A 288358-nucleotide genomic window follows, 5' to 3' on the forward strand; every position below is an offset into this window, starting at 1 on the left:
AAAATCCAATCAGAGACTAGACTACGGGTCTGGAATTGGGACCAAGGAACCTCATCTGCAGTGGACTAAATCCTGGAAAGACTAATGAGGTCTCCCTGGAATCCGATGCCATCTCGGCCTCTGGTCTGGAAAGCCACCGGCCCGCTCTGCCCCTTTAGCAGCACACAGCTGGGAGCTCGGGGGGCACGCAGACCTCCTCGGTCCTCAGCATCTCGGTTTCAGCAGAAAGGTCAGGCAGCACACTGACCTCAGGGTGAAGGGCAGGGATCCCAGGGCAGGGCTCCCAGGGCAGGGCTGGGGCAGACTTCGGAGACCAGAGGGGACTCTGGCCTTGCAGGGCCCACCAGCCCCTTACCAGGCCTGGGGTCTCCTCTTGGCCTGCACCTGCGAGTTCAGCACCCTCCTCCTCCAGTTCTGGTGCACAGTCAGTGTGGACCAAGAAAGGACTAAAACTGAAGGGACCTGAAGAGACCCCCTGGGCCCAGTATCTCCCCGTACTGCCGCCAGAGAGAGCACGGCCTGAGGGTCCCAGAGGAGAGCCCTGGGGTTCTTCAACCAAATCTGGCCAGACCTGAACTACCTGGCATTGGTGAGGTCAGGTTGAAAGGCAAATGCACTAACCTAAACAAAAGAGTGTCCACCTTGAGAGGGCCCCACACCTGGTGACCGGCACTTGCTACCAGAACGGGGTCTTTTTATTCTTCTTTCCTCTCTTTCTTACTTTCTGCATTCTTTGGGAAACCATATCTGGTTTTAATTCAAATTTCAAGGAAAATACCAAAATTTTGCTTTAATTGTCTTTGTCCAACTTCCTGGGAGTCTGTGAGTGTGTGCTACCCTACTTTCATATCCCCTGCATCGCCTGTGTGGAGTCCTTCCGTGGGGACTTCCCAACTGTCAGAGCTGAGCAGCTACAGGCCCACTGCTCAGATGACCAGCATCTTACCAAAGTGTCTGCATGTAGCTGTGGGGACAAGAGCCCCCACCCCTGTCAGGGCCACCCTACTCTCAGCCCAACACTCTTAACTCAACAAACAACCATGTTCCATGAAATAAAATGTGAAGCTCTTGTGTGACTTAAAGTGCTCATAGGGAGTTGAGTTTGCACTGGAAGCACTGGACCACGGCCACCTGGGGGGAGGGGGGGCAAGGCCTCTTTCCTCTTCTCCTCTAGCCCTGCTGAGACCCCTGGACTCACCTGGTAGCCCAACCAGCAAGCAAGGGTCTCGGGGAGGAGCCTGCCTCTCGGGATCAGGGCCTGCGCTCACCCTTGCCCTCCTCCTGGCCACACTTGGCTTGTTTGGATGCTGCCCCCCACTGTCTGACCAGCCACCACCCAGGGCTGTAGCTGGAGAGATGCTGGTGTTGGTGCCCTGGGAAGCAGCCCACAAGTGACTAGGTGTTCAGGCAGCCCTGGCGCTGCCCACATCCAGGGCTCCTGCAGAGAAAAGTGGTAGGGCCATGAGAGAGGCCATGGCTTTGCCAGGCCCAGTGGAATCAAGGGCCAAGGCTGAGACAGGGCAGAGACCTGACCTAATAACCTGGCAATGCCCCAAGGGCCTCACATCCTAAATACAGGGAAGTCGAAGAAATCCCACTTCCTATGGCCCACACAGGCCAGGGGTGAGGTGGGACCCTGTGCTTCTAGCGAGGGAGACTCTGGGTAAATCTGCTGAGAGGCAGCGCTGTGTGCTCCAGGTCCTAACTGGCCTCCAGCTCAGTCTCTGCAGTGCCCCTGAGAGGAGCCCTGCTCATTGTGTTGTGCTCCGCTGAGAAGGGCCCCGCAGAGCCTCTGAGTTGTCCAGAAAGGAGGTTCTCAGTGCTGCATCGCCGGGGCCTGTGCCCCAGAGCCACAGATTTCTATGCCAGCTCCATCGCCTGAGGCTGGGCTACATCTTCCAGAAGAGCAAGGCATCCAGAGATCCACTGCTGGGTGGGCACGTGCTCGGGAAGCAGAAGGAGCGCTGAGCACTCAGAGGACCTCCAGAGAGGCCACCCCATGCTGCTGAGTGTCGGGGACATGAAAGGAGAAAGGGTTGGAGAGACACAGGAAGCAGGTGCAGATCTCCCCGGTTCCCCTCAACCTGCCTCTGGGAAGGGACTCTGCAGCATCCCTGGACCCCTCCCTGTGGCTCAGAGGTCAGACGTCACTCTGTGTCCCAGTGGGCAGCATGAGAAGCTCACTCCATCTCCTCGTGCCACGTCCAGAGGACGAGATCCCTGGGTCCCTGGGGCCTGATCTCCTGCCGGAGACCTACAGGCGCTGGCTCCCCACCTGCCCCGGCCCTGTTGGAGGGAGGTCTCCTTCATCGTCATCTGCTCTGACCTTACACAGAGGAAAAGGAAAGGGTCTCCCCAGGCCAGAGGCCAGCTGTGCATCTGCTGCAGGGCGGATCAGGCCCGGGAAGGCCTGGTGCTCTCCTGGAAGAGGCGGGAGGCCTCTGCTTTGCTGTTCCAGGAATCCACTGCAGGAAAGAGCCATCCTCTGCCAGCACGAGCTCATTAAATGGCTTCTGCCGTATTAATCTTTTGTTTCTGCTTAATGGAGGTTACGGTGCATGGGAGAAGGTAAGTGTGGAGGGCAAGGGCTCAGTGCAGAATCTCCATGGGAATGGCAGCTGGGTCTCCAATTGGTGGCTAGCTCCCTGGCACCCACGCCCGCACCCTCTTTATGAGACTCGGGTGGTCAGCAGGTCGCAGCCCGGGAGGTCGCCAGCTGCGGAGCCCGGCCCACCAGCCTGCCCAAGGCCTGCCCTCCACATCTCCAGGGGTTTCACCAAGTCAGCAGGAAAGCACTGAGTTGAGAAATTTCCTGTGAGCAGAGAGCATGTCTGCTCAGCGACGTTTTCAAAGAGGGGAAAGAGGACTTCTGCCAGGTAGCATCAGGCTCTGCAGGGCCCACCAGGCCATGGCAGGACTCCGTGAGGAGCAGGAGCATCCCTGGGAGCTCCCGGGAGGCTGACCATGGCCCGGGAATCAGGACTTCCCGCGGTGCTGCTGGGGTCCAACAACCCCCGGATGAAGGGGCTCCAGGCCACCGGGTCCTGAGTGGCCTTCCCAGAGGAAGCCAGCGAGCAGGACCCAGAGCAGACCGGGAGGCCAGGGAAGGCCAGAGGCTGAGAGGAAAATCTGGTGGTTCTGGCCAGGGGGACACATCTTCCCCCCAGAATATTTCAGCTTCATAGCCTCTATAAATGTTCTCTTTTCACATTCTGGGGTGCTGGGGCTGCTGCTTAAACATATGCTCTGGGGGAGACACAACTCAGCCCAGCACTGTCAGGCTCCTTTGTGAGACCTGCTTCCCTGCCTGGTGGCACTCTGGGTCCCATCCCAGCTCTCCACTCTGCCCACTCGTGCCCTCTCCAGACCTCTCGGCCACCTACTCAAGCGTGTGGTCAGGGTTGTCGGGAGATTTCTCAAGCTCCACGCCTTCAACACCAAAGTGAACCCTGGTCCTGAAAGCTGTGCGTCAGCTCCTGAGTCTGTGTTCTGCCTCTCCGTGGATTTAGTTAAGAGTTCACCCACCCTCCATCTACCCACCCCAGCAGTATTTACCAAGCTCTGGGTCTGGACTGCCTTTACACACAGAGCTCCCAGCAGAAGGGAATGTCAGGTTTGAATTAAATAATCTCATGGACCAAGGGGAAATGTCACCAGCAGCACCACCAAGAGACAGAGAACAGACCCACAGGGCACAAGTCTGGGGAGCCTGGCCAGGACACTTTCCAAGGGACCGGGATAGTGTGGGAAGGACTGGGGAGCCACAGGAGCACGAGGGAGGGTGTCTGCTGAGGACATGGCTGGCTTTGTCTGCTGAGGACTAGGGTTCTCCACTGTGGTGAGTACCCAAGAGCCATCCTTCAGCTTGGAAGAGAGGTGACTGGGTCAGGGGGACAGAGACCAGCCTGGAAAAAACCCAGGGGAGTGGGAAGAGCTCTCCCAGAAGGCACACCTTCGTGGGGCGGGGTGGAGGGGCAGCCAGGTGGAGCTGAGGTCAGGATGCTCCTGAACTGCACTCACCTGTCCTTAACAGGTGAAGAGAGGCCATGTCTGGGAGCCGCCCACCCCTCCACCCAGTCACCTGTTGCTGCAGCCTGAGTCCCTCCTGGGCAGTGCCCTGGTTGCAGAGAGCTCTTTCCCACCTCACTGCCCTTCATGGGACATCCTCAGCAATGGCTGGCCACTGCAGGGCTATCAAGGCCCAGCTACCTTGCCTCCAGAGCAACCCAGGACATCTGCTGTCTGGTCTGGAGCTTTGTTGGCCACTGACTGCACTCCTCACAGTGCTGACCCTGATACCACTGCTCCCAGGCCACCCTCCCCATGGCACTAGGCCAGGGGCTCCTCTGCAAGGGACACTCTGGTCCTCTGTTCTCTTTGGTACGCAGGGCCTTCCTTGCCTTGAGGAACAACAGGAAGGCTGGACTCAGTGCTCCCTGGACCCCCTTCCCCCTCCTCATAGCGACTCCCTGTGCAGCTCATGGGCAGCTTGCCGAGGGACCACAGCCCTGCAGATCTCTGAACCTGCACACGGTGGCTAGAGGTGCCAACAGCGCTCGGCCTGCCTTCTGACCCTTGGGCCTGCTGTAGTCGAGTGCATCCTGCAGCCACAGCCCTCCTCCACTTCTGCCATTCCCTCTGCCTATGACAGGCAGTTTTGATGCATGAGGGCTAAAAAAAATGATTCTCTTGAATGTGCCAAAATGAAATGAAAAAAGATTATTAACCTGCATGAGAAAATTCAAGCTTCACAACTTGAGGTGGCTTCAAGGAAACAACCTAAGAGTGAAGGATAGGGCAATCAGTCAGCAATTAGGATTTGGAGCAAGCCTTCAATAATGAGAAGTATATCATCCACACCTCTCATTGTGGGAGAACTGAACAGCCATCACATGCCCCAGACCACCTAGGTAAGAACGTGGCTCAGAAACGTTGGTTTTATTGGGAATTCAAAACTTATTGCTGCTGGGCATGGTGGCACACGCCTGTAATCCCAGCAACTCAGGAGGCTGAGGCAGGAGGATCACAAGTTCAAAGCAGCCTCAGCAACTTAATGAGATCCTGTCTAAAATAAAAAAAAATTAAAAAGGTGTTGGGATGTGACTCAGTGGTTAAACACTCCTGGTTTCAATCCTTGGTACACACACAAAATAGTTATTGTTATCCTGAGGGTAGATTGTCAGACCCACTCTTTGTAGGTACTTATTTCCTTGTTGACAGATTCTATGTGTGCTTGATTATTGTAATTGTTTTTTGACATCTGCCTATTTGATTACAAGGGGGATTGTACAGGGTCAGGACTGTTCATGCCTAATATCTACCTTGGCATAGGTAGGTGCTTAATAAACATTGGGCTGGGTGAATTGGTTGGATGAGTGTATGCATGGATAGAAGGGTACATGAATGAGAGGGTATACCGATGGATTAGTGGATGAATGTAAGATGGATGGAAGAATGATGGAAAAAAATGGTTGGTGGGATAGATGGATGGATGGATAGATGGATGGATGGATGGATGATATGTAGATAGGTAAATGAAAACATAGCTGGGTTGATGGATAGAAGAATACATGTATGTAGATGCCCTCTTAACTTTTGAAAAGTGACTAGTGAGACAAACTGTCAGCATGCGCACACACAAATTATCCACACTCTGGGGATTAGGGGCACTAAGCTTCTATATAGCGGATATGATCACTGCTATAATCTAATACCTAACTAAAGACAGTCTTACTTTTGGATGGTCTCCTATCCAAAATCAACCCATTTGCCATAACTATTGATTATTTCTTTCTCATTCCTTCAGGGGACCAACATGATATATGTTTGATGAGTTTGACAACCTGGGCTTTGCTCTGGTGACTTTGGCGATGGTTGGAAGATGGTCTTACATATCAGTCCCCCCATCACTGGATTCCTTTTCTGTTTAGACATGGTTACTCTCCTTCAGGTGCCAACTGTGAGCTCTGCCAAGCTGACCTCCTGCACACTCAGGCTGGGAAGCACTTACTTTATACTAGTATTTTGTCTGTCCTTACCAAGAACTGACCTTGCCAGACACCTTATTAGATGTTTCATCCAGAAGGAGTCCTTGTCTCCATGTCACAATGGCCTGTGCATGTCAGTTGTGAAAACTGTGACCTGCATAGATCAAATCTTCTTGAATAGATGTAGACAGATAAATGGAGAGTTGGAATCCTCATGGAGTTGACATAAAATTGTTCTTCACTTTATTTTAACAATAGAAACTTTCCCTTTTCCCCATTTCACCGTGTTATCTATGTATTTCTCTTTTTTTGTACCAATAAAATAACCATTGAACATTGAAATCACTTATTTCATCACCAGGATTATATTTTGGACCCCAAAGCCAGACATTTTCTTCCACAATAAGGCTCAACCTTCTAAAGTTTTATATATATAAATTTGGTAAGTGTTAGTACTGAATATTTTGTGAACCTTTTATTGTTTGTTGTCCCTCCAGACTTTTTAAATATCTTTTATTAAATTATATAATTTAAATTATATATATAATTTAAAACTGAAGCATGTGTTTCATAGTTGATGCAAAATAAAATGTTCAAACATACACTATTGAACATTGATGATTTTTAAAGTATTTTAAAATACTAATTTTTTCTAATAAATTTCAATTTTTTCTGAGAGAGAGAGAGAGAGAGAAAGAGAGAGAGAGAGAGAGAGAGAGAGAGAGAGAGAGAGAGAGAATTTTTTAATGTTTATTTTTTTAGTTTTTAGCAGACAGAACATCTTTGTTTGTATGTGGTGTTGAGGATCGAACCCAGGCTGCAAGCATGCCAAGCAAGCGCGCTACCTCTTGAGCCACATCCCCAGCCCTCATTTTTTTTGATACTTAAGATTTTCTCCCCCCAAAATAAAGCATTTGTCTTCACATGAGGTACTTAAATATTTAGCAGGGTTAGACAGGATAAGAAAATACATATATGGGCATTCATCTTATAAGAGCAGTTACCCCACCACACATACAACCTGAGGAGGCTGGAAGTCTTCAGACACTTTAGGCAATAAGCATGCAATCACAAAAACAAATTCAATTATTACAAAGTTTGATCAGTGCATACTGGTCCTTCCACAAGTAAAACTGATCCATTCATTGATATTTCATGTCATTTTGAAAAGCATGTTTACAGGTCTCTTAGACAAACCAAGTGAAATATTTTAATAGTGTTCAAGAAAACATTGAAGTGTTTAACTATGATAATATCTGGAAAGCATGCTTATGTCGGGTAACATTTGTCTAGTAACTTTCAGGGATGACTCCTATTGAGAAATGCATTGTAATAAAAAATACAATGGAAACTATAAAAATAGAAAAGATAATATTTAATATTACAATGAATTCAGATCACAGAATAAAAATATTTAAGGAAATAAAAGAGTAACTGTACTGGAAAAGAAGAAAACAAAGACACATTATTTCTTTTTTTTTCTTCTTCCTTTTTTTTTCTTTTTTTTGCTGTGGAAACAACATTGGATAATGAGTGATTTATAAAAAGCACAGCTTTATTTGGCCCCTGTTTCTGGATCCTGGGAAGTACAGGAGCTTTGCACCATCATCTGGGAGGGGTCCTTTGCTATGCTACCCACAGGATGAAGGGGTAATGGTAAGGGAGCTAGAGTGAGAACAAGAGAAAGCCTTTCCACTTTTTGAACAAGTACATTCTCACAATAATTATACTCCCATAATGATAGTAACCCACTCATCAGGGAGGAGGCCTCACAATCTAGTCACACATCCCAATAAAATCACAAGTGAATCAAAGAAAGTATGGGGTGAACATTCAAAACCACACTTTTTTCACTTTGGTGAAAAAAAGAAAAAAAAGGGCATTTAAAGAAGGAAATATCTTTATATTTTTAAAAATATATATTTGAGTAAATTCCCTAGAAATACCAATGAAGTGTTAACAAATGCAGACTTAAATTGAAGGAGCCAGGTGTTAGTAAATGTAAGCCCAAGCAGGAAAATCTTGCTATGGGTAGTGTAATAGAATTAAAAAATAAAAGTGTTAAGGATTCTAGGAAATTCATTATCTGTTTTCTAGGTATCTCTAAATTTTCTGTTTCTGCTTTATTCTGAACTTCATTTCCTTGAATTTATTTTTTCCCTTTCTACCTCCTTCATTTTTCAAGCTTCCTACCTCTTTCATTCTTGTTACATTACTTTAATCTCTATACTACTAGTGTTCTTTAACATTACACATTTCTGGTGAACACCTCTCTGTTTTTCTTCTTCTGCATGCAAGTTAAGAACTGCTAGAGAAATCATTCCAATGTAACCATAAAAGCAGGTAAAGGTCAATATTAATTTATGGCTATTAAAGGATCTTCGATTTGGATTGCTAATACCATTCTCTTTCTTCTCCACCGTTTTTTTTTTTTACCTACTACTTCCCCCCTCCCAATTTAATTTCTTTCCTCTTTCCTCAAAGTATGGATGACTTCAATTGCTACTTTATAAAAAAAATCTAAGTGCTCTCATATAGAAACTCCCATGATTATTTGTCTCCCAAACTATAGCTTTGTATGCATTGTCATTCTCTCTTCTGTGTTTGGTTTCTATGGAGCAAGGTATTTTTCCTCCTTTTTTCTTCAATTAATTATTTTAATTCTCTAAATTTTGTTCTAATTTTTATCCTCAGAAACTAATCTTTATTCACGTGTATAAATTTTCACTTCACTTTTGAAACATCAAACCTTCTTACTTTAATAAATCCTTCTAATATCTATCTACGTTCTCTAATCTCTATTCAGATTAAAATGTAATTTTGTCTTTGAGTTCTAACTCGAAGCTTATGACCTATATGATCATTGCTGTTACCTCCTTTAGATACTTTACAGTAACACTAACATCAGTGAACATGTGGAAGCCATCTGTTGCATTTTTTTCTGAACAACCCTGATTTTGAAAATTGTCTTTTTCTTTGTTATTGCCTTTTCCTGTGAATAGTTTTCCATATTGACTTGCTATCCAAGGCATAAATTTTATTGTCATTTTTGAGTCATCTCACATCTTTGCTTCCTGGATTTGTTAGTTCAGTCTACTAATTGATCTTTCTTTATCCAATATTATCCAGATTAGTGTAGTCTTCAGTGTTAAATACATATGTGAATTCTTTTTTAAAAAATTATCATCTTATATTCTACATAAAAGCCTTTAAATGAGTTCTACTTCTCTGCATTGAAAAATTCAAATTCCTAATTGACCATCTCCATTTCAGCATTCTGACAGATTTGTTTGCAGGTCTCTCAAAATTTCTTGGGTTTGTAAAATATGCCAATCAAACTCTCACTACCTGGCATATTCAAACTCTATTTCTTCAACCCACTTCCAACCTTTGCCATACCATATTTAGAACTAGTAATCTAGTTAACTCATACTTTCATTCCTTAGCATGCTCTCATTACTTCAAGGTCGACCACATGCCCATCAAGAGCTAACATGTAAACTATAATTTTATATCATACAGTTTCTTAAATATTTTGTTAGGATTCCATGCTCATTTTCTGGTAAGCTGATGTTTCTAACCTTACTTTCAACCATTAAAGACAGTTCTCTGAGCAGGCGAGGAAATTAAGTGCCATTCCTGATATCTAATTTCTCTTCCTGCTGTTTGTGAAACATATTTTCTCAATCATTCTGACTCCTACACCTGCTGCTGGTATAGCAAGTGCTCTTATGCATAAAGGCAATTGTAAACTGATTAAGGACTTTCTCTCCTATGAGTAATAAGTTGGATCATCTTTGAGAAACAACAGAGATAAATATAAACAGAACGTCTCCCCCTCAGTGAATCAGTTAAGAGGAGTGCTGCTGTGCTTCTGCCTCATTCAACATGAAGGTTACAGCGGACTTGTCAGCTTATACCTAGTAATGAGAAAAATGGCTTTCTTCCTTTTTTCTTGTAGAGATGTCTATGACAAACAATTAGTGCAGACACCTTTGCATTAAAATATGTCTGCTGATGAGTCTACAGTTGTTACCACAATATACAAATTGACCTTTTTTATTTTTTTAAATCATAGCATACTTCCATATGACTATTGTTAATTTTACCCTGTATTCTCTTATTGACAGTAACAAAGTCTTTTATTCTTATCAAATATATTAATCCATTTCAGTTCTAATGTATTATTTTCTTTACGTTGGTAGAATATACTCTTCCAAAGTAGTTGTTTCTTATTTCTAGTGATAACTATCACTTAGGAAATCTCTTTAACCATCAGAGTTGTGTAGAATATTTTTATGTATCACTTATATTTTCCCTATTTTACTTCAAAATGATCTTGAAATGTTCACATGGAGGGTAGACTGCAGTTCAGCCATTATAATTCAGGCAAAATGTGACTAGGAATACAGCTTTCAAATTTATACTTACCTGATGGTTAATATATCATCAAATTTCATCATATATTTCATGCGTGGAAATCACAGAGGCAATTTAAAAGAGAAATATTTTCTCTAGAAATTTAGTGTTTTATTTTGTGGAAAGGTAAAAAATGTAGTTGGATTTTTATTCTGAATAAAAAGATTTAAATCTATAATGTGTATACCCTCAAAATAAACATACTGTTATCATTACTAAAGTAATTGTAATTATTTCAAAAACTACAAAAAAAGTTATAGTGCAATAAAACATGTTCTTTCTCAGAAATAACAGGAGACTTGCTATAGAATGAACCTTCCATAACAGGGCAAGTGGTCTTTAGAAGTTTTAAAAAAGATGACAAGTCTTAGACAAAAACTGAAGAAGAGAAAATTCCACTGTATGGACTGTATGGAAAAGTTATCATGAGAGGGAACTCAAGAAAGACAAATATTAACTTTTCTTGCAGAAGAAAATGGTATTCAGAATATGTATGTTGTATGATAAAAGAAGATAGTTTCACATTGAAGAATGTGGTATCATGTTTATTTTTAAAGTCTGTTCTTAAGCAAAATTTTTAAAATTAAAATGATTGCATTTCTAACTTGACTATTTCTATGCATTTTCTCATACTATTAAAAGCAAAGTTTACATTTATAAACCAGCTAGCCACTATTACCTGAAATTATAACAAATAAAAATTATAGATTTTATATATTTCTTTGATTTACAATTTTCTTGAGTTAAAACATTTTTTGCTTATCATGAAATGTAATATCATTCTTGTTTTTATATCTCCAGTTTTGTACATTTTTATATTATTTCTAAACCAAATTTTAATAAATCTTCTACCCATATCTTTAAGTGAATCTATTTTTAAGAAAAAGCTTAGGTATTCAGTGGACCCTTCTTATAAAGTGGGAAAATGCAAAACTTTTAACACTTCTTCTTATTTTGATTTTTATTATATTTGGAATTGTCCATAGGACACTTGCTCTTTTGATTTGTAGTATTGTTATATATGTATATACTTACATATGTTATATAATTATACATACATATGTATACATATGAATCACATATTTTCCTATCTGATTGTGAGCACACTTATTGAGAATACACAGTTAACTTTCATGGTTTTATTTAGTACTACATAGTGGTAACAAAATATTTTGTGAATGAGCAAACTAACATTTACTTGTGTCAAATTTTCTCTCTCTCTCTCTCTCTCTCTCTCTCTCTCTCTCTCTCTCTCTCTTTCTCTCTCTCTCTCTCCCCTTCTCTCTTTAGCTTTACTTTCCTCTATTTCTATCCCTATCTCTCCCTCCTACCCTCTCTCCATTCCTTCCTCCATCTCATGTAGATGCTTCTAAGTGTATACTCTGTCCATTTCCTGTTAAAATGAAATCATAATATTTCATTTTATTGATCCCTTAAAGGGTTTTCTCTAATATATTCAATCTAACCAAAGTTAAAATGAGTTTAAGATATTCACTATTTTTTTATTTGAACAAATATCTGTATATTTTCATTAGGTCTCAATCTAAAGACTGACACAAATCCAAACACACCTTGCTTCCAGGACACTTATATGTCAATACAGAAATAAGTAATTTATGTGAAATTAAATTTTGAAACATTTTAACTAAAGATACAATATACAATTTCTAAAATTTATGAAGATAAGGATGACTGGATCTACAAAGCAATCATATTTGATGGAAGCTGTCTTAAAATTTGTTTATTTTTCAGTTCAAAGTATGGTGAAATAACAACAACTTAAAATTTCAGTGGCTTACCTCTATTCTTGATTTATCTTTTACATCAAAATTGGTATAGAGTTTTAGTATAAATCCAAATCCAATATAAACACATTTTTATAAAATTTGATAATGTCAAGTTTATTCTGTAATTATATGGAGATGCAGAAACCTTACAATTGTCAAAATTAAAGTTAGAAAAAACCTATACTAACAGACTTTCACTTATTAATTTCAAACATTTTTAAAGATTAAAATAATGTAAATACTGTGATATTGCCATAAATATTGACAAAATATATGTGAAGCAAAAGAAATAATACATAAAAATGAGCACATTGGTTTGGACATATAATGACATAACTTCATATTTTAACAAGTGGTACTGAGGCAATTTGATGAGAAAGAAAAATTCTCAAATGAAATGAGAAAATATATGAAAAATAGATTAATTCATCTCACAGAACGAACATTGTACAAAATTAATACTGCATAGATCTTACATCTAAAAAGTCACAATTTAATATTTCAGAAAGAAACATATAAATATGTTTCCCAACTTTATGGTAAACACTATTTCTAACAAAGGGCACAATCTTAAAATTTTGGTAAATTATATTTTATAAATATTTAAAATTTCTTCTCATTCTAAATGATATTAAGATCTGTGTGTTTCATTATATATGTATATATAATTTTAGCTCAATAAAAATAGAAATTTCTCAATAGAAATTTAAAATAAATAACCCTTAGAACATTCAACCATAATGTTGGTACAGCATCATCATATTATCATTGAATCACAGTACTTAGCAATAGAATACTGAAAGGAATAAAATAATGTGCACAAGGACAGCAACCAAAGCCTTTGGGAACATGTAGCCAAGCAGGGGCACGGTAAATAGATTTGTGTAATGAGGGCAAGATTAAAGGCTTCAGCCTACACCCTATAGAATTTTACAGAATAGAGATCTGAACTCTTGAAAGAAAGAGAGATGAAAATAATTGCACAAGTGTTCCTCAAGCACCAAAATCTTTTAGATTTAACAGTATGTTTGCTCACCACATTTAAAATTTTCATCATGTGGAAACCCATTTATTGGACATAATGTATAGTTAAGTGTTTGGTTCAGTTTGTCATATTTTTCTTTATGAAAAGCAATATTTAATATACTGACTTTTGGATTAAAATGCATTGAAGATTTATAATGTCTTTTTAACACATTACTGTATTTGGAATCTATTTGTAGATGAATTTGAAGTATATATTTGAACAGCTGTTAGTTGAAATAAAAGTACTCATTTTTACACTAGAATTCAATTTCATGCAATGCTTAAAACACTCTTAGCACTTTTTTTTAAAATAAGAGAAAGGCAAATTGCATAAAAATATTATGTGGCTTTAACTTTTACATATTTTTCCAAGTTTGACATTTTTAATGAAAATAGTTTTGAAAAAAGCTTCAAAGTGAAAATCTGAGAAATATTTGAAAAAAATACAACAAATAATGGAAAAGATTCTGGTGTGACAATTGTCACTTCTTAATTTGAACACAAAGAGCCTTATATAATACTTGATGTTCTACTTTCTATAATTTATGGTAATTTCTATGTATTTTCACCTAACCTCTCTCATATTAAAGATACTTTGAATATTGCTTCATTTACAATAGATGCACTCAATGTGCACCATGAAAATAATACTCACAATTAGTCATCTGCTTTGGATAGTCATTTTATTCTCAAACAACCATTGACAAAATTTATGTAAAATAGAGGATTTCACCACACCCAGGATGGTGGGACCCTGTATCTTTGATCTCATGGAGAAAAGGATATGCTGTTGTGCTTATACCAGCAGGTCCCACTTGGATTCCAGCTCAGGGTATGAGACCTATCAATTATGAGTTGGCATCAGGGACTTCACAACCTGACCCTCAAGTTTCATTTGACCCTGGATGAAGAGGACTCCACCAAACAATAAGAGAATCACTCTCCTCAAAAGAGAAGGAATACTACAACAGGGTTCTGAGATACTCAACCTCAATGACTTGGGGAGATAAATCATTAACAGCTTCCGATCAACAGCTGTTGCCTCAAGAGAGGTTAATATACACTCTGGAAAATTTTGTTATTTATTTGCTAAACTTAGACAAAACTCTGTAAATATTTTGATCTTTATGATAATGATGTTCTGCTATTGTACCCCAGCCATGGAAAATTCAGTAGAGTCAGACTCCTTAACTTCTAGAACCCATTATAATATCTGGGTTCACTTGGTTGAAATTGTTAACTCGTCTGAGATTTGTATCCCCCAGGATACTGATATGGGAAATATATTGTGCTCCTGTCTTTTTCCTGTGTGCTGTCCTGCACTCAAAATTACAAATGACTATGTTCTTTAAAGGAGGCATCCAAAAACCTATATCCTATGAAGATTCTTATAATTGAGAAAATACTCAGTATGTTAACCCTTCTAATGCTATGATATTACTTACCCCCACTGTTGCTATAAGTACTTGTGCTGAAATTTAAGGCTGTGTAAATAGATGAGTTTCTTTAGGGTGATCCTTGTTTAATTGTACTAAGGTGGAGCTCATTGTATATGGAAATGGTTATATTCTCTAATCACCAGGATGGTTCTTTTCTTGTGGAACATATACTTTTAATTATATACCTGATAATATGTCTCATGGTACTCATTGTTATCTTAACAGACTAACTCTATTCCTCACAGTGTTTAATAGACCACCTTCCTGCACAACATATACATAAAGGGTCTATTTCCCTCGAGGAAAACTGTGATGATTCAGTAAACCTTCTCTCTAAGGTAGAATTTGAAGCTTTGGCATATTTCTTAGTGGGTATCCTTGGATTAGCTGTCAGGGCATACAGAACAACTATGAAACTGGCCTGTGTTACGGTAAAAAAATATTAATAAAACTTCTATGGCAATTAGTATGCTTAATGAAGAACAAAAAAATAACATCAAGCCATTCTTGACAATTGTGCTGCAATTGATTATTATTACATCATAAAATCTGTCAGAAGCTTAATAACATGTGTTGCTTTAATTTAAGTGATAATAGTAATTCTATTTCAAAGGAGTTAGTTTACCTTAAAGAAATCATTAAAAAGATTCACAAGATTATGGAAGTTCAGATTTATTGGATTGGCTCACTTCGTGGTTACCCAATTTTACTTGGATTAAACAATTTTTATAGTGGATGTCTACTAATATCGGGATTGTTATGTTGTGCTTGCTGTTGTCAACTCCTACTCTATTTTTTGACTCCTCCAATATTAAAGAGAAACAGGTATTATTCATCCAAAAGTCCATACATAACAAAAAAGGGGACTTGTAGGTTTTTCGATCCTGGAAATGTACAGGGTAGCATTCATCTGGTGAGCAAACTCTAGGGGTAACTGGCACTCTGTTTCCCATACTTGGAATGCTTGGCAGTTTCTCCTTGAAGCTAGTAAGATGACTCAAACAGGTTCAGTTTCTAGTTGCTATTGTGATGTCCTTCATTAAAAGGCTCTGTGCTAGAGTCTGATCAACTTCAGCCTTGATTACAGGCATGGTGCTCCTGGGAGTAAAGGAACTTGCTTGCTAGATAAATACAATGTTTCTTTAAGCTCCAGTGCCCCTGTATCTCCCCATCTAATAGTAATTTCAGACAATGAACCTTCCTGAAAGCTGCACAAAACTTCTAACATTGCATATTGTAACTGTAGAATATAAGTGCAGAATAAGCAATCTTACAGATACTATAAGCAATACTGTAGTTATAGCACTAATGACCTAATGTAACCTATTGATATAAATAAACATAGCTGCTTGAAAGGGCAGCCACTCTTTTTTCCTGCCTCTGTATCTTTCCTTTGTGTCTCTTTTTATTTTCATTACATTTTCATTTATAATTGTGTGTTGAGTTCCTTGAGAAGATGTTGTAAAATCATTTAACTCTTCTCATTTTCTTTTGTGGTATATTACTTTAATCATGATATTTTAAAAACCTAGAAAAAAATAACATAAAATAACTATTACAGATACTTTAGACTAAAGTTGATATTTAGCCATCATACAATTTGATCATTCATCCAATTAATCACATAGTTTTCTCAGATTTTTAAGACCTCATTCCTTGAGTTTCTTGTAATTAAATTTTCAAACATTACAACACATGTATCCATTGTAGCTGGTGATGTTAATTCTCTTTAAATATTGTGAAGATGTTATTTCGCTTGAAAACTTGTGAGGATAAAATAATTTGGGGCATCAATTCCCCAATAAGAACATTAACTAATCAATAGTTGTTGGAATGGAATATTTTTTTTCTATAACTAAACTCTATGAATGAGTAAATAAGTCAATATTTATCCAAGATTTATAACCTGGCACATAATAATTATTTTTATTTAGTTATATTGTTAAAACAATAGTGTGTATCTTAGACAAAAAGTTTAAATTTAGGCTATTTGGAGAACATGTATTTTTTCTAATTATTTTGTAATTAATTTTGGAAAGCTCAAAGATATTTAGAACACCTATAGCATGAATTGAAGAAAAAATAGCTCCACAATAGTAATGTTGTAAAATGCAAATGATGGAGGGCATGTTTGTATCTGAGAAAAAGCATGAGTTAATCATATAATTATACAATTGCTTGTGTATGTAATGAATGTATTTCTATATATGTGTGTGTGTATGTATGAGAGGCTATAAATTTAAAATGATGTTAAATCAGGTGTACCACATAAAATTTATTATGAAAGAAAAATAATGAAACAAACTGTAGAAAATAAAATAAAAATAATCTTATAATTAAAGAGGTAAATATGATAACATTCACACGGATTGAAAATAGATTCTGTTAAAGATTCTGTTTTTATAAATGTTTGTGTAAGGAAGAGCTTGGATTATAAAAATTGTATTCCTCTGGAATAGAAGAAATGTTTCTTTTCTTTTCCAGTATAATAAAGAGAATGTCACCCTTCTGGGCAAATTTTAGGTAGATCTTCTTGCCCAAGTCAAAGGTTAGGCAGACTGACTATGAAATATTCAAGTTCCCTAAGTATGAGGTTCATTATCTGCAACATAAAGCCACTTCATGCATAATCCTGTCTTAACAGACACTTTTGTGAACACAAATCTCATTTTTCTTACTCTGTTGTTGGTAATCATGTCCTTTATCTCTGACATGGTGATTTTCTGTCTTCTGCCAGCATCCATAAAATTGTGACAGTCTACCTTCTGAGGTTTTGAGTAGAGATTTGATAGATTTTGAAGGACATGGGTAGCTAACTGACAAATGGTTTTTTGAAAGAGAACATATAAGAGCCTCAAGGGCTAATAGAAGATGGTCTAAACCATCTCTTGTCTTGCCTAATTCTTAAATGGAAAAGCCAAGCTACTCTTTCCTAAATCTTGAGTAAAAAAGTAGAGATAAAATTTTCCAACAAACACACTGTAAATAAATAGGTAGAGGCTGCATATTGGAAAGTATTATTAAATAGTGCATTGATTGTTGTTTCATTTCTTTCTGATGGGGTAGTGTGGAATGGATAATGTTAGAAGTGCATGTTGGATCCAGACACAAGGGTGCATGCTTAAAATCCCACCTATCATCTCAGGAGACAGAAGAAAATGGATCACAAGTTTGAGGCCATCTTGAACAATTTAGGGATACCCTGCCTTAAAATAAAATTAAGAAAAATAATGCAGATGTAGCTCAGTGGTAGAGCACTTGCTTAGCATGTGCAAGTCTCTGGTTTCCTTACCCTGTAAAACATAGAACTCCCTGTGTCGTGACACAACTAAATCAGTTAGTTACTTCAGGTGAATTTGGGCTGACTAAATAAAGACACAGACACAGAAAGTACCTTTTTCTTTGGATTCAGTGATGGCTCCTCAGCCACAGCTCCCACATGGAAGGCAAGGGAGGCAGACAAAAGAGGAAGGAGCACATTCAGAAGCCCTTTTATTGAAGGAAAGACACTCCAGAAAGTTTCACCCCAAAAGAAGCAAGGGGTCAGGTGTCAGGGGGTTGAGTCTAGCTTCTTGATGTCTTGCAGTCAGCAGATTGACTGACATCTTGGAAGGCCACTCCCATCTCATGTGCTGAGTGGGGATCATAGGCAGAGCAAGTGAAAAGGACATGTATGTCACCAGCTCAAACAGAGAGGCAATGACCGTCCATTCCACTCATGTACTCACGCTCCTAGTTCACACACACACACACACACACACACACACACACACACAAATACAAGCTTCCTATGAGCTAAACCAAGAAGGGTCTGGTTTTTAAATGGATCATAGCTGCAAAAAGTACTTGGACCAAAGCTTTAGAATCTCATTTATTGACTCCATGTTGGTATCTAATGGCAATTGAATGTAAACTTGAGGTCTTTACTGTTTGCTCTTGGTAGGAGTCCACAGTTTCTAGAACACTTCTTTCCTTTCTGTACTCCACCTTAGCTACTTTAAGTTAAAAGATAAAATATGATTAGGGATGAGACTTAAACTCAGATCAGAGGTAAGTCCAAACAAACCAATCACAATATACTGCTGAAACTCAGAGCAGGGAGTTAATGCAAATTTTATGTCTCTATTGGACACAGAAAACTTAGAGGCCAAGCTAAATTGTGCAGTGGAGAAGGAAGTGAGAGTCCTACAATTCCACTGAGTTTTGCAAATTCACCCGGGGGGGGGGGGAGTCTGGTGTGAGATTTGTTGTGAAAATATTTTTATCATTTGAAAAGACTGTTGTTTTACTTCCATATATTAGTATGTAATACAAGATATGCTGTATACATGTACTTTCCAGTCCCATAATTATCAGATGAAATCCTCCAGGGAGAGAATAACCTCATGTGGAAAAATGGAATTGAAGAAACTTCCCTGTCATTTGTCACCAAGCAGTAGGATTGAACTTAGAATTACTGCTACTAACCTCTCATTTTCAAAGCTTTCATTATAATATGTCATGTGAAATTTGTCCCAAAATATTTCCTATGTTTTGGTATTGCTTAAATTTCTAACTTCTGATTGCTAATACAGAGACACACAAATTCTTGTATATTATTTCTTGCTATATTTTAGAAGCTTCTTAATAGGAATAGTAGCTTGTTAGCTTTCAGTGTTTCTTCTAAATAGATTTTTAAGGATTTCTGTGAGGAAGAGCAGTCTTCTTTCTTATTTCAAAAAGTAAATACTATTGATTCTTTTTTGTTGTTGTTGTTGTCATTGGCCAATTACACTTGCTAAAATACTGGGTGAAATGTTGAAGACAAGTCAGTGAAAGTGACATATTTGTCTTTTTTTTAACAGGCAAAGTTTTTCACAATTACGTGCAGTGATCATCTGTATATTTTTCATTCATATCTCCATGTTAAAGTGATCATTTTTAATTACTTCACTTCCTCTGTCTTTAAACTAGTCTTTCTCTCTCAGCCTGTATTTTCTAACAAGTCCAATTTTTTCCTTCTAAGTTTTATATATGTATTTAGGTGTAGATGGACAAAATACCTTTAACTTATTAATTTATTTTTATGTGGTGCTGAGGATCTAACCCAGGGCCTCACAAGTGCGAAGTGAGTGCTCTACCACTGATCTGCTACCCCAGCCTTTATATACACTGATTATTGTAACTTTGATCTTTCTCTTAACATGGTATGACTTTTAAAGCAAATCCAAGTTTAGATCCCTCAAATCATGATATTAATAAGTTTCTTGGTATGTTTCTTTCTTTTATATTTGCTCGATTACATTAGAAAATTTTTGGTATGTTACTGATTTATTTTTATTTATCATCATTTCATGTAACCCTACTATATTCTGGTTTCCATGTCCACAATTTGAATTTTTCTTGCAGAGTTGGCTGTATCTAATTATTCTTAATTTTTTACATATTAAAACATATTTTTCACTCTATGCCTTGTGATTTTTACCATTCTATTGTTTTTTTAATCAGTCTTTTGTTTCTTCAGTGCCTTTGAAGTTGACAGTTTCTATTTTACCTCTATCTCTATACTTTCTCTTTTGTTACTCATCTTAGACTAATATCTAAGGCATAACTGTGTGATGTCTGTTCTTTCATACATACCGCAAACATAAAAAGCTTATATTGTGCTGGGTGTGAAGGTGCTCACCTGTAAAACCAGTGGCGCAGGGCGAATTTCAAAGCCAGTCTCACCAAAAGTGAGACACTAAGCAACTCAGTGATACCCTATCTCTAAATAAAATACAAAATGAAGCTGGAGTGCCCCTGAGTTCAATACCCAGTACAAAAATAAATAAATAAATAAATAAATAAATAAATAAATAAATAAATAAATAAATATTTTTAAAAATGTATATTGTAGTAATTACACAACAGTTTTTATATTGACCATGAGATTTTAGAGAGATTTTATGGTTTTAATATAGGATACAATTTTAAAAGAAATCAAGGATGAAAGTTTTGGGTTTAAGACATTTCTTTAACATTGATATTTCTTATTTTCTAATAATCCAACTAACAATAAATGACAACAAAATCAATATTATTTAATATACCTGAAGACTATAATTCAGTTAAGAAAAAAAATCTGTTTTAATTATTTTTTAACATTTATTTTTTAGTTGTAAGTGGACACAATATCTTCATTTTATATTTATGTTGTGCTGAGAATCAAACCCAGTTCCTCACACTTGCTAGGTGAGCCCTCTACCTCTGAGCCACAACCCAAGCCCCTTTAATCAGTTTTTTGTTAATGTGACTAAAATAACTAACAACAACAAATTATAGGAAAAAAAATATTATTTTAACTCATATTTTCAGAGGTCTCAGTCCAAAGTCAGATGAATCCAGTGCTCTAGGCCCAGGTGAGCCAGAGCATCATGGTAGAATGATGTGATTTAGGAAAACTGTTCAGCTCATGGCAGCCTGGAGACAATGTTGTGTTTGGGGTGGGAGAGAGAAAGAAACAGGCCAGAGACAAAATATAGCAAAAAGACACACTCCAATTGATTCACATCCTTCAGTCATACCCCATTTGCCCACAGTTACCACCCCTCACAGTATTTTTTTTCACATTATTAGTCCATCAAATGGATTAATCCACTTTTTAGCTTACAGATATCATAATATTAGTTTTTTACCTATGAACATTCTTGTATTTTTCTAACATGAGCATTTGGGGACATTTCATATCCAATCCATAACAATCACTGTCTTTGTCTATAATATTTGTCTATAATAATACATTTTACTAATAAAAATATGTAAATATTAGATTTTAAAACATGCTCTGCTTTAGAGGTGCTGATTTTTATTTATGAAAGGCTACTAAATAAAACTGTATTTCTGATCATCTGAATAGCTTTGTTTTCTAATATGTTCTCTTTGATCAGAAAAGTTACTTGAAGAGATAAAATCATTATGTTTGAAGTGATTATAATTCATTTTGAATTTCACTTAGCTTAACTGAATTATTGTCTTAAAGTCATGTAAAATGATAAAATAATTTTTATTGATGTTTATAAATTAATTTTTATTGCAAACACCTTTCTATATCTATAGCTTAAGAGTGCATAGATTGAAACATCCACAGATTGAAAATATTAAAAAAATTACATCTATATTGAAAAAATAGACATTTTAGTTGTTATTTTTCCTTAGAAATATCTTAGAAGAATAGATATTTATATTGAAATGACATTGTATTATGTATTACAGGTAATCCTAGTGATTATTTAAAGCACATAAGAAGTTGTATATAAATTATGTGCATAGACTCTGCCATTTCACATAAGGGAATCAATCAAGCATGCATGTATTTGATATCCATTAGATCATGGAACAAATCCTCCTTAGATATTAAGGAATGACTATACAATATGATTTGTACAATGCCACTTTTCATTATAAAGTTGATTTATTCTAATTCTGCAGTATGAGCTAAATATTCTCATCTCATACTAAAATACTCTAGAAAAAAATCAATAAAACAAAATATATAAAAATTATTTATATATTTTATACTCAAAGCACGTAGATAAAAACATTCAATTAAATCTGGTAATATTCAAAGGAGTTTCAAGATTTGAGATTTTTAAAAATATATATTTTTGAATAATATTTCCTGGTCAAGATGTTCTATAATATAACCCTGTAGCATAGATTCATATTTGAGTCATTATATTTTTGGTTCTCATTGTAGTGATTCATCATTTTATTCATATATATGTATGTGTTTGATGTTTATATGTTTATTTTATGCATTCCAATCATACATATATATTTTATTTAATATTTCTTAGGGAGCTCTAGTGAGTTCCTTATACATTTAGATGTGTAACTTGAAAATATATATTTTAGTTTTTAATAAAACATTATAGTTTAGAATTTTTCTAATATTAGAAAATGTATCACATTGAAGAGAAAGATTAGAAATTAATTAAAGGAAATAATTTGTGTTAGATTTATTTGTTTATAATTTTTCAATGATAAAAATTGTATTTGCTGTATCATGAAATGTGTATATTTGGGGGTAGGTTAGGATATATTTACCTTCTATTTTGAAATCTCACATGCTCTTGACTATAGAAAATTTTATTATGTTTCCTTGTTGGTAGTACTAGAAAGTCACCCTTTTGCTTTTAGATGTTTCTATGACTCTATGTCTGCATAAACCCCTTTTCTATCCAGGATCATACCCAACTTTATTGAATTGGTTTCTCTACCACTGTATTTATTCACCATCCACAACTGCTTTGAAAAAACATTTTCTCTGCTCTGTTAATAATTAGAGGATTTTTACATCCACTTTCATTCTTCACAGAGCTATATTAGCAGCACAGTGTTATAGTTTTCAAGGTAAGAAAAATAATGAAACATTAGGACAAATATTGAATCTCAATATTGGCTCTTCAGTCATTATATTTGTTGATTAATGTTCCTACCAAGACTATAAAGCCTGGAAAAATGGAAAGTGCAATAGGGATAAAATCTTGCTACTATTAGAGTAAACAAAATCTACTTTAGCACTTAGCTGCAAGATTTAAAATTACATTGACTAAATATTAATGCTTATAATGATCAACAAGAAATACAGTCTCAAAGTGTAATTAGACATATGCATTACAAAAACGTGAATGTACATATGGCTATAGAAATTAATGATCATTTCAATGCGTACACAGTTTTTTTGGGAAAAAACCAGCTGTGCCAGGTATTACCAGTTGAATAGATAATTTGTAATTAATTACAGACACATATGGTCTTTGCTTTTCATGAACAGACAAAGTGTTTCTTTGGAAATAAAGAAAGCAAATGTTAAATTGTCTGTGACTATTAAACTCTTTATTGCCCTTTTGGAAATTAGTATATAATAATCTCTTTTTTATATATATTCTATATTTTATATTTGAAATATTTTACAAATTGATCATTTTGACTTTGGAAAGAACTAAAGCATGCTCCAATAGAGAAAAAAATAACTCTCCTTTGTTTCATATTTTGCCTTTTTAGAAGTAATTCCATGATGAAACTTTTTCAAAGGTGTTCACTGATATTACTAAGATGTAGTGGAACTTATTGGTGAGAAGGATATAAAAATATACAGGTCATTAATTTCTTACCTATTGTGAATTAAGTTATGATCAATGCATATCTATTTTTATTTATCTTCATTTAAACAAATATCCTTTTGTATAACTGCAATATTGATATCTTATATATTTGTTGATAAATAAAGATCATTCTCTTTAAAATATCATTGCATTTATGTTTGCTTTGATTTTGTTAACATTGGACACCTTGATTATGTGGCCACAAAATACTATATCTAAAGAAATGATAAAGTAATTTTGTTCTATTTCATTATCTCTGAAGTATTAAGATTATATATGTTGTTCACTTAAATATGTCTACACATTTTATGTATTTTATATATATTTTATATATTTTAGAGACAGGGTCTCACTGAGTTGCTTAATGCCTTACTTTTGCCGAGGCTGACTTTAAACTCTTAATCCTCCTGCCTCAGCCTACTGAGCCAATGGGATTATAGGCATGTACCACTGTGCCTGGCTTAAATGAAATTCTTACATAAAGAAAGCATACATGTTCAAATTATTCAAGTATCTCTGGCTAAAACAAATATTTCCCATTTATTCACCTAAAACTGATACTCTGTGTTTTGATTTTTAAGTGTATACTTTTCATTTCTTCATAAATAATAATAAAGTACTTATGTAAAATACAGTAAAACAAATGGACTTAAAAACAGCATACTACAGGGACAGAGCCACATCAATGTTTATAACATCACAATTCACAATAGACTGTGGAACCAATCTAGATGCCCTTTAATAGGTGAATGGATAAATGAAATGTGGTATATATACACAACAGAATATTATTCATTATTAAAAAAAATAAAATCATGATGTTTGCGGGTAATAGATGGAGATAGAGAAGATAATGCTAAGTGAAGTTAGCCAATTCAAAAAAAAAGCTGAATGTTTTCTCTGATATAAGGAGGTTGATTCGTAGTGGGGTATGGAGCGGGAGCATGAGAAGAATAGACAAACTATAGATAGGACAGAGGGGTAAGAGGGGAAGAGAGAGGGCATGGGGTTAGAAATGATGGTGAAAAGTGATGGACATCATTATCCAAAATACATGAATGAAGACACAAATAGGTGTGAATATATTTTGAATACAACCAAAAAATTAACTAATTAAATAAAAAATTATGTAAAATACCTGGTGTTTTAGAATCTTTATTTTATTCTTAATAGATTATTGTTTCAGCTCATGTTTATAATGATAATTTCAATTCTGTTTTTTAGAGTAGACGCTAATATTCTAACATTTAATTTGCCTTCATTTTTCTTTTGATTCCATGCATTACATTGAGTAAAAGGATATGTTAATTGTGATTCAAATTAATAATGTGTGCCTTAAGTGTCACTTTGTTGTGAAAAACAAATACTACAGATGAACTTTATTAATTTTTATGCAGTTGGAAAATAAAATAATTTCAAAAAGGTGGAAATATTTTAGACATAAAATGGAATCATATTTGCTACTTGATTATTACTTACACTTTCACATTTGAAAACTAATGTTTGGTGTGATCTCTCTCAATCCTCTCCTCTAAGACATGAGTATAAAAAATTTATTCAGGTTTAATCATGGTAATATCAAAATCTTTTATAAGAAAGTCATTTTAAAACTAAAATTAAGATAAATAAATGCACATCAGAATAAAAATCACTGATCTCAATATTCAGTGGTTTTGGTTAAATATTAGTTTTAATGACTTAGCTTATGCTATACTATACTCATTTCCCTATATTTAGTATCAGAATTCTCATTTTCCAAATTTCAAATATTTATGTAATAAAAGAGAGAACACCCAGTATTTTTATGAAATGACCATAAAATTGATCTTATAGAATATGCATTATGGAATAAGTTGTCACGTGTAGGCTGTTTCACACATAAACTCCTATAACATTGATCACAGAGTAGGTTTTTAGCTCATAAACTCATACATAAGAAAATTTTAGCTGTTCACAATGCCTCCACAATGTTTTCTATGTTCTCTAATTTAAATTAATGCATGGACTTTTGTTGTAACTAATATTTGCCTATCCTCTCTTGTATTTCTTGTCTGTACATTAAATCTCTTTATTCTCTTAATCAACTCTTAACTTCTTTCCTTCCTTTCATCTTTCTTACTCTTTTTAAATAGGTATTCCCTTTTTGTTTTTTTGTCTGTTTGTTTTGTGGGAATTTTTTTTTAAAGAGAGAGTGAGAGAGGAGAGAGAGTGAGAGAGAGAGAGAGAATTTTTAATATTTATTTTTTAGTTCTCGGCGGACACAACATCTTTGTTGGTATGTGGTGCTGAGGATCGAACCCGGGCTGCACGCATGCCAGGCGAGCGCGCTATGCTTGCGCCACATCCCCAGCCCCTGTTTTGTGGGAATTGAACCCAGAACCTCATACATGGCAAAGTGCTTTATCACTGAGTCACTTTCTGAGTCCTCTGCATTTCTTATTATTTTAAATAACATGTAATTCTAAAGAATATATGAATTGAATAAGAATGGAAATAAAACAAATATTTTTTTCTGTTTTGGATAAAATAACTTTGTCAATGCTAATAATGTGACAAGATTTTAAGACATAAAAATACACAAAAATAAAAAAAATGCTATGGAATATACAAATGTTTTCTTTCATTTTCTCCAAAATATAGGAACATAAATTATAGACAGTGTTACAGTATATGGTGTAAAATTTACCTCTGTCCAGAAATATAATTTTGTACAATTTACTACATGTTAGAAAGATACATACAATGAGCCCAGATATAAATATAGCTATATATGTGCCTTTATTGTATTATGTATATAATTCTATATTTTAGCAAATACTGAACATTTATTAATGGATAAATACATAAATAAAAATAAAAAATAAAGTCTCATACATTTCTGAATTTCAAAGTGTAGTATATTCATGTAAGTAAGATGCCAAAAAAAAGAAAAAAAAAAGAAAAAGAAAAAGAAAAAAGGAAATCAAAGCAATACTAGCATTATGGAACTCTTCTAAGAGCCTACCAATGGGTTTCCCTTTCAGTTTATCCATTACCTTTGTTGTTATCATTAATTAAGGTCACCACTTAAAAGTTTCCTTCATTGTTAAATATCTGAACAGAGAGTATTTTGATGAAAATTCATATTTAATTATTCAATATAATTGTGATCCAGTTATTGTTGTTTAGATTTTTCATTTCAAATATTATTTGTATGTGTTTCAAACCTTTCAAATAATTTCATGTAATATGTTTCAATTGTTCAGTGGCTAAATAAAATATTCTGAAATTACATCAGTTAATATTTATTTATATATTAAGTTATGTGACTATTTCTAGCCTCCATAGCTTAAGTTGTTTTATTTGTTTGTTTGTTTTTGGTGTTAAGTTTTTTGAGTTTTTTGTGTATTCTATATATTAATGCCCTATCTGAGGTGCAGGTGGCAAAGATTTTCTCCCATTTTTCAGGCTTTCTCTTCATGCTTTTGTTACTTTTGCTGTGAAGAAGTTTTTAAAGTTAATTCCACCCCATGTCTTGATTTATTTTATTTTTTTTCTGTCAGAGTCTTTTTAAGTAAGTCAGTTCCTTTGCTGATGTGCTCAAATACTGGACCTAACTTTTCTTCTAGCAATTGCAGAGTTTCTCCTCTAATTCCTAGATATTTGATTCACTTTGAGCTGACTTTTGTGCAGGGTGAGAGACAGGTGTCAGATTTTATTCTTCTGTATATGGATTTCCATTTTTCCCATCATTATTTGTTTAAAAGGCTATCCTTTCTCCAACACTTAAAAAAAAACAACTTAGAATCCCATCAATAAATCGGAAAAACTAAACCATTTAGTTCTCAAAAGAAGAAATTTAAATGGTCAACAAATGTATGAAAAAATGTTTCACATGTCTAGTGAAACTACATTAAAATAAAAACTATATTGTGATTTTACCTCACTCCAGTCACATTGGTAATTATCAAGAATATAAATAATATTAAATGTTGGGAATAATGTGATGAAAAAGGTACACTCTTACATTGTTTGTGAGACTGCAAAGTAGTGCAACCACTCTGAAAAGTGGCATGGGGTGTCCTCAAAAATCTAAGAATAAACCCACCACATGACCTAGCTATCCCACTCCTCAGTATATATCCAAAATATTTGAAAGCAGCATGTTTCAGTGATGTAGCCACAACTATTTTTATGGAAGCACAATTCAGGATAACCAAGCTATGGGGTCAATATACATTCCCTTCAACAGATAAATGGATAAAGAAAATGTGGTATATATACACAATGGAGTATTACATGGCCATAAAGAAGAATGAAATAATGCCATTTGCTGGTAAATAAATGTGATGGTAGATTATCATGATATGTGCAATAAGCCAGGACCAGAAAGTTAAAGGTCAAATGTTTTCTCTAATAAGTGGATGCTAATCCAAAATGGGAAAGGTGGAGAAAGAGAGAGAATGGAAAATAAAGAAGAAAATATTTCATTAAAATAGGAGAAAGATAAGTAGAGTAGACAAGGAGAATGAGGACAGAAGAGGGCCAGGAAAAGTTATGTCAAAATGTGTTCTAATGTTTTAGGTTTCTAAAAAAATTAATGAAGATTTATAAGTGATCAAAGATAATTAAAATATATTTATACTATAATAAAAATGTCATACAATAATCAAGAAAGCCATAATAGTCTAGCCACTTAACAACTGATAAAACAGAGAAAATTAAGTAAAAACATGTATTTGTATTATGTATATAATTCTATATTTTGTCAAATACTGAAATATGAAAACAGAACAATAAAATTGATCTACATGTTAAAATGAATTATGTTAAATATGTTTAATATCAAAGAATACATATATGTTAAATAGCAAACAATGAATGAAGATGGAAGATTTACCAAGATCATGGAAGACCATGCTCAAAATATTCTCTATTTCTATCATAAGACAGGAAAAAATATAGTAAAAGTTATAAAATTCTTATTCTGACAAATAATATAATGCAAATAGACCAACTTGAGGTATCAAAATGTAATTAAATATTATTTTAAATATAGCAACTAATATTTTATGTTTTAAGTATCTCTTTACAATTTCTGTTCTTTTTCATTATTAAGTCTTGTATAATTATTTATCCTGTTAAAAATAATGCATTTGAATTTCCATATGTTTAATTTTTGATGACTGTTCAAAAATCTTATTGGCTTTTACTTGTTCAATGTATATTCATTCACATTTTAAAATTTTATATAATGAACATTTTTAAATAATTTTCATTTGTAGAAACATTATGAAGTTAATACAGAGATTTGCAGAGAATCTGCTACCCAGTTTCTCCTATTATTAATCTTATAATTAATAAACACAACTGATATAATTATTATATCAACATTGACAGGTTGCTTTTCATTCAAGTACAGATCTTATTCAAATCCCTTGATTCCCCTCACCTGCTTAATATCTCTTTTCTGTTCCAAAATCTCCTCTAGGACACTACTGTCATTGGTCACCATATTTCATTAGGGTGCTCTTTGCAGTGACAGTTTCTCACATTTACCTAGGATTCATTGATCTTCATAATTTTAAGGAACACAGGCCAAGTGTTTTACAGAACATTCCTGCTTTTCAAAATAAATTATTATTTAAACATGATTAAGGGTTTTTTATGTGTTCCTGACAGAAATACAACAGAAGTGAATTTACCAAGGTACACACCAGCAACATGAGTTACAACTCTTGACACTGAACTTGTTCATCTGTATAAGACAGAGCATGGCATGCTTTTCCCATTATCACATTCTTCTGTCCCCCATTCTATACCGTCCTCATAGGAGCAGTATCTACAGACCACATTTATGGAGTGAGGAGTTACATTGCACCTTTAGAAGGACAGGTGTGGTGAGCTGTTTCTGTGAACTGTGGCTGCCATTACAAGATGGCGCTGATAAGCGCCGTGGCCTGTGATAAACAACTCCTTGTTTTGGGAGAGTTGGCACGTAGCTGTAAAACACCCTATGAGAAAGGTCCATGTGGCAGTTTTGCATTGGGGCTTGATGTGCTTTATCAAGGCTGGGGCGCTCGGGTGAAGTAGTAGAAGTAGAGGTAGAGGAGGAGAAGTAGAAGTAGAAGTAAAAGTAGCAGTAGTAGTAGTAGTAGTAGTAGTAGTAGTAGTAGTAGTAGTAGTAGGAGAAGCTTCCAGAGACACATAAATAAAGGCCTGAATAAACTGCTGAAAGAAGATTCCCGAGTTGCGTCTTCCTTGCGGGCAAGGGGTCGTGACAGACAGGGAACTTGCAAAGGTGTTTGTTTGGAATTCTTAAGTATGAGAAATCATGACTTGTACATTCAATCACATATTTATATAATTTGGGACTTATGGATATTTGTTTTATATTTTGAGCTATAAACCAGCACTAATTTGTTTATAAAACTGTAATAATTTTAGGCTTTGAGAGATCTTTCAGAGGCCTCTTGTGCTGATTTGATACACTGTTACACATAATTTGATTGTTTTTGAGCATTTTTTTTTCCTTTCTGAAACTAAAATAAGTCTGAGATTTTCCAGACTCATACTTGTATTCACTATTCTACTATAGAAGACATTATTTCTCTAAGAAGTCCTGGTTCAGTCTATTGGCGAATGATACTTCAAATAAAGACATAGCTACTAAGTGTACTCATTGATACAGAGCTGCTTTTGTTTCAAGCCCTCTCAACTAATAGATAAAATAAATATATGTGTGCATGCTAACTCCCATATGTACATATATTAATAAACATCTCTACATGTAATTATCTGTATCTGCATTATTAGCCATGATTTCATACTAATTTCTCCAAGTCTAATACATTACTATATAAATCATTCCAGCCTTCTCTTTCTCATGTGTGAATTCCCACTCAAATCATGATAAATATATCTCTCACCACCCAACATTCATTACTTTGTTCAACTCCAATACACATGCATAATAGTATCAAACATTTTTAACCCTATTTCTTTGGAACTTGTGTATAGTTTTTGTGCAATTGTATTCAATCCAGTAGCTTTTCTATCCACTGACTTCATTCATGAAGTTTTGTGTGTTTTTAGTGTTTTTGGTTATAGTCAGCATTCTCTCCTGGGAATTTCTCTAATTCCTAAATGGGTTAAAACAATTGTATACTTAAAGTTTAATTTTTGTGCTGTAGATGTTCTGGAAAATGCACCATATTGTGTTTTCATAATTTAAATATATCAAATAATTTTACAGTACTAAAAAATAAATTTCCTCTCATCTATTAAGTCATTTACTTCCTCTTCCCAAACCCATTGAAACCAATTTATTTTCACCAGCTTTGTATTTTGCTTTCCCAGGATGTCATGTAATTGGGATCATGGACTATGCTTTTCCACAGTAGCTTCTTGAATTTAGCACTGTGCATTGTAGATCAATTCATTTTTGTGACTTAAGAGCTCATTTTTTATTGAGGGAAATACAATGAATGTAAGATTTATCATATTAACTATTTGTAAGTATACAATTAAATACCATTAAGGACATTTAAAATTCAGTAGTATTAAATAATGTTCATAACCTCTATTCAGCTCTTTTCATCCTCATTATGATTTTGCTACATATCAAATTTTCTATGAGGGTTACCATAACCACCTATTAAAATATCCAACCATTAGAGTTTTTCACATCAAAAACATTTCTATAAAACTCTCTTTTTCTTTTATCCTTCCCACTCAGAATCCTGTAACATATGAACAATTTACTTGTTTTTCTTTCTTCTTATTTTGATTGCCAAAATTAGCAACAGAAAGGGAGAGAGGGTTTAACACAGGCACAAATGTACTCAACTTTCATCAGCTGTACTTTAAGTTCCACTTCCCAGAACAGATCAGTTCTAGGTTCCAGGACATAGCTGAAAATTAAAAATATCCAATTTCAAAACCAAACTATATTTTGGCTTTTTCCTTCCATACATTGAATTGACAATGAATGTATTCCTCTCTCCCTCCTCAAGATACATGATAATCATAAATTTAATTGAATTGTGATCTGAGAATACTATTATTTTTCTTTAGAGATATTTTCATGCTTAATGGACAATTTTTTGCTAAAATAATGTGTGTTTCCTACTATGGAAAGTGTTTAATATCTATTTTTTGAGTTCCAAGCTTGCTTCTTGCCCAGGCTAGTCCTAATTTCCTTGCTAAATTTTGTCTTATTTCAATGCATAATTCTTAATAAATTTTTATTTATTTCTTCATTATGAAATTGTTAACTGTATGACTCCTAAGGCTGTCTCAATTTTTATCCATATAAAACTAAAAGCTCATTTTAGGAAAATAATATTAATTGTTCAAATTATTTGCCTTATTAGCAATTTTCAAATATATCTTTGAGTCATGTCTTTTACCGTTATTCTGTATTTACCAATACATACAGTTAATTACATTTATCTTTTGTCTATAAACTATTTTTTTAACTTTTCAAATTTTTATTAAGTCCATATGTATTCAAACATATACTGCCAATTAATGTGCTTCCATAAATTTCATGTTTGGAGGAGATAATAAAATACAAATTGTGTCTTATGAAATTATAATTTTATTTTGAAATTTTATTTTATTATGAAATTATAATTTTACAAGCCCACTCACCAAAAACGTTTTACAAATATTTCCAGAAACCATAGGAAATAACAATGCACATTATTTGAGCTACCAATAGAATGTGCAATATAAATATTATAAAATTCTTAAATTTTTAAAAGAAATTAAATATTTAAATTTCTTTCCCTGGAGTAGTTAAAGACAATTACTATTTTGCTGACTGGTATAGCATACATAACCAGCACATCATACAACCACCTCTCCAATGTGTATGGAGTTGGGGAAAAGTAGAGCAGAACTCTTAATTCTTCCACTGAAGATCAAGTAAGAACTTGCCCTTTTCTCTGAAAAATTGATAACAAACAGCTAAAAAATTCTTGCTAATAAATATTTGCAATTCATATCCTTTAATCTCAAGAAGACATGAATTTCAAATAGAAAAAAAAACTTGTTTAAAATTTCTTATCATGTGCCAAGGTCTCGGCTTGGCACCAGAATCACGAGCCACCACACACCTTTGTAGGTTCAAACAGCAATTCTTTATTCTCGCTCTCACACCGCCTCCACACAGGTCCAGGGGCAATCGCAATCTGCCCTCTCCCGCACAATTCATCTACTCCACAGGCTATCTCCAAATCCCATTTTAATATCATGAGAACTCAACTGGGAACAAGCAGGAACACCCTAATCCCAGCAATAATCTTCAACCTCTAACTTCCCTAAAACCCGTTATCTTAAACTGGCAACGCCTTAAACTCAAGGAGCCAGTTACTTCCTCAAACCTGATCAGCTCTAAACCCGGATATGCCTTGGTCCTTGAGCAAGGTCACCTTATTAAAGCATGCATGCAATATCCCATCAAATGTCCTCTAAGCAGCATGGGGTACGCTTGGAAATTTTGATGCATCATTCCTACTTGGTAATGGCCCTCAGCAATCATGCACAGGACAATTTTTCTTTTCAGGGTATATCCATGGCTATTTCAAACTGTTCACTTGGTCAATCCCCTTAACACCTGCAAAAGTCTCAGAGCATACCCTTGAATATTATTTTTTGAACCTCTATTCTCTGTTTTCATAAAGACTCCACATAAAAATAAGTAGCTATTATATAATGTGGAGTAAATTTTTTTACAAATGTTATATTTATTGATTTTAAAATAGGTAGCCAGACATGAGGGACAAAAATGTACAACACAGATATTAAGTAAACTAAGGAAAAAGATCACAAAATGTATTTGCAAATACCTGTATTTTTTACTAATCCTTTCTTTCAAACCATACATATATAAGATTTACACTTAAAATCAAACCAATGGGCATTAGGGTTACTATCAAAGTATAATGAAGCACCAAAATGCATTGTGTGAGATCTAAAACACCTGCTCATATAACAATGACTACAGAGTACGTATAGTTTGAAAATTACTAGAATTGTATGAAATTCTTATCACATAAAACCATTATGTCTGAAGCCATAAAAATACTTATTATAATTTAATATTTACAGATTGTATATATGTATTCCTATAAAGTACCTATAGAGATGTGCAATTATTATATTTAAATACAAATTAATCAATTGAAAAAGAAAACATGTATACAGAAGCCTGAAGGCAGAAGGGCAATAATATGTTAAATAGCTTTATGGCTTCTAAATCCAGAATATATTGAGAGGAAACCTGAACATAATAATAGTTGGGCCCTCTACCACAGGAAGAATAGAGAGTCATCAATATGTTAGATACCAGTGGATAGTTTTGTTTAATACACTGGCATCACACAGAGGTCTCATAATGAAATGGAATAGTAAATGAGTGTATAAGAAGATTTTGATTTTTTAAAAAATTCTCCTCCACTGTCAACTTGTTTGAACTATTTCAAACATAATGACATTAAATTAATACATAATTCCCTGATATTCTTTGTTTTTTTTTAATTTTTTTCAGTGACTATTATATAAAGGCAACATGCCTACAGACCTTTTTCAAAATAGCATATTTCCTCAGTGAGGATATAAAGTAGAATATTAAGTGTGTGAAACTATTTCATATTAGTGTTAATCAAACTGATTTTATTATGCATTAGCAAAACAACATTCTAAGTTTACAGATTGAACAGGAAACTTACTTTTGAAAGAATATACTAAAACAGAAAAGAACACAGTGAGACAAAATACAACAGGTCACAGTGCAACAAACTATAAAACACACCTGAAAATTAAACAGATCCTTTGCATGAACTGCATATATTGCAGCAAGTTGTACAGGGAAATGTGTAAGTGTGCAGTCATAGAAAAGCAAATTGGATGATATAAAGCTTTTTCCTGTGACATCTCATCTTTTTTACAACACAACACTCCTGCATGAGGTCCTATTAGACTCCCCAGTACATTTAACAGATGAAGGCAGATGCAGCTATGAGTACATGTGTGGTCAGTGGAATAGCCTCCCAGACAAGGCACAGATTTTAAACTAAAAACATAGGAGAAACATTATGAATATTTCACTTATGATGACAAATATGCTTTATTGGTAAAAATGACTTCGTATATCTGGAACTCCGTTGAATCTTTTCAATTTTGCTTCGGAAACAAAGTGGAAATCTGTATTTTAAATAAGATGGCCATGGTATGTAGTATTAATAACAATAATCTTTCAAATACTAATGGAAATTATTCTTACAGAATATTCTATTTTGGTAATTTATTTTTAAATATTTTTTATTAATTTTAGTTCTTGGATGAGATACACTACAAAAGTGTGTTTTCTATAGAGGAAAAGTTGAAACAGATGATATAAATTTTATAAAATAAATGAACCATTTCCAAAAAAATTGTGTCTTAAATATAGTATTATTCTGCAAATAATAATCACTTATTTCAGATTAAAAATAAAGTATAACAGCAATCTTAACCCTGAAGGTGTGTTATTGTAATTTCTGTAATCAGTATGCTCTCTTCAAAATATTATAGTTATATAAAGAAGATAGTGTAACTGGGGCATTTGTGTTTAAACCTTGCTTTGTATGAAGATTATTTTAGATATTTTAAATTCTTTGCTATACTAAATGTGTTGGAAAATATAATTTTTCTATGCATAGCTTCAAATTTATTCTGAAAATACCAGATGGGAACATGACAGAAGAATTTCAGCACCAGCTGGAGAAGTTTGCATTGGCCAAATTTGGGACAATTTGAGCATCAGAAAGAATAATGATAATGATGGAATACAACATACTGAATTAAAAGTAAGAACAAACACAACTTCTTTATTGCATCAAATAATAATAGTATATTATTCTTTCAAAATGTTAAACAAGTCTGAATTCTAAATAATAGAGCTCCAAATTTGGAAAAATAGACACTATGTCTGACTAATGAGATCCTTCCAACAATACATGTGTTTGTGGCCGTTTATTTACCAACATAGCAATCTCTTACCTATAAGGAAAATCTTACACGTTTAAACAGTTAACCTAAAGCATATTGTTCTGAATTACTTCAAAATAATACACAACAACATATACAAAGTGCTGTGGTATGTTTATATGTACACATAGCATATTTTGTTAGGTTCATTTCACATTCCCATCCTTTTTCAGTCTCTCTTCCCACCATCTGAATCTTTTTTTTCTAGTCCACTGATCTTCCCTTTATCTTCATTATATCTGACTACCACTCTTTTTTACTTTGCTTCTATGTATGAGAGAAAATATTCCACCCTTAATTTTCTGAGTGTGCTTTGTTCACTAAGAATAACATTCTCCATTTCCATCCATTTACCATCAATTAAAATAAACATACTGTAGTGGGTACAGCTAAATCAATGTTTACAGAAGCAAAATTCCCAATAGTCAATTTATGGAATTAGTCTAGGTGCCACTCAATAAAGAAATGGATTAAGAAACTGTGGTATGTATTCACAATGGAGTTTTACTCAGCCATAATGAAGAATGAAAGTAAGGCAATGACACTTTTTAAGATTAAAAAGAGACAGAATACTGAGTATAAATTTTGGTGCTAATTTTAAACGTGTGAGCTTGGGATCTTCATTTTTAATCTTTAAATTAGAGATGATTATTTTAACTAACTCAATGGGATTTTTGAAGAAGAACAAATGGATTAAAACCTTTTGAAACTTAGACTAGGGCATAGTATATTATAAATCCTTAACAGTTAACAGACAAGCTAACTTAATAACGATTATATAATGACATTTATGTACCAGCCACATTTGGCTGTTAAAATCTCTACACATTTCCATATATATATAAACTCCTTCTCTTCAATGCTTTTATATATGCAAATAGCATGATTTGATGTTATCAATATGTTTATTTTTGTCATGAATGAGAAACAGAAGCAAAGTTGCCTAACCTGTTTTATGTTTTATGTGATACCTAATTGTATTACTTGAGGTTTAAAATCATACACATGTAATGATTGATTTTGAATCCTAACAACTATAGACATGTGTCAAGCATGATGGATTCAATTTTGAATGCCATAGTTTGAGTCATTTGTGGAATAGTCAAGCAGAATATGTGTCAGCCTACTTGTGAATTGTGAAACAAATTACCTTACATGTTTGTAAAATCTTCTCGAAAGACTATATCCCAAATCTTAGAAAGCACAGGTTATTTATACACTTCATTTTCTTGTGAATTTCATTACACTCTGACCATTGGGGATGAAGGTTACTGAGAGTGCCACACATTATTTATTTATTTATGTTTTATTTACTTATTTATTTTGCATAAAATGACAATAATAGTGTCTGATTCCTCTGGGTGTTACCAGCTGCCATCCTGAAAAATCAAATTTATAAATAAAATTTTAAAGTGTAGCTTTTAATTTGTTCTTATGGTCTACAGAGCAGGACATTCATCCATGACAACACCCACATGTCCATGCCTAAGATTTCTTTAACAACTTAAAATTGCTGCATGAGATTAATTCAGATAAAAATCATTCTTTCAACTTATATTGATTTAAATTCATATACTTTATTGGAATCTTTATTTATATTGAAACTCAAATAAAGGCTATTATAGCTAATGTGCATAGAAATGACCAATTCTCTTTTTCTAATAAAATATCATATGAAATAGTTCAGTTAATAAACTACTAGAATAAATAGTAATTTTAAATATTCCTTTATGTCCAGAAAAACATTGTAAATGCAAATAATACCACAAATAATGCTTTACATATTTATATTTTGTATATAATAAATACCAAATATATTCAATTCTGCTGTGGTATTTATAAATTGTTTTAGTAAATTGTGGGCATTTTTTTTATTTTAAGCCATCAATGGCTTTACCTAACCGTGCTGAAACTAGAAAAGTATGTTTTCAAGATGGGTAATAAATTATCAACAATGATATAAGCTTTGAATTATTGTGCTTAATTTATATTAATATCATTCATACATTTAATTCATTCTATATATTTAAATAAACCAGGTACTAATCCTCTAGCTGTGGTAAATTTTACAATTGCACTTCCACAAGGCCTATCATAGATACAAAATGGAAACACCAGTTGATGTGGTATTTAATTTTGCATTTTTGCTATTCTGTATAAAATAACTTTACTATTATTTCTCTATGAGTTTGATTTATACTTCAGTCATTCCTTTTCTAAGTAATGTAACTATGAATTTTTAGATATCTCTGTACAATATTAAAGCAAATTAATAAAATATTATATAAGACTTAATAGGTAGATTTCTGGATTGGGTAATTTGATAAGATTCTAGAAGTAAAATGTATTAGATTTATTTATAGTATTCATACATGTAGAAAGGTATTTTCTTTAAAAGAAATAGAACTATACAGCTTCTAAATTTTGAAACTATAAAGTGTGTACTAAGATACATGGAATTGCTTGGTTTTAAGCTATACTTTTAAATATATACAGGATTAGTGTGTTACATTAGGATATTACTGGATTATTAGTTTTTTGGTTTTTTTTTTTTTGTAATAGCACACCTATTTCTTTCAGTATAAATTTTCCAGTGGCTTCTACTCAGATTAAAGTGTCATTGTTTCATTGATGCCAGATTTGTCAGTGTGATATGATTTTGGACAATTTATTGCTAGTATACAGATAGGGATATAAACATGTTTGTTTGGTGTTCCTGTACTGAGTGGATCCACATTGAAATTAACATACCACTGATAGCCATGGACACTACCTTCTCCAGCCCACACATCAAAATGTGATATGCAGAATGAATTTGGATTTCACTCTTCAGTCTAACAAGATAAACTGAAATCCAAATTAACTGCAGGTCTGCATGTGAGAATTAATTTTTTAGAAAGTACCCACAATATAGTTTTCTTCAGAACACATTAAAACTACAATAAGTTTTTTGTTTTCCCCAGCAAAAATGCTTATACAAAATTTTTAAGATATGCTGCTATTGGGGCAGACGTTACAGCTCAGTGGTAGAGCACTTGCTTAGCACATGTGAGGCACTAGGTTTAATACTCGGCACCACATTAAAAAATAATTAAAGTTTTCTCTGATAAAAGGAGGCTGACTCATAGTGGGATAGGGAGGGGGAGCATGGGAGAAACATATGAATTCTAGTAGGGCAGAGGGGTTGGAGGGGAAGGAAGAGGGTATAAGATTAGCAAGGATGGTGGAATGTGATAGACATCATTATCCAAAGTACATGTATGAAGACACAAATTGGTGTCAACATACTTTATATACAATAATAGATATGAAAAATTGTGCTGTATATGTGTAATAAGAATTGTAATGCATTCTGCTGTCATTTATGTTTTTAAAAATCAATTTTAAAAACTCATAGAAAATGAATAAATAAATAAATAAAAATATTTTGTCCATTTAAAAAAAATATTTTAAAAAGATCTGCTACTCAACTCTAAAGTATCAGTTATTGGCTATCACTTAATTACTTATGAGGCTATAGTTTTTCTCAACTTTCTTTATTATCTAGTCTATTTATTCATGTGTCAATAATTTATCTTTTTACCTTCTCTCTCATTATTCAACTAATTTTTTTCCCTATATAGAGTACTATGTTGGAATGATCTAACATCATTAGATAGTTTTAAGTGAAATAAGCTAGACAAAAACAAGTACTATATGTTTTCTATAATATGTAGATTTTTTAAAAAGTCAATCCACACATAGAGAAGTAATTAGTAGAGGGTGGGAAGTTGCTGGGATGAGGTGGCTAAAGGCAAAATGACTGGATTAGTGTACTGTGTGTGCATGTATTAAAATAGCACACCAAAACCATGTGATATGTACAAGTTATAAATGTTGAACAAATAGACTTCATGATATGTATTTGTTAGTGAGTCAAAAGCAAACACTGTAAATAATAAAATGACTCATTTTTATGTTTGTTACAATGCTCTTAATAGTAATAATCTTTACTTTGAAAGCATTTCTTCTCCTCGCGGGCGTGTGGTACACACCTGTAATCCCAGCAGCTTGGGATGTTGAGGCAGGGGAATTACATCAATGCCAGCCTCAGCAAAAGTGAGGTGCTAAGCAACTCACTGAGATTTTGGGGCTCAGTGGTTGAGTGCCCCTGATTTCAATTCCTGGTACACCCTCTTCCCTGCCACCTACACACACAAAAAAAAAAAAGAAAGAAAGAAAGAAAGAAAGAAGGAAGGAAGGAAGGAAGGAAGGAAGGAAGGAAGGAGGAAGGAAGGAAGGAAGGAAGGAAGGAAGGAAAGAAAGAAAGGCATTCCTTCTATAGTATCTAAAATCTGTGTCTAATATAACTCATTATAAATGGAAAGCCATGGTTACTATTATTTTAACAATAAATCATCAATTTTTTGTGTTTTGTATTACACATTTGAAACAGTGAATCAACAATATATAAAGTTATTCAATAAGTTTTAATGAATGCAGTTTCATGCAATTTAGTTACCTCAGCAGAACAATAAAAATATTTAATCCAACTGAGATGAGATAGAGAAAAAATATGTAAGTATTCCTTCGAGAAAGATGAAATATGAATTGATATGAAGAAAAACTTATTTTTGTAGATTATAATTATATTTGTAATTATATTTCCACTTATTTATAGATTGTTTACCATATTGCTTAAGGCATAACTTCAATAAGCTATAGTTCCAAAGAAACAGTAATTATTTTTTTGAGACAAATGAAATCCAATTATATCTTTAAGCTTTCTAATATTTCAGGCCTATAATTGTGAGAACTAGCATAGCTTCTACAGAATACTACTGTATGAATCTACAGAATACTACTGTATGAGTGTGGCTGTAGTTAATAATATGGATAAAAATATTCACCAGACATACAACTACTAATTTCAAAGGTCTATCTATGTTGTATATCTCATTTTAAATTTTAGGTTTTTACTGAATGGTGAAGACATATACTATTTTATGATTAATAGCTATATTTACATCCACATACACATAAATGTATATATACACACATATATGATATCATTTATATTATATCATATAAATCATACCTAGACATACCATACTAATATTTTCTTTTTTATTTAAAAAGCAGTATTTTGGAATCAAATAAGTAATTATAGTGGTCTCATTTTACCCAAAGTAAGAGCAACAGTAGAGCTACATTTTCCTATATACTAAAATTGTTGAGAGAATTTTTTTCAATTCTGGGCTGGTGGAGCAGGGGGGACTTGAGGTTTCGAACATGTCTTTTTTTATAATATAATTTTAGTCAATGAATCAATTCATTTGACACCTTAAGTTTCTCCTAAAATAACTCTACTTTCACATCTGTTAGCTCTGTCTCTGGAAAGAGATAGGCATAATGTGTTTCACATGCAATTGTCAAGAACCTGTCACATGTAAACTCCTTTCTTTCCTTGTTAAACAATTCCATAAACAAGTGTCATGCAGTCCAATTTTTACTTAACATTTGATTTAGGATATTTTGCTTTCATTCACCATTACTTTCACCAGTCCTTTTGTAAAATGTGGCATGCCTAAACCAGCCTCAACCCCTTTACCTGGATTAAGTCTCATTCATAGAAAAGGGTAATGAAACTGAACACACACACACACACACACACACACACACACACATACACACACACACGGATTGTTTTCAACCTCAAATATTCCCATCCTCATGTGACTTAGGAACTTGAGCATTTCCAGACAATGGCACACATTTCTTGTGTAGGCTTTTCTACCAGAAAACTAAGAACAAATAAAGACATTACAGAACAAATAGCACTGAAATAAAAAGGCTTCTTTCATATTTTATAGGCTAATTTTTAAAAACAACTCTCTTTTAGAATTATTATTTAAAAAATTAAATATTAAATAACTATAAAAGGATATTAATAATTCACAGAAAAATAGAGATATTAATAAAAAATACTTCAAGTTTACACTCTCAGATAATCAACCAACGGGCCATATGATGGCTAACCATAATTATTTTAATTGTATACATCTATCAATTACCAAAATGGTCTTCATTTCTTACAGTAAATAATACATGTGAAGAAATGAGAAAATGTTCTTTCCTTGGCTCATATTCAGGATTGACATTATTATTTGTTAACTTTCTATAAAACAATTTTATTGAATCTTTTTCAAATCTCTCTTCTACATAGGTAAAGTATGTCTGACTTTTCTGTTTTGAATCTAGTTAAATCCAGTTCCCCAATATTTAATTTGGCCATGTAAAACTGAAAAAAATGTTAAGTTGGAAGATTATTATAATTTTCTTAGTGTTTTTAATATTTTAATTTGTAATGTAAATCTATCAGTAATCTACAATGATTCTATTTATCATGTTTTGTCTATAAGTGAAAATATACAGTAAGTTTAAGACCTCACTTTAAAATAGCAATGTGGGAGGGATCAGAGATAGTGGGCCACAGGGAAACAGCATTCTGTGTCTCTTAGTGATCTGGGTCACAACTAGTGGGAATACTGCCTCTCTGAGAGGGCTAGAGGACACCGCCACAGATGCTCCTGCACAGGAATCATGGCTGCTGTGCCCGTGAAGGACTCTGTGCCTCAGCATTAGAGCAGGACTCCTGACTCCGGACTCTTCATCCACACAGGTTTTGCAGGTGCCTCAGTGGGACCATTGGCCTCAGCACCAGGGCAGAATTCCCAGATGCTGCTCCCACACAGAACACTCAGGGGCTACCCATGCTCCTTGTCTCCCTTGTGGTCCCTCATCTACCAACGTGGGACTCCCCTGGTCGCTTCAATCTTGGGAATCGGTAGCAACTGCCATAGTCTCCTATACATGATAGCATGCCTGCACCTGGGACATGATACAGGCTCTGATGACAGCCCACAGCCACAACACTGCCACAGAGCTCATTTCTGAATATAAGGCACAACACCATCACCAAACTCCTCCCATCTGATTCAACACTGCATTGCTGAGGCACCTGCCTCCTTCTTGGGTCACTTCCATCACCATCTTTAGTTGGGGCAACTACCAGTTTGGAACATCAGAACTCCAGGACAGTTATTGGAACTTTGCAGAGGCCCTATAAGCCTATAAAGTAAAAGAGTAATGCCTCACAGCCTCAGTGCTAAAAGGGAAGACACATGAACAACATGAAAAGACAAGGGGAAAAAGAGCCCCAAACAAATCAAGATACAACTTTATTAAAATCTATCAGAGAAGAAGAAATGACATAGAAGAAGTTCAGGATGTACAAAATTAAAATGTTCTGTGTATTAAAGGATGATACAAGAGAGCAAATACAGGCAGCAGAAGATCATTTCAATAAAGAGCTACATAAGCTAATAAAGGAAGCAAAAGATTACTTTAGTAAGGAGAGAGAGATTCTAAAAAAGAAATCAAAAAAATCCTTGAAAGGAAAGAAACAATAACCCAAATTAAAAGTTCAAATGAAATTATCACCAATAGATTAGACCACTTGCAAGACAGGACCCCAGACCATGAAGACAAAATTTATGACCATCACCACATGAAACCATGAGCAGAACATTCAAGAAATATGTGATAGCATAAAATGACCGATTTTAAGAGTTATTGTGATAGACATTAAGATAAGAATCATATGATCATATTAATACATGCATAAAAAGTATTTGACAAAATACAGCACCACTTTTTGTTCAAAACACTAGAAAAAAATAAGGGATAACAGGAACATATATCAATGTCATAAAGGCTGTCTTTGCTAACTCCTAGGCTAACTTCATTCTAAATGGAGAAAAATTTAAAGCATTCCCTCTAAAAGCTGGAACAAGACAGGTATGCCCTCTTTCACCACTTCTATTTAATATACTTCTTGAAACGCTGCCCAGAGCAATTAGACAGACAAAAGAAATTAAAAGCATACAGATAGGAAATGAAGTACTCACATTAGCACTATTTGCTGATGATATGATTCTATACCTAGAAGATCCAAAAATTCCACTAGAAAACTTCGAGAACTAGTAAATGAATTCAGCAAAGCAGGAAGATATAAAAGCAACACCCATAAATCAAAGGCATTTCTGTATATCAGTGACCAATCCTCTAAAAGGAAAATGAAGAAAACTACCCCATTTACAATAGTATCAAATAAAATGAAATAAAATACCTGGGAATCAATCTAACAAAAGAGGAGAAAGGCCTCTACAATTAAAACTACACAACACTAAAGAAAGAAATTAAAGAATACCTCAGAAGATGGAAAGATCTCTCAGACTCCTGGATAGGCAGCTATTAGGAAAACAAAGAATAATAAATGTTGTAGGGGATATGGAGGAAAAGGCACACTCATACATTCTTGATGGGACTGCAAAATGGTGCTGCTAATATGGAAAGCAGTATGAAGATTCCTTGGAAAACTGGGAATGAAACCAACATTTGAATCAGTTATCCCACACCTTGGTCTCTAAACAAAGGACTTAAAAACAGCATACTACATGTACACAGCCACATCAATGTGTGTAGCAGCACAATTCACAATAGCTAAACTGTGGAACCAACACTAGATGCCCTACGATAAATGAATGGAGAAAGAAAGGTTGGTGTATATACACAATGGAATTCAGCAATAAAATTCAGCAATAGAAGAGAATAAAATCATGGGATTTGCAGGTAAAGGGATGGAGTTGGAGAATATAATGCTAAGTGAAGTTAGCCAATCCCAAAAACACCAAATGCTGAATGTTTTTTTTTCTGACATAATGTTGTTGATTCATGATGGGGTTGCAGGGATGCATGGGAGGATTATACAAACACTAGATAGGGCAAAGGAATGAAAGGGGAAGGGAGGTAGCATGGAGGTGGGAAAGAGGGTGGAATGAGATGAACATCATTACCCTAAGGACATATATAAAAACAGGAATTGTGTAACTCTACTTTGTATACAACCAAAGATATGAAATATTGTGCTCTATTTGTGTAATATGAATTGTAATGTCTTATTTTGCCATATATAACAAATTTGAATTAATTTTTTAAAAATGAAAAATAAAATATTGTATTTCAGAGATAAAGTATAATTATTATAATTTGTTTCAAAATAAATTGTGAAAAATGAATACAGATGGAATGAAAGATTGCACATATACACTACAGTATGAAATTATGAATATGACATAAAATTTTATAGGCAGTATTATTCTGTTCCCTTATCTAATAAGTAATTATTAAAAATGTGACATGTTTAAGTAGTAGTTTTGATTTCAAAAATATTTTAATTAAATATTAAAAACAAACTATGCTAAATACATTTATAATTAAGATTGATTACATTTTCAAAATAAATTTTAAAACAAAACAACTTAACAAGTAGTCAATAAATGAAGTTAATTTGTATCTAAGAAATTCACTTCATTTCTTTAAAAATTATTTTAGATTTATAATAACTAACTATTATTTATCCATTGCAGTTTATTAACTATGTAAAATTTAGTTCTGAGTTAAAAGTACAATAATGTATTTCCATTTTCTTCTCTCTGAGCTTTCCAAAATATTTTTCACCTTTTTAGTTTCTGTACACTAGGGATGGTTTTTAAAGAGGTGTCCCTGCCAAAACTCTTATGTTAATACAGGAATATTTAGAAGTAAAATTATTAGGTTTACAGAGCTTTAAGGTAATCAGTACATCATAGTTTTTTGAGCTATGATGATCCACCTTACTTTGGGCCTGGAGTGATGTAACTTGTTGACAGTGTACTGAACCCATGAAACCAGGACTCCTCAAAAAACTCTTCCTCCTCTAAGTTGTAATGGCCAAGTATTTTGGTCACAAACACAAGAAAGTTGACTAACACAACAAATGATATGATTTAGTGTAATTTAGATTTTGGTTGGATAGAAACTAATAGCTACAGTGATAGATAAATTCTATTTTCTACCAATATAAAGATATTGCATTTAGAATTATCAGTGAATGGTGTCTCTTTTGGGCTGAATTGCAAAATAATCTTTAAGGCTTATACAGTATTTTACATACTTTATCTTTGATATATTTCTTAAATGTTCAATTTTGTGTAAGGGAATATTGTGAAACTACTCCTGTAATCTTTTATGAATATTTGTCTCTTCAACTATAAATGACAAGACCATCCTATTGTGAATGTAATTAATTTAATTAAAAATGAAGCCCAAACTATAGATTAGTCATTAAGGAAACAGGCTCTGAAGCCAGGCAAAACTCTGCAAAAGAATTATTTTGCAAGTATTAGATTTTACATATTGGATAAATTGTCCTCTGATTCAATTTACTCAACTGTTCATAAGGGGATTTAAAAAAGAATAAAATTGACCTCAAAGAAATATTCTGAGAGGCTGGGGTTGTGGATCAGTAGTAGAGCATTTACCTGTCATGTTTGAGGCCCTGGGTTTCATCCTTAGCACCATATATGCATACATTAATTAATTAATTAATTAAAGGCCCATAAACACTTTAAAGTGCATTTGATGTATATAAGTTGGTGATAAAACTAATATAATTTAGTCTAATTGAATAAATCAATAGTATATATTGAAGTACTGGACAAACAAAAATCTCAGAAAGCCAAGTCAAAAGACTATTAACCTTGAAAAATAGGGTAGATTGTATGAGTTCATAAATCCAAGAAGTGAAATGGAATAGTTTACACCTTGGATTCAGAGAGTTTTATTACTTAAAATGAACAATATGTTTTCGACTCATTTTAATGGGCAATTATGTCTAACATATAAATCTAAACTTTATAGTGTTCACAGTTGTCATGCAATAAAATGTCTAAACTAAATTTTACACTATATTAGAGAAAGGATGTCTTGCATGACATGTTTAATTTCAAGATAGTATAGCTGTTATGGTAACAAGAGAATTTTCAATATTATACAAAGCTCTGTAAATTAACTATGACAAACTAATTATAGTCATGCATGCTATGCCCAGACAAAGGTTATTAGACATTCTATTAATCTATAGTTCATAAATTCCAACAGTTTAGATTACAACTCAATAACAAGGTGAGGGGGAGGTGACTACAATAAAACAATACTCATGACAGCCAGTATTTGCTCAATTTCATTTTTATCAATGTGCCAAAATCAATAATTGTACTATAATTACTCCACAAACCAGGGTTATTATTGCAGCAGAATTATATTATCTGAGACATATTTCTTAAATAAACATTCCTAAGAACCAATCAATGTACTATTTTAAATGTCTGACTTAAAATACATTCACTACTCAAGAATTAAGCACAATGGAGTAAAGTTACCTTAAAGGATTGTCTTTATAGAGAGTTTTTGACACATTTTGTTTCATTGTTACAAATGTTGAACACTTATAGACACTTACATAATAAATATATCACTACAGTAACTTTGAAATAATATTTGAATATTTATTATGCTTGTAGAATTGAAAACCTGGAACTTAATGGGTCAATAAGTCCATGTAAAGATTGAGCATGTCTACCTTCCAAAACTTAAATAAACATAAAATAGTATTCATTACAGAAAGCTATCAGCATTTATTAAAATTTAAAACTATATGGATATTATGTCATAGGAAAAATAGTGAATTAATGTGTTGCCAAAGTACAACTATTGCCAAAAATTTAATAGTGTTTATGCACAAATTTTTCTATTTCAGGTGAAAAACTTGTATCTTGCTGAGTGTAACATATATCTATATTAAAATACATTACAAAAATTATAGAATGTTCTAGATATAAATTTTAAAGTCTGTGAGACAGACACTCAAATCATATGGTTTCAACATTTTTTATTAAATTCTTGGTGATTTTATTATTCACAAAATGTTATCTTTGTCTTCAATCAGAGCTGACTTCCATGTCTCCAAAACTGATCATCTGTATTCTTCATTCTGCCACATATTTGACAGAAATGATCGCTTCTTTTTCCTCTTTTGTTTGTATTCTATTTCTGAATTTTATGTGTTAAATGAAATAATTGTAAATTAATATTATTGATTCAATTACCTAAACCTAATCCAATCTTCTTCTTTCAATAAGATAATGTATATAACTCCCATCTTGAATTTTATATAACAGTCTTTAATTTATCTTGAACAAATTTAACTTTAATTCCCATCAAGTTCTGCTCTTCTCACTGTCCCTCCTGTCTCATTGAATGACTATTCTGTTCCTCTAATTGATAAATACTTGTATTTTCAGTTATTCTTGACTCCTTTTTAAGTAAAAATTTTAAGACTCCTTCTCCAAAATTCACTAGAATCTAAACAGTATTCCTATGTCCATTGTTAACCTCCTTGTTATTGTTCCCAGCATGTACTGAAGCATAATGAAGTCTCCTCTATAATGTTTTTACTTTAAGTTCATATTCTATACTTGATAATTTTCAGACATAATGTAGTTAGAACTATGTCATCTCAGCTGGTCATGGTGGCATATGCCTATAATCTCAGGGACTCAAAATTTGAGGCAGGAAGATCTCAAATTGAAGGCCAGACTCTATAACTTAGCAAGACCATAATCATATTAGACACTGTCTCATCAGGAAAAATAAAACAAAACAAAAAATCAGTTATCTCATGGAAATTTTCTCTTCAGATGATATAATGAATGCAGATTAATAGTAAAATTTGATAAACATATCAAAACCTGCAAGTCAATACTTGTTCCATATGTATTAATAGTTTTTTATAATATGTACTAAAACTTTTCATCTAATTTACTTATGACAACTTATTTGGGTCTTCTGCTTAGTGTTCCAAAACACAATAGTATCAGTTTCTCAAAATACAACCTTGAAAATTATATCCCCTTATTTTTAACACATTATAATATTAGATGCAAGGTATAAATCTCAACCTTCAAAAATTTTGAAGTCATTACACAGGTTATCAACATCAATAGTTAGAGATCATTGAAAGTCATTTTAGCATAACATTCCACACAGCTTCAACTCCCCTGTACATTTTTCTGTTCATCAAATATATCAATAGTGCTTTCACCTGAGGGTTTACAAGTACTCCTTAAATGTCAGAAATCTCTTTCCTCAGATACTAAATATTTTACTCCTCCATACTGATTAAGTTGTTATTCATATTGAATAATAATGAGAACTTCCTGAAAAATCATACATAATACATACATAATATAATATATAGAATATTATCTATCAACACCAATTATTACTTTTCTCTTTCTATCTCATACCCTGTCATAGTTTTATAGTACTTAACACCATCTGATACTCTTTTAAATTTATCCATGAATGGTCACTTATGGATTGGGATATTTATTATTTTATTGCTGGATCCTCAACAATAAAATTACTTCATGAATAAATGAATTATTCTGGGATTTTACAGGGAATGATTCAATGTTTTATCTATAAAATTATACTTTTCTATAATTTGTAACATCAAGACTACAGAATGTTTTAAATGGTTAAAAACCATTAATATCAAGAGATACACCATTTATAAATGTATAAGTATTTTATTTTACTGGGAATTTTTCATAGCATGGTAAATGGAAACTTTAAGTAAATGTATTATTTGGTTAAAGACATAGGAGAGATAAATATGAAGATATATACCATTTCAAATGTTTATTTGGGAGATAAACCTAATTTTTAAAATAAAATTACTTGAATCTTGGCTGGGGATATAGAACAATTCATACAGTGCTTGCCTTGCATGCACAAGGCCCTAGGTACAATTCCCAGCACAACACATACACACAAAAATTTCTTGACTCTTTTATACTACCTAGAAGATAGTATGGTATTGAATACTATGGTATTGCACAACATGTTGAAATGAACGACATTTTCCTGTTAGTAATACTAAAAAAAGTACATTTAGTTCAGTAGAGTAGACACAAGTAAACTGGGAGAGGGAGGAGGGGATGGAAGTGGAAAGTAGTTAGGACAGAATTAGAGAAAATCATTTTCCATTTTTAAAAATAATTACATCCAAATAAATCCTCATGCATTATGTAACTGAAAAGAACCAATAAAACAAAAATTTAAAATTTTTCTGAAATTAAAAAAGCAATTAATGAACAAGAATGTAAGAGAATTTAAAATGAATGATGGAAAGTTACATACAATAAAAATTTGCAAACATTTTAAACTAAAGTTGAGTTAATGAAAGGGATGGAAGAGTGGATGAAAACAATTCTTTAATCAAGACTTTGTTTCAGTGGACAAATACACATTCATATGTAAAGATATGAAACATTATATAAAGAAATAAATCCTGAAAAATGTTCATCAATTTTTTGCCTGTTTTTATAATTTTATACATAATCTGAGAAAAGGAGAAGGGAAAAATAATAGAAAAATTGAATTTAAAAGTAATATTGTTAAAAATTATAGTATAGGCTGAACAGAATATTATATATATATGTATATATATACATTATCTCTTAAATCAAACAATTAAGTTTAAGTATTATTCTCCCCAAATTTATGGGAAAATTAGAGTTTGAGTATATTGAGTTTTTTTTCAAATCTGAGGATTATTTACTCACATACAGCTTATCTAATAAGTTCTTTAAAGAAACAGCACCGGTAGATATGATTGATAAGGAGAAAAGAAAGAAAGAAAAAGGAGAGGAAAGAAGGATTGAAAGAGATGAGAGGGGATTTCTGGAGGAATGGCTTACTAATTTCAGATGCTGAAATTTTTGATATGCTGTCTGAAAGATAAATTGGAAAGCAGTTAGCATGGCTTTGTCCAAAACCTCAAATCTCATAATTGGAAAAGCCAATTGTGTTGAAAGACCCCCGAGACCCCAACCCAGAATGGAACACGCGAGTCACTGGATGCAATCAGCAGGAGGAATTTATTCACATAGGCGCCTATGGATGCAAAGCAGAACCTCAGCCGTGGCTTAGGCAGCTTGCATGCATGGGCTCGGGGTTACAGGATTTTTATAGGTTGCAAGGGATAAGATTCCAACTTAGCACAGTAACAGTTATTTCATTGGCCCCCCCATGACAGCTTGGCACAGTATCAGCTATTTCATTGGCCCCCTCTCAAGCTCCCCTAAAAGTGGTCACAGGGGGCAGAGTGGGTTTGGAGACCCCACCCATGTGCTCCTATTTTTGTCCTCTTTTGCTCAAGTCTGCCCCTCTGGAACATCTCGTGGTTTCTTAACTGTCTGGGACATCTTGCGGTTTTGACATGAGGGTATTAACGTATGGGTTACAACATGGGGGGTGTGGGGCATGGGTTGCGGTTAGGAGGAAGCATCTTGTGACTGCAGAGCAAAACGTTATATTTCTTAACATTAAGCTTAAGGCTTTGAGGCTGGGGTCTTTCATTCCCCCCTTTTCTTTTATCAGGGATATAATCTTATATCCATAGATCTGCCTGTTCGGGTTCAGATTCAGCCTGTTGTTGAAGCAAGTGATATTGCTGGGTAAGGACCATGGTTTGTACTACAGAAAGCCTGTCTTTTATAAACTGCATCAATTTGTTAAAAATACAGGGTCCAAACATTAAAATCAACAGCAAGATAATCAAGGGTCCAGCTATAGTAGATAATAGAGTAGTCAGCCATGGGGACTTATTGAACCAGCCTTCAAATCAACTTTGAGAGCTCCGCAGGGATCTTTCCCGTGCATCTAGTCTTTTCTCTGAGTTTTGTCATGGATTCCCTTATTACCCCTGTATGATCTGTGTAAAAGTAACAATTTTTTTTTTTTTTAGGGCAGCACAAAGCCCTCCTTCCTTTAAGAACAATAAGTCTAGACCCCGTCTATTTTGCAATATTACCTCTGATAAGGAGGTTAAAGATTTTTCTAAAGCAGTTACAGAGGTTTCTATTGCCCTCAGATCTTGCTGTACTGCGGCTTCTAGGATCCCCAACTGTCTGGGACTTTCGGGGGTGCGGGGGGTTATACAAGTGGTGCCTGGCAGCTGACATGGGGAGAGCTAGACATAAAGTGAATAAAGTCAGCAGCGAGTGAGTCTTATCTTTAGCGGGTTTTGAGTGCGCTGCAATTTCCATCCTGAAGAGGTGCTGGTGGATTCCAGTGGATGAGCAGTCTTTACATGAGAGGCGTGGATCCAAGCAGAGATGCCGTCCACTTTGACTGCAGTAGGAGTCGTCAGCAGGACAGTGTAGGGTCCTTTCCACCGTGGTTCAAGGTTCTTGCTCTGGTGTCTGCGTACCCAGACGGTGTCTCCGACTTTGAAGGGATGTGGCAGCGATGGGGTTTTAAGTTCCTCTTTGTATGCTGCGGCTAAAGGCTTCCAGACCTCGTTCTGAACCAGCTGCAAGGCACGCAAATGAGTCTGCATAGATGGGGCGAGGGAGGCACAGGTTTCAGTTTCATAAAAGTTAACAGCAGGTGGTGGGGCACCGTACAGAATCTCAAATGGGGTTAGTCCCTGTGGGCCTGGGGTATTTCGGGCCCGATATAAGGCTAAAGGCAGGAGCTGTACCCAGTCTCTAGTGCCAGTTTCAAGCGTTAATTTGGTCAAGGTCTCCTTAATAGTTCTATTCATTCTTTCTACCTGTCCTGAACTTTGGGGTCTGTAAGCACAATGTAATTTCCAATTGATCCCCAATATATTGGCCACCATCTGACTTACCTGGGAAACGAAGGCAGGCCCGTTATCCGATCCAATTGTCCCAGGTACCCCATACCTGGGAAAAATCTCTTCTAATAATTTCTTTGCAACCACCTTAGCAGTTTCATGTCGAGTCGGGAATGCTTCTGCCCATCCGGAGAAGGTATCAACAAAAACTAGAAGATACTTATAGCCATACATACCTGGTTTGATTTCAGTAAAGTCTATTTCCCAATGGGTTCCAGGTTTATGCCCTTTTATTCGAATTCCGATTCCAATCTTGTTTTTACCAGCATTTACCTGGGCACATGCTTGACAATTTTCTGCTGTCTGGCGAAGAAGTTGATCCCTGTTTGGGAGATATAAAGTACCTTCCCCGCGGTCTAAAAGTTCTTTTATCTTTTTAGCTCCAAGGTGTGTGAGTCTGTGTAGGGACTTCACTAGTTGTTTTGCATCTTTAAGGGGCATGATAGTCTTTCCTTGATATTTCCAGGTATTGTCCTCTGGGCTGTAGGTAGCCCCCAGTCTCTGTATGACATTTAAGTCCTTGTCTTCATAGACCCATTGTTCTTCGTGGTTAGCATGCGGTGGGTCTACTTGTTGGGGCAATAGAGTCATTATTAAGAGCTGTGGCCCTAGAGCTGCTTTCTTGGCTGTCTCATCTGCTAATCTGTTCCCTTTGGCCTCTGGAGTGTCTTTTTTCTGATGGCCGGGACAATGCATGATACTTAATTTCTTAGGCAAAAATAAAGCTTTAAGTAAAGCTAATATTTCAGTCTTATTTTTGATTTCTTTTCCTTCTGAGGTTAGTAATCCTTGGCGCTTGTAAATTTCCCCATGTATATGAGCAGTGGCAAAAGCATATCTGCTGTCTGTGTATACATTTAGCTTTTTCCCCTCTGCCAGCTTTAAGGCTTGAGTCAGAGCTATCAGTTCTGCCCGCTGAGCTGACGTCCCGCCCGGAAGCGCACTCGCCCATATTACCTCAGATTCAGTGGTGATGGCCGCTCCTGCTCGTCGTTCTCCATTGAGCAGATAACTGCTTCCATCTGTATACCAGACTAGCTCTGCATCCTTCATTGGTTGGTCTGTGAGGTCTGGCCGGGTCCCCTGTGTTTCTGCAAGAATCTGCTGGCAGTTGTGAGGATCTGCTTTTTCCGGGAGCGGCAGGAGGGTTGCTGGATTTAATGTCACCAAGGGGCCGAACTGGATCCGGTCAGTATCCAATAACAAAGACTGGTAATGGGTGAGCCGGGCATTTGACATCCAGCGGTCGGGTGGCTGGCGAATTATGGTTTCAATGGCATGAGGGGTTAATAGGGTTAATGGCTGTCCCAAAGTCAGTTTGGTGGCATCCTTAATCAGAAGAGCCACAGCTGCTATCATCCGGAGGCAAGGTGGCCATCCGGCTGCCACTGGATCCAATTTCTTTGACAGGTAGGCTATAGGGCGCCTCCAGGGTCCCAGTTTTTGGGTTAGAACCCCTTTTGCATAACCCTGTTTTTCATCTATAAACAGATCAAAAGGCTTGGTAATGTCTGGCAGACCTAAGGCGGGGGCCGATAAAAGAGCCAATTTAATTTGTTCAAATGCCAATTGATGTTCCTCAGTCCAGGTAAAGGAAATACCTGGTTTAGTCAGTGGATACAAGGGGGCTGCTATCTCAGCAAACCCAGGAATCCAGAGTCTGCAGAAACCTGCGGTTCCTAGAAACTCCCGCAGCTGCTTGGGACTCTGGGGAGTTGGTATATTTGAGATAGTCTCTTTCCTGGCAGCTGTCAGCCAGCGCCGACCATCGTAAAGTTCATAGCCAAGATAGGTAACCTTTGTCTGACAGATTTGGGCCTTCTTTGCTGATGCCCTGTACCCCAGTAGTCCCAAGGTTTGCAACAATTCTTTCGTACCTGTTAGGCAGTCTTCTTTGGAGGTTGCAGCCAACAAGATATCATCCACATATTGAAGCATAATTAAGGAAGGGTGTCTTACCCGAAATTCAGCCAAGTCCTGGTGCAGAGCCTCATCAAAGAGCGTTGGGCTGTTTTTAAATCCTTGTGGTAGTCTCGTCCAAGTCAGCTGTCCAGAAACCCTTTCCTCGGGATCTTTCCATTCGAATGCAAAAAGGGCCTGACTTTGGGGAGACAGTCTTAGGCAGAAAAAGGCATCTTTTAGGTCCAAAACAGTATACCAGGTATGGGTCGGAGGCAAGGTGCTGAGGAGATTGTAGGGATTTGGCACTGTGGGGTGAATGTCTTCTACCCTTTTGTTAACTTCCCTTAAGTCCTGAACCGGTCGATAATCATTAGTCCCTGGCTTTTTGACCGGTAGCAGCGGGGTGTTCCAGGGCGACCGGCAAGATGTTAGAATGCCTTGATCTAGGAGGCGTTTGATATGCGGCTTGATGCCTTGGTAGGCCTCCCTTGACATAGGATATTGTTTAATATTAATAGGAGTTGCAGTGGCTTTTAGCTGTATGACTATGGGAGGTTGTTGTTTAGCTATTCCCATTCCTCCAGTTTCTGCCCAGGCCTCCGGGTAGGAACTAAGCCAATAGTCCATGTTTTTAATAGGTAGTGAGGACTTATCAAAAAGTTTGTATTCATCTTCTAGTTTGAAAGTCAATACATGCAAGGGGGTCTGGTTTGGCCCGGTAATAGAGACACCCCCGTCCTTGAAATAAATTTGGGCCCTCAATTTGGTTAACAGGTCTCTTCCTAGTAGTGGATACGGACAATCAGGCACATGTAGAAACGAATGAGAAACCTTACCTGTGGCAAGGTGTACTTCTCTTTCGGTAGTCCATCGGTATGGTTTGTTCCCGGTGGCACCTTGGACCCATGTTGTTCTGTGGCTTATGGGTCCTGGTGCTTGCGTCAGCACTGAGTGTTGGGCTCCCGTATCCACTAGGAAGGTTACAGGTTGCTCCCCTACTTGTAGGGTTACCCGGGGCTCAGGGGGGAGCTCCTGGCCCTGACTCCTTCAGTCTTCATCTAATGCTAGTAACTGCGAGGCCCGATTTGCACCTCTTCTAGGGTTGGGGGGTCTCTTTGGGCAGTCTTTTACCCAGTGTCCTTTTTCCTTACAGTAGGCACATTGGTCTCGGTCTACATGGGGTCTGCTCCGTTCCCTGTCCTGACTTACTTTGTCTCCCTGACGTCCTGCCTGAACTACAGTGGCCAATATTTTGCTTAGTTCCCTGTTACGCTTTCGATCACTTTCTCTTTCCCTTTTGTCTGACTCTTCTCTAAGCTTAAGGTCTCGTTCTTCTTGCATCTTCCTGATTCTATTCTTTTGTTCCTCTGGAGTTTCTCTCTTGTTAAATATCTTTTCTGCTTCCTTCAGCAAATCTGTTAGAGAGAAATCCTGCAAATTATCCAGTCTTTGCAACTTAGTTCTGATGTCTGGGGCAGATTGCCAAATAAATGTCATAGAGACATTTTCTTTCTGATCCTCACTATCAGGATCGAAGGGTGTGAACCTCCGATATGCCTCCTTTAGTCTTTCTAAAAATGCTGTTGGGCTCTCCTCTGCTCCCTGAATAGTTTGTCTTACCTGGGCCAAATTAATGGGCCGACGCCCTGCTCCTTGGAGACCCGCTATGAGTAACTGGCGATAGAGACGTAGGTGGTTCCTACCTGCTTCAGTGGTATAGTCCCAGTTTGGCCGGGTTAAAGGAAAAGCCTCGTTAATCAAATTTGGGAGTTGGGTAGGTCGCCCATCATCCCCTGGTACATTTTTGCGAGCTTCCAAAAGAACTTTTTGTTTCTCCTTGGCTGGTGAGTCACTAGAATAGATTCAATCAGAGAGGTTAAAGCTACAGGGTCTTTAGCAAAGGAAGGATTATGAGTTTTCCAGTTATAAAGGTCAGAGGCTGAGAATGGCCAATACTGATATTGGCCATTGGGACCCCCCATTTGCCGCAGGGGGAGAACTCTAGAAGTGTCCCCTGGTGCAGTGTGATCCCGTCGTCCTCGGAGCTGTCCCACCATGGGGGATGGATCTGGGGGAGCACTGGCTGTTGGACCCTCTTGGTCATCTTCTTCTTCCTCCGAGGAAGGTGGATTGGACCCAAGGGCTGGCAAGGGCTGGGGCTGATAAGGAGGAGGCTCATCAGCTAGCAGGTCAATTAGGGCTGAGTCTTCTGGTGGCAAAACCTTCTTTGGTGTTGCCCCTGGCTTAGTTGAAGTTTCAGATTTGTCGAGAACAGGGTAAAGTTGGGAGGTTTGAGGGGGTAGAAGAGGAGGAACTGGAAGGAGAGGGGCAGAGGGCTCGAGGGGAGAAGAAGAAGAAGGAGACTTAGGAGGAGAGAAAGGAGCTACCCAGGAGGGTGGCGTGGAAGCTAAATCTTCCCAAGTAATAATATAGGGTATTTGATCAGGGTGTCCCTGAGGACCTTGGATGAAGATTCGAGACTTCACCTGTAAGATAGAATCAATGTTAAAGGTTCCTTCAGGAGGCCAGCTGGTATTGAATGTAGGCCATTCTGAGGCACAGAGAGTTTTCCATTTCTTCTTTTTGACCGTCACGGACAAGTTGTTTGCGCGCTTTTGGACGTCCTGCCAATGATCTAGAGTAAGGCTCAAAGGGGTAGTTAGGGTGTTCCCCATATTTCTTTCAGACAGAAAGTAGACAGACAGACACAGTAGTACAAAGACGAGACCGAACGGGACGAGCGCTGCGCGGTGCCGGCAGAAACCGAATTCAGATGGCTTGGGAGAAGTTAGTACTTCTCTTTCGCCTACAAAGACAGTGTATCCTTCAGAAACACTGGGGGCCCCGAAAAAATGGACCCTTCGGATCCCTGGGACGTCTCCCAGGGTGGCAGGGGAGAAGTCCGAGCTAAACCTCAAATTAGCTCCTTCTCAAGCTGCCTTCAGATACTGAGCTACGCGTAGACTTCAGAATACAGACGCTGCGCAAGACATTAAACATAGAGACAAACATAGAGACAGAGAGCTCGTATTTGCCGGCTTACCTCCCAGTGAAGTCGAGTGTCCTCCGGATTTGGGTCTGGGTCGTTCCGGTGATCCCGGACGAGCCCCCAAATGAAAGACCCCCGAGACCCCAACCCAGAATGGAACACGCGAGTCACTGGATGCAATCAGCAGGAGGAATTTATTCACATAGGCGCCTATGGATGCAAAGCAGAACCTCAGCCGTGGCTTAGGCAGCTTGCATGCATGGGCTCGGGGTTACAGGATTTTTATAGGTTGCAAGGGATAAGATTCCAACTTAGCACAGTAACAGTTATTTCATTGGCCCCCCCATGACAGCTTGGCACAGTATCAGCTATTTCATTGGCCCCCTCTCAAGCTCCCCTAAAAGTGGTCACAGGGGGCAGAGTGGGTTTGGAGACCCCACCCATGTGCTCCTATTTTTGTCCTCTTTTGCTCAAGTCTGCCCCTCTGGAACATCTCGTGGTTTCTTAACTGTCTGGGACATCTTGCGGTTTTGACATGAGGGTATTAACGTATGGGTTACAACATGGGGGGTGTGGGGCATGGGTTGCGGTTAGGAGGAAGCATCTTGTGACTGCAGAGCAAAACGTTATATTTCTTAACATTAAGCTTAAGGCTTTGAGGCTGGGGTCTTTCAGTGTAACTTTTAATAAACATGAGAAGGCAGGGAGGTGTTAGTGTAAGTTTCAGTGTACAAAGGCCAGATAATCTACTGTATTGATGTCTAAAAATAGAATAAAAATAATGGCCAGAAAGAAAAAAGAATTCTCATTTTCTCCATATTTTTCTACTCTTTAGCCCTAGATGATTGGGTGGTACCAATTATATCAAGAACAAAATTTTGCCATTCTGCCTATCTACCAGAAAGCCAATCTCACAAACACTCTCAGAAATAATGCTTCACTAGCATTATTAGTGTCCCTTTCACATCAAATTGACAACTAAAATTTATCATATTACCATCTAATATTTTCATCCACCATCTATCTTTTTATAATGTTTTATCTAAAATTTACTCATAAAATTGATGGTAAGCTAAAACATAATAAATTCAATTATAAATTGCATAAATACTCCACTAAAATGACAAATGTATTCAGATTCAATGATTGAATTCAAACTTCAAGCCCTTAAATATATTGATAAAAATTAAAGAAGGGGAATACAGATAACATATATATTGGTCAGAGTTTAAAAAGATTAGGAAAACACTAAAGACATTTTAACAGAGAGAGATTAATATAAATTAATCTTTACTAGGTATAAGGCTCTTAATTAGTTATTTTTGAAAAACAAAAAGAGACCATAGGTATATTAGCAAGGTTTTAGCTGCTAGATGTAGTAAACCAATGCATTTTTCTTTATAAGAATTAAAACATAAACTTTAAAGAACATGACAGTCTTAGTCCAATGGGGAATGGAGGTTCAGTATTGTTCTCTTATTTGCAAAAATCAATCAAACTATGGCAGTTACCATTCCTGAGGAGACATACATATTTTTGAACCTGTGAATTTTTGTCTACAGAACCATTTTTTACATATGCAAAGAGTAAGCACCAGCATACAAAAGTAGAGTGTCGTTCTGCCACAAAATTAAACATTTTATTTACATGATTGCTGATGGCCTCTTCTGGTATGGGAGACAATTGCTAATCTTTTACAAAGAAAAGTTATTCTTGAGCCTATATTGAGAAGTCCATACACATATATCTCCCACAGCTCTGTTTTAGAAAAAATTCAAACCTATTCCCATAAACTATTCATTAGGACAAATAATTAGTAACAGCTCTAGAATAAATATAGAATAGTAATTCTGGCCATTTTTTTGGTCAACACAAGTATAAAATATTTTGTATTGATTATTATTGGACTAAATAAAATACAAAACATTGATTCATTTTTTGATACAACTATTCAATGAACCAAGTATTATGATTAATCTGTTTCTCTAAAACTTAATATCCAATGTAGCAAAATAAAGCCTCTAATAGTCTGTAAATAGGAAAAACTTAAAGATGGGTACTTAGTTATTGAGTTACATATTTTAGCCTACAAGCATCATACTGATAATTATGCTTCACTGCTTTTTGTTTGGTCAATCTTTTACTTTATTAATGCTGTCATTTTTCTCACACTTCAAAATATTTAAGAACAAACAAGATGGTTAATGTAAACCACTGATTTGAAGATATTTTCAGTCTTCAAGAGAATTGTTTGCAAGATTTTTTTTTATTTTACAAAATAATCCACAATATTTATACAACAAGTATTTCATTGAAAACAACTTTATGCACGGTAAAGCAACCAATGATAAGGAAACAGAAAGGAGCTGTAGTGACATCTGTCTTCACTTTTCCTTTTATTTCCTTCTTGGTTTGGATTTTAGATTACAGATATTCATTCATCTTGCATTTTTTGGAACCACATTAAAATAGTTCACCCAATACAAAGTGAGTTGATACTTGATCCCATTTCTGAAAGAGAAAAGTCCATCTTGGTGTAAGTGTTCTTGAAGCCGTTGGATTTGCTGAAGTACACTTTTTAAAAGGGCACTGTCACAGGGAAGTGTTCTCTGACATGACAGACTAGACAAGTGAAAAAAGCCCCCAGAAGATAAAACTTCTTCCAGTTTCAAAGTAACAGCACACTAAGCCAGAAAAACAAAAATAAACAAATCACAGGCCTTAATCAGGAGTTCAGAGCTGTTGTTTTTTCTGACATATATACATGTCTTTCTTTCATCAGAAATTTGAATTTTTAGGTCACACGTCCACAAAGAGAGACATATATTCCACTGTGTGTTAAACTAATATGCACAGGACTATAGTACATACAGAATAGAAATAAATTATATGTCTTAAAGTAACTGCTTAAAGTTGTCTTCAGTATAGGTTCCTCTACCTGAATGCCAGGTGCTGGCACTTCAAACTAAGCTACTAGCCCTGCGGTAATAAAGAAAATAATATAAATATTTTTAAAAATAAATGAAGAGTATATTATCAAATGAGGCTCCTCAAAAAAAAAACAAAAAAAAAAAAAACCTGTGTCATACATTAACAACAGTTTGCTGCTATAGTAGAGCCAGAGATTTCCAGACTCTTCCAAATAGTAGACAACTCCTGTCAAGAGTTAGGAAGAGAAGACAGCAGATCACTAGTTGCTCCTCTGTACTAAGCATTCCCTTCATTTTCTTTTAGAAAAGTTTCAAGCACCTAATCAGGCAGAGTTCTGGTTAATGACAAGTGAATGCCAGGCTTAATCTGCAAACTGGATATTTTTTTTTCTGTTTATTTTTCTCCTATTCCTCCTCCTCTTCTTTTTCTTCTTTTTGTTAACAGAATGTCATCAGCACAGTTGTTTGAAATGTTTGACTTCTGTCCAAAACTAAAAAGGAAAATGACAGTCTTTTCTTCTCACCTAAGGATTTGTGAATTGGAGGACATGAAATTGAAGTCATAGATACCTGGTACACATATCAAAAGGCCCAATGATCAAAAACAATTCAAAATTAAATTTTAAATGTTTCTTGCACCCATTTATGAAATGCTTTCTGAAAGCTTATTTTAAATACTTCTGATCATTGATTATTGTAATAATGCTTTTAAATGTCAATATTTGTGGAATATATTCACAAAGAACTCTCAAAGCACTCTGAATGCAAAAAAAAAGACTTCAGTTTGTGCAAAATTATTTGATTCAAAATTTTCTTAAAGAAAAAAATAATTTCGTAGTGACATATAAGTTTGTCTAAAATTTCATCATAGTTTCCTGGTTGTTAAGGTCCTCAGAAACTGATATGGTTCCTTTAATTTTTCTTCAATTAAAAACAATATGGTGAAAAAAATGATGAAGGTAGGAATGTTCCCTGACCCTTCACTAAAGTAATAATGAAAATTGTTATAAAAATAACATAGGATATTGGTTATTATCGTGCTAGTTCTGCATTTCTATAAATATATTAAAATTTTAAACTTTATTTTAGATATATTGGCATATTGAAAATTGGCAGCAGAAAAAAAAATAAGAATAAGTAAAAGGGAGACAAACAAGGAAAGAAGGGACTGTAACTTTAGGTCTTAAAACTCTTTATACCCTCAGCTTCACCCCCAGGCCTGTATTCCTCCAGACCCAAATTCTTAAAAGGCCCAGTGAATATTAGAGTACTATAAATATAGCTATTTAGAGAGAGCCTCTCTACTTTGTTCTTTTACAGAATGTATTTTTAGATTAATTGAAAGAAGACCAGAAAGAAATACAGATAGAGACACATTATATGTATACAGTCCACATGCTATATACTCAATTGATAATGTCCACCTTAAGTTTGAGAAGAACCAGACTACCTTGGCCTGTTTCATGCTCCACAGTCAAAAGGATCCAGCTCATCAGGCTGACTTCACTCCTTGTGTATGCTTTGATAGTTTACCATTCCCAGGTTTCCTTTAATGGAACAACTTTAGATGCACCTGAGCAGGACTTACTCTGGAGCTCCCTTAGTATGGATCTTGCTCCATTGTTTCCTTTCCTCTTGGTTTCCTAAATCAGTCTCTACTTAGGCCTCTTTTGATGCATGATATATATATATATATATATATATATATATATATATATATATATATATATATATATATATATATATATATATTTTATGATTAGTCTAGAACCTGCCAGGGCTGAGCTGAGTTCCCCTTCTCCCCTCAGATGATGTATTCGAATTTTATTCAATTACAATAGGACCTAGTTAAAAAGTGTTACATGACATTAAACAAACAAACAAACAACTATTCATGTATAATGTTTTCATTTAAATGAAAAGAAAATTATAAATAGATGCAATGGTGTCATGACTAAGATGGGAAATACTGCAAGTTTATAAAATGATTTTTTTAAGTAAACACGGAAGAAATTGTGTCACTCTTTGAATTTTTATTTAAATTTATGATTGTTTAAGGTATTTGTATTTGTATAGGGGATACATGCATATTCTTTTATGAAGTGTTCAGAATCTGTGTTTCTCTACTCCTGGTTTGATGGGTGTCATTTTCTCATAATTTTAAATAATTATTGTAAGCACTGAGTATATCATTATTTGAGACAGGTATGCCCATACATAGCTGATACAAATCATATGTGTGTATGTGTGTGTGATGTATATATAAATATATGTGTGCATGTATATAAGGATATACAATACAACTTTAATATATTATTCAGATGTACCAGACTCAAAATCCTAATTCACACCAAGTACTTGGTTTCACGTATGTTAGGGTTAGGGTTATGAGGGCGGGAGAATAGTAAAAGAGAAGGGAAAAAAATCTACTGGCATGCAGAAGTAAATCGCCACTCCTTGCCGGTGGGGCTTCCCTAAGCTCTCCTGCTTTTCCTTCAACCTGAGGTGCTGTGAGCTCCTGCATTTGCTGGAAGTCTTAAGGAAAAAGATAGATATGGAAGAGCTTGCAGCTGAGTTCTCAGAATCCAGCTCTTCACAGTAGGGCACACATGGTTATTAAGGAAACATTCAGTTTTGATGCTCTCTCCTACAATCTACACATCAAGTTTTGAAGTTTATTTATTTAGAATAAAGTCCTCAGCATTATGATGGTAAAATTAACGGACAAAAATAATACATACTACATAATATGTATAGATAAGATTTTGTAAAATATGTTACTCTTATTCTTTGTTAGAATGGAAGGATTGAACCTTTCAGATTTCTACTTTCTAACAGAAATTGAAAGACTCATTCTCTTATTAATTCTTCAGTTTCTGATAATTGGAAATTAATATTTAAATACACACACAACTATGTATGTGTGTGTGTGATGTGTGCAATTTTCCTTGTCTTTTCCCTTTCCCAGTATTTGAATTGAATGCCTTAATTAATTTTGTATATTTATAAAATATTTTGAATATGTGTGCATGTTAAGCTCTTCTGAAATTATTTAGGGCATATTTCATATTATGTTTATTATTATTGTCTTTTTTGTAATACTGTGATTTAGAGAGAATACTGGTTAATCTAGAAAATTGTATCCTGTCATTTAGGTTTACAGAGTTAAATCAAACCTTAATAAAGTAAATTTATAATAAACTCAGAGCTGAATTGCTTAGATAATTGAAATAAAATCACCTTTCTTGATGAATCCTTTTTTGAAATTTTCCTAAACAAAAATGAGTTTGATTTTTCTGTCAGTCATTTAAATAATCAGATCAGAAACAATTATTCTGGCAAGACAAATGCAACCATCTCCATTTTAGTAATCTTGGGCAACTTTTGTAGTAGGTTTGAAGCTGATTTCAAGGACTTTGAAAAAAATAAAATATGTAAGAGACTTTAATCAGTGTCTAGGTAAATTTTAATTGGACTGTTTATTAATTAGAAACCCACAGCAAATGTTAGTGGGAACCACCACAGTAATGGATTTGTTGACCACATTTCTCAGGAGGGGCCTAACACCCTGATTGCAATAAGCAACAACCAGGCAGAAACTATTCTGTGCATGCAGTCCTAGCATGTCTTATATCTTAAAATATTATGCTAAGTTTAATATGATTTATTCAAAAAAAATATTTGCAGTCTTTATTCATTGCTCTACAATAATTTTGTAAATGATTTAATACTATTTATTCAGTAGTTGGGTTCTGCGTTAATTTTCTTTTCTTCCCAAATAAAATGGTGACGTTTCAATTCTTCAAGAAACCAAATTTCTTTTTATCCATTTTATAACATTAATAGTTTCCTACATAAACAAAGTCTCACTCTGTATATTCCACATTGGTCTGATACTTCTGTCTCAGTCATGTTTCAAAAATATCACACTTATCTCAATTCTAGTTGCTGATAATTCACTTGAACTATAGTCTTTATTAACTTCATTGGAAGGAGGCTCTATTTCCTTCAAATAAACCATAAAATTCTTACAACAATATAGATATTAAAGATTTCTGTTTTCCTTTGCCTCTTACAGCTATATACCATCATTTCTCTTTAAACCTCTGATACAAGTTGATTTTATTTTATACAGCATTCAATTTTATATAAAGTGTACCCCAGGTAGGTAGAAGCATGGATTGTTATGAAAGTTCCTGTGTAACATAAAGTTATAAAATCTCCAGGTATAGCTTCTTGGGAATGTTTCTAGTGTTTAAAGCTTTTGCATTAACGTAATTTTGGGCTATGATGTTTATTCAGTACACATGGGTACTCAAATATGCTTGGTACATAAAGACATACCAAAATTGTACCAACTGTGATGTGTAGACATGCCAGAAATGTGCTCTTTTATTTTCAATCATATATATAAGTATCAAAAAACCAAAATTAATAAACATGTGACATGTAATGCAAAAGGTAGCTAATTCTAAGTACTTATTTTCTTTTTAAAAAATTACTCCATTATTAATGGAAACTACTATATATAAGTATGCTTTTCACCTTAAGGAAGCAGAAGCAAACTAAAAACAGTGTTCCTATATTGCTTACATTCTAGGGGAAGCTGAACAATACAAAATGATTCACAAGATATTTTATACTTTCATGCTGATGCTGAGGACATGGGTCTAAATGTTGGATTTAAAAAAAAAAAAACTCACTAGACTCAAGTGTGACATGATAGGTTATCATAATGCCTACATACTTACTCATTATTGAGAATACTTTCATGTTGCACCCCATAGAACTAAAACATACTTCATTGTATAAATGCAAATTGGGGAACAAACACATTTTATTTTGGTCTAAATAAGTTTAGCATGTCCCTTCAATAGATCACTTTGACTTGTGGAAAAAAATTCACGACGGATGTAAAATGGGAAAAAAAGATGTTAGATTAGGTTTCATAAATATAAAGTGACTTGATTTAAAAGTCTGTCACTTGTAATCTTTTTCCCAATATTTTTTTTTGATAAAACTTCCTTTTATTAATAAAATCACAGTGAAAGTTGGTAGGTCCTTTAATACTGATAACTGACAGAATTAAAACTGAAAGTCCATGTCTGTTATTTTCAAATTCAAAAGTCTGGAAACAGCTATAAATATTCTACAGCACAAATAACATGCCCAAACAAATGTTTTACAACTAGTCAAATTTTTGAAATAATTTTTAGTCGAGGTGATTTAGCAGCATCAGAAAAAGTGTTTTGAGGAGGCATGGTGGACCATGCTTTAATCCAATTGGCTCAAGAGGCTGAGGCAGGAGAATGGAAAATTCAAACCCAGTCCCAGCAATTTAGTGAGATGTAATCAATTTAGGGAGACTGGTCTCAAAAGTACAAAAGGCAGGGAATATGGCTCAGTGGTTAAGCATCCCTGGGTTCAATCCTCATTCAAAAAAAAAAAAAGCTGCTTTTGAAGAATCAAAATCAAAATTCTGTATGGATATTATGGATATTTAGTGAAATTCTCACAATTACATTGAAATCTGATAAAATGAATATTTTCTTTTTTAAAAAAAGAGAGAGGAGAGACAGAGAAGGAGAGATAGAGAGAGAGAGAGAGAGAGAGAGAGAGAGAGAGAGAGAGAGAGAGATTGATTTTTAAATATTTATTTTTCAGTTTTCGGTGGACACAACATCTTTATTTTTGTTTTATGTGGTGCTTAGGATAGAACCCAGCACCCCGCGCATGCCAGGCAATTCGTTACTGCTTAAGCCACATCCCCAGCCCTAAAATGAATATTTTCTTTCCTCAGAATATACATACAAACTAGTGAAAATATAAATGATAAGAAATAATACATCTCCCTACTTGGTATAAAATTTCATATGTATTTTATAGAAGGAAATTAGAACAATAAAGGAATGGAATCTAGGAGGAAAGGAGTGCATGGTGAACTACTAGGAACCAAATCTATCAAATTGTGCTATGTCCACATATGAATACACCACAATGCATCATGCTTGTTATTATAATGCACTAATTGGAGTCATTTTCTCCCCTGTCATCATCATAGAAGGGAGCTCAATAGAGTGAATCAGAGAAAGAAGGAGGATGGGCAGGGAATATTCTGGGGAATAAGATTTATCAAATTATGTTCATATGCAAACATGGCTTACTGATTCCCATTATAATGTATAATTATAAAGCATCAATAAAAATGTTTAAAAGTACCATTCATAGTCTGTAATTATGACTAAAATAGTGAAAAATATCTAATAGGAAAAATATCAATATTTTCAATTTTTTTCTCACTTTATTGTTTTTGAAAAAAGATGTCTGAGTCTACATATGAAACACGCTTTGTATTTTCTCAAAATCTGGAAAAGTAATTTCTAGAATATGAGAATAAAACGATTTGACAAAAGAGTTTGTTTTGTCCTAAGAGGCTTACTCTTTCACCTTGTTAATTCAATTTTTAATTCTGTAATGGTTACATTGAAATATACACCTGTTTATGAGACTGAGCCTGGTACATTAAAGGCAAATATCATTGTGTTGTAAATATCCCAAGATCATACATTAAGTATGGTGCTTGGCTGATGGATGCTCAGTAATAGAGAAGTAAATATATGGGTTAGCTTTTCTCATTCAGGTGTACTCAGCATAAATCACAATAGGGCTTTTTGAACATGGATTGCAAAAGAAGAGGGAGCTATTTTGCAAAAAGATTTAACACTGTACTCAGACTGTAGTACAGCTGGGGGAGAGAACATATCATCAAAATATTGAAATGTCTACTTTCCTCATCATAAGCCCTACATAAGAATAGCTGAAAGTTAGTGTTAAATCTGTTACTGTTCCATTTGCAGGAGCATATTGCTATGTGGTGAATACAGCTATGTATTCACAAGTTTCCACTAAGGGTTGATTTTGTGTCTGCCATTCCTTCATAAACCTAATGTAGTATTCTCCCCTGCATGAACCTAAAGTATTATTCTCTCTGCATTTTTACATAAGCTTTTGTCATAAAAAGTTCAAATTATATAATATTCTATGATAAATACATTCATATACAGTATCAACTATTTCAGTAACAAAAGAATTAACTTAGATTTATTATATAATATTTTTTTAAAAAATAGCTTCTTTTTGAAATCTGTTAATTTTTTGTGATTTTCACTTGGACTTCATTACTTCATTTTTTCACTTAAAACATTTAATTTGTTAAGCACTATTACTGAATGCATTTATGAAAGGACAGGATTTAAACCTGTTGCTCAACATTGAATCATTTTATCACACTTTAGTGTTAGCAAAGATTTTAAAGCATTTGTAAAGAACTAGATTTCTCAGTGTACTATAGTGATATGGCCACATCAATGTTTATAGCAGCACAATTCACAACAGCTAACCTATGGAATCAACCTCCGTGCCCTTCAACAGAAGAATAAAGGAAATGTGGTATATATAAACAACAGACTTATTACTTAGACAAAAAAAAGAATGAAATTATGGCAATTGCTAGTAAATGGATGGAGCTGAAGAGTATCATGCTAATTAAAATAAGTGAGTCCCCAAAAAACCAAAGGCTGGATGTTCTCTCTGACATGTGTTTGTATTAACACTCAATAAGGTGATGGGAGTCAGGGAGGTGAGGGGGAGAAATTTATTAGATTAGACAAAGGGAAATAAAGGTAAGGGAGGATGGTAAGAGTAGGAAAGACAGTAGAATGAATCAGTCATAACTTTCCTATGTCCACATATGAATACATAACCATTGTAACTCCACATCATGTACCATAAGAAGAAGGAGAAGTTATACTTCCTGCATGTATAATATGTCAAAATACATCCTACTGTTATGTATAACTGAAAGGAACAAAAAAATAGAAAAAAAAGGGTCTTTAAAAAAAACTAGATTTCTAGCTGGTGTATTTATATATTAAAGACTGATTAATATTGAGGTTATCATTTGGATATCAAGAATAGAATTCTGCTGTTGAAGAGGATTTTAAAAAATCTCACTTTAATATTGTTCTGAGGTACAATTTTTATAAACTATGATTTTGGAGATAAAGATCCTGTTTTCTAGCCTGGTGGGATGGCACATGCCGGTAATCCCAGCAGCTTGGGAGGCTGAGGCAGGAAAATTAAGAGTTCAAAGTCAGCTTCAGCAAAAGTGAGATACTAAGCAACTCAGTGAGACCCTGTTTCTAAATAAAATACAAAATAAGGCTGGAGATGTGGCTCCGTGGTCAACTGCCCTGAGTTCAATCCCCGCAACCAAAATATAAAACAAAATCCCATTTGCTACATGTTTATGTTGTTACCCAAATATTAACCACACATGCTAACAAGTTTTACTTGTTTTCCTCTGGGGTTTATTGGGATAAAGCCTACTAGGAGGAAAGGACTGTAACCCAGAAACTTAACTTCTAAGTTGATTAAAAAACTGGTGAGATATTATTACAACACACTTTGGTTTGAAAATGGTTATTTTTTGGTAATTCTATGGGTTTAGCATATATTTAAGAATACAAAGGAAATGTCTTTGGTGTAATTTCCTTTATAAAACGTTGAGGTCATGTGGTCTGTATCCATGGATAAGGGGGAAAAAACCTGTGCACATATTAAAATAAATTTCTTAAAATATTTTCTAATAATTGTTATTAAAATAAAGTTATAGATGAATATTTATGTTTTAAGCAAGTACATATCTCCAAAGTTATAATTCAATGATTAATGTCAGCTTAATATTCCATCTCATTATTCCTTTTCTTCCTCCCATTTGTTATCAAATTTCAGTTATCCTTCTGAGTAGGCCAAATCAATGAACACAAAAATGTTAACTCACAATAGCAAACATTTGAAATGAAATTTTATTTGGATTTGAATTTATTCTGGATTTGAATTTATTACAAAAATTTCAAGTAAAATAATTAGAATGTGTCTGTATGGGATTCATCCATGTGACCTGAAGAATTATAGTAATGATAAAACCCTTACCTAAAGTGATTAATACTAAGTGCACGATTATATACAAAAACATATTTATTGGCTCACAGAATTATGTCTTCTGATTTTTTTTCTGATACTATTTTCTTATTTTTAATTTAGAAATAATTGTAGGCCTTGTAAAAACTAACAGCAGATTCCTCAATCATCTTCATGAATGACAATTCTCTATATTTGTATATAGAAAAAGTAGCGTTGATATTACTTTGAAAACTTGAAGACTATTTGGGCTAAATAAATATTTGGTTTACATAATTTATTATTTTAAAATTGCTGCTATATTTGCTTATACCTTACTTGTGGATTTATAAAGTATTTTTTGCTTGATCGCTATATTTGAAGTATAAAAATTGTTCCTTTATATTTTAAAACACTAGTTTTAATGAGATATATGATAAAGTTGATTGCTATTTTAGTTTTCTTGTTATGATGTGTAGATATTCTGTATCTGTTTTCTATAAATTATTGGAATATAATGTAAATATTAAGTTTTATGTTTTATTTTTCATCTTCAAAATATTCCAGTAGCAAAAATGTTAAGTTCTTCTTTGTCTTTCACTGGCCATCCTTATTATCTGAACCATTTGACTTGCACCATTTTAATTTACTTGTTCTTTTATTTGTTTTTCTATATTTCTCATCAAAATTTTTTAGTCTATTCTTTCTTGGGTATCTGAGTTGCATTCTCAATTTTTAAGGAAGTGGGTTTTTTGGTTGTTCTTGTTATTTTCTGCGCTTAATCAAATTCTTTCTTTATCTTATGTTTTTTTGTTGTTGTTATTTTTCATTTAAAGTAGGTAACTTTTTCAGGCTCATTTATATTCTGAAGTATACTTAAGCTCATTTAGGATGAAAACTTCAAATTTTCTTTTTCTCTATGCTTGTTTTTTCCTCAGCAATATTTTACTTAATTGGTATTATTAGATTTTATTTTCAAATGTATTACAAAATATCTGTTAATGTGTTGTTTATAATGTTTTATTATGGGTTTTTCTATTTTTTTTTTTTTTTAGTATGGGCATCTTAATTTTTGAGTATACTAAAATTCAGTGTTGGTGTTTCTTTTGCTTTCCTTTACTTTTTTGAGGAGTGGGGTGGGGTGAGGAGGAGTTGTGTGTGAAAATGTTTTCTCAGATACTTGAAAACTGATAAATCTTCAAAGAAGAGTAAATTGAAGAAAATAATTGTTTTTTAATTTTTTTTATTAGTTGCTCAAAACATTACAATGATCTTGACATGAAGAAAATGATTTGTGAGATATCCATCAATCATGTTTTTCAGTTTTAACCAAAAGAGATATGATTATTTTTAAAGATTATATATTCCGTTTAAAATAAAATTTGGTCTATATGTAATATAGTCCAGTTATAACCATTCTGCTACTATCCAAAAACACTTTCTAGAGCAAAATATATAATTTAGCATTTTATATTACAATATGTTGTATATTAGATATTGGACACACTTCAGAATTATCAAGTATTATGTCACAAAAAACCACAAACATTTTATAGTAGTTTTATCTTAAATAGGCGATTCTATCTTATTTTCAATCATTAGTTGTTCACATGTAGGCAATATATAACTTCTAATATGTTAAATAAGAGTAGTTAAGAACACTATTAGGGAATTATACGTTTTTTAGGTTATGTAATTATTTATTTATTTGCTCTTTTTTAGTTGTACATGAGAGTAGAACCCATTTGGACATAATTATAAAAGGTAACTGAAACAAATGAGTTGTATTTCACTGAATTGCAGATATTTGAAACACTAGAATGACATCATCCAAAGAATTAAACATAATCAAATATTAATACTTTAAACTTCTTCCACTTGTGTTTTGCACAATGGTTGATAAATTTTGAGAATTTCTTTGTTTCTCTCAAAGTGTAAAATACCCTGCCATGCTTTGTGAGTTCGGTATATTGCTCTGATTACTGTTTAAAAACAATCTTTAGACAAATTAAATTTAGTGGGCTTTATTTCTGGAACTGCAAAATAAATCAATGTAGAACTGTATATTGGTATCCAATAGGATACTAAGTTGTACAGTGCTCAACAGAGGCATATACCCCATATGTACATAATAATTGTTATGAAAGACTGCTATGAAAATACTTTGCATTTTTTTCCACCTACATGTGTTTGTATTTCAATGGACTATTAGTTATACTTTAAGACAAAAATACCTGTAAAGTACTTTGAAATTTGAAATGCTTAGAAATAATTTTAAAAACAAGCAGCAACATATTAAGAGTTTTGTGAACTAAGAAAGTTTTGGAGTCTCTGGTATGGTGACTAGAACTATGTACTTATTTTTGAATTTCAGTGTAATTGACCTCCAGCAAGTTATAGAAACTCACTGTTTTCTTATCTGAAAGATGTGGCCAAAATATTTAGGATCTTATACTTGATTGTTTTCTTACAGGAATATATATCAAATGAAAAAACACAATGCACATATAATACAGTCATACACCACCACATAACGGGGTTTTAGTCACCATAAAATCACACGTACCATGGTGGTACGGTAAGCATCTTTCCTGGTGATATTATAACCATCTCATAATATCAGTATTATAAGTAAAAATCAGTATACTAGGTATACTTTGCAATGTTCTCGCAAGGACAAAGTTGTTTAATAAGACATTTCTCAGAATGTACAATGTACAAATAATGATTACATAGACCGTGATTTTATAGTTCAAAGATGTAATTTGGGGAATTGATTAGAGCTTAAATAGTTACCAGAGAGAATACCTTGCATTATAGAAGTCCAAAGTTATGTGGAAGCACAGAGAAAAAAATGTTAATGGCTGTATATAAGTTAATAGACATATCTGTTTTCTTTAGGGTAATCTTATCCATCAACAACACGTGGACATTAAATACAGGATTAATTTAATGAGACTATAAGGATTCATTATAATATTACAATTTAAGTCTACATTAAATGTATTTTAAAATTTTAACAGATAAATCTATACACTCATAGCTCATGAACACAAATATAGACTGAAATATTCATTTTCAAACTGTAAGAGAACAATTAATTCTATATACACCACAACAGCTTGGGCTTTGTTGAAAAGAAAATTATAATTTGGGGTGTCACAAAATTGATGACATTCTATTTCTTACAGTGAAATGAGAATTCTGATATTTACTTCATTACTCTTAAAATCAATTCCTTATCAATTTTATGATTTCTTGGTTATTTAAATATTTCAAAATCCAACAAAGATCATTGTAAAACAGAGTCCTTGCTTTTGCAATGTGGAGAGTCCCAACAAGGTCTCTATTCTGCAAAGTATCTTATTTTTACATTTGCATTACATTCATTCTGGTATCTCAACAACACTGGAACATAGAAATTTTAATTACAGGCAACTTTGAAAAGAAATTGGTTTTCTTGCTTAAGTATTCAAAAGCAAACTCTTTTTTTCTGTTAATAAGGATAAAAATACTTGTATCTGAAAAATAGCACTGACTAAAATTACCATAATATTAATTTGTGAAAGTTTTAGTTATGGTTATTTTAAAAATATTGTACACAGTGAGACTTAAGAGAGACCAAAACCAAGGAAGTCATATTTTGGGTGAAACATTGATGACAATCTTAGTGACATACACTAATTTTCCCACAATGACTTTGTGTTTCACAGTATCTGAATGACAGTGCTTACTCCCATTAGAATATCAAGCCTAACAAGATTGCCTTAAAAATAACAAAGTCAAGCTTAATGGCCTGCTTTAGGGCATGAAGTAAACTAGAGAAATGTGAAGTGACAGATTCTTGCTGAATGTCTGACAGGGCAGCAGTCCTGACTGATAATTATTCCTGGCACCATCCTACTTTGAAATAAAGTTGTCAGAAAACAAATCAAAAATGCCAAATTTTATTATGTTGTCAAGCTTGTTTTTACTTTCTCAACCCTCATTTGTGCTTAAAAGTTAGAGTAAGAAAAAGTCTGACAAAATGTAGTGATTCTAGCATTGTAGCATTGCTTAATTTTGTCTATTATAAAATGTCTGTATTTTTAGAACTCACTGATCTATTTGTATGATCTATCATCTCCTATATGTGGTTGTCCAGAACTACATTTTAAAAATTGTTATTCATTAAATTCAACAATATCTATTTTTAGTTTGTACTAGCAAATTGAATTCTTCCTCTTTTACCTTAAATCCCAATTTTTTTTGTCTTAGGTTTTATATATACTTTTCTTGTTAGATTAACCGACTATCTCAAATTTTCTTGGATCTGTCTACTTTCTATAATTTTTTCAGCGAAGTATATTCTTAAGTAACTCCTAATTAAAATTTTAAAGTTGTTGCATTAAGAAAGGTAGGTAAAACTGAGTAAAAACAACTCATAACAAAAAAATAGGTCAATCTCAAAAGATTGTCATATAAATTTCTGTAGACTTTCTAAGTGACAAAGTGATAAAGATAGAAAACAGATTTAGTTATTTCCTTGGTGAGAGTAAGTGAAGATACTTTTAACTATGAGGAAATAGCATAGAGAAATCTTTATGATGATAGGATAGTTCTGTATCTTAATTGTTCATGTGATGCTGTAAACTTATCTATAGAAAAAATTAACATAAGTTATACATAGCTTTAAAACTTAGTTTTAATTTTCTGGTATTGATGCTGCTTTATCCTTATGTAAGATAGAACCAGTGGAGAAAGATTCCATACAACTACAGGTAAATATATAATTATTTCAAAAATAAACATTTTAAAAAGTGACACAAAGTTATATAAGAAGACTATTGATTATATTTTATTTAAAATAAATTTATTTTAACTGATGTATAAAAACACAAATTGTACAGGAGGCAGTAAGATTTTTTTACATATAGATAAATTCTGTAATAATCCTTTGCTATTAAATGTATTGGCATCTATATCTCCCTTTAAGAATATTAATATTTGATTTATATACTAGTGTGATTTGATGTTGAGGAAATACATATTTCTATTTTTTATGAATTTAATTTTCATAATATATAACAAACTTCTTTGTATTTTTTTTACTGTCTTTTATTTAAGGTCTACTCTTTTTAATATAGTCATAAGTACACCTGCTTTCCTTTGGATCCCATTTGAGTGAATCATCTTATTTGGAATACCACTTTCAGGCTATTAATGTCCTTATAGGTAAAGTGTAGGCAACATATAGTAAAGTCTTTTTTTCATTAATTAATTCTAAAATTCTGTATTTTATTGGAAAATATAATATAGCTACATTCAAAGAATTATCAATATTTACTATTTTACCTCAAATTTTTCTTGCTTTTTAGATTCCTTTAAAATTCCTTTAGTTTTTATTTCTAACATTATTTTAGACAACTTTTTTGGTTAAGAGATTAACTTTAGAAAATACTTTGATTCCTTTACTATTATGTTTTTTTCTACTATGTCTTTCCTTTGTTGATACCATAAGGTTTACTAAAATAAATTTTTATTTTAATAAGCTATTCTGAAATGACAGCAAATTAACTTTATCATAAAATAGTAATAGTAGGAGAGAGAGAGAAATCATTAAAAAGAAAACTATACATTGAATCTATTTCTTCACACATTTTTAATTTTTATATCTCATTTTATATTTTTATACATGATTTCTATAGTTTAGATCTTAAATATTCCCCAAAGGCCCTTGTGGTAAAAGTGAAAGTCTTAGCTACTACCCTGGAACTATTGAAAATTTTAAAAAATAAAAAGGAGTGTAGTTGTCTCAGAGGGAGGAGTACAGCCTTTAATGTGGTGTGTGTGTGTGTGTGTGTGTGTGTGTGTGTGTGTGTATTTTCCCTCTGCCATGATGTAAACACTTTTTCTCCTCCAGGAGATTTTGCCATTATGTACTGCACCACCCCAAATCCAAAGCAACAAGTCCAATCTGTCAAACACTGAAACTTCCAATTATTTTAGGTAATCTTTTAAAGGAAAGCGTACATTAATAATTGCCTATCTCATAACATATTAAGGTAGTTAATAACTTTTATTTGTTTATTTTGTTTTTTGTTTCCTGCATTGAGCCCAGGGGTACTTAACCACAATGCCACATCCCCAGCCCTTTTTATATTTTATTTTGAGACAAGATCTCACTTAATTGCTTAGGACCACAGTAAATTGCTGAGGCTGGCTTTATACTTGAAATCCTCCTTCCTCAGTCTCTCAAGTTGCTGGAATCACAGACATTCTCACATACCTCACAATTAATAATGTTTAATTGCTTTTTTAGTCTTCATATTAGTGCTACGAATACTAGTTTTTATTCAAAGTATGCAATCCAAGAGAACTAGAAAACCATTATGAATTGTTTCATTGTATTTTGTTTGGTATGGTTGGGTTTTCAGTGTTCGAGCCTTGAGCATCTTCTTTTTATATTTGGCTTTTTAGAGTTTAATTATAAATGTCCTGGGTTAAACCTGATTGACTTAAATTTGACTGGTGACATTTCTTCTTCCTATGCCTAGATACTAGGATATTTATCTAGGTTTTGGATGTTTTATGTTATTATATATGTGAATATCCTTTGTATTTCTTTGACCTTCTCTTGTCATTTTGAACCTCAGAAACCCCCAAATCTACTCATTTACTACAGTCTTATGTTCCTGTGAGATTTCTTCTTCTTTTTTTCCCTCCTGGGGAATATTTTTCAATATCTTATCTTTGAACTCAGTGACTCTTTATTCTGTTTGATCTATCTTGCTATAGATGCCTTCAGTAGTGTTTTTAATATGACTGAGTGTATTCTTCTTCTTAAGGTTTTCTTTTTGGTTTGATTTTTTAAGAATTGATTCAATCTCTTTATTAAGTTTCTGGTAGAGTACTTGCTAATTTCTCTGTGTTTTCTTTATACTCATTGACTTTCCTTGTAACAGTTATCTTAAATTCCGTATTTGAGATTTATCCCATAGTGACTACTATCTGTTCAGTTTCTGGAATCTATTTTAAATCTTAAGTGAAGTCATGTTTTCCCAAAATTTATTGGTGTTTATTGTTATGCAATATGGCCAGGGTAATGAAGGATGTATTTTAGTATTCCTAATCTTTGTGTGTGTGTGTGTGTTTTACTCTTTTGCTTCAAATGTAATGTATATGTATCTGCGTGTATATATAGATAGATAGATATAGATATATTCTTAGCAGTTTGCCTATATTCTCTTAGCCTGTAGTCAAGTCCACTATTTCAACATCAGGTAGCACCCACACCCAGGTTTGCTGTGAGCTTTAAATAAATTGTCATGGTGTCAGCAATAAAGGCTGATTCAAGACTGTGTAGAACAGTGAGTTGAACTACAGTCTTTGATTGCCTCAGAGTTGTGGCTGTACTTTGCTCTGGGAATTTTCTGTGCAAAGCTGCAGGACAAGATTACCCAGGAGCTATGGTAATGTCCTAGCTAAGGAAAAGACTTGGAAGTACTTCAATCTTGACCTTGAGCTAGACAATAGAGATTGTCTAGGGAATAGAGATTCTGAGCATAACAAGATAATCACAATATCTTGCAAACACTGCAACCTTTAAGCCTGGCTTTACAGAAATTCTGAAAAAAATGGGTTATTTGGGTGCAGCAGGATAATAGCAGAATGTTCCTAGGACTGCAACAGTAGGATAGCTGCAAAAATATTTCTAGCTCAGTAACATTTTAGTGCACAAGGAAGCCTCTTGATAATTCAAAAACCTTGAACAAGTTACAATGATTCTATAGTTTTAATTTCCTGATTACGAGTCCCCATATAATAAATTGTGTTGTGCTAGTTCTGAGTTCCTGTTCCTCCATCAGATATCAGTGTCCCTCCTAGTCCCAGCTTTCTCTTTGTAAATGTCTGTGTGTTTTCTTTAATTCCCCATTACCCCTCACTGGTTTTTAGTGTTTAGCCATGGAGGTTGTGGAGCAAGCTCACGTTATCTCAAATTCAAAGTTGATATGTTGCTCAAAATTAACCATGAGAGTGTCCAGAAAGGGCAGTACACCTCAACAAGACTCCATGGAGCCAGGGTAGGCCCAAATCTCTTACACATAGTTTCTGCCCATAGGATTCTACTCAGCTCTTGGTTGAATCACCATGGAAGGACAATAACTAGGCTCCTATACCACAATTATTTATCAACAACACCTCAAAATTGTGCCACACCCTATGCTCATAGCTTGACAGAGCCAGCAAAACAGTTAGGTGGGACCAAAGCCTGCATTGTTGTTCAGATGACTACCATTAATGTTGGACATTTTGCCCTAGGCCACTGCAACCAGACAGTGGGACATTCAGTTCCAATGTATTCAGTTCCAATACACTGAAACTGAATGTCCTCATGGGCACTGTGGTTATTGCAGAGGACTTATCTATAAGCAGCCTTTGCTATGAGATCCTTTAGGATTTGCCCAGCTTTTGATTTAACCCATCTGGAACTAAGGTCTAGTGCAAACTTCTGAACTTAGTCTGGTGTCCTACTCTCACTGAGTGAGATCTTGATTTATGTGATAAGATTAGGGTACTATTTGATGAAGGCAGTTCTTTTTTTGTAATAAGCTTTTGTTTTGTTTTGTTTTAAATATATTTATTTTTATGTGGTGCTGAAGACCGTACCCAGTGCCCCACACATTCTAGGCAAGCCCTCTACCACTGAGCTACAGCCCCAGCCCTGATGAAGGCAGTTATTTAGCCACCTAGGCTGATGATAAATTTAAATGTACCTAAATTTCATAACTGCAGAATCATGCTTAGTCTCAGTAGTTTATCAAGTCCCATGATGCAACTGGTAATGACGCAGACCAAAACTTGAATCTCTCCCACTAGGATGCAGATTCCCTTCTGATATCAGGACAGGTCTAGAGATGTGTTTTTTCCTATGTGTGGGACTTTTCATTGACATCTGGCTCTTCTTCTCATTATGGCAGACCTGGTAAATAACTCTGAGACAAAGACTTATGCAAACTTTTGAGTTCTGCTCCTGAGCAAGTGAGGTCTTGCTCCTCCTCTACTCCCAAAGATTTGGGAAGGGTGTGAAGGTCATCTCTTTGTTTCCTGGGGAACAAAGTTTCAGTCAGTCAGTCTGCAAGACCTGGCCCTGTGGTAGGAGTAGCATTGTTCTTTCTAATGCTGGGTTTCTCCATAGCAAGCATGGATCTGGGTTTCAAGTTTAAGGTGTGAACTTAATTTCTTTTTCCATCCACAAGTAGGAGGTGTCTCTCTCCACCCTTGACTGTTTGGAATTGGGAGAAATCATGACATGGCAACTTTTACTTTCATGCATTCTTCAATGTCTTGTATTTCATAAAACTAACCTAAGCATCATGGACTCTCTCCTGGTTTTCTCATATCTTATGAAAATATTTTGATAGCAGAAGATTTGCTCAGCTTCTTTTGTCTGTGGAGAGACCATTGGTGAAGGATTTTACTCTATTTAATTTGAAACTTAAGCAAATTACTAATAGAGTCTAGAGAATGAGTTTGATTGAAACGCTAAAGATAATACAACTAGAAACATTAGGAATGGAACCACAATCCATCTAAATTGGATCATTGAACAAAATAATTAAGCTAATAAGTAATTTAAATGAAATACTGTATATACTTTAGACATGAATATTCAAATAAGTTGAACAAATATTTAGATAGTTTTTTCAGTATCTAGCCTGTGACAAAAATTTTGAGGTAGTTATACATCCTGCATTGGACAAATTTAGATTCTTGGAGGAAAAAAGTTAATTAGTAAAAATATGAAATAAATAGTGGATAAAATGAATTTCTGGAGATGGTTTCCTCACACTTATCAACCATACAAGATAGGTAGAAAGATAGCAGGACGAGGCAAAGGAGGCAGTAAGTTTCACAGCCAGAGAGCTAGAAAATCATCTGAAATTTTGAAATATTCTTAAAATATCTTAGGAAAATATTGTCATACTTATATCTATCAAGGCAAGGAAAGACATGGAGGAAACTTACGTATACATTGCTAATTTAAAGAAGCCATTGTGGGAAAAAAAAGAAAAAAATAAATAAAGAAACATGTACAATATAATGCCAACTACATGACAATTGCACAAGGCAAAACTATATAGTAAAAGGACCCACAGTTGCCAGGATTTCATGAAGATGCAGAAGGAGAGAGAAAAACAAACAAATGAGGAAAAGTTTTTCTTTCCTTTTCTTTTTCCTTTCTTTTTTTTAGAGCATATTTCTATTCTGTATGATACTATAATGGTGGATATATGTTATTTTCAATCTGTCAAAACTGTAGAAAGTATGATGTAAAGAGGGAATTCTTGGACTATGGACTTTATTTATGACAGTGTATCAGTATACTTACTTATCAATTGCAACAACAATGCCACAAAAGCAAGGGGATTAATATCAGGAATGACATGGTGTACTCTGTGTGTGAGTACGCACATATTTTTTTTTTAAAGAGAGAGTGAGAGACAGAGAAAGAGAGAGAGAGGGAGAGGGGGAGAGAGAGAGAGAGAGAGAGAGAGAGAGAGAGAGAGAGAAAGAGAGAGAGAGAGAGAGAGAATTTTTTAATCTTTATTTTTTAGTTTTCGGCAGGCACAACATCTTTGTTGGTATGTGGTGCTGAGGATCGAACCCGGGCCGCACTCATGCCAGGTGAGCACGCTACCGCTTGAGCCACATCCCCAGCCCCGCACATATTTTTATTCGGGGTGAGCACATCATTTATAAGAACTCTTTAGTTTCCACTCACTTTTTTCTGTAAACCTGATATTGCTACAAAAACCAATTGATTCATTTATTTATGACCAAGAAATAGGGAAGTTTTCATAAGAAGAGGAATACATTTTTTCCCTCCATTTATCAAATACTTAGGGAATGGTATTTATGGACACAGAAAGGTACTAATTATTCAATTAAAAAAAAAAACAAGATAGATGTACCGTGCTCTCACAAAGTATGCAGTCAATTTTGGCACTGATTACAGCTGAATTTTGCAAAAATATATTTGGACTAACACTGTGTAAATTTTACTGTATCTTTTGATGAAAGATAGGCCACCTAGCCAAATGGAACAATGTCTTTTATTTCAGTGATACAGAATCACTGACATTCTTAAGAATATGCTTACAAACATATTCTGACCTCTAGAATCACAAATCTGGAAGAAAGAGTTGATCAATAACTCCCTCATCAATACCATAAAAAGAAAAAGTAAAGTCCCAGAAAATTAGTCACTGGCTATAACCAAACTTTAAAAAGGAGGACAACATCACAATCAGATTAAACTGATAGACATGGGAAAAATAAACAAAGACATTAACAGTCTTAAAGCATTTCAGAATGGTTTTTAAAATGAGCCCAGAAATTTTCACACATTTCAGGAATATCCATGAATTTTGAGTAATGAATGGAAGGGATTAGAATAAAGTAGAGTGTTAATCAGGGGATTCATCTCAATGGCAGAAGCTTGTATTAATCTGCATAGTATTTCTCAGATAATTAATAGGGCTGTAATTCCTAGAACTGTATATTCTTTTGGAGGTCTTCAGGAAATTAATAATATGCTAATGGGCGTAAAAGAGCCTGGACTGAGAATAGAGATGGTAATTATGACAGAAATAGAATAGCAATATTCACTAGGAAGTGCACACCTCTGTATCCCTGTAATGAGCATGCAATATGTAATGTAAGAATATAATGAAAAGAAAGGTCGTCTTTATTCTAAAGTACTATATATTTCTTTAAGAGTGAGTTGGTGAGAAGTTCTATCCATAAGGCAAATATTACTAATAAAAGGAAGCAGGGAAATAAAATTGTCTGCAGCCACACATAAAAATGTAAATTATATAGAAAAACAAAAAATCAACACTTACTTGAGCACTAAAGTCTTTTTAAAAGTAAAGGTTAACCTTATTAGCAATAAAACATTTAATATGCAGTTCCCTGCATGTAGTCTACTCTCTGGCCCTTATGCATTTGAATAAAATAAACTTTCTCTGCCTTCAATGACTTCTCTTGACCCATGTTATGTGAACCCATTTTCACCCCTTCAAATCTTAGCTCAAGGCTCCTTATCTTACTTAAACAATTTTCTTAGAAACAATTGCACATTTATTTTTCATGTGAACTTTGGGATTCACAACAGTGATACAACATGCCTGATAGAGCAATAGAAAATAGCCTAAACTACAAAGTCTCCATTAAGTGAAGAATGAAGTCTGAAGACCTGTATACCATCTTCCATGGCTATCAAGACTTACACATACCAGTAGTACACATTTCTAATTCTCTAGAATGTTGAGATTCTCAAATGAATTAGAGCCTTCTCCAGGCCTCGAAAATGAAAGATGTCTTTCTGTGTATGAAAATGTGTTACCTTATGCTGGCTAAAGCCTTTATATAGACAAAAGAAGAACAAGCTGACAACATGTTACTTTATAAAAGAAAAAAAAAGTGGGGCTGGGATATTGTTCAGTTGGTAGAGTGCTCGCCTCACATGCACAAACCCTGGGTTCAATCCCCAGTATCACCGAAAAAAAAAAAAAAAAAGAAAAGAAAAGTGCACACCTGTAATCCCAGCATCTAAGAAGGCTGAGGCAAGAGGATTAAGAGTTCAAATCCAGCCTCATCAATAGGGAGGCACTAAGCAATTCAGTAAAACACTGTCTCTAAAGAAAATACAAAATAAGTCTGGAGAGGTGGCTCAGTCGTTGAAAACCCTTGAGTTCAATCCTCAATACCCAAAAAAACAAAGAGGGAAAAAAAAAGAAAACAAAAATGATTATTTACCTTCACCTCTGAAACAAACAAACAAACAAAACACACTTGGACAAAGCAAAAATTTCTCATCTAATTGGTATTATAACAAAACTTCATAAATACAAGTAACTGCATATTGTCAGTCTTCGAACACCAGAGAAGGTCAACATAGCATGTGCTTACATTAATTTAAAGATCCTAGCATGTGATGTGCATGAATGAGTATATAACAGTTACATTCTCTAGTGGGAGTTCAATAGCAAGGAAGGAAGTATATCTTATGTTGAAAATTCATTCAGTGGGTTGGTGTTGTGGCTCATTGATAGAGTGCTTGCCCAACACATGAGATACCCTGAGTTCGATACTCAGTACTACATAAAAAGATAAATACATAAAAATAAAGGTGTCATGTCCATCTACAACTAAAAAAATTTTTTTAAAGAAAACTTATTCAATAGCAAAATTTGTAGTTTTATATTAAGGAAATACCAATTAATTGTAGCTGGTAAAAGAATTTTTTTTGGGGGGGCTGGAGATGTGGCTCAAGCGGTAGCGTGCTCGCCTGGCATGCGTGCGGCCCGGGTTCGATCCTCAGCACCACATACCAACAAAGATGTTGTGTCTGCCGAGAACTAAAAAATAAATATTAAAAATTCTCTCTCTCTCTCTCTCTCTCTCTCTCTCTCTCTCTCTCTCTCTCCCTCCTCTCTCACTCTCTCTCTTTAAAAAAAAAAAGAATTTTTTTTTTCAAAAAATGACAATATTTGAAGTCAAACTTTGAAAGCCATTACAGTACATTCTCTGAGGCAGAAGGAAAGATTTTGGTAAAGAATTGCTCTAAATGCTTCAAGTGGAGAAACATCTGCCAAATCCTAAAGGTGAGAAAGTTAATTTGAGGAAAAAAAAAAAAAGGACTAGAGTTTAGTGGAAAGTGGCAAGGCCGGAAAGATGGCCAGGACAGGGTCATAGAGATAGGGTTAATAGTAATTTAGGAATCTAACTTGATTTGGGGGCTAAAGGACGACTAAAGTTCTAACATGAGAATTACTTAGAAACAAATTTAATTTAATATTTTGAGATAAATAAAAGTGGTGAAATCTAGATTAAGATCACTTAAGAATTTAGTATGGTAATCACTTTAGTTAGATTTATCATTGTTGTTACCAAAAGACCTGACCAGAACAATTTTAGAGGAGAAAGATTTTATTTAGTGTTCCTGGTTTCAGAAGTCTTAGTCCATACACATCCAGCTGTGCATTGCTCTGTGACCAAGATGAAGCACAACATCTAGGAGGAAGGGTGTGGAGAAGGACACAGCTCAGGACATGACAACAAGGAAACCCAGAGAGCTGCATTCTCCAGGGAAGAAACATAAACCTCAAAGGCACTTCCCCAGTGACCCACCTCCTCTGTCCACTTCCTATGTGACTAGAGATACAACCCAATTAATCCCATCAGGGGATTAAGGTACTGATTAGGTTAAGGCTGTCATAACCCAATAATTCACCTCTAAACTTTCACGCATGAGCTTTTGGGGAACATCTCATATTCTAAACCACAACAGTGATTTAAGATATAAATATCATCAGTTTGAAATAATGTACTGGCAACAGAAAATGAGATGAATTTAAAAAGAGATTTGGTACAGAGTTTCCCAGAAGCAGCTGCAGATGAGGCAAAGATATAACAATGGAACTGAAGTTGCACACACACTATTAACTACAATGTGCTGGAAGCAAAAGACACATTAAGTAAGATTTGGGATGGTTGTTTACAGTTTTTTTTTTAAAAAAACCTCATTACCCAAACATTATTGTAGATAAACAACTAAACATGGTATTTCAAGGATATAAGACTAATCCTCAGTTAAATGGCACCTGTGCAATATCCAACATTCAGAGCCAAATATTAAACCAGTTGAGCACTCAATCATTCCAATTCATAATTCTTAAATTGAAACCCCATACTCAAATCTCATCCTTCTTTCCTTTCTTTCTTTTTTTTTGAGGGGGGGTGGGGGTACTGGAGATTGAACTCAGGGTCACTCACCCACAAAGCCACATCCCCAGCCCCCTTTTGTATTTTTTTTTAGATCCAGGGTCTCACTGAGTTGCTTAGCACCTGGCTGTTGTTGCTGAGGCTGGCTTTGAGCTTTCAATCCTCCTTTCTCAGCCTCCCAATCTGTTGGCATTACAGGCATGTGCCACTGCACTTGGCTCATCCTCTTTCTCTGCCAACTTTCTCACTCAGTTATTTCCATCACACCTATTCCTATGCTTAGCTGAAACTTTCCAGCCCTGACCCTTTTGTATTTTCTCTGTGTTGGACTTGTTTCTCTTTTCTCTTGTAGGTATGGATTCTGGAGTCTGGTTTTAAATCCCAGTCTCCATTTACATCACAGAGCAAGTTACTAAAATTCTTGATACATTGGCTTCTTCATCTGCACTTAGAATTGACAATTACCACCAACTACAAGGGTCAGTGTAAGAAATAAATAGACTAGGCATGTGAACACTAAGTAACTCAAAATCTTTTATGAAATCATCTGTGGTTTATTATACTCTGGGTGCAACAGAGTATGGGTTTAACTGATTTATAATGAGCTGAAGTTTTACCTCTGCTTCCATAGCATCACACATTTTCTCATCAGACAGATAGTCAATAACTACTTACTCAATGGATACTTTGCCAATTTATAGCTAAACCCATAATCTGTATATTACTCTTTATCTAGCTAACTTGTCCCATCATTGCAGCATATGCTGCTGTTGCTAAACCTTTTAAGAATGCCAGACATTTCAGTGTGACTCAAGGGTTAACATAACGATGATAAGAGGACTTCCACAGGGCTTATGTGTATGTGTCAGTCTCCTTCATTAGATTGTAAATCCCTGTACTGAAGAAACTATATTTTATTCCCTTCTCTATGCTTCACAGCACCTCAACAGAGTGCCTTGTATTTAATACGTCCATAATACATATTGAGTTAAACTGAGTTATTCCTTCCTTCAAATCCCAGCTCAGATTCAATTTTTAAGCAAGACTTCCCTGAGTCTTCCATGCAAAACTGATCATTCTCCATGCTATTGTAAGGATTGGTTTTGACAGGAAAGACATCTAATCTGCCTTTTAAATATGAAAATTTCTCACCTACACATATAAATGAGCATATGATTTGGCTGAACAAACTTTAGTTTCCTTTTGATAGACACACTTAATTTTTGCTTGGTAGAAAACAATAATTTGACGGAACCCAAGCATCCTGAAGACTTAGCAAGAAAGAAAAAAGAAAAAGAAATCAAGAAATTGAGAAGGATCGAGTGATCCAATTCCATGTTTCTTCTATGCATTTTTAATTCTTTGTGTATAAACATTATCCAGAATAAACTGAATTTATTTAGAGATTTTATAACTTGGAACCAATTTGCCTTCTCATTGATAATCACAAAACACATTTTTTTCTTTTTGTTCTTCCTTCTTTCCTTCCCTCCTTTGTTCCCTTCATTTCTCTATCCCTTCCCTCCATTTTTCTTCTTTCTCCCTGTCTTTTTTTTTTCATTTTCCTTGCAATGTTAAGGAAATATAATTCATTCCTATTCATTTTGCCTCAAATCATTTCCAAATCTACCTATTCATCCCATTTCCATTTCTCCCATTCTTTCAAAAGTGAGCCCTGATTTAAACAGATGGATGATGAATAGAAATAAATATATAAGAGATAAGCAGAAGATTATACGGTACTCTCACCTTCTTCAAAACCATCATGAACTTTTTATTTTACCCAGCATAAAATTGAAGCATTTTATTTTTTTTATTTTGAGAGAGAGAGAGAGAGAGAGAGAGAGAGAGAGAGAGAGAATTTTAATATTTATTTTTTTTAGTTTTCGACGGACACAACATCTTTCTTTGTATGTAGGTGCTGAGGATCGAACCTGGCTGCACGCATGTCAGACAAGCACGCTACTGCTTGAGCCACATCCCCAGCCCTTGAAGCATTTTATTTTGAATTGTCTATCTCTTGACAATGCAAAGTCAGCTTCCTTACTGGTTTTACAACCCCATCTACTCTTTTGGTAACTCTTTGCTTCAAATGATTCAGCCACACTGGTCTTCCTTTTCCCCTTGAGCCCATGGTGCTCAACCCTTCTGTGTATCTTATCACTTTGCTTCACCCTTACATGTTTATCATGACTGGCTTAGTCTCTCATTCACCTCGAATCCCTTTCACTGAGTGATCCCTTCCCTAAACTCCTAACACAGGGTCTTAGATCCCTCCTGATAGCATGACTTATTTTTATTTTCATCATGGCCTGTATTTTCCTATGCTCCTTATTAATCTGCTTATTATCTAACATTATCTGTGTTCCTTCACATGCTGTTCCTTCACATCTCTGTCTTGCTCATCTTTGTAACTATAAAATAAAGCAAGATGACAGGGTCACAGTAGATCCTCAACAAATGTTTGTTGAAAAGAATTTACAAAATGCAATTTAAAAAACTAAATGCAAAAGAATAAGATTTGCTTAAGATTATACAGCTTAAAATTACTATGCTGAAATTATAATAAAGTTTTATTTTATATTTTAAAACTATTACTCTTATCTGTTATGCCCACATCTCTAGGGTTGCTAGTGAATCTCTCTGTATATACATAGATTCATATGACAGCTCTGCTCTTCTGTATTCATTTTGTATGTGCTATCAAAAAATGATATCAGGGCAGGTATATAGTTTGGTTGACTAAGTGTCCTGAGTGACCTCAATAACCTGCACCCTCCAGTATTAATACTTGTAAATCCTGTAATGCATTATGGTTATATAATTTACTGAATTACATTAAAGTGGACTTTCTCAAAATTAATGGAAACACTTTGAACTTGAGCACCAAAAAGAGAAATTCTCTGAGAAACATATTATCTCATCACTTTACATTATTACATTATTATTTTTTAATCCATATAATAACCTTCAATACTAACAAAATATTATAAAATGCAGAGAAACTTCACCTCTTTGAAGAATTGTTATAAAAGAGATTAAAACTCAAACTTGCAATACACATCTATAAGCTGAAGTTCACCACTTCTGGTTTACATGACCCTGAGGAAACTTCTAAACATTTCCAGCTGTCATGACATTTATCTTTGTTTGTGGATACAAGCAGTATCAAGGCCATAGAGTGTCTATGTGCATTATGTATTGTGGGCAGATCTGTCAGTATTAAATATATAATTATATGGATCTGTATTTAAGGATAAATGTTTGAGTCCCTCCCAGATCCCATGCTGAAATTTTTGGGATGTCATAAAAATGGAGTTCCCCCGATAAGATTAGTGTCTTTTCAAGAGTAGGAAGAGAATACAGAGCTCTCTCTACCATGTATGAATAAAGGGGAAATGTAGCTATCTTCCAGGCAAGCAGAGTCTTGACTTGGAATCAAATCTACCAGCACCTTGATCTTGACCTTCTCAGCCTCCAGATAACTGTGAGAAAATGTTTGCTGTATAAAGTGCCTTGTCTATGTAAGTAGTTAAAGATGACTGAGACTGTATTTTAGGATTTCTAGTCACATGTTACAATAGTCAGTATTACATATTTAATTGTAGGCTATCCCTAACTTGCTAGGACCCATGCTGTGCCTACATGGGGACCTAGATATTATGGAAACATGGCATCTCTTTGGAAGACCACCGTTCAGGTTTGCTTAATGGCTATGGCATTACTTAATGTGTGACTTCCATTTCTCATGGTTAAAATTCATTAAAGGCAAATGTTCTATGTAATGTTCTAGAGCAGTCCCTCAGGATTATTTTGTGGTAATAATATATAAAACATATACTACATCCTTCTTGGCTCTGTTATCTTCCCTGTGTCATTGCTTTCTATACTCAATTGCCAGTGTGTCTAGAACCCACAAAATAACTTGTCTTTGTTCTTGCTCCTAACGTGTGGATGAAAGCAACCACTGTAACCAGAGGAAAAAACTTTCCGTATTCTTAGAACAGCACACCACCTCTCCTACCTCAACATTACTTTCTTGTTAAATACTGATTTTACTGCTATGAATTCTATGACTTTGGGAAAATCATCAGAATCCACTGAGTTGTAAGTAACCTCTTCTGTAAACTAAAATTATTAACATTAAAATTACTAAAGTTTAAAACTTCAATGAAAATATTTCCAGCAAAAGCCAAGCGAGATAATATAAATCTCTATTGGGTTGTTGATAAAAATATCACAAAAAGAAAAAAAAACAAGTTTGAAAATGGCAGCATGAAATAGGAAATTTAGATTGTCTTCCAAATTTGTAAATTAAACCTGCATTTGCTTACCAGCACCTGTTGCTGATACTCCTTCATCATACTCGTCATTTTAGTCAGGTGTCACCAACTGCTGAATCACACCTACAGGACACCAGGTGCATCAGGAAGAGTACCAAATACAGAACTGCCAAAGAAAATTTGGAAGCTTAAAAGGACACCTACTCCAATGCTCACATGGAAATATGGCTCTACTTCCTTTCTGGAATGATTACTGCTGGCCTAACCTTTCTAAATTCACTGATTTAATACCTTGAATATTTTTACCTTGTCCTAGAGAAATTATCTTATTTGACAATTGTCTCAAGTATCTGTAACATCTGAAAGGAGTGTGCTAGACAATTAATGGACAGAAACAACCTCTGCATGATTTAATGGCTGCCTAAATTATTGTAGTATTCCAAACATACATTTTAATGTATCACACTATTCGTGACTTCCATGCTGACATCACTTTATTTTGATGTTCATTCTTGCTGGGAAGAGGCTACATGTGCCATTTATTGTATGATCTGCATGATTCCACTACGGCAGAACAGTTGTATTACACATTAAGATAAAGAACTACAGTGCTTACAGATAGGTAGTGACGACATGCAGAAGCCTAGGACTCAGGAGAAGCCATTCTACCCAGATTGAGGAGAGCTGCCTGGGGAGGATGGAGTCTAGTCTGCACATGTCACATGTCACTGAACCTGAGGAAACACTAGGCACTGCACTGTATTACACACTAGGCTAAACTTGGTTCACTGGGTTAAAGCACAGCAGGATACTGTCTTAGAGGGATAGGAAAGACCCTGGCTTTTATGGATCCTTCCAGCTTATCTTAGGAAATAGCATTCCCAGCACCTTCTGCAGTTCTGAGAACTAGAAATGAAAGGAAGAGCCGAATCAGCAAGGGCATCCCTGAACCTCTCCTGAACTTCCTGTAAGCAAGCCTGAAATTATCTAAAAGTATTCTATGAGATCATACTGTTATCTAAAGAGTAATTATAAATCTTGATACCCCAAAATCAAACACTCTATGGCTCAATCTGTTTGTTGGTTTCTTTATGATTGATCAACCAATAGGCCAATAATTTCGAATCAATGAAATATTTGCTATGATTTTGGCTAACAATCTATTCACAATTTTAATATGTATTATTTGTTGATTTTTGGATCAAATAAGCACAGATAAAGGATTGTAATTAGCTTATCATAACTATGCAGACAGTCTAAAATTTTCTCTTGAAATTTTTTCTCTTTCTGAAAGAATGCTTATCATTCATAGTTCCGGAATATAAGTAATTCAATTGGGACAAAGCTTTCCTGGAAATAATATTTGTATATTTCATCTTTATATATCATTTTTAAGTTTTTCTCTGTAGAAAATACCAATCTTGATGTTTTTCTTTATTTTTAATAATTTTAAGTGATATATTTCAATAAGAAGAAAGCTATGACTTAGGTGAAATGTAATTGGTAGAAAATCAGTTCAAGACCAAATTGGACAACATAGCAAAATTTTATCTCAAAAAAATAAAAATAAAAAAGAAAAGGAAAAGAAAAATATAGACTTATGTTTCTTTGTGAAAAATAATTTAGTTCTTCTATCATTTACTGAGATGTACCAGCAGTACATCTTTGTAAAACATGAGGAAAAATAAGGCTTAATGCATGTCAAAATTGGAATTAAAAGATAAGTTTGTATAATAAAGATTCACTATCAAAAAGAAGGAATTTTATAACATTTAATCTGAGCAGTTATAGTTATCACTGATAGCTAAGTCATCAGTGTTCTTGAAACAAACAAACAAAAAACAACAACAAATAGTTTGGCGGATATATTTTATGTAATTAAAACAGCATAGACAAACACAGTTTAGGCACAATAGACATCATACAAGAGGGTCATGTGACATTGTCATAATAATTAGTCAATAAGAGATAGATAAGGGCAATTTCATATAATTTATGCATTGGAGAAATTGTTGATTGAGATAATTAATGTTGGTGTAGAGAAAATACTCAGATTGAAAATATCTTCTGAGTTCAGCAGTTTAAAGGATTGTCTAGGGCTGGGATTGGAGCTTAGTGGTAGATCATTTGCCTAGCATGTGTGAGGCACTGGTTTCAATCATTAGTACCATATAATAAATAAAATAAAGTTCTAAAAAATATTTCCTTAGCAAAAGTAAAAGGATTATCTAGTGATATATTGTTCCTAGTAATATAAAGAAATATTTCCTAAACAATGTTTCACATCTGCAAATTACAGTACCTAAATTAAAAATGATTTTAATTGTAAGGCAATGAGTGAGCCACTCAGGGTTACAATGAATTTTTTTAAAAAATCATTTATCAAATAAGCTGTGTCACAAGAAAGGGTTTTTGTGTCCTACATATATAAACACAAAGTTTTTTCCAATATGTGACTACAACACCTTTAACTTCCAGAGTCACCCTATTATCTCCACTGAGATGGCAGAAGAATGAGCATGAAGATACACCAAGCCTGGAAAGCACACATATCTTCAAAACACTCAGTTCATTAGGTACAATTAAAAAACAGGAGCAGAACAAATGTGAGCAAGCTTGAGAAATGTAATACGACTTGTGTCTAAGTAAAAAAACAAAACAACAACAACAACAAAAACAATGAACTGCTTTAATAGCAATTTACTATGTTATTTTCTACATTGACATATTTGTTAACATTTTTATACTGTTTGCACCATATTTTTTGTCTCTAATTTATTTTTAGAGAGAGACAGAGAGAGAGAGAGAACTTTTTAATAGTTATTTTTTAGTTTTTAGTGGACACAACATCTATTTTTAATTTTTATGTTGTGCTGAGGATCGAACCCAGGGCCCCGCGCATGCCAGGCTAGTGCATTACCGCTTGAGCGACATCCCCAGCCCATCTATATTTTTTTTTGTAAGAAATTAATAGAAATAGAATCATACATTAAGTGTCATTTTCTGTCTGGCTACAATTTTTTTCTAGAATAATTCTTTTGAGAGTCATCTTTGTCTTGTGTGCCTAAGGAGTTCATTCATCTGTATTATTGAATAGAATTCCATTGCATAGCTGAAGCAAAATCTGATTAGTTATGTACCAGTTGAAGGGACCACAATTGATATAGTATAATAGGTATCTATATACAAATTTGAGAGGGAATTTTGGCAAATATTTTGGAGTTATATCATTGCCTAGGATGGTAAGTATATATTCAAGTTCACAAGAAACTCTCAAATCATTTTCCAAAGTGATTTATAATCTGTGTAGGTAATTATTTTGGTACTAAAGAATAAATATCTGGGTTGGGGATGTGGCTCAAGCAGTAGTGTGCTCACCTGGCATGCGTGGGACACTGAGTTCGATCCTTAGCACCACATACAAATAAACATAAAGATGTGTGTACACCAAAAACTAAAAAAATAAACATTGAAAAACTCTCTCTCTCTCAAAAAAAAAAAGAATAAACAACAAATAAACAGTATTTCATTTTAAAATTTGCTGTTTCCTAAATCAAATGTGTCAACTGTGCAAATCATATCATTTCCTCAAATAAATATTCCAATTTAGTTTTTATTCTGTTGTCTGATATTGGTAAATAACTTAAAAAAATAGAAACAAAGAGAGAGAAACTCAAGTTTATTTGTCTTTGATTCCAAATGTTTGCACCACACATTAAAGAAGGAAAATGTGTAACGTAGAGAGCTTAAAATATTTTTGTCAGATCAATCACAATTAAGTGCATATAAATGAAAGGTAAAAAAAGTATAATAACACTCATTAAAATTAGTCATAGGACAAATGTTACTATGTCAAATTAGATGTTTAACAAAAATTTTACAAATGAATAAGGCATTCACATCATCACACAGGAAAATTCATTAAGTCTGTTAATGGTGTCTCACTAACTGCTGAATAAAGAGCTTCTATCACAATTGCAGTTTGTATCTTTTAATTTTTTTATTTTATTTTTATTAACATATGATAACAGAATGCATTACAATTCTTATTACATATATAGAGCACAGTTTTTCATATATCTGGGTGTATACACACTATATTCATACCAATTCGTGTCTTCATACCTGTACTTTGGAAAATAATGATCATCACATTTTATCATCATTAATAACCCCATGCCCCCTCCCTTCCCCTCTAACCCCTCTGCCCTATCTAGAGTTGTCTATTCCTCCCATGCTCCCACTCCCTACCCCACTATGAATCAGCCTCCTTATATCAAAGAAAACATTCAGCATTTGGTTTTTGGGATTGGTTAACTTCACTTAGCATTATCTTCTCTAACTCCATCCATTTACCTGCAAATGCCATGATTTTATTCTCTTTTATTGCTGAGTAATAATCCATTGTGTATATATGCCACATTTGTTTATTCATCCTTCTATTGAAGGGCACCACGGTTGGTTCCACAGTTGAGCTATTGTGAATTGTGTTGCTATAAATATTGATGTGGCTGCGTCCCTGTAGTATGCTGTTTTTAAGTCCTTAGGGTATAGACTGAGGAGACAGATAGCTGGGTCAAATGGTGGTTCCATTCCCAATTTTCCAAGAAATCTTCACACTGATTTCCATATTGGCTGCACTAATTTGCAGTCCCACCACCAGTGTTGCAGCTTGTTTTTACGAGTAGTGAAAAATCAAATTTGGAAAATGAGAATATGAGTCTGTAACGTAGTTTTAAGGTAATTTCTATATTAAATTTTTAAAACAACTATATTTTTTCATAGAAAATTACTCATTACTCTATTAGCGACATTATCTCCCTAATTCTTTCTGTCACAGTCCAATCTCAGATTGGAATTTCCTTTGGTCTGCACTCTTCCCTAGAGAGTTACATGTTCCACATCTACACTTAAGTCATGGTTCTTCACAAATTCTAACTTGTCACAAAAGCCTTTCCTTCATATCAATAAATACAACAAAATTATTTTATAAAAATTTCCCATATGATTCATATGATTTCTTATTATTTCTTAGCCACTCGTACATTCCAGTAATCCACCAAATCTGACTTCATGAGTTTAGTTCAACTATCTTCTTCATCCACAATGAAATTTATGAATTACACACTAATTGTTTATTCTCTATGAGACACATATTTCAAATGAGTTGATAAATAAATAAGATCAATATCTAATCTAAAGATATAAATAATTTCTAACTATAAACAAAATAGATAAATAGAAAATGATTATGATTATTTTATAGTAAAATATAAATTCATTTGCTGATAAAACATCTTTTTGGCACAAGATAGACATTGAATAAAGAACTTTCACTAACATTGTGTTTAAAGATATATTCATTGTTATCAAGTCTCAAAACTAAGTTCAAGAAACAAGTAGGTCTAAAGCAATACAGTATTGAACAAAAGAGTCAAATTTAGCCAGGCAAATCATTGTACACTTATATTACAAGTTGTAAAAATTTCTAAGAAGAAAGACACTTAAATTACTATGAAGAAGCAATGATATGTGATTTTATGTATTACTCTAAGCAGAAATATCTAAGAACAACATTTTTGTTTCATATTAGGAATAAAATATAATAAGTGAGGAAAAAAATAGATCCTGAGGATTCCATGAGTACTATGTTTGGAGTGCTGAGTCAAAGAAATCTGGATCTCATGGGAACCAAATCTAGGTTCATAGACTGCGGTCTGTTGAATGAGGTAAGTAGGAGCTGTAAGTAGGAGCTGTAAGTCCTCATGTGCCCAAAAGAGAAATATTCTCTCCTCAGACCACTGAATTGATTCCATTGGTTTTAACAGAGGATAACTCTGTGGAATTATGGCAGCTGTACTAATCATAGAAGAATAGACTATTGGTGGCAGTGGAGTCAGAAATATGTGATAGTATTAGAAATACAGTTTATCAAAACAGTCTATATTTGAGAGGATGGTCTTTAAATCTGATTTACTAAAGAACCAAGAAGTCATTATATAAATGTATTAAATAACACAAAGACATTTTGTGCTTTTTAAAAAAAATGTAAAAATGGAGAAAATGATATATTTTTTCAATAAAACACCATGTACCCAAGATAGTTTCAACAATTACTAGCTCAGAATCAGTTGTGTTTCCTTTATACCTACAGTGATAACACCCATTCCACAGAGGGATTAATGTGAACCAATCTGCAAAAAAACATGTTCAATATGTATATATCTTAGTGTACAAATGCAATTTTATTTTAGAATTTTTACACCTTATGATTGAAAATCAAACATGTACAGGGATCTTGCTGGTTTTGTAGAAAAATGTTTGCACAGCTCATTTATTCTCCTATCAAAGAAATGTACATTTCCAAATTTTAATGAAAATTCTTTCATCTTTGGAGGATAACAAATTATTTTTACTATTTCTAATATTCATCCTCATTAAATATTGAAATAAATGTTCAAAATTCACTGATTTTTAAAAATTAAGCTTATAGATTGTGGTACATAATGTGAAATTTTTGTAGAATGCATGCCTTTTAGATTATATGAAAATTTTTTTTTCCTTTCAAGGATATCCAGATCTACCCTTAAGCATTTTCCAAACAACTGATCTGATTATGGATTGCATTCTATTTTTGAAACAGGGAAATTCATTAATGAATGCACTATTAAATTACAGCATTAACAGCATAACTATTACAATTCCATGAAAGCAAACAACATAGTATGATTAAAATGTCGGAAAAAGAGCATGTGTATGTTTCTGTGTGTGAAGAGTGAAAATTTATGTCAAAACCAATAAGACAATATAATATCTAAAATACTGTATTTGTCAAATTCTAAATATAATATAAATTATTAATTACTTGAAGATCCAAAGAACACTATTCTTCCTGGTCATTTACAATGATTGATAAAGTTGAACATTGTTGTAATTGCTCACCAATCCCATTTTTATGGAAGTGAAATATGTCTCCAAAAATATTTTGGTCTCAAATATAAATAAATTGGAGAAGCACAATAAAATAGCATCACAAAATAATTGTACTCCAAATTTTCTTGTTTATCATTTATGCCTTTTAAAATTGGATAACTTTCTAACAATCAAACAATTTAGTTTATTACCTATGCCTTCCTTGTTTCAATCAAATATTTACTGAACATAATACATTGCCTATATTCCCTATCACTTCTTACTTCTATCCCTTTAACTTCTGGTTATATCTACATTGGCCCACACAAATCAGTTATATTTGTTTTGAATTCTAGCCAAATTTAATTATCATTTTAATAGGTTACTTTGGTATCAACTAAGTCATATAAAATATGTTATTATTTTCTACAAATATTTAGCCTCCATATTTTTGGTTATCTAATTACCTCTGCATAATATATAACATTATTGTGAATTAAGTTTCTTTGGGTTGCCAAACAGTGAATTTATAGTAAATGCTATATAAAAATAATTTGTAAGATATAAATTGCATTTCTTTTTTAGGAAATCTAAGTTCACTGATTGACTCTTTAATGGAAACTAGTTGAACTAGCTTGCCATGTTCCTTCACTGTGCAATTTGTAATGTGGAATTCTGTGAGTCACTTTAAGTTTTCTAGAAAAACTGAATCTTTCTTTGGTTTGAAATCAAATCAAAAAAAGGAACAATAACTAGCTTATAAGTGGAAGACGGTAATCAGATCTTGGTCTATCCATCCTCAAGTCTAAGAAGAGCATGAAAACTATAAATTTCATTACCCCTAGAAAGGTATTTCTCTTCAATGATAGTATTGTGAAATATCAAAATTCAAGTGACAAAAACACTTTCCTTGACCAAATTTTAGTTAGGCTCTCCTGAGCATTTTTCTTGATGTCTTACCTTGGTCCCATTCTTTCTGAACTCTACAAAATCCAGATTGCGGAAAAGTCCCTCAGAGTTTAGGAAGAATGCTCCAATCCTTCATATCTGATCATCCTCAAGGATTGACCAGACTCCTCATCTCTCACCTTTGTTTTCTTTGTTTTCCTTCCACAATAACCTTGCTAGGTGGATTTATCAAGAATCCTTTGACACTTTACCTTTTCTTTTAGAAATTTTTTCCACCAACTTACTCAGCCTGCTCCTTGTCTATAAGTCTTAACTTGCTCTTGTTCTAATTATAATTGGGCCTATTTCTCACCTATTATGATGGTTTTGACATCTATAACAACAGTGCTCTACATAGTTGCCAGCCTCATTTTAAAGGGTACTAGAATAAGTATTCTTTAGCATGAGGGAACACAATTAGTATCCAATACACACAAAATATAAAGATAGAAATCTTAAAATTATTTTAGTATTATTTAAGAATTTCTGTATTGTTCTTGTGTTACTCAAGTATTACTGAAATACGTATTTATTAATTAACAAAAGAAACATCACCATGCACAAGAAAATTCTAGACAAAAGGAAAGAATTCTTTTCATAACAATTAAATCCAGTACACTAGGCTTAGAATTGGTGAAATATAATTAAGATATATACACTTACTGCTGCTGAGTTCTTTATACTTGGCTGAAGGAAACTTTAAATAAGCATTTTCATACACTTTAAAATGTTATTATTCACCTACTTAAATTTACTGGACTCCATTCTAAGGATGCAAAGCCTCATGAATAGAACATAGAATGGACATTGTCCTCTCAGTTAACAGTTCTTTCACTTCTCTGTATCTGCTAAGAGGTTAATTGCTATTAATTTGTTTTGATGTTTTTATCTTAAAAAATAATAAATCATTTATTTAGGGAATTATATTTTTTTTCCAAGTCTACTCTCAAATCCATTTTCTACCTCTTTATTTTTCAGATTCCTGAGTATGACCTTAGACAAATCTGCTTTAAAATGAAGACAAATTTCACTTACAAATTATTTCTTTGGACAAATGATATATAGTTAGCCTGATTCTTCTGTTCTATGAAAAAAAAGGAAAATAGTGTCCATCTCTTAACATCAAAACTACACATATAAAGGATATTAGGTGTGATCATAGGTACCTATAATCCTAACTACTGCAAAGCTGAGGCAGCAAGATTTCTGGAACCCAGAAGTTTGAGGGTACCTTGAGCAACATCACAAAATAACAACAACAACTAACTAAGTAATGAGACAGTAAGACTCATCAAAAAGACCTGCAAAGGTAACACTATGGGGTATCATAGGATAACAAATGGAAATTTCCTTTTTATTGTGTTAAAACTCTTTAAATTAATGTTCTTTTGTACCAGCATTTCTTTAAGAAAGAGTTGTGATATAGTGAAAAATAATTCAATGGATGATCAGAAAACTAAGAAGGTGAAAAATGAATCTTGCACACCCTTCTGTGCTTTGGGCTGGGGCAGTGCTTTTCTTGCTTTAACTTCCTCTAAGACCCTGGACAGGGAACCTGGTTCAGCACAACTAAAGTTGATTTATATTCAAAATGAGCAAGGTGAAAGTACTTTTCACTTCTGAAAAAACATTCCACACAATACTAGCTATAGAAGGTGTTGATATGAATTATTGAGGAGGACAAAACAAGTTTTATATAAATGAATGAAGAAACTGGGGGATTACAGATTTAACCAAATTAAGAATATTTTACTTTCTTTCTTCTTGAATTTGCAGAAAGCCAGATTTGGTCTGTTTGCAACCCGTTTTTTAGCTATAGAGTTGTGGGAAATTAGCTTGGCCCTTTTTGAGTCTCACTTTGGCATGGAAAGGGGAAGAAGGAATTATGGGAAAGTGTTGGGCATAGAGAATGGAGAGGTGAGTTCTCGGCAGTGCAGAAGGGCCAGAACAGAGCAAGCCTTCAATAAAGAGAGTTCCTATGTTAGCACTGCCGCCACTGTTAGGGGTAGCTCATGACTCCTCAAAGGCACATTGCATTTAAAACAAAGATTTGCATTTCCTCTTTTTTTTCCCACATAGATCAGACAGCATTTCCAGAAGCAGAACGTACAGCTTCCTAAGAGCATATAAATTTCTTTTTCTTAAAATTCAAGTCTATAGGTAGAAGGAAAAGTGATAAAAACCCCACAGGAAGACTGAAATCCTCCTTCAACCTCATGGTACATAGAATGGTAAATAGCTAGTACCTCATGGGACCTAAATTATGAATTAAGACCAAGTAGATTCCTATCCTCAGTTGAGTGTATTTTGCCCTGTTGAATACACAGTTCATTACATCAATAGATAGATTAAAATACATGACTATTTATAGGAGTTTTCCTTATAACTTAGAATATATAAATTTCTAATCAAGTGTGAAATATATGAATAAAAGGTTATGAATAATTTTTATAGCTCATAAACTATCAGATTCAACAGTTCTAAAAGGTGATTAGTAAATTATTTAAGCAAAGGAGCTACAACAGAATACTCACAAGCCTCTTGGACTCATGACATTGAAGGAAATCACAACTGAATGCAAAATACATACTGATAAGCAAACATTTTAATGGTTTAATCTGCATCTCATTTTTGTTTTTATAATTACATTTGCTTACTCACATTTGTTTCATTTAGCGTTACTTTTAGCTTTTCCTTATAGCAGAGAAATTCTTAATGAATATATTTTCTAGCATTTATATCCATAAAAAGAAAAAAAACAGTACTAAGTATGGTCAAATGTAATAGGATGCTTAAAGTATTTAAAACAATGGAATCATCACTGGAATAAATGCCCAAACACACAGATGCCTCACTTGAAGAGAAACAACTTTGGCAATGTGACTCTTTTAAAACCTGTTACTTTGAAGTTATACATATTTATGGGAAATAACATGGAGAAAGATATGTACCTTGGAGTCAAGTTTAAGTGACTTTGGAAAAGTTCTAAGGTCTTATTAGCTACAAGCTCCTAGTTTTTCAAATGAGACTGATGATATCTAATTTGTGAGGTTGTTTTCTGTAAAAAATAATGAGATATGCAAAACACCTGGCACAGAGCTCTTCAGCCAAATATTTCTACTTGAGCAACTGTGTGGATGGTGATGACATTTGCTGAAATGGAAAAAAAAAATGATGAAGTAGAAGTTTAGTTATTAAAAACAAGAAGTATAATTCTGGATATATTAAATTTAATGTATTCAGGAAATAGCAAATCAAAGTGAACCATTTGGCATAAAGAGAAGTGAGATTCAGTCTGAGATATCTATTAAATGAAAACCATCAACATGCGGATAATATAAAAATTATGAAAACCGATGAAGTGAAATAAACAGAAAATATGTAGACAAATGTGATGCAGTCCTTGTTTGAGGCCTGGAAATGGTAATAATTGCAAATCATTATTAAGGAACACACAAAATTGAGAAGAAATATCCAGAAACACATAACTAGAACCAGGATAGGATTCTCAGCTAAGCCCAGAGAATAACATGACTCATATGGAATCAAGTACAAATTTTTTTTAGTAATTTTTTAAGATAAAGAAAGAGAGAGACAGAGAGAGAGAGAGAGAAAGAGAGAGAAAGAGAGAGAGAGAGAGAGAGGGAGGAGGAGAGAGAGGGAGGGAGAGAGAGAATTTTTAAAAATATTTATTTTTCAGGTTTTGGTGGACACAACATCTTTATTTTTATTTTATGTGGTGCTGAGGATCGAACCTAGCACACCGCACATGCTAGGCAAGCACATTACCGCTTAAGTCACACACCCAGCCCCAGTACAAAGTAATTTTAAAAACTCAGAAGAGTTGAGAAAACCTGAGTGAGAAACAAAAGCTAGATAAGGAGAATATTAATTATTTGAAATTCAGAAACACAGCCATAGGGTGATAGCTGGAGAGTTTTACTGTGTTTGAATTTTTTTATATTTATGTATTTATTATTTTGAAAACATACATTTCATGCTATTGGGCTTTAGACAACACATATATCGAGATAAATGATTTAGAAATTAGAAACAATAGCAGAAAAATAAAGTGAATTTTTTTTTTTAATTATGAAAGTCTTAAAATTTTCGGATTCAAAGGTGTGAAGCCTGACACTTTGGTAGGGTGAACTGCACACCTTCCTTTGGGGATTTTTGGAGATTTGAGAGAGGTAAACTATGATGAGTTGGTGAAAAAATTCAGGAGCAAAAAAAAAAATAGTTATACTGGGAAAGAAACAAAGGTCTTGGAGAGTTTGAAAGCAAGATTAACAAATATGTGAACTTCCAGGCAATATAAGAAGTATATTTTGAGCCTGAACTCATGCAGCTGAAGAGAATCAGCTCAGTAATTTTCTCCAGCTCTTATCACAGAGCAGATATAAAAACTCAGAAGCTCAAGACTTTAAAAGAATTTATTCAGACATAACTAATAATGACAAAACTCCAAAACTCCTAAACAGCATTTGAGCAAAAAAATATGGAGCCAAAGGAGCTGTCACTAATTTCTGGTGGCACTGAACAATGTTACAGTCACATTGGAAGATAGTTTGTCAGTTTCTTAGAAAACCAATCATGATCTTACAATTCAAAGAAGGAATTGGGCTTCCCCTACAAAATGCTCCACAATCCAGCAACCTTAGGATTCTTCCTATTCGCTAAATGTTCCCAGCACTCTCCTTTTATGCAATTTTTGCTGATTTGTTTGAGCAGTTTAGGACACCTTCTCAGGGCCATGATAACCTATAAAAATCATACCCATCCGTCATCTTTTCTCGGTACATATCTGATCGCCCTCAAATGGATATAATAATTTCTTCTTTTAAACCCCTGAGCACTTCATTTGTATCTCCACTTTAGTTCTCTAGCTCTTTATGTGATTCTTAATCCTTTCCTAGAGTCATGAAAAGTGTCTGATTTACTTGAATATACTAAGAAGCATTGCAAGCAGTACAGAAAATAAATACAGTAGTCTCCTTCGATCTGTGGGGGATACGTTCCATTAGTCACCAAAGGTATACACTGGATTTCAGGTGCCTATACACGCATATAATAAAGTTTAATGTACAAGTTAGGCCCAGTAAGACATTAACAACAATGACTATAATAAAATGGAGTAGTCATAACTATACACTGTAGCAAAAGTTACTTGAATATGAACTCTTCCATCTCAAAATCTTATTGCACTGTGTTATATTTTTGGACCACTGTTGGCCCTGGGTAACTGAAATTGCAGAAACAAAACTTCAAACAAGCAGGTCCTATCTGTTGAATGAAATATGAGGAAAGATACGAAGGTAGGGTGAATGTGTCATATTCATGGAACAGAGCTCAAGTCTTCGTTGAAGTTTTTGCCTTCTGAGGAAGGGTGGAGAATGAGGATGCATGGGCACACTTGGCATGGTTTTTCAAAGGCTACATGTTTGTTAAGAACTTCAACCTCTTCACATGGAAATTTCTGTTTCTTTCATGGTCTTTATTACAACTTGCATTTTTAAGTTTGTACCTTTACTTGAGTACTGTCTCCCTGTACTGTGTACACATCATGCAGACTCAAATTTATGTTCAAGAGGGCCTGAACCATGCCTGTATTGTTTATCTTCCCAAGTATCTGAAAGAATGCCTGACACTGGATAAGTAATCAATAATCCATTCTGAATAAATTAATAAAAGTTATGGATCATAATACTTCATAAAAGATTAAATGCAATCGTATCTAAAATGACTAGCACAATGCTTAAACATAAGCACCAGTAAATATTAGCCCCACTCTCCTTTCCTTTTTATGAACTACTCATGAATTAATTAAGAGTGTGTCCAACTCTTCTCTAGCCACTGAAAATAGAATGGTGAATAATAGAGAGAAATCCCTGTCTCACGGAGCTTACATCCTAGTGAAAGGATGAACAACTCTCTTTGGATCATCAGGGAATCTTAAGAATGAAGTCTTTAAGAAAAAGAGGTTATAGCTTGAAGACAGATGAATTGTATTAGAAGGGAAAAGCTGGAATAAGAGGAAGCCAATTGCAGCAATTCCAGAATGAGGTATGAAATAAGTTGGATGTGAGTAACAGGTAATGCTGGGTCTAAGTGATCCAAGGATAAGGAAGTGACAATAATCAAAGTTTCCAATCTTGTTACTTTGCTCTGTGGCCCCAATAGAGAAGCTGGAAGGAGAAGCTGCAAGGTTGGGAGGTTTTAGTGTGTGAAATGAGCCAAATTCAGTTTTGGTAGGGAAGAGGCGGAACAGAATCTGGATGAAAATGTCAAGCTTTTAAATGAAAAGTATGGGTTTAGAGTGCAAGTAAAAATGATGCTTCACTCTTATCTATTATCACTTTTACATAATTTCAATAACATAAAACATGATATTCTGTATATTTGCCAATTTCCTCTAGGAATCTATTCCTTCACAGCAAGATGTTAATTATCCTATCTTTTTTTCTTAGTTGCTGGAACACAGTAGGTACCTAAATGCTATTTATGAATTGAATTGGTTGATAGTAAGCAAAGTTTCATCATCGAGGCAAAGAGAAATAACAAGTACAATTGGAGCCAGAAAGACTTCAGTTCAAATTCACTGCTTACCTGTGCTATTAACTACACAACCACAGGCATATCAAGTCTATCTTGAAGGATATACTGTGAGGGCATTAAGTTAAATGTATGCACAATGCCCATCATCCAGTAGGCACAAAATTAAAGCATTCATATTATTTATTACCTTTATTGCCATTACTCTTATATTTGCCAGTTTTCAACCTCTCATTTTTCAATATGATTTCTAATACATAAAATTATACATGTATATTTACAGAGTATTGTATGATATTTCCACACTCTCATTCAGTCCACCTTCTCATTTCTAAACATTTAATTCAGAAAGACCTACTAGTGGTTGTCCTCTTCATGTGGCCTCCTGCTAGCCAGTTTCCAAAGCCTCCAGAGGCCACTAAGCTCCTGTCCACAGGGTTGGCTGGTTTGTCAGTTCAAGTCACCCAATTCAACTGACATCACTACAGCTTGCAAATTCCAAAATCACTGTTAGTACTTTAGACATGGTAGTGTTTACACTGGCCTACAGATCATACGACCATGTCCTTATTTATATACAACTTGCATCATGCCAAATCTGGCTTTTAAAAATACTTCTGAGATAGGTTTCACAGCAATCAGAAAATAAATATGAAAGCCGAGATATCTCTGTTTGTGAACTGTTTACTTCCAAAAGGAAACTAAGCACATAGGTAGCATAGCCAGCAAGATGTGTTTTCACATTTGACAGTGTTCATTTAGACAAATGATTTTCCCCCACTCCCATCACTATTATCCATTGGGTGAAGCACTGAGCTGGGACTATATGTTATTTCTCAGAATGAGCTAAATTATTTTCAAAGTCTTATGTATTTTTCATGCATGGCGAAGTGCTTTTGTAGCTTTCACTTTTCTATACTCTACAGTCTTCCCCAAACTCCAGCAATTTCCAACAGGAAACACACAATGGATACTACACATGTACAAATGTACACACACACACACACACACACACACACACACACACACACACACAGACTTCTGTATGTTTTATAGGCATCAAGCAGATCCCACACCCCTAAGATTACAGTATGGCAACAAGTTAGAAAGAAGAGATGCCCCTCAGATAATGAGAAGGGCCAGAACTCATCCTGGGAGAAGTAATTTTCTGAGGAATTTTGTGTGGGTGCTGACAGGGCACACTGCCATGCCACACCAGAATCTTTGCCCTTGCCCTCATTTTCCATAGTGAGTCAGTCAACAAGTGTCCCTTGACAGTGCCACTGTATTGCCCTGGGATCAACATTTCATGCAGGAGGAAGGTCCACCCTCCCTTTCCTCCATGGGGAAATCGCTTTTCTCAACCTAAGGGCTCCAGGCAAACTCACAATGGTGACATTTGCTGAGCAGTGGCTTGAATAAAAGGCTCTCAGTAAGCAAGACGGTAATGTGAAGCACAGGCTAGCCCCAGGAATGCTCTTTGGGAAGGACCAGAGGCCTCCCCAGTGAATGAGAGAATAAAGAAAGCCACAGCAGGAGAGCTGGGCCCCAAAGGGTCCTGCAGCTCAACCCTGGCAGCACTATTTACCAAGACTAACTGAAATGAGGTAAACAAAATATTGCCTAAAAGAGGTCTGTACAAAGGAAACAAGAATAAATCCTTCTTTTGGCTCTAAACTATTTTTTTAATGTCAGTTAATCTCCAATATTTTGTGTCTCCCTGCCCCCCTCCCATAAGCATAGAGAAAGACTTCTTTATTTATCACAGAATTACTTTTACAATGGTTTTACAGTAGCCCATAAATCTAAACGCTTAAAAAAAACTGTCATTTTTCAACTACTGCTTAATCACAAGCAAGTCATTACCCCAGTCCTGGGTTCAGATCCCCTGGGGCCAGAGCTGCTAACCACTTAGTCTGGCTTGTTACTAATACTGAAACAATAGCCTTTAAGTTGAATGACATCCCTAGAAAGGTGAAGGCCAAATCCGGACACTCCTGTGTCCTGGACCCCAAACTTTTTGCTCCGTGGACAGTTTTAACTCTATCACTCCAAGACCAATTGCATGGATTCCTGTGGAAGACAGGACTGCGACATTGCACCAGAATCCTACACTGTACATCGCTGAAACTTAACACAAATTTATTTCCTCCAAACATTCCATCCTTTGAGTTATACAACTGATTTTCATTCAAACTCATCAAATTGGGAGTTCTTAAACAATACCTAAGTAATTGTGCAATTGTTCAGATTACACCTTTAATGATTTCCACTAGCAGAAAACCAGTGATCTTTGAATTTGATTTTGAAACTACGGATGCTGTTTCCTCTTTCGCCCAGAACTTGCAGACCGTGCTCAAAGTCGGGTGTGGTTTCATGGCGGGGAGGAGGAAGGGGGAGGGGGAAGGGAGGGAGACAGACATTGTGAGAGACACTGAGAGATAGAGACAGAGAGACAGAGGAGATCAGAGGAACGGGGGAGGGAACTTTGCATGAAAAGACTCCTGGAGTGCATTTGTGATCTCAAGAGACTTGAGTTTGGCCGCTCTCCAGGTTTTGCAAAAGTTTCTTACTAACCAGAATTCCGCACACTGCAACAAAGTCAGGTTTGGCGAGTTCTTAAGAACTTAGGGGCGCTCTAGTCTCCCTACAGCTGGACCGCACACATCAAAGCGGCGGCCCAGATCTAAGTTGGTGAAACTTAGAACAAACATCGCGCGCGGGCCCAGGAGAGACTTGAGTCAATCTCCTCTAACGGTTTACCCTGAACCGCTAGGAGCCTTCAAAATCTCCGCGGTGCAGCAGGGAGCCGTGAGTCACGGCCAGTGACTCAGCGACCTCACCCCCTCCCCTGGGCTTTCCTTGGTCGTAGCCTCGAAGCTCTGGCCATCTTGAGCTGGCCTTTCAGGTCCCTGAACGGGATTCCCAGGATTCCCCAAGACTAGACAATGAAAAGTAGCATGGGTGGAGTAGTCCCCTTTCGAAGCGGGTGGAGCGAGAAGCTGCGCGGGACTTGAGCTCCGCGTCCTGGGCTGCGTGCGTCTCCACCTCGCACTCCAATCTCCGCTTCTCTTTGTTTCTTTCTCCACGCCTTCCGATCGGTCCGATCCTTTCCTCCCCCTCTTCCTGCTCCTTTGCCTGGGGGGTCTCCACAACCACCCACTCCCATCAGACCGCAGCCCAGCGGCCGCGCCCCTCCTACCAACTCGTCTCCTCCCACGCCCCCTTGGCTGGAAACCTGGGACCCCTTGGGTCCACTTTCGGGCGCTCCGCACACCCGCCAAGCCACCCCGCGCTTTTCAGCACCCAGTGGGAGAGCAGAGTTCCGGACATCATCCGGAAAGCCCCTGAGAGTCCCAGGCTAGCCCAAGAAGTAACGGGACTGTGCCCAGAAAAGGGCGGCCAGCCAAGGAAGAAAGCTCGAGGGAGCCCCCGCCCCAACCTTCCGCCCACCCTCCCGGTTTCTCGCCGGGTCCCCATTGGCTGGTGCGCTCCGCGGCTAGGATGGCAGGGTTATAAAAACAGCGCCCTTGGCCGGGTCCCGTCCTCTGCCACTCTTGCTCCGGGTCCCCATGCTAGAGACGCAGCAGCGCTCCCACCGCCCACACCCACCGCGCTCTCGCTAACCTCTCCTCCCGGAGACAGTCCGCACCTCTGCAGCCGCCCAGATCACCGCTTCCCTCCTTGACCATGTCCTCCAGGACTGTGTCCTCATCCTCCTAAAGCAGGATTTTCGGCGGCCCAGGCACAGCGAGCCGGCCGAGCTCCAGTCAGAGCTACGTGACCACGTCCACCCGCACCTATAGCCTGGGTAGCGCGCTGCGCCCCAGCACCAGCCGAAGCCTCTATGCCTCGTCCCCAGGCGGTGCCTATGTTTCGCGCTCCTTGGCCGTGCGCCTGTGGAGCAGCGTGCCCGGGGTGCGGCTGCTGCAGGACTCGGTGGACTTCTCACTGGCCGATGCCATCAACACCAAGTTCAAGAATACCCGCACCAACGAGAAAGTAGAGCTGCAGGAGCTAAATGACCGCTTCGCCGACTATATAGACAAGGTGCGTTTCCTGGAGCAGCAGAACAAGATCCTGCTGGCCGAGCTCGAACAGCTCAAGGGCCAGGGCAAGTCGCGTCTCTGGGACCTCTATGAGGAGGAGATGCGGGAGCTGCGACGGCAAGTGGACCAACTCACCAATGACAAGGCCCGCGTGGAAGTGGAGCGCGACAATCTGGCTGAGGACATCATGCGCCTCCGAGAGAAGTAAGACGGTGCTCACGGCGCCCCACTGGGGGCACGGAAATGGAGGGAGAGGGGAACAGCACCCCGGCGAGTGGCTGCCACGCCCTTGGGGAAGAGGCCGGGGCTGCGGCTCTCGGGCGAACGTGGGGGAGTGAGGCTGTGGTTGCAGTGGCGCAGCCCCGCCCTGAACCTAGACCTCGCAGTTAGCATTTCCCTTCTACCCCTACTTATTGCCCAAGAACGCTCCGGTTCTTGTTACAGATTTCTTCAAACTACCATGTTATCTGTTGTTGAAGGCCATCGGACAGATGAGAGAGATTTCCCCAAACTTTCAGAAAGTTTCCTGGTTCTCCTGGGGGGTTGCCAGTTGCCAGAAGGAAGGAGGGGGGAGAGGATAGTTCTGAAGGAAGCAAGACAAAGGGATGGAAGAAGCTTTTCAGGGGTAGTGGGAGAGGGGTTTGACTTGCAAGTTGTTGCAGCGAGCGTTTTGTCTCAGCGCAGTACCCCCAGGTCCGGCTAAAACTGCAGAAGGTGGGAGTTCTAAAAGCTTTAGTCTCTGGTGAGGGTGGAGATGGCGCAGCAGCTCTTGTCTCATTTTTGTAACACATTGGCATTCTGGTTTCAAACACATACAGTTTGATTTAGTTTGTCGTTTACTTAAGCTAAGTTGGCTCACTTTTACAATATCACGACACACACACATAGTTTAAAGCCCTATAGTTTAAAATGTAAAAAGTATTGGAGGTTAAGAAATTTAGTTTAACTGGAATTAAGCCAATAAGTTTCTTTTCTTCTTTCCAAGTCCTATTGTGGCATTAAAGTTAGATGGAGGTATCACTATGCACAACTATTTTGTGATATAATAAGGGTGAAAAGAAGCCATCTATCTCTGTGGCTGAAGGGTATTAATGGTTTCTATGGGCTTCACTATGGAATGTAGATACACACATTCTAGCAAATGTGATGGCTCTGGACAGAATAGGAGTCTTTGTGTTCCCAGAGCAGCTATGCAACAGGCTACATTCTTATTGAATATGTAATGATGCAAGCATAGTTTTAATTGGGCACAAGTATTTGCTAACATCCGTTATCTAATATCTGCCCCAGACTGGTAAATTATGTGATGTGTAAAGTTCTTAAAGCTACAGTCACTTCTCACATTTTGAGAAGCCTTTCTTTATTGCGTCCTTATATTCTTTTTATTCTCTCCATTAACAAAAATAAACCCAAGGATGAATAATGGAATTATATGAAAAGCTTTTTATTTTTGCTCCAAAATTAGATGGAGTTAAAATTGGTATCCTAAACCAGGGAGATTCCCAGCATAGTTTTGCTCTTGGGAACACTTAATGGGATTTGCTGCAAAACTCTTTCAGATAAATAGTCTAGGATAAAATTTTTAATCTGAAACACATTTGCCAAACCAATTGAAACACAGCTATATGTGCCTTATTTTAGTCCTTGAGCATTTATGACCATTGTTCCTATAATATTTTCTGCAGAGTTATGAGTTAATATAAAACAATACAATATGAAAGATTCCCTGTTTGGGATTTAATAAATGCTTCATTCTCTTCCATGAAATAGAATGTCACTTTGAAGATCTAAAAAGAGGTTAATAAAGTATCTTTTATATCTCTTTTAGGGCTTAACAGGAAGCCCAAATGAATTTTTTCTATTCCATTTTTAAACATTTTTCCATGAAGATGATAAGTGTCTCAACATTTTAATACTATAAGGCTATAAATTATAATGCAAATTATTAATAAACTGTAATCCAAGTTATTACAAGATAAGGGATATTAAACATTCCCTGGAGGGGAAATAAAATCTTATTTGCAAGATCACACATTCTGGTTTGGAATGTAGACTTCATAAATAGTGAAAACAAAGAAGAACAAGATCAGCAAGAAGTCTCTCTGTAGTTTTGTTCTGTGCAAACATTTTGGCCAGTCATTGTGAAACTGGTTAAGTAACTGAATTGACACAGTAACAAGTGAAGAAGATAGACACACCCATATAGGATGAGTCAGGGAAGTTTCAGGAGAAGAATTCACTAGAAAAGACAAAACAAATATAGTTCTTTTTCTTATTTGCCTGGCTGCACCTTTGCCTGTGCATATCCTGAATTGGAGGATTGAATAGCTACTTGATATAAATCTAGTCTTGTAACCTGGATGCCAGAAAATGAAATAGTTGCTCTGGATCCCAAGGATAAATATCAGAACATTTTCACAGAGAGAAAGGGAGAGAGAGAGAAAAAATGAACTTAGATATATGCTTAAACTTTTGAAGCACAAATTTCTGTTTTACATGTACTCATGTTACATGAAATTGTGAAATGAAATTTGCTCACCCTGATCATCATGTTATTCCATGGAATTAAATCGTAAAAACTCTGCAGCATTGATTTTCTAGATTTAAAAAATAATAAAACACTACTGATAAAAATGTAGATTCAAGAATAATTGAGCACTCATTACCATGTTAGTATACATTTATTTATTTTTAGGCTGTCTGTTAGTTCCTTTGAGTACAAACAATTGAGTCCCAGTTCAAATTTATAAATAGGAAAAGAGAACATAGCATAGTGTAGCACAAAGTGATTTATAAACTTATTCAAGGGTCATAAAATTTGTCAATGTCTTTTCTATAGTAAAGAGACTAGGTTCATGTGATTAACTTAAAATGAATAAATGAGATAAACCGTAGACATTTGCACCCTCTATATCTTGTCTTTTCTCTCTTCAAAATAGGATGTGGACAATGCATCTCTGGCACGTCTTGACCTTGAACGTAAAGTGGAATCCTTGCAAGAAGAGATCGCGTTTTTGAAGAAACTACATGATGAGGTCAGTGGCATAGCTGTCAGTGAATGAATGAGGGGAAAGCTGCTCTCTGTCCACCTGACTGACCTTCTGTCTGTCCTTTCCCTCATGAAATCCAGGAGCTGCAGGCTCAGATTCAGGAACAGCATGTCCAGATTGATGTGGATGTCTCCAAGCCTGACCTCACGGCTGCCCTGCGTGATGTAGGTCAGCAGTATGAGAGTGTGGCGGCCAAGAACCTTCAGGAGGCAGAAGAATGGTACAAGTCCAAGGTATGCAGTGAGTCTGTGTGGTAGAACAAAAGAAAAGCAATTCTGAAAACACTACACCTGTCTGTGATTTCTAACTATTTTTTAGCTTGGCTCAAAAGCTGGCTTTAATTTAAATCTTTTGCTACAGCCTCCCCACCATGCACTGTGCCTCTTTTAGAATAGTAGACCCTGTTTTCACTAATCTTTTACAGTACTTCAGAGAAATCCCCAACAGCACTATATTTAAATGAGTTCAATAGAATGAATACTGTTTGAAAACTAAAGTCAGCATTCTAATGCTCTTTCTGTAACTTCAAAACATAAACTAGACATAGTTCAGAAAACACTGGGTCAGAATTATGATTTCTTTCCCTAAGAGTGAAAAGACTCGAATGTGGACAATATCCATTTCTGATTTCTTCCCAACAGTTTGCTGACCTCTCTGAGGCTGCTAACCGGAATAATGATGCTCTGCGCCAGTCAAAGCAGGAGTCAAATGAGTACCGGAGACAGGTGCAGTCTCTCACCTGCGAAGTGGATGCACCAGGAGTCAAATGAGTACCGGAGACAGGTGCAGTCTCTCACCTGCGAAGTGGATGCACTTAAAGGAACTGTGAGTACCACCCCATAGTAAAAGGAGGAAATTATGAGCTTGGATCCATTTTGTTGACCAAGCTAATAGTGACACCTGAACAAAATTTCAAGTGAAAAAAATTTATATATTTGTCCAAAGAAAATGAGTGCTCCAGATAGACGCACAAAGCACTAGATGGAATTCTTGGAGGTATTAGCTTAATCTGTGGTTGCTTGCAGTAAGAGGAACTTGCTGCTCACATTCTCCATCCAAAATTAGAGTGGGCACCCTTTTCCACTAATGGACCATTGTATACCATCTATAATTGGTTCTGGGAATAGCTAGGTGTTTCCAGGAAGTAACATCAGAAGCCCTTCTCACCTCCTGCAAAATGAGTCCCTGGAACGCCAGATTCGTGAAATGGAAGAGAACTTCGCCGTGGAAGCTGCTAACTACCAAGACACTATTGGCCACCTGCAGGATGAGATTCAGAACATGAAAGAAGAAATGGCTCATCACCTTTGTGAATACCAAGACCTGCTCAATGTTAAGATGGCTCTTGACATTGAGATTGCCACCTACAGGAAGATGCTGGAAGGCGAGGAGAGCAGGTAGAGAACACAGACTCTTATGTGCGAATTAGTAGCTGGAGTTCCAAGGCACTCTGCCCCTCTTTTTATCTTTTGAACATTTCTTCAAGGTAACTCCTTTCCACTCCTTATAGATGAGGAACTTCAGGTTCAGAGGAAGCAACCTGCCACAGACAGAGCTAATAATAGCAGAACTGGAATTAGAACCCATAGTTTGTCAAAATCCACACTATTTCCCCTCTGTAATGTCTCTAGTTTATGTCTCTGTGAGGAAATGCTTGAAATAAAATTTAAATGTACTAATGGGACCAACCACAGGTAAATAGTTATGAGACACATCTCTAATGTGAATTGCAAGAGTAATTTTTATTGGATGAAAATGAGGAGTATATAAATTTATTCCTTGCTATTAGAGGATAACAATTTTACTGTTTTTCCTTTGTCTTTTTTATAGGATTTCTCTGCCTCTTCCCAACTTTTTCTCCCTGAACCTGAGGGGTAAGCATTTTATTTCCTTTTTTGAAAACTTTCAACAGGTTATGACCTTGAATAAAAGCTGTACATACTCAGTGCAGCAGTATATTCCCAGCAAGAATAAAAGAAGAAATCCATATCTTATCTGTTTATGGTAAAGCCCTCATTTTTTCTGATACCTGAAAAATGCCAAAATGTCAGAAAACATGCATAATTTTCAAATCCAAGTACTCTCTTGAATGTTACACTTCAAGTTAAATGTAAACTTAATTTTGCTCCTTCCTAATGGAGTACACTGTAACGTTTCATTCATGAGGGCAAGGAGGTATTAGATAACTTGTTTTTCAAACAGATAATATATCGTAGGATTATTTGGGAATAGCACTTTTTTTTTCAAACAATTGCAAAATAATCAATTCTTTGAGTAAAATGGGTTACATTTTTAAAAAGTTTTATTTTTTGTATTATTTATTTAGAAACTAATCTGGATTCACTCCCTCTGGTTGACACCCACTCAAAAAGGACACTTCTGATTAAGTCGGTTGAAACTAGAGATGGACAGGTTGGTATCTTTAAAATTGAAAAATGGAAAAAAATAATTAAAACAAACAATAACAAATTAAAAGAAAATAAATAAAATGGAGTAATTTCAGAAGGGTATCAATCCCCTTTCAAGTCAATAAACCTATATATCAGAAATAGCTAGCTAATTTGAGAAGTTGCCTTTTCTTCCTTTCATGCCTGCTACAAGAATAAACTGCTTTTTCCAGCAATACACATGGCCTAGTAATTATTTGGCTCCAGGATGAGATTGTATAGTAATTCTCTTCCTTCATTCCAGAATTAGCAAACTGTTGTGGTACTTAATTTGAAATGGAAGTAAGACTTCCTTAAGTTACTTCCTATACTACTTCACCACATTACCTCAATATCAGGATTGTTTTTATCTTGGACATATGGCCCTGTCTTAATGACTGTTGCCTAAATACTTCTAAACCTCTTCATTTATTATAAGAATGTGCCTACAGATCAATTGGTTTCTTGTTACCGCTCTGTACTAGGAAATACATGGTTGCACTTTAGTGTAATCATGAAATCTTCCCTTACACATAAATTTAAAATGTACTTGCTATTCATTTTAATATGCCTTTATTGCTTTTAAGTTTTACTGCATAGAGTTTTTAGGGCATCCTTCAAAAACACAGGTTTTTGAAAAGTTTTCTTTTGGTATGCCATAAATTCCATGGATAGTTACTTTGCCTATAGATGACAGGCATTTTGTACATGTATCAGTCCCTCTATGCTGCAATTCTTACCATGTAGAATCAGTGCGACCTTCCAAATGGCACAATAAATTATATATGTTTAATAAGATTTTTCTTTGCTGTGATTTATGGAATAATTTAAACTTTTGCATGTAGTATTATATTTGATTTGAGTTTTATTTATTTTTAACAGGTTATCAACGAAACTTCTCAGCATCATGATGACCTTGAATAAAAGCTGTACATACTCAGTGCAGCAGTATATTACCAGCAAGAATTAAAAAAATCCATATCTTAAAGAAACAGCTTTCAAGTGCCTTTCTGCAGTTTTTTAGGAGTGCAAGATAGATTTGGAATAGGAACGAGCTTTAGATCTTAACAACCGACACTCCTAAAAGATTTAGAAAAAAAGTTTACAACATAATCTAGTTTACAAAGAAGTCTTGTGCTAGAATAATTTTTAAAAAGTATTTTTGAATACCATTAAAACTTCTTTTTTTCCAGCAAGTATCTGAGCAACTTGTTTCTGCTTCAATAAATCTTTAGAAAAACTTTTCTACGGTGTTATTTACTGTATAACATTAGAACAATTATCTCTTTGATCCTATTTGTTAATTTGCCACTAAAATAATATTTAGGTATTAAGTTAGTAAATTCTATTTCTTTATGCTCACTTCTTTTCAGTTGTTACTATTATCTTTTAAATTTAGGCTGGCAGTGTTCAGTGGTAAGATACAGGTTCAATCCTGTACACCAAAGAAAAAATTTACAATTAGATACAATATAGATGGCCCGCCACTCAGGATGGTTCAATGAAGAATTTTTTTACTTCCTAATGAACAAAAATCCCTGTGCATTCAGTAGAAATTGTACTTCTGGTCTTTTTCTAGGCTAGTGATATATGGTATAGTACTCTTATATGCAGTGAGCCACAGCTCCCAGTCTACCACACAAAACAAGAGACACTGCACTATACTGTGTTGCTGAGCTTGTTTGTAGGTTAAGTTTATTAAATGCATTTTCAACTTACAATGTTTTCAATTTCTGATGAGATTATTAGAATAATACCCAGATGTAAGTAGTTGGGAACCTGTGTAATAAAATGACGTGTGCAAAATTGATAGACCTCTTTATAACATGAGTTCAGCTGGATCCATGTTCACGTGTAATTTCAAGTCCAGAGACTTCATAAAGTTAAAAAATGCAAACTTCTTTTTCTGTATGTGCAGCACAAGATTAGTACAAATTCCACTATGGGATTTGAATCATTAAGCAATGACCAAAGTTGCAGGAAATGCAACTTCCACTTGCAGGATGTAGAGAAATGGGGCAAGTTCACCAAGTTTCAAGTTATGAAAAGTGGCGTGCTTTGGTGTATGTGGTTGTATGAGCATAAATAACATGTAAACTTGTATTTACATCTATAGATTTAAACTTTTAAAATAGAATTCTTCCCTCAGGCCTGCCCTTTCAACCAGCTGATCTGTCATTAAAGTTGGCACCTGCAGAGTTAATAGAATAGATATTTTAATGACCTTTGTGTTTGGAAAATGGTATCAGACACAAAATAAAAATCCCTGCCTTTTCAACTGGGGAGATGAGATTATTACATGTACATCACATGGCCAGACAGTGCTAACTGTAAGTGTAATGAGGTTTTAAAACCTGGAGCAGTAAGAATAAGTAGTGTAGTCATAAAAAGCTTCCTATAGACCTGCCATGGGGCAGACCTTAGGAAAGTTCATAAAATTTAGAGAAATAGAAGAAGGAAGGTATTGCCCAGAGGCAAGAGAGTTGTTATAATGGTTGACAGTGTGTATTTTGGAGTGAAACTCCTTTGGGTACATTCCTGGACTTCTCTAAACCACCATTTCCTGTATCTTTATTATTATTATCCCATATCCTTCAGAAATAATACAGTAGACATATGTTGTAATTTTTTTCTGTGCTTGCTGTATCCCTCTCTGAAGTTGCTGAGGGGAATAGTAATAGTTCACGGGAAGTCTTGCTTATAGGCAGCTATGTTAGCTGTGATTTTTATCATTTTGTGACAACAGGCACAGCAGAAGTAAAGAAATGATTGGCCACTGAAGTGACTCCTAGCTAGGGTGACTTTGAACCCTGACTTGCCTGGAGTAGTCATAGTTCACACCTGTGTGTCAGCACAATTATTAGAACTGCCCCTTTCAGACTCACAAATGTACCATTTCAGACAATAGGTTACCCCTGTCATCCTATCCTTAGAATAATCTAGTAAGAAGGCTATTCTGTTCATATTGGGATTTCTTGAGTGTGGTTGACCCCTATTCCAACAACTGCCATGGTATGATCTGCTTCACCAGTGTAAACTAGCAGATATCTAAGCCCTTAACCCATTAAGTCCCAAGTTCTGAATTCTGCAAATATTTTAATGCAGTTGACACAGGTGCATTAAAATAAGTTGGAAGTCATAACCAAGAGCCTATATATATGATTAATTATATAATTAATATAATTATTATATTAATATCAGATTTAATAATTAAATTCTCATTTTATATTATATAATTATATATCAGATACTATATGTGAATTTTTATAAGTGTTCTACATCTAAGATAATGGGACAAAATGGATCAAGAAACCTTTTCTATTTGATTTTTGGTTTTGTTCTCAGTCTTTTAGCCATGCTCACCATGTTCCCCCCTCAGCATCCTGACCCTATTTCCTTTCTCACTTTGTTCGGTTTATATGAATGTCATCCCAGGAAGCCTCAGATTCATGTTGGTTTTCTTCACACAAATGACCCTTTAGTATTTAAAAGGAATTAAGAAGTCAGTCACAATTTGTTTTGTTTTGTTTTAAGGGAAGAGAGAATTCATGACTAGGAGTTTGGCCCATACCCTTCAAGACTACTGGGGTCCCATCCTTCAAAATCCCTTATAGCTCTTTCAAAAATCACATCCCAGAAGTGGAAAACATGAGCTGGCCTCTCTTATCTGTGACCGTCAGAAATTAGACCTTAATGAAAATGCCTCACAGGAGCCCATGTCATAGGAATTAAAATCTCATTAAGTCTTCTTTTATTTTTGTCTTTAATTATGCTGTTAGCATTTTCCTTATCTTCCACTTTGAAAAACTCATAAAAGAAACCATGTTCTCACCACCTAGGGTGAAGCAGAGATTAGTGCTGGGTTCTTTTGTATATAACATTATTCCAAGATTAAAGGAGATAACAGAAAAATGTAGAGGGTGGAGAGAAGGAAATTAAGACATAAAGGATACTTCTGTAGAAAGTTACCCAGGGTACTGTTAAATCCAACTCAGTTTTCTCACAACCATGACAAATGGAAGAGACTGCTGGTGTATGAAACAAATGTCTTATTTTACCCTGAAATATACAATAGTAATCTCCCTTTCCACAACCAGACTTTTAACAAAGCCACTCAGAAAGCAAAATCTCTTTTCTAAGACTGTGAGATTAAGGGAGTAAAGAGGAGAGGAAGAAGGGGAGGGACACCATCTTCTATTACAGCTATGGTCTGAATGCTTGTGTTCTCCCAAAATGCATATGGTGGAACCAAAGTCCCAATGGATGGTATTCAGAGGTGGGGCCTTTGAGGTACGAGGTCAAGAGGGCAGAGCTCTCATCAGTGAAATTGGTGCCTTATCAAAGAGGCCTGGCAAAGCTTATCTGGTCCTTCCACTAGCAGGACACGGCATGAAAGCACCATGTATAGACTAGGACTCGGGCCCTCACTAGAGGTGGAATTTGTTGGTGGCATGGTCATAGACTTTGCAGCCTCCTGAATCATAAGAATTTAGGTTTCTGTTATTCCTAATACACCAAATATAGGCATTTTGTTACAGCAGCTCAGACAGACTAAGCCTTCATGGGCTTCTTAAAGTAAGCAAGAAAAGCAAACAGTATGTCCAAGAGAATGCTGTCTCTCCAACCTGCCCGACCTCGACTAAATGAAGGGTCTGAATTGTTCTGCTCATGCTTCCATAACAAAATAGAGCACATAGGGTGGTTTAAACAACAGGAGTTTAGTTTCTTATTGTTCTAGAGATCAGGAAGTCTGAGATCCAGGGGCTTGCAGAGAGATATAGAAAACCTGACAGTCTTTCTTGAAAAAATAAATAAACAAACAACAGATGGTATAACACTTGAATTCTGCCAAACATTTAATTTGCAAAATTCAAATCATAAACACTTTCAGATCATAAAAATGAGGGAACATCTTCTAATTCATTATATGAAGATAGTTGGCTTAGTCATTGGTGATACTACAAGAAAATACCTGAGAATGGATAATTTACCAAGAACATACATTTATTTCTTACTGTTCTTGGAGACTGAGAGTCCAAGATCAAGGATGCAACAGGTTTGGTGTCTGGTGAGGGCCTGGTCTCTGCTTCCAAGGTGCTCCATTTTCATAGCATCCTCTGGAGGAGATGAATGCAGTGTCCTCAAATGATGGAAAGGATAGAAGGGGTGGAAAGGGATGAATTTCTGGCAAGCCCTTTCATAAGGGCATTTAATCTCTTTCATGAGAATAGAGCTCTCATGACTCAGTCACCTCCTAACTGTCACACCATCCCTCCCAATACTTCATATTTCATCGTGAACGTTGGAAGGGACACAATTACAAAACTAGACAAAGACACCAAAGCTGATAAACACGGGACGTCAACTTTATTCATGGAGACAGATACACATATCCTCAAGACATATCAGCCAACCAAATTGTGTTGACCCAGGTTCTTTGAAAAAACAAAAGTTGGGACCATATGCAGAAGTGATCTATTTAGAAGGATAAATTGGAAGGAACATCAGTAGATAGGCAAGCCTTCAGGCTGTGACGCAGGCCTGACACCAAGAAAGGATACAGGGAAAGAGGGAGCAACTGCAGTAGCCTCAGACTGCAGTGCAGAAAATGTCTCAACCAAGTCAATGAGGAATCCTCAAGTCAGTCTCACATCAGGGGAATCTCAAGGCCCAGAAGGAATGGGTCACTACCATTTTCACCATGTACAGTCCAGAGGAAATGTATCTTGACCCAAATGTTGTAGCAAATCCAGAGAAGCAGCAGGGGGTGCTGTCAGTTAATTATGCCCCCTGAAGCACAGGATGTTACTGATGTATTTTCCTTGCCGCTACTCAAAGCTAGCAATATGTTTTTAAAATGTCTGTATGTATTATAAATACATCAAAATCATAGATAAATTTGGCATAGCTCAGAAATGCAACATTTTTAAATATTCAAAGCGATGAACAGAATTTAACATTTTAATAGATTGAAGAGAAGACCCTATGATCAACTTGATAGATACATTAAAAAATCTACAAAATTCAACATCTAGTTAAATATAAAAATGCAAAGACCTTTTTAAACTTGATGACAGGTAACTATAAGAAACCAAGTGTATACACAGAAACAACTGGAACAAAGAAACTTGCTATCCCCACTCCTACTAAATGTTATACTACAGGAAAAAGTAAAGAATTAAAAGACTAGAAAATAAAGAGGGGAGATTAACAGGCCATAAATTGTAAATGACAAGATTGATTATTTCGAAAACTCAAAACTATTTACAGACAAGTTATGTATGAAGAAAAAGCAAAGGGCCAAGAGAAGATGAGACACTCCTTGATAAGACAAGAAGTAGAACATCGAGGTAGGAAAATGTCCTGATACACAGTGGTATCTTGTAGCAAAATATAGTGATGTAGATTGATATAGAATAGACACAAAGAGAATTTAATGGAGTATGCCAAAATCAGCACATGCATGAAAATTTTATTTATGATAAGGATTGTTCTAATAAGTATTAATTGAAAAATAATTTTACTATGGGTTTTTAACAAGGAAATGGGATCATTATATACTAGTTTTATTCCACTGGCTTTCTGTACTATGGGCCCAATGTTCTCTTTCTGGCCACTTTCATCTTAAACTTGAAGCAAGTCCCTCCTTGGAGAAAAGAAATGATGACTAGGTAGTTTTAATGTCCCTTTCTCACTCTCTAAAGATTATTAAATACACAAATTTTGTATCTAATTGTTCACTATGAATATATATGAGTATATATATATATATATATATATATATATATATAGTCTAAAGTTCATTTTAGGAAGCTAGCCTTATGTTTGACAATTTTTAAAGTCTTTCTTTTCCTGTTCATTGACTCTTTAACCTGTGCACAACACAATTCCAATTAAATACAGGTACTATAAGCTGCAGTTATGTCATGGAACACGTGCAGGGTTGGGAGTATAGTCAGATAATTGAACATTCTCCCCACTACCTCCAAATAAATTCTCTCTCCCTCCGTGATTCATTGATCATAAGTTGGTTTACTATGAGAGAAAAGAAACGGATAGGTTGAAGCTTTCCCCATGTGGTAGATAGGATGAACTGCCTATGAAACAATACAATCTGCCCAAGGCAAATTTCATTTCAAAATGTTTCTCCCTGTGGGATCTGACAGAAGCAGGCAGTTTTTGTTCCAATTGCCAGGAGCATTAGCAAATCATTCTGCCTGTTGTGTGTTGTCACCTATCAAGCCTATGAGTTACTGTTTGAGTTTGGTTTTCTTTTTTCTTCTTCTTCAAACCGACAGAGCAAAGTGGAAGCAGAATATGTCATCCATGCAGTTCCAGTCTGTTCTATTCAAGAATTCGACATGCTCAGGCCTATGTTTGGCTTTCAGAACCACATGCCTCCTCCCCAGCCCTCTTTTTGTCCAATAGCCCAGTGCATTTATTTCTAGGTCTTTGACTAGCCAGACATTGTTGCTCTCAGCCCTGATATTTCTATGTAGTTTCTTTTGGGCTACTTCTCCTTTCATGCCAAGTTTATTCATGTATCCTATCACTGGGACATCTCCCCAACCATCTCCACCATCTTTTAAGATCATTTGTGAATGTGGCAGCAATGGTTGGCAGCAACCATTTCTAAATTTTCAACTTAGACCCACAAATTGAGCCAACCTACCTGTAAACCAAGCTCAAGTTATTTCTCTTTCAGTTGGTTGGCACCTCTGCCCAGATGACCACAGATGTGAACTGGGAAGGGAGACTTATGTGTGGAATATGTTGCTCCCATAGCCCAAAGGGATCTAGCCAGTGGTGTGCTGTTCTCTGAAGAAAAGAAATGCAGCTACATTATTCTTTTTCACTCTAGAGAGAATATTCAGGTATACCCCTGACTACTGAGTCTCTAATATTTTATTGAAGGGGCAGGTCCCTGACTCTTCCCAGGACCTTTATCTGATCCTCTGGAGCATGTTTGTTACCAAGGGACACTAAACTTTACTTCCCGGTCCTGCTCAATCAGCATAATGGCATTGATGGAGTGGATCAATGGGATGCTCAGTGGGATGTCTAGATATCTTTGGATTACATCACAACTGACAATGGAGAGTGAAAAGAAGCTGAAGCAAAATTGTAAACTAATGTTTCGGTCTATTTTATGGGAATACAGATTGCTCTGAGACAAATAGAGTAAAATAAAAATACAAACAACATTTGCTAAATTAATGGAGCACATCCTTTACCTGAGGAATTTTTAGTCTGCTCTAACAACACTGCCATGTCCGGCACAGCAGCTGAAATTGGGGCTATTACTTGGCTGAATGTGCAGTAATCTCCATTCATGTTGCTGGATCTAGCCAGCTTCTGCAAGGCTCAGAGACTAATGGATTAAATAGATACGATAGAACCCCCCACCCCATCCCCACATTCTTTTGGGTTTTTTAATGATGGCGTTTATTTTTGCTATTTCCCTGGGATGTGATATTGTGATTTATTACCCTAGATGAAGGGTGAAGGGAGAAAGATTCATAGACTTCTGTTTGGTCTTTCCTACTATGGTAACTCTTACCTCATAGGCCAATGTCTGTCTCAATGTGGAGACACCTAAACTTTCAAGTATGTTGCTTCAACAATACACTCAGGGACTAGAAAAAGTACCAGTGGGCCCATTGTGAACTAGACATTTTCTAGACTGCTTCCTGACCCCTATAATCCTCCAATTTAACACAAGAGTTTGGTGCTCCTTTGGATCTCTGATACTATTGTCAGTTGTGACCATGTGTCTGAAAGTCCTCAAAAGGTCTAGGCATTCTCTCATTCCCCAGTGTGCAGTTACTCCAATAAATGGCTGCAGGACCCTGTCCCTTTGAAGGACTTGGGACATGTTACAGAAGTTACTATTGCAGCATTTGCAGGGTTCTTTCTCTTAAGCTACCCCATATCTCTTCAGTCAATGTGTCTAGATCTGAAAGTTGACTTAAGAAAACTAAGCAAGGGATCAAAACTTTTTTACTGGGTGACTGCCACCTGCCTCCGGCTCCTCCATTCTTTCTTTCCTCTGGTTGTTGAAGTTAAGAAGGCCCGTTGTTGATTAATTCTGTATTTTGCCCTGAAAGAAGCCAGGTTCTATGACTCATCTCCACAATGTCCTGAGAGTCAAGCCCCCTAGAAGGCCCTTTCATCCTTGCCAGTCTTTACCGTCATGGTGGCTCCCTGGCATCTGATAGCTAAGGGATGCCACATGGCCTCATCTTCACACTTATAACCAAGCCCAGCTCTGTGTCTGCCTTGCCTACTGTCAGCCTTGGCCTATGGAACTCATCTTACCATCTGCTTTCTCTGACCACTCCTGGTCCCAACTGTGTCTGTTCAGATCTTCTAAGAAGTAGAAGCCAAGACAGCATTAGATGGTTAAGATGCTTATTAGATGCAATATTTAGGGCAGATAAAAGGGCCTAGGGTGGGGCCGGGGATGTGGCTCATGCGGTAGCGCATTCGCCTGGCATGCGTGTGGCCCGGGTTCGATCTCAGCACCACATACAAAGATGTTGTGTCCACCGAAAACTAAAAAATAAATATTAAAATTCTCTCTCTCTCTCTCTCTCTCTCAAAATAAATAAATAAATAAATAAACGGGCCTAGGGAAACTATAGCTAGGGAGAGCCTTTAGAACCCAGTGCAAGTTTGCCATCTGTGAAGGGTAGGGGGAAGAATGGATTAGAGGCTCTTCTTATAGTGGTTCTCTAAGAAAATCATTGACCAGAACAATGCAGTCGGGGAGGTGGTTTGAGCTAAAGTTGTTCATTAGAGGAATCGTTCCTGAGGCAAATGGACCCACCATGATCCATCACTGGTGCAAACAGCCCAGAGGTAACAGTGGTTCTGAGCAGATGCAGAGGGACATACTGAGGTGACAGTCAGTTGGCTGTGTTCTACAGTGCCCTCTCTAGAAAGAACATCCACAGTTACCTGCTTGTCACTAGAAACAATGGTTCTTATTAAAGAAGAATATTTACTTAAATGAAGCATGATCTGTTAATATTCCTCCAATCTGCCATTGAGGGGAAAAATACGACGTTGTTAGATAGGACATTGTTCCTTTTTCATCCTCTCATTTTTCAGACTGTGCTTTGGCTCTGTCTGCATTTCAGAACAGAAATCCTGTATATTCATTCATCTTCTCAGGGCCTTCTCTAATTATCAAAGGCCTCCTCGCTAAAGCTCTGAAATTATCATTTTCTTTTAATGTCACTTCCTCAAAGTAACTTCCCTTGATCTTTTTCATTTTTCCCCGTTCATCTACCTTATTTTTCTCCTAAACACTTTTTTTCCCTCCAACACATGCATTACTCTCCATCATTATATACTTACTTGTTTGCTTAATTGATGACTTTCTGGGACCCCTTTTAGAATGGAAGTCACATGAGCTCAGGAGCCTTCTTGGTCTGTTCATTGATGTATCTTCACATTCACCAAATACTGCCTGGTATACAGTATGTACATTATAGATGATGGCTGAATAAATAAATCAAATCTAGGAAGGCCAACTTCTCTCTACAGGTCTAAAACCAGCCCTTGGGTGGGAAATGTGGAGAGAGAGAAAAGATGTTTTCCCAGTTATACGATGGATACCTCACAGTCATCCTATAAACCAAGCATTAAAATCCCCATTTTACCACCACTACCACCAAAACAAAACAAAACAAAACAAAAAAACCAAAACCCTATTTTACAACTGAGAAAGCTGAGGTTGATAGAAGTTAAGGAATATTGAAAAGGTGGCCCAGCTAGTAAATTGTAAAGCTGTAAATCCAGTTCCAAAATATGTGCTCTCAACCAATATAAAATACTAAACTAAACTAAAAAAAAATCTAGCTTAAAAATACATTAGGTTCTCAGAAACACTAAAACTACTAAATTTTCAAACTTCTTGAACATAATGACTCTTAGCATCAATCTACAAAATTACCAAATTATAAAACAGGCATTGTGAATAATCCTAAAGCACTTCTGAATTTTCCAACCCAAAACCGATTGCATCCTCTTTTTGCAAAGTGAAGTAAAACTGTTTGCTAATCAAGCCTCCACAGGTTTTAAATGTTCCACATAGAATATTAGAAATCGAGAGAACCATTAAGTCATTACCTAGTGCCAAATTGAGTGCTACAGTGTACTTTTCTGGTATTTTAACCTGTCTAGCATCTAATGATTCAGAAAGTGTTTCTTTTATTTAATCCCTCTCAGAATTTTTATCCCTCACTAGAAGCTACTAATAACCTCCCTTGTCAGGAAAGCAAGTTTCTTCAGATACCTGTAAGTAAGTCTCTTAAAATACCTGTCAAATGATTTCATGTGATTAATCTAAAGCAAAGTTTCTTTTTTTTTTTTTTTCAAGGAGCAGAATCATTCTATTGTGATGAAGATGGATAGGAAAAAAACTGCAACTGCTGTGGTGTCCAAAGAAACACCGCCATCTACTGGTGGGTCTAGAAGTCACAGGGCTTTTCCAAAGGCCATATTTAGCTTCAGGGAATTGGAAGGATTAAAACCCAATGGATATTCATCAGTGTTCCTAAAAACCTAATCTAAGTAAAATAATAATAATAATTGTGATTAGTACACAATAATATTATTATTAATAATCATAATATTATTAATATACTTTATTATATTAATATAATATGGTTGATATAATAAGTTGATATTATACTATTAATGATTATATATTATTAATAATAATCACAATTATAATTATTTATATAACATTTAAGACTATCTACTGACTTCTGCATTATTTATTACAGTCCTTTAATTCACTAGGTAGATGGAAGATTTTTGATTAAATCCTGTACCTGAAATGTATAGTCAGAGAAGTTCAGTCCAGGAAAGAGTGAAATGAGCAAAATTCTGTTGTTTCTATGACCTCAGAACACACTGGCTTAGTCAGATTTTTGCCGCTGTGACCAAAAGACCTGAAAAGAATAATTTTAGAGGAGGGTAAGTTTATTTGGGGCCCACGGTTTTAGAGGTCTCAGGCCATAGGTGGCCAACTCCATTGCTCTGAATCCAAGGTAAGGCAAAACATCATGGTTGGAAGGTGTGGCAGAAGAAAGCACCTGACAACATGGCACCAGGAAGCAGAGAGAGACTTCTTTCACCAAGGACAAATATGTACTCGACAGGCACATCCCAAATAACCCACCTACTTCAGTCTTACCCTACATGCCCTAGTTACCCCCCAATTAATCCGTACCAGAGGATTAATGCACTGATTAGGTTAAATCTCTCATAACCCAATAATTTCACCTCTAAACCTTCTTATATTGTCTCATGCCCGAGTTTTGGGGGACACCTCATATCTAAACCATAACACATACTTTGTCAAAAACAATTCTTCAAAAATCAGTAATAACATTGGGAAATTATACAGCTTTGTCAGAAGATGAACCTGTGTCCAAATTCAGGAACCTCCATTTATTGGCTTTGTCATTACAACACTACTTAATCTCTCTGAGGCTCAGTCCTCTCAACTGAAAAACAGGATTAAAGATAGTTCTCCTGACCGACTCTAGCAATAAGAAGACACAATTAACATGAAATGCTTGTTCACACTGAATACTCAGTAATGGGGTTATTACGTTTAATGAGTAGAAATATTCTGGGACCATTTGCTTCTTGCCGACCCAACTGGGATTTGAAGAGTGCTTGTTCAACTTCAATTTGCACTCGAATCACCAGGTAATCTCGTTACAGTTACCTTCCCTCACCCTTTCCTCCCCTCTCCCTGATCTCCTCCTGTTTCCTCAATAGTGTACCTGTTACATCTTTTTTTTTTCTTTCCTAGATTCCACATATGAGGAAAAACATATGATTCTTATCTTTTTGAGTTTGGCTTATTTTGTTTAATCTGATCTCCAGTGAGGGATTTTTTTTTAATGAGGTTAAATGAAAAAGCAGGTGGGAAGTAGGTTTCCTACTTGATATGTCTTTTGTGTCTTGGGATATCTGAAGGTAACTAACTTAGGAATCTAACAACAACAACAACAAAAAAACTATTAGAAATTGGAAGACAATAAATATATAAAAAGATGGATATAGCAAATTAAATGAAAAAAAAGAGAGAGAATACACTTGTTAAGGCTCTCATAAGAAGCAACATAATATTCTGAAAATAAACAGAATTTAGTCAATTTGATTATTTTAGTACTGGTCTTAGCTTTATCTTATACTACAAAATAGCTTCAACTTTAAAATATTTAGCAAATTCTCTTTGGTAATTATTATTTGTTGTGGTTGTTAAAATCATAACAATGAAAGTCAATCACTTAACCTTCTTGAGTATATGGAGCCTTAAAATGCTTATTAACTAAATTATTTTGGGAATTTGATGGTGTCGATTTCTTCCTTTTTTTTTAGCAGTTAGGACAATTGAAAATAAGCACCTAACTAGATCTTTGCCTTTACTTTTCTTTCAGTTGCTTTCAGTGGCCATATGCAACCTACCACAAAACTTTTTATGTTTATCCAGTGATTTTATTTACATCATACTTTATAATTTGTGCTCACAAATACTCTAATATTACACAATTATAGCTATTGTTTTTGACATATTTCTAGGTCTTCATATTCCACATACAGCTTAATATTTTTTATGACTAGTTAGGTAGCATTAATTAGTCAATTTATATCAGGTATTTGAAATTTTGTTTCAATTTTTAAAAAGTGTCATAATTTTTTATCTCCAAATATTTAAGATTATACAAGTATAAGTTATGAAAATAGTAAAATTGTATCTCTAAATCACTCTAAACACATATATTTTTTCAAATATTAAACTGTCTAATAATTTTTCCTTATTAACTTAAATTTATATTTATTTAAACAAAATTAGAATTTTCACAAATGCAAGAATACTTAAAAAGATTAACCATATAAAACAATTGAAGTTGTCTGTGAATTGAAATAAACTAAGTTCTCTTCCTAACAACAGGAGCCAGGATAACATATCAAAAACAATTCTGTAAATGCAGCATGAAAAAAAAGATACATGTTCACTTTTTCTACCAGGATCCAGGAAAAATATTTATAGCAATCCAATTAAATAGCATAAAAATAATGTATTTCTCAATCATCATCATTATTATTATCATTACTTTGGACATTAGTATTATTACTATTAACATAATCATTTGTTTTTCAGTCATTCTTTGTGTTTGTCATGAGTTAGTTTAGTTGTTATCTTCCTTTGCCAATATTCTGGCAAAACAAGTATTACATGTCCCCTATCAAGATGGAAGATGGTAACCCAGCATGGTGGTGCACACCTATAATCCAGAGGCTCTGGAGGCTGAGGAAAGAGGATTGCAAGTTCAAAGCCAGCCTCTGCAAAAGCAAGGCACTTAGCAACTCAGTGAGACCCTTTCTCTAAATAAAAATACAAAATAGGGCTGGGATGTGGCTCAGTAGTTGAGTGTCCCTGAGTTCAATCCCCAGTAATCCCCACAAAATGTAAGTTAGTACTGATTTATGGCCAAACTAGAAGTACAGTTGACAGTTTTGTGAAAATTGAGAAATTTTAGAAGAATATACTTTTAAAAAGCATGATATAAAACTCTTTTATAAAGAAACTAATCACTCTCTGATATAAATGTGTATCTTTATGGAAAATGCTCTTAATATTCATTAATGCATCATTAGATCAGAATATACATATTACATGTCTATATTATTTCTGGATTGATAATATCTCAAGAAAAATACAATTGAACATGTGATTTTATATTAAAAACATATAATTATAACATAAAATTTAGCTTCAGAATAAATATACCAATGAACATTGCTGTTCTAACTAAATTGAACCATGACAATAGAAAAGTGAACAAGTAGACTCTCAATCTCTATGAACTTCACACAAATTAGGAGCCCCTGTTAAAGGAGAAACTTATTGTACCTATTATTTAATGTGCAGTTTGCAGAATCTAGAGTGGAATAACATACTCTACACTTCGATTCAAATTACTTTGGCCAGTGACATTCTCAAAGGGGATCACAATAACTGAATGATAATAACAACAATAATTTCCTGGGTATACTGCTACAAGGGCTTTTCCTGTCTCCAGCTAATAAATCTTCCAAATGCACAAGAAAGAGGTTGGGAAGGGATGAACATTTGTTAATGGTGAGGAAAAGAAAATGCTATTTTAATCAATGGGATATGGTGGAACACTTTGCTCCAAAAACAGTACAAAGGGAGCCTGAGTAGCAATGTTCAAACTAACATCATCATAGAAGAGGTGCTTTTATTATTTAATAAATATCCACATTTTGAGATGAACGGCTTGTGGGTATAGTACATTGAGAAAAAGTGCCATGATTATGGAAAAGTCATTTGGCTAAAAGCTAAGTGATTACTGATTAATGAACTAAATTAAATAAGCTTAAAACATTAATTAAAGGTAAATGTTTAATGGTTTTAAAGATTAAGCAAATGAGTACTATATGCTAATGCAAAGGTAAACAAAAGCAAAATAATTCTACTTAGATGTGACTATAAAATATTAATAGAAGGCATACAAATTAGGTCATAGAAATGTTATAATGTTTTAATGGCAACATCAATATCTTAAGAACCACATACTAATAAAAGAAAAATCTGGAATTGAGACATGCTTTATGTTTAAACAAAAATATGCTTTACTTCCCAAATATATACATATATTCAAGGAAAAGACTTAGATCTGTATATATATGTGTGTGTGTATGTATATCTGTATATATATGTGTGTGTATGTATATTTGGCATATATTTTACTTGAATTGTTGGAAAAATAAATAAATGCATTGTTCAAAAATAATTTTTGAGAAATTATACAGTTTTATTTGCAATTTATTTGCAATAAAAAATAAATTAGCAAATTACCATATAATTTTGAGTTTGTTTGTTTTGTTGTTATTGTTGTTGCTATTATTTTTTGCTGTAACACATTCTGAAAATAAAATATCTAAATTAAATCTCACACTGGCTATAATCTGGGATAACCTGGGTTAAAAAGTTAAATTTTCTTAAATCTTACAACTAAATAATCTCAGAAGGATGCTCAAAATATTCATATACAGATCATAAAATGAATCTTAGAAAACTCATATTCCCCTGGAAAAGAGTTATCAAGTTCTAAGTTAATTCATCCTTTTATTTACTTATATATCAGAAAAAAAAATCCAACATTTTTTAAAAAGTCAAACTATACCCCCCCCCCCGCAAAAAAAAAAAAAAAAAAACTATACCAGGTGTTTTTTTTTCTTTAATCCCACAAATCACAAACAAAACAATGACAATGTTCAAAGTGTAAACTTCCCATATAATTTGGAATCAGGGTCTGTCTGAAATAAATAAAAAAAATCTATGGCCAAAGTTATCAAAAATGTGTTATCTTCTTTCTATGATGTCCTGGCATGAATTTATGTTTACTTAAACATAATGAATGTAGTTCCTTGAATGAAATTTAGAGTTTTGGCAATTGAATCTAATATTTTTAGATAAAGTTTTAAAGAACTGTATGCTAATAAAATCAATTCCAACAAAAATTTTAGCTAGGAGAACTGTGAGTTAGTGTTTTCATTAATGATTTAGAAAATTACAAAGCTGCTGCTTCACTAATGGAGCAGAGCTCTCAATTTGGCTCAACTAAGCAACCACTGACAAATGCCTGGGAGGCCTCTCTGGTACTTGATCTTGCAGGATCAGCAGGAATAGTTACAAGGACAGTGTTGTTCTTTTTACAAAATGTAAATTGCTGATAATTTGGACTTTTAAGTTAAAGTACTCAGACATTTATTAGATAACGATACACAAATATGTCGTGACAAACGAACTTACATGATCCTTCTCCTGCACATCTCTTGATCTTTATATCTAACTCCATTATGACATTACCCTTAAACTTAATTGGTATATTTTTTCTTCTGTTAGACTTAGTTGCTTAAGGGCAAGGACAAACATTTGTGACTATAGTGTCTAAGTGGATCAGAGTTTCTGCAGTCAGACAATCTTAACGTACATCCTGTCTCCACACTTATTATGTATCTTTTGGACAATTTTTTGGCCTCTAATGCCTTGGTTTCTTAATATATAAAATGAATGGGGATAGTCATAATATTAACCCTATAGTGCTGCAAAAGGATTAAGTCCTAGGACACGTACAGAACTGAGAATAGTGCTTGATATATGGTAAATGCTTAAGAACTATTAGCTATAATCATCTTTCCAGATCTAGTATAAACATTTTGTAATGTCTACTGCCTAGTTAATAGATAAATGCATTTAACTATATCAATAATTCTGAGTTCTTTAACATAGTCAACAAATTGATAAATGACTAGTCTTAAAAATTAGTATGTGCTTTTGCCATGACATGAAATTGAAAGTTTGATTAATCATTATTTTGCCTTGAAGAAAAATTGTTGTCAGTTAAACAATGGCATAAATTATAATATCAAGTTAAATAGTTAATTCAAAGATGCAACATTTTATTTGCCATTATAAATGAAAAATCATTACCAATTAAACTGTAATAATATTTTCTGTTACTTAGAATTTTTATTTTTTGTTTATTGAAATAATTTTCTTAAACTTATTTGTTCTTGGATTTTTATTGTACATCACAATATAAAGAGCAATGGACAAGTTCATGCAGTCCCACGCAATGTAATTGCATCACAATTGCTGCCTGTCTAAGAGTGATTGAAAACATCATTTATTGGATGGTACATTTTGATTTTAGAGATGATAAAAAGCATATGTTAGAATTAATTATATCACATAGATATTTCTATGTTACATATGATAGGGAGACCCTTAGAATATAAAGATCACTGATTCCCACACTTTCTCAGAAGTTGGGGTAGTCTGTGATGGGTGATGGTTTTAGCTTTGCTGAGATACATATTGCACATACTTTCTGTCATGTGCACAGGACATGGTTCTGCAGTCAGTGAATGAATGTGGTGGGTTAAGCACTCAATTCACATAGCTATGAGTGCACCCATGCAGAAACTCACACTTTCCTTGTCACTGTATTCCTAAATATAAGAACAGGCAAAGATTTCCTGTAGCCCTCTTAAATAACAAAAGTCTATTGTGGGGTACTCATACACAAACAAGCAAAACTACTCACCCGGTGAGGTAAGGAAGCAGGGCTGGGGTACGTGTAGAGGGCAGCTGGAGCAGCGACGGGGAAGGCGACTGTGGCAGCGGCAGCATAGTTCATGTGGCAAGGTAAGGAGGAAGGCTGAGGTCCACGTGATGGGCAGCCTGGGCAGCGGAGGCAGCCTGCTTGAAGCGGAATGGTAAGGTAGCAAGGCTGGGGTCCGCGTGGAGGGCAGCCAGAGGCAGGGGGGCCCCTGCGGCGCCAGGCGGCGGCAGTTTCGTTCCCGCCCTGAGGTAAGGGGCGGGGAGGAGCCTGGAGTCTGCTTGGTGGTCAGCCAGGACTGCGGCAGAAGAATCTTCCTTCCCACAGCGAGGTAAGTTCTCGGTCCTGCCGCCGCCGCCGCCTCGTTCTCGGTCTGGCCGCCGACTCGCTGTGGCGGCTGCTTCCTTCTTGCCACGAGGTAAGGAAGAGGGAGGGTTGGGTCGGCGTGGGGGTCAGCGTGGGGGTGGCAGCCAGGGGGGCGGGGGGCGACTTCAGCGGCCTCGAGTTCCTGCCGCCGCTGCCTCGGTCCTGCCGCCGCCGCCTCGGTCCTGCCGCCGCTGCTTCGGTCCTGCCGCCGCCGCCTCGGTCTTGCCGCCGCCGCCTCGCTGTGGCGGCTGCTTCCTTCTTGCTGCGAGGTAAGGAAGAGGGAGGGTGGGGGTCGGCGTGGGGGTGGCAGCCAGGGGGGCGGGGGGCGACTTCAGCGGCCTCGCGTTCCTGCCGCCGCTGCCTCGGTCCTGCCGCCGCTGCCTCGGTCCTGCCGCCGCCGCCTCGTTCTGGGTCCTGCCGCCGCCTCGCTGTGGCGGCTGCTTCCTTGCCGTGAGGTAAGGAAGAGGGAGGGTCGGGGTCGGTGTGGGGGTCGGCGTGGGGGTCGGCGTGGGGGTGGCAGCCAGGGGGGTGGGGGGCGACTTCAGCGGCCTCGCGTTCCTGCCGCCACTGCCTCGGTCCTGCCGCCGCCGCCTCACTGTGGAGGCTGCTTCCTTGCCGCGAGGTAAGGAAGAGGGAGGGTCGGGGTCAGCGTGGGGGTCAGCGTGGGGGTCGGCGTGGGGCTGGCAGCCAGGGGGGCGGGGGGCAGCCAGGGGGCGGGGGGCGACTTCAGCGGCCTCGCGTTCCTGCCGCCGCTGCCTCGGTCCTGCCGCCGCCGCCTCGTTCTGGGTCCTGCCGCCGCCTCGCTGTGGTGGCTGCTTCCTTGCCGCGAGGTAAGGAAGAGGGAGGGTCGGGGTCGGTGTGGGGGTCGGCGTGGGGGTCGGCATGGGGGTCAGCGTGGGGGTCGGCGTGGGGGTCGGCGTGGGGGTGGCAGCCAGGGGGGCGGGGGGCGACTTCAGCGGCCTCGCGTTCCTGCCGCCGCTGCCTCGGTCCTGCCGCCGCCGCCTCGTTCTGGGTCCTGCCGCCGCCTCGCTGTGGCAGCTGCTTCCTTGCTGCGAGGTAAGGAAGAGGGAGGGTCGGGGTCGGCGTGGGGGTCAGCGTGGGGGTCAGCGTGGGGCTGGCAGCCAGGGGGGCGGGGGGCGACTTCAGCGGCCTCGCGTTCCTGCCGCCGCTGCCTCGGTCCTGCCGCCGCCTCGTTCTGGGTCCTGCCGCCGCCTTGCTGTGGCGGCTGCTTCCTTGCCGCGAGGTAAGGAAGAGGGAGGGTCGGGGTCGGTATGGGGGTCAGCGTAGGGGTCGGCGTGGGGGTCAGCGTGGGGGTGGCAGCCAGGGGAGCGGGGGGCGACATCAGCGGCCTCGCGTTCCTGCCGCCGCCTCCTCGGTCCTGCCGCCGCCGCCTCGGTCCTGCCGCCGCCGCCTCGGTCCTGCCGCCGCCGCCTCGGTCCTGTCGCCCCCGCCTCGGTCCTGTCGCCCCCGCCTCGGTCCTGCCGCCGCTGCCTCGGTCCTGTCGCCGCCGCCTTGGTCGCGGTCCTGCCGCCGCCTCGCTGTGGCAGCTGCTTCTTTCTTGCCGAGGGGTAAGGAAGAGGGAGGGTCGGGGTCGGCGTGGGGGTCAGCGTGGGGCTGGCAGCCAGGGGAGCGGGGGGGGGCGACTTCAGCTGCCTCGAGTCGCCGCTGCCTCGGTCCTGCCGCCGCCGCCTCGTTCTGGGTCCTGCCGCCGCCTCGCTGTGGCGGCTGCTTCCTTGCTGCGAGGTAAGGAAGAGGGAGGGTCGGGGTCGGCGTGGGGGTCAGCGTGGGGGTCGGCGTGGGGGTGGCAGCCAGGGGAGCGGGGGGCGACTTCAGCGGCCTCGCTTTCCTGCCGCCGCCGTCTCGGTCCTGCCGCCGCCTCGGTCCTGCCGCCGCCGCCTCGGTCCTGTCGCCGCCGCCTTGGTCGCGGTCCTGCCGCCGCCTCGCTGTGGCAGCTGCTTCTTTCTTGCCGCGGGGTAAGGAAGAGGGAGGGTGGGGGTTGGCGTGGGGGTCAGCGTGGGGGTGGCAGCCAGGGGGGCGAGGGGCGACTTCAGCGGCCTCGCCTTGCCGCCGCCGCCGCCTCCTTCTCGGTCCTGCCGCCGCCGCCGCCGCCTCGGTCGGCTTTGGGGGCAGCTAGTGTTGTGGTAGCGGCGGCGGCAGCTTCATTCCAGCCTAGGGCAGTAGGGATGGTGTCCGCGTGGGCTTCAGCCGAGGCGGTGGCAGAGGCAGCTTCATTCCCACTGCAGGTAAGGCGGTGGGGCTGGGGTCCACGTGGGGGGCAGTAGGGGCGGCGGCAGCTTCCCTCAGGCGGCAAGGTAGGACGGCGGGGCTGGGGTCCTGGGGCATGGGCAGTTAGGGGGGCGACAGCTAGGTTCACGCCAGGCGTCCACGCCGGTGTCCCCGAGCTGCGGGGCCTTTTGGCTGCTCCTATTACTTGGCGGCTGGGGCGGGGAGCTGTCCGTGGGCGGCCTTTCCCACAAAGGGCCGCGGAGCTGCGTGGACACTGGCAGCAGCAGCTGCGGCTCGCCTAGGAGGGCGCTGACATTTGTTGCAGTTCTTGGGGCTTTGTTATTTTTCCTTGGGCTTTTACCCTTCTTTTCATTAATTTTGGATAAAATGTTCCCCGTGATGTAAATATTGAGCAAGGAACCTTGGTGACGTGGGGAGCTTTGAGAAAGTGCAGTTGGATTCTGCTTTTCCCATGGTGGCGGCTGGATGAATCTTCACTGCTGGCTGTGGAAAAGGCTAGGGAAGATTGTTAGTTGAGTTTTAAATTTCCCAGTGTTGTGTTTAAAGGTTTTACGTGCATAGAAGAGGAATGTTCACCTTAAATAAGCATATGAGTGGTTAACAGGGAATGTTTTCCTCTGGGAAAGGGAATTTGGTAGCTCTGATCCATGTCAGTCTGTGAATATCTAGACGTGTAATGACTTTTTAACATTTTTCATAACAGTCTGTTATTTACAGTTATGTTGTTAATACTCCTTGCCTTAAGTTCCCCGGCAAATCTTTTTCATGCCTTCTGAGAAAGTAGACAATTCATAGATTATCCAAGGAATGGGAAAAAAAATGTGAGTGGGTGATTTCGGACAATCCGTGAGAGCTGGCATTGTAAGATTCATCCTATCCCCAGTAACATTTTCATACAATAAATGTGAACACTTTTGAAGCCTTTTTATAGAGATACAATCTGAGAATGATATTAAGATAAGGAAGAGCTGTTGATTGATTTCTTAGATTAACATTTCTTCCCTCTTCTCTTTCCTCTTTAAAAAAGTTTTCCAAGTGATAATTCATCAAATGGCCAGTGATAAGCAAATGTCCGATGATGACAGCCCCAGCACCAGCAGTGGCAGTTCAGATTCCGACCAGCAAGACCCTGCTGCTCCAGAGCCTGAAGATCATGAAGAAAGAACCTTCTGCCACCCAGTGGAAGAAGAGCACCAAACTCTCTAGCAAAACCACTGCTAAGTTATCCACTAGTGCTAAAAGGTAACATTGTCAGGTTGTCTTTCAAGCAATTGGATGCTTTTATTTTTACATCAAGAACAATACTCCAGAAATACTTCATGAACAATTTTATTTGTACCTGAATGAATTGTCATCCTTTAGGGAGCATGAAAACGTCCTCACTAAAATTATGCTTCTAAGCAAACTTATTCTGTACTTTGGTAATTTCAGCAAGAGTCCTAGAGACTGAATTCTCATCCTGAGAGTTTAAGGAGTTGGCAAGGAAAATTTGTGAAACTGAGTTAGATGGTACATTGGGGATGTTTCCTTTTGTGAGTTATACTCTTGAGTGAAATTAGCTCGTGTCCACGTGGGTGTCAGTCCAGGCATCTGTGGTGGCAACTTCATAAAAGGAAATATGTCACTTTTCATGAAAGGAAATGATCAAAAAAGTTTATATTTGCTAAAAAATGTTGAATGTCAGGCCTTGGCTTTTTTTGAAAGCAGATTTTAAATTTGCTTAGTTTTACAAACAAGTCTTTAAATCCTGCATAATAGGTATAATTTTTTTGTAGTTATAGTTATCCCTCTTTGTTCTTGTAAGAACAAATAAAATGGAAAAGTAGCCATTAACAATCTCAAGTGTCACTTTGCTGTTAAAACTTTGCACATCTTTAAAACTCCTGGATGTTCTTGACATAGTAGTGAAAATCAATAGCAGGAAAAAAACATTTTGTTGGTTATAAGTGAAAGATTATTTGTTTCCTGCTGACTTTTATTTTTTATGATGGTAAAAAAAAATCCATCAATGGGACTCCATCAGTGATAGTGGTTGTATTGAGTAGAACTCTTGTATCAAACATAAAGTGTACCTATAGCATTACCTAATGTTGATGTTTTGTGGTTTTTCATTGATCACAACTAAAAGAAAAAGGAAATATAAAAACTGATCAATTATTGAATTTTATGGTGATTCATGTTCTTATTTTTCTATACATTTTCACAGTCATTGCACCATTAATCAAACACTAATGAACTTGAGAATATTATATTGAATAGCAGCAGTCTTTGAAATAATTTAAAATTCTTCTCAGTGTGTTGTAATATTGTGGAGAGAACATTAAACAACTTTTCAAAACATTTTAAATTTCAAGAAAATCAGAGAAATGCTCTTTTTCCCCTTACCTTAAGGCCCTCTTTCCTCCAAGAGTATGAAATTTAAATTTACGTGCTGTACCTAAGATCAGAGAAAATAAATGGTTAAGTAAGATTGCTAAAATGGTCCTTGGAAGTTTTTCATTGGTAAAGGTATTTGTAAATTTTAAACTTTTTTTAAACAGATAAAATATTGACAAAACTATTAATGTGCTCTTGCAATAGCTTTCTAATTTTTACCACAGTAAAAGTGGATTGAAGTCATTGTCAAAAATATTCTAGTGCTTTTCCTCCTTCCGTTTTGTCTCATTTGCATATAAGCTTGAAAAGAGAATTTCTTTGGTAAAAAGAGTTTTAAAATAGATTTTATATCCTTTTGTTGAGTAGTAGTGGAGGACTTTCTCAAATCAGGTGTAAATGACTTACCTATTTACAGTAGCAAGTGAGAAAAAAGCTGCAATTTTCTGTTAAGAAGTTTGGGTTATGCCTCTGAGAACAAAGAGAAAGCAGCCATGTTAGGATTACTGAAGGCAAAACCAGCCTTGCAGTTACCTGCATGATGGTAGAGGGCATTCTGATTTTCTGGTTATTCTGTAGACTGTCTGAAATCCTTTTTGTCTGTTCCCATTTCACTAATAGAATTCAGAAGGAACTAGCTGAAATAACCCTTAACCCTCTCCTAACTGCAGGTAAGAAACAAATTTTGTTATTTTGATTTCTAAATTGTGGAACGATATCAGGAGATGAATGTATTATCCTTGTATGTATTTGCAGCAGAAGAGGCTAGCTAGCTATGTTTGCTTCCTTAAAGCTTTGCAAGTGCTTTAAACAAAAATTGCCTAGGTGAATTAAATTAAATTAGGGGAAAATACTCTTTAGCATGTATCATATATTCTGTACTTATGAATATACTGATCTTGTGCTTCTTGCTGAGAATTGTTTGACTGGTGTTGATTTTTTTGTTGTTTTTCTGTGGAATACATTTATTCACAAGTATTTTGTAGAAACCTGTAAGATTTTAAGTTTTAAAGTTAGTGCTTGTGTGCAATCTGAACTGATTTTCCAAATTTATAAATTGTTGAATATGGTGTTACAAAATGTAAAAGCATTAAACAGGAGTATAGTTGTTTTTGTTTGATTTATTCAGTAACTTGCCTAAAGGACAAATTTTATGTGCTAAGCTATGGTTGTAGTTGTTATTTTCTAGAAAACACATTGTTGGAATTATTTACATTTTAAACAAATATCCTAATGACTTGGGAAAATTCTTAGCAGTAAATTAATTGGAATTGTGAGAAGAATCAAACTCAGTGAAACTCAGAATTTAAGATTGGTTGACAAATTGTATTAAAAGTAGCTGGTTGACTTTTTTTCATTTGTGTCTTATATAATGTTCTGTTTATTTTTGAATGATGACTGTATGGTTGACAAAATTTATCAAATTTAGAGAGCAATATTATAAATAAATTGCATAGAAGTATGTGCTCAAGAATGAGACGGGAAGGGATGCTAGAATTAAGGCAGTGTTATGATTTGATATAAAAATATTTTGGTGTTTAACCTGTGTTTTTGCTACAAATTGTGTTTGCTCATGTTGATCAGCACCATCTCTGAAGTCTACTTGAGACATAATAAAGAAAAATCCATTTGCTACCTATTATGTGTGTTAACCAGATTCCCAGATAAGGGGGATCTGATCCTGATTTATCCAGTGAATTAACAGTTTTGCTTATATTTGTAGTCACAGTCATTTCAGTTTAAAAAGGAGACAGGAATGTGAACTAATTATAAACAGAGTGGTATGTCAGATCTCAAAATATTACTTAAAAAGTATACTGCTCAATAGTGTAGCCACTAGCCACATTCTGACTATGGACCAGGTTGTTGTGGTTAGTTGAAAATGTGATATGCTGTAAGTGTGAAATGCATACTGGATTTTGAAAACTTAATTTTGTAATAAATATCTTTAAAATATTTGTAAAAGAATAAATATTTTAAAGATATTTATTACATCTTGAAATAATATTTGGCATGTTTAGTAAGTGTTTTAAAAATTGTATTTTTATCATTTTAGCATAGTTATTAGAAAATCCAAAATTACGTGTGTAACTTGTATTATAATTTTGTTGAACAGTATTGCTTTAGAGAAGAAGTAAATCAGTATTTCTTTTAGCCTTCTAAATGGTGTGTCAAATCTGTACCATTTAGGAGGTCAAGTTAAATTTGCTCTGTGGAAGAATCACTTAACTTTCAGAATATATTCTCATAATTTCTGTTGATTTTCTGCAAATGGCTTAAACCAGTGTATGAATTTACATCTAGAGAACATAGTAGACATATTGAATACTTTCAGAGCCGTAATGTACTGGTACATTTGGTAAAGGAATGTACTTTAAGTGTTTAACCCAGGACTGTTTCCACAAGGTCACAGGATTATTTTAGATGAAGTAAAATAATCTAAAATAATAATAATATTTCTGTGAAATAGAAAGTAACTTTCACTTATCACATATTTTTTTTCTCTTTATATACCAGATTTCATTTAGGTTCATGAAATAATGCTTAACATTAGTGATTTAACTAGTGAAGCAGTAAAACTTTGGGCTTGCTTGTGCACAGTAACATGGAATACTTATATCTATTTTCTTTTGTCACAGTCTTTGGTGACTGTTGGCTATTGAAAAGGACATCTTTTAAATTCTCTAGTTCTTTAATATCTGAGTTTCTTTGTGGCTGTGTAAGTGATTCAGGAAAAAAAAACAAATGTAAAATACAAGTTTCTTAGGAAATTAGAAGTTGTTTCTTACTACTTTGGGGAGAGACTTTTTTTCATACACCTCATATGTAAAATAATGCAGATGCTTTTGTGTGTCTTTGGATTTTTCTGGGTAGAAGGTTAGTTCTTGTAATTTTGATAGAAAAGCCTACATTTGTATTGTGTTTTTGCTTTCATGCCAGAAAATGCAATAGATTGTGGTATTATATTTCTTTTAACTCATAGCTGCATAAATGAGAATTTTAGCTTTATGGTAATTGTATTATTTAGATTTGTTAATTTATGTTGTAATTAAAAATGGGATTCCACAATCATAAGTATATTTAGAATTTGTGTTTTAATATTGCATGAGACCTTTGAAACCTTATGCTTGCTACTTCCAGGTGCAATTATTTAATTATGGCTTTTGGTAAGGGGTGTGTGTGTGTGTGTGTGTGTGTGTGTGTGTGTGTGTGTGTGTGTAAACTTGTCAAAGTATGTGGCAGTTAATTATCCCTCAGGGAAGAAATGTTAAGTGTATCTGGGTACATTCAGGAAAATGTTGAATGAGATATAGGAAAACCAGAATTACTTGTACTAGGGAGATTTGTCTTAAATCCCATCTTTTGTTTTAATTAATAAGTTATTCTTTAGTTACATAATTAGGTCTAATATACACATCCAGGACGGCCTTTGGAAGATATCATTGTCAAATTAAATGCATGACTTTAAAAGTGTTTGATTATATGTCAATAGGAATACTTCTTTTTCTTTTAGTAAAAAAGGTTGATAAAGATTTAATTTCTAATGATTTGATGGTATTTTAGGTTTTAAGTATTGAAGGCCTGTGGGCCAATGCATTTTAAACACAGGGAAATAATATATGTTTTTTGGTTTACTTTTATACTTTTTACATTCTATATTTTAGATTATGGTATAAAAATCAATTCACCAGTGAGCATGAAGGGAAATTATTATGAACATCCCTTTGTTTTACAGAAAGTTATGGACGAGAGTTGTTTAGTAATGTGTTGACATTTATGTTCTATTTATCAAAGATGTGCTTCCTTTTCCACTTAAGAGTCAGCACTTGTGTAAACAGCAAAAGTTTGGAAAGGTGCTGGATTTCTAAGTTAACCTTGAATTTCTTTTCCTGTATAGAGGGTACAAACATGTACTCCTAAATATTAATGGGTTTGGACTGAATCTATGTTAAAGAAGATATTTAAGAGTAATTGTAAATCGTTTTTGGATGAAGGGAAGGCCTTATGGGGGGTAGATATTACAGTTTCAAGTTTATATTAATCATATGTTGACTATCAAAACCTGAAATTAGCTACTATAATACTTGTAAATATTATAATACTTGCAAATTTTGTTAACTTCCCTTTTTTTAAAGAGAGAGAGAGAGAGAGAGAGAGAATTTTTTAATATTTATTTTTTAGTTATCGGCGGACACAACACCTTTGTTTGTATGTGGTGCTGAGGATCGAACCTAGGCCGCTCGCATGCCAGGCGAGCGCACTACCACTTGAGCCACATCCCCAGCCCTTAACTTTTGTTTTTAAAAGAAAGAAAAAGAAGTAGCATAAGTTCTAAATAAGAAGTTGGCAATTTGCACATAAGAATAATTTTCTGAGGATAAACTTTGTTTCTGATGGTTGCCATATCTCTATTGTCCAGTGTAGATTAGAACTTTGCTAATTAAAGGGTGATCTTCAGACTAGCAACATCTGTATCACAGGTGTGATTGTTAAAAATCAGAATGTTGTTTTCCCCTAACCAGAAGTACTGAGTTCGAATCTGAATTTAATAAAATTGCTAATTGAATTGTGTGTCTATTGAGGTTGGAAAAATCCTGCTACTGAAGCAAGACTGTTCAGATCCATGCTGTGCCACTATTGGCATGCCACTTTATATAAGTTATGGGATATTTTTGTTCTTCAGTTTTCCAAGTTGTAAAATGAAGATTAAGTTGATCTCCCCATTGTATAATTGTTGTGAGGATGAAATGAATTTGTTGAAAGTTTTGTTTACCACATAAATTGGATTCCTAAAGTGGATATAGCATGATAAAAGTAGGTGAGACAGTTTAGCAGCATGTCCTCACTCTTGCTGGTGTTTGCTCCAGTGCATCCACATCCTACTTATTGGAATAATTACATCTTAATTCATCATCTAATTATTGAGTACATATCAAGCAGTTTGTTTTTAATGTGAATAAAAGCAGGTTTTTTTAAAACTTGAGTTAAAACAGAAAATTAGCCTAAAAGTGTTGATCATAGATGAACAAATACTCAATCCCTTCCAAAAAAATACGTGTAAACTTAATGATACTTAAAAAGAATGCCTTGGGATTGGGGCTGAAGCTACTGGCAGAATGCTTGCCTAACATGTGTGAGGCACTGGGTTTGATCCTGAGCACCATATAAAAAAAACATAAAATATATGCATTCTGTCCATCTACAACTACAAAAAAATGTTTTAAAAAATATTTATAAGAATACTATGACTATGACTGCCCAGTAAAGTATAGTAAATTTTTTTAGATAGTTGTATTAGTTACTATTTTCCCCTCTTTAAATATCCCATTTTAAGAGTTTGTGATTTTATTCAGAATGCAGTAATTTCAATATTTGTAAAATTTACACTCATAATAGTATAGTTTACCAATTACTTCAACATAATGTAGTGTAATTCCAGGCAAAACAGTATTCGAAAAAAAATATTAAATAACTCATATTCTTTACTTTTTTCATAATTGTGATATTTAATATTATTCACTTAAAGATTATTTAGCTATCATTTCTATTTGCTTATAGGAAGTAGTTGATAATTACAGTAATTCTAATTGTGTCTCCCATATATGCCAGTGGAGCAGAAGGACTCAGTTACCATTGAATGACTCAAAACATTTATCCAAAGGAGTGATTGATTGAAAATAATATCTCCCCCATATAAGGTCACATTTTTATTAGCTGTCTATTATGTTCAGTGACGATAATGTAAGTAGAAAGTAGGTGAAAACCTTGTGTACTTTTTAAAAACCTAAATGGTTACTTCATAGCAACATGAAGCAAATTGTTAATTTTCTTTCTGCAAGTAAATGATTGGTACCTTATTCTCTCCTTGAATGTGTTGCTGTAACAGAAGGTAGATTATGTTTAATTATGAGGAAAATCAACAAGTCTTGCTTAGAGTACAAGAGCATTCAGATTGAGAAAACTGAATGGGAAAACTTTATCTTTCATTCTCCTCTTTTCTACAAATATGATATAACAAAACCACTTGTAGATCTATTATATCTACAGGCATATAAAGTGATGATTTTTTTCTTTCCATATTTCTTTAGACAGTAATTATATTTAGGAGGGGCTGGGCTTGTGGCTCAGTGATACAGTGTTTGCTTAGATAGTTCAATCCTAATCCTGCGTTCAATCCTAAGCACCACATAAAAATAAATAACTAAAATAAATGTATGTGTCCAACTACAACTAAAAGTTAAATTAAAAAAAAAAGAATTCTGTTTGGGCATTTCATTAGAATTTAAAAGATGAAATATCTTTAAACATTTAATGTTTCTTTTGCATCTGGATCACGGAAGTTTTTGCCTCTTCCCCCATATTCATAGCCTAGGAGATAGTTGACAATACCTGGAGACATTTTGCTTTTCAAAACTTGGGGAAAAAAGCTCTAGTATACAACAAAGAATTGTCTCCCTTCAGGAGATCTTAATGAAATAAAACTTATATATGTTTCTGTTATGTTTTACTAAGAATATTGAAGTAACTTGTGACTACAGAATGGGAGTCACGTTTGTATTGTCTTAGTGATGAAAATAAAAACCAAATGAAGAGTATGGCCTTCTCACCAGTGTATGATTTAGTGTCAAAATCTAATATAATGTAATCATAACTTTCTGCAATCATAGAAAGTAATGTAATTGCCTCTTCGGAAAAATGTGAGAAGAGATTATCAATATCAAATTTGGAGAAATGGTAAGAATAAGGGAAGCATCTGGAAGAGATGGGAAGGATCAGTGTCTAACCACAAATTCTGCACACCTCTAGTTCTCCCACCTCCTACCACATATCAGGCTTTCTAAAACTTTACTTTTTATTTTTTGCCTTAGATAACTTAGCTAAAAATTATTCCAAAATTATGTAAAATAAATGTAATTTTCCATTATTAAACTTTTGTTTTCCATAACACATTAAAAGGAAAATTAAATAATAAAAACAGACATAATAAATTCTTGTTTGATATAATCATTTAAATATCTTTTTTAGACAGCAGTAATTCAAACAAAAAATACTTCCCTTACTTAAAATGTAACATTTTATATTAATGAATAAGGAGGCTAAAACACTAAAATTGTCAGACTCAGTAAATCCTTCAAATATTTCATCTATAGAGGCACAGCAAACACTTAGTGTAAATTATAAAAGGTTTTTTAAAATATATAAATTCCAGGTCAAAATATATCAAATCAAACATATATCAACTTTACTTCTCAATTTACTTTTCTATGTAATCATATTTTGTTGACTCTAAATAACATCGTCTGGTAACTGATAATGACAGTAAAATTTGTATCATCTCTCTGCTAAAATATAGTAAACTCTACTCTGAGCCCCTCATTCATAGGTCTTACATCTGTTATCCCATCGTCAGCAATAAAGCCAATGAGATTATTCTAAAATGTAAATGTCCCTATGTTATTCTTGTCTTTACTTATTAAAGGACCAAGCAATGTACTCTCTAATTTCTCTTTTGCCTATTTTCCCTTTGTTATAGAATTATATTGTGCATTTCAATCAAATTAAAGTCTTTCAGTTCCCTTAACTGTCTAATATATTTGTAGTTAGGCAGATGATGATGCACCTCCTGAAATCCTATTTTCTTTTCACAGACCTCTCAGTCTCACTCTGCTCCATCTGGAAATATCCAACTCCTCTTTGGGATCCTTATAAAAATCTCCCTTTTGTGAACATACACTTTATACAGTCTCCTTGATGACTTGCTGCTTCCCATCAGTTCTATTTTGGAAACATTTTCAAAACTGCATTTATTACCTCATATCACAGTTATTCATTCACATCACTATTTCCATTTGCTGACTATGAAAGAAAACCTTTCTGGTTTTGGCATCTGCCTTGGCAGCAGCAGTCAGAGAAGACAGCCTGGAAGACCTCCTCTTGGGCTTCTTCTTAGTCTCACATTCTTCAGAGCTGACCTTCCTTTGGAGCTTCCTGGCTGAGAGCACAAGGCTCATGCAGGTGCTGCAGGCAGTGGCTCTCAGGAACCTTCTGAAACTGTGCTGCCTGGCCACTGCTGCTGTTCCCACCACATGAGTTGCTGTGACACACCAAGTATTCAATTATTTTAAAACAGTTTTTACCATAATTGAGACATAACTATAGGCAACTTTAAATCTCTAAATTTTGTGATTTTATCTACAACAAACCAAATAAAAATCAAATTCTTACTATTATGTTTTGTTTATTCTGCTTTCTGAATGAGTTCTCATTTTGTCATTATTGCCAGTGCTTACAACCCTCCTTTCTCTTATCTCTAGCCTAGAAAACAGTGACCTGCCCCTAGTTGCTCTTCCTGTCATGAGCCTCTCTCAAGTGTGCCATTCTCCCCTCTCACAAGCATTAGTTTCTAAAATAAACATTTAACCATGCCATACCCACAAAAGTAAGAAAATATTCTATTATTTATGTAATAAACTCAATATTTATTTATATGTCCCCCAGCTCTTCCAAGCATGATCACAAATAGTCTTCCAAATTCCCTGTAGGAACAAACTCAGCCCCACTAATACTTGTTCACATAATTCCTTCGCTTCACACAATTCCTACCTCTTCTGATCTTTATTGCTTCTCTGTCTCTATTTATGCTTAACATTTGCCAACATATCCTCCATTGCCTCTCGCTCTTTAAGTTCCACATTGAATTCTCTTTTTTTCATGCCCCAAAGAATTTCTGCTGCACCATCATTACTTTCCCATCCTAATAGAAGTGAGAGCTCATTAATCTAATTTTCATATACTTTTTCAAAAGCTTTAATCATAACATTAAGTGTGCTTGGTCTCAGTTTTTACAAATAGATATCTTCTCCATTATGATGCAAATTCTTTCAGGATTGGTATTGTATCATTTTTTATATCATCAACATCTAGTATATAAAAGGAAGAATGAAAGAATAATCTAAATATAAAATATATCTAAAGTTTCTAGTTACTGTGTATTATATCCAATATTCAGAGCTATAATATTAATTCTATATTTTGTGACAAGGAACTTCTTACAATAATTCTACAGTGCAGGTGGACATAAACTTTAAAGCCCAAATGAAAGCCCCACACCACTTACTTTCCCCAGTAATAAATGCTACTTTTGGATTATGCTAATAAAATCTAACCTTCCATTAGATAGATGATTTCTGAATATTCTTGAATAAATTACCTCTTAAACAGAATAAAATTAGAATGGCATTCACTTTTTTAATTAGCATTTTTTAAGATAGGCAGAGATACAATTTACATACTTAAATACGCCCATCTATTATACATATATATTATATATACATCTATTTTTGTCAGACCTACTATTTCTCTATCCTCTAATAGATAATGAAACAAAGGTACTTGAGTTTCTGAAGTGTAAAATAATGCTTCTGTGGAGGTGGGGAGTAGTTTTTAATTGTCTGCTATTACCTATGGAATAAATTTAAAAGAAGAGTTAAGTTTGATCACTTAGAAATGCTTGGTTTTAATGCTTATAAAAATTGAACTTACACATATTCTGAAAAACAAATTTTTAAAATCAAACTTAAGCTCATTTCACTTTCTCTCTTTAATATGTCATCAATACAAAAGCTTTTATCTCTTCCACTCTAAAAAAGAGTATGTTATTGTGGATAAGTGAAGGAAACAGCAAAATATAAAAATTAAATATTTTGTGTCACAAGTCTTTTATGAGGAATAACATTTGTTTGATTTTTATTTTTTGAAAGCTAAATATGTAAATGCTAATTCTTTAAAAATTGGAATGGAACTTATTGATGTCTATTACCAGTATCCTTTTTTTCACTGTGTCACAAAGGGTAAATTGGGCCCATCAGGCCAAGAAACTACTCCAAAATATTACACAGGAGAACTTAAAAAAATCTAAGGGAAATTGGACAAATCAATTTTTGATTTGCAAAATCAAGCAGCATGATACAAAAATTTGAGATCTATCTGTGTAAGTCAGTAGGATGATTTTATTCAAAGAGAAAAAGTCTCCACTATCTCTCAGATTGGCAAAATCAGTTTCCTTTGTTATAAAATTGCTTAAAATTCCAAAAGGTAACATTTGATATGTCAGTGACTTGTTCAAATGGCTATCCCCTACCTTACCTAAGCCAATTAACATCACTAGAAATTTTGTTCATATTAATTTGCCTTTCTTAAAGTATAAGCAGGAAAAATTCCTCACTGTCTCAAAACCTGCTATTTTTTCTCAATTATTTTGTGACTTCCTGGCTATTAAGTAGATGGAATAATATTTAATGCTCACACAACTGGGGCATCTGAAAATGAAGGGAAGTCCATCTTCCTTAACCACTCTGTCCTGGGGGATGACTCCAGGTTCCAGTGCCAAAACAAATCAGGAGAAAAACTTTGTCTCAGAAGTATTTTATTGTGTGTTAAAATGGCAAAAATAACAAACTGAGGTGGGTGTTTGTTTTTTGGAATCCAACTCAATTATAAAATGTACTAAATTAATTTTCCAAAATAGTCTAATAAGCTCTCTCAGAATTTACAGTGATGCAGTGGTTATTTGCATTTTCCTGATTATATTCTATTTTTTCCTCAGAGGGGGACCTATGCCCAAAGGGAACAAGTCCTATCAATTGAGTGTCATAGCAATCATGCAGAAGCTTCAGCATATCAAAATGTCAGAAATCAGACAACAGAGATAGAAGATGAACGTTTAAATAATAGAAAACTCTGCAGTAGCGCTGAAGTTTGGTATAGAAAGAAAAAGGGAGGTGAGAAGAAACTAAAGAGTTAATGAGGAAATAATTTATGAAGAATTTTATAATGCCTTCCATCCCTTGTACTAAATAATTGAAGTTTCAAGTATAAAATACAGGCTCTTTTTACATTTTGGACAGACTGGCTCTGCTATAGTGTGGAAATTTGTCTTGGATGGGAGCCAGAGCAACAGAGAGAGATCATTCATTCATTCTGTTGTTTCAGGTATCTACTTACCAGTTAATGATGTCTTGATCTCAGGCAGTTTCTGGACCTCAGCATTATGATGGTTCTGCATTGCAGAATTCTGTGCTGTTGGAGGTTTTGCTGTAAAAATGTAGTAGTTTATCAGTAACCAAGGCCTCTACTCACTAGATGTCAGTAATATTTCCCTCACCTCCAGTATAACAACATCTCAATATCTTTAGGCATTTTCAGATGTTCTCAGGGGAGTCTCCCACCCCAGAACACTGATTTGTGGTAATAACAAAGAGGATAGAAGAAGGAGAATTGGAGAATATTTAACTTGTTAACAACAAAATGATGATGTATTGAAAGTAACATTTGAGGGAAAGGGGTAAATTGTAGATGCAAAATTTTAAGTGTGTCTGCTTTTGCTTTTTACTGGGAATAGTTACGGTGCTTATATAAGGAGGTGCTGATATCAGACATATGAGCTTAAAGAGTAAATTGAAAAACACACACACACACACAAACACACACACAGGAGAGTCAGGATATTATTATAGTATTCCAACATAAAATTAAGGGGAACTCAACTAAAAATGATAATTAAAGTAGAAGAAACCAAGGCGAACAATTTTCAACCCCTATTCAATCTCTCCAGTTTGAACACCTATGCCCATCATATTAGCTATTTTAGAATATGAAAATACAAAGAAGTAATAGTAGCTATTTTAGAATATGAGAATATAAAGAAGTACCAGATTTTAACATTCAGAGTTCAGAAAATATTTATCTTAGCTACTTATTATTTGGAATGTTCATAAAACACAATGTAATGTCTTTTCGAAGTGTCTATGATTTTAGGGATATAATATGGAAAATCAAAGACAACAATGTTCTATTACAAAAATGTGTTTCATATTTGATATTAGAATACAACACATTTGTTTTCTAAGTTAGATTCAATAAAGATAAGGAGCTTAAAGTTATCTGGACAGAAGAAGAGAAAGGAATCAGTCATCAGTTAGAATGAAAGAAACCCATGATTGCACTTGAAAGGGTGTTAGCAGAAGCTGTCCAATAAATTCACAGAAGATGCTTCTGCTTTAATAAATTGTTGTGCTATCAACCAGGCACAGTGGTGCACAACTGTAATCCCAGTGGCTTAGAGGCTCATGAGTTCAAACCCAGCCTCAGGAACAGCAAGGCACTAGGCAACTCAGGGAGACCATCTCTAAATAAGAATACAAAATATGAGGGCTGGGGTTGTGGCTCATAATATAGTGTTTGCCTAGCATGTGTGAGGCACTGTGTTTTATTCTCAGAACCACATATAAATAAATAATAAATAAAGGTCCATCAACAACTAAAAAAATATCTAAAAAATGCAAAATAGAGCTGGGATGTGGCTCAGTAGTCCAGGGCCTCTGAGTTCAAAACAAACAAAGAAACAAACTGTTGTAGTATCAAATCCTTTTGCAGCACTTGAGCTTCACTTTCTCTACTTGTACTGACAGATTCAAGGTTTTGTTTGTCCCAAATCTATAATTTGGTGCCAATTGTCTGTTTATCTTCTGAGCATGAAAGGGAAATCTCAGCCTTGAAAAATTTTTTTATTATTAGTGTTATTATTATTGGCCTGGTAAGAACAACAATAGTGCTTTTATGAAGCATAAGAAAATTTAGGGGTTCTAAAACTTTATTCTGAAAAAAAGTAATTTTATAAATATTATTTCATGTTCAATGTATATTCATATACAGCCTTACATTTTCAAATGACCAAAGAATGAGGAACACTTAAAAATAATGTTTCATTATTCACATAGGTGGGAATAAAGTTGTAGCTTAAATTTTAGCATTAGTACTCATTCTCTAATTTTGTGTTATTTCTACCTATTGTCAAACATCTAACAATACTTTAGGAATAGGATGTCAATTTTTTATGTTCATAAAGTTCAGTGTAAAATAAAAAAGAATTATCCTCTTGATTATGGCTAATATTTTCTATATAATCTTATGAATCATTACTACTGGATTAGCATTTTTCAAAACCAGAATCAAACATGTTTATTTCAACTTTATTACCTTTTTTACCTATTATTAGAGTAAATAAATTGGCATAATAATTTTAAGTTAATAATTTTTTTTCACATAATGGATATGCTAAAATTAAATCCATTCCTTTATATAGACTTGTAGAATCTACACCCAATTTTCAGATGCTATAAACAATGTCACAGTAATCTTCATATATAAATATATATATATACATATATATGTATATATATATATGTATGTATATATATATACGTATATGTATGTATATATATATATTTATGTATATATATATATATACGTATATATGTGTGTATATATATATATAATACTTGTTATATTTTGGAAGAATATTCATGAGCTAAAAGGTGTTCATATTTTTTAGTATTTTTTAAAATCAGAAAATACATTAATTTGCTCTTTGATTAGTCCAAATGCAGCTTAAACTTTTCCCATTGTCCTCCATCTTTTACAACACAGTTGTTTTCAGCTATTTAATTGTGGAAACAATAAAGACATTACTCTGAAACAACTCTTAGTAGGCAAAAAAATTTAAAAAATGTTATCACTAAGAGATAATCTATAAATCTTTGTGACACTTGGATTAATTCTCAGCTTCAAACTCAATAAAATTCCAGGCATTTGCATAAGTTGTTAATTATCTAATACAGTAACACTATTCTTCATTTTTCTAATCTAAGGTAATATATTACCTTTGTAATATATGGTGGTAATAAATTTATCTTTTTTCACCATAAGTAGTGGACTTTAAATCCAGTAAATTTGATCATTCTGTTGCGCATTGGTGTTTTTTATTTGGTTTTTTTTTTTTTTTTTTTTGGTTTTTCATTACATTGACTGATTTGAGTGATTTTCATTTTGGTTACTCTTCCTTTTTCCTTTTTTTCTCTCTCCCTTTCAACATATCTAAAACCTGGAATTCTCTTTTCTTTCCTTCAAAGCAATTTTTTCTTTTACAAATATTTTTAGATTTTTTTAAAAAAATATTGCCCATCTCCAAATTCTAAAATGATTTTTCACCATAAAATTTTTACATATTAGTTATTATGTATTTCAGCATTTTTTATAAGTTAATGCTGCTTCTGTATTTCTTATTTAGTAAGGTATGTGCCCTGTCTCTTCCTAATTGTACAAGCATTATTTTTTTTCAATTGATAATATCACTTTTTCATGTAAATTTTTACTATTTGATAGATATAATACTAATTTTATCTGCAATTTATGGATTCTTTTTTTGTGAAATCATTTAAAATAATTTTGCAGTCAAATCTCTCATTACCTTTTCTTACATTAGCCTTTTATACATAAAGCCAGTTCAATGTAAAATTAAAAATTGGCCATTAAATTTTTCACACAGTTATGATTTTGTATTTAATATTTTAAACAATAATATACTTGATTTTCAGCCTGAGAAGAACTGGGTTAAAATGCCCATTTTCTCCATTAATATTTCAAAACTTGGAAAAGTCAGTGATCTTTGAGCATCTTTAAATGGAGCCTATTAGGAACCATAGGGGTTAAATTAGATAATGTGTGTAAACTCTTAACAGATGTCTTGCTGGTAGTAAATAATAAATGATGTGGAAAGTTATTTATGGCTTTATACATCATGAGGTGTTTTAATTTATTATTTAACAAAGACATATTTATCATAGAAGTTTAGGCTAAATATGTCTTTGGTAAATAATAAATTATTTTTATTAGTTTTGACTTATCTCTTGAAGTTGGGACATTAAAGAGATAAGTCAAAACTTACATGAATATAGACCTGAAAGTAATATGAGAGTTTTTCCAATTATAGTTGAAATGTAATGAAAAATTAAAAAGTAGTCATGGATACAGGACACATAGAGAAACTTCCTGTTCAGGAACATCACTTTGGTCTTTGGAGATTTATGTCTTCATTCTCTGACTCTTTAAATGGAACAGTATAATAAATAATTAATGTCTTAAGAGTGATTGCAGATCAACAAGCAAAGACAAATACAAAAATGGTAGGGGACACAGTGTTCCTATTCAATATCCTTGAATTAGTTTTAGATTTTAGATTGATTCTAGGCACCCAGGCCTCTTAGACATCATCAGGAACATCTAAATTGCTTTCTCACAACTTCTAAAATGTTGGGGACCACAAATCAAGTAAAGATGGCATCTGGCAGTTTGCCAGGAGGAGTGGTTTGTGAGTCAATGCCACGGAGCCATTAAGATGATAAGGATTCCTTATTGGCTGACTGCTGTATCTAGATAATGCTAATTGAGTCAAGCTGTGTGTAATCAGTTAGGTATATATACCTCTGCTGTTCCGCAATAAAGTGGTGCCTGCTACCTTGAGTACCCGATACCTTGAGTTCCTGCTCAGTTCCCTCGAGTTTCCCCTCAATAAAGCAGTTCCTGCTTCAACCTTCAAGTTGCTTAGTTTTGTGATCCATTTTTACTAAATACCAGAAGAGAAAGTGTTATGTTAAGGGCAGTGTGAGTTTAATTTTCTGTATCATTTAAAATTACTTGAGTGCATCCCCAAAGAAAACTAATATATTGATCAGATATAATTAGCTTCAATGTAAATAAAACCTTACCATGGATTGTTTGTGTATACTAGCAAAAGATATATAAGTGAAAATAATCTACGAAAGTTCATAATGCTTATCTAGCACACAAGAAATCTATGGGATAATAACAAGAGACAAAATTTGATGTGTATAAGAAGAAATATATTTTAGTGAAAAAAGTTTGATATTTAATTGTGGCTTTAAAATACTCTTCTATATTAGATTATATAAATACACAAATAGAAATATTGCATCCTGGTCACTCTCCAGAAATCTGCCCATGTCACAGACGGGTGGACGGACAGCACTCTGACTCACCCTGTGCAGGCAAGCAAGGAGCTTCCTGTCCCAGTTACATCAGAGGAAGATACAAGACAAGCACCAGTTCACCTGCCATGGTGTGAGGGAGGATCTAGGGATCAATGCCCAGAGACACATTATTTTTAACAAATGCAACACTCACTTTCTCAGCCACTGGAAGTGGAGCATGGGTCTACAGGGGGCAGTGCCAATCTGACCTATGGCCTCTCACCCACCTACCAGCACCACTCACCAGGTTTGCTAGGAGGTGCAGTCATTGGCTGACTGCACCAGGCATGCTGGCTCACAGGGACTACTGCATCCTTCTGTCAGCACTCAGGGACCCCTCAGTTCCACTGGACCTGGGAGAGACAGGAGGGGGATGGGAGGATTTGAGGATATACTTTAATATGTGTGTATATATAAGTATTTACTTATTATATCTTTATATGTATGTATATATGTATATATTTTACATGTTTATCATGTCTTTATATGTGTGTATATTTTATGTGTGTATATACATACATGCTTATGAACTTTATACTTCCATGTGTATATTGATACTTAATTGAGAGTAGAGCTTCTATTTATCATCTTTATTTTTTTGCATACTGTTTCTTCCATATTGATAACTCTGGTTTGGAAGCATAGAGGGAATAATTTAATTTTCATGTCTCATAAATGCTCATTTCTTTTGTCCCATAATACATATCAGTCAAAATTGCAATACTTCCACAGTATGATTACTAGAAGCATTCTGGGGTTTTATTGTTAGTTTTGGTTTTGGTTTTTAGCATATACTCTCTCATTTCTTTTTTTCTTTCTTTTTTATTTTTTGCATTTTCTTTTTCTTTTTTGCCAGTCTTTTTAAAATTGATTTAAAAAAATAAATGACAGCAGAATACATTACAATTCTTATGACACATATACAGCACATATTTTCATATCTCTGGTTGTATATAAAGTATGTTGACACCAATTCGTGTCTTCATATATTTACTTTGGATAATGATGTCTATCACATTCCAACATCCTTGCTAGTCCCCTGACCCTTCTTTTTCCTCCCACCCCTCTGCCCTATATAGATTTCATCTATTCCTCCCATGTTTCCCATCCCTACCCCTCTATCAGTTAGCCTTCTTATATCAGAGAGAACATTCAGCATTTGTTGTTTTGGGATTTTCTAACTTCACTTAGCATTATGTTCTCCAACGCCATCCATTTACCTGAAAATGCCATGATTTTATTCTCTTTTATTGAACAGTAAAATTCCATTGTGTATACATGACACATTTCTTTTATCCATTTATCCACTGAAGAGCATCTAGATTGGCTCCATAGTTCAGCTATTGTGAATTGTGCTGCTATAAACATTGTTGTGGCTGTGTCATTGTAGGATGCTGTTTTTAAGTCCTTTGAGTATACACCGAAAAGAGGGATAGCTGGGTCAAATGCTGGCTCCATTCCCAGATTTCCAAGGAATCTCCATACTGCTTTCCAATAGGCTGCACCAATTTTTAGTCCCACCAGTAATGTATGAGTGTGCCCTTTTCCCCTACATCCTCACCAACACTGTTGTTGTTTGTCTTCATAATAGCTACCATTCGGACATGAGTGAGATGATATCTAAGAGTAGTTTTGATTTGCATTTCTCTAATTGCTAGAGATGATAATTTTTCAAATATTTGTTGATTGACTCTATATCCTCTTCTAGAAGTGTCTTTTCAGGTCCTTGGTCCATTTGTTGATTGGGTTTTTTTTATGCTTTTTGAGTTCTTTATATACCCCTGAGATTAGTGCTCTATCTGATGTGTGAGGGGGTAAAAATTTGCTCTCAGTATGTAGGTTCTCTGTTCACCTCACAGATTGTTTCTTTTGCTAAGAAGAAAATTTTTAGTTTGATTCCATCCAATTTATTGATTCCTGATTTTAATTATTGTGCTATAGGAATCTTATTAAGGAAGATGGGCCTTAATACCACACGATGAAGATTAGGCCTTCTTTTTCTTCTATTAGACACAGAGTCTCTGGTTTAATTTCTAGGTCCTTCATTCATTTTGAGTTGACTTTTATGCAAGGCGAGAGGGATTAAGTGATGAATTTTTTTTTTTTTTGGTTGTTCACAACATTACAAAGCTCTTGACTGAAGTGATGAATTGTTCCCCTAAATTTAGATCTTTCAGACTGGGGTTGTGGCTCAGTGGTAGATCCCTTACCTGGCATGTGAGAGACAATGGTTTGAATCCTCAGTACCACATAAAATAAGAAACAAGATCAAGTTATAAAACAATTGAGATCTTTCCTTTGGGCTTTATTGAAAGTAGGGCAGGCTTGGGTGTGGAAAGGCCAAATAGGCATTGGCTTAGGAATGACTCGATTATTTTATTTCCTAAGAGTCCTTGCAAAGAGTAAGGACCTGTGTGTGGTTGTTGTCTTCTCTACGTAAAGGCTACAGCTATGAGCGTGTGGACGGTTCTGTGAGAGGCGAAGAGAGACACCTGGCCATCAAGAACTTTGGACAGCAGCCCATCTTTGTTTTTCTCCTGAGCACCAGGGAAGGTAAGCCTATGGGTGTTGAGGAAGCAGACAGTCATCCCACCACTGGTACGTTTTCCCCTAATTCTCTTAAAGGAGAGGTTCTTACCAAGGAGTATTGAAAAAGGAGAGAATCAAAACACTTATGTAGCCTAGTACTGGACTTCACATGTGGAGCTCTTTTCTGTTCAACCTGTGAAGCTGTGATCATGAGAAGGGAGGCTGAAACCTGGGCCTGTTGGAAAGTAATTCTAATCCACTTAGACCACTGACCGGGAACGTCCTGTTTTGTTTTGTTTTTAATTTTGGGGAAAGTTTTATTCACATTCATTCATTCTCCTTCCTAGCCATGAATTTGGAAAATAAGATAATCTATCTTCTAGTTTCCCTTCCTCCAGGAGTACCTCTGAAAGAGTGTTATACAGTTTAATAAAGATTTGTTGTTTAAAATGTGACTAAAGTGAAACTGACAGCTATTTATAATTATCATGGTATTGTCCATATGACTTAATCATAAATAAATGACACTTGTGGTTTTCCCAGTTGCTTTCACATAGTATTAAATAATTTGAAATCGGTTTGGGGAAATGGAATTTTTCTTACATTCTGAATCAAAAAGCCCTAAATTAATTTTGAATTCATAGTCTGAGTTTCATGATCTTACTTTTTTGATGGTAATCCTGATAGAATAGATATAGGAACACAAACAGGAATTGTGTCCTTGATGATAAAGAAATTAATGTCTTTATGGAACGAAAGGTCATCCTTATGTAGAAAGCACTTAGTAAGTGCTTTGTACTATATGGGTCTATAAAAGAAGTGTTAGATATGACCCTTGAGTATCAGGAGATCATTTCTCTAGTGTGTGTTTTAAAGCCAATAATAAGATACAATCAGATTCCTTTGGTCCAGTCTCTTCCCAGGTCACATACCACATTCAGTCCCATTGTCTCATGATTATTCTTTGGGGAAGCTCAAAGGATGTGGTCAAAGGCATGGTCAGTGTTGGGAGAGGAATTCCATTTATGTGTTTAAGATTTTTTTTTTTTTAGAGGGAGAGAGAATTTTTTAATATTTATTTTTTAGTTATCGGCAGATACAACATCGTTGTTTGTATGTGGTGCTGAGGATCGAACCCGGGCCACACGCATGCCAGGCGAGCACACTACCGCTTGAGCCACATCCCCAGCCCCGCGTTTTAATTTTTTTTTTCATATTTAGAGAGCAAATAATGTTTGAAACATCTAAAATTAGTTAATCTCCTTGGAGGCCTCAGAGTAGATTATCTAGAAGCTGAAGCAGTCCTGGACATTAGCCTTTTCCACGCACTAACTGTCATACGTGCCATCGTGTTGTAGCTATACCTGTGCCACGTTTTCATTTAATGTTTCCTTCCAGCTTTCCACGAGGTTGTTACCACATATTGCCGGCAGATGGCAGCGATAGCTTAGGAATATGTCCCAAACAACTAAATGCAGCTTAAAATATCATCTTTGGTGAAGAAGGGCTGCACTAGCCACTATTAACTCAAGAGAAAGATAATTTTTTTTAAACTTTTTTAGTGATGACAAAGCAACTTTATTATTATTATTTTTTTTAGAGAGAGAGAGAGAGAGAGAGAGAGAGAGAGAGAGAGAGAATTGTTTATTTTTTTTAGTTTTCGGCGAGCACAACATCTTTGTTTGTATGTGGTGCTGAGTATCGAACCCGGGTCGCATGCATGCCAGGCAAGCATGCTACCGCTTGAGCCACATCCCCAGCCCAAGAAAGATAATTCTTATGGAACACAAACACATTTTCAAATGAGATGACTGCCTTGATAATTAGCATACAGTGGACAAAAAGGTTCTGGAGCCTGGCACAGTAGTGCATGCCTACAGTTCCAGCTACTCAGGAGGCTGAGGCAGGAGGATGGCTTGAGCCCAGGAGTTCAAGGCCAGCCTGGGCAACACTGTGAGACCCTGTCTCTGTCCCAGGAGTAATGACCTCAGATTCTGGAATATGGGATGGAATCCTGACTGTTTTACCTTCTACTGGTGCAACTTCAAATAAATCCCTTAATCTAGCTGTTTCCATTTCAGCATCTGCAAAATGAGAATAGTGCTAGCAAGGACACAGGGTTGTTGTGAGGGTTAGAAGAGTCAACACATGTAAAGTGTCATGAGCAGTGCTTGGCAGTAGTAAAATAGAAGTGTAGCTCTTATCATTGGGTATAACGTAGCCTTTCTCCGTATTCAGTCATTAGTATTTCTTTATTCCAACTTTGATTTTATAGGAAGACTTCAATGAGAATGTTCCTGCCTGGCTTGTCTTACATCCAGCCAGGAGTTAGTAGTCCTGTAGAAAGGAACCCTTCATTCAGTTCTTGGAACAAGCCCTTTCAGGCCTGTTTTAGCAATGAGCTCCAGTGACCCTGGCTAGAGTGTGTTCTGTACAGTTTCCACATTTATCAAAGAGAAGCCTGTGGTTTGCTTCTTAGTACTCTAAATTCCTGAACCCAAAGTGCTCTTTTGGCCTTTTCCAGCACCATTGGAGAAAGACCAGAGAGTTGTTGCATTGAGTGTTCTTGTCTTGAACTGATTTTACGACATCTTCTTTGATCAGTGTGGAAACCAGTACAGGAAGACACTCTCAGGTTTTCTCCACTCAGAGGCAGGTATCATCTGCTCTAATCATAGCTAGCGTCAGGTCTTCCTACCTTGTTGAAGCTGCAAGTGTGGTCATGTGTGTTTCTTACTGCCCACTGCAGACCTCTCTTTGTTTTAAGATACATTTTTAGTTGTAGATGGGCACTGTTTTAGTCAGCTTTTTCACCTCTGTGACCAGAACCAACTGTGGAGGAGGAATGTTTATTGGAGGGCTCATGGTTTCAGAGGTCTTAGTCCATAGAAGGCCGACTCCATTCCTTGGAGCTCCAGGGGAGGCAGCATCCTGGCAGGAGTGTGTGACTGAGGGTAGCAGCTCACATGATGATCAGAAAGCAAAGAGAGAGAGACTCCACTGTCCAGATACAAAATATATACCCCTTAGCCATGTTCCTGCTGAACCCCTTCCTCCAGCCACACCCACCTGCCCCAGTTACCACTCAGTTAATCCCATTAGCGATTCATTCACTGATTAGGTTAAAGCCATATCCCAGTCATTTCTCCTCCAAACCTTCTTGCATTGTCTCACATGTGAGCTTTTGGAGGACACCACATCTAAACCATAACAGATGATACCTTTATTTTATTTATTTTTATGTGGTGATGAGGAAGGAACCCAGTGCCTCACGTGTTCTATCACTTGTGTGTTATCACTGAGCTACAACTGCATCCCCCGGACCTCTTATTTTTGGAGCTGTTTTCTGAAAGAACTTGTGTCCTTATTCACAGACTGTTTGAAGCAAAATCCAATCAAGGTTTTCAAACAAATATTAAATGTCTTCATGCAATTAACTTAAGCATCCTTTTCTTCTGCTTACCTCTCATTCTGTTATATTTGATAATTAAATTTTCCCAGTTCATGCAATGAAAGGTGAGGTAGCACTTTTGACCACTGTAGGGTGGTCAAAACCTGAAGTTTGGGGCAGAAATTTCAGTTTGAAGGATGAAACCAGTCAGTTGGACTGATTTCAGATTTTCAGTAGGACCCAGTCCTGCCTTGTGTGTTTTCTAGTTCCTTATTTGTGTGTTGCTGATCATGCTCCTTTTTTGTATGGTTTTCAGGTGGAGTTGGCATGAACTTAAAAGCAGCAGATACTGTTATTTTTTCTGACAGTGATTTTAATCCTCAAAATGACTTGCGGGCAGCTGCCAGAGCTCACCGAATTGGCCAGAACAAGTGAGTGAGTTAGACATTGGCACCTTTCTGCTCTGTTGGCTTGCAGCTGTGGATTGGGGAGAAAGGTGGACCGTGTAGTCCTGACAACAATGCCACGTTGGAGTTAGAGTCCACTGGGTTTGAACCCCGTTGTGCTGCTGGCTTGTAGAATCATGTTGGGGGATCAGTGGTCCCATGATCAGTTCAGACTCACTTTGTTGAAAAGAACAGTTAAATTCCAAAATGATTAGAAGAAACTTAGAATTTATTTAGTTCATGTTTCTCACATTAGATCCTAATTCAGTTTAAAAATGAAGTTAAAGCCAGTGGGTGCACATGCCTGTAATCATTATCAGCATGGGAGACTCAAGCAGGAAGATCAAGTTTAAAGCCAACCTTGCAACTTACCTAAACCCTGTCTCAAAACTTTTTTTTTTAAGGCTGGGATTATAACTTCATGGTAAAGCTCTCCTCGGTTGGGTTCCCAGTACCACAAAGAGGAAACAAAGTTGTGTTCAGCTACTCTTTGACTTGAGGTAACATGCCTGCCAGGGGTTATCCTGGCTACAGATGAAGGCCCAATAGTGGTCACTTGGTCTTCCTTCCTCTTCCTCTTTTGGGGAAAAGTTCAGGAAGAAGTTGAGGCCAGATTTCTCTAACAAATGCTCAGGTCCCAATGAGCAGTGTCCTTTTCATTGTTCCCTGAATGTGGCATTTGGTTTTGCTTCCTTTTGGGTGTATTTTCCTGGCATGCTTTTTTCCCCAGCTTTGCAGACTTCTAACACTGCTCTCATTTGACTCCCGTACAGGGCTGTGAAAGTGATCCAGCCGATTGGCCGAGACACTGTGGAAAAAATAGTTTATAGGAAAGCAGCCTCCAAACTGCAGCTCACCAACACGATCATAGAAAGAGACCATTTTACTCTGGGAGCCCAGAAACTTTTGGCTGATCCTGACCTCCAGGTAAAATGTGTTCTTTTTAGAGTCTCATGATTTATAACCAGTACTATCTGTGGATGAGAATGCAAATAAAAAGGACCAGCATTAACCACCCATTGTTGCAAATTACACATTTTTTCATTGGCCTAATTCTTACCCTCTCAGTACCTAACTACATGCAAGGTGCCATACAAGCTAAAAATGAGGGTGGCATTTAAAGGCAGAGAAAATAGAATAAAGAGAATGAGCTTTGAACCATCTAACTTGGATTGAAATTCACATCTTATCCCTTATTGGATGTATGACTTTGAGCATGTAACTGAACATCATGGATCTAATCACTTTATGGCTTCTAAAGATGAGTGTGCCACGAGTTAAAAGAGAATTTGTTTAAGTTCTTTTTTTTCTTCCTTTTTTTTTTAATCAGTGATGATTAGTTCCATACCTCCTCCTTAATCCCAGACCCTTTGAGTAGTGACTTACAGTACTCATTCCATACTCAGAGATGAGTGAACAAGATTAGTAATTCAAAATTATGCCATAGGATATAGGGATGAAAGCACTAGAGTTAATTTGTTGAAGAAGGAAAAATTAGATGGGAGTCAAATGCTGTCTTAGAATATCCTAGAGAGCTCTCTTTTGGTAGGAGGTTTAGAGTTATTCCTTAGCAGCAGCCTTTGAGATAAAATTGAACCTATATTATAATATACCCCAAGTCCTTCTGAGGGATTAGATGCAGAGAGATCAACCCCTAGTATCTAGTATGATTCAAGCATGAAGAGAGTAATAAATGTCTGAGAAAAGGTAGTAGCTGTGGGAAAGTCTGCTGTAGGAAACTGCAGAGAAATGACAGGAGTTGGCTATTCTTTTGAGGCAGGCAGTGAGAGAGAGCAAGTTCCAAGATGGCTTTAAGCCTTTAAGCCTGAAAGATGAGAGTAGAAAGTAGGAAGATAGGGATAGAAATTAGAAAGATGAAGATAATGTAGGCTTTAGTCAACAGAGTTTGTAGTAAAAATCAATATACATTATTGTTAGAGGGAGACTCAGAAAAGAAAGGAATTAGAAAAGTTTGCAAGAAAAACCAGGCTTTAAAAGAATCTGCTTATCAAACAAAAAATTCAAGAGGTATATGAAAGGGAAAAAATTACATAGTATTACAAGCAGAATCATCAAATTTACAACTAGCCCAAGCATGAGTCTAAAAATGGCAGTTTTCTCACATCTGTATCCTTACACATCAGCATTGCAGACAGGGAAGGTGCTGTTTTTGTTAGGGAGTCACTGACCTGCAGGAAAGGGTCACAGATTTGGGGGTACTAGAACCCGAAAGAAGAACCCTAGGTTTTGTTTGTTTGCTTGACTTTAGTTTATCTTAGAGAGTAACTGGAGTCTTTGGCCTTTTGTGTTTTGAGTCTTCTGCATGCTCATCTGTCATGGTGGCCAGGCAGGCTGTGCATTTTATTTTCACACTATTGAAGAGGCAATTTCAAATGGAAGGTGAAAGCTGGAGAGAGAGGTGCGTGTACACTGTAGGTGTCTAAATATACTTCTTTACAGGACGTTGGGAGAGGAGCTCATCATGGGCTGTTGTGAAGGCACAGGTGTCAGGAGTTAGAGGAGATGGTTCCCCAGTGGAGGGAGCTCCAGGCATTCAGTCAGGGGTTTCCCTGTGACATTGGCTGCTAGCACATCATTGTGAAATGCACAGGCACAAACTCTGCCATGGGACCAGATCCTGGGGCCAGAACAAACTATGGGCTGGTGGAGAGGACCTCGGTGGGACTTCCTGCCCAAGCCATGGCAAGAAATCACACTCTGGTTCTGTCTTGATTCTTTCCTCCCCACCAGACTGTGAGTTATTTATGGTTGCCAGGAACAAGGGTGATAACTCACTGCCTTGTCTCAAAATACAGCAGGACATTTTTTTAAGTTATTAAAAGAATTTAATAGTAAAAGACGTGATTCTGGTTTGATAAATCTAAGCAGTATAGAGCAGTGAAGTCCTGATAAAGGAAAGCAGGTTCCTTGTCTTAGAAGGAGAACACAACAGAAACAGAGAACAGATACAGATGCGGTGAACACTTATTGAATGCGTACTGTGTGCTAAGCATTGTGTGACATGCACTTTTTCCAGTTGTTTCAGAAGAAGAATAACAAAAAAATGAGATAGACGTTGTCTTTACCTCCATCTTAAGAAATTTTCCAAACATCAGATTCATGACTCTAATCTGAGCACTCTTTAACTTCCAACTACATGCTCTTAGTTACTATAATAAAGTGGTTTTCATTTAAAAAATGGGTAGTTCCTTAAAGACATGTTGTGAGTGAGCAGTAGCGAGGGAAGCCAGGAGACATAGTCCAAGGAGTGGAAGAGGGAAGGGTCCCAGTATGGAGTGAGCCTCATCATAAATACTAGGCTTTCTTCTGTTTTGGGTACTAAATGCCAAAGCCATTTGGCTTGGTTATATATATGTGTACACCAAAGTTAAATATAAATATAACAGGTATGGTTTTGCTTAGTTTTTGTCATAGTTTTCATCTCGGGTATTTTCAAGCTAAAGTTTCCAAGTTACAGAATAGGCAATCTAGAGATAACTAACCAAATCTAAAAGGGCAAAATGAAAATGAAGTCCCATGATGTGGATCCCAATTGGTTCAGAATTCCTAAGAGATAATACTTAGGGAGGTGGAAAGTTGCAAGTAGCAAATGAAAGCCAGGTAACACTATCTAAGATTCTGGTTCTTGTAGCCGTAGGAAGTAGGCTGAGTATATCCCCTAGGGGGAGCAAGAGGGCAGGATGGGGAGTGCTGCAGGACTATCCAGGGAGATTGAAATTGAGAAAGGGCTTTTGGGTCTGGTGATCAGGGTGGTTATGGTTTTGCCAAAGTGGGTCCCATAAACCACTGTAGTAGCAAAGCGGCTTGGCAAGGACAGGTGGCAGCTCATGGTGAGATGAGGTATTCAGTGGCACCTTCTCTTTATAAGAGTTTGGCAGTGGGAGAGGTAAGAAGGTAGCCAACAGGTTCTCTGAGTTCTCTCAGGACTGCTGGAAATGCCTGTAAAAAATGCTGGTGAGAAGTGCTATAGAAGATGCTGGAATCATTTTATCTGCCCCCACTCCTCAAAAAAATTGGAGGCCCCAATTTTTTTTGGTATTGTAAATAATTGTCAAAGTCAACATCTCTGATCATCATTTATCACCTCTCTGCTTATTCCTCATCCAACTTCAAAACAGCCTGGCAGGTGTCATTTGTGATGGAAGAGAAGAAAGTCCATCAGGGAAAGAATTACCTGGTATCATTTAGACACTTAGCAAGTCACACATCCTCATCTGTGTTTTCATGAGAACTAACTGGATCTCTCGTTTTCTTCATTCAAGTTGAGTGACATACTGAAATTTGGCTTGGATAAACTGCTGTCCTCTGAGGGGAGCACCCTGGAGGAGGGAGACCTGGAGTCCATCCTGGGAGAGACAGAGAATAGCCAGTGGGCCTCTGATGCCCTGCCTGCAGCTGGAGGAGGGATCAGAGAGCAGGAGGAAGGAAGTGAGTTGGGGTTAGGTGAGCCAGTGACTCCATCACCTCAAGGTAGGGTGTGAGTGAGATGCGTCCCCACAGGAAGTCCTGTGTCCTGCTCTGGGACCTTTCTTTCCTACCCAGCCCTGTAGTCATCTGATGACATTCTTAAGGCTTCCTGGTCCAAGAACTGCCAGAATAATCCTTGTTCCCTTGAAGCTGGACTTTGAATCCAAGTGATGATATTAATGTTTATGGTCCTGTCAGTCTCAAGGATTAAATTTGAACCTTTTCTCCCTTGACGCAGACATCTTCTCTGGAGTTTATTTGGTAAACCTCCTATCTTTATGATGGTGCTTTGCACAGTGATTCCTCTTCTCAATAGTAGAATGTTTTTTAAATTGCAACTGATATTTATGGACATTTATTGTGTTCATCAACAGTACTACTATGTCATGTGCTTTAGGTCGTTTAAGACCCATGAGGTGGGGGGCTGGGGTGGTGGCTCAGCGGTAGACCACTCACCTCGCACGTGCAAGGGCCTGGGTTCAATCCTCAGCACCACATAAAAACAAAAGTAAAAATGAAGGCATTGTGTCCAACTTCAACTAAAAATATACATATTAAAAATAAAAAGACTCATGAGGTGTAGGAGATCATTTTGTCTTCCTTTTTTTTTCTCAAATTTGGTGTCTCCCCCTTCTCTCTCTCTCTCTCTCTCTCTCTCTCTCTCTCTATATATATATATATATATATATATATATATATATATATATATATATATATAGTTGTAGATAGACAGCATGCCCTTATTTTATTTTTTTAATGTGGTGGCTAAGGATCAAGCCCAGTGCCTCACACATGCTGAGTAAGCACTCTGCCACTGAACTACAACCCTAGCCCCAATATTTATCTTTTTGTCCATTTTCTGTTCTGAAATATTTGAATTTCAGACTTGAAAGGGTTTTTTTTTTCTCATGATTATTTTTAAAATGACTGTTCTCCTGTATCAGTAATAGGGAGTCAATATGGGCTGGTGTGAGAGGGTTTTACTGACCTTTTTTAAAAATTTTTATTCATATATGACAGCAGAAAGCATTATAATTCTTATACATATAGAGCACAATTTTTCATATCTCTGATTGTATACACAGTATATTCACACCCAGTTCTTGTATTCATACCTGTACTTTGGATAATAATTATCACATTCCACCATCATTAATAACCTCATGCCTCCTCCCTTCCCCTCCAACCCCTCTGCCCTATCTAGAGCTTGTTGTTCCTCTCATCTCCCACTCTCTATCCCACTATGAATCAGCCTCCTTATATCAAAGAAAACATTCAGCATTTGGTTTTTTGGGGATTGGCTAACTTAGTATTATCTTTTCTAACTCCATCCATTTACCTGCAAATGCCATGATTTTATTTTCTTCTATTGCTGAGTAATATTCCATTGTATGTGTGTGTGTGTGTGTATGTGTGTGTATACACACACATACACACACACACACACCCCACAGTTTTTAATCCATTCATCTATTGAAGGGCATCTAGGTTGGTCCCACAGTTTAGCTATTGTGAATTGTGCTGCTGTAAACATTGATGCATCTGTGTCCTGTAGTATACTGTTTTTAAGTCCTTTGGATATAGATTGAGGAGATGGATAGCTGGGTCAGATGGTGTTTCCATTCTCAATTTTCCAAGTAATCTCCATACTGCTTTTCATATTGGCTGCACCAATTTGCAGTCCTATCAGCAGTGTATGAGTGTGCCTTTTTCTCCCACATCCTAGCCAACACTTATTGTGGTTTGTATCCATAATAGCTGCCATTCTGACGAGTGAGATGAAATCTTAGAGTGGTTTTGATTTGCATTTCTCTAATAGCTAGTAATGATGAACATTTTTTCATGTATTTGTTGACTGATTGTATATTATCTTCTGAGAAGTGTCTGTTCAGGTCCTTGGCCCATTTATTGATTGGGTTATTTGGTTTTTTTTGGTGTTTAGCTTTTGAGGTTTTTTTATATACCCTAGAGATTAGTGCTATATCTGATGTGTGAGGGGTAAAGATTTGCTCCCAAGATGTAGGCTTTCTATTCACCTCACAGATTTGTTTCTTTTGCTGAGAAGAAAGAAACTTTTTAGTTTGAGTCCATCCCATTTATTGATTCTTGATTTTAATTCTGGCACCAAAAGAGTCTTATTAAGGAAGTTGGAGCCTAATCCCACATGATGGAGATTAGGGTCTACTTTTTCTTCTATTAAATGCAGAGTCTCTGGTTTTATTCCCAGGTCCTTGATCCATTTTGAGTTGAGTTGTGCATGGTGAGAGATAGGGGTTTAATTTCATTTTGTTGCATATGGATTTCCAGTTCTCCCAGCACAATTTGTTGAAGATGCTATCTTTTCTCTAGTGCATGTTTTTGGTACCTTTGTCTAATATAAGATAATTGTAGTTTTGTGGGTTAGTCTCTGTATCCTCTGTTCTGTACCATTGGTCTACAAGTCTGTTTTGGTGCCAATACCATGCTGTTTTTGTTACTGTTGCTCTGTAGTATAGTTTAAGGTCTGATATAGTGATGCCCCCTGCTTCACTCTTCTTGCTAAGGATTGCTTTAGCTATTCTGGGTCTCTTATTTTTCCAGATGAATTTCATGATTGTTTTTCTATTTCTATGAGGAATGTCATTGGGATTTTGATTGGAATTGCATTAAATCTGTATAGCACTTTTGGAAGTATGGTCATTTTGATAATATTAATTCTGCCTATCCAAGAGCAAGGTAGATCTTTCTATCTTCTAAGGTCTTTTTTTGATTTCTTTCTTTAAGGTTCTGTAATTTTCATTATATATATCTTTCACCCTTACTGAGCTTCTTAATTCAAGAGTTCCTTCTAGCCTGGCACAGTGGTGCACACCTGTAATCCCGGTAACTCCAGAAGCTGAGGATCATGAGTTCAAAGCCAGCCTCAGCAAAAGCGAGGCACTCAATGAGAACCTGTCTCTATTAAATACTAAATAGGGCTGGGAATGTGGCTCAGTGGTTCATGCCCATGAGTTCAATTTCCAGTACCTCCCTCCCCACCCCACCCCACCCCGCCACGAAAAAGAATTCTTTCTCTCATCAATACAGAGAAGCACAGTGGCTTCAGTAGGGTGCTTCCTTTACTGGTAGGGAAAGGGCTGGGTGAGGCTTTTGGTTTTGTCCTTCTGAATTTCCTCCCATTGCTTCTCTCTTTCTCCCTGCCATAGACTGTCGAAGGCTGTCTGCATTACCCCTTTCTCACCTAAGAGCAGAGCGTCCCTAGATGTCTGACTGCGTCTCCTTCCAGCCCTTCCTTTGAATTCCTAAGCAGCCACTGCTCTGAACTACCAATCTCAGTCATCCTGGGGTGACCTCATTCTGGAGGATGAACTTCATCTGTCTGGCACTGCTAGAGCCCCACTGTCCTGCTCCTGTGCAGTCTCTGTCTGCCTCCCCAGACCAGTGAGGGCTTCAGAGCTCAGCTGGTTTGGGATGTTCATTCTCTGTTTACCTTCAAGTGGAAGTTTATAGTAGTTCCCGACTCCTAATTTTGTGGTAGGCTTAGATTAGGGGTGGTTTGATTATCCTTGTTGACTGGTGTGGTTTTTATGGAATATATGGAGAATTCAAAATCTAGGCAATTGGCATTATTTTACAGAACACAGTTCTTGGACTTTTCTTGTGTTTTATCTTTAAAATTTGTTATGATAGTATCACATTTATATTCTTCAAGAACTCTTTCTTGTTCTCAGCTTGTTGTTTTAATCATATCCTATTCCCATTTCAAGGATATAATATCCTCCCCGAGGACATTTATTATAGCTTTTTAAAATATATCTCAGGGAGGATATTTATTATATCTTTTCAGAAAGTGTTACCCTGCCCACTGTATTATCTCTTTTTCCTCTATTTGCTTTTCCTTCTTCCTCCTCTTTTTAAAAGTTTTGTTTTGGAGTCTCTCGTTCTTGTTAGCAGTTTATCTGAAACATCTGGTGTCCTTTGATCATTGTGCTGGTGAAATTCCCCAAAGCTGACAGGCAGCTCTGTTGTGAACAGGTGGGTGGCCTTTGGGCCTCATGCCAACAGCACTGGTTGGCAAGCCAGCTTTTGCACTGGGGGAGTCAGATTTGAAGATTTCACTGGAAAACTCATTGTATCCTAAGACGAGTCCTATACCATTACAGTGAAATTGGTGGTTTAAATTGGAAAGACAGGGAGCTGAGGGCACGTGGTGCTCTTGGTGTTTGGTGTGCGGATCCTCTCAGTTCCTCCATACTGTGGTGCCTGTGCTTGTGCATCTGAGTTTTTGGAGAACTGAAAGTGTTTCAGTTCCTGCAGTCAGCCCCAGCTAGATACCAGTGTTTTGGTTCCACAGCTCTTTTGAATTTGTTGTCCTCTTCTTATCCACTTTTTATCTTCCAAAGAATTTGTGCACTGTTTCATCTACCATTGCCTCATATATCTTTTTAGAAATCTGTGTATTGTCCTTTAGCTGTTTCGGGTGAGAGAAAAAATAGATGTGTGTGGTCATATTTTTAAGTTGTATTTGATTACCTTAGTACCAAGTTTCCACCCTTTTCTGTACTCATCTAGGTTGACTTTATTTACTAGAACAAAATAAAATTGCAGTGTTTTCAGAACAAAATAAAATTGCAGTGTTTCAGTCTACCTACAAAAAAAATTACATTTTTGCAGACAGTTTAACTGTTGGATTCTCTACTTGGATAAAAATTTGGAATGTTGTCTTCCATGACTGTCTTGATTCTCTTTGTGGTAGATGGTTCCTCTGGCAGGACCCAGATGAGGGTCTAGACCTGTGGGCTCCAGCTGCCTCTTTGAAACAGAGTGAAGACATAAAGCATGGTTAAAAATACCAAATGAATATGAAAGAGGAGTAGTTAGAGCAGCCCATTCACAATTAAGTATAAAGTAAGGTTGCTTTATCTTTAATGCCAAGTTTTTTAAAAAGCACAGTTATATGGTAAGGTGAGCATGCCCAGAAACCTGCCTTGGGAGCATGCGCAAAACCTAGCCCCGCCCAACTCCTCCTTTGAAGGTGGAAATGGAGTTGCCCGCCCCTTTAGCCAGTACTGGTTAATGGAAGTGAACCAGGAACTAACAATAGGCTGCTGCCTTCCCATTTGTTTGGCCAGCGGTTTACATCATTCTGTCTCATCCAGAAGGTGTAAGATTTCCATTGCAAATAGAGATTGTGGAGAGGGGTCAGCAGCTGGACTAGGGGAGTAAGATGTTACTTTTCCTGGTGGTCCTTTGGATTTTGCTTTGCTTTCCAACGACCTGTGCAAACGGAAGCATGGCTGATGGTTCTTAGGAGAAAAATACATGAATAGTCTTTTAATTGGTTCCTTGATCATTCTTTTCTCTTTTATTACAGTTTTAGCTTTTAAGTGACTCGGCTGCCTTCTCTACTATTTGGTCATGAATTTCTTTTTTTTCCTTCTCAACAAGGATTGTTCTGGGGACCCAAGTGCTGTCAGCTTTTATAAGGAATGTTGATTACTTTATATGAAATAGGATGGAAGGAGGTTGATTAAACCCTGTGAAATGAGAGACAGTTGGGGAATTCTGGGAAAGATGGCCATGGACAAAGATTCGTGGGATCACAATGTACTTCTACAATATTTGTGAGAGGGATGTGTGAGATAAGGATCAGATTTTTTTTAATAGCATCAGGTATCAACCAGCACTAATGAGTGAAAGCTAAAGGGAGGCAGCTTGAAAGTCTTTGCAAGAAAGGATTTTGTTCATAACTATGACTTCACAAATAATGACTCTCCCAGGATTCTCTGAATTTCCCCTCTGAGAGTGGACCATTTGAGTAGAACCAGAGTATCAAAGAAGAAATTTTAAAGTCTAGTAAAAATTTATACGTGGATTTTTCAAAATGCTACAAATAGTTGATTCTTTGCTGTCTTTAAACAATATACAGTAATCACAAGAAAATTTCCTTCTGTTCTTTGTGTCATTAGTTTTTAGCCTCACTCAAACCTAAGTGATGATGTGGAAGAAGAGAGCACACAAGATAACATGGCTATTAGCTTCCAGTTTAGAGGCTTGTCCTGGCGAACATTTCTTCTCTTTTCATGAGGTATAAAAATATAACCAAAACCCATCAGGACAGATTTTATATGGCTAAAAATTCATGCTTTCATGAAAATAGGAAAGAGTATTTCTGATTTTTCTTAAAGTTCTCAAATACATCTAAATAGTAGATAGAAAAAAACAGTGGAATGAGATTACCATCATTACCCTAAGTACACATATAAAGACACAACTAGGGGCTGGGGATGTGGCTCAAGCAGTAGCGCGCTTGCCTGGAATGCATGCAGCCCGGGTTCGATGCTCAGCAACACATACAAAAAAAGATGTTGTGTCCGCCGAGAACTAAAAAATAAATATTTAAAAATCTCTCTCTCCCCTCCCTCCCTCCCTCTCTCTCTCTCTCTCTCTCTTAAAAAAAGACACAACTGATGTGACTATGTATACAACCAGAGATATGAAAAATTGTGTACCATATGTGTAATATGAATTATAATGCATTCTGCTGTCATATATAACAAATTAGAATTAAAAATAAATAATTTTTTAAAAAAGATTTTAAAAAGTGGGAAAATCAGAAACTAATATCGTTCCATGCTGTACATATCACTTCCCTTTCTCAAGTATAATCTGGCACAAAATGTGTTCAGAAGAGATTCCCCTCCAAAAAAAAAAAAAATCCACTGGGGATGGGGATATAGCTTAGTTGGAAGAGTACTTGCCTCACACGCACAAGGCTCTGGGTTCAATCCCCAGCACCACCAAAAAAAACCCAAAATCTGATATTACATCCAATGGCATGAACAAGATTTAAAAAGCCACATACCCATAATGAGAGCATAAAGCACACAAAAGGCTTTCTAGATTCCAATCTAGGAAAAAAAAATATCCCAAGGAAGGAGAACAATGTTCTTGCAATTACTTTTCTCTAAGGAGTGTCTTAGTATGGTGATGAATGACCTTTTTTAACCCCCAGCACTGAGGATTGAACTGAGGAGTGCTCTACCACTGAGCTACATCTGCAGTCATTAATGTTTGTTTTGTTTTTATTTTTCTTGAGACAGAGTCTCACCAAGTTGCCCAGGCTCTCCTCAAACTTACCATTCTCCTACTTGTCAACCTCCTGAGTAGCTAGGATTATAGGCATGCACTATTGTACTGGCTACAAATTATATGTTTTTAAATCAGGAAATTGTCATTTAGAGAATATTATTCCCATAAGTTCTTTCTATATAAATTATTATAGAGCAAGCTTCACACAACCAATTGAAGAGACATTATCGTTAATAGATTATCCTATATTGTAGTTAATTGTATGGAAAAGGAACAATGTAGCAAAAATGAAATCATAAAAACAAAGACATTTCACATAGTAATGTAGATTAAAATGTCATCCAACTATAAATTCCCCCAAAATGCATGGACCAAGATCCTACCCAAGATTGAGACTTGAGGAAGGACTGACTGTATCCTTTAAAGGCACAAACTCATTTTTTCTTCTCTGTGGTACCCTGTGCCACACTGTAAAGAAGCTCAGGCTATCTTACTGGAGGGAGAGTCCATTTGAAGAAAGCCCCTGACATATGAAAGACCACATGGAAAGGGAGACTATATAAAGCCAACAGTCAGCACCTTAGTTCCGTACATACAAAGCCATCTCAGACCTTGTAGTCTAAATCAGGCGTGTGCTGTATGGGTGAGCCTAGGTGACGCTGGAGCAGAACCTTGGTTAAAGTCTTGACTTACAAAATTATGAGAAATAAAATGGTTGTTTGTTTGGTAGTGGGGATTGAACTCAGAGGCTCTCGACCACTGAGCCACATCCCTAGCCCTATTTTGTATTTTATTTAGAGACAGGGTGTCACTGAGTTGCTTAGTGCCTCGCCATTACTGAGGCTGGCTTTGAACTCTCGATCCTCCTACCTCAGCCTCCTGAGCCACTGGAATTACAGGTGTGCACCACCACTCCCGGCAAATGGTTATTTTTTAAAGCCACTAAATTTTGGAATTTTTAAAAATATAACAATAGATAACTAAAACACTGTTTATTGATGATTTGTAGGGCTTTTATTTAATGACCAGTTTTATTAAAGAATACCCCATTTATTTCTACTGTGATCAGCAAACAAACTGAAATTCAATATTTAAAATTTTTTGCCAAGAATATAACCTATCTTGCAAGTTTCCATGAGGACTAGAAAAGAATATATATTCTGGAGTTGTTGGGCATTGTCAGTCAATGTCAATAAGATTAAAGTGGTTGATACTTTTGTTCAGACTCTTGTGTATCATTAGTGATTTTTTTTATAGTGTTACTATCAGTTGTTAAAAGGGTGTTAAAAATTCAAAGTATAGATTTGTCTCTTCAGTTTTGTCAGCTTTCATATATTTGGGGCATATAAATGTTTGGTTGTATGGTGTCATGTTTCTGTGTTCTTAAAAACACATTATGGTATTATGAAATGTCTTTCTTATCTCTTATAAAACTCTTTATCTTGAATTAAATTCATCTGATGTTAGTATAGCCTCTGCATTCTTCTTGGCTTACTATTCATGATGTATTTTTATCTATTTCTTGTTTTCGTTCTATTCATTTTTTTATTTAATGTAATTAAATAAAATTACATTAAATAAAAATTAAATTTTATTTAATTTATCCATTAGCGTTTAGCTTTATTGCTTTACATTATTGTTTTAGCAATGTTTCCAGGAATTATGAAATGCATTCTTTAATTTATCACAGTTTTCATAATTTAAATTGTGATACTTTCTCACATCTCCCCAAGTCCTTTGTGCTTTGTCGTCATACATATTACAGCTGTATACCCTATGTTTTTTACCTTAGTCATGTTTCCAAGAAATTAAAAGAATAAATATGTATACATATTGTCTTTTATATTTACCTACATTTTAGTATTTCTAGTACTTTTCATTTCTGTTTATGGTGCATTGTCTTTAAAAATATCTACCCCAAATTCTCCACATTCCTGTATCATGTTGCTTCTCTCATTATGAAGTAATATCTATTTTCCCACCCGCTGAGTCTGGGCTGGTCTTTTGTCTTGTTTTAATGAACAAAATATATTTTTGGTGAAAGTGATGCCATGCCAATCCTAGACCTAACACCTTGGGAAGGTGTATACCTTCTACTTTTATCCTCTAGAAATCTAATCAACAAATAAAAAATTTTAGAATGACTGAATGACTAAAAGCATTTGAGGAGATAAGCCTGACCCAACCAGTTGAGCTAGCAGACATTTAAACAAAGCTATTTTGTCAGTTCTACCTTTGGTTAAACAATCCCTGCTAAAGGAAACCACATAAGCACTAATAAATACCTAGAGCAAAGGACCCATCAGGTTATGTAAAGTCAAATCATAGAATAAGGAGAAATAACAAAGAATTTTTATTTTAAATCATTAAATTTATTACACAGTGAACTAAAACACACAGTGCATCTGTTTCTACCTGATGGATCATCTCCTTTTATCCTGAAGAGGTTCTTTTAGCATTGTTAATAGTAGAGATCTATTGGTATTGAATTTTCTTTCTTTTTATTTATTTGAAAATGTCTATTCTGCTTTCAGTTTTGAAGAGTACTTATCCTAGATTAGCAGTTTTTGTCTTCTAGCACCTTAAACCTTTCCGTTCACTTTAATCTCTCATTTCTGATAAGAAGTCAGCTATCATTTTAGTCATTTTTACCTATGCGTAACACACCACTTTTTTCTAATTGCCTTCAAGACCTTTTTCCTCCTAATTGATTATTTACAGTTGACTCTGATGCATCTAGATGTGATTTGCTTTGTAACTAACTTTAGTATTCACTGAGTTTCCTAAATCTGTTAACATCTTTTTTGTTAATTTGAGATAATTTTAGCCATCATTGTCTTAAATATTTTTTCTGTACAATTTATGCCTCTATTCTTCTAGAAATCTAATTATATGTATATTAGGTCACTTTGTAATGATAGTAACCAAGTCTCTATTTTTTTCTTTCTGATTTTTAGACCAGATAATTTTAATTGGTCTATCTCCAAGTTAACTTTTTGATGTTTTTGCACTATATAATCTGATGATAGATTTGTTTCATGAATTTTTCATTTCAAATACTGTACTTTTTATTTCTTTTAAAAGAAATTTTTCATTTATATGTTGACACCCATATCTACTTATTCATTATGATTAAGCTTTTCTTTAATTCCTTGAAATTCTTTATAAAAACTTTTTAAATTTTTTTTCTGCTAATCCTAACATCTGGGTCAGCTCACGGAACTTTTTTTATATGTGACATTTTCTCTTGTGGTTCTCATTTTTCTATCTTCTTTGCATTCTGGCAAAATTTAATGATATTCTATATGCCTATAATCCCATCGACTCAGGAGGCTAAGGCAGGAGGATCAAGAGTTCAAAGCTAATAAATTATGCATGGCACACATTGTTTAATTTTGCATGTAACTTCTTTTTAGTGCGTCAATGAGGTTTTAGTGACATTGTCACCCAACACTTGGCCTTTGTTGTTCAGGGAATGCCTTCATGATTTTAATACTGGTTTTCCTATTCAGACTGTGGATTTGGTTTGAATATACTGTTATCAACCACCTGGTCTTTTAATTACTCATCCCAGTAAACTTATAGTTTGTGAAGCATTTGTTTCTCAGATTCATGACACTGTTAGAACCTGAAGTAGTAGCTGTTGGGTATCTGTGAATTCTTTTTTTTTTTTTTTTTTACTTGAAGTAGATTGTCTGAAATAGGCATATTCTCCTCTGTGTTTATCCAAACCTCCCTGTCATGTGCACTACAAGTTACAATTTGGAAGTTACTGTATTAAAATTCTGTCTGTTCATGGTTCTAGAAGAGTGATGTTCTCTCCCAAACACTGGTTACTACAGCAGCATTTTTAATGTTGTAAAATAAGAATAAAGGCTCTGAAGGCCAAAGATTTTAAAAAGTCATTTTACAAATGTTACATTAAATTAAAACTGAGCTTTGCTGTAATACTGTTTTCTCTTCAAAATGTGATGGTACAGGAAAGGTGTTATATGCAGGGGTGGTATTGCAGGGGAGCATTTTAAATTGCAGAAGTAAAAAAGTTATAATATTTATAATTTTGATGAGTTTATTTTTATAGGGAAGATTTTTCTCCCCTGAAATTTTTTCTGGAATAGCAAAATGTTTCCATTATTAAAAATTGAAATTGTTAAAAAAAAAAGAGTTCAACGCTAGCCTCAGCAATTAAGGGATGCACTTAGCAACTCAATGAGACCCTGTATCTAAATAAAATGCAAAAAAAGGGCTGAGGTTGTGGCTCAATGGTTAAGCATCCCTGGGTTCAATCCCTGGTACCAAAAAAATTTTTTTTTAAATTATATTCTGGTCATTTATAGATGATACATCATAGGAAGTCTGGATTATATTGTCTTCCTATAAAGGATATTCTGTTTTATGTGTCATGCAGGCTAATTACTGGTGAATTGTTTTGATCATATTAGATTTGGTATTATTATTATTATTATTATTATTATTATTTGGTACCAGAGATTGAACTCAGGGTACTCAATTACTGAGCCACATCCCCAGACCTGTTTTGTATTTTATTGAGAGACAGGGTCTTGCTGAGCTGCTTTAGCACCTCGATTTACTAAGGCTGGCTTTGAGCTCGTGATCCTCTTGCTTCATCCACCTGAGTCACTGGGATTATAAGCATATTCCACCTTGCCTCACTAGGTTTGGTATTTTTCTTTATTTCCATATTTCATGGTGCATTATACTTGTACATAATCGTGGGATTTGTTGTTATGTTTTCATACGTATGTACAATACAGTGATAAAACTTAGCCAATATCATTCTCGAGTATTTCTCTTTTACCTGCTTTCCTCTCTCCCCTGATCCCTTTCCTCTATTCTACTGATCTCCCTTTGATTGTCGTCAGATTCCTTTCACACACACACACCTTTCTTTTCCTTTTTCCTTTCTGGCTGCCACATACATTTTCAGCATGAATCAATTTTGATTTTAAATTTAGGTCTACCATTTTCCCATTGCTCTTTTGTGTGTGGTTCTTTTTGCTAAGGCTTATTCCTGAACTCTTAATTAAGTACCTGATATATTAGTGAAGCTGCTGCAACCTGACTCTGCTGGAAACCATTTCTTCCAACATTGCCATTTAGCATCATCTTCAGTCTCCTTTATAGCAGTCAAACTCTGCTAAGCCTTACAGAGTCTCATCTGGTACATTCATATCAAAAATGAATTTCCTCCAGGCTTTTAGTATTCTCTCTCTAACATACACATAATTACATTGCAACCACCATAAATAGCTCAGACATTCTTGTCCACAAAATTCCAACTACTATGATAATCTTGCACTTTGATAATTTTCTCCTTAACTCAGTATGACCACCATCTTACTTGAGCTTCATCTCCCTAATTGTGTTTTGTGCACCAGGCCTACAGTCATGTCTGAAATTAATGCCTGAAAATGTTTAGTTTTTCTAGTTTTATACTCTTTTGTGTCAGGAAAACAAATCAAGTACATTAGATCTATTACAGTTTCAAGTAAAAATACTAACTTACTTTTATCTTTGCCCATCAATAGTGGTAGAGACACTTAGGTCAACTTACATAGAAACTGCAACATCTTATATACTCAACAACAATTTCATTGTCCATGGAACGAAAAATTAATTGAAAGAGTAAACCCCAAAATGGATATCTGAAAAATAAACTGGTCAAAATTAGTAAGGCAATCAGACTTAAATAATCATATATTTTACCAATAGCACTAACTTAAAAGTATGAGTCTACAATAACTAGAAAAATACATGTTAATGGCTAGAGGCATAAAAGTTTCTATTATGATAGGCAGTCTCTTATGATGCTTTAATATTATATGATAGTTGTGAAATGATTACAAACTAATAATGAACATAATCTATTTGCAGATTAAAATGTTCTTCCCTGTATTATCTACAAAGTTTAGATAAACCTCAAAATGCCCTGGAAAAGAAATTTCTTAAGTCTCATCAAAATGAACTGCCAGGTTTTTTCCTACATTTGACATGACACAGTGCCAAGATTTCTAGTCCTGAATACACACTTTCTATAGGGAAGAGACTTTTATCTTGGCAATTAATAGATCATTTATCTCATTTCATACAGCCAATTTTAGTCGTAAGAAAAGAAATGTTTATATATTTATTCTGCTGACTTTAATCTATAATCTAATCAGGGATCAACAAACTTTTCCTGAAAAGAGACTGATAATAAATATATTAGACTTTGTAGGCAAGTCTTCATTGCCACTCAAGTGCCAGTGTAGCACAAAACAGCCTAGACTGTGGGTAAATAATATAAGTTTCTGTGTTCTAATAAAACTTTGTTTACAAAAGCAAGTGTTATTGTTGGACATCGTGGTGTGCTCCAACAGTCACAACTACTCAGAAAGCTGAGGCAGGAAGATTACTTGAGCCTAGGAGTTTAGGCCAGCCTGGGAAATAAGAGAGAGGGGGGGAGGGGAGAGAATAGACAGGAGAGAGAGGGAGGGAGAGAGAGAGAGAGAGGGGAAAGAATGAAAGAAGGAAGGAAGGAAGGAAGGGAGGGAGGGAGGGAGGGAGGGAGGGAGGGAGGGAGGGAAAAAAGGAATAAAGAGAACAATTAAAAAAAAAACAGTGTCAGGCTCATCACTTTTCCAGAGTATTAATGTTTATGCTCACAATAGATGTTTGGCTAGGCTGTATACATACATACATACATGCATACATGAAAGCAATTCTGTTCTTTTGTTTGCTTTCTTTTATTTTTCCATTTTTTTGTTGATACATTATAGTTGTAAATCATGGCAGTATTTGTCGTTACATATTTCCACATGCACAATATAACACTCCAGTTTGGCCTATATCATTCCCCAGTATTTTCCCTTCACACCTCCATCTCCTGGTCCCTTTCCTACACTCTACTGATCTCCTTTTGATTTTCACTTTCTTTTCCTTTTTCCTCTCTTGCTTCCACATCCAAGAGAAAACATATGCTCCCTTGATCTTATGAGTTTAGCTTATTTTGTGTAACAGAATGTTCTCAAGTTTCATCCGTTTTCCAGCAAATGACATAATTCATCTTTATGGCTGAATCAAGCTCCTTTGTGTGTATATGCCACATTTTCTTTATTTATTCATCCTTGATAAGCACCTAGTTTGGTTCCATAGTTTGGCAGCTGTGAATTGTGCTGCTATAAACATGGGTATGCATGTACTACTCTAGTATTATGACTTTAATTCTTTAAGATAAACATTGAGTAGTTGTATAGCTGGGTTATATGGTGGTTTCCTGCCTAGTCTTTTGAGGAACCTCCATACTGATTTCAATAGTGGTTATATTCATTTACAATCCTATCAACAGAGAAAAAAGTGTCCCTTCTTCTCCACATTTTCTCTAGCATTTATTATTGTTCATATTCTTTTTTTTAAGTAGTTGGACACAATACCTTTATTTTTATTTATTTATTTTTAATGTGGTGCTGAGGATCGAACCCAGGGCCTCGCACGTGCTAGACAAGCAATCTGCTGGTTTTTTTTTTTTAAGGGCAGGGGGAGAGAGAGAGAGAGAATTTTAACATTTTTTTTATTTCTTAGTTTTCGGCAGACACAACATCTTTGTTTGTATGTGGTGCTGAGGATCGAACCTGGGCTGCACGCATGCCAGACAGGTGCGCTACCACCTGAGCCACATCCCCAGCCCCAGTAATCTGCTGTTGAGCCACAACCCCAGCCCCATATCGTTCATATTCTTGGTGGCTGCTATTCTGACTAGAGTGAGATGAAAGCTCACTGTAGTTTTGATTTGCATTTCCCTAATTGCTAATGATGTTGAACATTTTCATAGATTTGTTGTCCATTTTTATTTCTTCTTTTGAGAAGAATCTGTTTAAGTCATTTGCCCAATTAAGCTAGGTTATTTGAGGTTTTGGTATTAAGTTTTTTAAAGTTTCTTATATAGTCTGGATATTAATCCTGTGTCAAAGAGTAGTTAGCAGGGCTGGGGATGTGGCTCAAGCGGTAGCACGCTCGCCTGGCATGCATGCAGTGCAGGTTCAACTCTCAGCACCACATACAAAGATGTCGTGTCCGCCGAAAACTAAAAAATAAATATTAAAAAATTGTCTCTCTCTCTCTTTTTTTTTAAAAAAAGAATAGTTAGCAAATATATTTTCTCCCATTCCGTAGGTTCTTTCTTCATGTTACTAATTGTTTCCTTTGCTGTGCAGAAGCTTTTTAATTTGATGCCATTCTGTTTATTAACTTTTGTCATTATTTTCTGAGCTTTAGGAGTTCTAATAAGAAAGTCATTGCCTGTACCTATATGCTGGAGTCTCAAACCTATATTTTCTTCCAAGGATTTGCATAGTTTCTGGTCTAATTCCTGGGCTTTTGATCTCTTTCAAGTTTGTACAGGGTCTAGTCTTATTTGTCTACATATAGATAACCAATTTTCCTGGCACCATTTGTTTAAAGCCTGTCTTTTCTCCCAATATATTTTTGGCATCTTTGTCAAGAATCAGATGACTGTTAACTGTGTTGGATCTTTTTCTGTGTCTTCTCTTCTTTCCCATTGGTCTATGTATCTGGTTTTATGACAGAGCCATGCAGTGGTTATTTCAATAGCTTTGTAGTACAATTTGAAGTCAGGTATTGTGATGATGCCTCCAGCTTGCTTATTGACTTAGAATTGTTTTGGCTATTCTGAATATTTTATTCTTCCAAATGGATTTAAGGACTGTTTTTTTCTAGGTCTGGAAAAATGACATTTATTATTATTATTATTATTTTAAATTTATATATGACAACAGAATGCATTACAATTTATATTACATATATAGAGCACAATTTTTCATATTTCTCTTTGTATACAAAGTATATTCAAACCAATTCGTGGGCATTTTGATGGGAATTGCATCAAATCTGTATGTTGCTCATAAAACCAATTTCAAACATATACAATCATATTAGTAGTGATTTTAGTGTCCAAAAAGAGATCTACTAAACAATAATTACTGGGCTGTTTGGTGACTTGTAGTCCTAACTACTCAGAAGGCCAAGCCAGGAGGATTGCTTGAGTCCAGGAGTTGGAGATCAGGTTACGCAAAATAGCAAGACCCCCATCTTAAAAATAATAATAATTACTGATATCAAAACACATCTCAATCATTATGATAGTCACTAACTCTTCATTGTTTTCCTTGAAACTCTAATATACAATTAGTGAATGTCAATTTAGGACTAATTGTGCTGTGTTATAGAGGAGAAAGCTGATTATAATAGTAAATGAAATCAGCTATCATGAACTGATTTGTGTTTATTTAATTACAATTATCATGCTGATGACTCTATATATTAAGTCTCCACCTATAGTCCCCTAGGTGCTAATTTTAAAGATATGAGTTTTCATTAAAAATAAGAAAAGAAACCCCTCTATGCATTTCAATAATTCAAATTGTATCATAATTTGACTATTAACACAAGGGAAAATCAATGCAACTAATTCAGATTTAAATTCAAGATTACACAGTGCAAAAGAGGGAATAGTCTTGGAAAGGGAAGTAGAAAAATGTAAGATCCCTCTTAGAGGTCAGCAAAAATAAATTAAAAAATGTGATTTTTTTTAAAGGTAGTGTTAACTTGAAGTGGAAAACAAAAAGCAAAAAACCTTTGAAGCAAAGTCAGTTGTGTTTACAAGGACCTTTGAGTTTCTTTGATGTTTTAGTGATTCTGGTTTTTAAAATGTTGATTTGTGGAGGATGGGCACAGGGGATTGAATCTAGGTGCTTAACCATTGATCCACATCACCAGCCCTTTTTTTACATTTTTTTTTATTTTGACATAGGAAATCCATAAATTACTTAAGGCCTTGCTAAATTGCTGAGGGTGACTTTGAACTCAATATCCTCCTGCCTCAGCCTCCAGAGCCACTGGGATTACAGTGTGCGTCATGAAGCCTGGCCTTAAATGTTGATTTTATAATCCTTTCTTTTTAGCTGATAAGAGAAATTACAAAATACAGAATACTTGCAAACTACAAAATATAGGATACTTACAACTAAAGGTGCTTTGTTAAATGATCAGAGTTTAACTAACTCTGCAAGTGACTCTCAAGCAGTGACTCTCAAACTGGGAGAGTAATACTAGTCTTATCAAGAGAAGTTTAGAAATGCCTGGGGGCATTTTGTTGTTGTTTCACCATCACTGAGGAAACTACTAACATTTTTTGGCCAGGCCCATAGATAGTATATAACCTTCAGCTAGTAGGAATAGTCCAAACCAAAGTACCAATAGAGTTTTATCAAGAAACCCTGGTGCAAAGAAGTAATCTACCAAGGAAAACACAGTTGCAGTTAAGTAAGAGAACAGAGCAGGTGCCGGGTGCAGTGCTGCATGCCTGTAATCCCAGTGGCTCTGGAGGCTGAGGCAGGAGGATCATGAGTTCAAAGCCAGCTTCAGCAAAAGTAAGGCCCTAAACAATTCAGTGAGACCTTATCTCTAAATAAAATACAAAATAGGGCTGGAGATGTGACTCAGTGGTCTAGAGCCCTTGAGTTCAATCCCTGTTACCAAAGAAAAATAGACCACCCAGGTGACTTGTTTGTACCAGTAGGTCTACCTAAAACGAAAAGGGATTTTATGCAGTCAAATTTTTTTATTATCCATTTAAATATAATTCTTTATTTCTTTATGTTTGTCAAGAAGTAAGTATATTTAAGATAACAATGAAAAATAATAAAAGAATGACAAGTGTAGGAACCTAATGATGACTTACACTTTTTGATTATAGACTTGAGATTCATCAAAAATGACAATGCAATCCCTAGCTATTGCAACAGAAATCTTAACCTCTGAGTGAAAAAAAAAGAGGGATGTTGAGATACCTTCAATCATCTTTTCTCACTTCTGCGTAAGTACCAAGAGAGGTTGGCCAAAAATATTTTAAAACCTAAAACATACTATTAAACTTGGCTTTTCTTTAAAATAAGTGCAAGTATATGATATGGCCTAGTGTTAATTTACAATCCCTACTTTCTTATGCTGCGACTGTCTTTAAGTGTGCCCAGTTTGAACTGAGATGTGCCATAAGTCAGATATCAAAGACTTATTATGAAGAATGTAAAATAACAGTTATATTTTTATTTTGATTACAAATTAAAAGGATGACATTTTGAATATATTGAATTATGTAAAATGTGTTATTAAATGAAGCTCATCTGTCTTATTTTTTAAAATATGACTTCTAGAAAATTTAATTTACATGTAGAGTTAATATTATATTTCTATTGGTGGTTCTAAGGGATCAGTGAGAAATAAGAGAAAGATCATGTTCAGATTCCCTATTTCATCATTTGGGTTTGATGTCATTCACTGATCTTCTTATGTATTCCAAACCATTTCAAATTTCATGTGGATTTGGGTAAGACTGAGATTTCATACTAATCACAGAGAACTTACTTTCCCATATATGTTTGTTCAGTGTCCCCCACTGAGTATAGTCTTCATAATAGTGTTTATGGTCCTGTTTCTAATTTTATACTGCATGCATCAGTTAAAATGCTGAAGATTCAGGAGGGTTTGCTTTGCTTCAGTGTATGCTCTGGTAGACTATATGTTATCCCGAAGAACATATTTTCTCCTCCACTCTCCCTGTCTCCTCCAAGAGGTGCTTGTGATCTTCCAAGCACACTTTGGGAGGATGTTATCAGCCTTACTTTGTTTCAGTGAGAAGAGAACAGTTTCCAGAGTAGGAACTATCTAAAAATGTCTCCTTAGTAATGAAAGCATTTATTGCCAAGACTTTTGTTGCTTTGTCAATTGTCTATATTGGCTGTAACCGCCAGGATTTTGCTGTTTAATTATTTAAACCACATAAATGGGCAATCTTTCATATATTATCTCTATTTCTTCTTTAAAAATGAATTATAAAATTTTAACTTTGACCCATATTTGTATAGATGAAATATCTGAGACTCAGAAAAGTTAATGATTTGCCTATAGTCACACAATTAGACTTCTGACTACAATCCTTTTGGCTGTATTCCTTACTTCTGCTGTTGTTCTCGTAAGGAAGTAATTTATATTTCTGAAAACTAAATGGATAAAGCCCAACAGTGCACTGTGGAAATTGAGATGTGCAGGCCACAAGTCCCCAATGTCTGTTCTGCATTTATTTCAACACACCAAATATTTGACCTCTGTGAAAAGAATGCCAAGGTAAATTAGGCAGAACCAGAAATAGGAACTCATATACATGCCATATATTAGTGGCAATTTCAGATGTTTGAGTTTCTTTCTTTGTACAGTTGAAAGTGAAATAATATTTGTCAGGGCTAGACAAACAGTAGATGCTGGTAGAAGACCTTGCCTTGTATATGACTCACTTCCATTAGTACAGTACACTTCAACATGACTTTTTAAATGTGGGGAGTGCCTCAGCTCTACTCATTATGCCCAGCCTAAACCTCCATCTTCCCTGGATTTAAGGACAAGATACTTGTTTAAATTCCACTTAAGTTATATGATCCCTTTACTTAAAGTCTAATATTTTATGCATTTTTATTCTATTAAGTCTAAATCCTTATGCTTGATTTTCAAGGAATTTCATAATCTGACCTAAGCACACAAATATGTCATCCTTTATAGAATCCTTTCCTCTTAGCAAAATGAGGTGTCCTTACTTTCCTTTAAACATACTTCTTTCTGCTGAGTCTTTTATGCTGTTTAATTCACTTGCCTTTTATTCTCTTTTTAGAATCTGAATCCTATGTACTTATCCAGGTCTAGCTCAAATCCCAAGACTCATCTCTTACTTTTAACTCTTTAGTGTTTACAATTTGTACCAAAATACATTTTAGCATTTATTTTGTGGCAGGGTAGGGCCCTTGCCACCTCCCACTACACTAACTTTTACCAAGGAGGAAACTGGTGTTACCAAGAAAGACCTGTTTATAATTTAGGAGTTCCCATTCTCGAGATTATAATGAGGATCTAGAGTCACCTCCACCCTTGGAGATAGATCCAAGATTGGGGTCCTTCGGCACAGGTGTAAAGGTTGATCCATTGCCTGAATCTCTTACATTGGCACAGAAGATGATGTACACACACACACACATACACACACACGCCAAAACTCAGGAAGGAAGGGAGGAAGGAAGGGAGGGAGGGAGGGAAGGAAAGGTGGGCAGGCGGGGGGAAAGAAGGAAGGAGACCCTTTGAAATCCATTGAGAAATGATACTGTTCTGGTCAACCTCACAGAAAATGGATATTTCTTGTCATTTTCTGACTTACCATATTGTGACCAAGCATAGTGCTATTATTTTATTTTTTTACTAAGACCTTTACTAGGATTCACCTGGTTTATAACTTTCTACCTTTAAATATAACTGAATCTGCTGGAAGGTGGTGGCAGAGTCTGTAATCCCAGATATTCAGGAGGCTGAGGCTGGAGGATCACAAGTTTGAGGTAAACTTGGGGAACTGAGCCAGACTCTGTTTCAAAATAAAAACTAAACTGGGCATGGTGGCACACATCTGTAATCCCAGTGGCTCAGAATGGTGAAACAGGAGAATTGGGATTTCAAAACCAACCTTAGCAACTTAACGAGGCCCTGAGTAACTCATTGGGACCTATCTCTAAATAAAATACAAAAGAGGGCTGGGGATGTGGCTCAGTGGTTTAGTTCCCAAGAGTTTCATCTCTGATAGCAAAAAAAAAAAAATTAATAATAAATGAATAAATAAAATAAAAAGGGCTGGGGATGTGGCTCAGCAGTAGAGCACCCCTGGATTTGTACTAGGGAGTACAAAAAAAAAAAAAGAATTTTCAATACATATTACTTTTTGTCTAGTTTATTTCATTCAGAATCTCCCTGTTTTTGCTATTATCAATAGTTCTTTATTCTTACTAAGTATGTTTCCAAAATTTATTGTCTATTTTCCTATTGATATACATTGGGGATTTTTTTTAAGTAAACCAGGTTATATTTATACAATTATTATAAATTAAATATTAAAAATTATTAAGCAATGAAAATAAGAAGTACCTTCACATTCAACAACTTGGATAAATCTTATAAAAATACATATGGAGCTAAAAAAGCCACATACCAAAGAACACATGTGTATGATTACACTGTATAAAGTAACAAAACAGGCAAATATAATCCTTGTTATTAGAAGTTAAAATAGTGCCTAAGTCTGGGGGAGTGGAGGGAATAATTAGGGGAGCAATGAGAAAGGGCTCATGAAAGTGCATTTGATGTCCAATTTCTTGACCTGGGTTAAGGTTCAGTGGATATGTTTACTTTGTGATAATTCATTGTGCTATACGTGATTTTCTTTTGTCTGTTATATTTAATAAAAGAGAAGCTCTATTAACAGTAAAAAATCAATCTCTACATTCATGTAATAGTTAGTAATCAAATGTCTACTATATGGTTAATATGAGTATAAGGGTTCTGAGGCATGTAAGACAGACATGTTCCCACAGTCCAACATTGGGGATTTTTTGACTATTACAAATAAAACCACCATGAATAGTTGTGCACAAGTCTCAGTGTGGATGTATGCTTTTATTTCTCTGGAGTAAATATCTCGACAGATGTGATTTAATTTGTAAAGCAACTGCCAAACAGTTTTCTAACAGTTTGTGCCATTGTTTATACTACATGTTATAGTCTGCAGTTCTAAGAGAGATACCATAGTCTTCATCTTTGTCAACATTTGTTATGATGAGTCTTAAATTTTGTCCATCCTACTGTATGTGTAATAACATTGCAGTTTTGATTTACATTTCAACTTATGTTGGATATCCTTTCGTGTGCACATTCACCATATTTGTGTCTACTTTGGTGAAGAAAAAAAGTCTTCTGCCCATCTTTTCAAATTGGGTGATTTTTCTTATTAATAAGTTGTAAGAATCATTTGTATATCCTAGATATCATTCTCTTGAGAGATATGTTTTGCCAATACTTTTTCCTAGTCTGTCAGCTTACCTTTCCATTTCCATAACAATGAATATACAATAGACAAAGTTTGTTGTTGTTGTTGTTTTTGGTACTGGGGATTGAACTCAGGGTCATACCACCACTGAGCCACATCCCCAGTCCTATTTAGTATTTTATTTAGAGACAGGGTCTCACTGAGTTGCTTAGTGCCTCACTTTTGCTGAGGCTGGCTTTGAACTTGCAATCCCCCTGCCTCAGCCTTTTGAGCCACTGGTATTACAGGTATGCACCACCACGCCCAGCATGAGACAAAGTTTTTGAGGAGAGGAAAAAAGAGAGCATGAGGCAGAGAGAGCTAGTTAGTTTTAAAAGCCTCTGCCAAGCAGCTTTTTATATTTTCTTCCAGAAGTTGTATAGGTTTAGCTGCTACATTTAGGTCTGTAGTCTATTCCTACCAGTAGTGTGTGAGGGCTCCCATTGATCCACATCCTTGCCAACTTATTATTATCTTTTTGATTATAACCATCTTGATAGATGTGAAGTAGTATCTCACTGAGGTTGTACATTTCCCTAATGGTGCTGGGTATCCTTTCATTTGCTTATTTGCTTTTGCATATTTTCTTTGGAGAAATGTCTATTCTAATTTCTTGCCATTTGTCTTTTCATATTGAACAATAAGAATTACTTGTATATTCTAGGTAGTTATATATATTCTAACTACATGAATTGTAAATGTTTTCTTCTATGATTGTGTTTTCACTTTCTTCGATGGTAGCCTTTAAAAGTTTTAAATTTGATGAAGTTCATTACTTTATTATTTTTTCTTTTGGTGCTTGGGCCTTTGGTGTCTTAAATACGAAGTCATTGTCTACCCCAAGATTTACCTATGCTTTCTTACATTTAGTTTTGGTTCTTACATATATATGTGTTGTCCATTTTGAATTCTTACATTTATGTCTGTGGTCCATTTTGAGGTAATTTTTATGTGGGGTAGGGCTTAACTTAATTCTTTTGCATTAAAGACTATATCATTTTCAAATAATATTTTCATTTGGAATGCAATTCTACGATATCAGTTTTTTTTTTCTTTCAGAACTTGAAAATATTGATGTACTGTTTTCTGGTTTGCATGGTTCTTGAATGAATTTTGACATTTTACTTTCACTCCTTTGTACATAATGGTATCTGTTTTCTGTAGATGCTTTTCAATTTTTTTCTTAGCACTGGTTTTAAGCATTTAGTGTAAATTTGTGTCATCTTTATCATTTTTCTTATTCATTGAGCTTTTTGAATCTGAGTGTTCATCAGATATAGAACATTTTTATTTATTTTTTCTTCAAATGTGTTTTTCCCACCTCTTTTAGGAACTACCATAACATATATATTGGACTGGTTGAAGCTGTGCATACTGATGCTTTGTTCAGTTCAGTCTCTTTCTCCGTGTTTGATTTTGGAGTCTTTATCACTGCATATTCAGTTTGCTGATATTGACTTCTTCAATGTTGAATCTGCTGTTAATCTCATTCAGTGTAATTTTCACCTTAGCCATTGTTTTATCTGATTTTATCTAATTTTATCTGTTTTATCTAATTCAGACATTTTTATATCTTTTTTTTCTCCTTTACATGCTTATGCTTTTCCATAGCATCTTGAACATATGGTATACAACTGTATTAATGTCCTTGTATAATAACTCTATCACAGTGTAATTAATGATCATTTTTATTAATTTTCTTTTCAACATGGGTTATATTTTCCTCGCTCTTTGCATGCCTCATACATTTTTATTGGATTCCAAACATTGTGAATTTACGTTGTTCAGTACTGGATATTTTGTATTCTTTTAAATATTCTTGAGCTGTGTACAGCTTTTTGCTGAACTATCTTGGAAACATTTTGTATTCTTTTAAATATTCTTGAGCTGTGTACAGCTTTTTTTCTGAACTATCTTGGAAACATTTTTATCTTTTTAAGATTCTGCTAGACAGGAGTTACCTTCAATCTTGGGCTATTTTGTCCCTTTTACTGACTATGTTACTTGATGCCCTTTTATTATAGATTTTCCATTCTAGCTGGTGATTACAAAAATTGATCTGCATGCCAACAATCACCACCACCTTCCATTCTTTTCCTTTCTGAAGGTTCTTTCTCTGGCCTTACATGTGAGCCCATTGTTACATAGCCGCAGACTTCAGGGGAACCCTCCATAGATGTCTAGAGAGCTAGTGCATGTACACACTCTCCCTCCCTCTGCAGTTCTCTACTCTCTCCTTTATTCTGCTCTAGGACTTCTAGCTGCACCGATCTCTTCAGAGTTTAAAATCCATCTCTTCAACTCAGGAGATTTTCTATTTGAGTTTCCCTTCTCTGGATGTGGCCTGAAAAATTCTTTCCAGGGAGTAAATTGGGATAATCCTAGCATTCATCTCATGCCTAACTTTATCTTAGAGATCACTCTTATGCTGCTTATTATCTAATATCTGAGAACTGTTGTTTGTATTTTGTCCACTTTTTTTCCAATGTTTCATATGCGAGGGTAAATCTGTTGCCCCTCTTGGAGAGATTTAGTCTTCCATAAATGTTTAACACTATTCTCTGGCACATCATTTACAATAGATGAGGCTCTTCCTGGTAACAGCAGTGGTAGGCCTACTGAATGCTCCTAGGCAAGTGCCTTCACAAATTTCCAATGGTATATGTTATTATGCTGCCAATTATTTGTTTCAGATATGTTTTTCTTGTCTCATTTAGATTGTACTCTGACATTAGGAACCCTTCATATCTTAGAATTTTATGTCCCCTACACCCAAACTGGTCACATTTACCTTTAACAATTACTCAACCCTTACCCCGTAAGAATTCCCTTTGAGGTATTAAAGAATAATTCACTTGAGATTATTTATCTCCATGCCAACAATCACCACCACATTCTATCCTGTTCCTTTTCTGAAGGTTTTTAATATAACCTTATATTAAACATGTTAAACATCAATGCCACATATTTAAATGCTATGAGTAAAAGTGAATGCTGATTCATCCACTAATTGTATGTATCCTGGTAGAAAGAACTACCACTACCTTATTGCGGCCAGTTGAGAAATTTTCTTCTCATTATCCACCAGACTAGTTAATATGTCTTTAAGGCAATAAGTTTAAAAAATAATACTGATAAATCAAAATATTGAAAACTCTACAAACTAAGCAGCTAGTTCTTCAGTAACTGGAAGCACTGACTATGCATATAAAAGTATATCTGATTATGAGTCAAAGTAAATATCAAGAAGGTAATATGCAATTAGAACATTTTGCTCTTCTGATTTTTCCACCAATGAATTATCATTAATTTCCATTCTACAATAAGAAAAAATCTACAACATACCATATTCTGTAATAAGAAAAATAAGAAAAAATTAAAACTAGTTTTAAAAGATCTACTTAAATATTCCAGTATCATGTAACCAAACAACTACTCTCCACACAAGTATGTTTTTATTCAACAAACACATTCAGGGGTACATTCCTGGAGTTGAGGATGCATGCTGCTGAGAGGTGGACCTTAAATGCCTTGTTCTCATAGCTTATTTCCTCTCAGTACTATTTATATATGGGGGCTTAATAGTTAATATATGTGTTTAGGTTAATAGTGTAGTATATTTATAATATTATTGGAACCATGAGTTTATCCAACAAATCATTTGTTAACTCTCTCATACATTCTAGGCATTTCCCTAGTCACTGATGTAACAGTAGTGAACAAAACAACTAATTTCGTGCTCCTGTTGGAAATTGTGTTTGAGGTTGGGTCAGAGCAGTCAAGTAGATAAACAAACATAAGGCAAGTGGTAAGAGAAGTCTAAAGTGGTAAGGCAAGTCTGAAGAGAAAGAAAGGCAGGGTAATGGGCTTGATAGTCATGGCAAGAGGCTCTATTTTGTGTAGGATGGCCAGGAAAAGCCTTTATCACATGAAATGCCACTGTTACAGAGACATGATAAAGTGAGGGGGTAGTTAGTTAGATGATTTGGGAAGTTAAGGTTGAGGCAAAGTTGCAAGTGTAAATGCTCTGAAGCAGGGGTGGGATTGGTGTATTTAAATGGAACTAACAGACAAGAGAAGAATGTTAGGAAATGGGGAGAAAAGGATGAGGGGAGTCACATTGAATAAGAACAGTCCATAATAAGGCAGGCCAATCCATAATAAAGTCATGGCTTTTTTTCCTTTTTTTTTCCTGATACCAGAGATTGAACCCCCAGGGGCACTTAAACACTGAGCCACACCCACAGTCCTTTTTAAAATATTTTATTTAGAGATAGGGTCTCACTGAGTTTCTTAGGGACTCACTACATTTCTGAGGCTGGCTTTGAACTCAGGATCCTCCTGACAGCCTCCTGAGCTGCTGGGATTACAGATGAGTACGACCAGGCCTGGCTAAATTTATTGCCTTTTATTTGGAAATGGGAAGCTATTGGAAGATTTTGAGCAGAGAGACACAATCAAATTTATATTTAAGAATATCACTCTAGTTGCCATCAGGACAATAGATATTGGGGAAAATGAGGGCAGAAGCAAGGACAGAAGAAGGCTATGGGAATCATTCAGGTGACTTATGATGTGGGTTTGGCCTTTATATTGGCTTAGCAGATGCAGAGGAGTGGTCAGATTCTAGGCATGTTTCAAATGCTTATTTGGAAAGAAGGAAGTCAGAAAAATAAATAAATAAAATGCTTTATAATTTATATCAAATTCTAGAAAATGCAAAACAATCTATGATGACAGGAGATGTTTGGAGACAGCCCAGAAAAGGAGAGGGGAGGGATTACAAAGAAGGATGAAATACTTTTTTGATTTTGGTGATAGTCTCATGGGTATATTCATGTCAAAACTTATCAAATCGTACACCTTAAATGTGCAATTTATTGTAGGTCAACTATATCTCAATAAAATTATAAAAATAAAGACATAATATTGTCTAATGGACTGGAGTTGGAATGTGAGAGAAAAGAGATCAAAGGTGGTTTGTAAGTTTTGGGCTTTGAGCACCTGGATAATGGGAATTAAATTGTCATTCTTATTTCTGAGATAGGGAAGACTGAAAGCAGATTTTGAGAGAAAAATGAGTTCAGTTTTCAACATGTTGTTAGAGATGCCTACTAGATACATTTTATAACATAATAAATACATGGTAGAAAAGAAATGAAGAATGACTCAGATAGACAGTTTCTCTGTATGATCCACTGGTTCTCCAGAAAGCGCAGAAGTACACTGGACCAACGGGGACCTCTCATGGCCCTGTAGACAAATGTTTGTGCACACCTTTTTTCCCATCGTTTTCTTTATTTAACATTATGAACATGGTGGACTACATTCTTTTTTCTAAGTTTTAAAGATTCAGTTAATTTGGAGAAACAACTGATGGGTTCATTGTTGGAGGTTGATGAATAACTTTAGCAGAGACTATAGTAACAAGCCCTTGGTCACAGACAAACGAGAATGGCTCCACCCAGGATGGGAGCATTGCAGACACTCTTCCTTGGGCTGGCTAGCTTGTGCCTTTCCCCCCTTAACTGTACATATCAGTAATTCAGCTATATTATGATTTAAATCAGATTTTGCTCCTCTTGTCAGAAAGTACAATTGCTTGTTAGTTGATAGGTTGTGATGAAAAGGAGTCTACTCCTTGGGCTTGATACTTAGCTCCATTGCTCACTGGATGTGTGACTGCCTCAATTTACTCTAAAATAAGGATTGGAATAGGACCTACTACTACTGTAAGGTACTATTGTTATGAAAATTAAATGAATTGATATGTATAAAACCTTCAGAATAACAACTGGACATAAAGAAAGCATTCAAGAAATGTTAGCTACTAGCTTTCTTCTCTGACAATCGGTTTTGTCAGTTGGTTCCCACTAAGTTGTGGACTTTTTTGGACCAGGATCAGATATCTTCTCTTTTGATTTTCACCCATTCCCACACCATGCTAGGGCTTTGTCCAGCGTCTGGCATGAATGGTAGCACAAAATGAGAGTTAAAAATATGCTTTTGAATTAAATAATTTCTTCCCTTACGGATAAAGATAAGAATCTCAAGATCTTAGCCTGAAGACTAATGTCCATCTCTGCCCCCACCTGTCCCCGCCTTAAAAGAAAGCAGGCCACTGTCTCCAGTTTACACCCTCACTCACAGTTCCATTCACCTTCCCCTTTCCTAATCAGAGGGATCTTGGGGTGGGGCTTCAAGGAACCTCTAGGAGTTTGAAGGGGAGGGAGCCTGGAACCATAGACTAGCTGTGACAAGTCAGGGGTGGGATTTGGTAGTTCAGAAAAGGAGATACCAGACCAGGAATGGGGGATGGGAGTGATGGTGGAGTGGGCTAGTTCAGGATGAACCAGAAATGAGACGTTGAAGGACCAGTTGGCGGGGAGGGGGGGGGATGGGTGGGTGACTACTAGAATCATGTGGAGGGTCGCTTGTGAGGGCACAGAAGCAAAGGCAGGTGATTGGACGAGAAGGAGAGTCCTAGTTGCCAAGGCAGCGACTAGAGGAGAAGGTCTTCAGTTGAGGAGAAGGTCTGGACTAGAGAAGGACGGAGCTCCAGCTCCGTGCGTTCTCCAGTAGAGTCTGTGGACCAACCCCCAGATATCCCTGCTGAAGTGTCACCCGGGAAAGGCTTAAGCCTTCCCTGGTGCCACCCCTCTGCACTTGGCTACCCACACGCCCCCTGAGCCCTACCTCCTACGCGCCCACAGACGCCCGCCACAGCCTACTTCACCGGCTCACCCAGGTGACCACAACATGGCTGTGGCCCAGGTGCTGGTCTTCTGGCTGTTCATGGTGCTCTTCTGGCTGTTAGTGCTGCGGCCGAACTGGCGAGTGCCGGGCCAACCGGACCCAAGCACCGGCCAGCGCTGGTCGAAACACAAACTCTGTGCAGACGACGAATGCAGCAGTGAGTGCGCAGGCGGGCGGGCAGCCCAGGGTCTCCACTGTGGCTCTTTGGGGCCGCATGGGGCTCCGATCTCCCAGTCCCCAGCCCCGAGGGCTGGGTGAGGGGGGTCGCAGGATGACGGGTGGGGAGCAGGAGTGACAGAGCCTCGGGACCCTGCGTGTGTCCCCTCTGGCTCTGCTGGCGCCCCAGCCAGCCCGCTCGGGTTGTGGGGGGCTTCGACTCCCACTTGTTGCGTTTTATTTTTCTCTACTGACTGAGGCGGGGGTTGGGAAACACGATTCCCCAGGGACAGCTCTCAGTTTATTCCCTTCCAGGATTCGCCTAGGATCTCAGTGGGTGATGGGGTTGTGCCCACGCTGTAGCAGAGCGCTTTTCTGCCCCCTCTACAGGGACCTGGGCCGGTGCAGTATCAGGGCAGATGCTCTCCAGGGCTCGGTGGCCCTAATTCCCGCGGCAGGTTGATGGTGGGGCTCCTTGGGAAAGGCTCACTGGCCCCTTCGTCCTTTTGCTGCACTGGGGATTGGGCTGGTTTTGCCTTTTAACAGGGACTAGAGTTTAGGCTTGGGAAGAGCACCGAGTCCAGGCACGCAATGTGTTCCGAGGTCTCGGCCCCAACTCTGCTTCAATCCTGTCATTTCTGTGCATAGAAGCCTCCCTTCATATTTGAGGTAGGGTAGCAGGTGGGCCAATAATCTTTTGCTTTTGAAAGAGGCCAAGGATCTGCACCAGCCACCTGGGAACTGCAGCCTCTTCTGTGCACAGGAAGCGGACAGAATTGCTTCCCAGTCCTGGATTGGAGGTGGGCAGTGGGGAGGATGTAGCCATTCAGATTCAGATGAAGAGGTTTGTTGCAATAACAATAATAAATACTCCAAGATTTTTATAAGCCAATTCAGTTTTAGACTAAGTCACTAGTGTTGTTGGAACCTCTTTCCTCTATATATTTACTGGCCCAGAATACTTCTTATGGACTCCCGCTTGGTTTCTAGTAACCTTGCAACTTGATGACCGTGTTGTCCATAAATTGTAAGCAGTACATATTTTAAAATATTCATGCTAAAACGGCCAAGAAGTTTACCATTGAGCTCTTTATGTCTAAATTGGTGTTACCAAAACCAAATTTTGTAATTTGAATTGTTTGTTCCACTCCAATAAAGAAAAAAGATGTCTCCAATATATGTTAAGAAGTTCCTAGAGGTAACCCTAAGGCTGGAATAAAATAAACACTCAGAGAAGCAAAGCAGCTGCCATGATATTTTCTTTCATTTTTGCTATTCTTTGCTATTGAGCGCTATCCTACGTGGGATACCTGGACAATCTCATCACTGATGCTTCGTCAGTACTATGACATGGTGTTGGTTAGGTTCAGTGGGGTAACATAACTTGAGAAATGGCCTGTGTCCAAACAGATGTGACCAAAAACAACAGGTGGGTCTGTGTTGTGTTGTAGGAAGTAGTGAGGTGTGTATGTAAGGTGTCCTTGTGTGCCTTCCAAATAAGTGCTCAAAAAAAAAAAAAAGAACTAAATAGGTGCTCCATAGTATGCATTATGTTGTCACCTAATAAATTGCTGATTTATAAATCCTCTATGACCTAAGGGGGAACAAGAGAAACATTGCCATTTCCACTTGTGATGAGAATTCCCCACCTTAAAGTGTCTCTCACCTTCAACTTGGCCTCTTAATTACATATGAATTAGGATGCTGACAGTTCTGAAAATAGTCCTATTTTAGCTTCAAAAAAACAAGTTACCCTCTCCAAATCTGTGTTTGTTCCTCAGACATATATTTTTATAAAACAAACATTCTCATGTATTTTACTTCTAATTGGCTTTTAGAAAAAGTGTTTTTTTCCATTTCTTTGTGCTTTTTACATACATCTATTGTCCATTTCATCTTAAATCAGAAACTGTCTATTTGGTCAACCAAAAGAAAAATGTTGCTTCTACCAGTTTCTAGATCAATTGTGATCCTAGTCCTGCATTTTAAGCATGAAGGTATTGCCTGACCTTTTCTCGTGGTTAAACTTGTTCCTTGTCAGATAGGATACCCACTTTTGATTTTGTTTATTAAAAAAAAATACGAATGAGGATGTTTTGAAACAATCTTAATGTTGGATATAGTCAACAATATTTGCTCAGAGAAAACATATTTCCTGGTTATTTACCCAGATCCTGAACCCAGAGACAGCAACTCTGCTGCAAATGAAATTGACAGTGTTTACGGCTACATGGTAGCACTTGCAGCCACTTAAAGGTAATGTCTTTTAGCAGTTAGTTCAAGTTAATTAACCCCTTGGGGGTTCCTGGATATTCTAACCTCTTCCCTATTACCTCTGCATGAAGCCATACTTAAGCCTGTCCATGTCTACACTTGGATTTACATATTTGCAAAATGAAGCTTTCTATGATTATGAAACAGAAAAAAATTGAGGAGGCCTGCAAGAACCAAGAGTTTCACTGAAACCAGCTATGGTTGGTGGTAGCCACTTTGCTTTTTATTTCTCAGCACAGAGAAAAATAGAGAAGCTTCCTTTTCCCTCGTCTAATTGCAGGGAATATTGTATTTTATAGCAATAAAATCTCTAAGGATTTTAGATACTTTGAGCAGGTGAATTAAAAGTGATTCCAGAGAGTACTGATTTTTGTTCATAGTGGGATTCATATTTCCTGATGAGTCAATATGGACTGTGAAAAATCAAATCCTAATGTTTGTTTTTTCTTTTTTCAATGTTCATATACAGTGTTAATGTATCGAGGTGAAGCTGTTGAAGATTTCACAGGACCAGATTGTTGTTTTGTGAATTTTAAAAAAGGTGACCCTGTATATGTCTACTATAAACTTGCAGAGGTATCACCAGAACTTTGGGCCGGAAGTGTAAGTAAAAGTTTGACAGGTGTTATATTCTTACTTTTGATGGGTAGCAGTGTAGATTTAAATGACTGATTTCTTGGGGTCTTTGTAGAGTTAACCTGACCTCTTTGCCAGGCCCTGTGCTCCAAACACACCTTAGGCCTGGCACAGCATAGAAAGTCAGGAGACTTTCTGAAACAGAACTGAACTGGTTGTGGTTGCTACCCCTCACATCAAGTTCCAGAAGGCTCTACACATCATAAAGGTCATCATGATGAAAACCTGACAATTCTTAGCTTTGCTGCTTCAAAAGGGAAGGATTCATGGACATTAGAGTTAATCCTGTAAATTAAGTCTGAGATAGTAACTCAGGCATGCATATTTAAAGTTGATTTTTTGTGTATTTTACCTAATCATTTGTGCTGTTTTTACTCTAAAAAAGCAGAATATTATGTCCATTGTGTGCTTTTTTTCCCCCCTTTTTTTTCTTTTTTGCAACTTCTGGGTCATTCATTTCCTGCTTTTCCTATATTCTATGCCTGAAGGTTCCCCCAGGGGTTCTACTTCCAGCCAGTTGTATGGATCTTCTGATGAAAGACATGACATTGTTTATATCATGCTTTGATATTTTAAATGGGGAGATTCACTAGGAGTGTCCTCCTAGTGGCTTATGAGTATTGTCCTTTTCATTTAAAAAAATGTGATATGTGGATTGTTTACGTAAAATAGTAGCAAGGGTCTTTGATGACTGTAGGAATGTTCCAGTTTAGAGACATTCCGGGTTGCATCCTTGAAAGTTCTCACCCTAAATAAAACACCACACAGCAGAAAATAAGACAGAAAATAAGAGTAATCCCTATGGAAAGCTAGTTTCATTTTGTTGCCATTTCTGACTCTTAGGGAATGATCTTGAAACATGGTGCCTCTAGGTACAAACTTTATATTTAGACAGAGTCCCAGTTGCAGTACTCCATATAAAGAACCATCTATTGTTTCTTTCAAGTATACCAAATAGGATTGGTAACCTTTAAACTTGGAACTGTTTTTCCATGTACCTAAGTGGCATTTTTCATGTAGTAGTCGTCTTTCTTTCCTTCTTTGAGCTTTTGGATAAATGGGCTTGATTTGCATTTTCTCCTCTCACATTGTAGCCTGTTAACTCTGTTCATCCCTAGGACTCTTGCCATTCTTGGTGGCAGCACTCATCCTGTCTTCCTGAGGAGCCCTGCTTTCAGCACCTGACCAGAAAGGATCTTTGCTGACTGATGAGTGTTTGGGTGGCACCTTGTTTGCATTGCTCCTCTGGCATTCATTTGTCTTCTTTGCCTTCAGTCAGGTTGTGTTTTATCTTAGCTCCCTATAAAATGAAAAACTCAGTTAGGAAAGGACCCCTGTCTAATCAATCTTCCTTTTGAATATTTCCTTTCAGGGCACTGGCACTTAAGTACATTTGTTCTGATAGTAGCTTCTGCAGAATTTGTTCTCTTGTGGCAGTTCTTGGCTCCCCACCCACAAATCAAATCAACACCACCTTGGCAGGGATGATGTATGGAAGCAAAATTAGATATAAAAATTATTTCCAGTCATGAGCCTCCATGATTCTGCATCATTTTTTTTTCATATCACAAGAAATGGGATACCACCCAGTGTGTAATTATGGAGCTTTATATAATCTATGGTCTCATTTGACACAGATTAAGAAGAGATAAATGTGTTCCCTTTCTCCATACGTCTCTGGTTTCTTTCCCTTTTCCAAATTTACCCTTAATAGAATTTTCATCAGAAGGGAAAAGTGTATTTCCCCTCAGACTCGCCTCTCATAAGTGTTATACTTAAGAAATTAAAAACTCTTTAGTTTTCAAAATGATTCTCCTTTTGAGTTTTCAGTTTTCATTCTGCAATGTTGTTGGTTTTCTAGAGTCTCAGACTTTATCTGCAGTGATGAAACTTTTAATTGCTCCGTCTTATCTAATCTTCATGGCAGTATTCTACCACTAATACTGGCTCTCAGATGGTTTCTAGATATAACAAGAACATTCATGAATGGGGATATTTTAGAGGTAGTAATAAGATGCCTTTTTTAATTTTCTTTTTTTGTGCATTTGATTTGCCTATCAGTTTCCTTTAATTATTGGCAAGAATCTTCTGTTCCTTTTAGTCAGTAGTTAGTAATAGGAGTGTCTTTCTCAAGGGGAACTTTATATACCTTTTGTACACTTTATGTAACTTCATATAATTTAACTGTTGGTGCTGAAAATAAATGGGGTTCTTTTCTGCAGAGGATTTATTTTGGGTGAAACTGAAGCTTGATATGTGGTTTCATATGCATTATATTGTAATTTTATTTTCTCCCCTGCTGAGGGCCATTGTCAAGTAGGAATGAAGCTTCAAAATTTCTTTGCCAGCATGCCCCATGTTAAATGGATTTCACTGTTGACATTGCATGTAAGGTGACCTTGCTCAAGGACCAAGGCAGATCCGGGTTTAGAGCTGATCAGGTTTGAGGAAGTATCCCACTCCTTAGGGTGTTCCCGGTTTAAGACAAAAGGAGTTTTAGGGAAGTTGGAGGTTGAAGATTATTGCTGCTGGGAGTAGGGCGTGCCTGCAGCCTGAGTTCCCGCTGAGTTCTCCTGGAGAAAAAGTTTTTAGGAGGTGAATTGTTCGGGAGATTGGATTGCCCCTGAACCTGTGTGGAGGCGGTGTGAGTTGGGAATAAAGAATTGCTGTTTGAATCTACAAGGCTGTGAGTGCCTCCTGATTCTGTGCCCAGCCAAGACTGCAGCATTAATTTTCTCCCCCCTTCTGATTAATTAAACAACAAGCAATGTGGCTAAAGGACCGTGCCTGGTAGGTTGTCCAATTCAACATATGGTTCTTACCCGTCATGGGAGAACTGACCTTTAGACGTCAGTTTCCTGTCTTGGGTTGAATCCACTGCAACCAGATCAACCCGTCACTGACTACCGGTCCAGCATTCAGCCATGCTTGTGGATAGGCCTAAGCACCAGTGTGGGTGGGTGAGGTTCTTGCCTCACCTCTGTTGGCCCCCAAAATTAACCTTGGTGCCAGTGGGGGGGTGAGGTTCTTGCCTCACCTCTGTTGGCCCCCAAATTTTAGACCATCAGTAGTAGAAGGGAGGAGGATACAGAAATGCCACGACACCAAGCCAATTGACGGCTCCTTTGGAAAAATTGTGTCTCTGGTGACACCATCAGCAAAGATGCCAGCATTACCACAATTAACATGGGGTGCGCTGGCAAGGAAATTGCATCACTAGTGACACCATCAGCAAGGATATGCCAGCAGTACCACAATTCGCTGCACCAGACGATAGTTCACAATGCATGCAACTCATATATAGTCCAAGCAAGTTCTGCAAGCAGTTCAAATCGGAGGAGTCTATCAATATGTTCATTTCCTCCCAAAGTAAATCAAGTCCTTGATTGAGCATTACTTGTTGAGTTATATTCATTGATGCATCAGTTTATACAGTTTACTGTGATAGCTATCATAGAAGCTGTAGTTTGGTTTTCTTAGTCTTCACTGGCACTGGGATGGAGATGGGAATTCTGGCAATGATGTTAAAGAGACATTATCCTGAACAGAATTATTAAATATAATGAAAAGGAAAAGTGAAAGTAAACAAACAGATCTGTTAATCACCTTTAAAAACAATAGTAAGCAAACAGATCTGTTAACCACCTTTGAAAACAATCATTAACAGCTGTTTACCTAATTTAGATTAAACCACTTAAATCACGTGAATAAAAAAAAAGAAAATTCGGATCCATTTTTTCATGAGCGCTCCTCATATAAAAATATGGACATACACACATACTGACATGCAACACAAAACAGTGCACTCATAACATACAACACATAAGACAATAATAACAGCCTTGTAGCTTTACCTAGGTAAAATCTCCATTGCAATGTTTTAAAAACTCCACAGTCAAAAAATAAAACACAGTCAAAAAACAAAGCTGATCAGAAAAACATTAACCTAGGTTTGTATGAGCTCAAAAAATAAAATAGAACTTTATGATGTGGGAAAAAGGCAATAATAAAATAGATATTGAAAAAAGGCACCGTGGTTAATCACTGTCGCAGATGTAAGAATAGCCAAGCTGGAGCTCTGGATATCAGCTGTTATGGATTTGAGTCAAATTATCTTCTTTTTGGTCTGTAGAAATTGTTTTAGTTAGTGTCTCTGGAATCTAAATCGGCTGCTGTTCTCCCTGTGGAAACACAAAAACAGAACCCCGACTCCAGACAAACACTGGGTCAGGAGCTTTCCAATGTCCTGTTAGAATATCTTTCCAAAGTACCTTAGGCTTACGTACATTTTTTGGATACATATGTCTTTCCGCAGCATTAAGTCCTGATGAATCCAAATTTAAAAAGTTTAGAGTAAAAAAAGGGTTATTTTAAGTTTATCTTTGGGGGATATATACCCCTTTAAGATCCTTTTAAATTTAAGTCTTTCAAAAGCATTTTGCCTTAGTTTTTAGAATTACTTTAGTCCTTTTAATTTTTAGATGTGGTTTGAAACCATAGTTGTCTTAGCCCTTTGTATTTTCTATCTGAAATACGTTTACTTGACATTTTTAACCATTTTCCATCTTATTTCTATCTTCTAGTTTTCTTCTAAGGTTTTTATATTTACCCTTAGTTGCTTTCTTCTCTCCTAGTTTTCTTTCATTTCCTATTTTGTGGGTATAAAATTCTTGTCTTTCTACATCTTTTTATCTTCCTATATCTTTATCTTTCTACATCTTCTCTCTTTTTTTTACCTTTTTGTACTTCTGTTTTTGAAGTTTTCCACTTCAAATTTTTAATCTTCTTTATCTAAATATTTTATCTTATTATCTTCCCATTTTCATGGGTTGTATTTTTTTTCCTCCATCATGAAGGCATCTTAACCACCTTCAATTTAACCTTTTAAAGCTTTTTGCAATGTACTTAGACATTTTACAACTTTTTACTTTACCAAACAAAGATTATCTCATCTCTCTCTTTTTAGTTTAATAAGTACATTTTAATAGTTTGATGAGTAGAGCAATCTTTTTTCCCGCCATGAAGGTATCTCAACAACCGTCAATTTAACCTTTTAAAGCATTTCATTTATCATCTATACTGTACTTTTAAATGTACTTTTTCACCACCTACAGCTTCACTCTTTTAAACGAGGCTTAGATTTTGTTTAAATCGCTTAATATTAGTTTACATGGCTGCCCTTCAACCAAAGGCTCCTTTTTACTCCATTAAGAAGCTTTGTCTCAATCTGCCATGTACAAATACCTTTTTTTTCTTTCTACCTTTCTCAAGCTTTTAAATTAAATCTAGTTTCCTCAAAATCTTTTTAAATGGCATTTTACAACTTTTCACTTTACCACACAGAGATTATCTCAACTAGAAACATTTCTTTTTCCTTTAACCTTGTATATTAAAATATATTTCCACATCTTGAATCTTTTTATATCTCTTTTTTAACCATTAACCCTTTTTATAAATTCACATTCTAAAACAACCCTTATAAAATTACTCCACTTTAATAAGATGAAATAGTTTCATGTTTTTTAAGGTACTGTTATACTGTAATTGAAACCCAGCTGAAACTTCTTATACTCTCTGTATATAAATTACACATGATAGAATCTTAACACTTAGTAACCTTGTTTCAGCAAAGACACAGACCAAAGCAATATTAAACATTTTTCCATTTGCCAATTTATGAAAACACACATAATGTTTAAATATATTACCTTATGGAACTTAATAAGTAAAGAGTACTTGATTTCATATTTAGTGGTTGATATTTTAACATTTTAGCTTTGTAAATGAGTCAGCTGTCTGTAAAAACCAAGACAAGTATAGTGAACAGAACTAGTCATCTCTTTCTTGTAGAAGAAAAATCCTTCTACAGGATACCATAATGGTCCCATCGATATACTTAATAACTCATCTTTATAAAGCCATGGGCTACATTTTTGTATTGTAGCAACATATGCCATAGTTTTTCTTGGTCTTACTGGGGTACCTCCTTCCTCTAACAATTTTTCTTCCTTGGAGGCGAACAACTTCAAACCTTGAGTCAACCATTTTTCTTAGTTTGCCTGAGAAAGTTCTAGGAACAGGTCACTTGAAATGAAAACAAAATAAATCAAAACAAGAACACATTGTTTTTTGAAATGGTCACACCCATTTTTTTGCTCTCCTTCAGGAGAGAGCAAATTCACTTACCCCCAAGCTTCAGACATCCCACGTACGGGCCACCATAATGCCACAGTCTTGGCTGGGCACAGAATCAGGAGGCACTCACAGCCTTGTAGATTCAAACAGCAATTCTTTATTCCCAACTCACACCGCCTCCACACAGGTTCAGGGGCAATCCAATCTCCCGAACAATTCACCTCCTAAAAACTTTTTCTCCAGGAGAACTCAGCGGGAACTCAGGCTGCAGGCACGCCCTACTCCCAGCAGCAATAATCTTCAACCTCCAACTTCCCTAAAACTCCTTTTGTCTTAAACCGGGAACACCCTAAGGAGTGGGATACTTCCTCAAACCTGATCAGCTCTAAACCCGGATCTGCCTTGGTCCTTGAGCAAGGTCACCTTACATGCAATGTCAACAGTGAAATCCATTTAACATGGGGTACGCTGGCAAGGAAATTTTGAAGCTTCATTCCTACTTGACAATGGCCCTCAGCACTCCCCAAGTACTTGTAAAAGTAGATTTGGACAAAGCTAGGAAAGCATATACTATCAATACATCTGCTATCGTGGTAATACATTTTAGAGATTTTTGTATTGTTTTTACTTATTAATTTTTATGACTGTTGTGTATTGGTTAAGAAAGACAAATATTGGTTTATGAGCAATGCTACAAAATGTACAGGTAAATTCTTGCTAGAGGTTATTTGGAATTGCATTTATAACCAGCTTTGATTTACATAGTTTTAACCATATAGTATCCAATAATCTTCTATGCAGATCTTTTATTTACTTCAGAAGTCTTAACTTTATATGCTCTGTGTTGAGAATTAAGCTAAATGTAAAAAAGAAAACTTCAGTGGTTGGAAATGTTGCTTTAATAGTTCTGTACTTAATTTTTATTTGGAATAATAATCTCAGTGTAATTGTTATAGCAACTTTCTTTCTTGGTTATACCATATACCTATCTATTATGTGTATATTTCCTGCCACTTCTGAGAAATCTCTTATTTATATTCCTTGTACAGAATTTATTTGATATTTGTCTCTTTTGCACTATAGGTTGGCCGTATGTTTGGATACTTTCCAAAAGATTTCATCAAGGTAGTTCGTGAATATACTAAAGAAGAGCTACAAATTCCAACAGATGTAAGTTATGGATTTCTTTTTTGTTCTCAATTGTAAACTGGCTTATAAATCCATCAGTTATATTCAGTTAACTGCTTCTGAATGTTTTATAATGTGTTTGGGGGGCAATCTAACATTTGTGTGTCAGATTTTCATTTGAAATCAGACTACCTGTAAAAAAAAAGTTTGAAAGGCATTCAAGGGTGATTATATTATAATCTGAGAGTTGTCTAATATATTGAAACAGATATTCTAAGAGGCAAATAATTTCATTTTACAGGCAAAACTCATTGGATAGTTATTAGACATTTTAAGTATATTTAGGTTAAATTAATAAACTCTAACTTTTATACTAGGCTAGAAATATGTACTTACAAAGGTTTTCTTATTCTTAGTCATATATGGGATCATAGTCATGTTATAGATTTGGAAAAGGGGACCTGAGCGTTTCAGGTGATATTCAGTCTCAGATCTTTTAAGGCCCCAACTGCTTCCTTTATACAACATTCCTGTATGGTGCTCTGACTTAAATTGATTTTGTGACTGAAAGGATTTCGTGTTCTAGAATTCTCACTTCAGCTGATTATTTTCTAGAGTTTTAAATTGTATAGTAATTGATGCCCACCAACACTGAAACATCTTTGGGCAGCTCTTTGTAGTGGCTGTAGAATATGCAAACTGCTAGGCTAGGACAGTTCTTAGATTAGATGGACTGAATGGATAAAGTCATCCGGTTTGTTGCTGCTGTTCCTAAAATTTCTTTATAATCTCAGGGGCCATAAAATCACTTCTGTTGCTTGTTGGACTTCATTGTTGGTAAAGAGAGTTCTTGGGATTTAAGCTGTGACAGCAGTTCACTGATTACAGAGAACTCATTTGTTTTGAACTCTGCCTTCTCATTGTATTTCCCATTACATGCATCCCTCATGGCTTAGAAATGCATGTGATGAGGAGAGGAAATCACTCATCCCTACTACATTGAACTGCCTCCCCCACCCCCGGAACCCCCGCAGAATATTATGAAGATTTAATTAGGAATGGAAATTTTTTAAAAACATGTCCATTCATACTATGGCTCCTTTTATATCAATTTGCTTACTAGTAGCAAGAAGGAAAACTAGATAATATACACATAATCCTGAGAGAGATCTTAGTGACTGTGAAACCCTGATGAAGAGAAAGGTGTATACCTTGTTGAATCTTGTTTTCAGTTTGTTCTTGTGGTAATAATAATGTGAGGAGCCTCCTTAATATCATTCTTTATTCCATCCAATGTACTTGTATCTCAGTAAGATACTTTAAAACTGATTCATCTTTCTCAAGGCTGCAGGATCTTCCAGCTTCTCCTGAGCAAATGATTAAGAGTTAAATTTCTGAAACATAGGTGTAGATATTAAGAGCTGGAGGATCCTATAAGTGATACCTTGCCTTTCCCTACTTATGTTCAGAGCAAATTGAGAGAGACCCAAGAGTCAGGCAGTTGGAGACCAAATTGTCACCATTTTTACTCATTATGCTTTTTAAAGAATATGACCCATGTTAAAAAAAGAAAGAAAGAAAGAATAGACTTTCTAACACTGTGGTCTAGAAAAAGACAGATTTACTCAGCCATAGATGGAGTTAGGCAGTGGGGGTTGGAGGAGGGTAATCTGGTTGACCTCAAAGATTCTTTAGAACCAATCCTGAATTTGGGAGCATGGATGAGTTTGCTTTTGTGATACTTTGTTATTGACACATTAATGGTTTTCTTTTCCTTACAGGAGACAGATTTTGTTTGTTTTGATGTTGGAGGAGATGATTTTGATAATTATAACGTAGAAGAACTTCTAGGATTTTTGGAATTGTATGATTCTGCAAATGAAGATTCTGAGAAAGCTATAGAAAAAGTGGGACAATTTCCTGAAGTCTCCCAGGATGTTGAACCTGAACCTAAACCAGTAGTAGCAAACTCACAACAAATTGAAAGTGCATTCTCAGAAAACACTGTGGATCTTGAGGAACAATTTTTGGCTCAGAAGAGCCATCCTCATGCAGATAGTCAAACAGATAATGCTCAGGGTGAACAAACTTTATTTGAACTTTTTGAAGAAATACTACCAGATAAATTGAAAATGCCAGAAAGTGAAAAAAACAAAACCAGCAACATTTCTCAGGTCTCAAATGAACAGGAGAAGACTGATGCTTATAAACTTTTGAAAAAAGAAATCAATCCTTATCTAGAAACCAAAGAAAACAAACAAGAAATGAGTATAATTTGGAAGATTTTAAAGAAAACTGAAACCACAGCCAAAAGGGTAGACATTTCTCAGGTCTCAAACGAACAGGAGAAGACTGATGCTTATAAACTTTTGAAAAAAGAAATCAATCCTTATCTAGAAACCAAAGAGAACAAACAATAAATGAGTATAATTTGGAAGATTTTAAAGAAAACTGAAACCACAGCCAAAAGGGTAGACATGATGGACAAGGAACGAGGTGATATGGAAATGGGAAAGGAGGAAAGTCCTCTGGCAGATGAGGAAGCCCAGGGACTCTTTGACAGAAGTGACGAGGAAAACACTCAGACTTCAGGGATAAGTGAATTATTTCAGGATAAAGATTCTGACGATCTTGAAAAAGACAACCCTAAGGAACATCTGAACACTTTAGAGTCTACAGAAGAGGCTACTGGAAAAGAAACCTCAAAAGAGGACCTTGAGGACATAGGGCATATCACAGACGCAAAAAGCCAGGGTCCTGCTTCTGCAGACCTTGAAGATGATATATTCCCACAGAGTCCACATATAGCCCTAAAGCCAGAGCTTAGCGATCAGGAGGAAGACTTGCCCATAATCCGCAGCTTCTTTATAGAACAAAAGTCCTTGCAACGCTTCCTGAAGTACATTGATGTCCAAGAACTGGAAGCCATGTTGCAAGAAATGTCTTTAAAGCTGAAGTCAGCACAGCAGGAGAGCCTACCCTATAACCTAATGCCCTATTATCTAGAAAAAGTTCTAGATAAGGTCTTCCATGCCTCTGAGTCACACATTTTGAGCGTAGCAGAGCAAATGCTTGATAATCGTGTGAATGATAATACAGACACAGGAATAAAGGAAAGTAACATATTTGAAGAGGCTGCAGTGCTTGATGATATCCAAGACTTGATCTATTTTGTGAGGTACAAGCACTCCACAGTGGAGGAGACTGCTCCATTGATAACAGCGCCTCCTCTAGAGGAAATCTGGGCTAAAGCTGAAGGTAAATACTTGCCTGCGGCTTGGGCTGGAGAAAAGGAGTTGTTCTTCCAGATGTTTTCATGTATTATTGTAAAGTTCTGTTCAGTTTCCATGTGCCTAAAGGAGAAAGAAGGCTGACTCAGGAGCCCCATATGTTCCTTTATTCATTCTTTTGGGCTACAGCATGAAAGGATATTGCTTATTCTTTTTTTCCTTTAGGACAGTTGGGATTGGTTAGCATGTTCAATAAGAAATTTTATAAAAAGCAAAAGAGAAAGATATAAATGAGAAACTAATGCACAAAAGTAGACCTGTTAACAGTACACATTTTATCTTAAAATTATAAAAGGGCTTTATTAAACATAATTTCTTAATCATAAAATACCTGTACTAGATCATGTGGGTGTGGAGTGACTAGCATAACGTTTTTTTTTGTTTGTTTGTTATTTTAGTATTTAATCTCTTTTTATGTGGTGCTGAGGATCGAACCCAGTGCCTCACCTGCACTAAGCAAGTGTTCTACCAGTGCCTCACCTGCGCTAGGCACTGTGACTCATATATTTAGTGAAACACTCGATGAATATTGAAACTGAAGAGAGACAATTCTTATTCTATAGCATAAAATAAAATAGCCATTTCCCCTTTCAATTTTAGAGCTACTTATAACAGAAGGTACTCCTGTTGATGCTGCTGATACAGAAAACCAACTAGAGATAAAGGTCAAAGAGCCAGCAGATGCCACCCTTTTGGACAACATACTTTTCTTGTTATATTCATTCTTGCTTTATTTGTCTAAGATGGTAAGTTTGACATAGTTTCTTCAATTAGAATGTTGATTATTTATTAGTTTTTAAGTGGCTTCTGGTCATGAAGTGAAAAACTTAAAATGTCTATGAAAATGACTCTTGACCCTTTGAGTAGATAGCTCCTGAAACAAAAGCCATAGGGGTGTGGCTTTAATGGCTACTTGGTTTAGCACATGAAGAAGATTTGCTGTCTACCAAGGCTAGACATTTGCACACCTGTAAAAACTTGGTTCTTCCCCTCAGAACCCTTCATTCTGGTAGGGAGATAACAGCATTCACTTGAAACACAGTAAGATAATGGCAGAAAGAGAGGTATTTATTCGATGGTAGAGCATTATTGTCCATAAATGCATTTATTATGGTTGGAAGGGTGATCAGTAAGGTCAGAAAGTGGTTGAGATGTGTTTGAAGCACAGGCAAAGGGCAAACAGGAGTCTGACATGTGGTTTGTTGTTGATTAGACAGGCTGGGGTGGTGGGGGAAGCTGGCAGTCAGAAGAAATGTGTTCAGAGAAATGGAAACATGAAGAAAGGATATTTGGGGAGGGCAGGAGAATGTGAATAGTTGGTGTTGTAAAGTGTGAAGTTGGAGGGGGATGGGCCTGTTGGATAGGCAAGCAAATCTTAAAGGAAATCATGAGCCAAAGTAGCATTAGACCATTAATAGTGGGGATCCTTAGAAAGTTTTAAGAATGAAAGGAATTAGGTTAGATCTGTTTCTTAGAAAGAGTCACTTAAGGCTGATCTTTCTAAAGAAAATCATGATCCAAACAAGACATTTAATCTGTCTAGAAGCTTATCTAAGCATTTTAGGACTTACCTCCCCCCTATCGGTATTTGTTGATATTGGACTTTTAGAGTTTAATTATAGGAATGAGAAAGCTTTTAGAGGTTGGAGGATAAGATGGTCCTAGGGACATTGTGACAGTAATCCTCCTCAACTGAAGTTGTTTCCTGTAGGTTGTATTATTTCAAGGCTTGTGTAAGAAAGATGATGTTGTTGTTTTCCTTGTAAAATGTATAGATTTTGAAGCCAGGTAGATCTGGTTTCAAATCCCAAGGTTATCATTTAGACGTTTGGGCAAATAACTAAACTTTTGAAAAAAGTTTTCCTCATCTGTAAAATGTAGATAATGCTTACTCCAATCATAAGAATTAAATGATTTGACAAGGTAAAATGTCTGGTGAGGTGTCTGGCATTTTGAAGGGTTTTACCCCTACACATGCCCTAATTCTCATGTAGACAGTCAGAAGGTGGTATAAAGACAATGAATACCTGGGGAGGAAAGACCACCAGGGTGGAAAAGATGTGGTGGGGAGAAACAAATCATTTTTCAGTTGGCTCCATGTTTGTTCATGATGGTGGCAGCCACCTGGGTAAGGGGTATATACGAGCCAGGCAGTTAGAATAATTATATTTCCAGTGATTAAAGCAATCTTCCACAGTCATAATTTGATTATCAGAATGAATCAGCATCACTTGGAAAGTTAACAGCCTCACGATATGGGAAGGATTTCTTTATTCATATTTTTAGGTATGCACAGAGCCCTCCTCTAGGTCTAGGTCAGGGGACATGAATGTGGTGCAGGTATGGTCAGTGATTGTACAGTGATAGGTAAGACATAGACGTGAGTGGCAAAGAAGAGGCACAATGTTAGGAGACTGATTTGAAAGGAGATTTCAAAAAGGCATTTTGATGGCCCAGTATGTACAGGACATTGTGCGAGGACTAAAAGAGTCTAACAGGTGTAAGGCATGATTGTGATTTTTGAAAGCCTTAAGAAAAGGACTTAACAAATATATGCAAAAATTATGAACAAGTCAATGTAAAGTCTTAAACAAGTAGTATGATATCTGATAGGACTGGAGAGTAATAGGCTCTGATGTGTTTGGGAGATGTGCACCAATCAGATTCATTGATCAATGGAATCTTAACAGAATCTTAGTGTTAGAAGAAACCTTGGAAGGCTGTTAGTCTAGTTTCTCACTCATTGCTGTTATTTTCTTTACTGTGGCCCTGACGAATAGTTATGAGGCCTGTACACCAGTATTTCCTAGCATGAGTCACTCTCTTACAAGGCTATATGTTCTTCTGTTGTCTAGTTCATCCTTGTATTGACTCCAAATTTTCCTCCACATGATTTCCTCTATAAAATTGAATTCTTTTCTACATAGAAATCCTTTAAATATTTGAAGTTATATCTTAATTTAAAAATTATTTTTAGTATTTTTATCATGGAAACTTTCAAATAAGAGCAGAGAGAATAGTAGGGAACTATAGGTAACCATAACATACTGTATATTTTAGAATACTAGAAGAAAAGATTGTGAAAGTTTTACCATAAAGAAATGATGTTTGAGGAGGTAGATATATTTAACTGATTTAAACGTTACATAGTGTATACATGCATCAAAATGTCATGTTACCTAATTCAATAATTATAATGTTTGTTTCTATGTACTAGTTAAAAAATAAATTTAATTAGAAAAGCTTTAAAGAAAAGCATAGAGAATAGTATAATGAACCCACGGGCCATCACACAACTTAACAGTAATTCCTTGATAGCCAATATTAGTGAGTTTTTTAAATTTGTTCTAATTGGTTATACATGATAGCAGAATGCATTTCAATTCATTGTATATAAATGGAACAAAACTTTTCCTAGTTGTACACAACACGTGTAGTCCTATATGTACCTCGGGTAATGAGGTTCATCTCATTCCACCATCTTTCCTATCCCTCTGCCCCCTCACCTTTCCTACCTCCCCTTTGCCCAAAGTTCCTCCATTCTTTCCATGCCCCTTACCACCCACCTCACCCCCATTATGGGTCAGCATCCACTTTCAGAGAGAACATACAGCTTTTGGTTTTGGGGATTGGCTTACTTCCCTTAACCTGATATTCCCATTCACCCGCAGATGCCATAATTTTTTTCTCTTTTAATGCTATAAGTAATATTCCATTTCATATATGTACCACAGTTTCTTTATCCATTCATCTGCTGAAGGGTTGGTTCCACAAAACTATGGATCCATTTAATGGACTTGATTCCAATAAGGCCAAAGTGAGAGTTGGTGGGCACTGAATTATGTAGTTCTAATATCTCATTTTAAGGATTTAGACTTGTCTCCTAAGACAATGGAAAGGCATCAAAAAGTTTTAAGTAGAAGAGATGCAAGGGTAGAGGCCATAAATCAAAACTGAAACAGCTGCTTTTGGTGAACTCTGAAAAGATGGTTTGGGCAACTCTCCAACAAATTAGAACATAAAAGGAAAATGGGACTGTCTTTTCCCGGCTTGGTGATACGTAGTCCATATAGCTTTATTTCCTGGAGGACCCAGCAAATCACTGTGTCAGGAGAATGTGGGGCAGGGTGGAGGTACTCATGCTATTGAGCAGGCAGAGTAAGCAAAGGTGTTTGTCTGAGCTGCCAACCCCCTTGCTCACCCTTGTCCCCTCGTCTGTCTCAACCCTAAATATAACAGCAAATCACTTACAGAATTTATAAACATTGTACCTTTGCTGGAAATTTGGGGGCCACATGAATTTTCATAATGGCACCAAATATAACAACATTGAAGAGCAAATTTGTTAAAAGTTTTCTAGCATCCCCTCAAAATCTCATAGGCTTCGTCTTTCTGCCTACTAGAATATCAATTCCACTAAGGCAGATAATTTTTATCTGTTTTGGTGTATCAGTGAATTCCTATCTAGTACCTAGGACAGGGTCATACCTATTTTAGGAACTCAAAAATGTTTGTCCACTAAAACAATAAACCTTCATTTCCGATTGCCTCTGTTTCCTAGACTTCCTTCTAGGAACTCCATTTTTTCAATTCCTTATAAAATAAGTTTGAACCTCCTTCAGAGCTGCCCTTGAATACCCAAAGATTCATTAATATGCTCTGACCAAGAACCTTGATGCCTCACCTTCCACAGAGGGAGGAGATGGTCGAGAATAGGATTTCAGGCTTCCCTACCCCTAAAGTTTCTGTAAAAAGTCAATGTGGAACTAAATAACCTACCTTTTACACAACTAGTCACAAAATTGTCTCTTTTAAGTAACTAAAATAATGTGTATACACATTATCTTTCCTACTTTCACCAACATGAAACAATATTAATGAAAATATCAACATACTCTCTTAAAAGTGCATAAAAATAATTTTCATTTTTGTATTACATTAAGTTTTTTTTAAGCATAGTGCTTACTCTTGCTTTATAAAATAGCATGACTTGGTATTTAGACTTTGTTCAGTGGGTCTCTTTTTTCCTCTGAATATATGTGTTCATTGTAGAAAATGAAATCTATCTATATAGCTAAATATGAATACTTACATATATACATGTATATACATATGTATACACAAATATGCACACACTCATATACTTAAAAAAATTAAATAAGTCATAATCCTTTCCTCAAGTTTCTTTTTTATGCCCCAATATATACATGGTTTGAATTCTACTATATATATACAATATTGTATCTTGATGTCTTGTGGATTGCACACTATGGTATACTAACTAAAGCATATTCATTCCACATTTATGATACAATAATGTACTTTATAAAGAGTTCAGTACAAACAAAAATATCACTGGACCAGCTTTTCAGTAGAGGTTTGATTTTGAACTAAAGGAAGAGAAAAGGGAATCTGGGGAGAGAGAAATTTGCGGCAACAGAAGAGGCTGTCTGCAGGAGAGAGGAGCAGTCATTTGAGTGAAGCAAAATATTTATACTGAAGAGAAATGTAAGAGGTCCGTGGGAAGATATGCTGGAGACCCAGTATTGTATTGCTCTAGAAGAAAGAAAGTTGAAGTATGCTGACAGGCAGTCAGGTGTAGCTGTACCCACAGTCTCAGCTATGGAATAGAAAGAGGTGCACTGGATTCTACTGGATACCCATACAACATTGTTCTATAGTTATTTTAATTTCATATATATATATATATATATATATATATATATATATATTCTGAACGTATATGTGAATATATATTGCAATATTTTCCAAGGCATAACTTTTTTCCTGCATAAGGAAACATCTTTGATTTATTCCAGAAATGCTGAGAGCCATAGCCAAGTAGGAATGACGCATGGCATTTTTGGATTGAAAGGTGACCCTGCTCAGGGATTAGGGTGGCTCTGGGTTTAGGGTGGATCCTGCTGGAATAGGGTGGCTCCAGGTTTAGGGCTGATCCTGCTGGGATTAGGGCATATTCTGCTGCCTCAGGCGCCCGCTCCTTGAGTTCCCATTGAGTTCTTACGGGATTCTGAGAGAATTGGTATGCAGAGCCCGGTGGAGGGAGTGTAGAGTGCCCGTGAGAGTTCGGGAATAAAGAGTTGCTGTTGGAGTCTACAATATTTTGTGGTGGCTTGGTTATTTTGTGCCCAGCCAGACTGTGGCACAGAAAAAGTTCTTATTTTTAAGATACTAGGACAAAAACTCTTTTCAGGTAATGGAACTGACTAAATTTAGTCTAATTTTACAAATGTAACTCTTTGTTGCCAACAAGCTTCCTGCAATCCTGTAATCAGTGCTCATGCAGTAACTTCCATTCCCATCATGGAAAATGTGAAGAAAACATACAAAGTTCTTACTTTGCATCATAATTTACCTTCAGTGTAGAGATTATTTTTAACAGTTGGTATATAATCTTCTGTCACTTTTCCTGAAATTTTTTCTAAGAGTTTATTTTCTGGCTGTAATTTAGCAAAAGGCAAGTCAAAATGCCTGCTGGGAACGATTACATTTATTCTTGTTTTGAATTTACACAATAAAAACTCAATCCTATAATTGTGATTTTTAAAAATTACACTAAGATTCTATCTCAGCAATTTAAGAAAGAAAAATGGAAGTCACGGAAAAGTGTGCTGCATTCTAGTGCATGTTTGTTTTTAATTCTGAGTATTCATCTATCACACAAAACCCACTTGTCATGGGACACTTAGGCTTCTGGTCAAAGGCATTAGGTTTTTATTTAAACCCACATTTAAATTATTCATAAAACATAATTAAACTCAATATTTTTAAATTGCCTAAAAAATATTTACTTTATTCTTATTCTACTTTACTTTTAACATCCATCAAAGTCTTTCAGTTTTAGACAGCCTTGTTCTATAAATTATGCATATGAGCCAAAAATATCCAGGAGGGTGGCAGGGAAGCCCAAGCACTTTAAGAAGTATAGTTGATTCCTTCCTTCAATTTGTAAATGAGGTATAATGCTAACTATAATCCTATTTTTTCACCTATGGAAGTTAAGTTTCCCAATACTGTATAGTAGCTTATTCAAAGTCACAGACTATGCTAAAGCAAGCTCTCTGTTACCCTTTTAGATCTGCCATTCCAAACAGCACATGCAAATGACTTAATGTGTCCTCCAGATGCTAATGTTTATGATGTGTGAATCATAGAGCAGCTAAAATTATATAACTCCTCCAAAACAAATCTTCCCTTTGGCTTTCTCACTGGCCATTGGACCCTTATTTCACTCATAAAGATGAATCTGAATTATAGTCAGAGTTAAAAAATAATGGAACAAGATTACTTAGGAGGGGTTTTTATTTTATTTAAATATCTAACCAGATATTAACTTTATTAATTCATTTTATTTAACAATAAATGGATTTTAATTTATGGCCTGGGATCTCAGACATGGGCCTCAATGAATCTTTCCCTCATTCCACATTCCATTTCTTTCAGTATGAAGAGGTACAGGCCTCCTTTTAAATACAAAGCATGTTCATCTTGTCATTCAGCTTCTTGAAAGAAGACTTAAATCCCATCCAAAGAGTTTAATATTTGTTTAACAAATAATTTTATGAGCACTCACTATGAGCAGTAAATACTGCCGAGGCATTGCCTGTCAAACAATTTGATTTTCACAACCAACTTAATTCTTCTGACTATGTTAGGTTAACTCTTCAGATTCTCTAGCCAGGGCCACCACAACTGGGCATGTGCCATTTTTACCATTACATTTAGTTTTTTTCATATTTAAATATTTATTATCATTGAAAATGGACTGATCAGATCTATCCATTGTTTATTTGTCTTGAACAAACAGCATTGACTTGATTTCTGTAGCCAGAAAGTCTTGAAATCAGGGGAAACATTTTAAATTTTTATGCAGTTCAATTTGTTAATTTAAAATTTATGCATTATTCTTTGGGTGCTACATGTAAGAGTTCCATCTAACCAAAATTTTAAATTTTTTTCTTTTATCTTCCAGAAATTTTGTGATTATAGTTTTTACATTTAGGTCTAAGAACAATTTTGAATTAATTTTTGTGTATAGTATGCAATAAGGGCTTACATTTATCTTTATTCATGTGGGTATTCAGTTTCTCCAGTGTCATTTGTTGAGAAAAATAATCATTTCTCATTGAATTACCTTGGTGCCTTTTAAAATTTAAAATCAATTGACCATGAATGTTAGTTTGTGGCCTCTCAGTTGGTTTCATTAGTCAATAAGTCTTTTTGATGTTGTTGTTCATTACAAATTATTCATAATTGTGGGATTTATTTTAATATATTTGTACATGAACATAACAACTTGCTCAATCTCCAATATATTTAAACTTCCATAGAAATACACTCAAGTCTTCTCAACAATTAGTTTATCATATGATAAACCTCCCCCTGCATACTGATGTTTTAAAACACTACTATTAGATTCTCTTTCACCTTGTGCATTTTATTTCAAATTAACTTATTTTATTATTTTACTTAACAGCCTTATTGAGATGTAATTACAGTACAATAAACTGAATATATTTGAATTCTACCATATGTGTATATCTCTGAATCTATCACACTGAAATTAGTGACTATATCCTTCATTCCCAAACGTTCCCTCCTCACATTGGTAGTTCATCCCTGCAAGATGACTTTTGTGCTGTCCCCACATCAATCTCCAGGAACCATTAATCTGCTTCTTGTGTTATAAATTACTTTTTATTTCCTAAAATTATAATAAAAATAGAACCATACCATAGGTCTTCTCTTTCCTGGCTTCTTTAACTCTACATGATTATTTTCTGTTTTTTCTATGGATCATGGTGTTACAAAGCCTGTTCTTTTTTATTGCTCTGTAGTATTAACCATTGTAGACATACAGTTTAATTTGTTGATTAATTAACTTCTTGATGAACATTTGAGTTTCTTCCAGTTTGGGGCTATTATAAATAAAGTTGGTGCAACATCTGTATAAATGTGTGTTTTAATATCTCTTAGTTAAATTTCTAGGAATGGAATCTAAAGATAACATGAGGTGTATATATTTTAATTTTCTTAAGATTTTCTTATCTGTTTTTCAAAGTAGTTGCACCATTTTACTTTACCACTAGCAGTAAATAAGAATTGTTGTTCCTGAGCTGGGGATGTGGCTTACGCAGTAGCGTGCTCACCTGGCATGCGTGCAGCCCGGGTTCGATCCTCAGCACCACATACAAACAAAGATGTTATGTCCGCTGAAAACTAAAAAAATAAATAAATATTAAAAACTTCTCTCTCTTTCTCTCTCTCTCTCTCTCTCTCTCTCTCTCTCTCTAAAAAAAAAGAATTTTAGTCCCTTCATAGTCTCAATGACACTCATTACAGTTGTTTCCATTGTATTCATTCAAATAGGTCATATCTCATTGTAGATTTAATTTGCATTTCTAACTAATGAATCATTTGTGTTGAGTATCTTTTTGTGTTCTTATTTTCCAACCATGTATCTTCTTTGAGGAAGTATCTTCTCAAATATTTTTGCTAGTATTTTTTCTTATCATTGAGTTTTGAACAGTCTTAAATGGCATGGGCTCTCTCTCATCCAGTGAGGATGTACATGGAACAGGGTACAGGAAAGTGTGGCTGTAGAGTCGTGAATCAAGTCCTCTGGAGACCAAGCTGGAAGCAGGTCTCATTTTACTGCATAGTTACCATGTATATGTACCCAGGTAGTAGCTAAGCAGATTACAGACAGCCACCAATACAATTTCTGGCCAACTGTCCTTGAGGCAACCAATCAAGGAGCAGACTGTGGAGCAAACACTGGAACCACAAACATGTGGCCACATGGTCCTGTGCTGTGCCTAGGGGGTAAGTGGTTTGTCACTCACACGCCTAGCACAAGGGGAGTGGTTTGCCACTCAGGCACCTTAACATATGCCACATATGCAGTACTCCATGTGCTTGTCCCCACATTAAACAAGTCCTTTATCAGAATAAGATTTCAAAATACTCTCTCCCATACTGAAGTTTATTCTGTTAACAATGCTGTCTGAAGGGCAGAGTCTTTATTTTCTATGAATTCTAATTTGTAGTTTTATAGATCATACTTCTAGTGTATCTATAAAAAACTGCCTAAATCAAGGCCAGAAAAATTTCACCTGTTTTGTTCCAGAAATTTTATGCTTTTAGGATTTAATAAATTTTATATAGTGTTTAGATACAAGTCAAATCCCCTTATTTTTTCCCGTACATGGCTATCCAATTGTCCCAGCACCATTTCATAAGAACACAAAACACTATTCTTTATGAATTGCTATCAAACCTTTGTAGAAAATAAGTTGTGCATATATTGGGTCTATGACTATTTTGTTTTATTGATTTATTGATGACAAAATCCACATGGTATTGATTACTATAGCTTTATAATAAGTCTTGATATCAGTTAGTGGTAGTTCTTCAACTTTTGTGTTTTATTGTATGCATTTTATATAATTATTATATGAAACTATACAAATATCTTTCTGATCTTGGCTATATATTTATGTCAGGTTTATACTTGTCACATTCAGGATAAAGGATTTGATCTAAGTTACTAATTTTGAGAGGGAATCTTTTTAAGAAAATATGAGAAGTGAGGTTGTTTGCAAGCAAGATTATAAAGCACCAGGAGCACTAGCAGTAAGACAAGATAAAATAATTAAGGAATTGTTACTATACCACTTGCCCTCTCAAAATAATTTGTTCCTTGAGAACAGTTCATGCTACACTTATGCCATGAAAATGAAATCAAACCTTAACCAAGCAAGATGTCAGTATAAGCAGCACAATTTAGTTCATGGTCTCTTCTATGCAAACTCTGGTGCTGTTGTTCTTGTCTCCTTTTCCCTTCTATGTCTTCTTAAGGTATAAAGAAAATAAATCTTTAAATATCAATTCAAAGAAAGCAATTACTGATGAGCAATTTAAATTTCCTGGAAGCAGTAGCTTCTATTTATTGACCTTGTCGTACTCATCATAATACATTCAATTCAGCCCACTAAAATTATCAGAGCCCACTGTGCCGCTTAGTGTTGTAAGCACCAATGACCAGCAGCAAACAAGGTAGATGTGGCCCCCAGCATTACATTCTAGAGCTGGGAGCACATACCAAACCTTTAGAAAACTGAGTGACATGATTACTTATGATAACAAGAGCTGTGAGGAAGATAAATAGAAAGCACCGATGATGAGGTGTGGTCATTAGATAACCTCGGGAAGAGATTCCTTTCTAAGAAGTTGATAATTAAATGGAGACCAAATTGTTTTATAAAAATGATAGACTCAGCCTTTTATTGTTCTGGTGGAAGTATTTTCATATTCAGAGGCTTTGAGGTGATCAAAAGAAGCCTTTGAGGCTGGAGAGCTGTGAGCAATGGGGAAATCTGCACTTGCTGAACTGGAGAAACCAGTAAGATGAAGCAGGGCCTGGTGGGCCAGGGTAAGGGGTTTGAGTCCAAGATTTGTTCTTATGGAGATCATTGATGACTACAGACAAAGTAAGCTACTCCACAGACAGAGGAAGTACGTGTTATTCTATGGAACAAAGTGGACCTATGTAGTAAGTACTTGTGTATCTGAGCTGAGCTAGGGCAGTCTGATGTCTCCCCTGGTTAATTCCCTGAGCTTATCTGAAATAAGCATCAAATACAGTAGCTTCACCTGGAATATCACTATTAAAGTATCCTGTGGTTATTCATGATCATACTACCTGAGTTGAGGCCCCAAGAAATAGATGAGTTGTAAAACATATGTGCTTCCTCTTAAATATCCTGAAATGAAATTGATATATAATGCTGTCTACCAAAATACTTAAAAAAAATCAATGTAATATCTCAACTGTGTTATAAGGAAGAAATCAAAGAAGGGCACAATGCCTGTAATTCCAGCAACTCAGGAGTCTGACACAGGAGGATTGCATGTCTGAAGCCATCCTGGATGACTTAAAAAGAACATGTGTCAAAGTAGAAAATAAAAAAAAAGGCTAGGGATATAGCTCAGTGGTAAAGCACTTCAGCGTTCAACCCTCAACACCATAAAAAAATAAAACACACCTTTACTTTGAGCTGGAGGTGTAGCTCAATATAGAGTACTTGCCTAATAACGTGTAAGGCCTTGGGTTCAATCCCTGGTTCTGAAAAGAAAAAAAAATGATTAAAAGAAAGTTGATAATAAATTAATAAGTGTATTCATGGGCAATAAAAAGGCATGATTATTCTAGAAGATTCAATAAATTGGTGGATCCAGACACACATATAAGTTACCATTAATGCAGCAGCTATAGCCATCACAAATCATGAGGTACAGGCAGGGACACAGAAAAGTTGTTGATAAGGTCCCAAATAAAATGAATATACTCTTCCCTCAATCTGCATAATAGATGCACTCTTGGAAATACTACTATCTCAAAATCATTCAACTATTAATTTCTGTTTACATGAAAAGTAAGATTATAGGCTTAACAACTTATGAAAAACAGAATTTTACCCTTAGGAACTGCCACAGGGCTTTAGATATGCATATATAGCCAATTCTTCACAAGGATTGTGTCCCTTACCTTGCAGGAAGTCTTGGTATTGAAACTTCCAAATCATTGTGACAACAAAAACACCTTTGCAAATGTCCACAATGCCCCCAGAGAGTGAAAAACATCCCCATGGGATACCACTAGACTGAATGACAGAGAAAACACACCAAACGGTGTCCACCACATGGTCAATGCTCAATTTATAGCAGCCTGCCACATCCTTTTGGGTGCCATCAAAGTAGAAACCATTCTCTTAAAGCTAGATGTGCCCTAGGTTAGAGCAGAGGAGGTTTAGAGTAGACTCAGGACAATAAACCTTAATGAAGTGCTTTAAGTTTACTATTAATGACTTCAGTAGTAAAGCTATTAGCACTCTCTCCCAGGATTCATCAAACAATAGGAGGAAAGGTTAAAAATAAATACCCCTCAGGACAATCATGAGCCAGAGAGGCACCCTGATGAGTCTTCTTTCTTAGTAGGACTTGGAAATTCCTAATGGAGAACAGATCATGGAGAATCAATCTACAAGGAAATCTCTTCACCATACCTTGAGTTAAAGGCTATTTCTGAAACAAACATGAGAACATCCTGGAGACAGGATGCAGTTAGCCTTATGTCCATCATTTAGTCTGCCAAACTCTCCAAAGAGATAACTGGAAAGAGAATTGTTCAATACCACGCTTCCAACTTCATCCTATGGGTGAACACTGACACACTAGACTCATGCCAGAACAGGGAGTGCTTCTAGAATATTGTAACCAATTCACAAATATTAATTGTCATTAATCTCTCTAATGAATGTCCATTTCCATCATCCATTATCTAAGTAACAAGCTGATGATTTCACTAATGAATAGCCTTTATCCTTAACTTTCATTATGCTGATGTTTTAAAATCTAGCAGAAATTGGAATTAAAAATTGTGGAAGGCCAAAGTGCCATTTCTGAAATGTGGCTTTTTGGATTATATGCTAACCCCGGCCTTTCTTCCTTTAGACTTGGTATTGATGACAAAAGTGTTAAGAAAACAGACAGGGTAGCTCAAATTCACACAGGCAAACATTCATACAAACATCTGTTCATGCACCAAAGCATTTTAAAGTAAGGTACAGATATTACCTTATACAAAAAAGCCACTGTTGAACTCCCACTTGAGGCTCAATGTCATCTTTCTTGACAGTTACTGGTCATGGAATTCTAGCTTGTGATCAAAGATCAAGCTTAAACCACTCATTAGCCATGAGGCAGTTAGAACTTTCCAAGCCTATCTAAGCTCAACTTTCCTCATATGAAACATGATAATATGTGGTTAATATACATATGAAAGACAACCATCTACAGTGCTTAGATCAGTTCCCAACACTTTAGTGGGTACTCAAAATGTTTGTTATTGTGCTTAACATGTTTTACTTATCATTTTTGGGCTGACATTGCTGTGAAAGACCCTGAATTGATAACTCCATTTTCTTATCTCTCTGGGCATAGTGCTTCATATCACTTTTATATGGTAAGCCCTCCCAGGGTAATACCTCTAGGCTTCATGCTATAGCACTTCTTTGAGTCCTACAAAAATGAAGCAATTTGGAAACTTTCTTTTAAGGTAAAAGCTTATTAAGCATATGGTGGTGATTTTCTTTCTCTCTCTCTCTTCCCACCTACCATAGGATCTTTCACTTGTAGACTATAGTTTTAAAAAAAAAAATCTCACTTGCTGTCCATTTTTCACAATCCAATTACTGTGTAATGCACCATAAAGTGACTTTCTTCCACACTATGCTACTGAACTTGTCTCTGAAAGGTTGTGAATTCTTTTCTATAACAGATCCAACAGTGTTTCCTCAGCCCTTGCCATTTTTTGGTTTTCGTTTGCTTAGTTGGTTGGGTTTTGATACTGGGAGTTAACACAGGGCCTCTTGCATGCTAGGCAAGCACTCTAACACTAAACTATACATCCCCAGCCCCTAAACTGAATTTTAATGTCAATAAAATTCAAGTCACCGATGAAAGTCTCTGTGCTTTTAGAATGTACAATATTTATCATGGCCTCTGAACACACACACAAAAGGCAGTGTATGTAACTTACCAACACCAAATATATCTGGTTCATTCTCTTAGCAGATGTGGCTAATTAGTTTTGAAAAAGCTGTATTCCAAAATATATGCCATTTGACACCTTTAAGATAAAAAAGTTAACTGCTTATCTACTTTTCTAGTGTTTATCTTTTAATTATTTTACTGAGAAACTAACTCAATTTATTCTGCATTCAGTATATTCTTATCATGAAGAGGAGAAAGGAGGCAAGACAGGGAAGAGCCCTACGTTAAGAGTCTGGGAGGAATGCTGACCCTCTGCTGTCTCCACAAGAAAACTGGGGTTATTCAATACCTTCCATACAAGGATTCAGCAAAAAGGTCTTAGAAAATAATGAGGGTAGTTGAGGACCTAGGTTCTCCCTCAGTAGGTGGTTATCATTCACATCCTCATTAAAACTGTCATCCTGTGACCCTACAATTACCTCCCTGCATTCATGTCCTAGTGCAGTCAGTTTTGCCAGATTGTATCTTTTGCTCCTTCAGTCTTCATGCCAAAAGCATCCCTTTCTTGTTGGATGCTGTAGTCCTTAGCTGAAAGCCAAAGTAAGATGGATCTGGAGCATAAACTCAGATGATGAAAGGCTACCTTAGATGGCATTCCAACTGGATAACCTTGTGTTTCTTTCTGTATATTGTATCTCTGCTTCCCAAGATATGAGTAACAATACAGGGAAAATTCTCTAAGCTACACCAAATAAATCTTTTATTAACAAGAAAATCACTTACTCAAAACACCAGGACCTACAGTTGAGGACACTACTGTTGTGTTTTGCTTTGTTTTCAGAAGTGACAGATCCTATTCTTTCCAGATCACAGAATGCTCAGGGCCCTGCCTACCTGCCTCTCCTATAACTGGCTCTTTTTAGAAGTGGTTCAGCTATTCGTGATTAGTCACACATATCGATGGTGATGAAAATACCTAAAGAAACCCCTTTACCTGCCTGAAATGGAGAGACAAAGCAACAATGTGAGCAAATAAGAAGCTAAAAATCTAAGAATAGTTGTCCTTCTGCAAAAAAAAAAAAATACAGTTCCAGATTTGGAAATTTCCTAGCTTTTTACCTAGTTATCTCACCTATTTCCAAATTAATAGATGCAGTATGAAGGGGGAAAGCAAGACAGTGAACTTGGAATGTGACCCATGTTTTCAAAAGCTCCTCTGCTTTAGCAATGCAAATTTGTCCTGTGAGTATCTGTTACCTTCTTGGCACCTGTTTTCCTTATAAAGGGAATGCAGAGACAACACAGGCTTTGGAATTAAAAATGCCTTAATTGGAAACCTTGCTTCAGTTCTACAAGTTACAAAGCTGGATAATACATTTACCATCTCTGAACCTCAGTTTCCTTTTCTGTGAAGTGGAAATAAAATTAGGACCTAACTCATCTGTGTGTTGGTAAGATGCTATGCATATAAAGTACATAACTGAGATTTGAGTATTCAAGAGGAACTCAAAAGTTTTACCTATTTTAACTAAAAAATGAAATTGTTCCTTTATGATATTAACTGATACATTTTGGTAATTATATCTCATTTATATGTCTTCTAATCTCAAATGAAGGAATGTGTCTACAAAGGCATACTGTTGAGAGCCACAGCCAAAGGGGCCCCAGCAAACTTCCAGCTGCCAGCAAGCTTCAGACTGCCCCAGCAACATCTAGCTGATTGGCTCCTCTGCGGTGATGTTCATTGGGCTGTTTCCCTGCCCTTCAGACTGCCAGCTGATGATTGGCTCACAGCTGCCCCAGCAACATCTAGCTGATTGGCTCCTCCACGGAGCTGCTCATTGGGTGACTTCTTTGGCTCTGCCCACGCAACCCAGCCAATCGGCCTCAAGAGGAGGAGGATTGTGGGAGGTTGAGAAGCTGGTGTGGGGGAGAGAGGCTTGTGGAAGCCGGTGGTGGCAGTTGGGCTCTGAGGGTTTTTCCCTGGAGCTGTTTTGTTTGGCGTTTGTAGTTCTAAAAATAAAGTTAGTTTCTTTTTGACAAGTGGCTCCTGATTTGTGCCAAGCCAGACTTCGGCATTTGGTGGCTCGCACGGGGAGCAACTGAGGGTAAGTAAACTGCTCGCCCCTGAGGGCAGGGCGAGAGGATGGGGAGCCATTCTAAGTCTCCTCTTTTGTTTTGCTTCGTTTTTGTTTTAACTTTCCTGTCCCTGGAGATGAGTAAGAGGGAAGAAAAACCACTCACATCTGAGGAAAAACTATTTGCGTTTGAGGAACAGATAGGGAGAAAGGACGGATGCATATGTCAGGAGGATAGAAAGGCTGTTATAATGATTTTGTGTGGTTCCCTTTTTATTGGATTCTGTCTCGGTTTTGTTTGGCGTCATCTTGTTGGGTTGTATTATAGTAGAAATACGGGATCAGCAATTAGTAAAAAACAAACCGAAAGAGTGTTAAGTAAATTGTTAGAGGAAGGAAGCTTCCCAGTAAAATCAAGAGCAGTCAGGGCATACGTTGATGTAATACAAGAATATAGCCCATGGCTTTTTAAGGAGGAGCTGTTAGATATATCACAATGGAACCATCATGGTGAAGATTTAAAAAGAATAGAAAAGAACAACCCAGGGACTCTGCCAGTTGGCACATTGTCATTGTGGACGTTGGTATCTAGTTTGCTTAGTCCAAAGCCTTCAGTTCAGACAGAGGTAGAGGAAGAAGAAGACATATTGATTCAAGTAGAAGAGGAAGTCTCTCAAGTTAGTCAGAAAGAGGAAAAGATTCAAGTGAAAGAGAAGGTCTTTCGAGATAGTGAGACAGAGGAAGAAAGTTTAGAGCAGAAAAATCTATCAGGGGAAAATTTAAAACAGGAGACTGCTAATAAGACCCTTTTATTAGAGAGCGTAAGTGTCCAACCAACAGCACCGCCTCTACAGGAGACTGCTACTAATAGCATTCTATCACCAGAGGGCATAAGTGTTCAACCAACAGCGCCACCTCTACAGGAGACTGCTACTAACAGCACTCTATCACCAGAGGGCATAAGTGTCCAATCAACAGCACCACCTCCATATGCTAAGAGACTCCCAACCCCCGCAGTTGATAGTTTGGATCCTGAGACAGGATCTCAAGTATGCCCTGTATTTGAGGTAGGAGGGCAGCGAACTTACCAGGGTTTAAATTTCAAATCAGTGAAGGAGCTAAAAGAGGCTGTAGCAACCTATGGTCCTCAAGCACCCTTCACTGTAAGCTTGGTCGAATCCATTACCAACTTAAGCATGACGCCAGCAGATTGGGCTAGTTTGTGTAAAGCTGTGCTAAATGGAGGACAATACCTGTTATGGAAGGTTGCCAATGAGGAATTTTGCAAGGAGACGGCTAGTCGAAATGCAGCAGCTGGTTATCCTCAGAGAAATCTAGATATGTTGTTAGGAAAGGGACCTTATGAGGATCGGCAGCAACAACTTGCATATGATCCTGGTGTATATTTACAAATTGCTGTAGATGCAGTTAGGGCATGGAAGTCTTTACAAGAACCTGGAGGTTTACAAGGTCAATTATCTAAGATAATACAAGGAGCTAATGAACCTTACGCTGAATTTGTAGATAGGCTTATTCAAACAGCTACCAGAGTTTTTGGGAATACAGAACAAGCAATGCCATTTATAAAACAACTGGCTTATGACCAAGCGAATCGTTGGTGTAGAGATATCATTAGACCATGGAAACAGGAAGATTTAAACACATATATTAAATTATGTAGAGACATTAATGAACAAGGGCAAATTGTGGCAGCTGCAGTAAAACAAGCTTTAGATGCCAGAGACATTAATGAACAAGGGCAAATTGTGGCAGCTGCAGTAAAACAGGCTTTAGATGCCAGAGACATTAATGAACAAGGGCAAATTGTGGCAGCTGCAGTAAAACAGGTTTTGGATGCCAGAGACATTAATGAACAAGGGCAAATTGTGGCAGCTGCAGTAAAACAGGCTTTAGATGCCAGGCCAAGAACATGCTACAATTGTCAACAAACAGGACATTTTAAAAGGAATTGCCCCATAGGAGGAGGGTTTAACAAAACTAGGTATCAAACAAGTAGAATACCGGGTATTTGCCCACGATGCCGTAGAGGGAGACATTGGGCTAATGAATGCCGTTCTCAAACCACCATAGAGGGTACTCCATTATATTGGGCTAATGAATACCGTCCTCAAACCACCATAGAGGGTACTCCATTATCAAAAAACGAACAAGGACAAGGTGTTTATCCACAATATCGTGGACAAAGGCATCAGGCTCCGTTGCCAAAAAATGGACAGGGGGCCCCAATGCTCCGGGGCCCCAAACCACAAATATACGGAGCACTGGAGGAACCCAGCAACCCCAGCAACCCCATCAGGGTAGTGCCCAGCACATCAGATCCCTCATCAGACAAACCAGAGGGAGCGCAGGGTTGGACATCTGCGCCTCCACCAAATCAGTACTAACTCCAGAGATGGGAGTTCAAATCATTCCCACAGGGGTAAAAGGACCTCTTCCCAAAGGAACAGTAGGCTTATTATTGGGACGCAGCTCTTCTACTCTAAAAGGACTTTTGATAAGTCCTGGGGTAATTGATTCCAATTATGAAGGTGAAATAAAAATTATAGCCAGTTCTCCAAAGGGTATATCAGTAATTTCACCAGGAGATAGAATAGCACAGTTACTAATAATACCAAGCCTACATGATAAATTTTCCAGTCATGTTGTAGAAAGAGGTTCCAAGGGATTAGGCTCCACAGGTGTAGATTGGGCTATGCTTTCTTTAAATTTAGATTCTCGACCCATGCTAAAACTAAATATTCAAGGACATGAATTTAATGGGCTACTGGATACAGGTGCAGATCTTAGCATCATCTCTCGTCAAGAATGGCCAAAACATTGGCCATTACAACAAGCCACTCAATCGCTTCGAGGCCTAGGAGTGGCGACTAATCCCGATAGAAGTGCAATGCTATTAGATTGGAAGGATCCTGAAGGATGTGAAGGAACTATACAGCCATATGTATTGGATTATCTTCCCGTAAATTTATGGGGACGAGATGTCTTAGATCAATTAGGTTTGACATTAACAAATAATATCAATCAAAATGCACCCACTATTATGGCTAGACAAGGTTTTAGGAAAGGAAAAAGATTAGAAAGACAAGAACAATGTATAGCAGCACCAATACAAATAGATCAAGGAACAGACAGACATGGGTTGGATTTTCACAAAGGGCCACTGAGACAATAAAAATTACATGGAAATCAGAAAGACCAGTATGGGTTCCTCAGTGGCCCTTGACTAAAGAAAAGACACAAGTAGCCCATGATCTGGTCAAACAACAATTAGCGGAAGGACATATACAACCTTCTGTATCTCCCCATAATACTCCCATTTTTGTCATCAAAAAGAAATCTGGTAAATGGAGATTACTGCAAGATTTAAGAGCCATTAACAATGAAATGGTCATTATGGGACCTGCTCAATCGGGGATTCCTCAATTGTCTGCTTTGCCAAAAACTTGGTATGTTTTAGTTATAGATATTAAAGATTGTTTTTTTTCAATTCCAATTCATCCTGAGGATAGTCCACGTTTTGCATTTACTATCCCTGCACTAAATCATGAAGGTCCTGATCAGAGATATGAATGGAAAGTACTCCCTCAAGGGATGGCTAACAGCCCAACTATGTGTCAAATTTATGTTAACAAAGTAATCCAGCCACTTAGAAATCAAAATCCTGAACTACAAATATTTCACTATATGGATGATGTGTTATTGGCACACAAAGCTAAAAACACATTGCTAGAATGTTATGCCACACTTACAAACTTATTAAAAAATTATAATCTAGAGATAGCAATAGATAAAGTGCAATTAAATTTTCCAATTAATTATTTAGGAGTTCTATTATCCTCAACCATGGTCCGTCCACCAAAAATTCAAATACGAGTAGATCAACTCAAATCACTTAATGACTTTCAAAAGTTATTAGGAGACATAAATTGGATAAGGCCTTATCTAGGTATTCCAACAGGAGAATTGGGACCTTTATTTGATATCCTAAAAGGTCCATCAGATCCAAATTCACCCCGAATGTTAACGCCTGAAGCAAGAAAGGCATTAAAAATCATTGAAACATATATGGAAAATATGCATTTGGATAGAATTGATATAAGTTTGCCTTTATTATTTATTGTACTACCAACAAAATATATTCCTACAGGAGTATTTTGGCAAGAAGGTCCATTATTATGGATACATTTATCTTATTCTCCTAACACTATTCTTACTAGGTATCCTGAGGCTGTAGGACAATTAATACTCAAAGGAATAAAAACAGCAAAGGCAGTGTTTGGAATTTCTCCCCATAAAATTATTACTCCATATACTATGAATCAAATTGATGAATTAGCTAATGAGTTAAATACTTGGGCAATAATAATGTGCAAATCTAATGTTTCATTTGATAACCACTTACCATCTAATCCTTTATTGTCTTTTTGGTCATTGCATCCTGTAATTTTTCCAAAAATGACAAGAAAAACACCTATCATGAATGCTCCAAATATATTCACTGATGGGTCAAATAATGGTACAGCAGCAATAATTACACCTAATCAAACTTTTACATTTTTAGTACCCAAACAATCAGCTCAAAAGGTAGAGCTTAATGCAGTATTACAAACTTTTGTGATGTTTAAAGATTCTGTATTTAATTTATTTTCTGATAGCCAGTATATAGTTAATGCTATAGTATCCCTTGAAGATGCTGGTAGAATTTCCCCTTCTTCTACTGTTTTCTCTTTGTTTTCCACTATACAAAGTTTAATCTGGGACAGAAAAGATCCATTCTTTATAGGACATATCAGGGCACATACAGGATTGCCTGGAGCCCTTAGTTTGGGCAATGATTTAGCAGATAAAACTACACGTGACATACATATTTTCTCTATACTAGAAGAAGCTATAAATTTTCATGAAAGATTCCATGTCAATGCTAATACTTTACAAAAGCGTTTTAAAATAACTAAGGAACAAGCTAGACAAATAATAAAACAATGTCAAAATTGTGTGACCTTTTTACCACAAGTTAATCTTGGAGTCAATCCTAGAGGATTGATGCCTAACCATATTTGGCAGATGGACGTCACACACTTGCCAGAATTTGGAAAATTAAAATATTTGCATGTTACAGTTGATACTTCTTCTGGATTTTTGATGGGCTCCCTTCATGCCGGTGAAAAAACTAAAGATGTTATAGCTCATTGCTTACAAAATTTTGCCACTGTGGGCATTCCAAAACAGTTAAAAACAGATAATGCCCCTGGTTATACGTCTACTTCTTTTAAACAATTTTGCTCATCATTTGGCATTACTCATATAACAGGAATCCCATACAATCCACAGGGTCAAGGCATAGTTGAAAGAGCTCATCAAACTATTAAAATGTACTTATTAAAGCAAAAAGATGGAATTGGGAAGGGGTATATATTCCCCAAAGATAAACTTAAAATAACGCTTTTTACTCTAAACTTTTTAAATTTGGATTCATCAGGACTTAGTGCTGCAGAAAGGCATATGTGTCCAAAAAATGTACATAAGCCCAAGGTACTTTGGAAAGATATTCTAACAGGACAATGGAAAGGTCCTGACCCAGTAATTGTCTGGAATCGGGGGTCTGTTTGTGTGTTTCCACAGGAAGAACAGCAGCCGATTTGGATTCCAGAGAGATTAACCAAGGTTCTGACCCAGAACAGCAGCCGATTTGGATTCCAGAGAGATTAACCAAGGTTCTGACCCAGTGATTGTCTGGAGTCGGGGGCCTGTTTGTGTGTTTCCACAGGGAGAACAGCAGCTGATTTGGATTCCGGAGAGATTAACTAAAATCCTGACCCAGTGATTGTCTGGAGTCGGGGGTCTGTTTTTGTGTTTCCACAGAGAGAACAGCAGCCGATTTGGATTCCAGAGAGATTAACTAAAGCGATTTCTACAGACCAAAAAGAAGATGATTTAGCTCAAATCCATAATAGCTGATATCCAAAACTCCAATTTGGCTATCCTTACATCTGCGACAGAACCAGGATGCTTTTTTCAATATCTATTTTATTATTGCCCTTTCCCATATCATGAAGTTCTATTTTATTTTTTTGAGCTCATACAGACCTAGGTTAATGTTTTGCTGATCAGTTCTATTTTTTTTTGACTATAGAGTTTTTAAACATTGCAATAGAGATTTTACCTGTAAAAAGTTATAAGGCCTTTACTATTATGTTATGTGTTGTATGTATTATATTATGTGTGCACACTTGTGTTTTGTGTTATATGTTTGAATTTATGTATGTCCAATGTACGTATTTCCATATATCATATATGATGAGCGCTCATGAAAAGATGGATCCAAATATTTTTTTTTATTCACGTGATTTAAATGGTTTAATTTAAATTGGGTAAATAACTGTTAAGAATTGTTTTAATATGTAAACAAAAAAGGAGGTTAACAGATCTGTTTGTTTACTCTCACCTTTCGTTTTCATTATATTTAATAATTCTCTTCACTATAATGTAAATTGTTAAGAAAATTGTTTTCTTTTAGTGCCTTCTGAAATGTTACCTAATTTTTTCTTTAGCCATTATTGCCAGAATTTCTATCTTCATCCCAGTGCCGATGAAGATAATATAAATTGTTAAGAAAATTGTTTTCTTTTAGTGTCTTCTGGAATGTTACCTAATTTTTTCTTTAGTCATTATTGCCAGAATTCCTATCTTCATCCCTGTGCCGGTGAAGACAAAGAAAAAACTAATCTACAGTTTCTGCAATAGCCATCACTGAACTGCTTACAGAACTTGCACTGAACTGCTTACAGAACTATGTGTCATTTGTATGCATTGTGAACTATCTGTTGGTGCAGCGACTTGTGGTAGTGTTGGGGTATTTTTGCTGATGATATCATCGGTGGTACAATTTTCCCAAAAGGAGCCGTCAATTGACTTGGTATATCTTCCTCCCTTCTGCTTGTCATGATCATTCAGCTAAAATTTGGGGGTCAACAGAGGTGAGGCAAAGAACCTCACCCCCCCCCCCCCCGCTGAGACCTCTCCACAGGTGTGGCTATACTGGACCGGTAGTCAATGACGGGTAAGATCCAATTACAATGGTACCAACCTAAGACAGGAGGCTGACGCCCTGAGGTCAGCTCATCCGAAGACGGGTAAGGACCATATGTATTGGACAACCTAAGGCAGGCACGGTCCATAAGCCACATGCTTGTTGTTTAAACAGAGAGGGGGAGATGTTGAGAGCCACAGCCAAAGGGGCCCCAGCAAACTTCCAGCTGCCAGCAAGCTTCAGACTGCCCCAGCAACATCTAGCTGATTGGCTCCTCTGCGGTGATGTTCATTGGGCTGTTTCCCTGCCCTTCAGACTGCCAGCTGATGATTGGCTCACAGCTGCCCCAGCAACATCTAGCTGATTGGCTCCTCCACGGAGCTGCTCATTGGGTGACTTCTTTGGCTCTGCCCACGCAACCCAGCCAATCGGCCTCAAGAGGAGGAGGATTGTGGGAGGTTGAGAAGCTGGTGTGGGGGAGAGAGGCTTGTGGAAGCCGGTGGTGGCAGTTGGGCTCTGAGGGTTTTTCCCTGGAGCTGTTTTGTTTGGCGTTTGTAGTTCTAAAAATAAAGTTAGTTTCTTTTTGACAAGTGGCTCCTGATTTGTGCCAAGCCAGACTTCGGCAGCATACTAACCTTTCACCTTAACTTGTACATTTTAAATGCATCCCTGAAATTCTTCCAAAATTAAAGGAAAAGTATTTCTTTATTAAGAACATGTAACTACTGTTGACAGCCAACCAGCTTGAAGAAGCATTTCTGGATTAACCACAGTGACCCATAATTAAGTAGCAGTACTTAGAGAAACACCTGATGTTCCCGAAAGCATTATTTCTCCTGGAGTCCTTGCTACCTCACCACAGGCCAGGCCTAATGAAGATATTTCCCTATGAAGAGCCATAGGAGCAGCAGAGCCCTCTGTGACAACTGGGAGGACGTTGCCTTTCCCATCCTTGTTCCGAGTTTTGAGCTCAGGTTGTTCTTCAAACTGGAGCTTCCTGGTGCCGCTGGAGTGTTTCTTTCTCCCGAGTTTGCCTGGGATTGTCATACTCTCCAGAGATCCTGTTCCAAAATGGCTCTGGAGTCACCTGCTGGGGACCTTCAGAGCATGTGAGGAGAGAGGGGAGAACGTCTGGACCCAGGAGAGGCAGGTCACTGGACTGTAGTGGCATGGGGAGGACAGGCCATGCAGGGGTCTGCCTGTGGCAACGCCCGTGTCTGGGGCATTCTTTGGGAGGCTGGGAGCAGAGGTCCATGTAAAGGGGAGTCTGGGAAGATGCAGAGCCTCTGGGTTCCCACTAGGTAGGAAGTCCTGTAGCTGGTGGGCAGGGCCTTCAAAATAGATTCAAGGGAAAGGAGGTTGTGCCTGTCATTATTGTCCCAGGGACATGAGCACCACTGCACTGTCCCCCTGTGCCTTGCCACTGTGGCTTGGGCAAGCACTGATTCAGCCTCTGGGAGCCCACGACTGACTAGGCAGGAGACTCATGAGAGGCTAGCCATCCTTCCTTCCCTGGCTGTGGGACAGAATATCCACCCAGCAGAGAGACTCAGCTCCCTTTGCCACCCAGCAGCTGTTTGTTAGAACCACTGCCAGGTCTAGCTGGAGCACCACCCATCCCCCACGCGCCAGCAGGGAGAAGATAAAGGCCTGTTTTAATCCACCCACAGCACAATGGGCCCTGCAAAATCAAGAATCCATTTCATTGCTATTGTCACCATTAGAAATAATAGCCTGGCCTCGCTGTAAAAGGGGACAATGTGACTGATATTTAGTTGAAATAAAGCCTGGCTTTTTCCCGATCTAGTTTGCAGATTTAGCTAATTAGCTCCATTCCTTTTTACTAGGACCTGGAGTGCACATTCCTCAGCCTGAGGGATTGAGCAAATGGAGAAGTTGGCAGTGCCCTCAGCCTGGCTTGGGGTTTGGTGCCCCCCGAGCTCTTATTTGCTGCTGGTTCTGTGGTGACAGAGCCTAAGGTAAGCCACCAGGATTTCTGTGTTTGGTTTATTTGTTTTAAAAAAAGAAATTTTGATTGTGAGGCTGTACAAATGCTTTTTGGGGTGAGATTGCTGTCAGGTCCATGCATACCACCTCAGAGAGAAGGGCATTCACAGCAGTCTCTGCCCTGTTTGCTCTTTGCCCTCCAAAGGAGATGGGAAACAGAGCTGGCTTTGTCTGAGGCTGAACGTGGAGTGACTGTGGGGGCCTTGGAATGGAGGCCCCCAGGGGAGGAGTTTATTTCTGATGAGATGGGGGACAGGGAGTCCTGTGGGCTGGCGGTGTCTGCAGAGCGGGGTGGCAGTCTCCCTGGCCAAGCTCCTGAGGTCACCTGCTGCTTCTGCCTTGTTGCAGTTAGTTGAAGCTCAGACAGTTGGCCATGGCCTGGCCCTGCCATCTTTGATTGCGGGCTCACCTCCCCTTTCTTGGCACCCCTGCCGGGGGACTTGCTGCTCACTGCCTTCTCTAGTGGGAGGTAGAACTGGCCTTTGTATGGCAGATTTCTTACCTGGTTCTTGGTGGGACCTGTGTCTGATGGGTTGACATCATATAAAATCTGGGGTTTTGCTCAAAAACCACAGCACAAAGCATCTCCTGCAGGCTGAGGGCAAGGACCCAGCTCACCACAGCCACACGCTGGCTGCCAGGGTGCATCTCAGGTGCAAAGAGCTGGGGAGCCACCCTGAAAGGCACCCGTTTTCCTGACCCCTTCTTACCTCTTTTGGGAACCATTATCCCTGGAACATAGGTCTCAGAAGTGGGCAGCAGTTTTCAGATCCACAGCTTTCGTTACCCCCTCTGCTCCTTCTCACTGAGACAGTGCCCAGCCTGTCCCCTGTAATGATATTTCCTGCCTCACCCCCACCCCTTCAGGAGGCCCTTGGAGACAGAGGGCCAGGCTGGACAAGTGGCTTCTGCTTGTTGCTGCAAGAGGCTTGTTTTTCCAATGGCTTGTATTTGTTCTTTTTAGTTATACAGGACAGTAGAGTGTATTTTGACAATTACACGCACATGGAGTCTAACTTCCCGTTCCTGTGGTTGTACCTGCTATGGAGTTTCACTGGTCGTGTATTCACATATGAATATAGGAAAGTTATGTCCCATTCAATCCACTGCCTTTTCTGTTCCCATCTCCCGCCCTTCCTTTCATTTCCCTTTGTCTAATCCAATGGATTTATTTTATTCCCCCAACCACCCTTGTTTTGGGCTAGCATTCACAGATCAGAGTGAATATTCGGCCTTTGTTTTGGGGGATTGGCTCATTTCACTTAACATGATAGTCACTGGTTCCATCCTTTTACCTACAAATGCCATAATTTCATTCTTTAAGGCTGAATAATATTAATACCATTGAATATGTACACCATATTTTCTTTATCCATTCATCTATTGAAGGGCACCTAGGTTGACTCTATAGCTTAGCTATTGTGAATTGAGCTGCTATATGCGCTGATGTGGCTATGTCACTGTGGTATGCTTATTTTTAGTCCTTTGGGTATAAACCATGGAATGGGATAACTGGGTCAAATGGTGGCTCCCTTCCAAGTTTTCTGAGGAATCTCCAGACTGCTTTCCAGGGTAGTTGCACAAATGGCCGTCCCACCAGCAATGCCTGCATGTGCCTTTTCCCCATATCCGCACCAACATTTATTATTACTTGTATTCTTGATGAGTGCCATTCTGATTGGAGTGAAATGGAATCTGCAGGGGGTCTTTGTAGGCCCTAAAGTGCGTGCACCTTCAGCCTGTCCTTGCTACTGAATTGTAATAGAGAAAAGTGCTTCTCGGAAGGGGTAGGGCTGTGTATGTTCCCTGGGATCTCAGCACAGGTCAGCTTCCCCTGCCTCTCACCAGACACTGACCAGGGAGCATGGCGCTGATCCTGTGTTCTTTCTCCCCACTTTCCCCCACCCTCTCTCTTCCTGGAGGTTTGGTAACTGCAGGACTCTCACTGGGAACAAGACCAAGTCCGTGGCAAAGAGAGCGTCATGGGGCTGGAAGGCCTGGTGCACCTGTGAGTATCTTGCCAGACCTTGCCTGTCCCGCAGGCCTGCCAAAGGTGGCCGCAGCCAAGTCTGCCGGTGATTTAATGGCATCTTTGTAAACTAAGAAACAGGTTACTTAGGAGTGACAGCTGCTTCAACTCTGGCCCTGATCTTGCCCCTGCCAGAGCAGTCACAGGACATATGGCCAGTTGATGTGCTCCCAACTAATGCAGCTGGTGTGAGACACTACCTTCCTCCCTGCCGCTGCCTGTGTCGCCACTGCACCCCTCCTTCCCAGGCCCTGGCCTCCTCACCACCCCCCAGGCCAGCCAGCAGAGTGACACACACACCACCCCACTGGGAACTTCTCCATGGTTGTGGTTGCCTCCCCAGCCCTGGGAGGAAGGGGCCAGCCAGCCTTGAGACCTTACAGTGCTTCTGGGGTAGCTGCCTTGAGTGTGTGTGCTTTTGGTTTGTCTTTGAACCAGTTTGAACCCATGTTCTGCTAGGAGGGCCTTGACTTGCTGAGCAGGCTGCACCAGCCTCTGTGCTGCCCCTCATCCTGGCTGGGTCCCTGTGTCACTGCACATGCTGTGTCAACATGTGTGAGAGCCACCTCCTGAGAAGTCATTACCTGTGGGTCACCTCAAGCCACGGCTGTCCTGGAAACCTCTGAGTCTCCGGGCTGAGACACGTGGCTGGCTGTAAGGGCACTTGAGGTTTCTTTTTTTAATATTTTATTATTATGGGTTTTTTAGTTGTACATAGACACAATATCTTTTTTTTATTTTTATGTGGTGCTGAGGATCGAACCCAGGGACTTGCACATGTTAGGTGAGGGCTCTACCACTGAGCCACAACCCCAGCCCAGCACCCGGGGCTTCTTGCACAAGTCCTTGTGTTGTGTTTCAGGGACCTGGAAGAGCGTGCCATCAGCCCTGTGCAGCTGGACACCTTTATCAAGATGGGGAATCTTAAGAAGCTGTAAGTACCTGGGCTTCCTGGGGCCTTTGTGAGCTTGAGGAAGAACTTCCACAGTAACAGACCCTTGTAATTGCTTAATGCTCACTTTTTCTAATAGCTATGATCATTGATGGGTGAATGTAAGTTAAATCGCTTTTTAAAAAAAATACATGGGGAAATTGGCTTGGTGGTGCACGCCTGTCATCCCAGCAGCTCAAGAGGTTGAGGAAGGAGGATGACAAGTTCAAAGCCAGACTCAACAACTTATTGAGGCTCTAAACAACTCAGCAAGACTCTGTCTCTAAATAAAAATGTCAAAAGGGCTGGGAATGGGACTCAATAACTAAGTGCCCCTGGGTTCAATTTCAATCCCCAGTTACTCTCTGCCCCCGCAAAAGAAGTGGTGCTTGCTTGGGATCAAAAGGTAGGCAATATCTTTGGGTTTTTTTGATGGGGCGGTATTGAGGATGGAACTCAGGGGTGCTTAACCATTGAGCCACATCACAAGCCCTTTTTGAGACAGGGTATCACTAGGGCAATCCCCTGCCCCAAACAAACAAAACAAGTTCTGGCCTCAAACTTGAGATCCTCTTGACTCAACCTCCAAAGCTGCTGGTGTCACAGGTGTGCACCAACACACTCAGTGACAATCTGTTTCTTAAAGGGTGATGACGTGAATATTCTGGACACTGGGCCACAAGCAAATCCTTGGCAAGCTTGTTAAAGCAGAAAGCAGCCATGAATAATACATAAAGGAACAGGTGAGGCTGTGTGCCATGGAATGTGTCCTGGCACAAGAGCAGCAGCCTGCAGGCTGTGGTGGGCTAACTGCTGTTCTATGTAATGTCAAATGCATTCTTTTCTAAAAAGTGGGTGATCACCCCTTTAATTACTTCAGGGACACATTCTCACATGCGTTTGCCTAAAGTGAAAAGTCTGCATGGAGAAGGGATTCTTGAATGAGCTGGGGTGGGTTTGAGCGAGCAGAGGCCCTGATGGATGCTCAGAGGTGGGGTGCCATGTAACTGGGGTTAGAGGAGCTCCGCTCAGCAATGGACCAGGCAGAGTGATGACCTCGCCTCCTGCCACACACCACTGATTCTGGGACCAGTAGCACAGGCCCCATCCCAGTGTCTCAGGAGGCTGATGCAGGAGGATCTTGAGTTCAAAGTCAGCCTCAGCAAGTTTGTGAGTCCCTAAGCCACCCAGTGAGACTCTGTCTATAAATAAAGTACAAAATAGGGCTGGAGATGTGGCTCAGTGGTTTAGCACCACTGGGTTCAATACCTAACTCAAAAAAAAAAAAAAGATGAAATGATGTGGCAAGTCCAGAGTCATATCTCCCCGTCCTCCCCCAGCGCTTGCTGTCCCGTAACCGTTCCTTTAGGGCCTCTCCTAGGCGACTGTTGTGGAGCCTGCTCTGTACACCCCTTGAGTTCCTGCTTGGTTTGCTAGTGAGTAGCTGATAATTGGACACAGAAGTCCTTAAATCACCCCCATCAGCAATCCTGAGTCCTTCACCCAGGCTGTGTGTGTGCATGCTGAGCAGCACCCTCACTTCCTCCTGTGCATGTCTGCCATCCCAGCCCAGGCAAGAAGTGAGGACACCCCCCGGGTCTTTCCTGGGTCTTTCCAGGGTGCGCTTATTGCCCTGTATGTGGATGTGGCCTTTCTGATTCCCAGGATTCTGGGGGACTCACAGGGTCTGCTGCTGGCATCTCATGCGCCTGACTCTCCTTCAGTTTCTTGACCACTGTCCTGTCTGCCCCGACTGGTACAGTCACCTTGGACAGTGGCTCTGTTACACAGTGGTCACTATCTTCATCAGAAGCCTGGGGACAGGGCTTCCTGTGGTGGCCTTCTTCAAGAGTGGGGCTTTCCAGGTCGTGGCCCGACAGGTCACACAGTGACACTGCTCTAATAGGCTTTGGGGGGAGCTCCACCTGCCGCCTCCATGGTTGTTAACCGCTGAGTCTCAAGGCTGTCACAGAGAGGGGTGGGGGCAGGTGGGACTTGGGGTAACTCACAACACCAGAGAGCTCCTCTCTCTTTCTAAGAGGACTCCATTTTCCTGAGTCCACGCCCAATGGATCCTTGTGTCTGGTTCCCCAGAAATCAGCACAGTTGATCCTTTCCATTTTGTCAGTTCTCTCATCATTTTAAGGGAGTTCAAAGCAATTTTCCAACATTCTAAATTCAATTAAACTCCTCCTCCTTTGTTGTGAGGGTTGCCACAGAAGTGCTCTACAACTGAACAACAGCCTTTTTTAAAATTTTGAAACATGGTCCCCCTATGTTAGTAAGCCAGCCTCGAACTTCTGATCCTGCTGCTTCATATACTTCTGAATCGTATAATGTATAATTTATAATGAATCCTGCCTTTCTTTTGAAATAAAAAATTGTATTAAAGAATTCAAGAAGATGAAAAAATTAGGAAACTGTCTTTTATGTAAGCAAAAAAAATGGTAACACCCAGGAGACATGGCCATTGCTCTGGAGAGTCATGGCTGCTGCTGTGAAAGCTCAGGGAGACTTGCGGTCAGGAGAAGGGAAAACAGTGGCATGTACAGAATCACTGTGCTGATGCTCAGGAATCAGTGCCTTGCACAGCCCTCCAAACCAGTGTGCACATAATGAGGGTGGAGATCAGTACTCCTGAGAAATCCCCCAGGTCCACACAGAAGGCAGGTCTGAGAGAAGCCTTCTATAGTGTTTCCACAGCACTTCTGAAATGTGGTCTTTCCACCCCATCAAGATTTGTAAAAAAAATGCAGTTTCTGGGTACTTCTGAAGGGCAGCTGATATGCTACATGGACCCACCTGGATTGGGGGGTTTACCCCTGCATCCCTAGTTATTTGCCACAGCTAAAAGGCTCATCAGATCTGTTATGGCTTTTAAATCTCTCCCATTAAAAGGTTTGGTCTTCCCAGGACTCCCACTAGGGGAGAACCTAGGAGGGTTTCCCACCCCAAAAATCCACTATCCCACTGGCCTTCCCAATGGTGCAGAATATAATTTTGTATTCTGCATTTTCAAACCTTTATTAAAGTATTTTATAGTTCTTATTTGGTCTTGAACATAACCGTGAGTGATCAGTAACATTAAGGAACAGCAGCAGTGAACTGTCTCTGACAGGTGCTGGTTCACGCAGGCACTTCTTAGAACCAGCTGGATCCCCACTAGCACCAAGGATGGGGGCCAAACTGGGTGGCCTAAGTCCCCTAGGAACAACCCACATGCAGGGCTCTTACTGGCTTTGACAGTCGTCTCCTCCTCCTCCTCCTCCTCCTCCTCCTCCTCTTCCTCCAAGCTCTCTGAACCAATGGTGATGTAAAACTCTTAGCTTGTCTTGGCTTTCAGGGCTGGAGCCTTCTCTGACTTCAGCTTCTGGCTGAGCTCTGTGGTTCTGTAGGACAAGAAGAAGTGCCTATACCAACTGGATGGCATGACATTCCTGGAAGATGAGAGTCAAATCAGTGATGAGAACGCAGTGTAGATGGAATTCTGTATTCAGCATTCTCACTGCTTTTGTAAAGTGCTTTTACGGTTCTCAGTTGGTCTTTAACAAGCTTGTGAGACATTTTTATTCTTCAATGATTGAACCCCTTAATGTCCCCCCACTGCAGACACCCACACATGTGATGTGACATGGCTTCCTGGAGGAAACAAGAGTCTCCAGTGAGCTGCTTCACACCAGACTAGTAATCTAGTTTATTCCATGAAGATTGCTGTGAGGTATCCCTAGTAAAACCCTTCAGCCCAACCAGACTTACTGTTCCCAGTGCTTACAGATGTCCAAAACCGTGAAAGGCTGAGGAAGGATTTGTTTCTGCAAAGAAGAAACACAAAGAACCACAATTGTCACCTGACACTGTAAGGACTCTTCTTGGGGCAAACTATCCTCTCCTTGGCCTTAGAGCTGCCAGATAGGTGGTTCAGAGAAGACTCCTTTGCTCTAGTACAAATGTCTGCTTGGTCTTGCCAATCTTCTAGAGATGGGAAGTGCAAGCAATTCTACTGGTAAACCCTTTAACACAATGTGTCAGTAAGAGGCATCTGTGTGAGGCTGGAGCTTAAATATTCCCAGCTAGCATTTATCCAGCCTCCCTGGCACTAGCCAGTCTTAGAGCTCACAAGACATTTTTTCCACCCCTGATCCTTCAGAAGGACTTTGAAGGCCTTCAAAGGACTAAAGAGTCAACTCTCAAAGCACAAAGTGGAGGCCAGATATTCACTCATCCAGATGGCATGAATGGGGCCCACTGGTCTGTGGGGAAGAGGCTGAGCCTATGTGGTACTGGGCTCTGGCAGAAGGCAGGGAACCAGGTGGAAATGAAACCCTTGAAAGAGATGCCAGAATGTGGTCTGCTCTCTCACCCCAGAGAGGCTGTTCCCCTTCTGCCCTGGTGAGCCCCAAGAAGTGAGAGCACCTTCCTCTGGAGTGTCTGGCGTCCAGGCAGAACAAAAGCACGTGGGCATAGACAAGGGCCACGGGAAGTGGTGGAGGCAGCTGGGAATGGGGGCAGATGAGGTACCGAGGCCCTACTGAACCCAGGCAGCAGACCAAGGCATGTTGGAGGTACTCTGCAGCCCTCCAGAGAACCCTCCATCTTACCAAGAACCTGCCCTGCCTCCAGGGTTTCCTGTCCCAGGAATTGACCCCCTCCCTACAGGGAGTCACAAGGTTGTTAATTAAGACTTTGGCTCCACCCTACAGCCCTGTAGGCTTTGAATTAGAATGAATTCTCATTTTTGTTTTTCAATTTGTTTACAACAGCAACAATGGCTCAGATCCCAGTGATATTATCATCTGGCTAAGGACTGTGGACAAGATACTGGAAACTACCACTGATGTATAAAACAATGTTAGCCGAAATGAACAGAATCTTTTAAAAATTAATATTAGGAGCTAAAGTATAGCTCATTGTTACTTTACCTAGCATGCATACAGCCCTGGGTCCAATCCCAAGCACAAACATAAGTAAAATAATAAATCATGCAATGTGAATGTGACCAGCATGACATTTGTTATAAAACTTAGCAAAGTCAGTAATAGAGTCTTTAAAACTAAAGACTGATTTCAACATAAATTTCTGTAGCTTACCTATTTCAGATCTACTTTTCCCTTCTTGCTTTATTTCTAATATTAATAGATTTCTTAAGCATGCAAATTCATTTCAAACATCAAAGATACACTTATATCTAAATTAATAAATTTTTAGATTAGATACTAATTTCACTGGTAAATGATACATCTTGCACGAGTTAAAAAAAAAAAGTTTATTCAACAAGTCTTTTTTAAAAAAGAACACAAGAGTAGAAGGGGCATAGAACTAGTCAGCACTTCCAGACACAAAAGAGATGCAAAGTGCCAGAAGAGCTCAACTTGTTACAAGTTTGCAGGCTGCAAATGGTGTTTGTCTCATTTGGCCAGGACAAACCTCCCTGCTGTGATCGGTCGGGTCTCTCTGTTAATTACAATATAATTCTCTTAGCAAGGCTTTCAGTCATCTAAATAATAAATAAATTGCAAATGGAGGTTAATTTCACAATACTATGGGTGTACAAGAGCCAGAAAAGAATGTGTCCACGGAAGACATGGAGCCACACTAAAAACCACTAAACCTCCTAGACGATTTCCACAGGGAATTATAAACAGCAATCCAGGACCTTTTTTGGCTGAATGTGATCTACCCCCAATTAAATGCCAGTCTCGTGAAGTTGAGTTGACAAAATGTCCACGGGATATATCAAAGTGCATAAATGCACTCTATGGTCATGTATAGCTAATTAAAAGAAAAAGAAATTTAAATGTCCATGGGTACGCAGAAGACCAGCCTCCATAACAAGATGCAACTGACTTCATCAAGCCTCAGCTGCAGCCAAACCCACAGTCACACAGTGTTTACCTTATACCAGGCACTCATGGAAAGTGGGGCTCTCCAGCCAGAAGTGGCTCAGCCTGGGTCCACCTCAAGCCCGCGCTAGCCTCCCCACCTCCCTGGGTCTGGCTCCAGAGGCTTCCTTGCTCCCCTTTCACAGGGCCCCCTGCCACCGGCCAGAGCCTGGCAGATCCTAAGGTCTCCCTCCACGTATCTGCTGGTGGGTGGGTGCTGCAGCCGTGCCTCAGCGGAGCGCTGCTTCCTGCAGCCCGGCTCCTGCCCGCCCAGAGACACCGCCCCTCCCCCGGCCCCGCCCTGGACTCCTGCTCACCCCGCCCCTTCCGCCCCTTCCGCCCCATCCTCCCCATCCTCTCACTTGGCCCTGCCTTCCAGCTCCTGACCGGCGCGCTGCACAGGGAGTGGCAGCGCACGGGGAGGGTAGAGGATTTGGAGAGTGGCCGCCCCTGACCCCGTTCCTTTTCCACCTGGAAACCAGCAGTGGGCAGGGTCCTGGGAGACTCACCTGGCTCGGGCACTGGAGGACCTGAGTCCTGCTATCCAAAGTCCCTTCGCAGCCTCCTGCCGGCTGGAAAGATGCACAGGCCCTTCCCAAAACCCAGCCAAGGAATCAGCAGTGAGAAGAGGATGGCACAAGACTGTGCCCCTCTCCAGAAAAGAAAAGCCATATTCAGTGTTTTAATTATTTAATACCAACATTTTCCCCTGTCTTTCACATACTTTCTAAATTAATGCAGTAATGAACCTTAATCAGACTTCTCTACTTTTAATGTATTTCTTCTTTGGTCAAGAAAATTTTCAGGCTTAAAAGAGTTATAGGTATTTACATAAATCCTAACAATTTAAAAACTAAAAGTTCTCTTTAACATGCCTTTTTCAGAGTAATAAAAAATTAGGGAGAGGAGGGGAATTCTAGATGACTGACAACAAGCAAATTTTCCTTATAGTTTAAATGATTATTCATTATGGGAATGTGAGTGAAATGGTGAATTTTTTTTTTTGTTTTGTTTTGAAGCTTTTAGACTTTTATCACTGAGTGAGTAATTTCAATGTTCAGTCAAAACCCTTTACTTAACAGGCTGGGATGGAAGGTATCTTGATGAGAATATGACAATGGAAATAAATGCTATGTCATCTTCCCATGTGTTCTTTTCTCCATCCCTACTCTTACAAAGACTTTATATTCTACATAGAAGTTTGTGTGGGCTAAGCATTTTTAACTGGGCTTGGAAAAAACTCTTAGATAAATACACAGACAAAAATTTCTGTGCATTATTATCTCCTACAAGCTTAATATTAGAACTGAAAGCAGTTTCTTGAGGTTCATAGAAATTCATCATATTGAATAATTTTACTGTATTATAAACAAGACAATTGATAATGGATTACAGCAAATATTGGCATATTATATACACATGTGATTTAAGTGTTTTCAAAATAAAGCAAGTCTTGCTTTGCAAATATGAGTTCAAATATTGGGACCAGTAAAGTTGTATGTTCAGAGCACTTGAATCAAAATAATGGAGTTAATATTTTCTGCTTATTCAGTGAAGAACATGATTAAGTCTTGTTTGTGAAACTTTAAAAAATGTGAAGTCACTTTTTACAAAGCACATTGAATTAGTTTCAGCCATAGGTTAGTGGAAATAATTCTGTAGAGGACACAGGTTTTGTGTTATAGGATTCATTTGATGTCAGGGCACTTGATATGTGCTGTATATAGAGCATAATTGAGTGTCAGTTTGTGCTAGTTTAAAATCTAAATAATGATTTTTATCTCCAAACTTTTGGGTTTTCTTCATCTGAGTGAGGCTTAAGGTCATTTTATTAATTTACTTGTTTCATATCAGAATTGAAACATCCAAATGAACATGGTCTCATTCAAGGTAGTCACTGTGAAATGATTCTAATGATTATGTTACTGCTCAGAGTTTTAGAATAACTATTTTTGTTTTTAGAGATTAATAATAATACTTTAAGCATTCCCACTGGTGACTGATCTTAATTCCTTGAAATTTTCTGCTGTTGAGAAAAAGTAAAAAAAACAGTTTAAAGCCAATTCTATGGAATGAGCATTTAATTGGGGAATAAATGACAAAGATAATGAGACCTGAGTTTCTTGAATGACCAACCTGTATACCTTGGTTTTCTCAAGTAAGAGTATAAAAGTTGCTTGTGTGGGGGCAATATTATGAGCTTAATGTTTGGTGTCTCCTAAATTAATGTTGAAATTCTAAGTCCCAATGTGGTGGTATCAGGAGATAAAGCCTTTGGGAAGTAATTAGGTCATAAGCAAGGAATCCTTATGACTGATGTGTGCCCTCATAAAAGGGACTCAGAGAGCTAGTTAGCAAGCTTTCTGCCTTCTGAGGACACAATGATTAGCTGTGTGGAACCCATATTAGGCTCTTGTCAGAACCTGACCATGCTGTCCTCCTGAGTTTGGTCTCTCAGTCTACAGAATGGTGAGAAATGACTTTTCATTGTTTCTAAACTACCCAGATGTAGGTAATAGCAGTCCAAACTGATTAGGACAGGAACATTTTTAGAATAATAATTTAAAATGTCTAAAACTTTTTCTGTAGAACCACATGGATAGTATTTTTCCAAAGCATAACATATTATAGTTGTGATTTTAACTAATACATCAGAGTAAAATGTTTTCCTATAATCAAAAAATATAATAACTAAAAACTTCTTTAAACAGCATTTCATTACTGATCTTATATTTTTAACACTTATAAAATGTCTGTAAATGTACACATTGACCACAGGAGACCTCCATGTACTGTGGTGTGTACAGTCAACATACAAAAACTATAATTCTACCTCATCAATTTTGACTTGCAACTAATATGCCAGATTTATAGTACTAACTACTACTGTAAATGAATGTTATCCAAAAGAAATTTCTGGAATGGTTTTTCTGAATTAGGAATTCTAATAAAGTTTTCTTGTAAGTTTAAACAAAAGCCATCTTTTCTTAAAATAAACCTTCCATGCAGCCAGTTGAGTATTCAAAATTTATTGCATTGATTTTTAGAACCATTTAACTAAAAATAGCTTGCAGTTTCTCCTCACTTATGCCAGAAGGTAATGGTCTTTCTTTTGTTAATAAACTATCAAATGGATAAAGATGCCTGAAATTTTAAAAAATATAGGTTTATTTTAAACAAATTGGAATGAAGCAGCACATGATGAAATCTACCCAAATAAGTTCTGTGACAGTCACTTCTGAAGGATTTCATGCATCTGCTGCACTCATCTGTTCTAGTATATTTATTGAATCACTATCATTATCACATAGTCACTCCTCATCAATAGTTGAACTTGAGGTAAAAAAATACATAATCTCCCACAACTACAGTTAAGAATACGTTTTCTCTCCACCTACATACAACTCTATAATGATGTCCAAATTTGTGTTTTCAAAGTTTCTGCTTTGACCACTGGCAGAAACAGCATAGCAGACCATATGGTTTGTTGATTTGAGTAAGAAATTCTTTGGCCCTTGTTTAATTCAGTAGTTCTAGTCAATCTGCTCAGGAGAGTCTAATGAGAGAACATAAGGATGCTGCTGTTAAGATGAGGTACATTGGCAACATTTATGCATTTCTTGTCCACCCTTGGCTGGGCATTGCTGTTAGTTTTCTTTTCTTTATGAAACAGTTAAATGAACCACTGAAGTAATCAAATATTTTCCCATGTGGGAAAATAATGTTTTAAAGAGGTGGCCACAGGTTTAAATCCTGTGACCTATAAAAAGTTTAACGAAAGTGGGAACACAGATTTACCTGTTAACAATAGATCAGAGGCTGACTTTTCCATTTGGCTTAAGTATTTTGATGATCTTCATGGTTCTGATGTGGAAGGACAGGAATGAGTGGGTTGGAAGGCCTAAAGGAGTGCAGGGATTCTCTTCTGAATTGGCGTTTTACTTCAGAAATTGCTATTATGAACACCACCTTTGGAAATGTCTTTCTGTGCTCTACTAGTATGTGGACTGCACGGGCTCCTCCTATCCCCCATGTAATATTTTTACTTCTGTAAGTAAAGTTGTATGTCTCAGCAATTTTTCTTTCCAATTTGTCCCTATATCTAGATGAGCATTGCTTAGGAAGGTCATCTTAAATGTCAGTTTCTAATTGGTAAGGTTAATAGACTCTGGGAAAAATAAAAATGAGTGAAGACCTTTATCTTGAACTTCTTATTGGATTTAAACTCATTGATTAACTGAACTCCTCCTTCCCTCTTTTCCTTTATTGGCAATAATGTTGTTAGTCTGCAGTATGAGATTTTACAGACATAAGCAATATAACATTATGTCAATATCTGTGTTAAAAATAATTCCCTATATTAAAGACAATTACTATAGAGACACTGCAGTTAAACATGTTTGGGGAATGCAGCTTTTCAATCACAGGATTTAAAAAATGTATATTAGTTCAAGGACACCTCTCTTATGCAGAGAAACTATCTTGGACAGAGTAATCTACCTGAGATAGTTAGTGCCTGGCACAGGGTCTGAAGTAGGGTGTTCATTAGTGAATGGGTCTTTTTTTTTCAAAAGAATGTCACTTGCCCTTCACTTTCATTTAATTATTTGGCTTGATATAGAATTCTAGGCTCAAAATAATTTTATTCACTGAACTTTGAAGATATGAGTTTATTGTCATCCAGTGTCCAGTTTTGCAGGTTAAAAATTTGTAATCTGATTTCTATTTGTTCTGTTTATTAGTTTTTAATATTCTCTTTGGAAGGTCTGCAGTTTTTCTCTTGTTGATATTATGATAGTTTATTACAATATGTTCAAAATCGTCTTATAAAAACTATTCCTGCTTTGTACTTGGTAGGCTCATTTAATCTCAAACATACATTATTTTTTATTCAGCTAAGAGAACATTATATGTTTCATTATTTTCTTTCTTCTGTTTTCCCCTTCTGGGTTCAAATTTTGCCAAGCATTATGCCAGCCTTGAGGTTTTAAGCAAGTTAACCTCTAACATCTTTGATCATCAATTGCATTATTATAAAGTGGAAATTATAACCCCAGAGAGGCCAGTACCCAATATGGTAATTATTTTGTCTCCTTCAGAAGTCTTGCTTCTGTAAGCTTATCATTTGACCAAAGCACTTGAATCTAAATATAGACTTCTGGCTCTTAAAGTGATGGCTAGGCTGTTTTTAGCATGAAGGTTATTGAACATGACTCTGGTCTTCCCCAAGGTAGCACTGGCTCATTTTTGAAAACTTCTTTGGATATTGTAACCTGTGTGTTAAATGTCAAATACAGAAGTCAGCATCTAGAAATGAGTCAAACGAAGTATACATGGAAATGGAGGTAGAATATCACACAAAAGTGTGATTCTTAGGTTTGCTTTAAGGTAGAGTCTATCAAAGAAAACAGTGGCATCTATAAGATTTCTATGTGGCTTCATCTGATGAATGGATTCCAAGTCAATCTTTCCAGAAAAGCAGTTCTGGTCAGGTCACACTGCTTTAAAAAATCTTAAGTGGCTCTCCATTGGTTACAAAGTTAATATCAGATTTCTCAGCTTACTTGTCAAGTTGTTCAAAAGATTAGCTCCAATTAAACTTTCCTACTTTGTATCCCCTTCTCTACATACTCCTTCAGTCTAATAGATCTGTTTCTCAGATCTATCTTACACTGTTGCTTTAGACTGGATTTTTTCCCTCCTCCCATTTCTAACATTAAAATTCTTCTAATTCTTCTAAAATTCTTCTAAAATTATGATTGATCTTCTCTTACATATTAGAAGGCCCAACATTCTTCTAAGGCCCATCTCCATGGCCTCTTCTTTTACAAGACTTTGCCAATCTCTGTCACTCCATATTCTACTTCTCTTTATGTTCCAAAGCACATTATTTGTGCATTTCTTATAGCAACTAACCTAACCCATTTAGGTGACATTAGGCAGGACTGGTGTCACACTCCTTTGTTATCTCCAAGACCCAGTAGTACCTCTTGTGTAAGCTGTGCTCAATGAATGTGGTTGAATGAAGGAAGAACTGGACACATTGCAGCCATTGCTGCATTGTAATGTTTTGTGTAAATTTAGAATTTTATTAAATGGAGCTGACTGGTAATCAAATTTACTTTGTTGACCCTTGACTTTAAAGTTTTTTTATTATCTATATGGTCATTTTCTGATATTTCTTGTTTTCAGCTTTGATGGGGTATAATTAACAAAAATTGTGTACACTGAAGATACACAACATGATGTTTTTGTAAGTATTTATTGTGACATGTTTGTTACAACATCATGTCACATAGTTATTATTTTTGTGTGTGATAGGAACCCATAAAATTTCCTCTCAGCATATTTTAAGTATTGATTTTTATGAATAGCTATGAGGGCTTGCTAGTGATATAGGATTACTGCCAGATTTGGGGGGAAATATTTGCTCAGCTTTCAGTCCTTTTCCTGTCAAGCATTTATATGAAAAAAAGGCAATCAACTGTAATGCTGCTTGTGACTGAAAATATTGTGCATTTTAATGAAATTTCTTATACCATCAAACTTGTTATTTCTTTGGAAATAATTTGAAAATAAACTGACATCACTCAGAATCAGTGGTATTAAATCTGAGGGTCAAGATCTGTTTCACAATGTGTTATCTGTTCTACTTTTTTCTCACTGATGAAATGGAAGATACTGAAAGATCCAATACCTAAGTTGCAAAATTCCTGGTTAGGAAAAGTGCAGCTATTATAAAGACACTGGAAGTTTCTTGATAGGTATGAAGAAGACTAGGGCAAGACATTGCATGGTGGTTTATTATGTATGACTTCTAATATGTAAGAGAAGATCAATCATAATTTTTTGTCTTCAGTCAGCAAACATTGATTTGTAGCCAGTCAACATATTCCTTTTTATTTTTGCGATGGTGATGACATTTAAGAGAGTGGTACTTAAGCCCTCCATCTGAATAGAAGTTTTAAATTGTAGGGACTTGTTGCCAGTCAGCTGTCTGTTAAATATACAAACATGTTCCTTTTTTTTCAGGAATTGAGTGTCTTTTTAAGTTTAGATTGATTATTTTTCCCTTTAAATGGAAAAAAATCTTAAAGATAATTTCATATAAAAACCTCATTTTGAGTATATAGGACCTGGGATCAAACTGAATCTTCCCAAGTTAATGCTAACAATAGTAACAACAACAGTAGTATGATACTAGCAGTTGGTTTTAAAAAAAAGGTATTTGAGCTGAAGGTAAATTTTAGTGTTTTCTGTTTTGCTTTGTTTTAAATTTGGAAGCTTGCATATGTTTAAATGCCAGTGCAAGGAATCTTATTGAGAAAAGTTTAAATATCCAGTAGTCAGAAGACCTCCTAAAGTGAAATTTTCAAGAAGCTGGGAAAGAAAAGGGGATGTATTGGTTTCTAGTGATACTGTAACAAATCACAGTAAATTTAGTGGCTTAAAACAACACATTTTCTTTAATCATACAGTTTTGAAGGCCAGAAATGGATCCTTATAATTACATTGAGCCTGCTTGAAAAATTTTGGATAATCTTCTCATCAAAATTCTTAACTTAATTATATCTGCAGAGATCCCAGGGAAGATAACATATTCACAGCTTCCAGGGCAAAGACAAAGGGTGGGGGTGTTAGCCTGATACAGGGACCAAACATATTTGTTCTAGTGTTTAATCCGGGTTTTTTTTTTTTTTTTTTGCTATTTTTGCTGTGACCAAAAGACCTGACAAGATCAGCTTAGAAAATGAAAAGTTTATTTTGGCTTAAGGTTTCAGGGCTTTAGTCCATGGTGATCCAGCTTCACTACTCTGAGCCCAAGGTGAGGCAGATCATCATGGCAGGAAGGCATGGTGTAGGAAAGCAGCTCAAAATATGGCAACCAGAAAGCAGAGAAAGCTTCACTCACCAGGGACAAAATATAAACCCCAGATGCACACCTCCATTGACCTACTTCCTCCAGCCATGTCCTACCTGTAGGCAATTACCACACATTAATCCATTCAAATGATTAATCCATAAAGTGGATTAATTTGGTGATCACATTACAGCTGTCATTTTCTAATCATTTCTCCTCAGAAAATTCCTCCATCATCTCACACTTGAGCAGTTGAAGGATACTACTTATCTAAATCCTACTAGTCCTAGAGGGAAGAAGGAAAATCTTTCTAATTTAACTGATAAGAAAGAAGTTTAAAGACACACAAAATAGGATGGCAGTATGTCTGGTAGTGCAAACAAAATGTTTTTCTTATTTCCTCTTTATAAAATAGAGTTTGCTTCAGTTTCTTGAAGAATTAAGCACAGCTAGGGGATTCACAGGAGAAAGAGCACACCTTCATCTAGCCAATGGAAGAGCTGCCATGGGACAAGAATCCAGGGGTTACAGGGTACAGAGATATTCAACACAAGGCCATACTTAACCTTTCTGTTACTGGAAGTTTTCAAGGCATGTCAAATGACCATTTGACATAGTTTACAAAGTACACAGTTTAGAAAGTAACTAGGTACACAGTTACATGAGAGGACCTTATAAACAATTTTCATATTTGTTGATTACATAAGTGCTGCTTTCCTACATAAAAAATATTTTTTAAAAATGAATACTATAGAACATTAAATGCCAATACCATAGGTAATTGTTCAGGAGCAAAGAATACAGTGAGAATTCCTAAGAGGTCATTGTGGATCAGTTAGCAGTCTGAGATCATGGAACTCTGCTTTTTTTAAAGTATTCACCATGTAACTTGAGTGATCTTAAGACTTTTTTAAAGTTTAGTTTTACCATGAATTTACCATGAATAATAAATGACATAAAATGAAAATAGATACATTAAAATTAGCCACATCTTAATCATATCTTTTCTCAATCTCATTTTTCCCCTAGGTATCAAGATTGTTAAAAATTTGGTATGCATTCTACTAGCTCTTTTTCTATGGGATTATATACACTTTTGTGTATATGTAAAAACATACAGTGTTTTGTTTGATTTTACACAAATGATGTAATTTTTTTGAATACTTAATAAGTATTCAAAATACACAAATGATGTAATTTTTTTGAATACTTAATAAGTATTCAAAATACACAAATGATGTAAATTTTTTGAATACTTAATAAGTATTCAAAAAAATTTATGCATTTGACACTCTTTTCTGTTAGTTTATCCTTAGTTCTTTCAATTGTCACAAAATATCTCATAGTTGGAATGCTCTACATTTTATTGACATGTGCCCATTAATTAATGTGCCTAATATATTAATTGTTGTTAAATTTTTTTCTCTTGTAAGCAATGATATGGTGAACATTATTTATTCCAGATACCTTTCTAAATATGATCGTTAATAGGTCGAGAAGAAAATCAGAAAAGAAGTGATAATATGAAAGAGCAGGGCTTCTAAGATACACATTGTTGCTGCTAAATTTCCTTCCATAATTTCTGTAATATCCTTTTTATAACTTTTGAAGAATACCACTGTCACTTGGCACTTGGACCAGCATTTAACATTATCATCATTAAACTTTTGTCCCAACTAGTAAAGATGCCCAATAATTAATATGCTTTTCTCTTGTTACTAGTGAGGTTATCTTTTCAAGAGAATGTGTTCAGTGCTATATTGTGTGTGTGTGTGTGTGTGTGTGTGTGTGTGTGTGTGTGTGTGTGTGTGAGAGAGAGAGAGAGAGAGAGAGAGAGAGAGAGATTTGTTTATTATCCACTCATTTTCCTTTTGGGTTAATTATTTTCTGCATATTTTTAAGAATGCTTGGATTTTCTGACAATTAGTTCTTTTTTTTCTCAATCTGCTTTGTATTTGAATTTTATGTTTGGGTTTTTAATGCTGTATACATTTATAAGTTAAGTTTTTGATTTTTAAATGTATTTTAGATCTTAGGTAAAGTGTTTAAGAATTTTTCCACTACAAAATTATCAAAGAATCTTGAATTATATCTTCTTACATGTTTATAAATTAGTTAATTTTTAGAAATTTCATTATAATTTTCAAATATTGGAGGCTATTTTTAGTGTATAGTGATAAGTGAAAAGTCTGCAGTTTTAGCTTTCTTAAATGGCTACAGTAAGCCTTTTTTTGGAATGCTTTATTCTTTTTCTATTAATTTTCAGTACCAACTGTTGATCTTTGTATACACACACACACACAGACACACACACATACTTCCCTTTACAACCATCACATACACAAGTCTGTCAGAAACTTTATTTAAAAAAATTTAAAAATATTTTTATTGATTGATTTTTACCAACAAATTAAGTTGTATTTACCATGTGTAGGATGATGTTTTAAAGTATATATACAAGATGTAATGACCAAATATAGCTAATTTACACATGTATTCTTTCATGTAACTATCATTTTGTACTTAGAGTATGTTAGAACACTTTAAATCCATTCTATTAGCATTTGTCAAGAATACAATATACTAATTACTCACACCATGTTGTGAGTAGAACTCTGACCTTCTTATACCTATGAAATTACATTTTTTTGGACCAACATTACATCTGCACTCCAAACAGCACAGCCGTAGTAACCATCATTTTACTCTGTTCATCTCGAAGTTCACCTTTTTCAGATTCTTCATGTGAGTAAGATGTAGCAGTCAATGATTCATTGTGTCTGCCTTACAGCACTTAATGTAAACTCCTGCATGTTCATCCAGGCTTTTCTATTTTCTTTAAGTCAACAAGAATTCATTTGGAGAGGATGTGGTGAAACAGAAGAGTGTGTATTCATTTCATGATTACTTAAATGGATACATTTTCATTAAACACAGAGAAAAGGCATATGCAAAAGCAAGCTTTTCTGGGTCACATTCTTCAGTTTCTAAAGTTGGATTTTTGAAAGAATTTTTTTAAGATATAGATTAACACAATATCTTCATTCCGTTCATGTATTTATTTATCTGCATAATGCTGAGGATTAAACCCAGTGCCTCACACATACTAGGTGAGTGCTCTACCACTGAGCCACAACCCCAGCCCCTGGATCTTAATATACTAATTGCTGATTGCTTTTTTGGGTGCATATTGATTGTACACAACAGTAGATTTCACTCAGGTATATTATACTTGAATACATCATAATTTGATCAGTTTCACTCCCCATTAACACTCTTTCCTTTCCCTACCTTTGTCCTCTTCCTCTTCACTGGTGATCTCGCTTCTACAATCATTCTGTCCTTCCCACAATCCCCACAGCTTCCACATATAAACAGGATACTTGTCTTTCTGAGTCTGGCTTATTTAACTTAATGTGATAATCTATAGTTCCATCCATTTTCCTGCAAATTACATAATTTTGTTTTTCTTCTTGACTGAATATTGCTCCTTGTGCAAATATAGTACATTTTCTTTATTCATCTGTGACAACTAGAATGATTACATAACTTGGATATTGTGAATTGTGCCATGTTGTACATGAATATACTAGTATCTTTATAGTACGCTAACTTTAATTCTTGCCGCTAAAATACTGACAAGTGATTTAGCAGGATCACATAGTAGTTTAATTTTTAGTTTTTTGAGGAACCTCTGTACTCATTTCCATAGTGACTGTACTAATATGTATTCCCAGCAGAAGTGTGTAAGAGTTCCTTTTACCCTGCATCCTCTCCAGCAGTAATTATTTGTTTTCTTGATGATTGGCATTCTGACAGGGGTGAAATGGAAATTCAATGTAGTTTTGTTTTGCATTTTCCTAATGATTAAAGATTATGAATACTTATTGTAATTGATGGATATTTTTACTTTTTTATTTTTTAAAAATGGTCGTATTAGTGCATTGTAGTTATACATGATATTGGGGTTCATTTTGACATACTGTACACATGTATGTATTATTTGCTCCATTTAAAGTCCCTAGTACTTCTCTTTCCTTCCTACTCCCCCTGTTCTTCCTTCTCTACTCTATGAGAATATTTATTGATTTTTTAAATAGGTACTTTATAGATATTCGACTTAATAAAGGTGAAATTCACTGTGGTATATTCATGTATGTACATGACATGATTTGGTCAGTTTCATTCTGCAGTTCCTTCTTTTTCCTGTTCCTCCCCTCCCCCACTTAAAGCAATTAGTTGGATGACTACATTCTCTTTGTATACTAAGCACATCTGGTAAGGAAATGCTTTTCTTATTGATGTTGCTAATCTAACTTTCTTGGTGGTAATTTGACATTTCTTTGCTTTGAAACACTTTGGTATTGAAATTAACCATTTCTTAAGGCTATGTGAAATTTCTTTGTAAATTAAACTGTTTGGACTGTGTCATTTTGGGGGGAAGTATCTCTTTGACAATTTTCTCTGTATTTCTCCTATGGTAATTGGTGTCTTTGAAATTTCTGCTTTCTGGGGTTGATGTGTGTAAATTATATTGTCATGGAGATATCCATTTCATCACATTTTATTTGCATCAAGTTGGGGGTAGTAGTTTCTTATGATTATTTTAGCTTCTTTTCTCTGGTTATTTCTTGTTTTGCATATTGGCATTTTCTCCCTTTTTAGGCCTCAGATTTGTTGCAGTATTTTCCTGTTTTATTCTTTTACCCAGAGAAGAAATCTGAGACTTACTTATTAGTTTTATTATTTTGCTTTTTCCCCCTATGTCTTATTTTCTGTTTCTACCCACATACATATTTTTTGTTTTCTTCAAGTTTAATTTAGTGAAATTCTCTTAATTTTGGATGTTAATGGATTTATTTTCCTTGTTGTTTAATAGGTATGTGTTTAAGGTTGTGAATTGTAGTCTTAGAACCTTTTTAGCCATATAAAATATAATACATAGTGTTTGCATTATACTTATTATTGCATAGATATTTTAGAATTTCTGTTTTTCTGACAGTTATTTGGGTCTTAAAATTATCAGAAGCTAGGAGCTTCTTAACTACAGATTTTCTTAGTGACTTTTCTTTAATTGCATTGTGTTTAGAAACTGTAGTAGCCTATAATCCTAGAATTTACTGGGATTTTATCTTTCACTTCAAATGAGACCACATTTTTTTTCCTTCCTTAAGGCCGATTTCTTAAAGAGAAGGTTTATTTTATGATTTTACCTTACAGTTAAATATATATAAATTAAATCTACTTTATTATGTCAACCTATGTATGTTTTTAGTATTTTTATCTACTTTTTTAATCCCTTTGTGATTCATGCTTTGAGAGGGTTGGATAATAATCTATGAATAATGTATTACCATTCGAAACTCTTTATACCTGCTATAGAGTTTGTGTTACAAATATGTATCATATAATACCTAGATATTAATATCATTATTTGATATGAATATCTGATATGATATGAATATAAGTGAATCACACTTAGCATTGTAGTGTTTTCTTCTTTGCTTGTTTGGTTCTTTTTATCCTAAGTTCAATATTGCCTGATGTACAATCTGCCAGCCTCCCTCATTTCCTCCCTTCCTCTTTTCTTTCTTTTTTTCCTTCTTTCTTCTTCTCTTCTTTATCCCATGTCTTTCTTTGTCTATCCTTTTGTTCTCAAGCTTCAACAGTCAGGTGATTGTAGAATAGAGTGGAATCTGCCTGTGATGCAACTGAAAGCATGTTTCCTTTCAGTGGGTGAGTTTGATTCTAACAGTCTGAACAACATAAATTTGGTGTTAGTAATTTATTTTATATCACATTCTCCAATTTATAGATGTTTTTTTAACAACATTTCATAAGGTATTCTGCTTTCTTAGTTCTGTGTTTGCTTTCTTTTTATTAGAATAGTCTCTATTTCCATTTTAAACATAGTAATTGTTGTAACTGTAGAAAAACCTTTAGCTCCTTGTTGCTTTAAAGATCATGCAGTTTCCTCACTGATGATCCATAATAAAACTAATATTTTTCTCTTCACTTATCCTTTTCTTTCAGGTGACTTTAGCATTATAAGAAAAATAATTTAAAATTCTTTTGTGATTTATCAGATTTAAATATCTTTGGTCTTAGTTACTAAGAGAGTCATCTTAATGTTATATAAACTACAGACCATGTTCTTGCTTCTTCAGCTTTCCCATTTTTTAATAAATTTTATTATTTCCATATTGTTATGGCTTAAATTACCTACATTTTTTAAGAGCAGTATAATTACACACTTGATTGGAATTTAGTGCCATAATTAGTTTCAGTATTTATGCCACTCTTTTATTTTATTATTTTATTATTTATTCCAGTTATCTCTTGGATGAGTGTAGTTTATCTTTTAGTAAATCTCTCAAGAAGACACCATGAGAACAAGATTTTAATTGTTCATATATTTTTGAACATTGTCTGTTGCCTTTACAATTAGTGAGTTTGGTTGGGTTTAAAAATCTCATCTATATTTTCTTCTTCCACAATTTCATGAACATTTCTCCATCCAGAAGAATAACTGGAAGGCAGTGGTGTCCACTGAATTCTGTTTTTGAATGTTGCTTTAGACAAATGCAAAAGAGACTGATCTCTGTTCTGCCCTATAAGTTACTAGAATCTTTTGCCTTGCTGTTCAAAGAGTTCTAGTAACTTTAATAGGACAGGTCCTACTCTTGACAGTTTATATGGGGAACTGTGTGACCTTTCAGTTGGTCTTTTATTAAAAAATTTTTCTTTTGTTTTTTCCTATATATATTTTTTTCTTCCAATGTTTTGTTTTTCTTTTGTAATTCTAGAGATGTGCACTTAGATCCTCTTTACTTGGTTTTAGATTTCTCAGGTTATGTCTAGAGGTTCTTAAATTTGAAATAGTTTTTCTTTTTGATTCAGTTTCTGTCTTATTTCTTATATCTATGCACCTCAGTTGGGATTTCTCTGTAGAATCCGGTGTATAGTGAATAATCTTTTACACTCTGCTTGCTGATGTTTCATTTTGTCTTTTGTCTTCTATTTTAGCCATGTGGAACTCCTATTTGAGCCTTTTACAGTATCTTTTTAGGATGTCCCAGGTTTCCTTGGCCTCTAGATTTATATTATTGTCTTCCTATAAGGCACCCTATGATTTTTAGAGTGAGATTTAAGGGGACAGGAGAGGGCTGGGGTCTTCCTGTCTTGACCTCTCTGCCCGCCTTCTCCTCCTGCACGTCTCTCTCACATCTTGCCTCTCATACAGGTTCTCTGGACCTGTCCTTGCCATCATTTCTCACATGTACAGGTTCTGGCTGCTACTCACATATATTTTAAGCAATCTAATTTCAATAACTTTTTAGTTTCTAAAAGTTCTTTTAATTTATGGTCTACTCAGATTATCTTTTTTATCCCAGCCCCCAAGTAAAATATCTTCTCTTTTAACAACAAAATTATTTCTTGTCCTCCTCCTCTTCCTTCCTTTTTTCTTTATGGTAATTTAAGTTTGGAGGGAAACATGAGGCACTTGCTTTGCTTGTTCTTTGATCTAATCTCTCTGAAATTTCTGATAACTTTTCTAAATAATAGCTGTAAAGAAATTTTGAAGACTGAGTAGGCAAAATGTTTATATTTTTCTGTCTTCTCTGTTTATTATTTGTATTTTTTGGAAGCTCATACTATTCAGAAAACAAACTAATGACTTTTGCATATATTTGGCCAGTTGATGCTGCTGTTCTCTCCTGCCTAACATTTCTGAAAGTTTTCCTTCCTGATCTGGTAATTTCTGTTTCTCAGGCCTTTCTATGTGTTGCTGACCATTCTTGTTTCTATTCAGCATTCCTAGAAAAATCATGAATATCTTCTTCACTGAAATAAAATTCATCCCTAATCAAGTATCTCTGCCCTCCAGGGCGAGGTCAAAATCTTCAGCATGAGAGAGAGTGAGCCTACCCCTTCCTCCATGTTTTGCCAGGTTAACTTTATTGTTTTCTTTATTTCTAACCTGGAATCAGTTTCAGTACTGAATCCTTTGTCCATTTGGGACACTTGTCTGGTATCTCATGATAAAGTGAAGTTCTTTACTTTTTAGGGTTCTAGAACTTTATTTATGGTCAGTTATAGAACTTAACACATTGTTATAAGTATTTTTTGAGTATCCACCTGGCCTCTTCTAGGCAGTATCTATCCTGCCTAGTAGTTCCTTGAAAGGCAGGGGAACAACTTCCAGTATAGATCTGGTAGGCACAATTTAAAACACTTGAATGAACTGCAGGTTGGTGATATGTATCATTCCTGTGACTTAAATGTTATTCAGTACTTTCTCTGAAAGAAGAAAATTTTCACTGTAAATTGTTTAAATTGTTGAGACATTCTAGACATTCCTGATCAAAGAGATACCATTAGAGGTGAAGGGGAGAATGGACTAGTAATGGATGAGATAAAGCTTGTCAAGTACATGCCTCATCTTTAGGGAAATAAAGTGTCTTAGTAGAGTGATAGGAGCTGAGAGAACTAGGGATTCTAAGTTTATGTCTAATTATTTAGGCTATATGTTAATTGCCACAACAATCTATTTTAAGGCTTTCTCAGAAATTGGTGTTCTTAGGATAGTACTTGATTTAGTGTTCATTCTAGTGACCACTCAATGTACTAAGTCAGGTAGCAAAAGAATATTCATTGTTCCTGGAAAGAAGACCATATGCTTTTGTTAAGAATAAATCATAAAGCTAACAATTGTTAAGATAAGAAAGGAAGCTTTTCCAATGTGTAACTGGAGTGATAGTTTCTCTCCACATTGATTGTACATGAATATAATACCTACTGTGTACAGAGGGCCCTCTGCTAGGTGTTCTTGGAGAAGCAAAGGAAACAAGAGCCTGGGTTCCACTATAAAGAATTATGTTCTTCTAGGGAAAAAAAAAACAAGGGACTAAGAAAAGATTTATAAGTTATCAAAGCACAATGAATGAGTAAGTACAAGTCAAAACATGAAAAACAGAAAAGTTTAAGTCTGCAAAACAGTAAAAAACAAGGAATGATATAATTTAGATGGAAGACTGACTCTTGATGGTGTGAATTTTGATCTGGTTATTGGAAGGAGAGGATGAATCTGGTAGCTGCCTCAAATGGGTAATATAATAATACACTGCACAAGAATAGAAGAAAAGACAGAGAAAGTTGTGATTTGTATAAAGCAGAAGATTGGTCGGCTAAAAAAGTATCTGTAGGACTTGGTAATCAAAAAAGCATTCATTTGCCTTATAATTTTTTTTTAATATAAAGCTACTAAATAAACAGTTAAATGGGTAAAAAAGTTAGACATACCACATTCAAAAGTTCAAATATGATGTGTGATAAGGAGTAAAAAAATAACAGAAAAAATCAGAGATAGATGGAATCTGTTACAGGATACCTATCCTGCAGGCTTATTAAAATACTATAAAATAGCATATATGTAGCACCTAGCTCTTCATGGACCAGCGTTTGTTGTCTTTCCCTCCCTCTATATACCTTTTAGTTCTCAGATTGCAATGGAAAGGAGAGACTCTTGAATGATGCATGAAAAAATGAAACTTTCAAAAGAGGTGTGACTTGAGCCATAAAAGATTTGTGGGGGTTAGTGAAGTAATGGACATAATTCCAAACAGATGGGGTTATAGGTGTGTTTGGAGGAACTTTAAGAAGCTTTTGTTGAACTCAAGTGGATGAAGAGACTTGAAATATGGGCTTGGAACCAGAGATTGTCTGGTGGAATGTTCCTTTTCTGCTGAGATCCCTCTTGGAACCCTATTTTGGCTAATTGTTTATCTATCACTGTGTATCAGATCCTGTGGTAAATAGGAGTTAAAAGTTGAGTAACTTTGAATTTCTCATAGCAAATATCAGAGTGCTTAGTAGAAAATAAAGTCCTCAATATATATTTGTTTAGCACATTAATGGAACAAATGCATAGGGCTGAATGAATATGGCTTTTCATGCCAGAGTTGTTTCTAAGTATATGGACAATATGAGACTGAATATTGTGGAGGGGTAGATTGGAGTGTCTTGGAGAGATAGGACTGTGACCCTGGCTTATTGGCTTATGGACTTCATGGATGTAGGCAACTTTTTTTGCTGTACATGCTGAACTCTGACACCATTTCTTATCAGTCTGTTCTTTTGGTCTTAGTTTCATTATTTATTAAATAAATCACCAATGTCTTCCTCATAGCTGTGAGGGTAAAATGGAAAACAGCTCAGCACCTGGCACATCCTAGGTATTCACATACATGTTAGTAATAATCACAATAATGGCTATTTTGTTTTTATTGTTTAAAATATTGATATCCATTTGAGTGACAAAATGTATTCTCAATCTACCCAAATATTGAGCAAAACTCAAAATAATGTATATTGCTAGTATACAATACTTTGTAGTTGACTCAGTTGTAGGAAATAAACCTCTTATTATGTCAAAATTTCATTTTTGGAGACAAAAGATCTATCTAAAAGACTCTTTAACTCTCTACTAAGAGTTTGAGCATTTTTTCAGCACCTGCTTAGTCTATTATACTAACTTGATTTCCTTGATCTTCATAGGAATTCTGAAAGTGTTGACCATAGTTTTTTATCCTAATTTTGGAGCTGAAGAAATTAAGGCTCAGGTGACAAGGCTAGTTTGTGACAAAGTTATTTATAATTAATAATGCTAAAAAGGAGAGGTTGAGATTTAGTTTTGGTTTAGTGTCAAAAATAACTTGGAAGCAAAATAAAGAACAATCTGTCAGTATGAACACTTGAAAAAGATTACTGAAAAATGAGACTGCACCCGTTTTAACCCTGCTGCCATCCCCTTAGTCTTGCAGTGTGCACAAGCACAAATGTATGTGTCAGTTTCATCTTTCAAAGAGTTGCCTTTTTGATAACATAGTATTATAAAATACCAAATGTTGTTCTTCAGGGTTTCTTTCTGAAAATTTAGAAACAGCAGTTTTCAGTTGCTGCAAAGAGAGGACCTCTCACTCTTCAGAATTTAGTTGTCTGTCAGATGTTTTTAAAGCCTTTAGAGAGCAAGTATATTGCACTGTAATGAATATGGGACCTGTGTGCTGTTTTGACATGAAGAATTCATTTTAGCATTTAGCAGGTCCTAAAGTATGGCATAAAACAGCATTTCATGGGATGGGGATGTGGCTCAACCAGTAGCGCGATCACCTGGCATGCGTGCAGCCCTCGCCTGGTGTGCGTGCAGCCGGGTTCAATCCTCAGCACCACATACAAACAAAGATGTTTTGTCCACCAAAAACTAAAATAAATAAATAAATAAATAAACAAACAAACAAATAAATAAATATTAAAATTCTCTCTCTCTCTCTCTTAAAAAAAGAGAAAAGAAACAGCATTTCTAACTTCTCAATCATCCAGACTTAAAACCTTGGAGTAATCTTCAAGACCTTCCCTCTGTATGCACGTCAAGTTCTGCACATTCTTTCTCCCTAACCTATTTTTCAAAAAAAAAAAATGTAATTTGTGTCTTGAAGGCTGCCTGGATCTACTCTAATGTGTAGTTGTGTCTTCCTTTTGCACCTCTGGTGGTTGGCATTTGATTACTATCTGTTGAGAGCCACAGCCGAAGGGGCCCCAGCAAACTTTCAGCTGCCAGCAAACTTCCAGCTTCCAGCTGATGATTGGCTCACAGTGGCCCCAGCAACATCTAGCTGATTGGCTCCTCAGAGGAAGTTTTCTGGGGCCCCTTCGGCTGTGGCTCTCAACAACTATCAATCTCAAACTGCAAGAGTGTGAATTTTTAATTTAAAAGTAATATTTCACCATAAAAAAACCAGCCATATCTCACTCAACGGTATGTTCTTACTATCTAACATAGTGTGGCATGGAGTGGGTTCATTGCTTGATGATTTAGTGAAATAAATGACTTTGATTATGTGGAACCCAAATAAGATGTTTGAGACCAGAGAAACTTTTTGTAATATTCAGTCCTAAAATAAGAAATAAAAGAGGAAAAAAATCAAACATTATAATAAATATTCTGATAATTATATAGTTACTGTGGGCTTCATTATTATTGGCTGACAGACCAATCTTTTACTTCCCAAGTAGTGATCTTCATCCTTGTATGAGTAGACTTTTATTTATTTATTTATTTTGGGGGTAATTTTTCTTAAAAGGCCATAACTCTAATGTAATAAGGATTATATTAATATCCCCCGAAGAGACTTTATATGACTATGCATATTAACTGCACCCCACAGAACCATCATGCTGAGGAATAAACTTAAATGCTAAGTAGGGTACCAGGAATTGTCCTGTCTCTTTCCTCTATGAAATGTGAGCTCACTATGCATATAAAACACACTGAAGCATAAAGCAGTAAAGTGAACCCTGCCTAGTGCATTCTGGATAATGAAATGGAAAGTTTGTGTCTCAGTTGCCCAGAATCTTCCTTTTTCCCTTGTTACTACAACAATCATGCTATTCTCTAGAACTTGCAGAGAATGCCTGGGGCCCTTCATGGGGTCAGGCTTGTGAAACACTGAGTAGGTTCAGTAAAGCTTGTCAAGGTGTCTGTGCAGAAGGGATGTTACAATAGTAAAAGCACAGCTTAATTTTAACATGTCAATGTTTTATTTAGACTTTACTGAAAATTTTCTTGTATTGGTCAATATTTTAATTGTAAAATTCCTTTAACCCCCATACTAGAATAAAAATTTTAGTGTAAGGAAAAAATGGTTACTAAAGGTTTAAGATACCATTGAACAGTGGCTTTTTAATTTTTTTGAACACTGGCTATTTTTAAGTGCTTTTAATTGAATGAAACATGTTAAATTACACAGATCTGTGCTTTTTAAAAATAAATGCTAAAGATTTATTGTACTTTAATGATAAATTTAAATAAAATTATCAAATTAATAACTTTATTATTTAGTTTGTTAAGATAATATTGAATAGGTAATATTTAATAGGTGTGACCTCTGGGATGCTGAAATGTCCATAATATAAAAGTTTTAGCTACCTAAGACATGACATATTGCCGCAGTCCAGCTGCAGCAAAATAATCCCGGGGGGTGATGAACAACTTGTGTACATTGATACAGCAGGAGTGAGAGCCCTTTATTGTAGGACAGAAGGAGTATTTATACATTCCACACAGCTCATCTTAATTAACATAAACTAGATACAGCAGTCAACCAATAAGGAATCTCCACACTCAGGGTTGCTGGCGTTACCTCACAAACCACTCTCTCTGGCAAAATGCCAGGCGCCATCCAGACTTGTTTACAGGCTCTAACAACATATATCAATATATATTACAATTTTTCTATTATAAAATCTAAATTAAAACTTTGTACCAGTTCTAACTTCAGGATTATTTATTGTGCCTCATGTAATATGTTCCAGTTGATCCATTCATTAATTTTGTGAATAGCATAACTAAATTTATCTCATTTACATATTTATACACTTGCAAGAGACAAATGTAAACAATTTCTTATCTGCCATATGTTGAAATGCTTTAGTGAAAACATAACTGCCTATACAACAAAGATGGCATTGAATATCTGTATAGGAATGTAAAAAGTTATGTTAGCATATATCAGATGTGTGTTTTTATGTTTGAGTTTTTTTATCCAGCTAGTTTTGAAACTTAGATTGAACAAGAAAGTGCTATCATGTGGCTTGTTTTTGATGATATATTGTTATGAGGGAAAGCATACCCTGTGAACTCGCCATTTACTAGCTGTGTGACCTTGGGCAAATCACTTAAACTCTCGGAGTCTTCACATTCTTACTTGTGCGAAAATCAGGGAGGAGTTTTAGTAAATGACCTTTTTTAGTGATATTTGTGTCTATAATTCTGTGAATTGGCTAATAATACATTTTGTATTTTCATGGTCATAGTAAATATTTAAATAATTTCTTGTGTGGGTTTGTTTTTTTAAAATGCCATCATTTGGGGGGACTTTTAACAATTAGTCTAGGAGAAATTGTTATGAATAAAGATTGGTTGAAAAAAAGCTTCTGGTCTTTTGTAAAGAGAAAAATGAGATTACTTTGGAAAGTTGTGATTATCATTGATGTTAGATCTGAGCTGTCAATGGACACATCATTATGATTTCTCTTTGTTTTCTTAATAATAAATTTCTTGTCAGGTTTCCATTAGAATAATTACATAAGTCAAAATTCCCTAAGCCCAACTCCAATTTGTTTCTCTTTGGTGAGTATACCATGAAATATTTATATAATTTAATGCATCTTTATTTGCTTAAAGTGCTTAGGCTGCTTCTTTCTCTTGTCATTTTAACCCTCAAATGATCCATCTGACTATTCTTTTTTTCCCTGAATATCTTTATATCTTTTATTTTAGGAATTGTATATTTTTCTGACTAAAATGCTGGTCCAGAATGACTACAATTATTGTTTCTTTCATGATAGGAAATTATTTCACAATTATAATTAACTTGCCATTTTCTGTATGTATGATTTAAAATGAGCTCACAATTAAATGCAAGCATTCCTCAGAGTATTTGAGTGGCTATGTATTGTCTTCTGTGCTTTTCTCACAGATTTGGCAAAAAGATCGCTCATCCTGAATGAATGGCTCTTGCAAGGTATTTTGCCAATCACAATCCTAATTATATGAAAGGCCTAAAATATTTTTGAAAGTGCTCAAAAGTGGTCAGAAGCAATTTTCTTATCAGCCCTTGTGTCTGATTAAAATGCCCATAAGATTCTCTTGGGAGTAGTGGGGAAGGTGAATTTTAAACATGGTACTTAACATGGTATGATTCTTCTTTGTGGCAGAGCAAGTTTGATCTTTAAGGAATATAGTATTTTGGAAGACTCTGTTAAGTAAATTGGGAATGATTTTTTACTTCATCCAATTCTGTTAGGATCTGATTTGTTGGATTCTAGTGAATCAGAGTTTTAGTGAAGTAGGTTTCATTATATCCCCAAAGAAAACACTCTGAATGAATTTTTACTCCATAGCATTTTTCTGAGATGACTGTAGGTTCTAGCTTTTTTTCTTCTTCTTTTTTTTTAAATAAGAAGACTAAGTCTCTTGAGTGTTGAGTGACTTATGCAAGGTCACCAAGAAGGTCAATAGCAATGCTGGAAATAGAATCTGGGTCTTGTGACTTCTAATGTGTTTCTCTTAGATACATGTTACCTCCTGAAATTAATATGTTAATGAAATTGCCTTATGGTGTGTATAATTACCAACTTTAAGTCTGAAGTTAGCTTAGGCAAATCCTTTCATCTTCCTCTGCACCTCCACCAACTCCCATATGTTCCAGAAAACATTTTATGTAGAAAGCTATTGTGTGCAAGTGTGTGTGTGTGTGTGTGTGTGTGTGTGTGTGTGTGTGTGTGTTTGAGAGAAAAAGAGGGGTAGAGGAACAAAATAGATCAGGAAAGACAATTTGTACCTGGAACTCCAGATTGGCATATACCATCAAGAAAATATTTTAAGATCCCAGAGTTTACTCCAGCACTGTAAAGCTTAAATTAAACACATTATTACATTTATATTCTTTTGTAGAACAAAGGCCAGATGTCCATGTCTTGATTCCATGGGTAGACATGTTCCATGACTCTATTAGATCAGCATTATTTTGAAAATTATTTGCAAGCATATTTACATTCTTTATCCAAATTACATTTACACAAGATTATCATAAGCACACAGAAATCTAAGAGAAAAAGCCAAATCTTTTATAATATATATTTTCTTAATATTTAAGTCCTTTTGAAAATCATATAGTATAATGCAGTGTCATTTATACGATATAATTCCCCATTCATATAAGGATAATAGTTTACAACTATCTTCTTCAAATGATCAGAGTCAATGCTATAATTTTCCAAAAAACATTTTGAAGAGGAAAGAATACAGATAATAGTGTCACTGTTTATCTTGGGCCTGCCTTTTTCCTCTTAGCAATTTTGTCTTCAGGCTGCCTTCTTCTGTAGTGGCAAATTCTGAAGGCAGCAATCAAAGGTTTAAAAAAAATTACGATTAAACCAAAATATTAAGCAGAAGTGCCCAACCTCAGTGATTGTACATCTTACCACATCTGTTATCCTTGGACCAACCACAGCCAAGCACCAGAATGCTACACACTATAGAAGGGGAAGAGTAGAGGATAGAGAGGTCACCCTAATGTCTCCAGTAGTCATTCTCTTTTAGTTGACACTTCCTTTACCTAATACAATCAACTACCATCTATCTGATCCATACTGTATGCTGCCTCTTCGCATCCTTTTGGCCATTTGAAAATACAGGGAACTGAGTCATCTTTCCAGGTGACCTTAGTTATGGGATTGTATGGGGAACACTGGTGGAAGGTCAGGGTGACAGCAAACTCTTCCGGACTTCAGCAGGAAGGCTGCTTGGGGAACTGGAGGGCCCATCAGGGCACAGAAGCAGCTCTGGGGACTCCAAGGCCCATCTCATGGGGAGCCTGGGAAGCAGGGTCCTGGGCTTTCTTTCGGTTTAGTTTTTCTTAGGTGCTTAGTCCCAGTACCCTGGGAGAGTCTACCACATCGCTGACTGCACAGGGCCACCAGAGGGCAGTGCTACCCTGAGTGTCGTGCCTGCTTGAAGGAAGGTCCCACTTCCAGACCTGAGGCTGGGGGTGAGCTCACCACATTGCCCAGGAAAGCCCTCGCCCGCAGCTGGCTGTCCAGGAGGCCCTCGGAGGAGGTCCCTAAAGCCAGAGGAGTGGCGGGCGCCTCCCCAGGGCCCTGTCCTCCTGGGCAGCAGTCCCCTCCCCCTGGCTGAGGAAACCCAAGCATCAGGGCAGAGTCCACAGGGTCCCACGGCTACGAGGGGCAGCCGCAGGCCTCACACGAGGGGGTCTGTATCCAGGTGAGGACCCTGCGGCACCCTAGGTCCCCAGCTGGGGTGACAGCAGGGCAGGCGGCAAGGGCGCAGGGCCCCGCCCCCAGCACGCAGACCGAAGGGGAAGCGCCTCAGAGGCGTCCCCGGGAGACGGGGGCGGGGCCTGTGCAGGGCGGGAACTTTGAGCCGCGGTCGCAGGGAGCTCCAAGGGGGAGGAGCCCGGAAGTAGCGCCCTGGAGGCGGGGCTGCGGGTCCCGGATGGAGGGTGCAGCTCCCGGGATCCGTGACAGGAGAAGGTGAGTGGCCGGGAGCGGCCCCGGTCTAGGTGCCCACGCGAGGGGGGACCTGGAGGACTCTGCCGCCGCCCTGGAGCCTCGGTCCCGGCTGCCTGTCCCCTGGAGCCGCCGGGGCGGTCCCCTCAGCGCCCACCGCGGACCCCGCGGTCCCGGTTCTCACCTGAGGGCCCTCCTCCTGCTGTTCACAGCGGGTGGAGTTTGACCTGCAGGGTCCTGTTCAGGACGCGGTGGCCTCAGCCGGGTGGCCTGCAGCCGCGGACCTCAGAGGAGAAGAGGGGGCCTGACCCGCAGGCCCCTGGAGAGGGGAGGGGAGCCCAGGTGACCTGGGGGCAGGAGGCGTTTAGAAGGGAGACCCGCCCAGGTTTCAGGTGTCACTGACTCTGTGTCCTTTTGTTTTCCTGTGGCACCTGTGGATTCTGGGGTTTAAGTCCTGTTTCCTTCCTGCTCCTGGTGGACATGGGAAGAGACCCTGCGGGTTTTAAGGATTCAGCAAAGCAGTGCAGTTCCTGGAAGTGCCATGGAGAGAGCAGCGATAGGGTGGGCATCAGGGGAGGGAGTCCTGGGGCCCCAGGTTCTCCACTGTGTGTGAGAGAGTCGCCTGGGGACAGCTTTTGCAGAATGTGCCCTGGGATGATTCCCAGTGACGGCGGTTGATTGCTAAAATGGGTTGTTTGCATGCTTGGCTTCAGACACCAGCCTAAGCCTGATTCCTCTAGGAAACTCCAGGGAAATCACGAGGTGGACAGTCCTGTTGGACCTTTCGTTTTAGAGATGAGAAAAGTGAGCTGGCAGGGTTTAGGTGATTTTCAAAAGGGTATTTTAATGAAAACCTCAGTGTTTCCTGATGCATACTGTTGTGGGAGATATGCTTCCATTCTCAAGTGACCAGGGATTTGTATTCAGCCTGGCAGAGATGAATTGAACACCTGTAAGGAATGTGAAGTAGCACGTGTTCTGACTGCTCAGTGTCCAGTTAAGTCAGAACCTAGGCCACGTGAGTCTGTAAAAGAGCACAGTGTAAGAGGTTAAGGTTGCATTTTGCCGAATACAAGTTATTGAGTTGAAGTTGCATTTGATAATTTTAAAATATTTAAGGAAGTACGGTGTTTGGTCCGTTTCAGGATTTATTCAATAGAGTATCGCATGTTGTTTCTTTTGACGGCACTGCGGAAATGTGAGCTAGAACAAGTTGGAGACATCTTTCAGGTGGAAGCATTGCCTGAGGAGGAGGTCATCAAGTTGGCCAAGAAGCCATTTTGTGAAGCCTCTGTTGACTCAAGGCTTTTGAGGAAGAATTCATGTGTGGAGACTAATTCTTCATGGGCCTTTGCATTTGGTGAGTCACGGAACATATCTGAGTAGATAATCATTTACCAACATGTCCACAATAATCTCACATATTATGTATGACAGGTCATGGCTCAGTAAATATTACCATTTCCTTTTTTGCATTTAAGAAAACTAATGATGGCATAATACTTTCTTTCTTTTTTGCCTTGAAGTACGTCAGTATCTTGACCAAGCATGATTGTTGGTAGGTAGGATAGCAAGAACTTGAACTCAGGGATTTTATTGTCATGTATCAATCTATTGTTTTTCATTTATTTCTATTAATATATCCAGGTTGGCATCCATTACATTTTTAGCTTTTGACTTTCCCACCTATGGGCACCCTGACAGCCCTCAACTCCCTGTAAGCACAGACAACTCTGTAAGGAACATGAGGATAAATTTCCCTGTGCATGTCCCCTTTTGAAACTGCTTAAGCACTATGTGGGTAATCTATAGACAGGTGGAATTTGTAGGTCAAAGTATGTATGTTTACTTCTTTGACTAAGCACTGCCAAGTGGCTCTTCTGAATAGCTCTGTATGTGGCCAGGATTGTATTATCTAACTTTCTAACTTTTGCATGTTGAGTAGATACAAAGTGAGAGGACACTGTTTTTGTTGGTATTTTTCTTTTCTTTCTTTTTTTTCTTTTGAGAGAGAGAGAGAGAAAATTTTAATGTTTATATTTTAGTTTTCGGCAGACACAACATCTTTCTTTGTATGTGGTGCTGAGGATCTAACCCGGGCCGCATGCATGCCAGGTGAGCATGCTACAGCTTGAACCACATCCCCAGCCCAGTATTTTTCTTGATATCTATTCTGATGCTTTTCTTTGGGGGATTTTCTCCTGTGAAAATGGGCTTCCTCTGGATGCCTCTGCCCGTTCCTCTACTTGACCTTATTTTCTTCTTTTTTTTTTTTATTTTTATCAAAGTGACTTCTTAATTCCAGTTTTATTAAAGACATTGTCCCTTGTTTGCATAGTCTATATCTAAAGCACTAGTCCTTGCATCAAGGCCCAGCTTGCTCTCAGCTGCCCCAGGAGGGGAACAAACTTTGTCAGTAGCCAAGAGACACCCCTACAGGGGCCACAGTACTCTGGTCCTCTGGTATCTTGCCAGCAGTTCTTCCCACGCTCAAAGAGGGTTTCAGACACTGAGTCAATGGTCCGGGTGGTCATTTGTTGCCTTCTAATCTCAAGTTGAGCTCCTCTGAGAGGTGATATTGAAATCCTTCTGTGTACCTGACCCATCATTTTAAATGATGTTCCAAGTTCACTTTTTGGTATATGTGTGGTTCTGGGGATTGAATCCAGGACCCTAAGCCTGTTAGACAAGTGATGTACCTGAGCTACACATTCAGAGACCCCTGTAAATGTCTTTCCCCTTTGCCACAGGGTCTAAATTGCCAAGGCTGACATCAAACGTTCCTCTTGCCTCCCTGGTGGCTGGCATGACAGGCGTGCACCTGGGACTGTCACACTCTAGCCTGTAATGGGAACTCATGTGCCTCTGTCCAGGGCTGAGCATGGTTCTTCAGAGCTGTGCTCCAGGCTCCCTGCAGGGCTGTGGAGGCCTCTGCTGCCCAGCAGACCTGGTGTCCTCTCCAGTGCTCCTCCCAGCCGAGGGCAGGCAGCTGCCCATTGCTGTAGGCTGACTTTATTTTCTTCTTATGGCACTCATACGTTCTCAAGAGTATGTTGGATTATTTGTCCATTACGAATCTAACAGGTCCTCTAGAACGTTCAAACAATTAGTAAAATTCCTAAATAGTAAGTGAGCATGCACAGAAATTGGGCTAATGTTGGGAAGAACATTAGCCCAATTTCTGTGCATTTTTTGGGAAGAACAATGTTGGATGATATATTCATGGCTTGAATATATCATCCAACATGAAGTTATATTTTATTATTTACAAAATAATAAAACAATGAAGCAATACCATGGGCTGAGCTAAAATATATCCCCAGGATCTTAGGCATTCTGATCATCTCTGGGTAATGAAATGGAAGTAAAGGTATCAAAGCCAATGATCATCTGTTTCCAATTTTCTGTGATTTGGTTCAAGTGGTAAAGTGGTGATATTTATTAATTAATGGATCAAATAGGTTCATAATTGTTTTAGAGTATAATTAGGTGCCTTCAAACTTTTGACTGTATGTGCACATTTGAGAATGGTTCCAGCCATTCTGTCATCCTTTGGGTCATTCCCCTCCTATGTCCTGTGAGACATTTTCTATGTGAGGCTTTAAAAAGAAGAGAATATTGTGTAAAGAAACCTTGGGATCTGTGCAGTATAAAATTGAATGGGTTCATTCAGAAATCAGAAATTCTATTGAAAGATATTTGCATGAGCCAAATAAAACCTATTTTTAGGCATCCTGGTGAAGACAAGGTTTTATCTTTATGTCTCATTTTCTATGTTTTTTTTTGTTGTTGTTGTTGTTAGAATGAAATTCATATGTTGCCAGACCATTCTATCAGATGTGTAACTAGATGTCATTTAAATTACCCACTTTTACATGGTAGACATTTTTTAATGAACACTGCCTGTCTGCACCTTTTTTAAAAACAGGACTGGGATCAGAAGCCCAAATACCAATGGTCAGCTGGAACATATTTTTCATTTGGCCTACCTGTCAGTATTCCCTGAGGTCATCTGTGCAATCAGCTTTGTTACTCCTGCTCCCTCACTGGATTTCATAGAAACCATTGCTATGTATCGATCAGGGACACAAATCCCACAACATTGCGTTCTTTGAATATCCAGAGTCCCACTTTTCACTTTGACATGCCTGAGATCAGCAGAAATATTTATCAGCAAATGTGAGATTTTCAAAGATCCAATTCTATGTGCTCCTTTCCCAAAGAGCCTTAGGCAGGGATATAGCATACATAAATATTAAGTAAAGGCCATAGTTTTTAAATTGTCATCCATTGAATAGTTGACACATGTCTGAGATACTTTTTATTTTGGAGGAGGTATTATTTAATAGGGAATTCCAACAGCTACGTAATAGTGAAATGAGAAGTCTTGCATCCATTTAATTTTGTTTCTGATGATTTTTATGTGAAAGGATAAGATACTTCCTTGTTCCCTTGCAGATGTTGCCCACTTCTGTGAATGGATGCGGGGTGTCACCTACTACTTGCATATCTGCATGTTGGGCTTGACACTGCTATCGTACTTGGTAGTTGGCAGAAAGTCAATACTGAAGTTAAGTTCTTGTGTTCTAGCAGCAGAGCTGAAGATCCTTGGTGTGCCACCTTCTGCAATCCATGCTGCTTTGTTCATGTTCCTTATTGACTTCCTGGTGAGCATCATGGTCTTCTGGTCTTGAGAATGGCCAAGCATTGCACTGTGAATGTGGAAGATGGGCATGTGGAAGGCTCCAGGGAGGAGGGATCATTGATCATGTACTCTAATCCATGTGCCTGTTTAATGACCTGCTTTTTTTATTTTTGGGTTTTAAGGGAGACACTGCACTCAAACACTTCTGTGCAGCTGGGAATTCAGGCTTCTGCTTCACCTTGAAGTAAGCATTAATGATTCCTTTCCAGAAGACATGAGAAGAGAGAGTGAGCCTCTGATATCATGCAGGTTCCTTGCATTGCCCATGGGCTAGAGGAGAGAAGAGTTGCTTCATGAGATTTGATCCCCTTTTTCCTGAAGAGTTCCACACAGAGGTGAGTCCCCAGCATGTTTAGACACCATTTCAGACCCCTTTGTTGACAGAAATGAATCAGAGCCCCTGATGATGTGGATGAGCTAAAGATGGATTTGCTATGAATTTTCTATTTCGTTTCTCAGGGCCTGAGTCAAGCCAGCCTTTGTGCTGTCAGCACATGAGCTACTGGTCAAATGTGAGGAAGTGGTCTTGCTTTATGAAAAGACCACCCTGATTCAGTGAGCCAGAGGCAATCTGCAGTACCTGTTTTCCTGTAAAGGCAGATTGCTGTGGATGGCCTCTGGCCTCATCATGCAGCCCTGCTCAGAGTAGGGGATTGAGGATCCAGGCAGATCCCTAGTTCCTTTTAACCTTTATTACCATTGGGCCACCCCAGGGTACTTGAACTGTACCTGGTCTTCTGGCCTGGGTCAGGGGATGTGAGGTTTGGAATCCCCCTCTGTGGCAGGATCCCAAGGCCCCCCAGCCTCTTGAGGGCAGGCACAGCCTTCCCTAATTGTGTTAGAGGGGGAGACTTCTCCCACCCATCCTCATCCATGCTCATCACACATTTTGTAGCTTGACACCTGAGGACCATTATTCATTAACTTAGTGGTTAGTGGTGATGGTTGCTAAGACTAAATGACTCTTTCAAGGTTACATCACTTGTATGGTAGGGCTAGAGCATGGATCTTCCTAATTGATTTCATGGGACTCTCTCATGGAAACTGTGACTGCCTCCTAAACACACACTCTACATTTGGAGTGTCAAAATTCTTGGCACTGCCTCCTTGGCAAGTGTATCTTGTCTTCTACATGGGAATTTCACAAATATTTTCCTTTGGTTTGTGGAGGTCATGCAGAAGTGATTTTATTTGAAATAGCCCAAACAAGAAATACCAGTTGTCTTTTTCGCACATGGATGTGTGTAGTAAACACCCCTTTCTGTGTTTTTTCTTGCATGAGTTGCTCCTTTGAATTTGTTGAAGAATGGTTGGTGGGGGAGCAAGGTAACGAGAGATGGATATCAATGCTTGTCCAGTATTCTGAAGTGAAGAATGTATTGAGGATGTGAAGGCTTTTCTAGCCAGTTCCTATGGCTCACTCAGGGATCAGTCAGAGGATTCTGTCTGGTAGACTCTTTGGAGTAGATGTCAAAGTGGCCTGGTCGTACCCTGTCCAGGACTGAATGCTGAGCTTGAGTGGAAGCTTCTTGTCAGTTCAAGCATTTCCATGAGTCTGTCCTCTGTTCTCTTTGTTTGTTTGTTTGTTTTATTTTTTCAGTTTTCAGTGGACACATCTTTATTTTATTATATGTGGTGCTGAGGATCGAACCCACTGACTCGCGCATGCCAGTCGAACACGTTACCACTTGAGCCACATCCCCAGCCCCCTCTGTTCTCTTTTTTCCCAGCAGTTTCTAACAGGAAAGGAGAACAAACATTGAAAGTATGGTGATTGATTATTTATACCAATGTTATTTGAATCAACTTTGTATAATTCAAAATTAACTTTTTGCTAGTAAAATTTCATATGTTGAGGAAATAATGAAAATATTGGGGTTGGGGGATGAGGATGGGCAAATCAAATATTTTTGAGCACCAAGACCTGTTTTTTTTTTAACTTAAATAATAAACTGCCAGAGGACCACACCAAGTAGATATTTCCAGAGACAGTGGGAAGGTAGTGGCACATGAGGAAGGGAAGAGCTCTCAGGATGGGAAGAGGGGGCCGCTTCAGGACTCACCTGGCATGGCACGAGGCTACTGGCCATGATACATGCCTGGGCCCACTGAGTGGGGCAGATCCATGCTCTGTGTCCCTCTACACTCCTCTGTAGCCTGTGTTGGCAGCAGATCAGGGAATTGGGGTCAGAAGTGCTCCCAGTAATATAGGCACCAGCCCTCAGAGTGTGTTTCTAGCCCTTTCCCCACCTGGCCTGACTTGGTGCTTGTGTTGATGCAGGGCTGAGACCCTACAGTCATCAGAATGTGTCTGTGGTCCAGATCCATCCTGCATGGCCAACATGCTCAGACCTTCAGCTGGGTCCTAGGCCTGTTACAACCAAACTCTGTCAACTGGGTGGCCAACCACAGAGGAAGGGCCTTCCCTCAAGCTCCAGGGGCTCAACACACTAGGTGTTGGGCGGTCCCACTGCCAAAACACCTCACAGGTTCCTAGGGGACTGTCTCCCCAACTCTCCCAGCCCTTGCCCACTCTCCTATTGCTGCCCACGATCTGTGGTTCCCATATAGGCATCCCGTCCTGGCTCCAACCTCACATAGCTGGTATTCCCCAGTCTTCCTGGTACCTGGGTCCAGACTCTCCTCTTCCTACAAGAATATCAGATATTGTATTTGGTCCCAGTTGAGGCTGTGTTCCATCATGTGAGCTCTTAGCTTCATCACTGTGCAAAGACTCTTTTTCCACACAAGTTCGCACGACTTTTGGCTGGCTAAGAATTTTCAGGCGACACTTTTGTAATGAGTACACTTTCCTTCCTTCCTATCTCTCCCCAGTGAGCATTACTCACACCCTTGTCCTAGTTCTTTTATGGCAGTTTCCCTCCTTATGGCTGAGAGGACCTAGTGACACCTGGATTCACACGTTCTCCTTAATCACCAACACACTGCAGAATTCTCCAAAGGGCCATATATGCTCCTGGAAGTTGGTGGTGGAAATAGTTCTCCATCCATTAATCACTACTCACTCACTAATGTCCTTGTGTCCTTGACAAAGGCTCTCCCTTTCCTGGTTTTCCTGAATAGAAATCCTCTTGCATCTTGGATGAATAGGGTTATACATTGTGCAGAGGTTGTTGGTCCACTGAGCATCTTAGAGACTGTTCTTTATGGAGCCTAATGATCCTCATTGGGGAATGAGGCCAGGGTCCTAACTGTGGTTAGTGTGAGGACACCATGGGTTCAGAAGAGGGAAAGAAGGACAAGGGAAACTCAAATGTCCCTTCATCCCCCTGGAGTTAGAGGACTTACCTCTTTGCACCTGGGATCAGGAGACCTCATTTCCTCGAGGACATGCACACTCAGACGTAAATCTTGAGTGTGGGTTCCTTTCTGGGGTCCAGGGCTGTTGTTAGCCACCAGGAAAGACAGTGCTCTCCATGCTGAGTGGAGCCATTTTTGCCAGGAAAGGGAGCCCATGGTCACGCCTTGTGCAAAGCATCCCACGCCAGGGGCTCCCATCCCTACATTCCTGTCCTGAAAGGAAGCCACTCAGAGGCAAGGTGGGTCCAACCACCTCCCATGTGTTCACTCAGCACTGTGTTCCGGCATCACCCCAGTTAACAGTCTTGATGGGATTGGACGTGGCTCAGAATGTCACCCTCATGAGCTCTACCCTGCTACAGCTGCAGTTCTGCAGTGGGAGAAACTCAAAACCACGAAACACATGCACATGAAAGAAAAGAGCAAGAGCCAGAGCCCAAACAGGCCAGGTGTGGCAAAGACAGCTGGAGTGCCTAGGTTGGGACTCAGAATTATGTCAGTGGGGTGGCATTGCTGCTGGCACCAGCATGATAACAGAGAGCCAGCCCTGCTCAATTTGGGGAGCAGTGTGTTGGGGAAGGCAGCAGAAATTGAGAGGCAGGATTGAGTTTGGACCTAGGAGGAGGTTGAGTAAAAGGCCAGTGTGGGTTGGAGGGCCTGGGCAGATAGAGAGAGGCCAGGGAACACCCCAAAGCCTGGGGACTGCACTTGATGTCCAGGGTTGTGAAACACTGCCTCCCCTCTTACTCATAACTGAGAGCAAGAGGCATTGATGAGTTCAGTTTGTGTGCAGCTGCATCCAAGGTGGCTTGGCTAGGTACCTCTGTTTCCTTGACTCAGGAGGCTGGGAGTCCAGGCTCCACTGAGTCTCAGCTGGGAGGATCAGAATCTGAGTTTATGCCTGTGTTCCTAGTAGGATCCATGTTGGCTGAGCCTCAGTGTTTTTGTAATGAGAGGATGGGTGACTGTCATGTCTTTATCACAGGACATACTTGCTAAATGGATTTGTTTGCTCTGAGGAGGAAAGAGAGGGGGGAGTGGTGCTGGAGACAGGGATGCAGACAGGGGTCATGGACTTGGCATAACTCGGTCTTGGAGATGATATCCCATCACCTGTACCCACTTCAATTCCCATGAATCAGGAGGCTGAGCCCCCTTGAGGTGAGGGGTGAACCGGTTCTGGGCAGCAGGATGCTGTGGTACCTCGGAGTCTCTGTGAGACCCCAACACTAGACACACTTGGCCCTTTTGAAATCTTAGGAGAAGCTTTGGGAAGTTGTAAGGCAGAGGGGAGCAGCCTCTGCATCTCAGTGCCCTCCAACTTGCCATGGTGTAGAGAGGGAACTGCAGCCAGGATAGGACGGACATTGGCCACGTCCCTGTGTGGGACACAGGCGTGATTGAGTTAGGGTGCATTATTTTTCTCTCTCCTTCTTCTGATTGCCCCATCTCTACATTTGTGCTTTAGCCACCTGTGAGTCCCATCTCTGGTTTCAGAGAGAATAGAGAGTGTTATGGGCCAATAGACACAATAAACCCTAGAGATTAGATGCTACCTTACTTTCCAGAAAAGATTGGGCACACCATGAGTTGCACAATGATGGGACCAGGGTCCAAAAGCTGCTGAGAGGGAAGGACTGGTTGTGAATGCATGTTTGAAGGCTCCAAGCTGGAACTCTAGTGGTACCAAGCAGGGCAGATGCTGGTGGGGATGTTTGGGTAGTTGTTGGTGAACACATGCGCACCTGAGATGGGTAGGCATGGAGGAGAAATCAGCAGCCCATAGGGCTTTTGAAAGTGGTCTTATGTGAAAAGAGGCTCAGGTATGGGCACAGGAAATGACATCATTGCCTTGACAATGGATCAAACAGAACATGGAACCCTGGTATCCAGGCACCCACTTCACTGACCAAGCCATCCGAGCTTATTTGGTTGGAGAAACTGGAGTGAGAAGGATGTTCCCCTGTCCTTGCAAACAATGCCGAGCCTCAGGCTCCCAGGAATCTCAGGAGGGCCAACTAGCCCTTTTGTGGATACACTGGGTGAGGCTTCATCTTAGACGCCAGATCCTCTGGCGATTGTCGCAGAGGAGCTCAAGAGTAACAGTAAGTAGGACAGGGCAGGTGAGCCCAGCAGGCCCTCTAGTCTGATCCCTGATGAATGGCCCAGGACTCCTATTCTGACTGTGTGTGTGTGTGTGTGTGTGTGTGTGTGTGTGTGTGTGTACTGTTGGGAACTGTCCCATTGTGCTTTGACTCTAGTGTATTGGCACAAGTCATTTTTCTGTTTGTCACCATTTCCATTTTGAACCCACCATTCTTGGTCCCAACCCAGGGTGAAAATGATCAGAACACGGAGGAGCCCTTCAGCATACAAAGCCTTGAACCTTACAGGCAGGACCAGCTTAGGAATGAGCTCCTGCCTGACATTGGTGGGAGGAACCTACATTTCAGCAGCAACATGGGGTTAATCTCCTGGGATTTCATCCCCACCCAGCACGTGCTGGATCTCTTGTTCCCAAGGTAAGCACCAGACCACCAAGCCCAAGTGTGTAGCCCCCTCATGCCTGGGTCTTGGGGCTGCCATGTACCTCTCAGGGACCCAAAGGTTTGTAATACCTAATGAGATAGAGGACCACACTCATAGTGGAAAGTCAGCCCCGAATGGGACGAGTCCTGGAGGTGCCTGCCACAGCCTTGCAAGGGCAGTGAACTCCCCTCTCAGGGAGAGAAACCATCCTGACTCCAGCTGATCCACAGAGGTCCGTGGAGCAGTCCCCACACACTGGGCACCACAGCTCAATGGTGTGCACTGAGCTCATTCCCAGGTGGACTCAGCGATGCCAGGTGGTCTTTCTGGTGTGATGTTGGCTTCGTGAAGAACGTAGATCTGTGCCAAAGGCGTCTCAAAACTCGGGCCTTGGGAAAAGCACTTTTGGATTAATAAAGACATGTTAGTTTCCATAGTGGGACAGAGCGTCCTAGCTGGGACATAGCTGGACAGGGGCTTTGGACATGGCAGCTCCCACACCCAGAGATATGTGGGAATCAGCAGTTTGGGCTCATTCACTGATGAACACAGAGAAAGCACCCACTGTGTGAAGACACGTTTCCAGTCATGTTTCATAATCCAATGAAAAATGAGGTGCAAATGACTGCCATTGTGTCCCTTTTCATGGGGGTCAGGCTAAAACCGCAGGTGCCATGAGTACATATTCTACATGTGAATGCATTCCTGACTCCATGAGGCATAACTGCACGTTGTCCTCTTCAGTGACTGTGGTGGACCCCTGGACCAACTTCAACATGGAATGGGCTTGGGGTCAAGAGGGTAGGCTCCTGTTTCCACAATAGGGACCTGCAAGGTGATTTGACTTGGGAAGGCTGAGGAAAGACTGCTCTCCCCAATTGTGTTTTCTGCCTGCAGTGTAAGGTGTGGGGCTTCAACAGTAGGAGGGGTAAGGCGGGGAGTTGTAGGTAGTCATGGTCCTCTGGGAGAGCCCCTGGGACAATGGATCCCCCCACACCACACCTCCCTGTCCTCCCCCAGGGCCACAGAGATGTGGTCTGCACTCATGGGAAAAGAGAGGTCCACTGCTACTCAGGAGGACTCAGTGAGAGCTCACAGAGAATGAGGTAGCACTGCAGCCCACGCCAGGGGAGGAGTTGTCTCTTGAGCCCTGAGAAGAGTGGGCAGGAGGACAGACACTCCTGGAAGGTGCATTCCAGGTTGGAGAGCAGGTAGCCAAGAGGAAGAAGAGTGTCAGGCCTGCCAAGAGGAGGGGAGAGCTGGTCAAACCATGGATCTAGCGCTCCTTCGTTGAAGGTTCTTTGCCTGTGGCGACCTGTCCTGTCCCTGCCTGTACAGCCACTGTGACTTGTCTGGGGTGGACTGGTGTCTTCAGAGCCAGGGACGGTTCAGGAGTGTAGGGTCAGAGGTTTGCTCTGGAGGCCGTGGCGAAGGCAAGGCCAGGGTTTTGCTGACTCCACACCTGCCTCCCCACAGTCCCTCACCTTCCTTCCTGGGGACCTGGGTGAACTTCTTCATCGAGGCTTCCCATCAGCCTCCAGGCTCTCTGAGTCTGCAGCTGCTGCTGCCGTATATGTATCTCTTCCTGGAGCACCAAGCACACCACCTCCTGGCCCCAACTGAAGACGGCATATCAAGCCAGGCAGAGCCTGAGAGCCAGGCGGACTATGGTGAGTACCTAAGGGTATATGAGGAAAGGTCCGACTGCTGTCCCACTGCAGGGAGTCTGTATGCCTGGTGTTGTGCTGGAAATTAGGATAAGCCTTTGTCCACTCAGGAAGTGACCCCAGTCTTCAAAGAGGTCCTGTGTGGGCTAAGGGCCTGAGTTCTTCCTGGGAGCAGGGGTATTGTCTGTCTGTGCGAAGGTCAGGGCAAGGCAGTCATGTTGGCATCTTTTCTCCTCTAGCTACAAGCTCAGTTCCTGTCACGGCTCCTAAGCCAACCCCAGAGCCAGAGCCTTCTCCCTGGGAAGGGGCAGAGCTGGAGTCCAGGACATCAGGGGTCTCCACTCGGTACTCCCCACGGCCCCAGTACAACAGGCGGGTGAGAGGCAGGTGCCTCATTCACGTCTACCTGGAAAACGAAAGGACAACACAGTATCAGAGCATCCTGGTGAGTCTTCGAGCAGGGGAGTCTCCTGGGAGCCCACACTGGGGAAGACCGAGTCCACAGCAAACACCTTGGACTAGGCCTGTCTTCTTGAACTGGAGCTTCTGGAAGGTCAGGAAGGAGAGCAGAAAGTGAGGAAGAGAGAGGCGGGAGAGCAGCAGCATGCCAGGTCTGGGTGCGAGTGGGCCTGCGTGTTTTGGGGTGTGCAGGTCAGAAGTGCAGGAGTGAGTGCTGGGTTCAGAGGAGGTCAGAGAAATATCGAGGGTGTAGGCCGTCCTCTACTGACCTTGGTATTGAGGAGGAGTATATTGAACCATGGAGGTTGAAGCAGAGGAGTTGGCAGTCATTTTCTTGTGTGTGAGAGGGGATATGTTGCTGGTTGAAGGGAAGGGAGCCATTGTAGAATGATTAGGATGGGTAGGTGTGGGTCACAGACAACTGGGGGCCTTGGAGGGGCCCATTAGTGTCCTAGTTTGCATGTATATGAATAGATATTCAGCGGCTCTCTCTGCAGAATTTTCCTGGGTGTGGAGTATTAATCATGAGACTCTGGTGTCCACCTCCAGGGGAGCCATGTTGAACCACTGCACCTGCTGGGTCCGAACCTCCTGATACCCCAGAAAGCACTGACACTCTCGAGCCCAGCAACTTCCATGCCTATCATTAAAGAGTCCTAGTGTGTGTTGTCAGGACCAAAGCACCTAGGGTTTGTGCCTGGTCCACACAAAAATGCAGCTGCATCCCAGACCAGAGCAGGGATATGGAAGTCAACTGGACCATTCCTCCCATATTGATGGGACTAGAGTGTGTCTGTACAAAGCCTTTTGGTCCTTATTCCCTTGTCCCTGTAGGGCATAGCAGGTTGAAACAAACTTTTGTACCAAGATTGGACTAGAGGCTCATAGGAAGACCCCACATGATCACATGAAGGCCTCAGGTAGCAGGGTATCAAGATGGTGCCCTTGTGTTGAGAGCTCACTTGTCTCTGATTGTCCTTGAGCACTGTCCTCTGGGTAGCTACTCCCAAATTCCCTCTCTGATGAGCTTTCTCCAACCCTGCTCAGGTGACCTGCCAGGACACGACTCCAGTCATCATCCGCAGGGCCTTAGATGCACACTTGCTCCAGCAGGAGGATCCAGAAAACTACGAGCTTCTGCAAATTGTCTCGAACCATCAGAGTAAGTGGAACCATCAGAGGGTAGGGAGCAGTGAGTCACAGTGGGCTCACGATAACGGAGCCAAAACACAGTGTGCGTTGGCCCAATGCCCAGGAAGAGTATGGTGGGACTTGTGCACAAAACAAAGTGTAATGATGGGGCATAAATCTGCAGGTTCTTCATGTTCCCCAGGGGCTGTGGACCTGCCTATCATGTTTTCTTTCCTTGGCCTGAGGAGGCATTGCAAAGCTATTATCCACGAGGGGCCAAGAAGAGAGACTTCTTTGTCTTGTGTCAAAGAAGACAGACAACCACAGGGTGCCTACTTTGGCAGCCTTTCCTGACCTAGATGAGTACATGAGAAAAGCAGTTCAATGAAGAATCATTTCTGGCTTCCAATCTTTCTATTCACTGCAAACTGAGTCCATTTAGGACCAGAGGCCATTTCTAGAGAGAAGTGTGTGGTAGAATAGAACCCTCCACAGCTTGTAAACTCTTCTGAGAGAGAGAGAGAGAGAGAGAGAGAGAGAGAGAGAGAGAGAGAGAGAGAGAGAGAAGAGAGAAGAGAGGAGAGGGGAGGAGGAGGAGGAGGAGGAGGAGGAGGAGGAGGAGGAGGAGGAGAAAAATGAAAATAAGTTGAAGGAGGAGACAATGAATAAGAAGGTCAAGATGACTATAAGAAGAAGCATGAGAAGAAGATGAAGAAGAACAAGAACAAGAAGGAGAAACACAAGCCAAACAAGAAGTATAACAATAAATTGATTAAAAATGTGAATGAGAATTATACTCATGAGGAGGAAATGCAGAAGTGGGGAACTCAAGAGAAATATATTGCTCTGGATGGCACAGCCCTGCTGTGGACATCCTCCACCCACGCTCAACACACCTCCAAACCATACCCCTCAAATTAGTGTAGCCCTGTATGAGTGGATGAATCCACTGGCAAGGTGGAGGCACCCACCATCAAGTGATTCCCCCAAACCCATGTGATCATTGCTGCAGTGGGGAGAAAACCTTCAACACATGAGTCTTTGGGGACCAATCCAGATACAAAGTCTAGCTGTTTCTCATTGGTGGGTCCAACGTGAACTAAGAGGTTCTGGGGTGCGAGGGGCTATTTCCTTGAAAGGTGTTCCTGTAGTGGACCTCCTGTGCATAGAGGGTCCTCAGGGAGGAATCAGTGGGGAGTCTTTGGTGGAACAGTAGCTGGATTTGGGGGCTCTCAGGTCTGTGTGTGAGACCTGAGCTGGCAGAGGCTCTCAGTTGTGGGGGATGTTGGGTAGTGTATTCCTTGAGTGTCACCTACCATGCCTCTGCCCCTGCCTCTCCAGAGCTGAGGATCCCTGCTGATGGGAAAGTATATTATGCCCTGGATGGAGGAGTGAATTATAACTTTCTTCTTCGGGAAACAGATGCCAGCAAGTCGTTGAAGGTCAAGCCAAAGGAGGTAAACAGCCACCTTCTTCAGTCTTTACTCCTGGTGCCACTCCACATCCTCCAAGGGGACAAGAACCTCAGGTTCTGGATGGATGTTGCAGAACGCCCACAGAGCCAACTTCCAGGCTGGGTGGGGTGCAGTTGCTGGGTTTTGCTGATGTTGTCATCCCCCACAGTTCTTGGAGCCTTCTGTGGCAGTGGCATCCAGGATCCCAGCAGCTGTGAGCAGCAGCTCTACAGTGGCTGCAGGATCATTGCCCCAGGCCACCCAAAGCAATGAGTGGTGCATGAGAAAAGTCACCAGTAGCAGCTCCTCTCTGCTTTACTCCAGCGAGCAGGTGGAAGACAGCCGCTTTGTTCACGTCCTCCTAGAGGGACAGAGCCTGAGGGAGACAAAGCGCATCCTGGTAAGCCCGACAGCAGGGCTGCCTCCTGGGTGTCCACACAGTGGAAGGCAGGAGACACAGCCAACCCCGGGGCTGTGGTGGGAAGTAGAGAGAGGTCCGTCTTAAGGGCTTGACCTGAGGAGGAAGAGCATCAGCATGCCCAGCTCCAGCGGTGAGTTGGCCTGTGTACTGTGGGTTTTGCAGGCCAGAAGTGCAGAAGGAAGTGCTGTGGACAGATGAAGGCAGAGATATGTCCAGGGTGCAGGCTGCAGTGCCTACAACTTGGTATTCTCAATGAGTGAGGTTGGAGCAGAGGAGGTGGCAGTGACTTGTCACATGTGTAGGAGGGGATGTGTTCCTGTTGGCAGGGAAGAGAACCTCCTTAGCATGACTAGGTGTAGGAATTTGGGGTCGGGATCACCTGGGGGGCCATGCCAAAGCTTTGGAATGTCAGCCTTTGCATGTATGTGAATAGGGAGCTAAAGGGGTTCTTGGCAGAATTTCTATGGATGTGCAGTAGACACGCTAATGCTACAGGTGTCCAGCTGCAGAGGAGACATGTTCAGTGACTGCCAGTGCTGAGTCAAGTACATCATTACAACCAGACTCGCACCAAGCTTCCAGAGGCCAGGGCCTATCAAAGCTATCATGAAGCACTCAAGTGCACACTCTTGTATCTGAGTCTGTTTTGTGTAGTGGCATAAAGGACCAAAATTTTCAGTGCATTTGCCTCTTCCACCCACAAAGGCAGCCTGCATCCCAGAGCACACTTTGTGTGCAGATCCCTTGCCCATTGATGCCATCTCAGTGAGATGAGAGTGTGTCTGTGCATAGGCAGTTTGGTCCTTTGACCTGAGTGGAATGTGGCTCCCCAGGGGGAGGGGAGATGGCAGGTACAGGCAGATATTTGTACCAGGATTGTTCTAGTAGCACATTGCAAGAACCCAGGGGGTATATGGAGGCCACACTCAGGTAGCAGGATAATAAGATTGTGCCCTTGTATATGTAGCTGAGATTTCTCCTGAATGTTTGACCACAGTCTTCTGGGTAGCTCCTCTAAAAGCCATTCTCTGATGACATTTGTCCCACCCTGATCCAGGTGACCTGTCAGGAGACGGTGACAAGCCTCATCCACAGGGCCTTGGACCAAAATATGTTGCAGCATGAGGATGTAGACAACTTTGAGCTGCTGAGAATGATGTCTGAGAATGAGAGTAAGTAGGACAATCAGACAGGGGGGAGACATGATCCACAGTGGGCTCAGGATAACTCACAGCCAAGAGAAAGTGGACCTTGGCCCCAAAATACCAAAGTGTGGTGGGCCTGGTGCAGGAAACCAAGTGCAGTGATGGGCATGTCCAATGTGGAGGGGCTCAATGAGGCCCCAGGGGGCTGCTGGACCTCCCTAAATGTGTTCTCCCCTGGACCTGGTCTGGCAATGCAAAGCTAATATCAATGAGGGCAAGGCAGAGAGAGGCTCAATCCATCATCAGTTTGGTTTATGGCTCACTGATAAGGATGCCTTCAAATGAAGAGGAGGAGAACATGGGTCCTGATTGGATCAGCATTGCTGTGGACGGAAGCAGCACAGGTTCTGATCCATGGCCAGGATATGAGAAGTCCTGCCTACTCAAGAATGTCAGGATTGCAGCAACTGGGAACAGGACTCAGTGAAGAGGAAGTCAAGGCCAGGGGACAGCCTGTTTGGGTTCTTTTGGGAACAATTCTAAGTCCTCTGTGCCTGGGTGCCCATCTACTGAAGATATCAGAATGGCCAGGTTATTATTCCTTCCAGCAACAAAGAAGGGCTCTGAAGAACGTAGGCCACAATGCTGAGCTGTCCACAATGCTAGTGCTCTTTCCTTTTTTGTGAGCCAGACACTCCTAGCCTCCACCATCCCAGCCTGTCCACAATAGAACCCACCATCTGTCGGGCACGTAAGTGAGTTTTCCCATTTTCACACACCGCCTCATTTGGGTTGGCTCTGTCTCACACATGAGGAAGACTGAGGTGCAAGGAGCTGGGCAAGGGGCAGTGTCTGTGAATCTCAGGGACTTGGGAGGCAGCGCAGGAGGATGGGGATTTCCAAACAGCCTCAGAAACTTAGGGAGACCCTGTACCCAAGTAAAAAGGCCTGGAAATGGTCTCAGTGCTTAGGTGCCTCTGGTTTTATCCCTGGTAAAAAATTAAGTCAATCAATAAGAAATTACCAAACTGAGAATCTACAAAGGTGATTTCAGAAACAGACTTTCAACCCAAACATCAGTTGAGAGCAAGCTCCAGACCAGGGGAGGTTTGTGTGTAACAGAGGTCAAAAGGGAGGACTACCGGGGGCCTGGAACCCACTAGGTGTGATGGCATCTATGCCTTATGGCAGGAGGGTGGCAGTGATGCTGGCCCTCTCCTAGATTTTGGAAACCTTGTTTTCATTGGGGAAGCTTTATGGAGGTGGAATCTATTTTAGCAATCCTGGTCCAGATGAGGTGCTGACTACCACAGGTAGAAGCCTATCCAGAATGTGGTGTCTGTTATCCAGTCTTTCCTGACTGTGACAATGACAAAGAAAGGAAGTCACTTGTCTTGGGTCTTGGTTTCACTCCCGGCCATTGATTGAGAACTGATTTCATCTTGGACTACTGAACAGAGGCTGCATCTGGGCAGAAGAGTGTGATAGATTTGAACTCTTCAGAGGATGCCCCACCATTGCCAGAGAAAGAAGGAGAAGGAGGAGGAGAAAGAGACACTCCCGAGTGGGTAGAGGATCACACGATGAAGATCAGGAGGAAGAAGAAGAAAAAGCAGGAGGTGAAACAAAAGGAAGGGTGGAGGGAGATACACAAGAAGAACAAGAAGGAATCATATAAGAACAAGAAAAAGACCCAGAAAGAACTACAAGAAGATGCAGGACAGAAAGAAGAGCCAGAAGTAGAATAAGAACCAGAATACAAGTACCAAGCAGACAGCTCATGATGAGAAACAAGGGGAAGGAGAGCGAACCTAGAAAACAATAGAGTTCTCCAGGGCACCACCCTGTTGAAGTCCTCCCATGTCCATGCCCAACACACCTCTGATGGATACCACCTCCCCTCCGCGTATTCATCCATGAATGGATTCATCCAGGGCAAGGGGATGAATTCACCCACCATCCAATGCTTCCCTGAATGCCCATGTGTGAGCATGGCTGTCCTGGGGAGAAAGGCCTAAGCACAGGAGCCTTTGCCAATCCTGATGCACAGCCTAGCAGTGTCCCTTTGGAAGATCCAACCTGCACTGAGAAGTTCTGGGGCCCAAGGTGCTGTTTCCATTGCCAGGTGCTCTTTTGGTTTAGAATCCTGTACATCATCTTCTCCAGGGAAGAATCACTGAGGGAGTCTTTGGTGGCACTGTAGCTGGATAGGAGGGCTCTCAATTCTGGTGCAGGCTCGCCCTGGCGGAGACTCTCAGGGGGTGTGGGTGTTTTGTGGTATAATCCTTGAGTGCCACCTAACAATTCTGTCCACTTCGCTCTGCAGAAATCAAGGTCCCTGACCACTCACTCGTGTATCTGTCCATGAATCCGGGAATAAAATATTTCATCGTGAGGAAACGCCCCGAAGTCAAGGGAAAGGAGGTAAACACCTACCTTATTCAAGCTGTACTTGTACTGCCATTCCACTCCCACCTGGGGAAATAAGAAGCCTCATCACCTAGACATATGTGCTAGGAGCCCATAGAGCCAACCGACAGGCTGGGTGGCTTTCTGTTTCTGGGTTTGCTGATGTTCCATCCCCCACAGTTCTCAGAATCAACCTGCAAGTCCTCCAGGCCGCTTTCCCACAAGCAGGTGGGAGACACCTGCTTAATTCACGTCCACTTAGAAACACAAAGTCCAAAGATGGCCAAGAAGGTCCTGGTAAGCCTGGGAGCAGGGGTGTCCCCTGGTGCTTACACCTGGGTGGGGAGCAGACACTGGTCCAATACCATGGAATACTCATGCCCTCTTGCATTGGAGCTTCTGGAAGATCAGGAGGATAGATGGTAATCAAGAAGGGAGAGGTCAGTGTGAAGGGCTGGAGTTGAGATGAGGGAGAGCAGCAGCTTGTCCACCGCCATGTCTGAGGGAATCTGTGTGTCAGAAGGCAGCATGAAGTCCAGAAGGGCAGAGGCGGGTATGGGTGACAGATGAGAACAGGACAGGACCTAGGTTGCAGGTTCCCCTGTATGGGATGTTGACGTCTATGGAGGAGGACAGCAGTGTGAGGTTCTGCATGTTCCTTGAACAAGGAGCTGAGAGGGTCTCTCTGCAGAGTCGGTATGGATATGGAGCAAGCACACTAAATGTCCAGGTAACCCAATGACCACCCTTGCCGGATGAGGTGCCCTCCTACACCCCAGCCAGCACTGAGCCTCTGGAGGCCAGGAGCTCTCGTGACTGTCTTTCGTCACTCCTGTGTGTGGTCATGTTTCTGGGTCTGTTTTTGTCCCTGGAATCCAGACCAAAGCCTCTCGGTTTTGTGCCTAGGCCATTCCCAATGCCGCCTGCATCCTCGGGCAGACCTGGGATCTTGGAGGCTATTGTCCCATTCCTCCCAACTTTTGGGATGAGATTGCATCTGTATGCAGGTAGTGGGGTCCTTTCACTTCGAGAGGAGTGCAGCTCCACAAAGAGCAATGGCAGGTCCAGGAAGTCCTATGTACAAGGATTTGGCTAGTAACCTATGGGAAGAGCCCGCCCGATGAGCAGGAGGCCAGCTTCAGGTAGTAGGGTCATGGATGTTGCCCTTGTATTTAGAGTGGAGGTGCCTCCAGAATGCCCCTGCCCACTGTCCTTGAGTAGTCACTTCAAGGCCCATTTCCTGAAGGCCTGTCTCCCATGCTGCTCCAGGTGACCTGCCACGATAGGGCTCCTGTCATCATCCGCAGGGCCCTTGAGCTACACTTGCTTACTCAGGAGAAGCCGGAGGAATATGAGCTGGGCCAAATCATCTCTCACCGTCAGAGTAAGTGGGACAATCAGATGGCAGGGAGCAAGGGTCAGGATGTGGACTCAAGTTAACTCTTAGCACCAAAGAGTAGTCTCTGACCCCCAAGAACACTCCAACAGGGTGTGTTGGGGCTCGTGCACAAAGCCAACTACACTTCTGCTGGTGGAAGGTCTCGAGGTCCAATGGTATACCCCAGTGGATATTGTGGCTCCCCACCAGGTGCCTCCCCTGGACATGAACAGGCATCTAAAGCTGACATCAGTGAGGAGTGAGGAGGAAAGCCTCTTTCCAGGAGCAGTATGGTTCTGTGGTCTGGGATAGGAGTGGTTTCAGAGGAACATGGGAATGCATGGGCTAAAGAGGGAACTGGCATTTTGTGGATTGAAGCAGTAGGATTGAAAGCCTTCTGTATGATCAGAAAACCACTGCCTGGGCAGAGCATTGCCAGGATTCTAGCAAGCAGTAACAGGATGAAATTGGGAAGAAAACACAGCCTGGGGGACAGCTTGAATCATCTGTGTTTGGGCAAATTCCCTGGTTGTCTGTACCTGAGTCCACCTGCCAAGGAGTGATCACAATAGCCAGGTTATAATCCCAAATTAAAGTCAGAGGAGGGCTTCCTGAGCACGTAGCCACAGAGCTCATCTGATAATAATGCCAGCGCTTTTTCGTTGGTTGATTGGTTGGTTTTTTGTGAACCAAACACCACAGCAGCCATTATCCCAGCCTATGTATGCTGAAGACCACCATCCCTATGAGTTCTAGGATCAATTTTTTCCTATATTAACCTACTGTTAGGTTAGTAGAATCTATGGAAGAGGAAGTCTGTCTGGGGCCTTGGTAGCCTTAGAAATTCATAGCAGAGATCCCCACATCCAACCCAGAAGGGATGGAGAACAGGCTCTAGGTTAGAGGAGGGCGACAGGAAACAGGTGTTCAGAGGAAGGAGAAGCTGGCTGTTGTATTCCCCCACCCAGGGTCATGGCACCACTGGGCCATACACCATTTTGGAGGGAAGCATTCCCTTTGCTGGTCTTTGGAACCATTGTTCTCAATAGGGCAGCATTTGGAATGTGGCCTCCATTCTCTGAGGCTGGTCCACATGGAGGTGGGCTCCACCAACACAGAAGCATGGCTCTAATGTGGTATCCGTGCTGGGTAGCCTGTCCTCACTGTGGCCATACTTGAGGAAAATAACTCAGAAGAGGAATCCTAGGCCTTTTTCTCCGGGTTTCATAGCTTTCTCTTTGGTTGTGCACTGAGGCTGTCCATAAAGCTCTAGTGTGTGGCAGTGGAGAGCGCCTCAGCCCTTGCCACAAAGGCATAGAGTGGGAGAGAGGGAACGAGGCTGGCAGAGAGGGAGAGAGAGAAATATGGAGAGGAGAAGGAGGACCTCTACATGGAGAATGAGGATTCAGTGGAGCCAATAGGAACAAGGTATTTTTTCCTAGGGCACAACCCTGTTTAGGTCTTCCTCCAACCATGCTCAACCTTTCTTCCAGTCCCTCCCACCTCACAGTAGAGTATTCATCTTGAATAAGAATTTCATGTTGACATCAGAGCACTCACCATCCAATGCTTCCCTCCAAACCCACCTGTGAAGATGGCTCATGTGGGGTCTGAATCTTCGGCACAGGAGCCTTTTGTGGGAGATTTCAAATGTAAATCTAGTGGTGTGCTTTGGCAGATTCAAGAGGACCTGGGATGTTCTGGAGTCCAAAGCCTTTGGTAGGAACAGACATTAGGTCTGTTGAAGTGCTCTGCCTAGTTCTTCCTCAGGGAGGACTGTAGAGGTGGTCTTTGTTGGTATTGGTGCTGAATTGGAGAGCTCCCAGGTGTGTGGCTCTGGCCTTTTCTGGCACAGGCTCTCAGATGTTGGGGTGTCCTAGGGAGCACCTCCTGAGCCACCTTATTTTGTACACCCCTCTCTCCCCAGAGCTGAGGATTCCAGCGCAGGCCAACGTATTTTATGCAAAGAACCCTCACACAGAATCCAACTTTGTGCTGAGGAAAAGTAGCCTCTCCCAAAAGAATGATGAGTGGATCCAGCCTCAACCTCCCTCTCATCCTACAAAGAAGGCTGCAGCCCTCCTGAGGATGCTTGCAAAACCATTCTGCTGCTGTGTGCCTGGGCGGGGCTGAGGCAGCCCAGGAATATTTACATTGATTACTATTTGCTTCAAAGTTTGAATCTATAGTTTGCCATTGTCCTTGACCTTGTTTAGTAACACAGTTGTTAATCTATCCTGTATTTGTTGTTTCCATTAATATATTATTATTTTAAAATATATATGTTTTTGTTACCTGATCTACAGTGATGATTTGAGTATACTAAATGTAGCAGTGATTCCTAAAGGACACATTCAAACCAACAGGAAGTAATGTTTCCTTGTATCAGCAAGAAGTTTGTTTTTTAGGAGTTTGGCAGATGGCATTATCTGAGTCAGTTTTCCAATGGGGGCAATGAAGTATCGGCTATCATGGTACAAACAGAAACAAAGACACACAAACACACACTAGAGAACACACACACACAAACAGTAGAGCACACACACACACACACTAGAGTGCACACACACACACACACACACACACACTAGAGCACACACACACACAATGAGAGATAGATAAACTGTTGGAGTTGGTCTCTTCTGAAATACTTTGGAGACATGGTTCTGATTTCTCCCATTTTGGAGTATTTTCAATTGCATAAGGTGTCCTGCAAATGAATCGCATGTCTGAAGAAGACATGCATGTGTACTTCCCATGCCACTTTCCACATAACCAGAAGGTCATGTCATGTAATATTTTTCATGGAGCTGTGTTTTGACTGTGAACCAACCCTTGAGGTCAGCTGTGGAATTTTCCACTGGTAGCATCACAATGGGGATCCACTCTTTGGATTTGGGGATATTTCTGATTTTTTTGATTCAGATTGGAAAGATATATATATATATATATATATATATATATATATATATATATATATATATATGATTTTTGATCAAAATTGTGCATTTGATGATAATGAATGCCATGCATCTAGGAATCTGTAGACTCTAGACAATGAATGAATGTCTACTGTTGCCTGGACTATTCTGCAAAATCCTGTAGCATTTGATCTTGTGTGAGGGCTTCATAGGGCTTGCAAAAAGTCCAGGTCAGATGGTCCTGCATGAAGTTTAGCTCCTAGTGGTCTCCTCCACAGCATAAATGCCAAGGAGAAACCCACTTCTACACAGAAGATGGGAAGCTACCTTATGAAGATGATCGTAGGTGTTGGACCCTCTTGCTAGGACTCTTTTTCTATTGGGCCAGAACTGTGCTCTGGATGTGCTTGCTGAGAAGAGCTTGGAATTTCCTGACTGAAGCAGTTCATGCAACCTGCTTCCACTTGCAGGAACAAAGTGTGTTCTTGTTGAGCACTTTGGGCTGTCCCTGGTTGAACTAGAGTGTCAGAAGCACTTGTAATGATTGACATTCATGGTTTCACATTGAAGCCTCTGTGCCATCTGTCAACCACTGATGGCTGCAAGTGGGGCCCTGACTTTCAATGAGTTTTCTGAAAAAGTAGGAGTTTTGAAGAACTGATCTTCTCAGCATTCCCCTTGCCTCCCCAAGTTGGGTGATGTCAATTATACAGACTTCCTTGGGAGCACACATTTTATATTGGGCTGGAATTGGACTCTGGATGTGATTGCTGAAAATAGCTG

The 288358-nt window shown here is 37.5% G+C and overlaps 4 protein-coding genes across 18 annotated transcripts; 3 read left to right on the forward strand and 1 right to left on the reverse strand.

Moving 5' to 3' along the window:
- Window positions 1-106312: 106312 nt before the first annotated feature.
- Window positions 106313-113294, forward strand: LOC144373349 (vimentin-like; the record flags this gene model as incomplete). The annotated part of the gene is given in 10 exon segments (XM_078036454.1): window positions 106313-106444; window positions 106446-106936; window positions 107177-107357; window positions 109672-109767; window positions 109863-110015; window positions 110424-110528; window positions 110914-111179; window positions 111613-111656; window positions 112109-112194; window positions 113091-113294. Coding segments are annotated over 10 exon segments (1596 nt in total), but the record flags the coding sequence as incomplete, so codon positions are not given.
- Window positions 109395-131861, reverse strand: LOC144373344 (uncharacterized). Of its 11 annotated transcripts, XM_078036440.1 has the most exons (8): window positions 130376-131861; window positions 124052-124171; window positions 122571-122773; window positions 119881-120026; window positions 111151-111337; window positions 110950-111042; window positions 110522-110579; window positions 109395-110028 (listed from the first exon to the last, which is right to left on the reverse strand). In XM_078036440.1, exon 1 carries the CDS (start codon window positions 131638-131640, stop codon window positions 130882-130884), a length of 759 nt encoding a protein of 252 aa, XP_077892566.1. In that variant the 5' UTR covers window positions 131641-131861; the 3' UTR covers window positions 109395-110028; window positions 110522-110579; window positions 110950-111042; window positions 111151-111337; window positions 119881-120026; window positions 122571-122773; window positions 124052-124171; window positions 130376-130881. The 11 variants fall into 11 exon arrangements, with proteins under 11 accessions (XP_077892566.1, XP_077892560.1, XP_077892564.1 ...); XM_078036434.1 differs by lacking the exon at window positions 110522-110579; XM_078036438.1 differs by lacking the exon at window positions 110522-110579 and adding an exon at window positions 110433-110521 and having other exon boundaries at window positions 110950-111337.
- Window positions 130680-232222, forward strand: LOC144373343 (transport and Golgi organization protein 1 homolog). 5 transcript variants are annotated; one of them, XM_078036430.1, is made up of 10 exons: window positions 130680-130808; window positions 134031-134245; window positions 135998-136047; window positions 153706-153816; window positions 157500-157614; window positions 158403-158556; window positions 201197-201283; window positions 203023-204499; window positions 205132-205277; window positions 232167-232218. In XM_078036430.1, the coding sequence occupies exons 2-8, from the start codon at window positions 134079-134081 to the stop codon at window positions 203659-203661; spliced, it is 1323 nt and encodes a 440-aa protein (XP_077892556.1). In that variant the 5' UTR covers window positions 130680-130808; window positions 134031-134078; the 3' UTR covers window positions 203662-204499; window positions 205132-205277; window positions 232167-232218. The 5 variants fall into 5 exon arrangements, with proteins under 5 accessions (XP_077892556.1, XP_077892554.1, XP_077892555.1 ...); XM_078036428.1 differs by lacking the exon at window positions 232167-232218 and adding an exon at window positions 228973-230216 and having other exon boundaries at window positions 153652-153816; XM_078036429.1 differs by lacking the exon at window positions 232167-232218 and adding an exon at window positions 230085-230216 and having other exon boundaries at window positions 153652-153816.
- Window positions 232223-264021: 31799 nt separating this feature from the next.
- Window positions 264022-286953, forward strand: LOC144373350 (uncharacterized). The gene is made up of 11 exons (XM_078036455.1): window positions 264022-264059; window positions 276067-276260; window positions 276497-276702; window positions 277764-277878; window positions 279189-279304; window positions 279471-279701; window positions 280780-280894; window positions 283194-283291; window positions 283457-283573; window positions 284546-284660; window positions 286582-286953. Exons 1-11 carry the CDS (start codon window positions 264022-264024, stop codon window positions 286785-286787), a joined length of 1551 nt encoding a protein of 516 aa, XP_077892581.1. The 3' UTR covers window positions 286788-286953.
- The last annotated feature ends 1405 nt before the right edge of the window (window positions 286954-288358 follow it).

The sequence above is a fragment of the Ictidomys tridecemlineatus genome, unplaced genomic scaffold (genome assembly GCF_052094955.1).
Source record: "Ictidomys tridecemlineatus isolate mIctTri1 unplaced genomic scaffold, mIctTri1.hap1 Scaffold_36, whole genome shotgun sequence".
NCBI lineage: Eukaryota > Metazoa > Chordata > Mammalia > Rodentia > Sciuridae > Ictidomys > Ictidomys tridecemlineatus.

Bases quoted from the DNA above. Each gene is read 5' to 3' on its own strand.
- LOC144373350 (XM_078036455.1), top strand. From the start codon at position 264,022: ATGGAGGGTGCAGCTCCCGGGATCCGTGACAGGAGAAG. The intron at 279,702-280,779 runs GTAAGCCCGACA...ACCCTGATCCAG, and splicing joins GGGAGACAAAGCGCATCCTG to GTGACCTGTCAGGAGACGGT. The intron at 280,895-283,193 runs GTAAGTAGGACA...TTCGCTCTGCAG, and splicing joins AATGATGTCTGAGAATGAGA to AAATCAAGGTCCCTGACCAC.
- LOC144373344 (XM_078036442.1), bottom strand. From the start codon at position 131,640: ATGCCGACCCCCACGCCGACCCCCACACCGACCCCGACCCTCCCTCTT.
- LOC144373343 (XM_078036428.1), top strand. From the start codon at position 134,079: ATGATGACAGCCCCAGCACCAGCAGTGGCAGTTCAGATTCCGACCAGC. The intron at 157,615-158,402 runs GTGAGTGAGTTA...ACTCCCGTACAG, and splicing joins CACCGAATTGGCCAGAACAA to GGCTGTGAAAGTGATCCAGC. The intron at 158,557-201,196 runs GTAAAATGTGTT...TTTGCACTATAG, and splicing joins TGGCTGATCCTGACCTCCAG to GTTGGCCGTATGTTTGGATA.